Source organism: Urocitellus parryii, chromosome 5 (assembly GCF_045843805.1).
Source record: "Urocitellus parryii isolate mUroPar1 chromosome 5, mUroPar1.hap1, whole genome shotgun sequence".
Taxonomy (NCBI): domain Eukaryota; kingdom Metazoa; phylum Chordata; class Mammalia; order Rodentia; family Sciuridae; genus Urocitellus; species Urocitellus parryii.
Window position 1 is genome coordinate 130701393 of NC_135535.1, and position 247596 is coordinate 130948988.

Sequence of the window (247596 nt, forward strand, 5' to 3'; positions counted from 1 at the left end):
GCCTAAAGGAGGCCAAAACAACATGTTTTTGTGTTTGTATTGCAATGAAGGTCTATTGGTGAAATTAACAACCAGGATAGGATTTTTCACCAGTAGACTGATAAGTTGGCATTAAGTAATCTGAAGGTACTTCAAGTTAATCAGAATAGTATGCTAGTACAGTCTATCCAACAATCATGTTTAATTCTGTACATAGTAACTCCTTTTAGGAATAACTAGAAGCTAAAAGTTTTTCAAAAAGCCTTAGGAAAAGTTAAGGAAAATAAAGGTGAGTTTAATTTCTGGGTTTGTTATCCATAATATGAAATCAGTTACAAAGTAAATACTAATCAACTAAGATGGCTAAGATGGGAAAAAGTAAAACCTGGGCCTTTTGGGAGTAAATGTCGTAAAAGGAAATCCAGTAGAAAAGCACTGAATCTTAGTTATGAAATTCCAGTTCTAAAAAGTACATGTGAAGAATTTTCAAGTAAAGGCTGAAAATGGAATAACCTATTCTTTGCTAACTTTTATATAGACAGTAAATACAACAGTAATTTTTTGGCGATACCCAACCAAAAATTATCACATATAACATGATAGCTCATTTTGCAACATAGTTTTCAAATACACACATACAACTGTGGTGTGGCTATTATGCTTTTAATGGGGGAGGTATAAAATGCATCATTGCAAAAGAATGTTTTACATACTCATTAGCATAGTGATTAATGTAAATTACATTTTGATAATTTAAGATACAGTTAGACCTCAAAAAAGAAACCACCTGCCTGCAACCTAAGATACTGGAAAGACTTCTTTTTACCTACCACTTACGTAATAATTCATTAGTGGCAGGAAGAAATAATATGAGGCTAGGCCCTTCTGAGCTATGGTTCAAAGAATTCCCATGATGCTAAATGGCACTGTCACTATGGAACCATGAAATTTCCCCACAAGTATTTCCAATAGCATAGGCAGTTAAGAGACGTAATAGTTCTAAATAAAGCTGGGAATGCAGCTAAGACCTCAAGAGAATTTTTAAAGATAAATTCCACCTCTCCTACAGAGAAACTAAAGCTTGGGCATGACTAACAATATTGAGAAAATGTTAGTAGTTTTCATAAAGCTTCAATAAACACCATAAAGGCACAAGGGTTGAAAATAGCCTGTGCACTAAAATTCACTGCATCATACATTTGGAGGTACAGGAATGCTGTGCTTAAAAATGACAGGACATTGACTTTATCCCTAATCAAAAGCACCAGGTGTCAAGCTCAGCTTCCATTTACACAGAATGCACCAGTAATCCCTAGGGTAATGAATGGTTCAAGTACTACTTTTTCAGCATGTCTTTTGACTTTTAATCAACACTGGGGCTCAAAAAGCATATGGGTTTGTAGAATACTGGAAAAAAGGCTTGCATTATCCTTAAAATGGTCTTTAAATAATAATGAATTCTTAAACATCTCACTGGGTACTTTTAAAATCCACAGGAATAAAGACAAAATTTGCAGTAGATGAATTTCAAATGAAGAAAAATAGTATAGAACTCATGTTAAGCCAAAACATCTGGTAATTAATGTCAAGATTACTAATATATTTTGATGAGAAAAGAAAAAAATCACTATTGGCAAGGTTAATTATATGAAATATGCTATATATTAATTAAATTGAACAATCATTTCAGACCACTAATAGAAAACCCACAGCAAGAGAAGCATCTAAAGGGCAATCAAAAGTTTAGGGAAGTTTACTAGCTTTAGAATACATCAACACACTTTGATTACAGAAATATTCACTTTTCAAACTACAGTGTTTATGTACTAGTTAACAACCCAATCTAAGGAGCTGTGGAAGCTGGTGACAACCTATCCACTAAAATGCTGCATTTGTAGTGTGGGGGCAGATTTAGTGAATACTTCTATCAGAAGGAAATGAATAACCTCAGCATCAAAAAACAGCCACAAACAGCCTCTTTTTTATAAAGAAACTCATAACTTTTGATAATTTTTCTTTGCTAGCTCAAAATTATGAGAGAAACTAAGCTGGTCAGACCCAGGAACAAGATGATTTGGCAAGCTGCAGTCACCAGTTCAGGGATGTGTGATAATCTGCAGAGAAGCTGCTTGACTATGGTAGTCCATTCCTTCACATCTGCAAAGAAAAGTCCACAGATTAAAAAGTCATTCTACTGGTGAATGAAAGCAAATTCTCACCTTAAAACAACTCAATTCTCAGTAAGCTATTAGAATTCGTGAGATTTAAGAATTCCCAGCAATTACATCTCAAATGGTCATTTTCAATTACAACTAGTGAGTGACAAAGCAAGTTCAAGTGCAATACATGAAATTTTTAGGCGCTCTTCCCGCCCTTATAAATATATGGTTCAGTGAGTAAAGTGTGAATTCGTAAAACAACATTTTATAAACAGCTACTTTAGTTTATAAAACATTTTATAAAAAACTATTAATCTAACATTCACACTGGTAGCATATACTCACCTGTAGAGGAGTTCGATATAACCACTTTTCTTTATCAACTTGAAGCTGCATACATGCAAAGAGATCACAAACTGCTGGGAGGCCATAACGGTCTGCAGGGAATTTATGTTCCTCTTGAAGGGGTGAGTTAAGAAATACTTCCTGCAAGAAGAAAAAAATATCTATTGTTTCATGTCATCTGGGAGGCGCGAGACCAGCTTAACTCACTTTCCGAATATAATAAGTAAATATTGGCCAAGAGTACAGATGACAACTATTATTTCTACCCTAAATCAGGCGGGTTTTCTCTACTGCAGGATGGCAGCTGGTCTGGGAAAAGCACAAATAATTCAGTTTAAATAATTATTAAGTCCTTCTGAACACATGGCTGTCAAATTTAGTATTTAACCTATTTAAAGATCTGGCCCATGTGTAGTTTTAGAGGTAAGAAAGTAAAACTCAAATGGCAATTTTGATGTCATCTTACCTGGGCCTTCTTTCGAAGTAGCCACTTGTCTTCTCCAGAGGATAGCTGGCTGAGGTTTCCCACTTTCTTTCCTGGCAAGACCCAGTCAGCAGTGTTAAAGGGACACCAGGAAGTAGTAATGGGGCTTTTAAGCTTCTGTCTGCCAGCCCTGTCGGCAGTACTAGGCACTTCCTTGGGACTTCCTTCTTTGCATGAAGGCCTGATGAGCCATCTTGACAAGGAACTGTTCCTTATGACTTCAAAGGAATCGTCAATTCTAGGAGTTATTGCCTTTGGTGCCTTAGCTTGTTCTGTTATGTAATTTCTGGAAGGACAGAGCCACATACTCAGAGACTCTTTATGTTTCTCAGGCTCGGGTTTGGGTTCCATAGGCATCCCATTTTTATCCTTTCCTTCTTTCTTCAGAAGCCATCTACACAAAGCTTCCTTCTCACAATTCTCCTCACACACACATTCTGCAAAGCTTGTGCATGTCTCATTGGCTTTGCATACATCTTCTACTTTATATGGATCCTGATGATTCTGGACAAGCCAATCCTCAGTAATCATGTTGGGGGTGGAAAGTGGTTTCTTGGCCTCCAAGTGGTCATTCAGGCACTTCAGGCTGCCCAGGTTTTCAATCTCCACGCCTTTAGGTTGGTTGCCCCAACAGTTGGTACAAGAGTCAGGCCTGGCAAGCCAATCATTCACACTGTAAGGCTCCTGGAAGACCTGGAATAAGAGCTTAAACTTCTCACTGGTTTCATGACTGCCATTTTCAGGTTTCTCCAACTTGCAAGGTTCCTGGGGAGACACCAGCCAATCAGACAATCCCATCTCATTTTGATCAAGGAGCTCTAGATCTTCAACCTTTTCAACTTCAATGGAGAAAGAACTGGTAGTTGAGTGGCTGTTAAATTTTTGGTAACCTGGTTTTCCAGAAACTTCTTGTTGCTGACTCTTGAGGAGCCAGTTCTCTAAGCCCTTTAAGTTGCCCCAGACATTACTGAAGAAATTGCAGGTTCTTGCAGAGGTCTATACAAGAAGTACACATCATTAGTTTGCCAGAATAATTATGAATGTTTTGGGGATTCTGTCTGCATATTTACTGTCTTGCCCAATGTTTCCAAATTTAATGATAGACAAGAGATTTCTGTTTGGATTATTAAAACATGACTACATAAAAATATTTTCTGTAGTTCTAAAAAGCTAAACTAAGAATTTGTGGCATATGTGATACAAGAGAAGCTAGTAGTAATATTCTTATGAATATGAAAGACAAAAACAGGCAAAGGAAAGAAAGCAGTTACTCTGAAAACTCCGCTAGTAAGAAGATGACTATTACTAACTTGCTGGAAAGCCAAATTGGCCATATGTATCAAGTCTTAAAGAGTATGCTGAATTGAAATATAGGAATGTAGTTTCTAAGAATTTATTCAAAGGTTCCACAGAAGAAATCAAATGACATGCACAGTGGCACGCACACCTGTAATCCCAGAGGCTTGGGAGGCTGAGGCAGTAGGATTGTGTGTTCATAGACAGCCTCAGCAACTTAACAAGACCCCATCTCTAAATCAAATATAAAAATTGGGCTGGGAATGTTGTTCAATGGTTGAATGCCCTGGGTTCAGTCCCTGGTACCAAAAAAAAATAAAAAATAAAAAAATAACAAATATATTCAGTATTATATTGGAGGGGAAAAAATACAAAAACAGGATTTACAGAAAAGACTTGAAAAATAAATGTATACACAGGAAAAATGAGTATACCAAAAAAACATTATAACATCTCTTCATATGGAAACTGTGTGCATTTATTTTTTGGTACTACAGATTGAACCCAGCGGCACCTAAAAACAGCCACATCCCTAGCCCTTTCCATTTTTAGTTTGAGACGGGTTCTCTGCAAATTGCTTAGGGTCTCGCTAAGCTGCTGAGGCTGGCCTTGAACTTGCAACTCTCCTGCCTCAACCTCCCAAACCACTGGGGATTACAGGTGTGTGCCACTAGGTCCAGCTGTATATTTTTACAAATTCTTTATTGTGGGGCAGGGTCCTGGGGATTGAACTCAGGGGCACTTGACCACTGAACCACATCCCTGGCCCTATTTTGTATTTTTATTTAGAGACAGGGTCTCACTGAATTGCTTAGGGCTTCCCTAAATTGCAGAGGGTGGGTTTGAACTCACGATCCTCCTGTCTCAGCCTCCCAGGCCGCTGGGATTACAGGCCTGCGCCACTACGCCCGGCTAAAGCTAATGGCTATTTTCTTAATTTTCTATCCATAGTTGAGAGATGTCACCATTATAATTAAAAATTAAGAATATGTCTAGCCAGACATATACCATATGCAGGTAGCATACACCTGCAACCCCAGCTACTCAAGAAACTGAGATGGAAAGATCACAAGTTCCAAGGACAGCCTGGGCAACTTAGAAAGACCTAGTCTCAAAATCAGAAATAAAAATGGCTGAGTGGAGAGCCCTTGGATTCAATCCCCAGTGCCCCTCAAAAAGTATATGGGTTTTTCCAGATTACAATCATATACTATAAGACAATACTGGTTAGTAATTAACTTGGTTTACTACTATATCTACTTCACAATGAAGATAGCAACATACCTGATTATTTTCTGAGGTCTGTTTTTGGGTGAGCCAGTCCTGGAGGTTGGTACTAGGTAGGTAAGAAGCATGACGACCACTGTTAGGTTTGCTTCCAAGAAGCCATTCACTGAGGGGTACAGTTGTGCTGCTGAATGTTGATTTCTGCTAATCACAAACAAAACTTTGCTGCCTAACAAGGATTGTCAAATGCAACAGAAATACACCAGCAAAGCAGGAGATCTAGTCTTGGGTTGCTACTGACCCTGAGCAAGTCACATGCCTTTCCCCCTCAATCTTCACAATTTTCAAATAAGAACTGTAACTACCTGTAGGGTTGTTCTCAACTCAGATGTCCAAGACCTTTAATTCACATTGCCTTTAAAAATACATCATCTCTATGAATTAACGGATCCCCAATAAAGAACCAATACCATAATTATTTTCTTATTCAATACCTATATAACAATCAAATTTCTATTTGACATTTAATGCTTCAAGCATTCACTTGCATAAACTATCACTGATAACATTTTACAAATAAATAGTAGCACCCCCATCGCCACAAAAAATTATTTGATCACAATCTAAAGCAAATAATAGTAATCCAAATACCAGAAATAAATGACATTTTACCTGCTCTGGCATCAGGATATAACCTCTTTTCTCAAGGAAGGGCCCAGTGTTTGATGAACTAGCATGAGCCATCAGATGCTCAGGAATTTGCTATAAAATGAAGACAAGAATTCCATCAAATCTTCACAAGAATAGAGAGTATTGCTACTTTTAATGAGACGCAAATTACACTACACTCGGGTCTTTATTAAAGACCATTCGGGCCGTCAATTTTATAAGAAATATGGCAAAACAATTAGAGATGCAAGATTAATTCCAAAGATTATTAATGAGTCAACAGCACTCCACAAACTAATAACCTAATGCTCTATTGACTTTATCAGAACTCACTTTCTCAATTTTTGAAGGTTAATGCCTCAAGAAAGCCACTATTCATATAGTAAATATGTAATTTGGCTTTTTTTAATATTTATTTTTTAGTTTTAGGTGGATACAATATCTTTATTTATTTATTTATTTTTTTATATTTATTTTTTCAGTTCTCAGCAGACACAACATCTTTGTTTGTATGTGGTGCTGAGGATCGAACCCGGGCCGCACGCATGCCAGGCAAGCGCACTACCGCTTGAGCCACATCCCCAGCCCCTCTTTATTTTATTTTTATGTGGTGCTGAGGATTGAACCCAGTGCCCCAAAGGTGCTAAGCGAGCACTCTACCAGTTGAGCCACAACCCTAGGCCCTGTAATTTGTTTTATGGAAGATCATCTGTGAGAATGCAGACTTGAGAAGCACCTGACAAAGGATCTGAGGTCAACATTACTCACAATGGTCTTGAGGGACCCAAAGGTGGTGATGGTTTGACGCAGTGCAGTTGTGTCTGCTTCAAAGAGCAGAACAGTTGAATCTTCAGGCTTAAGGGTCAAACTGCCCAATCTGGGGAAAAAATAAGCAAAATTAGGCTGTTTTCATACAATATCTGTTTCAGTTGCTTCTAAAATAAAAGCTAAATTGTGAGTAATTTTAAATGGCTGCACTTTTCTAATAAACTCAACAGACTGTGTATGGTTTAATCACATATAACAAGTATAACATTAAAATATAAAGACAGGATGATCATATTATGAGAATGAAGATAAAAAGTTAAAACCAACATAAGCTGGGAGTTACAAAACTGTCTTTTACTATGTCAAAAGAGCCAAAAGTCTTTGGCCTTTGCCTGTGCTGGTCTCCCCTCTTCCACATACCCCACTCCTTCTTCTCTCGTTACTAAACTCCTACCTAACCTTATGCTCAGGATCAATTCCCACTTCCTCTATAAAGCTCAACTGATCCCCCTTTTATTGACCTCTCTCTTTTTTATTATAATTTGTTCCATGAGTTTAAGCCTTGTCTCTACAAAGACTCTGAGTTTCTTAAGACCAGGGACTATGGCATACTTATTAATTTTGTACCCACTAGAGTTTAGTTCAGTGGTAAACACAGAAAGTGTAGTTTTTCTGGGTTGAATGCCTTATCAAGGGTCAACACTTATTCACTATACTAATCTGGATATTTATTTTCATGTGCTTTTTTAACAAAAACTATGTAAAAACCTCTAGGAAAAACTCAAAAAATTACTCTGTCTCCTTAATGATAGTCATTGAATCACTGAATTTAGCACTAGAAGTATCATTAAATCTAACCTCTTAATTTTAGGTGAAGAAACTAAGAATGTTTAAGTAACTTGCCTAAGTCACAAAGCTAGTTTCTGTAGAGCCAGTTCCAGTTTTCATATATCCTTTTTCTTTTTTTTTTTTCTTTTTTTTTTTTTTTTTTTTTATTGTTGGTCGTTCAAAACATTACTTCTCAGCCTTTAGCTATGCTGTTTCTAAAAGCTTAGTGGATCTAAGCATTCTGAGAAAAACTGGAGACCATTCATGCAGTTGACATTAGTTACTTTTTTAGTAAATTAAGTGGTTTTCTTCTTTCTTTTATTAACATTTAATTTTCAGGCAAACATTTTGCTATTAATGACATAGCTTAAGATAGTTTTTTTAAATATATATTTTTAAGTTGTAAATGGACACACTACCTTTATTTATTTATCTTTATGTAGTGCTGAGGATCAAACCTAGGATCTCACACATGCTAGACAATCACTCTACCACTGAACTACAACCCCAGCCCTTAATATAGTTTTCAGCTAAAATAAATGTTTCTTTTTAAGGTGCAGTAGTGCTGCGTGCTGCGAAATCATGGTTTAGAATCGGATCATTAGAAATTTTGGCTCATTATGGTGAACTGGATTTATTGAGGTTAGAAAATTGCTTTTTATTTTATTGAGCAGTAATTAACTATAAAAATGTACATATTTAAGGTATACAGTGTGATGTTTTGACATATGTATACATTGTGAAATGATTACCACAACCAAGCTCATTAGTATATTCATCTCCTCACAGTTACTTTGTTTGTATGTGTGTGATGAAAATACTTAAGATCTACTCCAAATTTCAGGTGTACATTATATTATTATTAACCTTGGTCTGTACATGAGGTCCACAGAACTTATTTATGTTATTACAAAAACTCTGTACCCTTTGACTAGCATCTCCCCATTTCCCCCAGTCCCTGACCCTGGTAACTGCCATTCTGTTCTCTACTTCTATTAAGTCCACTTCTTTAGATTCCACATGAAAATGTGATGATTTGTTTTTCTGTGCCTGCCTTGTTTCACTTAATGTCTTTCAAGTTTATCCATGTTGTTGCTAAAGCTAAGAAAATTACATTTTAAAAAATGGTACAAAAATATTGGGGAAATGCTAATTTATGTGCTGAGAAATTAAATATTTTCTTATAAGTAAAAAAAAAAAAAAAAAAAAAAAAAAAGAGCCAAAAGTCAAAACAAATAAGGGTATTTACCTCTCCAGACACACAGAAACTTGGTTGGCTAGATCTTTATTTTGGGTACACTCCAGTTGATGGATAAGACAATTGAACTGGCCCAATAACTGTAAGAAAAATGAAATCATCTAATCACAATGATACTAAAAGTACCAGGTATATCCAAGTTAAAAAGCAATTGAGATTAAACTTTTATCTGACTTTTATTAACATTGAATTACAAGAAATATATTGTCTGGAAACAAGAAACCATGGTCAAACCAGTTCTAGTCAGGGAGCCACCTTACCCAGTAGAGCTGCTGAGCCTGCTGCTGAAGTGTCTCCTCTTTAAGTTGATAGATGAGATCTACCTGTTCATACAGCCATACCTCACGGCTCCGAAGGCATTCCAGGTGACGGCTTATACAACTATGAATCTGAGATTTCACCTAGGAAACATACATGTTAGTTTCACTTGTGTTACAATCCAAAAAATGATGACTCCCACAGAACAGTGAGGTTCTTAACTTTTGTGGGTCACAGATCCTTCTGATTATCTAGTGACATTCAAGGAATATCCGCCTCCCTCCAAAAAACCAAAACAAACAAACAAACCACATATATACTAAAAACTATATATACTAAATATTTGGCCTGTAATTTCAGGGTGTAAGTCCAACAGGGCCCCTGATGGACCCACAAATTCTTTCAAACCCCAGTTTAAGAATTATAGCCATAAAGGTTACACCTCAACTCTAAAATCTTCCTTTAATACTCCTGCCTCTAAGAACATCAAGTTTATTTTGGGTGTCCTAGAGTAAACAGAAGATACTGATCCCCTTCAGTTCCTATACTTTTTAAAACATATGACTTCACAAGTTTATCAGGAAAGAGATCATTGGAACACCTGCTCTGGTCCTCAGCATCATAGGTGGCCTTTATGTCTTTCCTTACCTACAGAATGAGCAATCCATTTTCAGGAGGCTAATTTAGTAAAGACATGTGTCACCACATGTCAATAGCAAGAAGACCAATTAGGGTGGTCAGTAGGTAAAATAGTAAACTGAATGTTTCTGAGAGCATCAGCAGCGAGTCACCTGAGGGCTAAATGTCAAAATCCCAAGAGAAAAACTCAAAACAGCTATAAATGAGAATCTACATTAAATAACTTTAAAAATTTTTAAGACAATCTTTTTTTTTTTCTGAGTTAAAAAAAGTTGTATTTCAGGGCTGGGGATGTGGCTCAAGTGGTAGCGCGCTCGCCTGGCAAGCGTGCGGCCTGGGTTCGATCCTCAGCACCACATACAAACAAAAGATGTTGTGTCCGCCGAGAACTAAAAAATAAATGTTAAAAAATTCTCTCTCTCTCTCTCTCTCTCTTTAGAAAAAAAAAAGTTGTATTTCAAAGCCATATACTACTTTACACACTCACCAACAGATTACTATTAGAACTAACATATTTCATTCTGACTTCCAAATGACAAAGTCATTTACAGAACTATGTCACTAAAATAATGGGACCAATAAGTTAAAATGAGACAGGGGCATACTGAAGTGCTACTCTTAACACATCAAGAGGGTACAGCTAAGCAAACTACTGCCTGCTCCCCTCATTATTTTTCACTGATGATAGTGCCTTTCATGGAGACCACACAGAAAAGTATCAAAAATTTAAGTTGAGAAAGAAACTGAAGAAAAGAGAGCTTACAGAATGGGAGAAAATCTTTACTACAGGCACCTCAGACAGAGCATTCATCTCCAGGAAAACTCAAAAAACTTAACACCAAAAAAACAAATAACCTAGTCAATAAACGGGCTAAGGAACTGAACAAGATACTTCACAAAAGAAATATAATCGATCAACAAATCCATGAAAAAATGTTCAACATTTTTAGCAATTAGAGAAATGCAAATCAAAACTACTCTTAAGATTTCATCACTCTAGTCAGAATGGCAATTATCAAGAACACAAGCAATAATAAGTGTTGGTGAGGATGTAGGGGAAAAGGTACGCTCATACATTGCTGGTGTGACTGCAAATTGGTGCAACCATCATAGAAAGCAGTATGGACATCCCTCAGAAAACTTGGAATGGAACCACCATTTGACCCAGCTATCCCACTTTTTGGTTTATATCCAAAGGACTTAAAATAGCATATTACAGTGATGCAGCCACATCAATGTTTATAGTAGCTCAACTCACAATAGCTAAGCTATGGCACCAATCTAGGAGCCCTTCGACAGATGAATGGATTAAAAAAGGTGATAAATATACATACACACACATATGTATATAATATACACACACACACACACACACACACACACATATATATATATATACACACACACACACAATGGAATATTACTCAACATTAAAGAAGAATGAAATTATGGCATTTGCCGGTAAATAGATGGAACTGGAGGCACTCATGATAAGCGAAATAAGCCAATCAAAAAAAAAAAAAAAAGTCTATATGCAGATGCTTACTTCACAATGGGGTGTGTGTGGTTGAAGAAGAACAGAGTTACTTTAGATTAGAGGGGAGTTACTTTAGATTAGGGGGAGGGCATATGGGGCAAAAATAATAGTAGAATGAAACAGATATTATTACATATATTACATATACCACTGCATGACCAATGTGATTCAACAACATGTACAACCAGAAAAATGAGAAATTATAATCCATTTATGTATATCAAAGTGCACACATGTATTCTCTCATGTATAACTAATTAGAACAAATTTAAAAATTTTTTTTAAAAATACATGTTGAATGGAATTCTCCAGAGTAGTAGAGGATTTCTCAGACTGTAGCATCTGCCTATTTCTCCTTTAAATCGTTATGCCAGGCAGCTGAGATTAGGCAGATCATACAAGGCATGGGATGATATTTGTTTGTTGGCACTGAGAAGCCAAGTCTTTGGCTGTGTTTTAGCCAGCCCTATGTTAGAAGTCCAGACAAGAGAAAAGCACACATCTCACCTCTCGCAAGTTATCTTTAATTTGCTGTTCAGCTCGGTGAACTCCACCAATAGCAAGCTCCAAGTCCCTCCGTGCATCACTACATCTCAAAAGGGCTTCTCTATTACTGGAGCAGCTGCTCTGGTCCTGGGAGGTATTCATTCTGCTCACTGTTCCTTTAAAAGAAAGAAAAAAATAAAAATCCAAGTAACACTGTAATTACAACCAAAATCAAACATTGCTCAAATGATCATTCCAAACAGCTCCCATTACTAACTATTTGAATTACCTCCAACACAGAACACAGGACCCCAACACACAGGATACTCTTAATAAATACTGCCTCCTCCCTTCCCCATCTCTGTTCCTATTATAAAATTATATAAATCTTCCTTAGTGACACTTTACATGTGAACAGATACTTCTGGGCGGGGGGGGGGGGGGGCAACACAGGTAGTCCTCCTAATCAACAGAACACATGTCTCTTAAAAAGTTAAAAGAACATAAGTTGCTGGGCTGGGGACGTGGCTTGGTGATACAGTGCTTCCATAGCATGCACAAGCCCTTGTGTTCAAGCCCTGGAAGCGGGGGAGAAAGGAGTATGTTTCCATTCATAGTACACATTTATTTAGTCATATGAAGCATGTATTCCTCTTCACAGATTTAGACTAAAATGTGTTGAAGATTCCATAGTTACTTTAAAAATAAGCTGCTAATCAATAATTAGATAGAGTTTAGAATACAGGTTTTTAGAACTGACATTTGCCTAAGTTTATTAAGAAGCTGTAATTTTGTTATTTTCTCTTTTAGGTGGAATTTTTTAATTTATGAAGAATTTAAGAATAACTATGCAGCTAGAAAGCACTCAAGAATACAAATGTAAACAAAATAATCTCAAATGACTCATAGAAAAGAGGTACTTATAGAAATTGGTATAGTTAAAAACAGAGGGTTCTCTAAAAAACTCAGGGGAGACAAGGAAGAAAAATATAAAGAAAAGCACACAATTATACAATAAGGCCCACAGAAGAGTGTCAGGGAAGCTTGACAACAGCCCCTAGAAGACTAATTTGATATTCATCCTGCATAACTCTAGAATCAAGAGATGATTTCTAAAAACCAGGAAAAAGTAAACAGTGATCACTGTGGTCCAGAATGGGTTCACTTAGCCCTGTGATACCAAAGTTATTTCCTTTTATATAGTTTCACCAAATTGGCCAGTAGATATAATGCAGCAGATGCTAAGTACCCAGTTGACAGAAAGATTTTTGGCAAGATTCTGTGACATGCTTGGAGACAACGTAAATACGGACTAAATAGAAGTACAACCAAATTAAACAATAAGATTACATTTTTAATGCCATCCATTTCCCTCATAACCCTTTTGAATCAAACTGTGAAATACATTAAAATAGATGTAATGTTTTGAACTACCAACAATAAAAAATAAATAAATAAATAAAAAGATTACATTTTTACAAAGTATTCAAAGGGTAATGGACTAAGGCCGGTTTAAATGTTTTTAAGAGGCATATCACTGTTTTCCCTAATTACTCAACTCTTTTTCCTACATACTTGGATGAGAGCATATTAGAGCTAACATGGGGTTTTAACAGAAACATATTCCAAAATACTCTATGTAGCTGTTAATACCTCATAAAACAATATGGTGGGGTTTTTTTTGTTTTTGTTTTTGTTTTTTTTTTTGCATCTGAATGAGGTGCAAAAATGGGGTGGAAAAGGCAAGGAGTAATTTGGAGGGTTGTTGTTTTGTTTGCAATGCTGGGGAATTGAACCTAGGGGCATTTAGAAAAGGATAAAAGGTCTCAAAACCATGAAAAATTTCTCCAGAAAGGAAGGCTGTTTGGCCTAGATAAGAGACATCTCTGGGAGGACATGATAACTGCTCTCAAATATTTAGAAACCTTTTTTTTTTTTTTTTTTGGGTATTTAGCTTTTTGAGTTTTTATATACCCTAAGATTAGTGCTCTATCTGATGTGAGAATGGTAAAAATTTGATCCCAAGATGTAGGCTCTCTATTCATCACACTGATTGTTTCTTTTGCTGAGAAGCTTTTTAGTTTGAATCCATCCCATTTATTGATTCTTGATTTTAATTTTTGCGCAATAGGAGTCTTATTAAGGAAGTCAGGGGTCTAATCCGACATAACGGAGCATTGGGCCTACTTTTTCTTCTAACAGGCACAGTGTCTCTGACCTTTAAACCTAGGTCTTTGATCCATGCATGGTGAGAGATAGGGATTTACTTTCATTTTGTTGCCAAGGAACTGAACAGATGATATACTCTCAGAAGATGATATACAATCAATCAACAAATATATGAAAAAATGTTCAACATCTCTAGCAATTAGAGAAATGCAGCAAATCAAAACTGCTCTAAGATTTCATCTCACACCAGTCAGAATGGCAGCTATTAAGAACACAAACAATAAGTGTTGGCAAGGATATGGGGGAAAAGGCACACTCATACATTGCTGGTGGGACTGCAAATTGGTGCCGCCAATATGGAAAGCAATATGGAGATTCCTTGGAAAGCTGGGAATGGAACCACCATTCCACCCAGCTATTCCACTCCTCGGTCTATACCCAAAAGATTTAAAAACAGCATACCACAGGGACACAGCCACATCAATGTTTATTGCAGCACAATTCACAATAGCTAAACTGTGGATCCAACTTAGATGCCCCTCAGTAGATGAATGGAGAAAGAAAATGTGGTATATATACACAATGGAATAATACTTAGCAATAAAAATTAAAATCATGGCATTTGCAGGTAAATGAATGGAGCTGGGGAATGTAACGCTAAGTGAAGTTAGACAATCCCAAAAAAACAAATGCTGAATGTTTTCTCTGTTATAAGGAGACTGATTCATAGTGGGGTTGGAAGGGGGAGCATGGGAGGATTAGATGAACTCTAGATAGGGCAAAGAGGTAGGAGGGGAAGGGAGGAACCATGGGGGTAAAAAAGATGGTGGAATGAGATGATATCATTACCCTAAATACCTGTATGAAGACACAAATGGTCTTCATATTTTATATAAATGAATATACTTTATATTCAACCAGAGATATGAAAAATTGTGCTCTATATATGTAATATAAATTGTAATGCATTCTGCTGTCATATAGAACAAATTAGAATAAAAAGATAAATTTAATACAAATAAATAAATAAAATATTTGGAAACCTGTCGAACAGAAGAATTAAACTTGTACAGAACAGTCCAGGGTGGAAGTATGTGATGTGGTTAATAGGAGACATTTTAGACAATACATGAAAGAACTTTCTAACAGTCTAAAAGCAATGAATAACCCTAGAGAAGACAGCTTTAAACTGAACAGCAGCCTGCCCAGTGAAGTCATCCAAATGGCTGGCTGCCCATTTTAGACAAAGGGAACTTAGATTAGTCTTGACTGCATCTTTAAGATTAGGTTTCAGCCTGAAAGATGGGTAGAGACAAAAGCAAGTAAGTCCCAAACTCAGAAATAAACTGATGGAGTAGAATGAATAGGACATAACTTTCCTATGTTCATATATGAATATACCACCAGTGTAACTCCATACCACAAGAATGGAAAGTTATACCCCATGTATGTAAAATATGTCAAAATACTTTATAATGTCATGTATATCTAAAAAGGAAAAAAAAAGAAAAGAAGAAAGAAACTGATGGGAAGACACAGCCCAACAGATTTTCTTTCCACCATCTCAGCAAAAGATTCAGATCCAGGAACTTGAAAGTTCCTACAAGAAACTCAAAAGTTCAGGAAGATTTCTAACTTCCCCTTGCTAATTCTGTTACCTCAATCTGTTTCCCCAAAATGATCTGTAAAAGAAAAGCCTTTCTCAATTGGACTTGTCAGAAGTCTCTGCAAAAATTCTTTCTAACACTGAAAACACCAGCTGCAACTAACTTTGCAGCCTGTTTTCACAGTGTACGAGTGGCCTGTTTGAAACCCAGGCATTAGTATGTATTTGGTACACACTATAGGGACTTTGAAAAATCCTAACACAGGTAAACACTGAAAGGTTAGAAGACAGAATTACTCTCAAGGTGATTCACACTGCCCTAAGACATGTTCAGCTGTCTTTCAAATGTAATAACTCTCTTTGGCTGCATCAAATTTCCCATTCTTAGATCTTCACCACTGTGTGGAATGCCACAATTTCCTGGCAGTATGTAAATTAAGTAAGATTAAGTTAAAAGGTTGCTTCACATTGTCAAAAACCTTAGAACTCTGGGACAATGGAAGGCAAACACAAATGCATACAGTGTAGTCTGTTATCTCTAGATTCCCAAAGCAAGTCTTCTTGATAAAATCACAAGCACTGTGGAACTGCACAAGAACAGACCATGGATAAGTACACACATTGGATTTTCTCCTTATAATCCATGCACAGAACATAAAATGAGACTAAAGTTACAAAACTAGCCAGGCATGGTGGCACATGCCTGTGATTCCAGCAACTCAGAAGGCTGAGACAGGAGGATCACAAGTTCAAGGCCAGCCTCAGCAACTTCGAAAGACTCTGTCTCAAATAAAAAACAAAAAGGGCTGGGGAATATGGCTCTGTGGTTGAGTGCCCCTGGGTTCCATCCCTGGTACCAAAAAATAAAAATAAAAAATAAAAAACAAAAAAAAAAGTTACAAAACCATTTTTTCCACACACAGATTTTTTCCCCCAAAATTAAAATGAATGCTATCTTCAAAACAGTCATCTTGTTAGAATAAGGGTGTTTAGAGCTCACTGTCAGACACTATAAAAATCTGTTTCATGTCTTTAGGGCCAGTGCTAGTATGTTTGGCCTTTTCCAACTATGGCTATTCCTCCTTCCTGTGGGGCTTCCATACTCCTGATCCCAAGAAAGGCCTGCCCTCTTGTACTGTGATGAAAAAGAAACCTTCAGATCTAAAATGAAGAACCCCACCCCTTGGGTGAGCTTAAATCATATGAGTTGATGTCTGACCTAGCTTTTTGAAATAGAGAGTTGCATAAGGTAAGTAGCTCACATTGATCATTTTCAACAATAATTCACCATTTGTTCCAGGTTCAAGAAACAGCACAGCAAGCATGATGGTTAAGAATTTGCCAAACCTGTCTGTATGCTGGAGACCCCTAATCTAGTAACTTAACCACTCTGGGCCTCACCTTCCTCTGGAAAAATGAAGGCAACAACAATAGAAGGAAAAAAAATCAACAATTTCATTTAAAGATCTTCATTGGCTTTTTTCCCCCCAATTCTAGAATTAGGCAACAGTTCATTCTATAAAATAGAAAAAGTACTCCCAAGGGCTGAGCAGAAGAGGTTTGTTTTATAGAGAGAACATACAAAGAAAAGAAAAAGCAGGTGGGCCATTTCTAGGTTATGCTCCTTGTCAGGCAGGGACAGAAAGACAGAACAATAACTGATTAATTAACATGAGATTAAAGTCACTTCTTTTGTGTAAGGATTAAAGCAGAGAGAATGTCATTATCATGCCAATTAAAACTGACCTCAGGAAATTTAGCTGTGGTCTCTAATCCTGACAGTTTGTAACCATCAGTTAACAATTTAATTTCAATTTGGTGATGATAAACTTTAGTGTGAATGACTCCATTTTGACTTTTAGTCTGGTTTTGGGGTATGCAGGAACTTAGTCCAGTGTAATGATCTGTAATTTTTATTTTTATTCTCCACACAGAAGGCTGCAGTATAGTTACAGTGAGACATTATCTGTCTCTGAGCACTTAGCCAACCCCAGCAAGTCATGGGTTGGTTTTTTTTTTTGGGGGGGGGGGGGCAAAGGGGAGATAGATAGGGCTTCAACACTGGGGGTTGAATCTGGGGATGCTCTAGCACTGAGATTCATCCCCATCCCTCTTTTTATAAAATTTTCTGAGACAGGTCTTGAAAGTTGTCTAAGCTGGCCTCAAATTTGTGATCCTCCTGCCTCAACCACCCAATTTGCTGGATTACTGGCATATGCCACCAGGTCCAAGAACTCATGTCACTTCTTAACAATGCAGTTGTTTTTAGGTTTGTTTTAGGTTTAACTGAGTGATAAGGACCTTGGGAATTTCCTTCTGTTGAGTATAGAAAGCAACTTTAAAACTGGTAAAAGCTTTCACATGAAGAGGCCTGGACTTAGAATCCTTTAGCTATTTATCAGTACCTTGCCTTTTTGAACCTAACTTCCCAATTCATAAGTGAGGATAACAATATAGACTTGCAGATGTAACAACATGGTACTCGTTTAATAAACAGCTCTTCATCTAGTCTTTCACTCTATTATATAGCAATCGGCAAATTGTTTTCATGGCAAAACACAATATTCTAAACCCACTAATATACACAAAGCATGCATGCTTCTGTCTGTTTCCTTGCCTGTACAAAGATTAGCTCTAATTCTAAAATTCAGTGTCTTTTATCTTCACTTTCAAAATCCAAATTACTGCCCTATCACCTTCAAAGGAGACTGCCTTACATGTTCACTTTTTGAGTCAAAGTTAAGTGATTTCTAAAATTTCCCTGTTTCAAGGATTCCCTACCCTAAGTTTTAGAGTAGGAGGAAAATATAAAGGAGAGGAAAAGAAAGACACATTCTTCAAACAAATAACAGAAACTGGAGTTTCCTTAAAGGGGAGGTTCTGCCAATAATACCTGTCATACTTAGATAGTGCTTTCCAAAAATCTAGTTATGAAGTCCCAGATCTTGGAATCAGAATTGAGCAACTAATCACAAATGAAAATAACTCATCATCATATGGTTTAACCATAAAATTTCCACAAAGCCCTAACCCTCATGTCCCACACAAACCACAATTTAAAGAGGAAAAAATTTGATGGGGGTATAACTCAGTGATACAGCACATTCAGAGCACACTGAAGGCCTTAGGTTCATTCATCAGCACTACCATTACTAATAATAATTAAAGATGAAAAAATTGTAACTGTCTCTTTAGTACAGGGTCCACACTTCATATATGATTCCAAAGGCCCACACAGTTTAAATGACCCTTCCAAAAGGCCACAGTTACAAGGGGTAAGATTTGGATACAGAACTAAAATGTCTTCTTTTTTTTTTTTTTCTTACTTTCTTCCTTTAGAGTATTATCACCCATAAATTATTATTTGCCAACATTAGAGTTTAAAATTACTATTCCAGCCCAGCAAGTTGGTACACTCCTGTAATCCCAGCAGCTTGGGAGGCTGAGGCAGAAGAATCACAGTTTCAAAGACAGCCTCAGCAATTTAGCAAGGCCCTCAGCAACTTCTAGAGATCCTGTTTCAAAAAATAAATAAATAAAAAGGGCTGAGGATGTGACTTGGTGGTAAAGCATTCCTGGGTTCAATTCCCAGTCACCAAAAAAAAAAAAAAAAAAAAAACCTCTAATATTTCAATAACTTCCATAATAGTTTTCAATGAATTATAGCCAGTTTCTCAGAACCACCTGTCTTAGAAAATACCATTAAAAAAAAAAACACATACCACAAATGTCATAATAAGCTCAGAATAATCAAAACATTGCCAAGTACTAGTACCAAGTAGGAAGAACTGAAGAAAGAGACTTTCAGAGCAAATATCTACAGGTTATCAAAGATGCTTCAGTCCTCATTTGTGCATGAATGAAAGTTTAGACTAGCTAATCTCTACCTCACTTGCCAGCTCTGACATTCTTTGCCCCCTATGCCATCTGACACCCCCCCCCCAACACACCAAAAAAAAAAAAAAAAAAAAACCTTTCACTTTTTACTTATTTTCCTGGCATCTGAATCACTGGTAAAAGGTCAAGCCTGCAAGAATCAATCCACAGGAGACCTATGTGTTCCATGGATTACTAGATTCGAATTACTAATCGCCAATTTGGTTATTTTTGATGTGACAACCTACATTAAACTGTACACCTACATTAAACTGTACAAACTTTGAGAACAACAACTATAAATTTAAAAACAATAATTGATATTTTTCAGTTTTACTTTGGGATTTTTTGGCTTCACTTGTTCTGACAGATTTTTTTAAAGTTTTGAATCATAATTCATTAATTCAAAGATAACACAGATCTTACCCTATTCCCAACCCACTTAAATTTATCAAGACAAGTAGCTACTGAAGTTCAAGACCTGTGTCTCCGCCATTTTTTAAAAAACCACACAAATAAACGTTAATGTTTCAAGAGAATTTAAATAAGGCATTACTTAGTTCACCGTACGATACCGTTAAGATTTGTGTTAACACTTCAGGACTTTCTGCGATATACCTAAAGGTATAAGTAACTGCAAGCAAGCAATCTTTGCAACTCTCCGAAGCAGTAGCTGAAAACTGACCGCAAAATTCTACCATCTAATAGTAGAATTAAATTTAGGTCTTTTCTAGCACAAAAATTAGAAAACAGCAGGATTAAGCAAGGCGTTTCTAGCTCAAGAGCAATAGTGACTCAAGCGGCTTTCTAGGTTTCCCGGTGCCCTTTCCAAGAGCAGCGGCCAAGGAGCCCGTCCCGCGGTCTCCTAGCCGTAGAGCCGTCACCAGTTTGTAAGCGCGCCACAGGGCCGGCCCAAGCCCGCGAGGGCGACCCGAGGGGCCGAGGCGCCCCTAGGCTGCCAACGTACCTCTAAAAGCAGATCCCGGCCCAGCCAGCTACCTCGCGGGCAAGAAGCGGTTTTATCCCCAGCCTGGGTGTGCTAAGTCCCCGAGCCCCTGCCGCGACCCGCCCCTCGCACGTCACGCGCGGCCTCCAGCGGACGGACGGGAGCACGCACGCCGGGCGAGCAGAAGGCTCCGCCCAGTGGGCCGCGCCCTCCGCACCGCAGAGCTCTCAGTCAGTTTTCCACTTGCTTTTGCCTCTGAGATCCAAAGACGCTAGGGCTCTTCCCCAGCCCCCTTTCCTGGTCTGCTCCACCTGCTCCGAGCCCCAAATCCGAGCTAAGACGTCTTTGTTTTAAGGAACCTGATGCAAATCACGGCAGAGAAATAGCAAACGTGGGACAATCAGAAACTTGAGATTACCACTGTTTGCCCATCTGGGGTTCAGTCCTGGGCTTTTGTTTCAAGCTCTCAGACATCCCCTCCCCTCACCTCTAACAAATCTGTTTGTACCCATGTCAGTCTGTCTCTGTGTCTGTATCTTATCCCCGCTTCCCCACCCACACACCCCCCCCCCCGCGCGCGCGCGCGCGCGCGCACACACACACACACACAGCCTTAGTCTAGTACTGCCTCAAAGCCTCATGGATGCTTCTCTTTCAACAGACATTGACTAAGCACCTGCCTGGTGTCAAGCACAATTCCAGATGTAGGGAATAGTTTAGTGAACATGGCATTCCTACCTGGAGAGACAGTTAGATAGAGCAGTTAAAAGAATGGACTCTGGCCGGGCACGCTGCCTGACGCCTGTAATCCCAGCAGCTTCCAGCAGTTTGAGAGGCTCAGGCAAGAGGATCCCGAGTCAAAGCCAGCCTCAGCCAAAGCGAGGCACTAAATCGAGTCAGACTCTGTCTCTAATATAAAACAGGGCTGAGAAGGTGGCTCAGTGATTCAGTGCCCCTAAATTCAACCTCCGATATCCTTCCCCGTCAAAAAAAAAAAAAAAAAAAAAAAAAAAGAATAGACTCTGAAACTGGTTTAGCACAAAACCTTGCTCTACCACTTAGATACTACCTCACCTTAGGTAAGTCAATTTGTGCCCTGGTTTCCCCACCTGTGAAACGGGAGTGATACTGGACTCAATGAGAATTGTATGGTTATATGTAATATGTTTAGGGCAATGCCTGGCATATTGTACTGCCTGTCTGATTACTATCAGGCTCATAGTACTGGCACTTCTAGTTTTCCCTTTTATCCACAGCTAATCCTTACAACCTTGCATAACCAATCAGGCCAGAATATGTAACCTCGACAGCACTGTCATTCCCTTTCAATTTCTTAAATGTAAAATAGTTTTTATATGTCTATACATACAAAGTTATTTTTGTAAATGGTAAGGATAAAGCAAAACCATATGAAAAAACACCAGAGGGGAATGAATATTGAGGGTAAACACCCTCTTATTAAGCACCCCTCAAATTCCAGATGAACAGCTGGTTCACCATTTCTTCCTCAGAGCTCACAGTTTCTAGGATACCAGTTCAGACATTATCAAATATAAAGGAGCCGGGCAGGGTGGAGAGCACCTGTAATCCCAGCAGCTCAGGAAGCTGAGTCAGGAGGATCAGGAGTTCAAAGCTGGGCTCAGCAATGGTGAGGCACTTAGCAATTTATTAAGACCCTCTCTAAATAAAATACAAAATAGGGCTGGAGATGTGGCTCAGTGGTTGAGTACGCCCGAGTAAACTAAGAAGGGATTCTTAGTTTATTAATACACCACTGACGTCAAGACAGCAGATCAGGGTGTGGTCCTGCTCTAGCTCTTGACATTAGTTACACTTTAGTAAACTAAGAATTCCTTCTTTCTAGGCATTTCATGCATATAATCCAATCTGGTTATCTTGTCCAGCTTGGCTCTCCCAGCCCTGCCAGCAATGTCAGTCCCTTTACTTCTACCTAGCTATCTACTTTTCAAGTCACCACCACTACAAAGCCTTTCCTGATCAATATACCTCATTCCTCAATAATTTTACTGCTCCCTTTGTGCCCATTGTAATCTGCATGGATTTCCAACATGACCCCTGTAACACATTACTCATATTATTATGTCTGCCTCCTTGACCTGAGAGCTCCCTGAGAGACCCTATCTTATAGCTTTGTATACCTTTAATGGTAAAAAGATAGCCTGGGATTGGCACCTTAACACTTCCACCCCTCTTCACATTCTACATGAACTACTGAATCGAACTAAAAAGAATGGTGTACAACTATTAGCCCTGAACTCAACAAAGCTCACTACATTTTGATTCATGAATGGATGAATAAATGCTAAATGAATGCTCAAGTTCAGATCAGGCACTATAAAGTTCAGTATAGGACTGGGGCTGTAGTTCAGTGGCAGAGCACTTGTCTAGTATGTGTGAGACACTGAATTTGAGCCTCAAAACAGAAGAATAAATAAATATAATAAAGGTACTGTGTCCATGTATAATTTTTTTAAAAGTATAGTATATTTCTGATTCAAACATAATCTGTCCCACTGAGGCCTATAATATTAATTTAAAAATGTTTTTTCAGAAAAGGAAAAATGTTTTTAGCACAAATATTATTTACCTTTTTCAAACAAAACTGGCAAGTTGACACTGAAACCACAATCCCACAATAGTTGCTAAAACAGTCTTTCAGGCCAGACTCAAGGTCAGCTCCACAGATTCACAAATGGCAACAGGTTTGTAAGTTAAAGGGAAATATTTACTGTATTTAGAGCCAACTTGAATTTTCTCCCCTCAGACTTTGCATTACCACAGAAAATCCTCAGGACATTAACAAAAGTTTGATTAGCTTTTAGAATAGGGGTGGTGTCCTGTCTTCAGTTTGAAACTCCTTTCCCTAAAATAGTCATGGATAGAAAAACATGTTACTTACTATCATCATAAAAATAATATCATTTTATCCCTTCTAAATACGATAAATATCTTGTGGTTTTCCCCCACAGAAGCAAACAAGTGGGTGACTAGCAATAATGTCAAAATAAGACAAAACACAGCTGATATTATGTTCTCTTGAAAGCTGTAATTGGCCAGTGTTAAGACTTAGCTTTTTACCTATGACTAAACTGACAATCAAGCAAAAACCTTTTATCCTATTTTGTCAGTTTTTTACTCCATCACTAAACTAAATTGTCACATTTGTAGACCACTTTTAACGTAATGCTAGGAAAGAGGAATCTTAAGACTCAATAGTGTCCCCAAACACACTCCTAGCCCCCTAAGGAACAGCTTGATTCAACTGAATAATCAAGTCAAGTGAAATCAGAATGACAACTTGAGATCAAGAATGGCTAAGAGCATACAATGAGTCATTTATGCCAGAAGTTAAGTAAAAGGAACACCCTCAAAATAATTACTTTGTTCACTTGCCAGATAATCTATCTAATTTAGGGAATGTGTATGACATATTTGGGATTTGAGTTATTGTAGGATTGACTGTAAATGACCACTATAATATTATGATTCAAGAATCAAAGAAGACAAGCTGAGAAAAATTATATGGCAGCTCCTGTAACTGACAACATAGAGATACAGTACTATTAATGCTACTCACCAAAGCAAAAGTGGTCAACATGGCCTCCTTACGGGCTAAGCGTCCACATTGTACATATGCATTCTCTGCTTAAGTAAAATATTTTCCAATAATGAAAACAAAGCCAAAATGGAAACCTTGGACAAAAATTTTAGAAGGGCTAAAAAGTCACAGGAAAAGTAATAAAAATGCCATGGATAGCTACAGTTCTCTCATGAAACTGAACTGAACCCAATGTATACCTATTAGCTGGTTCCTTTTTATAGGCACTTATAGTCACATAAGGCCTGCCTTTTGAAGTTAACCAGTATGTGGTTGGGGCCCTAAATTCACCCCTATTGTCATTGATGGCTTGGTAAATACACATCTGAATCAGTAATATATTCCAGGTATGTATTGAATAGTGACAAGTCTCTGTTCTCTGAAGCTGAGTATACTTTTTTGGAAAGAGTTAATGACTAACACAAGTAAAGTATGTAGAATAGTGCCTGACACATAGTAGGAGCTACATGGACATTAACTATCTTTATTACTTTTAGTCAGAGAATGCAGTATGATAATGAAGACATTTTATTATGTACTTAGCATCAATTTAATATGCCACCATCATCTCCCTGGGATTCCTGCAGAAACATTCATGACTGCTCCCCACTTCTCCACTCCAGTTCCCTTCCTTGCTGCTCTTCCACAACAAGGATGCTTCTACCATAGGACCACTGAACTCTCCTCCAGATATCCTCAAGACCAAGCCTTTATTTCCTTCAGGGGTCTGCTCAAGGGTCATCTTCTCAGGCCATTCCTCACCATCCTATACTTTAAAAAGACTTCTGTCCACAACCCCTTCATATGCTTTATTATTCTCCACTGTACTTATCACCATCTGACATGTAGAAACCATTTATTTTCTGACCCTCCTTTGGAAAACACTAGATGGTAAATTCCACAAAACCAAGAACTTTGTCTCTTTGTTTACTGTTGTACACTTGGTATTCCATAATTATTTGTTGCATGAATTAATTCAGGATTTACCTATAGCCATTTTGTGAAAAGCCTTTTCAATTTTTTACACTTTATCTCATTTAGTCCTCACAACACTTTAGGGTGAGTATTATTATAATCATTTAAAAAAAATGAAACTGAAAAGGTTAAATATATTACCTGCAGTCACAACCTTCCAACTAGAGGAGCCAAGATTTAATCCCAGGTCTAACACCCTCAGCCACACCTGCTATTTTAAAGAGATCATTTAAGTATTAAGGTTTTATATATTCATTCAACAAGTATCTAAGGGCCTAAAGTACCTTGGTCTGTGTTCCCTAAGGGTACATGAACTTGCCACTTAGAGAAGAATTTGTATCAGGGACTCACCAACAATAAACAAAAAATACTAATTCTTTGAAATAATGATTAAGGGTTAAAAGTCTATCAGTAGCAGCAGCAACTGGCTCTGAATGCCTTCCAGTATGTTAACACCATGTAGGAAAGTATTAGAAAACAATAACCAAGAGACTCTCAAATGGAGGAAGGGCTATGTATCAGAAATAGCCCATGGAGTTTTATGAAACCCCTGAAGGGGTTCTAGAGATTCCCCCGACAACTGTGCTGATATAATAAAATAGGGGTAAGAGTATACCGTCCTGTGTAATTTTAAGATACATCCCCTCCCCCTTTAAGAAACACATCTCCCTTTTCTTTCCTTACATAGTTCAATTTGATTTTCTACTTTTGAAATAATTCTTTTCGGGGCTGGGGAAGTGCCTCAAGCGGTAGCATGCTCGCCTGGAATACCTGCGGAACACGTGCGGCCCAGGTTCGATCCTCAGAACCACATACAAAGATGTTGTGTCCGCCGAAAACTAAAAAATAAATATTAAAATTCTCTCTTCTCTCTCCTCCCTCCCTCTCTCCCTCTCTCTCTCTCTTAAAAAAAAAAAAAAAAGCAAGCCTGAAATAATTCTTTTCCCAAAGGGAATAATGTAATTATAGAGATTTGTTGATACACGAACTATAATAAGACTTTAAACAGCTAGAATATCCTCTAGAGACCCAAGGGCAAAGGCTCTATGGAAGAGGGGAAAGAGAAATAAAATGTAAGGAATGTTACTGTGCTAGACTTTACACTTTATCTAGTTTACTTATCTGAACAATTATACAAGTGAGCAAATCCTTAAAAGAGCAAATCTTTGGAGCAAAGTCCAGGGCCACAAGCCTGCAATCCCAGCAATCAGGAGGCTAAGGCAGGGGGATAGGAAGTTTGAGGCCAGCCTCAGCAACTCAGTAAGACGCTGTTTCAAAATAAAAAATAAGAAAAGGATGGGAAGCTCTATAGAAAAGCACCCCTGGATTTGATCCCCAGTATCCCCCATCCCCCCCCCCAAAAAAAAGGCAAAGAGCAAATCAAGTTACTCCTCTGACCACAGATAGTAAATGAATCTCCCTTCACTGTAGCAGCAAGTTTTCTTTCACAATTCTGATGTACTTTAAAGTTCAGAAATGTCACATTAGGATTCCACTGCAGAAGTGAGTCAACTATGTACCTGTCCCATCCTTACTCAAGGTGGTAACTCAAGAGTCCTACATATTCCAAATTATCAAATAGATGGTAGAAAATTAAGTACATCCGAAAGTAGTTATGATGGTCAATCTTACCTAACTAGAAAACAATAACAACAACAACAACAGAAATGGCCCGGTAGGTAAAGAAAGCTCTGCCCTTGGGGTCAGACACTGACTTCCGTCATTCTTTTTTATTTTTAGTTATAGTTGGACACAGTACCTTCATTTTATTTATTTATTTTATGTGGTGCTGAGGATCGAACCCAGTGCCTCACATGTGCTAGGCAAGCACTCTACCACTGAGCCACAACCCCAGCCCCTGACTTGAGTCATTCTTGATCATATCTTCCCGTCATATCCCATGGCACTTAAGACTATATTATTGTTGTTCCCATCACAAAAATTTAGTTCTATCGAAGTGAGAAGTGTGTCCTTCCCCCTCCCCATTTCTATATCCGTAATACCTTCAGCATAAATTCACTGAATAAATGATTGCCAGTATTATGAATCATGAATGAGCAACTTCTCATCTGTAAAAGGGAGATAATCAGGCTACTTTTCCAGATTATTGGGATTATTTGGACGTTAAGTAACACTGTGTTCTGCACTTAAAGGGCCACATTTTCTGCGTTTCCACCTGACAATCCCTTGGGAATGGATGCGCTCTGGCATAGAAAACAGGTCCCGCCTGGTCACACTTGAAGCTGGGGTAAAGCGACCCAGCAGGAACAGATGGTGGATCCCTGCGGCCAGGAGTGTCTGTAGGGAAAGGGAGGGGAAAACAAATCTTCCCTGCCTCCTGGCTGCGGGTGGTAACCGCGAGGTCCACGTGTGGATGGGAGGAAAGAAGACAGGCCCTTGCCTCGCAAGAAGTGGAGGCCTTGGGGCCAGATGGGTCGAGGGTTTGGGAGAGAACAGAACCAACTCGAGGGCGGGGAGGAGGAGGTGGCCGACTTGACATATCAAGGATTTGGGAGCCCACAAGCAAGCAAGACGAGATGGTCCCGGGACCGGCTAGTGGAGAGTCTGGGAGAGATCAGGCCCAGCCAACTGGCAGCCAGAAGGAGGTGGCTCCGGGGCCCGGCGAGTCTAAGGTCTGGGAGAGGAGGTCAGGCTTAGCCCGCGGGCAGGCAGAATGAGGTGGTCAGTGACCCTGCGTGTCCAGAGGGAGAGGACAGGCCCGAGACCGGCGTGCGGAAGGAAAGGGCGACCAGGAAGGGTAGACCCAGGCCCAGCACGCCAGCTACCATCCGGCTTCCGCTGGGCTCGCGGAGTGAGAACTGAAGGAGACGTGCGCCCCCAGCCATTTATTCCAGGTCTTACCAGTTCGGAGAGGTTCTCCGGACGACCCGAGGGTACCCTGGTTGGACTGACACCAGCGGACACAAGTCTTGGGCCCAAAGACAGAGTTCTCGCGAGAGCACAACCTTCCTCCCACGCCTCTCGCCACGCTTCTGACAGTCTCGCGAGACCTCTGCTCGGGTCAGCGCAAAGCTCTTGCCTGCCCTCTAGAGGGTACAGAGTGCAGGCACACTCTTTTCCCTGCCCTTGATCAGTGTCCTTTTCACCTCTAGCGAATACATCGAGTTAAATGAAGCAAGCATTTTTGAAGATAAATGCTATGTAGAGAACTATGGTAAGTGATTCTTTAACACCAAATGTCCCCACAAGATAGATATTATTTATATTTGACGTTCAGATGTAAATATAAATGTCAGCAGACACAAAAAAATATATAGCATATAATTCCACTTTCTATGTTGTAATTAGTCAAATTCTTTTTTCAAACATATTCTAATTTAACTGATGCATAGTTATTATACATATTTATGGCATACGGCGTGATCTTGCAATACATATATACAATGTGTGATGATTAGATCAGAGTGATTGGCATATCTGTCACCTAAAACATCATTTTTTTGGTGGGAATATTGAAAATGCTCTCTACTAGCTATTTTGAAATATTCGATTAGTTATTGTCAACTACAGTTGTCCTACTATGTTATAGGACATTATAATTTATTCCTCCTATCAACTCTACTGTGGTGCCCATTAATAGAGTAGTCAAATACTTAGACACAGAAAGACAATGTTGTTTGCCAGGGATGGACAGAGCAGGTAGTTTTGTAGACTTATTGTTTAATAGGTTTAGAGTTTCAGTTTGGAATGATGGGAAGTTCTGAAGCTGGATGGAGGTGATGGTTGCACAGCACTATGAATATAGTTGATGTTACTGAACATACTTTAAAAATGGTTTAAATGATACATTTTATGTTATGTAAATTTTGTCACAATTTTTTTAAAAAAAGAACTGAATAAATAAGTGTCAGCCCAGATTCTATATCATCTGACTCCAAAATATAAGATTGTTTGCACTGTATCATAGCACGCAATTCTTCAAATCCACCATTGCAATACCTTCTTCATATTTCTCCCAATGTCAGTGCCGAGCCTTGTACATATTAAATTTTCTATTACTGAGCTATACTCCCAACTCCTGTTGATTTGTGACCAGATGTTAAACTAGGATGGGGTGGGGGGTACTGAGAATCAAATCTGGGGATGCTTTACCACTGAGCTATATCCCCAGACCTCTTTTATTTCTCATTTTGAGACAAGGTCTCACCAATTCACCCCGTCTGGCCTTGAACTTCCAGTCCTCCTGCCTCTGCCTCCCAAGTCCCTGGGATGGTAAATGTGCAACACCACACCCAGCAAAATGAAACTCTTTCTGAACTGGGCACATTGATGCAAAAAGCTCCAAGAAGCAGCCAGTCTTGATCACCTCTTCAGCAGAATCAGCCAAGAGTGCATTGTGCCCTTTGCTCTCCTGTCCCCCACTCTGTCTTCAATGAAAATGCTGACTCTGGAATGAGATTTTTATGTAACTAAAGGAACCAAAGCAATTTCTTATTACTCAAGAGTGTGGAAAAAGCCAAGGGGAACTGCCTAGATTGCTCAACAGATCCACATGTTTGAACAGACTGGATCAGGGGTAGGGGAAATACAGCTCTTTATCAATTGCTCATGGGTTATTTAGCAGATGGATGTGCTTGTTTGTGATCTGTGATGTGTACTCCCAGCCGTGGGAGAGCAGGGGCTTGATCTCTCTGATTCACTTCTCTATCCCCAGGCCCAGCACACTGTCTGGCCCAGGCAGAAACTGTATTCTCTGCCACAGAAACTGTAAAGAGAACCAATGTTTCAAGTCACTCCATTTTGGATGGTATGTATGCAGCAATTGATAACTGATCATTGACCTGGAGTCATTGACCTGGCCATTCTCCTCCACCCAGACAGCGCCTTGGCCTTTGAATTCCCTGTCAGACTGCCCCAGGGTCAGGAGGGCACTTCCTGCTACCTTGCTCTAATCTTAGGCAAACACAGAGGGATGTGGAACCGCAGCAAAGGCACTGCCTAAACAAGAAGACAGAAGATAAACATGAACACCTCTAAAGAGTTGGATGTCATCTCAAAGACATATTTGTTGTTGTTTTTCCCTCCATCCACCAGGTAATAGACACAGGCAGCAGAATAGTAATATATCAGAAATGGCAAAAGTGGCAGTGGTCCACCTAGAAGAATATGCCTGATGACCAATTGGAGTGTAAGACAAATACTATAACTTTTACTTGATTTATTTTTATCTCCTTTGAATATCTGTATGCTTTATAATACATATTAAATCAGTGAAAACAATACAAGTGTTTGCTCAAAATATTTTTTTATTGATTGGTAGGGCTAGGAAATCACAGGCTATTAGAGGCCATAGGTGAATGAGGCCTAACCTGGAAGGGCCTGGGCCCTGACAGGCTTGGAGCATTAGAAGAATATTATACTACCCAAGTGCCAACAGAGCAGGGCTTTCCTGGGTTGTTCTTCTCCACCACAGTATAGCTGCAGTTCGACTCGTGAAAGATTTTCTCGCACGTGGCGTCAAAACCAGCAGGTTCAAGAATTCTGTCATTGAGACAAGACCAAGACCCATTAGAAGGAAGAACAACTAGCCACCCTACCCTGCTGCCCAGTTCAGCTCTGTGCAAGAAAAAAAAAAAAAAAAACATATTCCTTGCCAACTTGAGGGAACCCATTGGCTAGCATCCCAAAGCTTGGCCTCCATGTCCTTGGACCTGCCCATATTATCAAGTCACACAGACCATTCCTAACTTCAGTCCTACGTTCCAACCTACATACAAGAAGGATAGGGGTAAGGCTTCTCTGGAGCTGGGCAGCTTCTTCCAGTCTATCCCTACATACCTTCCCTGTTCAGGAAATGACCAGTAGCAATGCTGCTAGAAAGTGGGAAGCGAGCAGTTGTCCTGGCCCTAGCAGAGCAGCCTGTTAGGAGAGGAGCTACCTCAACTAACAGAAGCAAATAGGTACCCCAGGCCATGGCCACAGGGCCCAAGAAGAAGTTGATGAAAACTAAAGATCACCTTCTCAGAAACATCTACCTACACATTCACTGGTGCAGTTTTGGGGCTCACTGCTCCTTTGAAGTCTATTCATACACTCTGGATTTGATTGACCCTGCCCAAAGAGTATAGAGGCAGGCATCCCCAGTGCCCTTAGTGACTGTTTCGTTTCAAAACCCTTGACTTGTATTTCACTGAAAAGGACATTTCATCTTCTTCTTAAAGCTAGTAGCCTAAATCAGTGTCATTCTTTAGTCCTTAATTATCTGTCCCCAAGATGTCTGAATTTGTAGCCCATGGTGGTACCATGAGAGAAGATAGCAAGAAGTCAGCTCACAGCCAACCAGAGCACTGGGCATTGAACCTAAAGGATTTATCACAGCTCAAATCCATGGGAATGTCATCCCATGAGTGGAAGCAAACATTGGAATGGGACCTTTGGCTCAAAAATTCTGGTTTAATATTTTTTCAAGAAAAAGGGATGAGAAAGTGATAGTATTTGATATTTTGAAGAGTTTTGATAAGATAAAGTAGTACTAATGTTAGAATATTAAGTGGAAAATTCAGATCACAAAACTGCAATATAAAGTTTGATATCTACTATGCAAATGGAGAGAAAAAAAGCATAGATAATAGTCACAGTGGCACAGGCCTGTAATCCCAACAACTCAGGGGGCTAAGACAGGAAGATAGCAAATTCAAGGCCAGCCTCAACAATTTAGCAAATCCTGTCTCAAAATACAAATGAAAAAGGGCTGGGGGGGCTGGGTTGTGGCTCAGCGGTAGAGCACTCAACTAGTGCATGCAAGGTCCTGGGTTTTATCCTCAAATAAATAAATAAAATGAAGGAATTTTTTTTAAAAAAAGGCTGGGAATGTAGCTCACTGGTAGAATGGCCCTGGATTAAATCCCCAGTACTACACAAACACACACACACACACACACACACAAAGAAATTAAAGACAAAAAGAAATTAAAACCTTAACAGTTATCACCTTTATGCAGTAGGATTATACATTTTCCTCCTGTACTTTCCAATAGTTCTAGAATTAAATGTTTTACTTTGAAAGTTTTGGGAAATGTTGGGCTGGGGATGTGGCTCAAGCGGTAGCGCGCTCGCCTGGCATGCGTGCGGCCCGGGTTTGATCCTCAGCACCACATACCAACAAAGATGTTGTGTCTGCCGAGAACTAAAAAATAAATATTAAAAATTCTCTCTCTCTCTCTCTCTCCTCTCTCACTCTCTCTTAAAAAAAAAAAGTTTTGGGAAATGTTTAATGTTTTAAAGTGGTTTAAATGTCTAATGTAAATGTTTAATGTTTAAAAGTGATTACTAGTTGGTGAGAATGTGAAATGGTGCAACCACTTTAGAAAACAGTTTGGCAGTTTCTCAAAATTTAAACAATATTTACATTTGGCCCAACATTTCTCCCAGGTATATGCCTCCAAAGTATTGGAAGCAGAGACTCCAAAATAAGTGTTCATTCATACTAGCGCATTTGCTATAAACAAAAAGTGAAGTCAAAAACAAAAAGTGAAGTGAAAAACAACTATCCATCAATGTGAATGATAAACAACATGTGGTATAGCAATACCATGAATATTATTCCAATATAAAAAGAATGACGTACCTTATAACGATGAAAGATGGGTAAACCTTGAAAATATGTGTAGTAAAATAAACCAAGCACAAAATAATCAAATATTGTGATTTCATTCACATGAAATATGTAAAACAGGCAAATCCATAGAGACAGAAAGTAGATTAGAGGGTAACAGGAGTGGAAGTAGAAATTATTGCTTAAAGGATACAGCAATTATCCTTTAAAGTTAATTTAATGGGGTCATTAAAAAGTTTTGGAAATAGTGGTGATGATTGCACAATATTGTGAATGTACTTAATACCACTATCTTGAATTGTACACTTTAAAATGCTTAAAATAGCAAGGCACAGTGACTCAGGAGTCAGGAGGATCACAAGTTTGAGGACAGCTGGGGCAACTTAGTGAGATCCTTAGCAACTTGGTGAGACTTTGTCTCAAAATAAAATACAAAGAGGACTGGGCATGTAGTTCAGTGGTAGAGCCCTCCTAGGTTCTATCCCCAGCACTCCCCCCACCAAAAAAAAATGGTTAAAATGGAAAATTTTATGTAATGTATATTTACTCCAATAAAAATTGTTTAAACATAAAGTAGTGTTTATTGAAACAAATACCTTTCTTTTGCAAGATTTTGGTAGGAAATGAAATTGTGTAATTCTCCACGTATGATGGGATATACCTATAATCCCAGTGGCTCAGGAGGCTGAGGCAAGAGGATCTCAAGTTCAAGACCAGCCTCAACAATGTACTGAGGCCCTAAGCAAGTTACTGAGACCCTGTCTCAAAATAAAAAGGGTGGGGATGTTCGTCAGTGGTTAAGTACCCCTAAGATTAATCCCTGGTACAAAAAGAGAGAGAGAGAGAGAGAGAGAGAGAGAGAGAGAGAGAGAGAGAGAGAGAAAAGAAGAAGGGGGGGGGGAGAAATTCTGAAATTCCACCAACTGTGTGGAGACACAAGTTTCTGTGATAAAAAGGCATATTCCTGGGTGTATATTTTAATTCAAACTAGAACTGGAATTGTAAAATAGTTAAAAGAGATTGAGGGGCTGGGTTTGTAGCTCAGTGGTAGAGCACTTGCCTAGACTGTGTGAGGCACTGGATTTGATCCTCAGCACCACACAGAAATAAATAAATGAAGGTATTGTGTCCATCTGCCCATCTACAACTGAAAAAAATTTTAAAGAGAGATTGAGAAGGGTACTACAAGCATTGGGCAATCAGGTGTTCAGAGCTGGAGGCTGGGTGACCTTGGTCCTCTGCCTCCCTCTCTGCAGTCTGAGAATCTGGGCCTGGACAGAAGAACATGTGCCAAGACATCTCCCATGCAATGCCTAGGGAGCTTCTGCCTGAGCCTCTGGACACTGATAGTGCCCAGATCTGGGCACTATCCCATAGGAGGGGTGATGGGCCCAAAAAACTCTTGTAGAGAAAACTTAATCAAAATTGATATTTTTGTTATGGTCAAAAATTTTTTTAATTTCATGAGAAAAATAGAATGGGTAGGAAGTGAAGCAATTCCAAGGAAGTTGATTCTGAACAGCAAGGAGAAATAAGCACATTTCTCTAGGGTGGAGCAGTGTGTCAAAAGAATAGAAAATGTGGCCGAGAAAAGGGCACTGTGAGCCAGTTATTCCCCTAGGCTCAGAAGACACAGGCAAAGCATAGAGAAAAAGTTAAGTATTTATTGGAGGAGCTGGGGATACTATATATGTGAGCTTCTATGTGAGGGAGGAATTGTTCATCATAGATTCAACCACAAAGACACTTGATACAAAGGCAAATCTCTGGCACCACAAAAGTCCAGCTAGGGCAATGCCTGGAAGCTTGCTCCAGGCAGCCTGGTGGCCAGTTTCCCAGTCTGATACTCCTCTTGTTTTGATTCACATTTACCAGGAGTCCTGCTCAATCAATGCAAGCAGAACTTTCCAGACAATTAAATTTTGATAGGACTCAGGTATTTAAGAGCTTGCTCCTCTACTCACTGGTATAGTCATTAGAGTCCCTGAGGCACTTGATAAAATTCAGATTCAGAGGCAAGTTTGGGGAATGCTTTACAGCAATGCTTCCATCATCAAAACCGCTCCTGTCACACTGGGGGTATTACTCAGTGAGCACTTGGTAGAGTACTTGCCTAGCATGTGTAAGGCCCTGGGTTTAGTTCTCACAACAGAAAAATTAAAAATCAGTCTTGTTCTTTCAACACACTATAGGCCATGGCTGACTGAAGGAAGAATCAGATGGATTGGGGGCCGGGGTGGCTGGCATGAACAAAACTGCAGATACTCTGTGTTCTATTTCCCCACGTACAAGGCTTTTTCATCCATAGCAACTCAGCAGAAAACATCTGCATCACCTTTGGCTGCCTTGAGTTCAAATTGAACAGAAAAGCAACATGGGGTTTACAGTATAAAGCATACTACAAATCACACCTCACACCTCACATCTCTTCCCTCTGCCTTTGCTCAGATCATTCCCATTCTTGCAAATCTCCAACATCAAAGCCAACATGACCATTAAGTCAATACCCACCCACTCCCCAGACTGGGGTTCAAACCTAAGGGTACTTACCACTGAGCTATTTCCAGGCTTTTTATTTATTTATTATTATTATTTATTTTATTGGTAGTAGTAGTAGTAGTAGTAGTAGTAGTAATAGGTATTGAAAACAGGGGCACTCTGTCACTGAGCTACATCCCCAGACTTTTATTTTTTTATTTTGAGACAGGGTCTCTTTGCTTAGGGCATCACTAGATTCTCAGTCTGTTTTGAACTTAGAATCCTTCCATCTCAGCTTCCTAAATCACTGGGATTACAGGATTGGTGGGCATACAGCCATGTACCACACTACTCTGGACCCACTGGGGCAATTTCTAGAATAGCATCAGATGACTGGATAAGCCTTCCTATCTTCAGGAACCTATCTAAAAATAGGTATTTAAGAATAAAGATACTGCCCAGAATGGTTCTGCACACATGCATTCCCATCAACTCAGGAGGCTAAGACAGGAGGATTACAAATTTGATGCCAGCCCAGGCCACTTAGCAAGACCCTATCTCAAATTAAAAAGTAGTTAGGGGAAGGGACTGAAGATGTAACTCAGTGGTAGAACACCCCTGAGTCTAATCCCAGTACCACAAAAAATAAAGAATAGAGATACTGTCCAAGTTTCAAAAAAATTTAAATAAAATGGAACACAACCCAAGTGCCTACAAATAGATAAGTATGTAAACATAATGTACAGACAATGAAATATTATAGACCGTGAAAAGGAAGGAAATTCTAACATATACTACAACATGGGTAAACACTGAGGACATTATGCTAAGTGAAGTAAACTGATCTTGAAAGGATAAATATTATATTATTCCACTTAAATGAGGTTCCTAGAATAGTCACATTCATAGAGACAGAAAGGTGGTTTCTAGGAGATGGTGGGAGAGGGAATTGGGTGGGAGAAGTGATTATGGAGTGATTATTTGATGAGTACAAAGTTTTAGTTTTGCAAGATGAAAAGACTTGGCTGGGTATGGTAGCCCACACCTGCCATCCCAGCAGCTCAAGAGGCTGGAAGGAGGATCACAAGCAATTTAGTGAGACCTTATCTCAAAAACAAACAAACAAAAAAAGATGAAAAGACTTCTGGAGATGAGTGGTAGTGATGGTTGTATTTATAATAATATAAATATACTTAATGCAACTGAAACAGTCTGCTTAAAACTAGCTGAAATGATTAATTTTATGTTATATATACATTACCACAAGGAGATATGACTGAAAACTAACCCTTCTTCCCACTACAAAATCAAGAGTGAACCCTAATGTAAAAGATGGACTATGGGTGATGATGATGTGTTCCCTCAGGTTTATCAATTATAGAAAATGAATAAAGATACTGCTCAAAATGGTTGATAAAGGGGGAGGCTGTGTGGAAATGGAAATCTCTGTAAATGGAGCATGTGAAAATCTCTGTACTTCTCCAATTTTGCTGTGGATCCAAAACCCTCTAAGAAATAAAGCCTATTTTAGCTGAGTGCAGTGGCTCACACCCAGAATTCCAGAGACTCAGGAGGCTGAGGCAAGAGAATTCCAAGTTCATGGTCAGCCTCAGCAACTTATGGAGACCCTGTCTTAATAAGAAAAAGAACGGAGGATGTAGCTTAGTGGCAAAGTGCCCCTGGGTTCCATTCCCAGTACCAAAAATAAAGTCTATTTTAAAAACTTGAAGCATGGTGTTTTGAAAGAGGTAATAGCTGTTCATCAAAGTCAGCCACATCCCTCTATTGGTCCCCATTAGCTTGAGACTTACAAATTACAGCAGCTAATTTCACGTTCACCGCAGTAACACTCCTCACAGTACGAATTTCTCCATTTCGAGTTCAGTGGGTGTATGACTCCATTAATATCCTTGCATTCTAAAAGAGTACACAGCGCATATCAGTAAAATAGTTAAGTCATTTAACAAGGACAAGGCTTGTCAGGACAGGGAGGCCAGCCCCTGCCATGTGATGATAGGCAATTTTAAAGGCATTTAAGAAAATGCTTCAGTATTGACCATGGCTAAATTCCTGCACTGTGCAGTCCTTGTCACTGATCATGTTTTCTTTTCTTTTCTTTTTAATAATTTTTTAGTTGTAGATGGACACGATATCTTTATCTAATTGATTTATTTTTATGTGGTGCTGAGGATCAAACCCAGTGCCTCATATGTGGAAAGCAAGTGCTCTGCCACTGAGCCCCAGCCCCAACCCTGATAATGTTTTCTTATACCAAGTTTAAATCTTTCTAGATTTTATTTCAGAGCAGACATTTCAAGAATAACTCAGGCCCTCCTGTTTAATCAGGTATTTATTAAGAGCCTATGGGTAATTGAAGCCCAGCTTTTTCCTACTGGATCATATCTGGATAAATAATTTACTTCTTCACTTCCATTAGCTTTGCATAAGAGTTTCTCAGCCCTGTGTACAAGCAAAACACCTTGTTTACTTAAAAACATTTATGGGCCGGGGGTGTAGCTCAGTGGTAGAGCATGTGCTTAGCATGCATGAGGCCCTGTGTTCAATTCCCAGCATCCAACAAGAAAAAAAAAATATGTCTGAGTCCCACCCCATGACACTGAAGTTGGAATCCCTTGGTGTGGGCCCATGTCATCGTATTTCTAGGAAACTCCCAAATGATTCCAAGGTTCAAACAGAGATGAGAACTACTTCCTTAGATCCTTGCTGATCCAAGTGTGCTTGAAGGACCAGCGACGGTATCACCTGGGACCACTCTGAATTTGGATACTCTCATATCTGCTTCAGATGCACTGAATCAGAACCTACATTTTAACAATATTTTCCAGAGATTGGCACACACATGAAGGTTTAAATACTGCTTTGGAATAAGCAGTGGTTCTCAACCCTGGCTGCATTTGAGAGTCCATTAAGAAGCTATTAAATATGCTGTTCCAACCCCAGAGATTCTGATTAACCTGGTTTTAGATGGGGCCTAAGCATTGGTAAGTTTCAGAAGCTCTCTAGGCAATTCTCATCCAGCCAGAATTGAGAATGACTGCTTTATATGCAGGGCAAATTAAAGTCATTCATTTTATTCCTTTTCTATATCTGTCTCAACCCTCTTCCTCATGGAGATTCAAAAGGCTCTCATCTACCAATAGGCCATACCTACCAGGCTATAATAACATAATAAGCATTGAAAACCCAGGACTGACGAGTATGCACATTACCTTGATTATTGTCCAAAGCGATTGCATAGCACTGTGCATTGCATGCAGTCGTGAAGGTAGCAAGGACCATAAGGCTGGCCTGGAAAGCCTTCTGAAATTTAGATAAAGGTCAGGGGTAGAGAATGAGTAAATCCAGGTGCTGTTTCTTGACTGAATGTCAAATTCAAGGGTCCCTGCTGAGGTCTGGTAAATGCTATTGAAGATGGAACTTCTGCCTTCAGGCAACCTAGCCAAGGAACTGGCCTAGCAAGTCACTAAAACAAACAAAACACATAGAAAGAGCTGCAATCGTGTCAAAATCACAGAGCAATAATGACAGTATGCTATTTTGTTACAGAGGAAGTTTGGGAAATGTTTGCAGATAAGGTGATGATGTTTTAAGATTTTATAGAATTTGTAGAATGTAAAGGACAGAAAGGAAGGGGTAGAAGGGTTTCATAAAGATAATAAAACATTGACAAAGACACAGAGGCAAAGAGAAAACTATTGGAGTCTTGTTCAAGCTGAGCTGGAGATGCAACAGAAAAGATTTAGAGTGAGGCTAAGAGCTTCATTTTGAAGGTGATAAAGGCATTTTTAAATTTTATTTTGTTTTTTCCACGGATTCCACCTTTCGGATCCCCTTCTTCCTGGAGGTGGTGGGGGGTGTCTTTTCTGCTGTCCTTTAATAAAGCCTTCCACTTTCCACTCGACACTGGCCTCGGCGTTCTTCTCTGGTGTTATACTTCAGCATTTGGGGAAGCAAGGACTCATCACTGGTAAACAGCGGTAACACTACCACTGAGCTACATCCCCAAACCTTTTTATTTTTGAGACATAGTCTTGCTACATTTCCCGGCTGGCCTCGAACTTGAGATCTTCCTGCCTCAGCTGCCTGAGTTACTGGGATTACAGGTGTGCACCTCCAGGCCTAGCTGATAAAAGCCTATTTGATGGCTGCATGAACAAACGAAATTAACCTAGATTGAAATCAGTAGGATAAGGAAAAGTAGCAAGTGGCCCTTGTCATCTTTTTGAGGTAAGTAAAATAAACAAGTCTTGGTGGCGCACGCCTGGAATGCTAGCAATTTAGGAGACTGAAGCAAGAGGGTCACAAGTTTGAGGCCAGTCTCAGCACCTTAATAAGACCCTGTCTCAAGATAAAAAGGGCTGGGAATGCAGCTAAGTGGTAAAGGGTCCCTAGGTAGAATCTCTAGTACCAAAAAATAAATAAATAAACTAAACAAATCTTAAGATGGTACTTTTAGGAATTTTTTAAAAAGGAGAATAGTGACTCTGAAAGATGTCTAATATTAATTATGAAGTGACACTACCTGAAGTAGTATGTTACTCATATAACAATAGAAAGACAAAAATAGGGAACAAAACAGAGCAGTCAAAAAAATGATTGTAATATGTATATATATAAAATCAAAATGAACATGGTGTGAGCTGTGCCGAGTGATTAGTCGGTAAGTGGACTACTTTCTCTCTACTGTAGTCAGCTCTGCTGCTGCAGCCCTTCAGCCCACTAGAAGTTCATCTCTATCCCTCTTAGGTCAGGAGCGTTTCTCAACTGCTGAGCTGACCACAGACACTGACAGAAGACAGCCTGAGCAGCTTTACCACTCCTGTGTCCCCTGACCTCACTTGTCACTGATCACAGCTTCTAAAACAGTGCCATTTCATGGTTTGTGAATCCAGCAGCCAAGTTCCTTGGGGCTGGAGCTGCCACCATTGTTGACTAGCTCTGGAATTGGGATTGAGACTGTGTTTGGGAGCCTTGTCATTATCATGCCAGGAGTCCTTCTCTGAAGTGACAGCTCTTCTGTGCCACTCTGGACTTCTCTCAGAGGCCAAGAGAGTCTCCTGCCTGACAGTGGCCTTTTGCATCCTCTTCACCATGTGAAAGCACCATCTCCACCTCCCCTGTCTCATCAGCTCTATATGTTCCTTTTTCTACACCTTCTAGGCAGTCCAGGAAGAGCTCAGAATTTGAGAGAAGGAAGACAAGTACATACTGTATTAATAACATGTTTGTAAAAATTCTAAAAGGATTCAAGGGGTACATTTTTATAATAAGATCATAAAATAATCAAAGAAAATATAGGTAAATACTTATATTACTCTAAGCATAAAATAAAAATAGATTTGAGTATGTAAAAGTTGTAAGAACATAAAGGAAATTTAAAAGGTATCCAATTTGCAGAACAATATCATTATATGAAGGATTTCTATATGCCAGTGGAAAAAGAAAAGCATCTAAGGAGAAAAATGACAAGGGAAACAAAAGGTCATTTAACACACATATGCAGAAACAAATAGAAATTATGAATAAGCACATGAAAAGTTAAGCTGATTGATAACAAAAGAAATGTAAAGTGATTGCTGGGCATGGTTGCACGTGCCTGTAAATCCCAGCAGTTTAGGAGGCTGAGGCAGGAAGATTGCAAATTCAAAGCCAGCGTCAGCAATTTAGCAAGGCCCTCAGCAACTTAGTGAAACCCTGTCTCAAAATAAAATATAAAAAGATCTGGGGATGTGGCTCAGTGGTTAAGCTCCCCTGGGGTTAATCCCTGGTTCCCAGCTCCCCCCCCCCCAACCAAAATAAATAAGTAAATAAATAAAGATGTTGATAAAAGAGTACTCTAATGGGATCACAAGAATTAACATTTAATTTATACTGCTACTCAGAGCAGAACAGAGCACACAGGGGAAGTGACATGCACAAGGATCACATGTTGGAGCAATTTTTATGGAGAACAATTGGAGAGTATACATCAAAACTCTTAAGATCATTTAAAACAGTTGAGTTTATTACTTCTAAATTCGGATCCTAAGGAGAATAGCACAGAGATGAAGATAGACTCCTTCGGTGCAGTGGTAAAAGAGAAAGACACAAAATGCCCAAAGAGGCTAGGTCTGGTGGCACACACCTGTAAACCCAGGGACTTGGGAGGCTGAGGCAGGAGGATTGCAAATTCGGGCTCACCTCAGCAAATTATCAAGGCCCTATGTAACTTACTGAGGCCCTGTTTCCAAATAAAAAAAAAATAAAATGGGCTGGGAATATAGCTCAGTGGTTACTGGTTTAAAAAAAAAAAAAAAAGGCTCAAAGAACAGAACTGTTTGAGAACACAATGATCCAAAACAACACCTGGCAAACTGACAAAGTGGGAGAAAAAATGACTTGAGTGAAGGATCACTAGGTACCATTAAGAGAAACAAAGCCAATTACAAAGAATTCTTGATGGTGTTATTGCTGTGATGTCGAGTGAGGTTCAGGGACAGACTGAGGGAATGTACCAAGTTTAACAAGGCATTTTTGAGTGGTGCAATAATGAGAGCTTTAGACTTTCTCTCTAATTTTCAACAATTAAATGCATTTGATTTATAACTACAAAGAAACAAATGCATTCTTTAAGCAAAACAAAACAAAAACAAAAACCCTCAATTCACTCAGCCCACACCAGGACTTAGAATTACACTTGCTCTTTATGTTTCACTCTTCTTCTTCTTCTAAATCTTTTCAGTTGTAGTTGGACACAATACCTTTGTTTTACTTATTTATTTTTACGTGGTGCTGAGGATTGAGCTCAGGGCCTCACACATGCTAGGTGAGCGCTCTACCACTGAGCCACAACCCCAGCCCTTTGTTTCATTCTTCTTTTGCATGATCTTCAGTTTAAAATCACAGTGGAAACCTGCATTTTTCTTTTACTCCCCAAAAGCCAGCTTTGTGACAGAACCTTTGCTCTCTTCATACAGAAAGAGGGCTTCCAGTGAGGGGGCTGCAGTGATCACAGGAATCTTGAGGGTCTTGTTTCTCTCAGTCACAGAACAGTGGAATCCAAGGAAATGAGCCAGGTCTGCAGCCCAGGGCAAGCAAGGTGTGCAGAATCCATCAAACTCCCTCTGCTCTGGGACAGAGACACACAACTGAATGACTTGGGGATAGTCTAAACAAGATATTGGGGAAGAGAACATAATTTATTTCTAAGATTACCCATTTGACAGTATCTCAGGCTGGACCTGGTGGCTTGTGCCTGTAGTCCGAGGCAGGAAGATTGCAAATTTGAGGCCAACCTGGGCAATTTAGCAAGACCCTGTCTCAAAACAAACAAACAAAAGGGCTGAATATGTAGCTCAGAGGTTGAACACTCCTGGAATCAATCCTAAGTATAAGAAAAAATATACAAAAAAAGACAATATGTCCGAAAAACACCTGCAACTGCCCCCCCCCGCCCTATTTCAACCTGTTTCCTCCCCCAAGAGAGGGGTTCTCCCACTTGAGTGGGCACCACAATTCCTTAGGGAGCTAATAAGAAATACATAATCTCAGGTTCATTAGAAGACCAACAGGGTCAGTGCCTGTCTTTACCTAGTCTCCCAGGTGAGAGTCACAGGAAAAATGATCCAAACCAGTTCTGCCTAAATGAACCCATGAATACTGGGGGAAAACTTGTTAAATAAAATACTTGAGGATTCTGCTTCAACAGACCTTCACGTGTGTGACTGAAGCACCCAGGGGATGGTGATGTCGATGCAGATGCTGCTGGTCTGAGGATTGCTCCTGAGAAGCTCCAAAGTCCCTTCCCATTCCTGAATTCTGTTCTGCCACAGGTCCTCCCTCTCTCTTGCCTTCCTTTCCTGTATTCAATAATCGTGAGTCCCTGATCCAAGCTGGCATGAGAGAATGGTCATTGAAGCCGACATGTGTTAGGGTTTTCTAGGTGGTGTGGCTTTATACCCAGCCTTGGGATGAAGCAGTCTGATAGTGCCCCTTAGAAATTGGGCCCTTTTAAGCAAGTCACTGCTCCTAGAAGGGTTTTACTCTCTGTGGGGTTAAATATCAATCAGTGCCTGGGAAGACTTTTCATACCTGGTGGTGAGATAAGGACTCGAAAGAAAACAGAAAAGGAAAACTTGTAACTTGCCTTGTTCAGTTTTTAGGTGGGGATCAAAGCAGAGTGACCTTGGTTTTAAAGCAAAAGAATATATTCACAAAACATCTGAAGAAATCCAACTGCGAGCTGAGCTCAGTGGCGCATGCCTGTAATCCCAGCAACTCGGGAGGCTGAGGCAGGAGGATCACAAGTTCAAAGGCAGCCTTAGCAAAAGTGAGTTGCTAAGCAACCCAGTGAGATCTTGTCTCTAAATAAAATACAAGACAGGGCTTGGGGTGTGGCTCAGTGGTTGAGTGCCCTTGAGTTCAATCCCCAGTACCAAAAAATAAAAAGAAAAAGAAAAAAAAAGAAATTCATTTGTACAGCGGGCCCATAACCTACCCTATATATTCCCCCTGCTTCTTTTGCAGCCCTGAGTTTGAACACTGTCTCTGATCAAGAGTTGGAGGTTTTCAGGGTCTTAAGATGGGTATGGGTATGGGTATTGACAGTTCTGTATCTTACCAAGTTTACTCTGGGGCCAAGTGGGGGTAGATTAGAGACAAGGGAAATACCACACACTGTTTTTCTGCCTTTACTGGCTATGAGGATGGTTTCAGAGAGCATTTTTGTCCTGAGGAGAGGATCAGCCACTGCATGTTGGCATAATTCCTTCCTCTTGTCCTCTGCAGCCCTGAGAGCAGCCCAGTTCACTCCCTGCTACTTTTACTGGGGTCCAAGGACAGAGGCCTGACCCCAGGGGTCCCCAATAGACTAGACTTGGCCATTCATCCAATTGAACAATAGATAAATGTTGCAGGGCACAGGGAAGGAATTCATTCCTAGTGTGGACAAACTGGGAAGGCAGAACGAAGGGATGTCTTTGGGTTACTTCAGGTTATAAGAGCTACAAGATTGCATAGAGAAGGAACAATCCCAAGGCAGGGGGCTAGAAGGATGCATAGTCATGCAGTCTTGGTCAAACCATAGTTAATCTTTATTTCAGGATGGCCATGCAGAGCCTGTTAATGATAAGGAAGTTGCTGCTACATAGGGGGTTTGATTCTTGTCATAAGATGGCAATTGACTATCTGTTCATTATGGTGTCTCTGCAAATATTAAAAATAGTTTGGCTACTCTTATTTTGGGTTCTTCAGCCTTATAGGGGGAGAGTTGCTAGTTTTAGATGAGCACTCCGTAAATAGTCAACCTGTCTACCAGCAGAATTGAGCAGGAATCTGTTGTTTCTTAAATTTACAATTGAAATAATCCTTTTCTATAGCCATACCACCCTGAATGCACCCTATCTCTCTGAAACAATTCTTACTTTGAAACAATGTTTCATTAAATTACCAGGCTGGCCTGGAACTTGCAATCCTCCTGCCAAGTGGCTGGGGTTATAGGCATGAGCTACCATGCCCAACTTATTTCTATATTTTTAAGTCAAAACACAGTTTAAGTTATGTTTGTATTCTTGGCATATAGAATTACAGATGTTAATTAGTCTGGGCATGGTGGCACAAGCCTGTCATTCCAGCAATTTGGGAGGCTGAGAAAGAGGATTGCAAATTCCAGGCCAGCTTCAGTAATTTATTGAGACCCTCAGCAACTCAGCATGACCCTCTCTCAAAATAAAAATTAAAAAAAAAAGATTGGGGATGTAGTTTAGTGGAATAGTTGCCCTGGGATCCATCCAAACTACCAAAGAGAGAGAGAGAGAGAGAGAATTTCAACTCTTAGTGACCTATTTTTAGTGAACACCCAGGAAGAAAGCAATCTTAAACTGTTAATTTATTGTTATTATTATTATTACTAAGTTTGAACTGAAGGGTATGCTACCATTAAACTATACCCCCAGTTCTTTTTATTTTATTTTGAGACAGGGACTTACCTAAATTACCCAGGCTTGCCACAAATTTGTGATCTTCTCCTTAGCCCCACAAATTGCTGGGATTAAAGGCATGCACCACCATGCAACACTTCAACTGTGTTTTGTATATCAACAATTGATGAAAACACTTCTAACAGAATCAAGGACACTGTTTTTAAGAGGCCAAAAGTACCTGAAATTGGTATTGTAGCTTATTTACAAATGATTCAGATATGTTATCTCTATCATATACATTTATAAACATTTATTTCAGGTATAATGCCTAATTATGTTTAGCAGTTATTTCAAGATTACCTATGAAAACCAAGATGTCAGACAAGCACAGGTTATTTCTTTTTGCCAAAGAAAATCCCTAAAACTTGCTGAACTTGAAACAGAGAAATCAATGGACATTTCATGTTAAACATCCAACAGAGATAAATATAATCCTGATTGGCTAGCAATGAAGGCAAAATGTTATGTTAGCAATTTTAAACCTTTATCAACAAATTTAAATCAATTTCATTGTTGGAGATCTACTTATATTAAAATTCCAGTATGAAACAGAGAAATATGGTAATAAAAACTGACTAGGTTTATAAAGAATCACATCCAAATTATAATAATTATTACTATTATTATTTGCAGGACTGGAGGTTGAACCAGGGTACTTTTCCATTTAGCTACATCCCCAGCTCTTTTGGGGGGTACTGGGAATTGAACTCAGAGTCACTCAACCACTGAGCCACATCCCCAGCTCTATTTTGTATTTTATTTAGAGACAGGTCTTACTGAGTTGCTTAACGCTTTTGCTGAAGCTGGCTTGAACTCGTGATCCTCCTGCCCCAGCCTCCCAAGCTGCTGGGATTATAGATGTGAGCCACCGTGCACCGCTCCCAGCTCTTTTTAACTTTTTATTTTGAAACATGGTCTCCCTAAGTTGTTGAGTCTGGTCTTGAACTTGCAATCCTCCTGCCTATACTCCTGAGTTGCTGGGATTACAAGCATGCTCCACTAACACTTGGACCAAGTTATTTTGATAACAAAATGAAATCAATAACCTAATGAAACTAAGATCACCTGTTTAAATGGCTGAATTTTAAGATTCTTACCTGCAAGTTTTGAATAAGCCTTGAACCAATTTTTTTAGGATGAATCAGTATACTCAGTAGTTTGGTTTCTAAAAAACTTTGGTTTTCCTTTGGTTTTAAATAAGTTAAGGAGTTAACTTCTAAATGTCCATATTTCAGGGAATGGGATTGTGGCTCAGTGGTAAAGCGCTTGCCTCACACACATGAGCCACTGGGTTTGATCCTAAGCACCACATAAAAATAAATAAATAAATATATTGTGTTCATCTACAACTAAAAAATATATTTTTTTAAAAAAATGTTCACATTACAGCAGGGCTGGCTGAGATAATAAGACTTTGAGCAACCTTGAGTAACTGGTTATCCTAGTATAAGCAGAAGTACAGCAGAAGATCTAAAATAGGTAGATAGTCAAAAGCTTCGTGTTGGTCCTGTAACTGCCATTTAAGAATTATTTTACAGGTGTTCATGAGAAATTGCTAGTTAACAGGAATATCAATTTAAATATTCAAAAATGAATTCACATGAAAAAGGCCATAAGATATTTTCATGAGCCATTAGATGTTATTATGTACAAGAAGAATTCCTACCAAAAGTGAAGCAGCCAGCCCCTCCTGGCTGGTTGTGGCTCAGTGGCAGAGCACTTGTCTAGCACACGTGAGGCCCTTAGCACCACATAAAAATAAATAATACAGGGCTGGGGCTGGGGCTCAGCAGTAGAGTGCTCACCTAGCATGTGCGAGGCCCTGGGTTCGAGCCTCAGCACCACATTAAAAATAAAATAAATAAAATAAAGGCATTGTGTCCAACCACAACTAAAAAATTAATATTTAAAAATAAATAAATAATACAATAAAAATAAATCCAACCTAAATATATTTTTTAAAAAAAAAGTGAAGGTATCACTGGTACCTTAACCAAAGCTATTTCTAAGAATTCTGGTAGTAGTACCTTGATGAATTTGAATTAGGTCATGCCCAGTGCTGTCTCCAGGACTAATTTTCTGAGAGGCTTGTCTGCTGGATGCAGCAAGTGTTGGTGACATAAATTTCTAACAGGACTATTGCTGTATCCATTAAGTTAATCTTTTATCCTCTGTAAATCCAATCACCATAAACACAGACTAACAACCAAATAATTATATTAAATCAGACTGTACTTTTAGACATATAGTTCATGCTGTATTACAATAATAAATCCACTTTTTCTTAGCCATAGGTTTATAACTATAAATAGACAAGTCACTCCAAATTCACCCCAAACTCAGAGACAGAATTAGTGTTTTCCATTCTTATGCAAATTATAATAGAGCTGTCCCCAAAGACCCTGGCTTCTCTATGCATCCCACATTCCTACCCTTGTAATTTGCACCACAGAATTATTCAAATTTGCCTGTCAAACAAATGGCAGAAGCTCATATTGATTCAAAAGAATTCAAATTGGCTCAAAGGACCTCCAAAAGACAAGGAAAATAAAGGGGGAGGCTTGATGTGCCTAGTCAGGAAGAATTGACCAGGGTTTTTATGTTAATGGTCCGTGGACTCCAAAATTTTGTTTCTCTGCTTCACCCAATGATGGTAAAAAAAAAAGCAGCCTATGCCTACCCAAAATGAAAGTGATTTCAGCAACTGCTTGGGACCCTTCTCTATCTCTCTCTCATAAGGAATTGACTAGCTGGGGGTGGCAACTGCTTTGTGGACATGGCTTTCTGACTGGCTTGCCAAATCTGTTATCTCTCCTAGCCTCCATGCCTGGCTATTTTTTCAGTTACCTACCATTGTGATCAACAGGAGTCAACAGACCAGGCTTAGCACTCACTCAGCTGAACAATACCTAAGTGTTGCTGAACAGAGGAAAGGAATCCAATCTCAGTGTGGCCATTCTGGGAAGATAAAACTAAGGGCTATCTTTGACTCACTAATTACTTCAAGATTACATAGGGAAGACCAAAAAAAGGTGGAGGGCTTGAAGTGTGCATAGTCCAGTAATCTTGTTCAACTGTGGTCTGGTTAATTACTTTTCTCAGAATGGCATGCAGAGCCTTATCAGTTACCTTATCAGAGATAAGAAAATTGCTACTGACTGGGAGGTAGTTTTGACTCTCATTACAAGATTTTTATTGATCAAACCTGTTGTTCCTGGAATCCGATGTGACTCCAATAGAGAATGACTCAGAGAAAGGACTAGTCAGAAAAGCAAGATGAATTAGGTAAGCTTTTAGGTTTGGAACATGACTGTAGACTTCGAGGCAAAATTCTAGTCCCTGCAAAATCTTTTTTTTTTTTTTTTTCCCACTCTTTTTTTTTTTTTTTATTGGTCGTTCATAACATTACATAGTTCATAATACATCATATTACACAGTTTGATTCACGTGGATTATGAACTCCCCCTTTTACCCCATATACAAATTGCTGTATCATATCAGTTTCCCTTCCATTGCTTGACATATTGCCTTTCTAGTGTCTGATGTATTCTGCTGTCTGTCCTATTCTCTACTATCCCCCCTCCCCTCCCCTCCCCTCCCCTCCCCTTTTCTTTCTCTACCCCTTCTACTGTAAATCATTTCTTCCATTTGTATTATCTTGTCTTGCCCCTCCTTTCCTCTTATATGACATTTTGTATAACCCTGAGGATCGCCTTCCATTTCCATGCAATTTCCCTTCTCACTCCCTTTCCCTCCCACCTCTCATCCCTGTTTAATGTAAATCTTCTTCTCAATCTTTAAAATAGTTTAGCTGCTTTTATCATTGTTTCTTCGGCCTCGTAGGGGAAAGATGAGCACTCCTTAAATGATTAACCTGTCTACCAGCAGAGTTGAGCAGGAATCTGACCCAGCATTTGAAGTAGCAAAGGAGACAGGTGCAAAATGAAGGCAGAGATGCCAAGCTCTCATCCTGCTTTTCGTTACCCACTGGATTTCTGCAGGTCCAAGTGAAGAGTCAGTGCATTTTTGATTAAAGATAAAAGTAGACTCTAAGTCCCTGTTACACTACAGTATTCATCAAAGGATAATTTAGGAAAAATCAAGTTTAAAGACAGAAAGGAAGCCTACATGGGGTCATACATATTTAAAACAAGTTTTCTTTTTCTTTTTCTTTTTTTTTTTTGAACAGTGGATTGAATCCAAAGATGCTTTTTCACTGAGCTACATTCCCAGCTATTTTTAGTTTTTAGTTTGAGACAGTGTCTAAGTTGCTAAGGCTTGTCTAGAACTTGTGCTCCTTCTGCCTCAGCCTCCCAAATCACTGAGATTACAGGTTGCACCACCATACCTGGCACAAATGTCTTAATCCAGCATGATGCAATTAACAAAAAATGGTTCACAAACTTTGCTAAACAATAAAATTACCTGGACAATATTCAAAACTCCTGTTACCCTTTCTTCACTGCAGACCAATTAATTCAAAGTGTTTTCAGTGGGAGTCAGGTATCAATATTCTTCAAAGATCAGGTGATTACATTAAACAGTTAAGTTTGGGAGTGCCGGCCTAGAGAGATATACCTGGGCTCTGTCTCATGGCTTCCCCTTGCCCCCTGACAATTTTGTGTTGAATACCCAGTGGCAGCTCTTTCTCCTCCACAGACTCAGTTTCCTCACTAGAAAAAATGTTGCATTAATTATAACACTGAAATTATATTTAATTTCACTAAATCACTCAGATAGAACCCAAGATTTAGAGACACACAAGAAATCTCATCATATCCCAGAATTATTAGTAGGAATAACCTTGATCTTGGAGAAAAGAAATGGTACTAAACTCATTTATATTTTTCTAAGTTCCCAGAATCTCATTAAACAGTACACATTGAAATGCAAGTAATAGACAGAAGATTCATAACCAAGTCATATTTACCATTAAATGTGTATCACAGAATATTAAAATAAGAAATACGTATTCCTTTTTTCTTTTTGTACTGGGGATTAAACTCAGGGGTGCCTTATCATTGAGCAACATCCCAGCCCTTTTTTATTTTTTGAGACAGGGTCTCATTAAGTTGCCAAGGCTGGCCTCAAATTGGCATCTGCCTGCCTCAGCCTCCCAAGTTGCTGGAATTACAGGTGTGCACCTCCATGCCTGGCTATTTTTTCTTTTCTGGCCTTCATGTATGAAATCAGTTACCTACCATTGTGATCAGCAGAAATCCTTACACGCAGGTGCATCCAGGAAAACTCACACCACACATTTATACAGTAGAGGGTAACCACACATTAAACATCCTTGGGAAAGATAAGGCACCAAGAACACACTGAGTGTTTGCAGAAGGTCAATTTTCAACAGGAAACTATGGTTTCAAATGATTTATGAGTTATTTATCCATCAAATATCCTCCCTGATTATGTATTTACCCTTGTCCCCACCCCTGATATGCATTTTACCTTAATGAAAGGGCAGAGGAAAAAGGAACTTCCCTTCATTGAACCTTCACTCTATGCTGGGTAGATTGCTAGGCAGGTAGCATGCTCTTCCAAGAAATGGAGTCTCAGGAATGCCAATCATAATAGTCAGTTGCTTTAGATAAGTTTCATGAAGACATAAAAAATAGCTCAACAGGTAAGCTTAGAGGCACATCAGGCCTGCCACAGTGGACCAGAGGAATTGCTGGTCTGGAACTAGAGAGCAAAATGCATAAGCCATCCTCTATGGCATGGGAGAATAGCACCCATCAGTCCAGGTTCCCTTGAAAGCCACTTGAACTTTCTAAAAGTCTTCTTGAATCTTCAGTTTTTATTCCCAGCTACAGCAAAGAAGTCTTTCATCTTTTTGTTCAAGAATGACCTCCTTTGTGGAAAGCAGTACACAGGTTCAAAAAGTTCAAGGCCAGCCTCAACAATTTTTAAGACCCTGTCTCAAAATAAAATTTAAAAAGAATAGTCTGGGGATGTGACTCAATGATAGAGTGCTCCTGGGTTCAATCACTAGTACTCAAAAAAAAAAAAAAAAAAAAAAAAAAAAAAGAACCACCATATAATACAGCAATCTCACTGTCAGGTATATTTCTAACAGAAATGAAATTAGGATGTCAAAGAGAGATCCACACTCCCATGTTTATTGAAGCACAATTCCCAGTAGCCAAGTCATGGAATCAACCTATATGCCCATAAATTGGCGAATGAACAAAGAAAAGTGGTTCATTTATAGGAGGAAGTGCTTTGCAGCCCTAAAAAAGAATGAAATCCCATAATCTACAACAAAGGGATGGACTGGAGAACATTAGGATAAGTGCAATAAGTCAGATACAGAAAAACAAGTAATGTCTGATCTCACTCTTGTGTGAACATAAAAAAGGTAATCTCACAGAAGTTAAGAGTAGAATGATGGTTACCAGCAGTTGGAGAGAATAGGGGAGAGGGGAGGAGTTGGGAAAGAGTGATGGTTGGGTACTACGGTATAGTCAGGAGCAAAAAGTTTTGTTGAGCTACTGCATACTACGGTGACTTAAAAAAAAAAACAATAATGTGTTGTACATTTCAAAAAGCTAAAAGAAAGTATGTTGAAACTTTTCACCACAAAGAAACAATAAATGAAGAGATAGATACATTTAACATTTAAACATCACGGTAAAACAACATATATCAAAGCACCATATGGCACTCCATTGATATAAACATTTTTATGTTTTTTTAAAGGATAGTTGACATTTTTAAAAAATATCTAAGTGTAGATGGACACAACACAATGCCTTTATTTTTATGTGGCACTGAGGATTGAACTTGGGTCCTGCTGGAGCTATGCGAGTGCTCTACCACTGAGCCACAATCCCAGCCCATTTTTATGTTTTTAAGTATCAGATAAAATACATCTAATTTATTTTTTTTTTAAATTAAGGTTACATAAAGACTTTTTCAGAAGCAAAAAAATGAAAAGGAAAAGAGAACAATATCCTCTAAACACCTCTGCTTGCCCTCATTATGGCCAGGTTGGCCTTTGGTGAACAGCAAGAAGACTAACCTCCTGGTGTACTGGAGGTTCATTTGTATCAGTGAGCTGGGGCTGTCATAATCACATGCCACAGCCTGAGTGACTTGAACAAAGTTTACTTGCTCACAGTTCTGGACTTTAAAAATCCAAGGTTAAGGCATTAGGGACAGGCTTGGTTTCTCTTGAAGCCTCTCTTTTTTTTTTCGAAGTTTTTTTCCCCTCCATTTTGTTATTGGTGCATTATAGTTATACATATTGATAGGATTTGTTAAATATTCATACATGCATACAATATAATAATATATTTGGCCAATATCACTCCCCAGCTCTTCCCTCCTCCCTCTCCTCTTCTCACCTCTTGGTCCCTTTCTTCTGTTTTACTGATCTCCCTTTGATTTACATTAGGTCCACCCCCAACTTTCTTTTCCTTTTTCCTCTCTAGCTTTACATATGAAAGAAAACATACAACCCTTTGAGCTCCTGAGTTTGACTTATCTTAAGTTCTGACCACTTTCCTGCAAATAACATAATTTCATTTTTCTTTATGGCTGAGTGAAACCCCATTGTGTATGTATACCACATTTTCTTTATCCATTCATCCATTGATGGACACCTAATCTGGTTCCACAATTGGCTATTGTGGATTGTGCTGCTTTAAACATGAGTATGCATGTATCACTATAGTGAGATGACTTTATTTCTTCAGGGTAAATACCGAGGAGAGGTATAGCTAGGTCATTTGGTACTTTCATGCCTAGGCATTTTTGTTTCGTTTTGTTTTTGGTACCAGGGATTGAACTCAGGGGCACTTGACTGCTGAGCCACAGGCCCAAACCTGTTTTGCATTTTATTTAGAGACAGGGTCTCACTGAGTTGTTTAGTGCCTCACTTTTTGCTGATCTGGGTTTGAACTTGTGATCCTCCTGCCTCAGCCTTCCGAGACGCTGGGGTTACAGGTGTGCACCACTGCGCCCAGCCAAGCCTAGTCTTTAGAGGAGCCTCCATACTGATTTTCGTAGTGTTTGTACTAATTTATATCCCACCAATAGTGTAAAAGTGTTCCTTTTTCTCCACATCCTCTCCAGCATTTATTATTGTTTGTATTCTTGATGGCTGCCATTCCGACTGGAGATGAAATGTCAGTGTAGTTTTAATTGAAGCCTCTCTTCTTAGTTTGAAGATTGCTGCCCTCTTGCCACCTCTTCACATGGCCTGCATCCCTGGAATGACTCAGTCAGTGTCTATCTGTCTGTTGTCTGTCTCTCTCTTCTCTTCCCCTTCTGTTTTTTTCCCTTTCTTTCTTTCTTGTGGTACTGGAGAATGAACCCAGAGTGTTTACCACTGAGCAATATCCCAAGCTCCTTTTTTTTTTTTTTAAATTTTGAATCAAGGGTTCCCTAAGTTGCCAGGTTGACCTCAAACTTGGTATCCTCCTGTCTCAGCCTCCAGAATGACTGGGATTACAGGCATGAACACCATGCTTGACACCCTGGAGTCTTTCTACATGTTCAAGTTTCTTTTTATAAAGACACTAGACCTATTGAATTATGGTCCATCTTAATTATCTCATTTTATCCTAATTACCTCTTCAAGAGGCCCATCCCTACTGTCGTCACATTAAAAAGTACTGGGGTTTAGATTTGCAACCTAACCTTTTTTAGGGGAGGCAAATTCAACCCCTAATTCCACTATATCCTAAATGTTTCCCACAACTTGCTATAATACCTGAAATCCTACCCTGCGTTCCCACAGGTGAAGCTCAGGCCTCTTAAGCAGCCCCCCCCCCCAGCCAAGTTCTTCAAGTCTGACACAAGGATTCTTTTCAGCACCATCCTCTATAAGCCCTAAAATCAGTCCCTCGCCTCTGCTATGATTTGAGCACGTCTCCTAAAGTTCATGTGTTAGAATCTGAGGTTGGACCTCGGGGGAGGATTTGGGTATTGGGGGTGGAACCTCGTGGATGGATTAATGTCTTGCCTTAGTTAATTTTCACCAGACAGGTTGTTAGAAAACAAAGCTGCTCCTTGTGTTTTGCCTTTTCACAGGCAACCTTTTGCCCTTCTGCTTTCTGCCATGAATATGAACACTTGGTGGTACTATGTTCTGGACTTCCCAGCTTTGGGAACTACAAGTCAAAATAAACTTCTCATCTCTACAAAACAGGTTCCAGCCTCAGAAAATGAACTAAGCTAATCTTCAACCCAGTGTGGGGGTCATTCTCCTGCTTCCTTGAAGAGCTGCGGAGCTGGCTGCTTCCTCAATCACCAGAGGTGCACACCTACTTTCACTTATGTATGTTTAATGCGTCCATTAACTCAAAGGTCCAGGAATTCAGGGAACTTTCACCAGGCATTGTAGCCCCTTACCTTCTTTGAAAACACCAGGTCTGAAGAATTCCCCCTTTTGTGAGTCCCACTTTACTCTAGTAGCAGCTTGGACTTTCCTCTATAGCACAGGCATGTGACCCCTGCTCCAAAATGAGCATGCATGAAGAGTGGCATCATGTAGAATCCTCCAGGAAATGATGATAGTATGTGATTCTGGTTCTTAGGGAAAGGATTCCTGGAATCCAATGTGCAGTGTCAGCAATGTGAGGGGCAGTGACTGTGAACAGTGGCAGAGTGGTTTTACTGGAGCCATGTAGCAGAGGGGGGTTGAGTAGACTAACTAACCAAGTCTGTCTCATGCCTTTTACAATGTCTGTGAACTGCCTCACATCCTTTAACTATTATTATTATTATTTGGCTCAAACAAGCTAGGGCATATTTCATTGCGTGCACCTAAGAACTTTATGACCAAGACAGAGACTATAACTTATTCTTATTAATGTCCCTCCCAGGGATCAGCAAGCATACAGCAACTGGCAGAATAAGATTATATTAGTTTGTTTTTCGTTGTCTTTTTTGTTTTTGTGGTACTGGTGATAGAACCTAGGACCTCACACATGCCAGACAAGAAATCTGCCACATCCCCAGCCATACTCTTGCTTTTACGAACACAATTCATCCCATCTGGTCTTACTTTCTTCTCTGAGTGCTCCATCCCAGGTGCCCTCAGATGCCCCAGTCACACCTGTGTTGTTTCTTCTGCATGGACAGATTTCTCCCAAAGGATCAGTCAGTTAGCAGCTTTACTTCCTCCAGATCTTTTCTCCAATGCTACCTTCTCAGCAGGTGCTTCCCAGAATTACCTCTCATCTTGCACCTGCCCTCACACCCTCCTGATTCTCCCCTCCCTGCTTCATGTTTCAAGGTGCTGACCATCACTCACCTGAGATACAATCCCCTGTTTAATTGTTCACATTGGCCTCTCCATCCAGAATATCAGTTGCTTTAAGTCAGGGACTTCTCTGTTTTGTTCATGGTTTTATTTCTAGTATTCAGAAAAGTGTCTGGGCCATAGTTGGATCTCATCAGACATAGCCACGCACCATGTAATGTTTTGGTCAACAAAGGATCATATATGCAATAGTGGTCCCATAAGATATAATGGAACGAAATACTACTACTACCTAGTCATGGCATAGTGGTGATAATGATTGAGATGCATTCCTCATGTTAGTGGTTATGCTGGTAAAAAAAAAAAAAAAAAAAAAAAAACCTATCGTACTTCCAGTTGTATTGTGATAGTAGGAGCAAATGTGACTCCATTTTGTTTTATGACTTCATCCTGTAAAACAACCATGCCAAGTAGAAGAGTCATGACTGGAGCAAGATGTTCTTTTCCTTTTGCTATAGAAACCTTTAAGAACACGGAACTACCTCATGGGGTATTGTTTCTGTAACTAGGGTAAAGGGGCTCTGTTTCTGTAACTGGGGTGACTGGGCTAACTGTGATTGGTTAGGCTTCCCTCCGCTTGACTGCACTGTCCCGCTTCTGTAACCTGGCTTGCTTGCATTGGCTAGACCCCCTGAACATCCCTTTTGTGGTCTTCAAGCTTATAAGGAGTGCCCTTGCAATTGTTCGGGGCTGATCAGGGGAACAGCGTTGTGTTCTGGTCAGCCGCCACCGGGTGTGCTTCAATAAAGGCTTGATTCAATTGTATGTGAGTGGTCTGGAAGTCAGTTTATGAAACCCTGGGACGAAGCTTTAACTATAACAGTATTAAAGTATAGCACTTACAGGGTTGGGGGTTGTGTAGTTCCCTGGGTTCAATTCCTAGTACCTCAAAAACAAAATCAGACATACAAATATGGATATGCATAATACTTGAGAATGGTAATATTGAGAATGATAATTGTTATTGTTTATGTATTTACTATGCTATACCTTTTGTCATTATTTCATTATTGTAGACTGTACTCCTACTTATTTAGAAAAACTTTGTTAAACTATATGCCATTATGCAGGCAGCAGCCTCATACAGCTCAAGTTTACTGAGTCTGTCTCTGTCTCTCTCTATCTCTTTTTCCCTGTGGTGCTCAGGATTGAACCCATCGCCTTGCACATGCTAGGCAAGGGCTCTACCTCTGAGCTACCCACTCTTGCTGAGTCTCTTGGTCCCATCAAGAGGTCATGTTGAGCTGGGCACAGAGGTGCATGCCTGTAATCCTAGCAGCTCAGGAGACTGAGGCAAGAGGATCTTAAGTTTGAGGCCAGCCTCAGCAATTTAGTGAGGCATTGAGCAATTTAGTGAGTCTGTGTCTCAAAATAAGAAATAAAAAATGGTTGGCACACTGGGGCTGTGGCTCAGTGGCAGAGCACTTGCCACTGGGTTCAATCCTTAGTACCACATAAAAATAAACAAACAAAGGCATTCTGTCCATTTACAATTACAATTTTTTTTTTTAAAGGGCTAGAGTGTGGCTCAGTAGTAAAGCACCTCTGGATTTTATCCGTGGTACCAATAAATAAATAAATAAATAGGTCATTTTGCATGATAGACCTATCCCATCTAGGTTTATTGCAGGTACATTCTTTGTGGTACATGCAATGACAAAATTGCCTAACAATACATTTCTCAGCACTTATCCTGTCACCAAGGGACACACGACTGTATGTATGGAATAAATGATAAAAGTGCTCACACAGTTTCCAAGGCACAACGTGTGTCCTATGAATGGGAGTAATAATGGTGCTACTGCAGCTGAACAATAGGAGAACCATGAGGACTCCCACCAGGAGGCCTGCAGTGTGATTTAAATTAGACCATATAAGCTGAAGTGTTGGAGGAATCTGTAAAGTGTGATGCAAATGAGAGGCAAGAGTTGTTACTGCAAGTGTGTTGTTGATAAACTCTTTATTTACTAGGTTTTGCCACAAGACTTTTGTTTGGACCAGAATCTGGATCTCCATAGAGCTACCAGTCTATCCCAAAATAGCCACACGCAGGTTTGTCACAGGTAATATGTGCAGCGTCCACTCTATTCCATGTTTATTCCGTGTTCTGCCTGACTAGCTCGTCATGCCTGTGGAGAAGTGACCCCTTGTCCCAGGGCTCTGTAAAACTATGCCCAGCCTTTTCCTCCACTGAAATTACTGCTGTCTTCTGAGGGCATTTGCCATGCCATCTCTGCCTCAATCTAGCAAGAGAGAAAATGACCCATTACTCTCCTTTGGACTTTCAAGCAATGTTGCTCCATGTTAAAATGCTTTCTATGCAAGAACAAGGTTCTGGGTTCAATCACAAGTTACCACACACACACAAAAGAAAGAAAGAAAGAAAAATGAACTTTCAAGGTGGTGAGTGTCATGCCAGTGAATTTAATATCCATGTAGTTATAAAATGAAGTGGAGAAAACCTCCTAGGTATCTGCTTGTTTTGCAGACAAGCCTCTATAGGAAGTAGTGTCCCAGTGGGATTGCAGTAGTCTGGGCTGTGAAGCTCAGCATGGAAAAGCTGGGCATGTAGACAAAACCACTGTTTGTCCTGGTCTGTGGACCCACAGAGTTATGTAAAACTCCCAAGAAGCTGTTGTATGAATGTGGTCCTAAGAAGGTCTATCATGTGAAGCGTGGGAAAGGGAGAAGGAACAGATTTATAGATATGGAAGGTCAATTACACTTGCTATTCTTTTCTCAGAGGTAGGTACAAAGAGAGCCACTTTATACCACTTAAAAAAATCATACAACAATAAAAAAAATGATTCTAAATATTTATGCCCCCAAACAATGGTGCATTTATATATAAAATAACAAACCCTTCTCTATATTGAGACTCAAATAGACCACAATAATACTAGGTAACTTTAAACACACCTCCATCACCACCATAGATCATCCAGACCTAAACTAAGTAAAGATTCTACAGAACTAAAAATACAGTTAATAATATGAACCTAACAAACATCTATAGAATATTTTATCCATCAATAACTAAATTCACTTTCTTCTCAGCAGCACATGGAACGTTTTCTAAAATAGACCACATTTTAGGTCACAAAGGAAATTTTAGCAAATCCAAAAAATAGAGATAATACCTTGTATTCAATCAGATCATAATGGAATGAAATTAGAAATCAATGATAGGGATTGGGTTGTGCCTCAGTGGTAGAGTGCTTGCATAGCATGTGTGAAGCACTTGGTTGATCCTCATAAAAAAATTTTTAAAAAAATGAATAAAATAAAGGTATTATGTCCCTCTACAATTAAAAATGTTTTAAAAAAATAAATCAATGGGGCTGGGGTTGTACCTCAGTGGTAGGGCACTTGCCTAGCATGAGTGAGGCACTGGGTTCAATCCTCAGCACCACATAAATATAAATAAATAAAATGAAGGTATTTGTCTATCTACAACTAAAAATTTTTAAAAAAGAGAAATCAATGATAAGATACAAGACAGAGGGACTGGAGATATGGCTCAAGTAGTAGCACTCGCCTGGCATGCATGAGGCACTGGGTTCGATCCTCAGCACCACATAAAAATAAAATAAAGATATTGTGTCCACCTAAAGCTAAAAAAAAAAAAAGATACAAGACAGAAACACTCTCACACCTGGATAATAAAGAATACACTTTTAAATGATGAATGTATAGCAGAAGAAATTAGGGGAGAAATAAAAAAAAAACTTGTTAGAAAAAAGGGCTAAGGAAAATATCAGAGATCTTCCCTGTATGTGTGCCTGTCATGACCTCTGACATCCTAATGGAACATCTAAAGAAAGAATGCTGACTTCTCCATAGTTCAGCTCACTCACAATAGCTGAGTCATTCACTTATCTCAAGGCTTCAATGCCTCCCTTTGGGGATCTATCCTTTGGGGATCTCCCTTTGGGGATGAAGTATCCATCATGGCATCTCTAGGTCATGCAGTTTGTTACAACAGAGCTTTCTTGTATTTGAGAGCATGGAGAGGATACTCTGTGCCGAACTTCCCAGTCTGGATGTCTGGGAACTGCCCCAGAATTTCCCAGCTATATGATTTCAGGTGTTGGTGTTTCCTCCAATTTGATGATGTATTTTCTTCTATTTCTCTCTCACCTACCACTTTGCTTTAGCCCTTGCTTCCATATTATTAGTAAAATAAACACTATCTTGTATAAAATGAATGTCTTTATTGTCTATGACTCCAACCTGCCCAATTCAGCAGCTGCACCCATAGGAAATACTTTAATGTTAGAAACAACTAAGAATAGTGATACAAGATATCAAAAATCTCTGGGACAGTGTAAAGGCAGTTCTAACAGGAAAGTTTATAGCATTGAATTCATACATAAAAAATAGAAAGATACCAAATAAATAATCTAACATTACACAGGCCCTAGAAAAGGAACAAACCAACACAAAAATCAGTAGAAGACAGGAAATAATTAAACTTGCAGCCAAAATAAATGTAATTGAGTTTTTTAAAAATGCAAAAAAATCAATGAAACACAGAATTGGTTTTTGAATGGATAAACAAGATTGATAAACACTAACCAAACTAGCCAAAAAATAAAAATACAAGAGAGAGAGAGAACACTCAAATTAACAAAATTAAAGGTGAAAAACCATAAACACTACTGAAATCAAGAGGATCATCAGAAACTATTTTTAAAATTTATACTCTAATAACATAGAAAATCTTAAAGATATTGACTGACAAAATCCTAGAGATATGACTTACCCAAATTGAACCATGAGTATATAGAAAATTTAAACAGATCAGTATTGGGCTGGGGTTGTGGCTCAGTGGTAGAGTGCTCACCTAGTATGTGTGAGGCACTGGGTTTGATCCTTACTTAGCATCATATAAAAATAAATAAATAATAAATAAACAAAATAAAGGTATTGTGTCCATCTACAACTAAAAAAATAAAACAGATAAATATAAAGTAATGATGCTCCTGGACAGGCAGAATTAATATAGTCAAAATGCCCATACTACCAAAAGCATCATATAGATTTAATGCAATTCCTATTAAAATCCCAATGACATGCTTCATAGAACTTGAAAAAGCAATCATTAAATTCATTTGGAAAAATAAGAGACCCAGAATAGCCAAAGCAATCCTTAGCAAGAACAGTGAAGCAGGAGGCATTACAATACCAGACCTTAAACTATACTACTGAGCCATAGTAACAAAAGAGGCATGATATTGGCACCAAAACAGACACATAGACCAATGGTACAGAATAGAAGACACAGAGACAAACCCACACAAATACAGATATCTCATACTAGTCAAAGGCACCAAAAACATTCACTGGAGAAAAGATAGCCTATTCAAAAAATAGTGCTGGGAAAACTGGAAATCCACATGTAACAAAATGAAATTAAACTCCTATCTCTCACCCTGCATGAAACTCAACTCAAAGTGGATTCAAGACTTAGGCACTAGAACAGATACACTGTGCCTCCTAGAAAAAAAAGTAGGCCCAAATCTCTATCATGCCAGCCTAGGATCTGACTTCCTTAACCAGACCCCTAAAGTGCAAGAAGTAAAATCAAGAATCAATAAATGGGATGGATTAAAACTAAAAATCTTTTTTTCATCAAAGGAAAAAATAATGTGAAGAGAGACCCTACAGAATAGGAGAAAATTTTTACCACATGCACCTCAGATAGAGCATTAATCTCCAGGATATATAAAGAACTCAAAAAACTCAACACCAAAAAAAAAAAAAAAAAAAAAAACCCGAAACCCAAATAACCCAATCAATAAATGGGGTAAGGAACTGAACAGATACTTCCACAGAAGAAAAAATACAATCGGTCAACAAATATATGAAAAAATATTCAATATCTCTAGCAATTAGAGAGATGCAAATCAAAATTAGTCTCAGATTTTATCTCACTCCAGTCAGAATGGCAGTTATGAAGAATACAAGCAACAATAAATGCTGTATTGAGGGAAAAGGTACACTCACACATTGCTGGTGGGACTGGAAATTGGTGCAACCACTATGGAAAGTGGTATGGAGATACTTCAAAAAACTTGGAATGGAACCATCATTTTATCCACCTATGTCATTCCTCGGTATATACCCAAAGGACTTAAAATCAGCATATTACAGTGACGCAGCCACATCAATGTTTATTGCTCAACTCACAATAGCTAAACTATGGAACCAACCTACCTGCCCTTCAACAAATGAATGGATAAAGAAAAAGTGGTATATCTACACAATAAACTATTACTCAGAATTAAGAATGAAATTGTGGCATTTGCTGGCAAATGGATGGAGTTGGAGAATATCATGCTAAGTGAAACAAGACAATTCCAAAAATCCAAAGGCCAAATGTTTTCTCTGATATGCGGATGCTAACGCACAATAATGGTGGTGGGTCTAGGGAAGAATAGAGTTACTTGAGATTAAGTAGAGGGGAGTTAAAGGAGGGGAAGGGATATAGGAGTAGGAAGAATTCTATATCATGTACAACCAGAAAAATTATACTCCATTTATGTGTGATGTATCATAGTGCATTCTACTGTTATGTATAACTAATTAAAATTAATTTTTTAAAAAAGAATGAACTAAAAAAAAAGATAAAGCAGTGAAATTGAAGTAGCCATCAAAAATCTTCCAACAAAGAAAAGCCCAGGACTGGTTGGATTTTCAACCAAGTTTTACAAGACCTTTATTTTTATTTATTTATTTTTTTAGAGAGGTGAGAGAGAGAGAGAGACAGAGAGAATTTTTAATATTTATTTTTTAGTTTTCGGCTGACACAACATCTTTGTTTGTATGTGGTGCTGAGGATCGAACCCGATCGAACCCGGGCCGCACGCATGCCAGGCGAGCTCGCTACCACTTGAGCCACATCCCCAGCCCTACAAGACCTTTAAAATGAACTAATACTAATCCTCCTGAAACTATTCCATGAAATATCAAAGAAGAGAACTCTTTCAAATTCATTCTATGAAGCCAGTATCACCCTGATACCCACCACTCAAAGACATCTCAAGGAAAGAAAACTTCAGGCCTATATCCTTGATGAATGGATACATAATGGGATATTACTTAGTCATAAAGAAGAATGAAAATATGGCATTTGGTAGTAAATGAATGGAAGTGGAGACTATCATGCTAAGTGAAATACGCCAGTCCCAAAAAGTCAAAAGTCAGATGTTTTCTCTGATACGAGGAAGGTAATCCAAAATGGGGGGCAGGGGATGGGGGAGTAAGAATGAGAGAAAGGAAAAAAAGGGAGAGGAAATTCAAAATAGAGGATACATCAGCAGAGTAGACAGGTGGAGAGTGAGGAAGGAGGGACAGGATAAGGGAAGATCAGTGGAATGAGTCTGACAGAATTTTCATATGTACATACAGGAATATACCACAGTGAATCCCAATATTGAGTATACACAGGAGCACTAATTCAACAAAATAACTTATAAATTGCAGAAAGGTCACTACAGTTGTGGGTGGGGAGGAACAGGCTGAAGGATGGAGGGGAGATGGAAAGTTTGGGGATGTGAATTCCAGCAAATTGCATTCCATTCCTTTGTGATTAAGTCAAAATGTATCCTAATGTTCTATATAACTAAAAAGAATCAATAAAAAATGGGAAAAAAGAATGTGAGTGGGTGGATGTCAGGACATTGTCTGAAGTATAGAAACCTAAGCATCAGCTGGCTTACCTCCCAGGGTTATTGTGAACATTCTGGAAACTGACAGGTGAGAAGGAGTGAGTACAAAGTTCCTTATAAACCAGGTTTTTCTTGCTATAAGTGTAACAAAGAATATTTAGGAGTTCTTTATGGACAGCTGTTGGTCTCCCTAACCTCCCAGAATGAGCTTTGGTTGTCAGCAGAAGCTGCATCCTCCTGACACTTGATTAACAATGCAAAAGTACATGCCTTCCACTGTTAAAATTTAATGAACTGTTTTAAGATGGCTGTTGGAAACCAGACTTTATTTTTTATTTATTTTTTTAAGAGAGAGAGAGAGAGAGAGAGAGAGAATTTTTAAAAATATTTATTTCTTAGTTTTCAACGGACACAAGATCTTTGTTGGTATGTGGTGCTAAGGATCGAACCTGGGCCGCACGCATGCCAGGCGAGCGCGCTACCGCTTAAGCCACATCCCCAGCCTCGGAAACCAGACTTTAAAATGAAGTTTGCATAATGGACAGTGTTCCTGGATGCCTATTCAGCCAGATGAGAATAGTCATGGCACATTTTCCCACGGTGCTTGGGGCATACCCTAATGTCTGCTAAATTGTGATTTTGGAGAATTTGGGTTGCTGTGGTGAGAAGTGTCCTTTTGCCTGACTGAAGGACTGAAATATGTGAGGATGGCCAAGTTCCCAGTCAGGCAAGAGCCATACTCCCTGAAGGTCCACCTCCCCTGCAGGGGGTATATTGTAGTGGCTAATCCTTGCAATATTCTACAGCAGAAAAGTTTCTACATTTGTTAGGATTCTGTCAACCAGCAAAGGTAAAAGGAGCATGAGCTTCTGAGTACCCCACCTTGCACTGCCCATGCAGTATCCTACGTGTGGACCAAGTGCTCTTCCCTAACCTGCTGCAGGAAGCAGCTCAGCATCTGTGGAGTCATGCAGCTTTTGGGCAGATGCTGCAGCAGTGTATCAGGAGGCTCCCATTCACTGGTCTTCAAACTGATTTCTCCTCTCCCATCCTTTTGTGGAGTCTTTCCAAACCGTTATCGCTTCTCTTAAACCTCCTACCCAACTGTGCCTCCTCAAAAGCCAGAAGAGCTTTTGACTTCACAGACTAGCAATGAGAACTTGCTTACACCTATGTATTGACCTCCACCTTCGCATATTCTTTAAACTTTCCTTCTGGGTCCCTTCCCTGTCCCAAACATGCAATTTCCATCCCATCCCCACATTCATACACCTTCCTTCCCAGGGATTCCCTCCACAAAGACCAGCTTTCTGGTGACAAGAAGGTATGAAGGGAGAAATGAAGAAACATTCAGTATGTGAAGTATGGCCAAGTTCCCAGTCAGGCAAGAGCCATCCTCTCTGAAGGTTCACCTTCCCTGGCAGTTTTAAATTGTGACTGATCTTTGAAATGTTCTATGGCAGGACCAGTTTCTACATTTGTCAGGATTCTGTCTACCGTCTTAAAAACCAAACTCAAATGAGCATAGGCAAAAGGAAATTTTTTAGAGATGAATCAGCTCCTGGATTTAAGGATTCAGACTATGCCAGGTATACTGACAGCCTTTCCATTCTTCAGAAGCTGGAAAGATGGAAACCCTCTCCATCCATGTATCAATTTCTGCCTAATCAATATTTCCACTTACTTCTATACAGCAGTAAGACAAAATGATTTTTAATCTGCTGAAAGATGAAACAGAAGGTGTTTTGGTAGCAATGAGTAGAGATCCTGTAGTTCTAGGAAAAGAGGAGAGGTAGAAAAGGGAGCCTCTATAACAGCAGGAATGTCAGCAGTGCAGGTTCCTGGGCCGTCTCGGGATGCCATGAGCCATATCTACACTGGATAGCATGTCAAAAGAAGATGCTCAAAACTGTCAAGACCACTGGTGAATATTTTTTTTTTTAATTTTCTGTAAGGCAATTTGAAACTTATCCAAGGTAGAATAAAAACAACAGACAAAACACTGGTGCAAAGCAGCGGAGCAAAGTAAACATGTCCAGGATTAACCACTAAGAAACCTGAGAAACAAAACTAGATTTTTCTCTCAGAGGAAAGGAAGGCCCTGACGTTTTTCTGGAGGCTCAGCGTTTCTTGTTTGCCAACCAGATTAAAAGGTATTTGGTAAAGGATCATATGTTTACAGCTTAGCACAATTGTAAACCCAAAGCTGGCTACGTCCCTGACTTTGGGTTTGCTTCAAAGACTTCATTATTTTTTTGTGAAGCTGATGTCTTCTTCTTTTGAATATAGTGATAGGAAAATAAGTTTCCGGGGACAGGTAGTTAGTATTCAAGATGTTGAAAAAATTGTTTGGCTCAATACATCAGCCCAGCCACCAGTCATCAGCCTGGCCCCCACCCCCACCACCTGCTGTGCCAGGTATTACCCCTTCTGTTTCTGCATCTTTTGAGGGCTGGAGTTTCTAAGAAATTCAGTATAGTGATGGAGGCCCCCAGGGGTCTCAGGCAGCAGAAGTCATGTATCCACTAGTATATCTGGCAGCCCTGGCTCTGATTCTCTCTCCTCATAGAGCCACCTGAGCCAGGGAGACCAGCAGCCTTCTTGTCTCATCGTGAGAACTGCCTTCCAGAACTACCTGAGGGATTGGAGTGAAGCAAGCACCAAGACATCAGGTCCTTGTCACTGCTTGCATACATTAACTCTTTGGATTTTCACTGTAATGTTACAAAATAGGCATTCTTGCTCCCTTTTTTTTTTCTGGTAAGGTGACATGGTTGGAATGCTTCCCCTAATTGTGTATGTGGGTAGGGGGTACAGGGGATTGAACCTCGGGGTGCTCTACCCCTGAGCACTGAGCTATATCCCTAGCCTTTTTAATTTTTGATTTTGAATTGGGGTCTCACTAAGTTGCTGAGGCTGTTTTCAAATTTGTAATCCTCCTACTTTAGCCTCCTGAGTCACTGGGATTACAGGTGTGTGTCACCATATCTGGCTTCCCTTAAATTTGGTGTTAGAAGCTTGGTCCCTAATGGGGCAGTGTTGTGAGGTGGGGACTTTGGAAGAGCCCTCATGAATGGACTATTGTGGTAATGGCTTTGCTACAAAGTGAGCTTTCCTGTCTCAACAGTTGTGACGTGTGCTATGTGACGATGGAAGAAGACCCTCATCAGATGGCTGACGCCATGCTTTTGGTTATAGCAGCAGAAAATGGATTAAGACATGGAGTGATAGAGGTATAGGAGAATGGAGAAACCCACTCATTTTTTCAACTTATGAGGAAAGAGGAAGAGTTTGAACCCAGATCTGCCAATTCAAAGCCTGCGTTCCTTTTATAGCTGATACTGTTTCCCTGATGCTAACTAAGTGCCATCAGGCTGGAGCATCAGGAAGGCAGCTGTCATAAGGATGGTCTTCTTAGAGCAGGGTATCTATGGCCTTCTGTTCCTTTCCTCCTTCCTTGACAATATGTTTGAGCCTCTACAACCTTTTGGCCTCAAGAAATTCTAACAGATACTGATCAACCCAGTAATTTATGACAGAGTCAACAGCCTGCATGTTTTTATGTATTTTCAAACTATTCTTCCTTGTAGGTGTCAACTGGAGAAAGAGAAATGCCTGTAAGTGGCTACTGACCTATGCCATGGTGGATAGGGCAAAAAGGAGCACCCTGATGATTAACTGTGAGAACTTGGAACTGTTTCTCACCCTACCCAGGTCTCAGAATCCTCTTGGGCACATGAGGAAGTCAGTGCTCTCTCTGTACGACATGGCAGTGCAAATTCTCATAGGAGCAAGTCAGTTAATACAACCCAGTAAAGTGGGTGTGATGTTTATTCACATATCCTATACCCAGGCAGAGCCTCACTTCCCTAAGTCAATATGCTTTCTCCTATTTCTTTCTCCCATCCTCTTTTTCTTTTTGGTACTGGGGCACTTTACCACTGAGCTACATCCCTGACTCTTTTTATTCTTTGTTTTTAAGACAGGGTCTCACTAATTTGCTGAGGTTATCCTCGAGATTGCCATCCTCCTGCTTCAGGCTCCTGAGTCACTGGGATTACAGGTGCGTGACACTGAAACTAGCTCCCCATTTCTTATGAACTACGTTATCACTCCCAGTCTGTTTCTATTTATTCCACATCTGACAGAGATATTTGTATAAGAAATAAATTCACTATGAGCAGGAACTGGTTGAGTATGAATATAAATGTCTACTGATATTCAGCCTGGGTTTGGAAGTCAGTAGATATAGATAGATGGTGGACGTTGTGCCAGCCACAATTCTGTACTAGTGAATTGTTTTAAGCCCTCAGTTATAATAGACAATTAGGAAATCAAGATTTTGCAGGATTCTTCCAATTGTTAAGTAATAGCAAATAATTTAATTTAAAGCTCTTTTAGGATAAATACGTTTGTAGGCTAAGTCCTACTGTGGGGTGGTTATGAGTTTGGGATTTCACTCTGAGGTCATCTCTAAGGTCCTGTCTGCCTCAGTGTTTCAGAAAGTAGAGGAAAAAAATTTGTGTTCACATTTTATTGGGAATATGATCCTAGGAAAATGAGAGTGAGGGATACCGTGTTTGAGGCAGGAAAGGAAAGAAAGTATAATACACAAGAAGAGAGATTGTGAACTGGCCATAGCTTTGCAACAAAGGAAGCCATTTTTCTGTCTGAGATGATTTCAAGAGTCCACATGAAACTTCTGTTCTTGGAAGTGTTGAGAGGGGAGACATAAAGAGTGAGTAATGTATTTGCAGGATTTCTCCATCTCTTCTCTTCCCTTGGTCAAAATCCATGCCACCTTGGAGTTGATTTTGGAGTTAATGTCTGGGCTGCATAGTCCCCGGGGAAGCTAGAACCTCAATGGGTCTGCTCCTGTCTGGCAATGTTCATGGTAACTCTTGGTATGCAGTGGTGGCGCAGCAATGTTCTGAGCTTTATGACCACAGAGATGGCAGGGGACATCACTAGCATGGCTCCAAACAAGATGCAAGACATGTAGCCTAGGCCAAAACATTGGGCAATGGATGGGGACAAGAAGATCTGCAGGAGTGTGAACACTAAGTCCAATTCAGTCCATTTTCAGTTATAGTATCATGTAATTCAATATGAAATTGATCCATGTCTAAAATAAAATTCTACTCTTGTTATTTGTTTGGTACTGGTGATTGAGCCCAGGGGCACTTTACCACTGAGCTACATCTACAGTCCTTTTTATTCTTGAGATAGAGTCTCTAGTTTCTGAGGCTTGCTGCAAACTTAAGACCCTCCTGCCTCAGCCTCCTGAGTCACTGAGATTATAGGTTTATACCACCATGCCTGTCTACAACATGGATGGAGTTTGAAAACATTATACTAAGTAAAAGAAGCCAGCCACAAAAAAACCACATCCCTAGCCCATCTTTAAAAATATTCTTTTGTTTTGAGACAGGGTCTTTCTAAGTCCTTAGGGCCTTGCTAAGTTGCTGAGGCTTGCTTCAAATTTGCAATCCTCCTGCCTCAGCCTCCCAAGTCGCTGGGATTGCAGGCATGCACCACTGTACCTGGCTAGGGGGAGGTCTCTATCAGAGATGAAATAGAAGACTTATGACCTGGAAGAGTGATGAAAAGAGAATAGTGTTAATAAAGATAATATTAATACCAATAAAAGAATAATAATAGCTAACATCTATTGAGGGTTAAACTCTTTGTCAGATACTATGCAAAGTGCTTTATGTAAATGATTTTCTTTAATTCTTACAACATCCTTATGAGAAATTCAAGCCTAGAGTTGCCTATGCTTTTAGGGGATACAGTGGTCAAACATATGATTCTCAACCTCCCCTTTCTACTGCAAAGCCCCAGAGGGGAAAAGTGGATACAAGAAATCCTTGGGTGATTTTCAAAAGATGCTCTTGATTTCCTGCTCCCCAGAAACTCCCCCCAGAGAGGTGAAAAATTAAAGACTCTCTTTCCAGGCCTTTTTCAAAACTTGAGGTAGTCATGTGACCTAGTTTGGGCCACATAGTTATAAGCTTCCTCTTGAGCTTTTGGGAAAGACATTGTGTTTTCAAATAAAAAGGATAAGCATAAGAGGAGAAATGCAGCTGCCTTCTTCTCAGTCACACTTCTTCCTGCCCTAATCATGAAGGTGATATCTTGTGCAGAGGCAGAGGCAGCCACTTTATAATGATGAAGAGGAAATATACATACACACTAAAATAACAGAGAGAGAAGATAGAAAGGACCTGTGCTCTCAATGACATCACACAGTTGCCAAACCATTCCTGATTTCACCTCTCCAAGACCCTGTGAGTGGCCTTGTGATTTACATCACTGTGAGTTAGATTTTTTCTGTTACTTGCAGCCAAAAGCTGTGAGAGTGGTGAAATCCAAAAGCAAGGAGGTCTCCGCGAATTTGAATCTTTGCAGGGGTTGCTCTCTGGGGAGGTCTCATAGCAAGCTTGAGGTAAAAGCATAGCAATAACAGAGAAAACAGTCTGAATCCCACAGCCTGTATGTACTGTGCAAGTGATCTTGATGTTCCATTCCCCCTGGAGTGGTGGAGAACACTGGCCACAGCTGAATCCGACTGGGGCACTTGGCAAAGCAGGTTTCTCTATTGGGTCTAAAGGAATAATAACGGAATGGAAATAATAGCCAGAACTTTGGGAAAACTTCAGTACCACAGATCATAGTAGTCCCAATTCACAGGGAAGAGCATCAGCCTGAATGACTCCAGAACCCCTCACTAGTTCACCAGCCACAACGAATATACAGCGGGTTGAGAAGCCCAGTACCCTACCAAACTTGACTCAAAGAAACAGAAACTAAGAAAGACATGAAGCACAATTCCAAGAACCCCTCTCCTATTGGTAAAATGTATTGTGAGCTTCCAACTCCTCTCCTTGGCCTGTACCATTAGAATTAGACAATGGGAAGGGATATATAGTTTATTTTTGTGCATTTCACTGGGAGACACTGAGTCATCCTCAAGACACTATATAAATTGGAATAGAATGAAACTGGATGGCTTAACGTCTACCCTTACTCTATATTTGACTTGCTTCTCATCTGGATGTGAAAGGTTAATAATCTTGAGAACTGTTTGCTAATCTTGTTCCCAGAATGTGCTGTCCCCAACTGCCAAACTGCAGAATGTATTCCCTCACCCGGTTGCAGGCAAACCGCCCACTCTCCCTGACCCGTCAATGAACTTCCCTCCCTGCCCTCTCCAAGGAAAGTATATAAGCTCTGCTTAAGCTGTTCTCAGGGCTCTTTGCTCTATTCAAGTGAGCCCCGAGCCCCAGCATGCTGGACCCCAATAAACCCTTTGCTGTTGCATGAGACAGTCTCTTGGTGGTCTCTTCCTCCGACGCTCGCCTGACCTTTACAGATGGAGGCAGGCCCGTAAAGGCGATTAAATTCACCAGAGAGGAACAGGAAATGATATGATGGATGGGGAAGAGCATATGAAGTATGGTGCTATGGTTTGGATCTTAAGTGTCCTCCAAAGGCCTATATGTTTGTTCTCAGTGAGGTGCTAGTGAGAGGTGGTAGAAAGTTTAAGAGGCAGGGCCTAGTGGGAAGTCTCTGGGTTATTGGAGGCAGATACTCAAAGGGGATTGTGTGACTGGTCTTTTTCTATCTTTCACTTCCAGGTCATGAAGAGATAGATTTTTCTCTGTCATGTGCTTCTACCATGATGGGCTACCCCTCCACAGGCCCAAAACAATGGGGCTGATTGATCATGAACTGATGTCTCTAAAACTATGAGCCAGAATAAACCTTTTTCTTCATAAGATTGTTTATTCTCTTCTATTTCTTATTGGGATGGAAAGGCAGCTCTCACATAGAGGTGAGTTTGCAGAATTGTGACACAGTCTCATTAGGATTATGTGAGCACAACCAAGTCAAGAGGAGCCTTTATGTTGGGCTTTCCATTATAAGGGGGATAGAGGCCTGGGATAGAATGATGATAGCTTCATCTTTTCAAAAATTTCCATCTAAACCCTGTGCTGATTGCTTCACATGCACTCTCATTCCAATCATCACAGCAACCCAGGGAAGAGATGATCACCCTTTTTCACAAATGAGGAAACTAAAGGTCAGAGAAGTGAGTGAATTGCGAACAATGGTGGGATTTTATGTCTTCCAGATGCCTTAATGTGACAGAAACTATGCTAGGTTAGGAAAAAAGGATGTAAACCTGAAATGGGGAAGACTTCTTGGGCTCATAGCATTCAGTTTATAACATCATTTATTATCCCATGGGAAGGGTTGGTTCTGGAGGCCTGCAAGGAAAAGATACATGGCTAGGCAACATTTCAAGACATCAAAAAAAATTTTTTTTTTCTTCCTTACTTTCCTCTTATTTGGTCAAGAATGTGCCCAGGAGATGAGATCTGAAACCCCAGGGCTCTCACCTATCCCCCAAAACCCCCATCTCAATGAGGCGTTAGAGTCACTGGATCCTAAGGACTATGTCACTATCTCCCCAGAAATGTGGGGGGAAAGAAGATAAGATGGGCACCTTCAAAACCTGATCATCACCTTGAAGAAACCAGTCCATCAGAATGTCCACTTCAGACTGGAATGGTCCAGAAGGCTGCCCCAGGAACATGGCAACATTAGGCAGCCCAGTGGCACACTGAAAGATCAAGGACCCGGTTGTGGTTTGGATCTGGAATGTCCTCCAAAGGCTCATGTATCCACTGATGTCTTGGTTCCCAATTTAGCAATGTTCAGATGGGCAAGTGATGGGATCATGAGGGCTTTGATCTTGTCAATTGATTTTAACATTAATAGCTGAATGGGTGGGGGAAACTGTAGGAGATGGGACTTAATTAAAGGGAGTGAGTCTTTGAGGTGTGCCCTTGGGGACAACATCTTGTTCTGAGCCATTTCCTTTCTCTCTCTCTCTCTCTCTCTCTCTCTCTCTCTCTCTCTCTCTCTCTCTCTCACACACACACACACACACACACACATACACACACACACACACACACACACATACATCTTGCCTTCAAGCTACCTTGAGGTGAGCAGCTTCCACCATGTCCTCCCTGTCAGCTTTGGCTAAACACAGGCCTGGAAACAATGGAGCCAGGAGACAATGGACTGAAACCTCTGAAACAATGAGCCAAAATAAATCTTTTCTCCATTAAGTTGTTTTTCTCAGGCATTTTGTCATAGCAATACAAAGTTGTCTAACAAAACCCTGAAAAAAGGCTACAAGCTAGAGGCCATCTGCTGACCACTCTAGCTGAATCTGGGCAGCAAATCCTTTCCTGATAAGGGGTATGGACAGTGCAGCTCCATGTCTACCAAAGCTCCCCATCCAGGTTCTTCCAAACTCCCAAAGGCATTGTTCCCTTAGATCAACTTTTTCTTAAATAGCAGGTGGTATTGATGCTTTTCCTCTGTCCCTTCAGACCCAATCCTGTATTCATCTGTAGCTGTGGTTGATAGTTTCTATGCAGGCTAACAGCTTCTACTTTTTTCCCATCAGGATCAGTTAACTTTCAATTACAGAGAAATCTTTTTAAAACACAAATATAGCACTTCAAGGAAAACAAAAGTGTTGCCTTTTCAGATCTCAGATTGTAAGACATGCTGGAGCCAGAAATTGACAAAACAGTGCTTTGAATTAAGGAATGAACTGGCCCTGGGCATTATTGGAAAACACTGATTCATGAGGAAGAGTAAATTCTACTTTCATTTCTCACAAATAAACTTCCATTATCCTGTACTATTACATGACCGGGTGGTGATATTTAGCCACTGATATCTTTCCAATATCATTGGTCCACGAAATTAGGTTTGGGCTTTTTTTTTTTTAAGAGAGAGGAGAGAGAGAGAATTTTTTAATATTTATTTTTTAGTTTTTGGCGGACACAACATCTTTCTTTGTACGTGGTGCTGAGGATCGAACCCGGGCCGCACGCATGCCCCAGCCAAGGTTTTGGGCTTCTTGAGATTTATTTTTTTGCATTGCAAATTACCCATGAAATACATTGGGCAAACAGGATGTGCTGAAAGGAGAAGGAAATCTTTATATGCATTTTGGATCTAAGTAGTTTTAGGTACATATTGATTCTTTCCTTAATCATTGGCTCATTGCAGTTGAAGTTAACATTAAAAATGGCATGTGTTTTATGTGTAAAGAAGCAACTCTGCTGGTTTCGTGCTGTACTTGTCCAGACTGGCAGTGGTCTTTACCCAACTCTAACCTTCTTAGAGCCATCCTTGAGATGTTTGTCTGGGTCTTCAACTACAAATTGGGCAAAGCTAAGATCTATATCTCTACATATATATGGATATATAACTATTCATATATAATATATATTAATAACTCTCTAGATACATAAGTAATATGATTAAATATTTATATGTATGATTATTTCTTGTCTTTTTTTCCAAAGGGAAACAAAGATCATACAATGAAGCGATTCACGGGGAATTTCAAATTGAGATAAGGAAAGAACACAAAAGAATTCATGAGAGTGGAAGGAACTTTATGACTTCATCAGAATTGGGGCAGGAGATTTCCAGTTTGTAAGGTGGTAAAGAGAACAAAGCAAGGTGGGTGCAGTGGTGCACGCCTTTAATTCCAACATTAGAAACTTGTTCCCTAATGCCACAGTGTTGAGAGATGGAGTCTTTAATAGGGGATTAGATCAAGATTAATGTCATACTTGTTGGAGTAGATTTGTTATAAAAGCAAGTTTGTCCCCCTTCCTCCTCCTGTCCACCCCCCTCCCTTGCTCTCATTTTCTTGCCCTTCTGCTTTCCACCACTGAGGTCTCAGCGAGAAGGCCCCCACCAGACCCTTGATCTTGGACTTCTCAGTTTCCAGAACCATGAACCAAATAAATTTCTGCTGATTATAAGTTACTCAGTCTCCAACATTCTGTAATATTACCACAAAACAGAGTAAGACAAGGAATCTTGTTATTGCTGAAACTGTGGCCGTCAGGGAATAAGCCAGGGAAATCAAGGCCCAGGGCTCTTTCCTTTGACATCATCTCTTCCTGCTACCTCCATTGGCCAAACCCAACTGGAAATCAGGGGCAGAATGACCAACATATCCTAGTTTGTAGAGGTTGGAATCCCATGGCTCAGAGGAGGCTAGGCAAGTAGGAGAGTGCTGAAAGGAGAAATCCCAGGCTTCTCAGTACACTGGAATTAAACCCTTAAAAAAAAAACAAAAGTAGGGCAGGGGATGTAGCTCAGGCATAGAGTGCTTGCCTAGCATGCTCATAGCCCTGAGGTTTGATCCCTGGCATAGAAAAAAATCATTGAAATGTCCATTATGGAAAGGAATTTTGTGAGAGTTTAGAGTTATCCTGAGGTGACTCAGAGTAATTACATAGAGTAATTTTTTTAGATACATGCATCCAGGGCTGTATTGATACCATGCATCTTAGCTAGACTAAATAAAGACCTTGCTAGTCTGGCTTTGGGATGTGGTGAGCACTCAATTAAAGACACGCAGCTGGTCTCAGTTACTGAGGAGGCTGAGGAAGGAGGTTTACTTGAACTCAGGAGTTTGAGACCAGCCTGAGTGAGACCCTGTATTAAAAGCAAAACAAAACAAGACCCCTCAAAAGATGTTCTAAAGTTAGATGTAGTGGCTCAAACTTGTAATGCCAGCTACTTGGGAGGCTGGGGCAGGAGGACTGCAAGTTTAAGGCCAACCTGTGTGACTGTAAGTACATTTTCATTATTGTGCTATCATTTCTACCTTTCATTTCCAAAACTTCGTTTTATTTTCCCCAGCTGAAATTCTGTGTCCATTAAACAATAACTCCCTGTTAAACTCTCCTCCAACTCCTAATTTCTGTCTCTATGAATGTAACTATTCCAGATCCTTCATGTAAGTGGAATCATGCAGTATTTGTTCTATGAATGTCTTATTTCATTTAATGTAACGTCCTTGTTTCACCTGTGTTGTAGCATGTGTCAAAATTCCTCTTTTTAAGACTGAATAGCATTCCATTTATGCATATACCATAGTTTGTTCATCCATTCATCCACTGATGGAAATTTGGGTTGTTTTTACCTCTTGACTATTGTGAATAATGTTGATATGAATGTTGATGTACACACATCTGCTGTAATTCCTGTTTCCAATACTCTTAGGTATAAACATAATAATGAATTACTGGACCGTATGGTAATTTCATGTTTAACTTCCAAGGAACCACCATACTGTCTTCCACATTGACTGTCCTGTTTTACATTCCTACCAACAGTGTGCAAAGTTCTAATTTCTCCACATCACCAGTACTTTATTTTTTGCTTAGTTAGTATTTTTTCTTTTCAGTAACAGCTATTGGGATGGGTATCTTGTGATTTTGATTTACATTTCCTGGTGATGAGAATCTTTTCATGTGTTTATTGTCCATCCTTAGATCTTTTTTTGGAGAAATGTACATTTAAGTCCTTCGCTTGTTTTTAAATTGGGTTGTTTTACTTTGTATTTTTGAGTTGCAACTGTTTTTTATATATTACAGATATTAATCCCTTATCAGATATATCATTTGGAAGTACTCTTTCCCATTCTGTGGAATGTCTTCAGTCTGTGGATGATGTACTTGGAGGAACAAAGATTTTTAATTTTGAGGAAGACCAACTTTATTGTTCTTCTTTTTGCCTATGCTTTGGGTATTGTATCCAAGAAATCATTGCCAAATTCAATGTCATGAACAATTTCTACTACGTTTTCTTCTAAGAGTTTTATAATTTTAGGTCTTATATTTATGCATTTGATTCATTTTGAGATAATTTTTGTATATGGTGTAAAGTAAGGCTGCAGTTTTATTCTTTAGCATGTCAGTGTTCGGAATCTACAACACCATTTGTAGCAACGACTATCCTTTCCTTGTTGAATCATTTTTTAAACCCTTCTCATTTGACTATGAATATGTGAGGTTTTATTTTTGGAATTTCTAATCTAGTCTACTGCTCTCTTATATCAGTACAACACTATTTTGATTTTTGTAGCTTTGTCATAAGTTTTGAAATCAGGATACTTGAGTCCCCCAAATTGGTTTTTTTTCAAAAATTATTTTGGTTTTTGAGAATCCCTTGAAATTTCATATGAATTTTAGAGTGGCTTTTGTATTTCTGCAAAAACCCCCAAAGTTGTTGGAATTTTAGTAGGGATGGTATTGAATTCATAGAATACTCTGGGTAATATTATCATTATAACAATAGTAAATCTTCCAATACATGAACAAAGATGTTTCCACTTATGTATGTCTTCTTTAAATTCTTTTATCAATGTTTTGTTGTTTTGAAAATACAAGTCTTTTACCTCATTAAGTTTATTCCTATGTCTTTTATTCCTTTTGATGTTATTGTACATTGAATTATTTTTTAAATTTCATTTTCAGAATGTTCACTGGTAGTGTATTAAAACTCAACAGATTCCCCCCCTCACACCCTTTTTTTTTTTTTGTTACTGGTGATTGAACTCAGAGGGCTTTACCACTGAGTTACATCTGCAGCTCTTTTTATTTTTATTTTTTTAAATTTTGAGATAAGGTCTCAATAAGATGCTTATGGCTGCACTAAGTTGTGGGGGCTGGCCTCCAACTTTCAATCCTCCTACCTCAGTCTCTCAATTCTCTTGGATTACAGGCATGTGTCACCATGCCCCACTGAAACTCAACTGACTTTTGTATATTGGTTTTGTATCCTGCAACTTTAAAGAATCCAATGATTACTTCTGACAATTATTTTATGGAAAAAATCTTTAGGATTTTTCTACAAATGAGGTCACATCACTCCAATTTGGATGCATTTTGCTTCTTTTTCTAATTGTTCTTCTTTTAGCCTAATTGCTCCAGCTAAATTAATAGAAGTGGTGAAAGTGGGCATCATTGTCTTGTTCCTGATCTCTGCACTAAGAATAATGTTCTCTATGTTTTTTTTTTATATTTGGCTTTTGCTGTGCTGAGGGTGCACACATTTCTTGAGTGCCTTCAATGTGCCAAGCATTTCTGAGTGTTTTGCACACATTACCTCATTAATTGTATGCAGCCCTGTGAAACAGTCACTAATATGAGAACATTCAGAAACAAAGAGGTATGTTCTTTCCATAAGTTAAACTTCTGTAGTTTTTAACATGTAGCAGGCCGGTGTTTTTTTAAAATAATGATTTGTTAAGTTATATGAAGGAGCCGCTCCATGCTGCATGGTAAGTGGAAGCAGCCGGTGGTCGTGCAATCAAGCAGAGGCAGAGGTGGCTGAGACCGTGGCTGGAGGCAAAACTGGAAAGGATAGAGGGAAGGTCAAGTTCAAGGCAGTGTCTTGCTCAGAGAGCAGGACTACAGCTTCCTGTGGGCCATGTCCACAGACACTTGGGACTTGCCCCACAAGCCACAGAGGTATGGGTACCACTGCTGCCAAGCCCAGTGCTCCGATTCTGGAATACCTCACTGCAGAGGTGAAGAAGCTGGCAGGTCATGCTTCTGAGAACCTGAAAGAAAAGTGTTATCACTTTGCATCACTTGCAGCTTGCAATCCTTGGTGATAAGAGATGGAGTCTCTTATTAAGACTATCACAGCTGGAGTGGTGTGATCCCTCACGTCCACAAGTCTCTGATTGGAAAGCAGAGACAGCAGAAAACTGCTAACAATATACAAAAGTTTAACCAATGCTCTTCCTACCTGTCATTGTACTGTAACTGGGACAAACGGTAGCAATTTAGCATGTGGAATTTTTAAAAGCAGTTAAATAGAAAGGCATAGGCAATTACTGTAGACATGCTAAAAGAAATATTTGTATGTTCTTAGACTCCACGTTTAATGAAGTAGCTTTTCATGTGGTGACAGTTGTGTGTTGATTGGTTAAATATCTCCCATGTTTTATAGAAAAGTGATAAATCATTTTTACCAAAATTATATTAAGCATCCATTTTAAATAAGCTACCTTTGTAGCATTATTAACCACTCTATACTGTGAATTTAGATCACTCAATCATTTATTAGGTGGTTGACTACTGTTTTACAGTAATAGAGGTCATGATTAATCTGTATCCTATTTAATATATAATTGTGCACTATTGGGATTATTAACAGATGCCTCTCAATTTAAAAATAAAACCTATCAACTTAATAATTTAACTTCTAAGAAATTCCTGTATGTATACACACACATTCCATTAAGAGCTCTTCCAGATAAGAGAAGCTTCTACTACTTTGTAGCAAAATAATTCAGTTAAATATCTTAAGACTCTGCCATAGATTAGTGGTTAAAAACCAGCTCTATGGAGCCAGATGACCTGGATTCAAGTCCTTCCTCTATTACTTATAATGTGCAGTGTGACCTTACCCAAAATACCTGCTCTGTGCCTTAGTTTCTTTACCTTAAAGCAGTAATGAAGACAAATCCAAATTTTGAAGAATAAGGCATTCTACAAATTAACTGAGCAAAGCTTTTCAAAAGTATTCAAGGTCATGAAAAAATAAACACTGAAGAACCATCTCAGATTAAAAGAAACTGAAGAGGCATGACAGTTAAGTGTAGAACAGGATCTTGGGTGAGATGGCGCAACAGAGAAAAGGACGTCATGGGACAACTCATGGTGTGGTATGTAAACAGCCCAGTTCTTTCTCTTGGAGCAGGATAATTCCAAAAAGCACATTTTTTACTTTCCAGAGTTTCCCTGTAGGAGTCACCCCTAGTCACCCTGGTGGTAGTTAGCTTTATAATACACCCTAAATGGCTGCTGCCTTCCTTTCTCTGGCTCACTTCTACCTCCTGCCCTACCCAGTGTTCCCTGTACCTCTCAAATAAACGACCTGAAAGAAAGTCCTTGTCTCTGGCTCAGTTACTAAGGGAACCAAATTTAGGACATTTAATTCCATTTCTGAAACACACAAATTAACCTGTGATATTGGAGTTCTGGGCAATAGTTACCCTTGGGTGAGAAGAAGGCTGAGACTGGGTGGAGGCAGAAGAGGCCTCCTGGGGAATCAGTATCATCCTTTATTCTGATCTGAGTGCTGGTTTTATGACCATGTCCCACTTATGAAAATTTATTGATTTATGCAGTTAAAATATGTGTTTTTTGATAGGCACATTATAATTCAATAGGAAGTCTTTTTAAAACAGTTTATTAGTTTAGGCAGGGTGTTAGACTTTTTTGTTTTGTTTTCTATAGTGAAGGAATGAAAAAGTTTTCACCCACTGGCTTTTGCTATGAAAAAAAGGCTAACACATTTGCACTGAGCAAAACAACACAACATTTTTTATAATTATTTTTCTGGTCCATATGTAGCCACAAAACAGGAAGAGACAAAAACTAAAAAGATGGGAAGTTGGGCCCAGGTGCCCAAGAAAATAAGAAAGAGAAGAGATAAAGATGAGTTAGGCACACAGAACAAGAATGAAATAAAAGAAAGTAAGATATACCAAATGTATACATATATTTGGTGTGTGTGTGTGTGTGTGTGTGTGTGTGTGTGTGTATTTGAGAGAAAGAGGGAAAGGGGGTGGGGGAGAGAGAGAGAAATACATAAATATTTTTTCTCTCCACACTGTCATAGGGATTATAAAGATCCCTCTCCAAGGCTTAGAAGCATAGGCATTTAGGAAATTATATCCTTTTCCTATATTCAACAGAGAAAAATTCCTAAAATAATGTTTCATACTCAATACAGAAATTTTCTTTTAAGAAACCTTGTGTTGAGTGCTGAAGCATGCTTGTAATACCAGCCACTCAGGAGACTGAGACAGGAGGATCACAAATTTGAGGCCAGTCTCAGTAACTCAGCAAGGCCCTAAACAACTTAGACCCTTTCTCAAAATAAAAAAAGGGTTTGGGATTTAGTTCAGTGGTAAAGTACCCCTGGGTTAAATCCTCAGTACCAAAAAGAAAAATAAAGCCTTTGGGGTCAAACCCAGTTTACAAAAGGAAGTTCATCTCTTTTAAAAACATCATGTTTCCAACATGTGACCTTTATGTAGATTTATTGACAAAGGACTTGAGATTTACAGCCAAGGCAGAGAGGGGATTTCCTGTTGGCATCTGTACTGTTGTTTGAGGGGGGAAAACCTGTAGCACAAAGTGTGGAGTTGTGTTCTTTGTTTCATGAATTTGAAGAATAAAATCTATGGATACAGGGTGGGAACAAAGTAACAGGATTTATTAGAGTATTAGAAAGAAAGCAGAGATCCTAAAGAGGGGGGAGGTTCCAAGACAGGGATACCCAAGAGTGGCTATTGTCTAGGGGTTTATATAGATCTATAGGTTTGAAGAAGCCCCCTTGCACAATTCTGGGTAACACATTTAGTGTATTCATGCAGCCTTTACTCCAATCAAAATACCAATCAGGCATATTTCCTTCTTGGAGAGCCATGGACCCCAGTCACGTAGGTCCTGATTTAAAAATAGACTTTTTGTAAGTGTCCTAGCAAATACCTGCAGGTGCCGTTTGTGTTGTACTGCCCAAAAGTTACCCAGGGGCCATCTCCCTATCTGTTTAGCTTTATCTCTTCCTCCTGACGTCATGAGTCCTTGTCTGATATTCTCTACTCTCCTGAAAACAAAAATATTCTGAAAGATCCAGGCACAGTGGCACATGCCTGTAATCTCAGCAGCTGGAGAGGCTGAGACAGGAGAACAGCAAGTTCAAAGCCAGCCTCAGTATAGGTGAGGCACTTAGCAATTCAGTGAGACCCTGTCTCTAAATAAAATACAGAATAGGGCTGGGGATGTGGCTCAGTGGTTGAGTGCCTCTGAATCTAGTCTCCAGTACCCCCACTCCAAAAGAAAAAATTTGAAAGAGGGACAGGGTGTGTGCGTGGGAGTGGGGTGTCTCTCTCTCTCTCTCTCTCTCTCTCTCTCTCTCTCTCTGTGTGTGTGTGTGTGTGTGTGTGTGTGTGTGTGTGGTGCAGGGGACTAAACTAGGCGAATCTTAGGGAAATGTTCTATCACTGAGCTATACCTCCAGCCCTGAGATGAGATTTTTAAAAAAGTATAATTTAGAGATTTAAGATGTATCAAGAAAAATATTTTGAAAGATCGTCCCTGATAAGTGACAAGGTTCTATTTCTTTTTCTCCCTTGACGTTCCTAATACAATGACTGATTAGTTATGTGATTAATTAGAATCCAGAAGTAGCTGGTGTATAATCTTAGTACTTGATTCCATGAGCCAGCATTGATTTGGTGCCTGGGACAGCCTCTGGAAAGACCCCACATTTTCTTCCCTGTTGTACATTTGCTCTAGATACTGAAAGAAAGCCATGAGACTGGGGTTATGGTAGCTCCCTGCTAAGTCTGGCCTCCTACTAGGTCTGGCTTTCTGAAAGTCAGCAGTCCCAGGGACCATAGCTTGTGATTCCATCCCTCAGTACTTTTCATCCTAGGTTCACCCAGGGAAGATAGCCCAAATAACCCCTCTCCCACTTAATATCATCTGCATAACTTGTGGTGCTCAGTGCAAAATGAAAATGTGTGTGTGTGTGGGTCCTTTGTTCAAAGAATTTTTAAGAATCCAAACAACAACAGCAGAGCATTAAAGCAAGTGGAGCCATTCTAAACATGCAGATTTAAATGAGATACTTTAGGAGAAATATTGTATAAACATATAGCAAATAACTTAAGTCACTTAAATTGCACTTGGGGTAATCTGGGAAGTCCTCAACAAGGTAAAGGCTGAGGTTACCACAAAAGAAAGTCCAAGCATTGGACTGTATGGGGAAATGATAAGATTGAAGGTGAATGCTCACTATATACCAGGCACAATGATAGTTGTTTTACAAACATCATCCCACCCTTGCAGAATACCTATCTGCACAATTTCAATAATCTGAGAAGGAAAATTCAAAGAAGTTAAATAACCTACCCTTGGGCACACACAAACAAAACTAGTTTTTGGTTTGCTTTGTGGTGCTTCTTTTGTTGTTTTCTGTTGTAGGGACCAAACCCTAGGCCTCGCACACTAGGCAAAATTGCTCTGCCCTTGAACTACATACCGAGCTCCAGAAGTTGAGATTTATTTTAAAAAGTAAGTTAGTCTGACTCAACAACAACTCAGCAGAGGAAAATTCAAATAAGTGTGGGAATCGAATAGCTGGCTCAATGAGTGCTAGTAGGGAGCCTGGTAACTGGAGGATGGTTTAAAAGGAGGATTTTTGCCTATCATAAATGTGGCCTTGAGTCTTTTTTGTTTTTTAAATAGTTTTTTTTAAAGAGAGAGTGAGAGAGGGGAGAGAGAGAGAGAGAGAGAGAGAGAGAGAGAGAGAGAATTTTTAATATTTATTTTGTAGTTCTCGGCGGACACAACATCTTTGTTGGTATGTGGTGCTGAGGATCCAACCCGGGCCGCACGCATGCCAGGCGAGCGCGCTACCGCTTGAGCCACATCCCCAGCCCAATGGCCTTGAGTCTTAAGGCAATGCCAAGAATAAAGCAGACACCAAAAGAATGAGCTGAAAATGAGAATGTCATCAGAAGCATGATGATGCCCACATAGACCAGTGATTCTTCATTTACTTAGTGCAAGGATGCCAGACTCATTACATGTTGAACCACACCGCAAAGAAAAGACCACCAACTCCAATTTTAAATCAAAGCAAGCTATATTGGGTACACAAAGAAAGCTGGCCAGTGGCAGTGTCTTCCTAAGCCAGACTAGAGATCAGGTCTCCAGGAAAAAGGTTTATAGCACAAAAAATTATAAGGGGGGGGGCACTGTCTTGGGAACTTATAGCCAACAGGATTCTGACAAGCCTAATACAAAGGCAGACAGCAGGCTAATGATCTACGTGGCTTAACATTTCAAGGAAGGGAATAGATTCATATCTCAACATCAGAATTTATGAGACACTGCTGAGGTTTCAGAAGGAGTTGTTATCGGTTCAGGGGGAGCCAGGATTTATGAGGTGCCACTAAGGTTTTCAAGAGGGTTGTTATCTGGTCAGGGAAAACCAGGCACTGGCAGGAATTCCAAGCAAGTTTAAAACATCAAAATATGGTCAGGCCAAATAGAAATCCTAGTATTTTACAGAAAACAGAAATGATTTTTTATGACTTTTTGATGAGATGGCTCCTATCTTAAGATGGAATTAGGCTGGGTTCATCACACAGACAGTGGATTTGCAGCAAGTGAACAGGCACAGCTCTATTGCTGAAGTTTTCTCCTGCATCTACATCACTCAGCATTTAAAATCCCCAGGCTGGTTGCTCCACCAGCTTCCTTGGGACCCCTCCTCTCCACCTGCCAGGCTGGCAGCAGGAATGATGCCCTGATCTTGGCCGCCACTAGAGGGCTCCAGCCCCACCTCTTTTGCGCCCCCTGGCGTCCACCCAGCCCTCAGTATCTCCGCCTTTGCCTAATGGAGCCTGCCTAATTTTCCTTGGAACCCCCTGCCCAGCTTCCTTCCGGCTGCGTCGCACAGCCGTTCACGTGTGGGCCCTGTCATGTGACACACAGTCACGTGATCCCCATCCACCCCTTCTGGGTCGCGCTGCAGGGGTTCGCTTCCGGAACTCTGAGGTTCCCCACCAGTGCTGGCATTGCCCCTGTGGAGCCCGCAGCGACGCGGGCGAGATGGTGAGGGCGGCAGGTCCGGGTAGGGCTGCCCTGGGGTGGCCTCTACCGCCAGGCTCAGCCTCTTTTCTCGTCCTTCCCGCTACAGATGAACCGGACGACCCCAGACCAGGAGCGGGCTCCGACCTCCGAGCCCGTGTGGGAGCGGCCCTGGTCGGTGGAGGAGATCCGCAGGAGCAGCCAGAGCTGGTCGCTGGCCGCTGATGCGGGAGTGAGAGGCGGGCCCTGGGGACGCGCGGGGAAGGCGGGCCGCACTGGGTGAAACAAAGGCCGGGAAACTGGAGTCCCTGTTCCTCTGCACCTAGGCTGCCCCGCTGCCTGCTCTCTGCTCCTTGCCCTTGAAAACCTAACCACGACCATCCCCAGGTCCGAAGGAGAAGGGCAAATCAGTGGGCTCAACCCATCCAGAATTCGGACTAAAGCCTAGATGAGGGTTTGTCTTCCTTCACTGGGCTCCTGGAGGTGCACGCAGTTGAGCTTCCAATTAGGCAGATGCGTTTCTGCGATGCTGAGGGATTGCTATGGCCTTATTCTGGGTTGAGATCTGGACTGAGTGGGGCAAGAGACAAGCCACTATATGAATATCCTTGAGAGACATCCTTAAGTCTTGGGACCCAGAAAGGTCAGTTGTAATTCCAGAGTCCCACATGAATAGGATTTTTGGATTGAGTGTTTTGTTATGCTTCATCAGTGTTCCCTGTAGAGTGACAACCAAAACGGGACTTTAAAATCCCTCCAGAAATGTGATAGCAAATGTCCATTGGCTCACTTCTTTGATGAGCTTTCTTAATTTTTTTTTTTTAATGCTTCTAGGTCTTTCAAAAGCATCCTTCCTTTACATTTCAACACACAAAAGTGAAAGGTTGTGGGTTCTTTTTCGTTTTGGCACACAGAGTAGATGCACATAATATTGATACTACTATGTTTATTTTGAAAATAGCTACTACAGTTTCTACAGGAATTCTCACAACAGACTATCTCTCGGACCCATGAAATCAAGAAACAAGTGGATGGACTAATTCGGGAGACTAAAGCCACTGATTGTCGCTTGCATAATGTCTTCAATGATTTCCTTATGCTGTCCAATACCCAGTTCATTGAGAATGTGAGTTGTTTACATAATGCTTATAAATAATACCTTTTTGGGGAGCAAGCATTATTGTAATTTTAGATACCCTCCTAAACTTTGGTGAACAGTGTTTATGGGTAACTGAAGCTTCTTTCTTTAGGATTATTGCCTGCTTTTTTCATTAGTAAAGTTTGGGTCTTTTCCACATCTTCAGAAGAAATTTAATGATAAAATGTCCTTATTTTCTAGTCTTTCTATTCTTTTTTAGTTTTCAGAGCAGATGACAGTTGTGCTAAGTTGTATGATACTCAAGGTCCATCATGGCACATTCTGTAAGTATAGCTACAAACAGGTTACTGAATTTCACCTAAACCACAAGTGATTTTGGTCTATATATTGAGTTTCTGTCAGATATCAGGAATACAGGTAACTTAGAAATTTTATCTTGGTAAATAGTATAATTCTAGAATGAAAAGGAGGATGTAGGTGTCTGTGGAGCCAAGTGGAGTAAAGGGGAGACTGTTAAGAGATGAAGCTTAGCTAAGCTTATCTGTTTCTCAGAGATTGTTAATTTGTGAAAAGATAATTATTAAAATAGACTACCTCCTGCAGTCATTAAATGTGACGCAATAGAAAAGATTTTCAAAATTGCAAGATTATAAAAGTCCTTCAATTAGGATTAAAACAATACCAGTAATGCCATGCAGGCAACTTATGCAGTGTGTATTTGTGCATATTTCAGTAGCTCAGGTTGTAATGCTACTTCTAACCTTTTTTGGGGAACTATATATGGATAAAGATCTTCATAAAAGTATTAGAAATCTCTTTGCCAGCTATTTTTCTTAATGGCAAACTCATGAGTTTCAAATATAATGGCATTCAAACTTCCTTGTCTGGAATGCTTAGGATTACATGTATTTCAGGTTTCAGGGTTTTCTAGATTTTGGGATATTTGCATAGACTATCAGGTTAGCATACCTATTCTGAAATGTGCTAAAATCCAGAATTTTTTGAGGGTCATTATAGTGCTCAAAAAGTTTTGGATTTTAGATTTTTGGATTAGAGGTGTTCAGCCTCTAGTTATTTTCTACACTGAATGTCCTTGCTTGGTTCTGAACATTCTTTGACTAAAAGAGTCAGATAAGGGCTGGAGTTGTGGCTCAACAGTCGAGCACTTGCCTAGCACGTGCAAGGCCCTTGGTTCGATCCTCAGCACCACATAAAAATAAATAAATAAAATAAAGGTATTGTGTCCAACTAAATTAAACTGCAACTACAACTAAAAACTAAATATTAAAAAAAAAAAAAAAAAGAGCTTAATGGGCCAAGCATGTGGCTCAGTGGTATAGCACTTGTTTAACATGCATGAGGCCCTGGACACAAAACCTTAATAATAGTAATAGTAGTAACAGTCAGCCTAGAAGCTGACTCTACTTTCCTGGTGAACGCTGCCCAGTCACTTTTTCATAATGCCAAATTTGTCCTTCCTATTATTGTCATTACTTTCTTTGTGAACCTTTTTTGCTATATCAGGTGCTCAGCACTTCTTTCAATCAATGTTACAGTTCTAGACTGAGCAAGGAAATAGATTTAGAAGCTTTTCTTTTATACTTGACATTCCTATACCAGCCTAGTCCTGGATTGGTACCTGATGAGTCTTTTGTGGGGAGAAGGGGTGAGGAGTATCATAAGTTTCTTTTCTTTTTTTTTTTTAACTTTTTTTTTTTGAGAGAGAGAGAGAATTTTTTAATATGTATTTTTCAGTTTTCAGTGGACACAACATCTTTATTTTACTTTTATGTGGTGCTGAGGATCCAACCCAGCGCCTCACACCTGGCGAGCATGTTACCGCTTGAGCCACATCCCCATCCCTCATAAGTTTATTTTCTGAGTCACTGTCTTCAGGTGTCCCTTTTTCTCTAGATTTTCTTTTCTGTTGAAGTTTACTTTGATTCAGAGTTTTCCATGGTATAGGTTTTGTGGATTTTTTTTTTGTGTGTGTGGTTTTTGTTTGTCTTAGTTACAGTTCATTATTTCTGTTTACTTTTGTGGATTCTATTTTTCCATCCATCTCTTCATTCCTTTAATGTTATGTCCTATGCCTCTTCCACTCCGTTCTTCTGTCAGGATTCCTTTTTGGTGTCACTGTCAAGTGTAAATGCTTCTTAACCTTCCTGTAATGCCTAAAAACATGTTAGAGGTTCTTTGCATTTGTGACAGGCAGCTGATGATGTTGAGGGGACAGCTACTGCTTAATAAAACTTCAAAAAAGTCTATTTGCTGATAATACCTGTGGCAGTGATCTGGTTTCTATTGTGTTTTTTTTTCCCCCCAATCCTTATATTTTGTACTACTTATATATTGCTATTCAGGCTAGAATGGTGGTACCATTTTGTTTTGTGGTAGTTCATTGGAAACATTTATTCAGAGTCTGATAGGTTTCTGCATTTTATTAATTAACCTTAGAAACAGCAGTGCATTTTAGAGTTTGTGAAACATTCTGGACTTTCTAGGGCGAGAACCATCAAGACTTTCTAGGGCAAGAAAAATTAGTATCTTTAGTAAAGGCTCAAGAGGGAATCCTGAAGGATTCTTGCTAATTAACACTGGCCAGTGTTTTAGTGTCTAATCAAAAGATGACCCAGTTATTTTCTTCAAAAAAATGGTGTTTATTTTCTGTAGCCTTATTTCTACTATGCTTAAATGTCTGCAGAAGAACAGCTCTAATTCTTAAAGTTTCACTAATCTGTCAGTTTAGGAGTTTCATGCATGTATTTGCCTATAATGACTTCTGTTTTTTTAGAAGCTATCTTAAAGGAGAATTTTTTAAAGTCCATTGTTTTAAAATTTTTAGATTTGTAAAATTAAAATTTTCTGTTCCAAAATGAAACCTAAATTAATTTTTCAGGTCATCTTCCTGTTAATTTATAAATGCTATTTTTGGAGTCATTTTCCCCCCCTCCTTTTCACCCTTTCTTTTGAGGAAATAGATGTGGTTACTGAAACTCAGCAATTAGGCCAATGCATGTCTCAGAGCCTTATTGCCCCAAACTTCCTTACAGGCTGCCTTCTGGACCTGTCTTATTTTAAATGATGATACCCCTTGCTTTTGATGCTGCAACCTTTTATTTCTTGAAGGTACCCAGTGCCATGTTACCATCAGGCCTTGGCTTACAATCATCCATGTGCCTCTGTCCTTTGATTGATATCTGTGTTCCACTTCTTGGCTCAATTATTACGTCGTCGTCTTTGACCCTCTGTTCTAGATATCAGTAGGGTTCATCACAAACCTAATACATAGGGACTCTTATGAATATTTGAATATTCATAATATTTGAATGAATGAACAAATGAAAGAACCAAGGTCTGTGTATAATCTGTTTTAGTTAGCTTTTTTGCTGATGTGACCAAAAGACCTGACAAGAACAATTAGAGAAGGAAAGTTTACTTTGAGGCTTATGTTTTCAGAGGTCTCATTCCATAGAAGACTGGATCCATTGCTCTGGGCTCAAGGTGAGGCAGGAGAATGTGGTGGAGGAATGTAGGTCAGGACATGGCCACCAGGAAGCAGAGAGAGAGTTCTTCTCACACTGATGTCAAAATATTCACCCCCAAAGGTACACTTCAGTGACCCATCTCCTCCAGCCATACCCTACCATTATGTTATCACCTAGTTAATCCCTAGGAGGGGATTAATGCACTGATTAGGTTAAAACTCTTAAAACCCAATCATTTCACCTCTAAACATTCTTGTGGACACCTAATATCTAAACTACGCATCTGTTAAAAAAAAAAAATCCCTAGTTGTTTCAGTTTTCCATGGTCCTACCTTCACCTTTTATTCTCTCTTCCCAGTTGAGGAACATCTCCTAGAGGGGAAATACCAAAGATATCTAACAGTTCTGGGTATGGCTATCTGATTGTAAAATGGCCACAAAGCACATAAAACTGTGAGTTCACCCTGGGAAGGGTGAAGGAAATTGGCATTGATTATCTGCTGTGTACCAAGTACTTGAGATGCATAGACTGCTTGTGCTCAAAGGATCCCAAGTTTTAGGTCTTTACTCATTGTGTTTTTTATGTCTTGTAAGGTAGTTTTAGCGACTAAACTAAAAAATAGGGAAAAAATAGGGTATTGGTGCTGTTCTTGGTATTTAAATTCTGAAGTAACCTCTATCTTAATTAAAGTCTCATTTTAAGATTTAATTTTTCTGTTTCTATCTGAAAATTATTACCAATTTATGATTTTATTTATTTACTTATTGGTACTGGGGATTGAACTCAGGGGTAGTCAATCACTGAGCCACATCCCCAGCCCAGTTTGTATTTTATTCAGAGAAGGGTCTCACTGAGTTGCTAAGTGCCTCACCAATGCTGAGGCTGGCTTTGAACTCACAATCCTCCTGTCTCAGCCTCCTGAGCCTCTGGGATTACAGCCCTGGCATGAGCCATCATGCCTGGCCCAATTTCTGATTTTTATGAAGCAATTAGGGGTTAAAAAAAATTAGGGCTTTGAATGTGGCCCAGTGGTAAAGTACTGGCCCAGCACACACAAGATCCTGGTTTCTATCCCAAGCACCCCAAGAAAAAAGAGGAAAGGGATCAGAGGGTGGGAGCGGGGAGGGAGAGGGGAAGGGCTGGGGAGTGATATTGGCCACATTATGTTGTTATATTGTGTGTGTGTACAAATATGTAACAACAAATCCTATCTTTATGTACAACTATGATACACCAATAAAAAATGTGGAAAGAAAAGGAAAACAGATGGAGGAAAATAAAAATAAAGTTAGAATTAAGAGTAAGAAAATTTTGATCTCGGAGGAGCAGTGAAAAAAATCAGCATATAAATTGAATTCATATTTTTCTGTGTTCTTTCTTCATAGTCTAGAATCCAGAATTATTTAAGCAATTAATTGTAGGAAATTTAAGTAATCTGAAAAGATAACTGAAAAAAATTTTACATTATCCCAGTGGCTCAGGAGCCTGAGGCAGGAGGATTATGAGTTCAAAGCCTGCCTTAGCAACTTAGCAAGGCCCTAAACAACTATGAGACCCTTTCTCTAAATAAAATATAAAAAGCTGGGGATGTGGCTCAGTGGTTAAGCACCCCTGGGCTAATTTAATTATGATCATCACTGAAATCTTATATATCTTTGTATAAATAAGAAAAAGTTTTAAATTACAATGTTGTGTTTCCTCTATAGTGACATTATAGCATATTTGACTTGTTATAAAAATAGATGTTCTTTTTAACCATCAAGGAAAAAAAAAAGAATAAAGAAAGATATAGGAAAGAAAAGTAAGAAAAAGAAAAATTATCTGAAATTTCATCAGATGGAGGGGCATCTGCCAATATTTTGTTATGTATATTGTAAATGCATTTCCATGCAGACAATAGGCTTACAGAAGATAAATCTATAAAAGAAGATTAGTTATAATTCCACCAGCCCAGATTAATCAACCTTTGAGCATTTTGATGTATTTTTTTTTTAATTGGAGATTAAACCCTGGTGTGCTTAACCACTGAGCCATATCCCCAGCTCTTTTTATTTTTTTATTTTGAGGCAGGGTGTCCCTGAGTTGTTTAGAGCCTCTCTAAATTGCCAAGGCTGGCTTTGAACTTGTGATCCTGGGATTTCAGGCAGGCCTGTGCCACCACCCCCAGCCTTTCTAGTCTTTTATTTGTTTCAACTTTGACCTGTTCTAGATGACTGTGTGTGCATTTGCAGCCTGATTTTTTTTTAATATTAACTTATGAACATTTTAACACATCTTTGAGACTTTTGTGAACTTAATTTTTATTCCTACTCCCTTCTATGATTATCATAATTTATTTAACAATCATCCAATATCAGATTTTAATGAACTATTTATATAAAAAATACAGACAACCACAAATGTTAAGAATATACAGTACCTAGCATTGGTTAATAGATCTTAATATTTTGCCATTTTGCTTCAAAGACACCAGTCTACCCCCTTTTTCTCATGAGTACTAAACATTTTGGGTGAGGACTTTTTTGTATCCCAGCCTTTTAATTTTTTATAACTGGAGAAACTATCTTGAGTGGGTATGTGTGAGTACATATATGTATAGTATTAGCAATTCCATTTTTCTTTTGTATAGACAACCTTTATTGTGTAGTTGTTATTATCATGTTGATTTGTGTGAATGAATGTGTGTGTTTATGTGACTATAAAATTAGGCTTTCACATAATTGAGGCCTTTCTGGTTTTCTCTGCTATGTGCTAGTAAAATTATCTTAAATACCACAGATTTCTAATCCATCACAATACAGCAATTCCCCACAACTTTATCATAATTGTCATATTTCTCTTCAACTTTCTAATTTGCCATGTAAATTTGAGACCTCAAAATGTCATTTATATTACTATTTCATTCCACAGAAAATCCTATAAACATTTGATTGGAATTGCATAGTAATTCTGGTGTTTGTGACTTTCCACTATAAATTGTGATGCCATGAGCATCCGGTTGTTTGCAGTCAGGAATATTTTTTTTGAAACTAAGATTTAAGAAATAGAATTCTTGGGTCAGAGGTTACATTTAAAATCAATGTTATTTGATCAGATTGGTAGGTTATTTTTTAAAAGATGGGCAGAATCCACTGCTGCCAAAGGCTTGGGATATATATAGATGGGTACACTGGTGGTGACAGTGATTTATGACACATTCATGCATAGTAATCTAGAAATGCTGTTAAGATTAGAAAAGTTTTGTTTTTTTATTTGACAATGCTATTTTGAGAAGCCTATAGAAATAATTATTGCCTAGGAATGTGTGTGTGTGTGTGTGTGTGTGTGTGTGTGTGTGTGTGTGTTTAGGGCAGCTTTGTTTACAATAGCAAACTTTGGAAATATTAATATTCACCAGTGGAAAGCTTTTGACTAATTGAAAGGTTTGAATCAAATCTATATGTATTGACCTACAATGTAGTTTATGAGAAAGTTAAGTGAAAGATGGGGCAAAGAAATCTACAGTATAAGTGTGTTTTTATTTAAAAACAAGAAGGGTAGGTAAACTGAATGTGTGCATTAATCTGTGTTTAAGGACCTTAGAAAACAGGAGCATGTGCTCAAAGTTTAAGTTGGTTATTTCAAGGGTTAGGTTGGGGTAGGAAGGAGTTAATTCATATACCATGAGATTCATTCTTCTTAAATGTATGTAGTTCAGAGGCTTTTAGTTTATTCATAAAGTTTTATAACCATGGACAACAAATTCCAGAACATTTTCATCATCTTATATTTATTGACTTTTTTCATCATCTCTCGAGCGTCTCAAATTTGAGTTTTTTATATTTTGGAATGTTTGCATAAACTTTACCAGTTGAGTATCTATCCTTAATTATGCTGTACTTTGGTGGTTAAAAGAAAAGTTTAATAAAAAGAGGAAATCACAGTGAGTTGGCAAAGTAATCTGTTTGTCTTGGAAAAGAGATTCTTGCCTGGCCATGCAGTAAACGTCATTTATATACCCAGCCTTCTGGCAAGTCATTGGTTAATTTTATCTCTCTGCTTTCATGTATGTAGAATAATAAACATTTATTGGCATTTTAAACAACAGGATGAAAAGAAATTTTAACTTCACCATATCCATTGCTCTACATGTTAAAGATCTTGTTACTTAGTTTTTAAGTTATTCCAGTTGTCATTCTCAGTTGCTTTGGAGAGAGTACCTAATCACTGCCCATCAGCATTGTGTGTCTGGTGAAACAAAAGGGTGCAAAAACTGATTTCTTACTGTTTTTACTACTCTAGTCAACCATGAAGTTGAACTTACTTTATATTTTTTTTGTCATTTTTTAAAATTGTGTAAATTGATGATTGTTTTTTGCTGTTTGTCTATGACCCATTGGTAGTAGCTCCAGCCATTGTTGATAACCATTTCCTTCCTCATCTTTGTCTTTTTGTTACTGTATATTGAATTCTTATATTACAGTTTATTGCAAATAATGTTTTGACCTTTTAAAACTGAATTTGCTTTCATATTCAGCGTGTGTATGATGAAGAAGTGGAGGAGCCAGTACTCAAGATTGAGGCAGAAAAAACAGAACAGGTACTTTTTAAAACTCTTTGATTAAGTTCCCAGCTTAGAGTAAAAGATTGATAGAGATTTGTTAGATATCTAGTATGGGGAAGGATACTGGGGAAGTGGGAGAGATAAACTTTTTTATTTGTTTCCGAAACTTAGCATATTAAGTAATATGTAGATTGAATTCCTGAATTCTGGTATAAAAATAGAGCAGAGATCAGCAAACCTTTTCTGTAAATGGCAGTAGCAAATATGGAGGTTTTATAAGCCACTTAGTTGTCTGTCTCTTCTCTTTCCCTTCCTCCTCTCCTTTTTTCTCCTTCTCCTCTTTTTCCTCTTTCTCTTCCAGCCTTTTAAAAATGTAGAATTTATTCTTACATTTGCTGAACTAGGCCATGGGTTAGGAGTTGGCCGATTTTTTTTTTTTTTTTTGGTGGTGTTAGGGATCAAATCTAGGACTTCAGGCATGTGCTCTACCACTGAGCTACACCCCCAGCCCAAATTTGCCACCTCTAAAGTACAATTTTACATAGGTGAGTTATTTGAAGACTGAGTTTCTCTATCTCTCATGATTGCTTTGATGTTTATTACTACCAGATCAAAATGTTAATAAGATAAATATTGGTCTAGACTGCCCACAATTGAGTGCTTCTTGACTGCTATAGGAGTCGTTAGTATAGAGAATAGGAATTGCACAGTGAACAGTTACTGACTCTGTAGTAATACTGCAGATGGCCGTTAACTTAGGATACTTTCTCTCGAGAGGTTATAGTACTGGTGACCACAGGACCTAGAGTTTCTAAGCTGTGTGGCTTAACTGTTTTGGAAGTTCAGAAGAGGAAGTACTGGTGGGTAGAGATAGGAAGGATGAGACTTTGGCTGGAGGAAGAAAGAAGGGCCATATTTTGAGGTGGTGGGTGGGGCTTTTCAGCAAGGGAATGCCATGAGCCAGAGTTCAGAGTTGATGATGTGTCTGGTATTTCAGGCCAGAATTATGTGAAAGCCTGATTTTGCAGTCACATAAATATACATACATACATGGAAATTCACATATATAAATTAACTGGTGGCCAAGCAAAGAGGAAGGAAAACGGGTAAGAACTGGTTGCTGGAGGGCTTCAGAAAATAGGCCAAAAGGCCAAGGAGCAGTGGTTCCTGCCTTATTTCCTGTGGCTTCATTGTAACAGAAGTGCATAAACATTCTTCCTGCCTGATCTCACATTTAGGTATTATTGGCACTAAGAGGTTCTGGGCCATACTGATTTCCTAGTACTCTGGCTGAGTTGCTTCCTCTTGTCTCCCACCCAGGAAGGCACAGGGGAGTGGGGGAACATTTATTATGGGAGTAGCTTTCAGGGAGCTCTAGCTGACTCAGAAAATGTAAATCACTTGAAAAGGTTAGTGCTCTGTCAGTAACTATTGCTTGTAACAGGTGAAGCTGTTAGATTATAAGAGGATATTACAAACTAGCTACAGTCTGACTATTCCCAGGATTTTTAGGAAAATCAGGATATTTTATTTCTAATGGTACTCAAGGACTTGCTAACCATTTAAGTGGAATAGTATTTGGTTATACCAAGTCAGCATTAAATATGAAAAATGGGTATTTAGTGAACTATTTTCTAAAAGCCACAGGGGAAGGAGGTATACATCAGTGGTAGAGCACTAGCTTAGCATGCATGAAGCCCTGGGTTTAATCCCCAGCACTGCAAATATAAATAAGAAAAAGCACTGTATGTTTCATGAACATGTTTTCACAGACTCAGTACAAAGACTTCAATACTTGAGGTAAAAAATAAAAAATACTCATAGAGTTTTCTCCTTTGGCCTTCAAAACAGTGCTGTATGGTTTGGTTCCTTCTAGAGTTAATATTTTGAGAAGAGAAAATTATTAAATATTTTTTAAATATTTCTCACAACTGATAACACATGTGCTGTGTACAAGGGGACTGCCATTGAGAGCTGTTGTAAGAACTAGAGACCTGTGGAAAAGTTTCAGCAGGTTGGCGATATGGACAGACTTGTTTTGAGGGAAAGCACTGTTCTGTGATAGTAGAGATGAAACTGACCTTTCCTTGATGTGAAGCAAATTTATAAATCAGTGGTAATTACTCATGACATCTCAGTCTAGAGTGTTTCCGTCTAAATTTTAGCTCCTAAAATTGGCCAAGGGGCCATTAACTAAGGAATATACTCATGGGGTGAATCTGAAAATCTAGGCCCTGTATTCCTCTAGCAGTGGGGAAGTGAGATGCCATTAATTGTTAGGGTACTTTCACACAACTTATTAACTGAACCATCATCCAGTATTTGAACTTGGTTGTAGATGGAAAGCCTGGAACTCCGGGATCTTAGGTGATTTGATGCATGCCCAGAAAGTTGCAAACTTGAGAGTTAAGGCATTGGTCAGAATCTTGAATTTTGTTAACATTTTTAATTTAGATTTTTATTTTTCACATGAGGCTAGGCTTTAGAGAACATTAACAGTATTTTCTTATGGTGATATAAATACATTAAACATTCACACTGAATAGTATTTTGTTTATAGGAGAAGACCAGGGAACAGAAAGAAGTAGATCTGATTCCTAAAGTCCAGGAGGCTGTGAACTATGGTTTGCAAGTATTGGACAGTGCATTTGAACAACTTGACATAAAAGCAGGCAACTCAGACTCTGAAGAAGATGATGCTAATGAGCGGGTGGAACTGATCCTTGAACCTAAGGTAAAGACATTTGATTCAGGTATTTAATGTTGTACCACATTTAGTGATATGTCTTGGGGTCTTTACTTGGGCACAGGACTAGTATGACATAGACTCCATCTGTAGAAAGTGAGTGTGTTACTTACATTGAACTCATCAGAAAGACTTGCTTTAAAAACAAGCATTGATCACTTAAGAGGTAAAAGGCTGCTTGCCAGGGTGGGAGGTGCAAGCAAAGTGTGGCTCCTGCTCTAAGGTGCTCATTATGTTCTGGTGGGAAAGAGGAGTTATTTATGTGAGTACCCATCATAAGTGCTCTGAGAGGGTATTGACCTCTGACTGGGATGTTAAGGTGAAGATGAGATTTGAGTTGGGTTTTTTTTTTTTTTTTTTAAACTTCAGAAGTTTTACTTATTTTTAATTGACAGAATTTTATATGTATTTATCTTGTACAACATATTGTTTTGAAGTATGTATATATTGTGGAATGACTTAATTGAGCTAATTAATTGACACATACCTCACATAGTAACCTTTTATACTAAGAACATCTAAAATATACACTCACAGTGATTTTCAAACAGAATACATTGTTTTTTTTATAATTGATTTTTAAATTTTATTTATTCTAATTAGTTATATATGACAGCAGGATGCAATTCAATTCATATTACACAAAGAGAACACAATTTTTCGTGTCTCTGATTGAATACAAAGTAGAGCCACACCATTCTTGTTTTCATACATGTACTTAGGGTAATGATGTCCATCTTATTCTACCGTCTTTTCTTTTGAAAAGTGACATCTCAGTCTAGAGTGTTCCCTCCCTTGCCTTTGCCCTATCTAAATTTTGTCTGTTCCTCCCATGCTCTTCCCCACCCATTCCCATTATGAGTCGGCACCCTTGTGTCAGAGAAGACATTCAGCATTTGTTTTTTTGGGATTGGCTTACTTCACTTAGCATTTTATTTTCCAATTCCATTCATTTACATACAAATGCCATGATTTTATTCTCTTTTAATGCTGAGTAATATTCCATTGTGTATATTTACCACATTTTCTTTCTCCATTCATCTACCGAAGGGTATCTAGGTTGGATCCACAATTTAGCTATTGTGAAACACAATACATTGTTATTAACTGTAGTTACCATGTTGTACCATGGATCTCTTGATCTCATTCCTCCTGTCATACTGAAATTTTGTTCTTTTGGATCAACATCTCCCCAATCCACTCTCCCAATAATCTTTAGGGCAGAGATGAGGTTTGAATTGAGGTTAGGACTGGGAGCCTCATTAGAAGTAGAGATTCTGTAGCTTGTGCTATGGATGACTGTAGATGAGTTCAAAGAGCACTTGGATTGTTTCTTGATTTGGGCTATTACAAGTAAATCCACTATGAACATTACTGAACAGGCTTCCTCTAGTTTATTGCCTTACTCTTTTTTTTCCGTGGATTGTTAAAGGAGATAATGTGGCAACACGAGTTACACAGTGGTATACAAAGTAGGTTGCCTTATTGATTTTGAGAGAGTATTTGTAGCACTAAGTGCCTTATAAATTAAAATATAACATACATTTACATGTTTAAAGCGTTTTGACTTACCAGGACAGCTTTATACTGCTTTTGTACATAAAAAACATACATCTTGAGAATCATAAGTAATAGCCCTAAATTTGGAAAGAAGCATGCTGAGGAAATAACCAAATGCAGAGGTGAGATTTGAATTGGAGTTCACATACACAAATGCATTTTTTTTTTTTTTTTTTGGCTAACTAGAGGAGGAAGGCTGGGGTAGGACTCATCAAAGCTCCCCAGAAGTTTCTTTCCTTGGTCCTCCTTTTTCACATTTTACTATGAGATCGTACCCTTTTCCTCATTTGGTTACTGATGGTAAACTTTTTGCAGGGTTTTTCCATTTTGTTAATGAGGTGCTTGGGGAGGATTCAACTTTACTCGCCATCTTTACCTAGAATTTGACATTTTTAAAACCAGTGATTTTTCTTCTTTTCAAATTCTGCAGTGTTTCTTATTCTCTGCTTTTATTAGGCAGCTTGTTTGAGTTAGTCAGATGGAATTGGATGTCCAGTGAAACACTTGATTTTATTTTTCAACATAAGTGTTTAATGGCTGTTCCCTTTCACTTCTTGTAGGATCTATATATTGATCGTCCTTTACCCTATCTCATTGGGTCAAAGCTGTTCATGGAGCAGGAAGATGTAGGACTTGGAGAGCTGTCTAGTGAAGGTACTTTTCTTCACCAAATAGTCTTGTTACTTTTAACATTTGTATCTTTTAATTTTAAAATAATTTGAGAGCTTACATTAATATTGTAAGAATAGTGCAGAGAACTCACATATATGCCCTTTTCCCAGGTTTGTCAGTTAACATTTTACCACATTTGTTTGATCTTGCTCTCTCTCTCTCTCTCTCTCTCTCTCTCTCTCTCTCTATATATATATATATATATATATATATATATATATATCCACTTTTTTTTTTCCTGAAACTACTAGAGACATTGTGTCCTATTACTCCTAAATGTTTCTGTTTTCTGAGTACAAGGACATTCTTTTATATAGCTCTAGTAAAATGACCAAAATCAGGAAGTTTTATTGAACATAATACTGTTACCTAATCTTCAGTCATAGTTAGATTTTGCCATTTGTCCATTGATATCTTTTACTATCTTTTTCTGGTCCAGGTCTCAATCCAGGATCCCCTACAGCATTTAGTTGTCAAATCTCTCTAGTCATCTTTTAGTCTGATACATTTGCTCAGCTTTCTTTGCTTTTCATGACCTTGACACCTTTGAAGAATACAAGCCAGTTTATGAATATTTTTTTTCTTTTTTGTGGTAAGATATTTTGAGACCATACACATTTTCTATTCTTAATGTAATAAATATAATTTTAATTCAGTTAGTGGGTATAGATAGTTTTCATGCTATTGTTTGTGATTTTGAGGAAGGACATTAAGGACATTTTCTTATGCATGTTAGTGCTAACCCTTATCTTCTTCTCAACAGAGGGTTCTGTAGGCAGCGATCGTGGCAGTATTGTAGACAGTGAAGAAGAGAAAGAAGAGGTAAGGACTGTTTGCTATGATTGGGTCACGGTAAGCATGAAACTTAGGATGTGCTCAGCCAGCTAAGTACAAAACATTTTTGTGAATTGGTGGTGATCTGTTTTTTGTGTGTTTGTTTGTTTTGTTCTTTTTTTGTGACTAGTCTGGCTATGCTTGCCTACACTGGTCTCAAACCCCTTTGTGCAAATGATTTTTCTGCCTCAGCCTCCTGAGTATCTGGTACTGTAGGTGTGTACCACCATGCCCGGACATACTCTGAAGTTTTATCCTTGGTGTTAGATTTTCTTTTTGTCTTGTGTTAGAAACAGCACTGCTTGGATTTCTTTTACCCTTACTTTCCCTCCCACCTTGCCAAATTCCTTTTCTTCCCATTTATCTTGAGGAGGCAGCTTAGATATTTTGGTGAAATCTCCACTTATGATAAAGTCTTTGAATGTATTTTTTTCTGTATAATCCTAGCAGAAAAAAAATCTACATTTAACATGTTTTAACTACAAAACTTTCTAGATGAGAGGATGCTTTAAAGCATTCTCTAGCATTTTTGTATTTATAGCATGTAGTCTGACTCCCTGATCTAGTCTTGAGTTATTCTTAGATGGAGTATTCATTATTGCAAAGGGCAGAGAAACTTTGAAGGATGGTCCTTAGTATCAGATTTCCAAAAGGACACTATTTTGTGTGCACATTCTTGTCTTCTCATCCATACTGCCTTCTCTAGTCTCCCTCCCAACCATCCTTCCTTCAGCCTTCCAAACAAAAAACCTAGCAGTAAGAAGTGACTTTTCTTTAAGCAGCCTTGCTACAATAGATAGTTATTCACTGAATCTTTTTTTTTTTTTTTTTTTTTTTAACCTGTTGATACAGCTCTTTACTAAATTGTTTATGTTCCCTTCTTGGTCCTGATGAAGTAGTTATTCTACCTAGAGGGAGTATAGAAAGTTGATCCAAAATGTAAAATAACACACCAGCTTTTGAAAATTTAGTCAATTAAATGTGTAGCTCTTACTTTGAATCCAAAGATTAGAATGTAAAGTACAGATGCCAAGAACAAATGTTTAGAGGTATTTCACTGGACCACAAAAATTACATTAGCTGATAGGACCTTTCATAATAATTGTCAACTATCCACCTTATTTGCATCTTGATACTTAAGGTGGCAAGTAGTCAGTATGAGAGATTGAGTGTCAGAGCTTTTCCTCTGCTAAACTATCCCCAGTCTTTATCTAAAATCATTTCTGTGCTTCTAAGTAAAGCCTTTGTAAACAACAAAGTTATTTTCCCCCCCACTAGGAGTCCGATGATGATTTTGCCAATCATAGTGACAATGATCAAAACCAGGTAAGGCTCATGTATTGAAGTGACTTTATTTCTGTTTTTTTTCCATAATTCTTTTATTGGTGCACTGTAATTATTTGTAATGGTGGGATATTTATACATCTGATGATATTTACTTCTAAATTTTAATTGAAGTGTTACATATATATTAAAATTACTTTTGAAACATTTATGACAAAGTGAGGGTTTTTTCATGTTTTACAACTAATTTTCCTTTGTATTTATGTTTACTACTCTCTCTGTATTTTTTCACAATTTTGCTTTATGATTTCATTTTCCTTAAGAAAAAAAAAGAAATTTTGAAAAAGATCCTATAAAAAGAATACCCCATTATCCAAACTGAACTATGAGTCCTCTTCTCATTTTAAAATCTTTTTTTAGAGAATTTTTAATATTTATTTTTTAGTTTTCGGTGGACACAACATCTTTGTTTGTATGTGGTACTGAGGATCGAACCCGGGCTGCACACATGCCAGGCGAGCACGCTACCGCTTGAGCCACATCCCAAGCCCTCATTTTAAAATCTTGAGACATTAATGATCACAAGATGAATATAATCTTTCCTACTGTCTTAGCAAGTTATCTTAATTTTTGTTTATCTATCAAAGGGCATGTTCTTTTTGTAACATGCATATTTTATTCTTTGTTCTTTTATGTCAGTATGTTTTCCTTGTCATATTTTTGTGGGGAGTACCAGGGATTGAACTCAGGGGCCCTCCACCACTGAGCCACATCCCCAGACCTATTTTGTGTTTTATTTACAGCAGGATCCCACTGAGTTGCTTAGTGCCCACTTTTGCTGAGGCTGACTTTGAACTCCTGATCCTCCTGCCTCAACCTCCCAAGTTGCTGGGATTACAGGCATGCACCTCTGTGCCCGGCTTTTCCTTGTCATTTTGAATAGTCTTTGTAATTTGCTTTGTAAAATTACTTGTGTGTAAGTGTGTGTGTTTGTGTTTTCTAGTAGTGGGGATTGAACTTCACACATACATATCGCTCTACTATAAACTATATCTCTAGCCTCTTCTATGTTTTCAAACATGCTGATATGTGGTAGTAAGGGGAATCTTTTTAAAAAAATTTTTTAAATACACGACAGCAGAATGCATTACAATTCTTATTACACACATAGAGCACAATTTTTCATATCTTTGTATATAAAGTATGTTCACGCCAGTTCATGTCTTTATACATGTACATTTTTTGCATTACAATTCTTATCACACATATACCACAGTTTTTCATATCTCTGTATGTAAAGTAGGTTGACACCTGGTAATGGAAATCTAATGAAGCATTTTGTACTTTTTGATTGGTACTTCTATTTTCCAGGTTGTATTCAGAAATATGGTTGGTCTCTATAGTTTTAATAAGCAGTCTAATGTCAGAAGATACTTTTTTTCTATGAAATTTGCTGTTAATATTTATAAATACAAGCAGTTTTTCAAACAGTACAATACAGTGTTTAAAAAACACTGAATTCCCATCTGTTTTTATTGAGTTAGACTGGTTTTGTGTGCCATAGCTAACCTCACGGTTTTAAGGATTAAATTAGGTAATAAAATCCTTTTGGCATAGTGCTGACAATTCTCTTAGTGACTTAAACAGTAAAAGAAAACAACAACAAAAAAAACCTTTTAAAGATTGTACAAATTAGACATACTAGGTACCTTTAGAAAAATTAAAAATTAGAATTCAACAAATAAGGTTGTATTTAAGCCCACCATCATTTCTTCTTATACTCCTCAGAGGCAGCTGATATTATGATCTGGCAATGTGCCTTTCTAAGTCTTTTCCATTGCTTTTATAATGGAATGTATTCTGCAAATACATTTGAATTCTTAGAAATTATACAGTACAGTGGGGCAGGGTATTAGGCTAGATTTGTCATTCTCTTTTTTACTTGGTCTACTTGGATGGCTCTTTAGTTGTTATAGTTTATTTCTTTTTACTATTACCTAATGTTTTTATTAAAATAAGACATTGTTTTATTTATTTCTCTTGTGATGAACTTCTTGAATATTTCGTATTTCAGTTGTATGTTCTTGCTATTACATCCTTATTGAAAGAATAAGTTCTAGCTAGGCATGTTGGCACACACCTGTAATTAATCCCAGCTACTCAGCAGGTAGAAGGATAGCAAGTTCAAGGTATGCCTGGGTATCTTAGTGAAATAAATTAAAATGTCATAAAATAAATTAAAATGCTGGGGGGATGTAGCTTAGTGGAAAAGTGTCCCTGGATTTAATTCCCAGTATTATCCCCCGCAAAAAAGTAATTTCTTTGTTTGTATTCTAATTAATTCTTGTGTATTATTTGTTCTGCCACATATACTTTCTGCTTCATTGTTTGTTTGCTACATTACTATCATTGTTATCAATCTATCTATTAGTTATTCCCTTTGTGAAGGGAGAAATGCAAAACTAAGTGACAGTATCTCTCTCTCTTTTTTTTTCAATGTTTTTAGTTGTAGGTGGACACAGTCCCTTTATTTATTTATATGTGATGCTGAGGATTGAACTGAGGGTCCCACACGTACTAGGCGAGTGCTCTAAGGCTGAGCCACAACCCTAGCCACGAGAATATCTCTTTTTGAGCCTGATGATTTGTGACTAATAGTTCAAATCTGTTGTTTTACACTCAGCACACTGCACAAATGAGTGATGAAGAGGAAGAGGAGGATGGTGACCTTTTTGCTGACTCTGAGAAGGAAGAGGAAGATATTGAAGATATTGAAGAAAATACTAGACTAGTAAGAAAGACTGTAGCTGCTGTCACTTGGCCAGATTTTAGAAATGGTGCCCATGACTCAGTCCTTGTCTACTCACTTACATTTGTAGTCATCTTTTGTGTCATATTTGTAATTGCATTTACACTTTGGTGAAAACAATGGTGAGCATCCCCACCTGCCATACAATTGTCATCTTCTTTCAATGTTACAATTTTACAGCTCAGATCATTCAGAATACATTCAGTTCTGTAGTTTTAAGACTTAAAGCTCTTTCGTCACTTACCAAGCACCTTATGATAATTTTCTTGTTTAGATTTTTCAGGTATTAAAGTGTGCTAGTAAAAAAATAAGGTAACAAAGAACACATATCTCCTTTTGAAGGAACACTATTATGAATCACGTTCTTTTCGTTATCTCCATAGTGTGCATATGTTTAAATTCATCTAGTTAAACTTTTTTCTTTGATACAGTTTCTTCGAAAGTGTTGATATGTATAATTTTGTGGTGACCAAAAGTTATCTATTATAAGAGTAATTCTTTTGTTCTCTTCTGTCCATAGAAAAGACCTACATCATTTGCCGATGAGCTGGCAGCTAGGATCAAAGGGGATGCCTCTAACCGACTAGAAGAGGAGCAAATAGGTGAGCCTCAGAGGATAGTTAATGGGGGTAGTAAATAACGTGTGGGAGCCTCTGCTGACTTCACTGAGGGTGGAGTTCCCTTTCAAATTACATTGTAGTTCTTATTCTGTGTTTGATTCATAGACCGCTTTTGATAATGGAACACTGTGAACCCTGGAAGAAAAATGAACATGTGCATTTGTATATAAGATTTTACATGCAATTCCAGGGAATTAATGGGTACTCCAGAGGACTGTGAGCACTAGATTGAGTTCCTGACTAAATGTTTACTCCAATGTATTGACTAAATAAGAAAATACACTATGTAGTATATTGTAGTTATTTAATAGGATAGATATCAGAATGATCTCTTGAAAAAGTACAGTCCTGATATGAAGATGATCTTGGCATATAAGCAGCAACCTTTTGACATACAAAGATGACTCTCTTGAATGCCTTCTATTTGTAAGGCATTGGGTTAAGTGCTCTGTTGGAGCTGAGATATGAAGTTGAATGTCTGTCTTTAGCCTGAGTCATGAGGATGACAGACATATAGACAATCAGAGAGAAAGAGAGAGAGAGTGAATATCATATAATAGTAGAGAGAAAAAATACTCACACAAAAACTAAGGATGGACTATGTCTTATTAAAATAGAAATATTCAAATCTTATCCATAGGAGAAGCAAAATCCCGGAAGACATTAAAAGAGAAGAAGGAAAGGAGAACACCTTCGGATGGTAGGCCTTTCCCCTCAATTTGATTATTTAAGGAGCCTTTTAGACTCAGGAATATTGTTTATGTATCATTTATAAAGTGTTGCTTTAGATGCTGACAAGTGAACTCTTTTTCAAAACTACTTGGGGCTGGGGTTGTGGCTCAGCAGTAGAACTACGCTCGCCTAGCATGTGTGAGGCCCTGGGTTCAATCCTTAGTACCACATAAAAATAAATAAATGAAATAAAGGTATTGTGTCCAACTACAAGTAAAAAAAATATTAAAAACAAAACCCAAAAACAATCAAAGATCATGTTTTGGGGTCCTGGGGTGAGGGGTGGATGTGGAGCAAAATGTCTGTAAACATTTAAATTATTAAATTTTTATAGATGCCATTACCTGACTGTTTGCATGCATTTTCAGTAAAGACTATAGCAGGCCCTTTTGTATTTTATAGTAATGTCCATTATGTACATTCATCTTGTTGCTATGTCCATCTGTAGATCTCTTTCTTCAGCCTGCTTCTCCCCTAGATTTTTGGGGAGATGGGTCTTGAATGTGACAATTGAGCTATGTTCTCACTTCAAAGTAAATGTGTCTAGGAGGATTCCTGAAGAATTGACTATGCTCTGGACATTTACCAACTTGAGAATGAGAGCCCCAAGACCCTTTTGAGGGACTCAGTGAACTGTTTAATAGGTTTTTGTATGAAATCTGCAAGTGTGCCTTCAGGTGCTCCTGGTTAGAGATGATTAAATTCCATTCCAGTGTTGTGGATGTTGTAGAGGCAGCCCCAGGAATCTGGGTTCCAAACACACTTTAACTCTTGTTGCATAACATTTCTGCTTGCTAGATGAAGAAGATAACTTATTTGCACCCCCCAAGTTGACAGATGAAGACTTTTCACCATTTGGTTCTAGAGGCGGACTGTTCAGTGGAGGACAAGGACTTTTTGATGATGATGATGAAGAGGTGAGTTGATGATGATGATGATGAGGAGGTTTGTGAGCAGTACTCAGTTATGTTTCCTATAGCTGTTTGTCATGGGTTCATAAGAAAGAAATATAGGAGAAAAATAGCTTTTTATTTGGAAGTTCCTTCTGTTTTCCTATTTTGGGACATATTTCAGAATCATAGAGTGAGAAATACTATTTCCTGCTGTCCTTTGGTAGGTGAGGAGAGAATGTGAGAGTGAGTGTTAATAGTGAAGGATTTACTTGGTCAGATAGGTGATTATTTCTTACCTTATTTGATCTTTGTATTTAATTCCTAAGCAGGCCCAAATTACATAAGGTTCTATTTTGCAATAGTCTTCACTTGATGACTGATTTTCTGTCAGAACAGTACATATATAGCTTTGAATTACAGGGTACTTTTCCTTAGAAATCTTCAAATGCAGCTATATTTACCTTTACATTTTTAAATTCTTTGTCACATACCTACTACAACTAGAGTGACCTCTTCAGGGAAGCCCCCCGGGATCAGCAACCTCAAGCCCCCATTAATGAAGGTAAGCTGGGGTTGGACCTACTCTGCATTTTCCTTGTGGGGTTTCACAACTGTTTCTTTCCTGTAAGGAGATGAAATGCCCAAAGTTGTTTCTTTGTTGAGCTGAAAGCTGTTGTTTTTTTCTTGGCCCAGTTGAAAATAGTTTGATTTCACTCATTCATGTCTTAGAAAAAACATTACATCTATAAACTAAAATGCAGATTTGCCTCTTTTTTTGGGAGAGAATTCACAAAAAGGAAAAGTACTCTGTAGTAGTGTTTATGATATCTTTAATTTAAAGAAGTTAAATTCAAAGAAGCACTTTTAATATTCTGCATATAAGTTGGCCATCAATAATTCCCCAGCTCTTGTGCATCAGAATCATCTGTGTAGAGTGGGTTACTTTTTTTTTTTTTTTTTAATACTGGAGATTGAACCCAGGCCTCAGGCCTCCACATGCTGGACAAGTGTTCTAATACTGAGCTATATCCCCAGCCCATGTTTCGAGTTTTTGAAAAGTTTATAATTTTTTTTGTGAACCTGCAGTTTTATTAGATTTATTAGATTTGAGGTAGTTCTTGGGAATTAGTTGTTTTAAGCAACTTGACCAGACAACATTTCCTCAGGGTTGGAATCCTCCCCATACGTATTGGGACATCAGCTCACTGTCCTTTGGGTTCTGTTTTCTACCTTTTGTCTCCTGATGACTGACTTATGTCATTTTCTTCTTTGCTGTTATTGTCTTCACTTTTTTTCATTGATGTCTCACACTTTGTACTACTCCTTTTTCCTTGTTCAGCTCATCAAGCTGGAATAGAGTTAGAATTATTTTGTGGGACCTGGTTGCTTTGTCCCTGCCTCCCCTAGTAGTCCCCACTACTGCTGTTTGACTGTAGTCATATGACCTTCCCCAGAAATTACAGCTGGACTATATCAATCCTCAGGGAGAACTCTTGGCGTTGTTAGAGAACAAAAATACCCAAGAATTTTTAAATGGCTTACTTAGGAAAAATTAGTTTCAACAGGTTTCCTATTTAGGTATGTGTCATGTTGCGTATGATTCAGGAAAGGTGAGTTTAACAGTTAGGAAAGTTATTTTCTTTGTGAAGTGATCGTCCCTTTCTTTATCTAGAGTCTTCATCCACCAAACCTGGAAAGAAAATCCCAGCAGGAGCTGTGTCTGTGTTTTTAGGTAACATGGTGTTTGTTTTTTAAATAAGTATACAATTAATGTTTTGTCATTTTTTTTAAGCTGTAATTTTCTAGGGCATGACTGGAGAATAAGAGGTACCTGGAAGCTTCAGAGGGCATTGAACAGTATGTTAAAAGAGGTTGTTTTCTGACATCAGCTCATATTCTCTTAGAATCAGTTGCCTGGGGGATTGAGGGGATAGCTCAGTGGTAGAGTGCTTGCATAGCATGCACATGATCCTGAGCACCACACCAAAACAACAAAAACAAAACAATCTGTGGCCTTGGACTTTTTTGTGTGTTTGCCCAGGTCATTCTGCATTGTGGTATGATCCCAAGCAGTAAGAAATAGAGGTTATTTGTCTTTGTGTTTTGTGTATAAACTGAAGCTAATACTTCTTGGTAGATAGTATTGGTTTTTTTCAGGAGGCTCCCCTGGCTCTCAGTTGTGGCTGTCTTGTCTTTCCACCCCCAGGGGACACTGATGTATTTGGGGCCCCCTCTGCTCCATCACTGAAGGAGTCCCAGAAGCCTGAGCAGCCCACTCCAGGGAAGACCTCATACCTCCCAGCTCCTGCTGGCCTCTTCGATGATGATGATGATGAAGATGACTTTTTTGCAGCATCCTGCAGCAAACCTTCCAAGACAGGTACCTGTTTCTGAAGTTAGAAAAAGAATGTTGACCTAAAAAGGACATAGCTCCCTAGTTCTGTGTGTCTTCAGTTCCAGAATCTCTTCTCAAGTGTTTTTGTGATTGTCTCATCTATACTTAAAAAAGTTGTGCAAACTTGGAGGTCTCTGTTTAATGGACCAATATTTTCTGCTCCAGAAACTAATTATTGTCCTCCTCATTCAGAGCAGAAATCTTTTCCCCTATAATTTCTGCTAAAAAATTATAATTCTGACCTTTGGAATTACTAAGTTTTAATTATATGTTCTTCCAGCAACCTTTAGTAAATTATATGAACAGAGTATTGTACACTAGTCATTTAGTCCCAGTTTCTCTTCTCTGCTAAAAACTCAAGTATCCAAGAATAACAGGACTTTAGCTCTTTGTCTACTTTGGTTCTCCCTTTTCTTCTTCCAGATTTAAATAAGTGTGTTCATAAAGTCTTTCCTCTTAAGGTGTTTGTTCTTTAATGTACAGATTAATCTCCCAGGGGCTTTTGTTAAAGTGAAGGTTTTGAATGAATGTGTCTTAAGATGGGGCCTGAGAGAATCTACATTTCCAACAAGTTCCCTGGTAGGCAGAGTTCACTACTCTGTAGGTCACACTTGGAGGAGCAGGATTCAATGGCTTTGCCAGAAAAGAAAGATGACTAAGGTGTACATACTTTTAACAATTTGAAAAAAAGAAAGGGTGGTATAAGGAATAGATGAGTTCAGAATGTATTTTGAAGCAGACCATCTGGACTAACTCTCCTTTTCCAGTGTTAGGTGTAGGAAGTAGGGATAGAAGCAAAAACATGAGGAGAAATGATAGTCTAGCTCTTTTAGAAAGAGTGCAGGCAGGTGCATAACACACCCAGACCCATAACCTGAAATGACAGTTAATGAAATGACAATAGTCTGAGGTCCCTCACTCAATGGACATCTTTGAGAATTGGTTTGGCATCACAAAAAAGTTGTTGCCACATTCCTTGACAGATGACTATCAGGACACTCATGAGTCAGTACCCTCATTTCAGTGACCCATGCCTCATTCAGTGCAGCAGTGCTCATGGGAATTAAAGGTTGGAAACCACCCAGTAGTGTAAGCTGTGGTTGTTCCATTAAGTGGAGTTCAGAGAACAAGGTTTGTACATGTGGACTTGGGAAGATTTTCTAGGTACATTAAGTGGCAAATGCAGAAGGTAGGGCACATTGCTCAGATTGTCTTATAATTCATTTATAGTCTTGTTAGTACCTAAAATTATTATATTAACTTTTGGGAATTTAGCAGCACATATTCCAAACTATTTCTGATGTCTGTCTTGTTTGGGTGGGCAGGTAGAGTTCTGGGGCATTTCAGGGTTTGTTTTTATCTGTTTCTGTATAGTTGTATTTTTAAAAAGTAGATTTTTAGAATGGTGTGGACGTGGTGACTTATTTAAATGATGTTTCTTTCTTCAGGCTTCTCTTTTAGATGGTTAAACTAACTGCCCAGGGTTTCATTTGTGCTACTGTTGTGCTCTTTGAGAAATACCAAGGCAATGGGACTGGGGTGGTAGCTCAGTGGTGGAGCACTTCCCTAGCAAAAAAAAAAAAAAAAAAAAACAAGAGAGAGAGGGTGGGGAAGATGAAGAAAATTACCAAGGTATAACTACGTATAAGAAATAGCATGACATTTTTGTATATCCTTTGAAGGGAAAGACTTTTTTTTTTAATTTGTGAATATTATGATAGGATTTTGATGCTAGTGTCATTTTATGCTGTGATATCTTTTTTAAAGAAAAAGTCAAATCCACCAAATCCACTGCCAGTATCTTCCATGATGAAGAAGGAGATCTGTTCAAAGAAAAAGCAGAAGCTTTGCCAGAAGCTACTGTGAATCAGACAGATGAAAACAAAGCAAGGGCAGAAAAAACGGTGAGCAGGAGGGAAAATAAGGAATGTTGATCTGAGACAGTTTACTAATTCATCTGAAGCCCAGAGGGAAATATTGTTCCCTTTTATGTTTGTGTTGAAGCACTTTGAAGAATTAGAGCACCCACATACCTACAATTGTTAGGATTTTGCCCAATATTATATGCATCTGAACCTTTCTATACAGTTTTTTTCCTGAACTGCTTTTAAGTAGGTTATAGTCATTATGACATTTTATCCCTAAATATAAAAAATCTCTTTAAAGGATTTCTGTGTAATAAAAAGCCATTAACAGTTATGAGATTAATATAAGTGCTTTAGTGGAATATAATATCTAGTCTACATTCTGATTTCTCCCATTTGTCCCAACATGTCTTTGTAAAATCACACCTGACAAAAATAAGAATAACTGACATGAAATTCTCTTACGTGTAGTCCATATTCTAATTCTTTTTCTTGTCTCAAAAATTTTGTTTTAAAAAGCACTTTTTTTTTTTTTTAAACAAGATTAAAGCAATGCCTCCTATGTTTTTCTTTTTTTATGGCCAGCCAGTTGTCTTGTTGAATGTATAATAATGTGAATTTCCCTGATCATTTTACTTTAATTAAATTAGGTTTAGATTTGCCTTTTTGGCAAAAATATAGGCAGGCAAAGTGTCCACTGCCTTACCTCCCAAGACGCCTCGAGCCTACTGTGGTCTTTGTGACAGTTTGTTTGATCACTTGGTGATGTCTTGGTGATTTGTTTGATCACTGGGATTGCAGGCATACATCCAGGAGTGGTGATGTATGCCTGTAATCCCAGAAGCTCTGGAGGCTGAGGCAGGAGGATGGCACGTTCAAAGTTAGCCTCAGCAACTTGGTGAGGCCCTAAGCAACTCAGTGAGACCCTGTCACTGAATATAATACAAAAAAGGGTTGGGGATATGGCTCAGATGTTAAATGCCCTGGGTTTAATCCCCAGTACCTAAATAAATAAATAAAGGTGCTAACCACACTGCTCCACTGGAAAGGTGCCTTCATTTCTTCTATCATTAATAGACTGATGTCTAAATGATGTTTCAACACTATGAATCTCCTGTTTTCTACCAACCTTGCATGCAGTGGTTTTAATATCCACTGGTGATCTTTTCCTGAACCATTTATCCTGTAAGGAATATGAAAAAATGTCTAATTCTGCATTTCATCTATCCTTACTAGCTGACATTCTTTCGAATAGAAGTTTCTCCTCATCCCCCCCCCCCTTTTAGTGTTATTTTGGGAGTGGGTATACTTTATTCCACATGTTGTTGCCCACTCCCATCATCGTCATTTTTGTTGATTCTCAAATTGACCTGTGTCTGGCTGGTGACTGCATCCTCATCAGTCTTGAAGCTCCTTTAGCTGCTTCCTTCTCCCACTCTTCTGCACAGCTTGCACCCCCATGTTTCCTAAGTCATCTCAGTGTGTTATGACCTTACTATGAATCCTGACTTCTCTTCCTGCCACCAGAGTCCCAGCATTCAGAACATGGTGGCCCCTTGGGTAGCCTACCTTTCTAGGTATCTCTGATTGCACATGTCCCCTCTGTGAATTGCATGGTATGGGAAGTGTGTCCTGTCCCTGCTGCATCAGATATGCTTTTTGCTCTATCTTGCTTTTCTCAGTGTACTCTGTCTGGAATGCTCTTGCTTATACTGTCTCACTGTGCCTGGGCCTTGTTCATTTTGGGAATTTACTTTCTCAAGGAATTGTTTCTTTCCTCTTTCCTAACTTAAACTAATTTTTAAATTATTTTGCTTGAAAATTCTCTCTTTGTATTAATTGTGTGAACTTTGTACACACCCAAAGTCCACAGCATCTTTATTCCCAAGGTTCATGACTTGGTGCCTTCTCATAGAAGAGATTTAGTATGTTTTCTGAATGAATGATTAGGTAAACTCTAATTTTCAGGCGTGTTACTTACTAATCCTCATTTTTTCTTTTTTTCCCTCACAAAGGTTACAGTACCTTCTAGCAAAAATCTCAAGTTCTTGTCAGAAACAAAGACTCAGAAAGGTTTATTTTCGGATGAGGAGGACTCTGAGGTATGGAATTCTCTTACTTGATCATGTGTGAATGTGAGATTAGAAATTGTTTCCAAATTAGTCTTTACTTTCTTTTAAATTTGTTCTTTTTAGTTATACATGATAGTAGAATGTATTTTGACATATCATACATACATGGAGTATAACCTCCCATTTTTGTGGAGTTACTGGTCGTGTATTCATACATAAGTGTAGGAAAGTTACGTCCAGTTCATTCTACTATCTTTCCCAGTCCTAACCTCCTTCCCTTTCCCCCTTCCCCGCTGTCCAGTCCTTCTGGACAACCCCCTACCCCTCCCTATCCCCCACCCCTGCCTATTGTGAGTCAGCATTCACATATCAGAGAGAACATCCAACTTTTGGTTTTTTGGGATTGGCTTATTTTATTTAGCATGATAGTCTCCAATTCCATTCACTTACCAGCAAATGCCATAATTTCATTCTTCTTTATGGCTGAGTAATATTCGATTGTGAATGTGTACCACATTTTCTTTATCCATTCATCTGTTGAAGGGCACCTAGGATGGTTCCATAGCTTAGTTATTGTGAATTGAGCTGCTATAAACGTTGATGTGGCCATGACACTATAGTATTCTGATTTTAAGTCCTTTTGGGTATAAACCTAGGAGTGGAATAACTGGGTCAAATGGTGGTTCCATTCTAAGTTTTCTGAGGTATCTCCATACTGCTTTCCAGAGTGGTTACTCCTATTTGCAGTCTCACTAGCAATGTATAGGCATACCCATTTCCCCATACCCTCGCCAACATTTGTTGTTACTTGTATTCTTGATATTTGCCATTTTGACTGGAGTGAGATGAAATTTCAGTGTAGTTTTAATTTTTATTTGTCTAATTGCTAGTGATATTGAACATTTTTTTTCATGTTTGTTGACTGATCATATTTTTTTTGTTGTTCAGTTCCTTGAGGCATAGGACTTTAATAGTTCACTTCTTTCTTTGAAACAAATGTCTTAAAAATACATGGTCCTTAGAAAGCAGTATGTATGCAATACTTCTTACTTTAGGTATTGAATCCATTTCATCTATTGGGAGGAAAGAACTGTCTTAGGATGCTCTGATTTTACACTGTTTTTTTTTTTGGTATACATCCTAAGGCATTCTTAGCAGAATGGAAAGCAATCTGCTGCTTCCTTTTTTGATAGTCTTGCTAACTGGATAGTGGGGTCGATGCTATAGAGACATGTATTTGGTCTTCTTATGGCTAGTCACAGGTTGTGGGTAGCCTTGGTCCCTGTGGGCTGTCAGAAGCTGCACTGCTTTTTCTGACTCCCTCACACCTAGTCCTTTCAGAAGTGATTTTGGGCTCACCTTTTGGGATGGAGACCCATACAAAAATATAAAGGGAAGTAGTAAGTTCCCTTCACAGAAAAATATATGGACATGGCAGACATTTACATGTAATTTCAAGAAACTGTGGACTCTATGTTCAGCTCTCAAGGTTAGATTTTGTGCTCAAAGCCAGGATGAATACATAACTCTTTGGAGGTGGACTGATTGCACTTGATGTAAATAACACCTTTGAGATTTGCATTTCATTGAAGGCTCATGCACAGAGATAGGAATTAGCTAAAGTCTAGGTTAGCCAGATTTCTAGCCATCAAGACACCATGCAGGAGGGCCCATACTCTGAGTTACTCCATGTTTGTCACCCATTGGGGCTATACTCACATCTTAGGGTCTTTGCACTGGCTCCTGCCCCACTGGAAGGCTCTCCTCAGAAGCTCGTTGGTTTACTTTCTTACTCCTCCAGGTCTTCTGAGGCCTCAACTGATGGCCCTACAGAGGACAAGGTTGTTGGCACGCACCACACTGTGCTCCTTCTCCTCTCCTCTCTTCTGTTATTCTTAGCATGTGTTGCCAGGGGACCATGTGTATTTATTGTTTATTGTCTCTACCCCAAATTAGTTTAAGCTCCACAACATTTTGTTCCTTGCTTATATACTTGACATACTACCTCTGGTACTAATGCTTGGTATTACTTACTGTTCAGTAATTATTAAGTCCATGGAAGAAACAAATGTTGAGTTAATTTCAGGGAAAAGCCTGAAATTACTAAGTGTTCTGGTTATTAGTGTTATGAAACAAATCACAATTTTGTGCTTTCAAACATCAAGTTTTATTGTCTCTTATGGAACTAGAGGTTGACTGAGCTCAGCTTGGCAGTTGTCACTAAGGGTCACTTATATCTGAGGGAGGATGGACAAAGAATCATCCCACTCATGTGTCTGGTGCCTGGGTGGGAAAGATTCCTTGGGCCCTCTCTCTATTCCCAAGTGGTCTCCTAGCATGGCAGCTTCAAGGAAGCTGAGTCTTTTATGTGGTGATTCAGAGTTCCAAGTGAGATTCTTGAGAGAGAATAATACAGGGAAGAGCCTGTATTATTGCCTTTTGTAACCCAGCCTTGGAATCAAGTGTTCCTTATGTTGCATCTGTTTGTTGTTTGAGACAGTCAGAAAGGCCCATCCAGAAAAAATGGCAGGGGCATAGTCCCTATTTCTCGATGGTGGCAATGTCAGGGAACCAGAAAATTAAAAAAAAATCACCACCAAAGGCTTTGCCCTGTTTGTATCATCATACAATGAATGATTTTATTGGATGTTGTTGGGATTCTTAGGCAAGAAAAAGTAAAACAAGGGGAAATAAAACATTGAAGCAGAAGGAATGATTCTTTTATATCTCAAGTATGGAGCTGAAGCCTGTCCTAGGAAGTCATTTTGGGGGACATGTTTGAGGTGATTGAAATATCTTTTTTTCTCTAATACCAAGAAAGGTCCAAAATTGTGATGTAAAAATTGGTTTTTACTCTTTGGTTTGGATTGCTTTCATTTTCTGAAAGCATCAGAACACCTTTTTTTAAACCTGCATATAAAGGTGGGAGGGACATGGGACTCCATGGATCCCAGGTGAAAACCACTGTGCTGAGAAGAATTCTTCTCCAATACTCATTAGGTCTATATTTGAGGACTAATCACTGATTTAATCATTAAAAAGTTATCCAAAGAGGCCTTAGAAAATATGTTCTCATAATTATCTGGCTCTTATATATTGAAGTTCCTTTGCCTGAAGGGCTAGTTGTTCTATTTTATATTTCTAATTTCACGTGGCTCAGTTCACAGAGCTTTCTTAGCAGTCCAAGCCAACATATTAACACATTATTATTCTGATGATTTCTTCAGAATCTTGGAGGTCTTTCTGGTTTGCAAGAGCTTATAGCTATGGCTAAGGAGAATAGCAAATGGTTTTAAATAGAAACTTAGATTGTATTATTTAAAGAAAATAACATTATGATCTTAGGAGAGGGAGGTGTGAATAATGGGACAATCATAGATTTAGTAATTTGGGAATCTAGCCTCTGTTTCCATTATTGAATTTGTGTGATTGTCTCTGATTCTTTAGACAGAAAAAAGAAGCTTTTTTTTTAAAAAAAAATTTTGATAGGACATTCATTAGAAAATGTCTTTCTGCTTTACATCATTTAGGTAGGAACACAGAAGTCCCCAGAGTCCTGTGGCTCTCCTCTAAAACATCAGGCATTTGTGCCACGCACAAACGGGGCAGAGTCTGAAGCTCTTTAAAGATTGTTTTAGCCACCTTCCCTCTCCCTTTCAACCTAGATGCATGGCGACCACGATATTCTAGTCTTTAGTGTTTTGTATTGAACTGATATAACCAGCAACTTCACTCTTGATCTGACAGGATTTATTTTCTTCTCAAAATGCAAGTAAGTCCAAAGGTGCATCTCTCCTGCCCAACAAACTCCCCACGTCAGTCTCCCTTTTCGATGATGAAGATGAAGAGGTAAATATTGTTATTGCAGCACCAGATAATTAACTTTTAGATGAGTGGGAAGTTGTTGTTAATGTGGCTTTATAGCCAGAGGCCCATGTAGTAGAGAGGTGATGGGAAAGCAGTCATGCTCCCTGCAACTCATGAAACAATAATGTGTCTAGGGAAACTCATTAAGTTTTCCCAGCTATACATTGAGGAGGATGTTAGACTCCTGAACCAAGTGGTTTTTGTTTGTTGGGTTTAGTTATTTTTTGGTGCTAGCGGTTGAGCCCAAGGCCTTTCATGTGCTAGGCATGCACTCTGTGACTGAGCTACATCCCCAACTCCCAGCCTAATTCTTAAGGAAAGCTCAGTAGATTTCATTTTTTAGACTCTGCATTTGAGAAATACTGTTTAGAGAGTGAATCTGTGTTATACTCAATGATGTGCGAGAATGTCTTGGACAAAGTGGAAAAAGAATGACCATGTCCCCACTTAGCCTTTCACTCCCACCTGAATGGGGATATCAGAGTGGTGGAGAAAAATAAGAAGGGAAACAAACCAAACTTTAACCCTTACGCAGTATCATGCAGTGGGTAAGCTCATTGGTTGTCTCCTCAGACCTAGTTCCCATCATTTAACAAAAGGGACCTTCAGCAAGTAACTCAATTTTCTGTGATCTTGTATGGTTTATAGGTAAATGGGATTGTTGTGAGAACTAAAGTAACTAATGTAAAACCCTTGCACAGTTTCTAGAACAGAGTAAGTAATATGAGTGTTCACTTTTGTCACTAGTTTTCCCATTTGATGCCAGATCATGATTCTCATGACCTGTCCTACTTTACCACATTCTCCGTAAATGCTCCCTTCATTGATTTTTATGATTCGGGATGGTCCTCCTGCTTTTTCCAATCTAACCCAGTCTGGGACCTTCTGACAGTTTTGTTAAATGACTTTAAGAAGAGATACTTTTGGATACTTGACTACAAAGTAATTTACAAATGCCATTGAACTCATAATCGTCAACCCTTAGAATGCCAGGAATTTAACTATTTCTTAACTTTGTATTCTTTTTAAAAAAAATTGACCTGAAACACAAGTTATTCCATCCTCTTTCCTAGATTTGTGTTTTTTTTTGTAGCTCTAAAAGAATGGAGAAAGTCTCTTTGTTCTCTCTTTTTATCCTTTGCTCTAGTTTCTAATTCATAAAAAGAGGTGTGAGTTGCTGGCTGACTGCTCCTGGGACTCTCATGCCCACATAAGAAGGGAAACAAACCAAACTTTAACCCCCACTAGGTGGGGGCACTGAATGGGCCTCAGTTTCCCCTCCTCCCACCTTGTCCTCAAGTTGTCTTTCCCCTGCTCCTTCCTAGTATTCTGTCTTCAAGTTCAGTGGTAATCTGTTTCCCTTCCATGGGTAGAGAATGTAGTTAGAAAGGCTCCTGTGGAGTGGGATCTACTAGCAGTCAATGATTTTTTCCCCCAGATGTGTTATTTTCTGTTATTGATGGAGACCCAACTCCCTTTGACATGGGAGAACAACTTTACATTTTCTGTTTTATGTGTATGAAGCTATCATACCTCTCCACCATTTGTATTTCTAGGATAATCTTTTTGTGGTTCCAGCTGCTACAAAGCAGACATCATCTCTACAAACTCAGAGTCAAGAGAAAGTAAAACCCTTGGAGCAGTCCAAAAAGAAAGCATCTACTTTGTTGTTCAGCAGTGATGAAGAGGTGGGTTAAGATTTTGCCTGAAGAGGAGGAAGAAGATAGTATCTGAGGGGATTTAAGAAATCATAGCTAACCCAAACATTGTTTTTTTTTTTTTTAACCTACTCCTGTTTCATACTTAGTGAAGATCATTTACCAAAAAATAATGTTTATAAGGTTGTGTCTTTTCTTAAAGATATTTAATATGTCTAATACAGTGAATTAAAGATTACTGTTCAAAACAGTGAGAATAAGTGTGGCCCCTAAATTATAATCCATGCTAATTCAGATGAGTTAGGCCATGTAGAGAAGTAAAGATTTCTCACGCATCACAAGGTTCATGTCTGAGGCCCTGTACCAAAAGGCAAATCAACAAAGGAAAAGCAAACATGTTATTTAAGGTAAGTTTTAGGCTTCTTTGGAAGCCATCAGAAATGAAGGCTCAGAGAAACAGGAAAACATGCTAAGTCTGAGGAAGACATGCTTAGTTTAGAGAAGCATGATTGGACAAAGAGGTATGAACTAGTGGTAATAAGCTGGGGAGCATTTGGCAAAATCTGTTCGTTCTGAGTTTTCTCTAGGATAGGCAAGTATCTACCATTGAGCTGTGCCTCAACCTCAGGGAGGATTTTTAATAATGTGTTTTATGTTTTAAGGACCAGTGGAATATTACTGATTCACAGACCAAGTCAGCATCTGACAGCAGGTCCAAAGGAGAACTCCGGGACTCAGGAACCAACCAGGGCCAGGAGGCCAAGGTGGTGAAAAAAACGAGTCTCTTTGAAGAGGATGATGAAGATGATCTATTTGCTATTGCCAAGGACAGGTGAGATGGCCATTGTAAGAAATTATTTACTCAGTGTGTATAGCAGTGAGGAAAGATTTTCAGCGCCCAAGATGGTCATTGTTTCCACTGCTAAAGTTTGGCACTTCCTAGTCCCAACACAAGTGCAAATGCAAATGTCCTTGCCTTTCATAGGCAAGTCTTCTTCCTCAATACTGAGAAATGTTTGTCTTGGATCCTTATATTGATTTTATCTGTTATTTTTTTTAACCATGAAATATTCTTTTTCTTAGTTTGTCAAGGGTTTAAGTTTTGTGTTTGTTTTGTTTTTTCTCAGGGCTACCCTAAAGATTGTATAGTTTGGTCAAGGTTACTTAAAAGTTTGTCATTTCCATAGAAGTCACTTTGCACTGAAAAACATCCTGTTAAGGGGATAGTTCTCTGCAGAGCTCTAGTTTCCTACCAGGTTTCGGGAGTCCTACCCGCCCTGAATGACTCTCCACATTGACACTTAAACTGAAGCTGGCAAGAAACTTAGAATAAACATGGGCCGTGTTGATGTAACATGCTGCCTGATTCGCTGTGGGTTCAAAATAACTCTCACCAATAATACTTTTTTCTCTTGAAAACTTTAAATGATTAATTTGAAAATAATCTGACTAGTAGTAGCATAAAGGGGCAATTGATTGGACCTGTCAATCCCGTACCTTAGTGTGATTATGCTTCATTAGATTTAAAAATAACTCAGGCTCAGTGGTAGAGCACTCACCTAGCATGTGTGAGCACCAACTAAAAATAAATAAAACAAAGTTGTAGATGTGTCCATCTACAACTAAAAACTTGAAAAATTTTAAAAGTAAAAATAAAAGTACCTCATATTTTTACCTCCAAATATTGTCTTCTCTTCAGATTTCACCATTCTCTGCTTTAGGCTCCCATGTCTTGACCTCTTTGGCTTCTGGTTCAGAATATAGGCTCTAGAATCCCAATACCTGATGTTAAATTCTGGCCTTGCCATCTCCTATTTGAATAACCTTGGGCAAATTTATCTAATTTATCTGTACCTCAGTTTCCTCATTTCTTATAGAGTTGTTGAAATGATTCAATGAAACCCAAATCCAAAATGCTGAGCACAATAGCTGGTATGTTGCCAACACTTAGACATTGTCATTCATCATGATAAATGCAGGGGATGTGTTTCATTCCTTTCTTTTCGATGCTGTTTCTCCTGGGACACTATTCTTCCTTTTTTTTTTTTTTTCCTGGCCAGCTTCTTTCAAGAGGTAGTATAAGTCCTCTCTTAAGAAGCCTTCCCTGACCTGAACAAATAAGAAAGAGAAGGAATAGGGTAAAGAGTGGAGAGCAGACACAGCTCTACCTTCATGAACACTCCACTGCAGTTGAGTACTCCGTGTACTTTGGGGGAAGTTACCTGTATATCAGCATGCCCCCTGACACATTCATAGTCATAATCTGATCATAGTCATAAACTGAACATCTCATTTATAAATTCTGATGACTGCCATGTACATTATCTGGTTTTCAGTAGTGCTGTCTGTGCCCTAGACTCATTCCATCTTCAGTTGTTCCTAAGGTTGTCTATAAAATTTTATATGTGGAAAGTAGTGCATAGCTTTCATCAGATTTCAGAAGAAAGTTTTATAGACAATAAGTGTAGGTGAGGATGTAGAAGAACTATAAACCTCATATACTGCTGGTGGGAATGTAAAATGGTTCAGCCAGTTTGGAAAACAGTTTAGCACTTCCTCAAAATGTTAAACATAGAGTTAACCATATGATCCAATAAATTCATTCCTAAGTATATACCTAAGAGAAGTGAAAAATGTATATTCATACAGAAGCGTACATGAATGTTTATGTAGCATTGTTCATAGTAGCCCCAAAGTAAAAACAACCTAGATATTCATCAACAGATGAATAAACAAAATGTTGCATAACCATGCATTATTTATTCATGAATTACAAGGAATAAAGTAATGATACATACTACGCTTTGGATGAAACTAGAAAATGTTAGGTTAACTGAAAGAAGCCAGTCATAAAAGACCAGAAAGAGAGAGACTATGATTCCATTTCTATGAAATGTCTGGAGTAGGTAACTCCAGAGAGGTAGAACATAGAATGGTAGCTGCCAGGGTTTATGGGGAGAAGGGACTGGTGAGTGACATGGACTTTCTTTTTTTTGGATGATAAAGATGTACGCCAAGATTGTGATGATAGTTGCACAGTGAAAATATGAAAATCCACTGATGTGTGTACTTTATGGGGTTAATTTTATGGTATGTAAATTATGTCTCCTTAAAGCTACTATGAAAAAAGAAGTAGAAGGTAGATCACAAGGCCACTTCCCAAAGCTGGCTGTGGCCCTGTGCTCTGTCTAAGCACCTGTCTTCCTGTCCTTGGAAGAAGGCATATCTGAATTCTCTGGTTCTTCCTCTGCTGTAGGAGGTGGTGAGGGGAACGCTACATCTGTGAATGCCAAGGCATCAGGTGCTTGCAGAGCTAATAGCTAATGCACCTACACTGACTGAAAGTGACTGACAAGAGTCTAATGACAAGGACCCTGGACTCTTCTACTTAAGTGATTCTTCTTCATAGGTTACTAGCTAGGGACAAATTTCTCCTATTTAAAAGTTTTTCTTATTTGCTTTCAACTGTGTAAGATCAATAGAAGATGATAGGTGGGTTGCTTTAGGTATGGCTTATTATTTTTGTTTTTAAATTACTTTTGCCTTGAGTTTGACCTTTTGTTTGTTCATATAGTCAAAAGAAGACCCAGAGAGCATCACTCCTCTTTGAAGATGACGCTGATAGTGGAAGCTCTCTATTTGGCTCTCCTCCTGCATCTGTTCCTCCTGCAGCAACGGTATTCTTAATCTCATAGACCCAGGAAATAGCATAAATAGTAATACTACCCTGAGTCAGCTCTAAAAATCTGACTTTGGAGATTGAGTCTTAGGGAAGAACTTGTTTGCCTAGTTTAAAAAGAGCTTTTTTGGTTAGTGGTATTCTCCAGGTGGAGCACATGTGCATGCAAAGCCTAAAGAAAAGGATTCTTCCTTGTCATGTAGCCTGTTCAGTCAAGAGTGGGGATAAGAAACTGCCAAGGGAGACAGAGTCCAGTGGCATGGAGTTCTGCAAATGTTGGACTAGGCCAGTTAAGGCATGGGTTAGTCAAGTTGCTTTCATTGTGACGAAAACATCCAAGATAATGAACTTATAAGGAGGGAAGGTTTGTTTGGGCTTACCTTTCAATCCATGACCAGTTGGCTCAGTTACATTTGGAACCATGGTAGCAAAGTTCGTGATGTTAGGAGCACAGGCAGAGGAAGCTGCTTACTTCATAGCACCCTGGAAGCAAAGAGAAAGGAAGGGAATGGAGTGCCAGTATCCCCTCCAGGGACACACCCTGGAGACCTAAGTTCCTTCTATTAGGTCCCTTCTCTTAAAAGTCCCACGTGGGGGACTAAACCTCTAACACATGGTCCTTCAGGGAACATTCCAGATCCAAACTATAGCAAGGCATAAATCATCCTCTTGGGAACATGTTTTATGTGCTAACTACCCCTTTGGTCCTGGTTTATGTTAATAGCCAGTGAGTAAAAAGCAAGGAAATTCTTTCATGTGCTAAAAATACAACATGTGTGAACCTTGAGGATATTATGCTAAGTGTAATAAACTAATCAATCACAAAAAACCCCCATATACTGTATGATTCTACTTATATGGGACTGCTGATGTAGTCAGAGTCAAAGGTATAGGAAGTATAATGGTAGTTCTCAGGAACTAAAGGGAGAGGGAAATGGGGAGTTGTTTAAGGGTATTGAGTTTCAATTTTGCATGATGAAAAAATTCTGCAGATTGGTTGCACAACAGTGTGGATACACTTAAATCTATATACTTCAAAATGGAAGGTGGTAAAATATATGTTTGTTTGTTTTATGTAAGTTTTTTTGTTTTTTTTAAATTTTGTGATAAGGGGGGAGAATAGCTATCAGTGGCTATGTGGTCCAACTACCCTTTCAATGATTACTTCTGAATGATATTACTCCCATCTTGTGAACTAAAAAGTTTAGCCATCTTTGATGTTAGTTTTGTATCAAAAAGGACTATTAAAAAAAGAGAGGAAGGTGCCATTAGGATGTATTTGTCCAGGAACCAAGGCATACTGGGATCTTGCCACTAGGCCATATCTCACTCCTCCCCAGCATTCTCTCTCTGGCTGTCCATATTTGCACATAGGAAAAAGTGAGACCAAGCACTGTCTTAATACCAACTTCTGATTAACAACCCCAAAAGGAAATCTGGAACTTCTTAGGCTAGGCTTTATCGAGACCCCCTATGCCTGAGCAGTAGTGGCCTGAAAGATCAAGAATCACTGGACACAGAGCCTTAGCCTTACTACTACTCTACTCTTCTTCACCTTGTTTATTACACTTAGCATAATGTCCTCAAGGTTCACATGCTGTATGTAGCACATGAAAGAATTTCCTTGCTTTTTACTGATTGGCTATTAACATAACTGAGAAGCACTTTCCCTAGGACTGTGCAGCTAGGGATTGGGGCACCTATAACTAACATGGTAACAGGTTCTTCATCAAGATTACACACACCTGTAATCTTGGCTACCTGAAAGGCTCAGGTAGGAAGAGTGCAAGTTCAAGGCCCTCCCTCAAAATAAATAAAAGAGCTAGGATGAAGCTCAGTGATAGAGAGCATGCCTAGCATGAGTAAAGCCCTAAGTTCAATCACCAGCATCATACATGTGCACACACACACAAAGAAAACAAAAAAGGAGAAGCTTAAGACATGAATGTTAAGAAGCTAAGTAGCCTACACACTATTTTTCTACCCTTTGTGAAATATAATTACCTTTAGACAATAGTAGATAAGACGTATGTATTTTTTGTTTGTTTTATTTTTGTTTAGAGATCTTAGGGTATATATGGAGGAAAAGGCAAATAGGTGTCCCTCCTCCAAAGAAAATATTTTAAAGTAAGTTAAATGTAAGTTGTTTGTAAGCATATCAAGAAAATAAATTTCAACTGAGGATGTTGGTTCAGTGGTAGAGCACCTGCCTAGCATTTGTGAGACCCTGCACCAAAAAAGAAAAGACAAGAAATTTCATCACGAGAATTAAGAGTGAGCTTATCTGCAAGAAGCTTTAAAACGAGTATGGTGAGTGGCATGTTCCTCAGTTTAAAGACCAGAGTCATATGAAGGGAGAATATTTTGCCCTACTTAAGTCTCTTCTTTGTTCCCAATCAACTTGCTGCAGAAATTTGCATAGTTTCTAGTGAGTCCAGCATATTTCATAACACTTATTTTCCTTTAATCCCTTTAGTATTGACTTATCTCTTTTAAAGTTTTTTTGTGAACTTCCAGTCTTCTTTTATTTCAAGTTGAAATCATTTTGCATTTTAAGTTCTCATCCTAACAATAACTAAAAATCATCCCTTTCTTAATTTCATTTATAACTCTTTTTCTGATGTGGATAATAATGTCATCCCTTAGTTTCCCATATCTACATTCCTTGCTTCAAACCTCACTTTCTCATAGCATCTAATCTAGTTAGTATAATATAGTTATGGTTTTTTTTTTTCCTTAAGAATCTGTTGATAATTCACTTGCCCCAATGGTGTTGATAACTCTAGGTGAGTCTCAAAACTTTAGTTCCTAATCTCTAAAAAATCTCTGCCTTCCAGAGGAGGAAGAGATGAGGGACAAGCCAAAGGGTTTGCAAATTCGAGCAACTACTTAGTTTAAAAATGTCATAACTAGCTATAGAAATATGATGTATGGTTCTTTCAAATGAACAAATGTACATTACCAATTAGAAAGTAGAGTAAGTGCCAGATAGAGAAATAATATGTTTATTCAATGAAGCAACTGATTACTGAAGAACAGGAAAACCTTCATGGGTGATGTGTGAGCTGGACTCTGCTATAAATATGAGGATTTGCTTCTGCATGCCAAGAGGGGAACATGGTATGGAAATATAGAAGTCTTCAGTAAATTTAAGGGATGATGAGGAATGGGGAGGCACAGATGAAGAGAGGGATACAGACTAGAGTGTCTGTTGATTGCCATTTACTTAATGCAAAAAGTGCAGTTTTGGGCTTGGAGATGAAGTAATATGGCAGGGATTTTTATTTTAGTAGGATGGCTCTGGATGATGCTTAAGAGTTGAAATGTTAAGAAGAGGGAAGCACAGAGAGAGTAATTGTCCTGGCATCATGGCAAGGTCTATTTTTTTTTTTTTTTTAGAGAGAGAATTTTTTTAATATTTATTTTTTAGTTTTCAGTGGACACAACATCTTTATTTTATTTTATGTGGTGCTGAGGATCAAACCCAGCGCCTCGTGCGTGCCAGGCTAGTGTGTTACCGCTTGAGCCACATCCCCAGCCCACACGGTCTATTTTTTTTTTTTTTAAAGAGAGAGAGAGAGAGACAGACAGACACAGAGAGAGAATTTTAATATTTATTTTTTAGTTTTCGGCGGACACAACATCTTTGTTGGTATGTGGTGCTGAGGATCGAACCCGGGCCGCACGCATACCAGGCGAGCGCGTTACTGCTTGAGCCACATCCCCAGTCCATACAAGGTCTATTTTTAAGGGAGGACAGGGTGGGATTGACAGGAGGTGAAAAGGAGACAAAACAAATGTTTATGGCAGCAGAAACTGAAGTGCTGTGGCCAAAGTCTAGGGAGTAGTGTTTATCTTCTGTTGGTGCCTCCCCCACTGTTCTGTGCACTGTCCTTCCATAGTTCACTTATGTCCCAAGAGGACTGGTTTTGGTCTTTCTGTACATTGTCATACTAGTCAGGCACATTTTTTTGGGTGCTGTTGTTGCAAATTTTACTCTTTTCTTGACAGAAGAAAGAGACTGTCCCTGAGGTGCCACCTTTGCTGTTCAGTGATGAAGGTGAGAAGAAGACACAAGTTGGAGTGAAACCCACAGATAAGAATGTCGAGAGTGCCAAAGCATCATCAGACTCGGGGAAAATTGACACAGCTGCGACAGCAGGAAAGGTAGCCTTTGTTCTTGTATCCCAGTGTGTTTGTGTCTCTTACGTTATTGTAACACACACAAACCCTTATCATCTTTCCACCATAGAAAATGAATGACTCATTTGTATGAAGACTTGAAAACAATGAAAAGTTTGAAGAAGACTGCCTCTGCTCCCACCCCCACCCCCACCTGTAGGCGCTTGATTTTTGTTCCCTTTTTTAGATACACGTGTGCACACAGTGGTGTGCGGGCTTCCTGTTCTGTGTTGTTATTGACATGTTCATGTCATTGCATATTTCTCTTCCACATCTTTCTTGTTTTTTCATTTTGCCTTTCTCTCTGTATATGTGCTCTTTTTGGCTTCTCCTAAGTGCTGTTCCTCGTTCCATTAGTTTTCCTCTACTCCCCACCTGTGATTGAGTTAAGATGCCAGAAGATTTTAGTTCATCCTTTTACATCTGGTTAATATTGGCTGTGAATTACAGAGTAGAGTCAAATGTGTACTTTTTCTCAAACAGCTTTTGCCATCTCTTGCTAAAGGCCTTATGGCGAATGCTGCTGGCCACATCCGGGAATCCAGTACCAGTACTTGCCTTTGGTTTCTGTTTATCTCATCTTTTTCCTAAATTTTCTTAAACTTTGTGGGTCTAAGTGTTCAGGTTTAATATCTCTCCCCAGGGAATGTATGAAGATTATTACATTTACTTTTTTCATGGAAACTCCTTGGAGCTATAGTAATACAAGTGTATATTTGTACCTATGTCCCTGTGACCTTCTTTTCCCAGTGGCTTCATTTAGACCTGAATTACCTGGTCCTAACCCATTCCATACTTGATTCTTATTATGCTATCCTCTTCCTCACTTGAGGATTGGGGCTGGGTTTGTTTGTTCACCATCATGTTGATAGCCTGTTACCTTGCACATGATAGGTGCTATTTTATAAAGTACATATTTCTTCAAAGAAGCATGTTTTTCCACAGTTTAGCCACTCTGAAATTAGGATGCCTCACGATCAATGGCATGTTTAATCGGCATTGTTTTTCTTTCTTGGTGGTACATAAATGATAAAATAATTTTTAAAAAAGAACCACTATTATTCTAAGTCCCCGTGTGGTGGTGCATGCCTGTAATTCTTGCGGCTTTGGAGGTGGAGGCAGGAGGATCGTGAGTTCAAAGCCAGCCTCAGCAATTAGTGAGACTCTAAGCAACTCAATGAGACCCTGTCTCTAATAAAATACAAAATAGGACTAGGAATGTGGCTCAGTGATTGAGTGCCCCTGAATTTAATCCCTGGTAACCCCTGCTCCCCAAATTATTTTAGTTGTAGATGGATGCAATACCTTTATTTAATTTATTTATTTTTATGTGGTGCTGAGGATTGAACCCAGTGCCTCATACGTGCTAGGCAAGCGCTCTAACACTGAACCACAAACTACCCAGCCCATAATAGTAGTTCTTATGATCAGTGCTATCTTGCCTGAGTTGTGATAGTATTTCAATGAATAAGTGTTGCATTTTATGATTATTTTAGTGATCAACCTAATTGCATACACAGAGTATTTCTTCTACAAGTTGAGTGTCTGGTTTTGCTTAGTATGTTTCCCCTTGGGACTGGCATAGTAGTTCAATATTAGAAAATACATGATTGTTTCCAGTAATTGACATACGATGCTTCTGTGACTTAGAAGTTCTTTTCTAACTCATGAGCAACCTGTGTGCATCAGGGTTCTAACTGTATATCTACTAGCAGAGGGGCAGGACTTATGGTCTTAAAGTGTTTGGAAAAATTACCTTTGACTATAGATTATCTCTACAGGACTTCATTTGAGCAGTAATTGAGAACTGACCTCACTCAGTGTTCTGTCACATGAGAGTAGATACAATTAGCTATCATGCTCTGAATCATGTAAATATGGCAGTTAGTTATTGAATCAGTAAGGACCTTGTGAGGCCCAAAGTGGGATATTTATTCCCAGTTATTGATTTTTTTTTTCTTTTTCTTTTTCCATTTTCAGGAAGGACTTTTGACTACATCTGCTCAGGATGCAGCCAAGAATTCTGATTTATTTTCTTCATCGTCTTCATTAGACAAAGGAACCAAGGGTAGAACCAGAACTGTTCTTAGCTTGTTTGATGATGAAGAGGATAAAATGGAAGATCAAAACAACATTTCTGCTCCACAGAAAGAAGTAGGAAAGGTGAGCAAAACATGATAAAAGTTTACATCTTAGACAAGATAAAAGAATCCTATTTCATGGTGTTCATTCTGTTGTTGAGTTACTGAAGAAACCTTAGCTTTCAATAAAGAATGTAACTGACTCTCTCAAGTCATTTAGGTATTCAGGAGTCCAAATCAGTGACTCTCAGATAGCATTGTTGGATAGGAGATTAGAATTTCACCTGCCTCTCTCGAGCTTTTTAGACCTTATTTCTCTTAGCAAACCTTTGCCCTTTGACTAGTTATAGGATATGAACAATAGAAAAGGTAAGTTAGGCCAGATCTGTACACTTACATTATGTCTGGCATTTAGTTTTAGAAATATATGTTGTACATGGACCTTTCGTGTTTATCGGGTATCAGCATCCTTTTTTTTTTTTTTTTGTAAAGGGCTATATAGTGACTATTTTTGCTGTTGCAGGTCATATGGGTTCTCTCATTGCTGCTCAGCTCTACCCTTGGTAGTGTGAAAGCAGCCCTAAAAAATACTAAAATGACTGGATATGATTATGTTCCAGTAAATTTTATTCAAAGTAAGTGACAGTCAATCTGTGAGACTGATAGTATCCAGATATTAAAAATACACAGACTCATCACAAGAAAACTACTGACCAATATCTTTAATGAATATAAATGCTAAAGTCCTCAATAAAATGCTATAGTAAACCCAATCTATTAAAATATGAAAAAGATTACATAGCATGACAAGTGGAATTTCTCCCAGAAATTCAAGGTTGGTTGAACATTTGAAAATGAATTGATATAATATATCATATCAGTAAAATAAAGGATAAAAAGCATGTGGTCATCCCAGTAGAGGCAGAAAATGTACTTGATAAAATAAAAACCCTCAATAAATTAAGCATGGAAGGAAACTTCCTCAACTTGATAAAGGACATTTGTGAAAACCCATAGCTGACTTTATACTTAATTGTGAAAGACTAAATGCTGTTGCTTTTTTTTTATTGTTTGTTCAAAACATTACAAAGCTCTTGACATATCATATTTCATATATTAGAATCAAGTGGGTTATGAACTCCCATTTTTACCCCAAATACAGATTGCAGAATTGCATCGGTTACACATCCACATTTTTACATACTGCCATATTAGTGACTGTTGTATTCTGCTACCTTTTCTATTCTCTACTATCCCCCCTCTCCTCCCCTCCCATCTTCTCTCTCTACCCCATCTACTGTAATTCATTTCCCTCCTTGTTTATTATCCCATTCCCCTCACAACCTCTTATATGTAATTTTGTATAACAATGAGGGTCTTCCTCCATTTCCATGCAATTTTCCTTTTTTCTCCCTTTCCCTCCCACCTCATGTCTCTGTTTAATGTTAATCTTTTCTTCCTGCTCTTCCTCCCTGCTCTGTTCTTAGTTGCTCTCATTATATCAAAGAAGACATTTGGTATTTGTTTTTTAGGGATTGGCTAGCTTCACTAAGCATAATCTGCTCTAGTGCCATCCATTTCCCTGCAAATTCCATGATTTTGTCATTTTTTAGTGCTGAGTAATACTCCATTGTGTATAAATGCCACATTTTTTTTATCCATTCAACTATTGAAGGGCATCTGGGTTGATTCCACAGTCTAGCAATTGTGAATTGTGCTGCTATGAACATCGATGTGGCAGTATCCCTGTAGTGCGCTCTTTTAAGGTCTTCAGGGAATAGTCCTGGAAGGGCAATAGCTGGGTCAAATGGTGGTTCCATTCCCAGCTTTCCCAGGAATCTCCATACTGCTTTCCAAATTGGCTGCACCCGTTTGCAGTCCCACCAGCAATGTACAAGAGTACATGACTGCATTTATTATTATTATTATTATTTTTTATTTTAAATGCTGTTGCTTTAAGATCATGAATAGATAGGGACATTCACTCTTGCCAATTCCAATCAACTTTGTACTGGAGATTCTAAGCAGGGTAGTTAGACAAGAAACTAAATTAAAATGCATCCAGATTGGAAAAGAAGAGTTAAACTATATCTATAGCATGTCCTAAAGTATCTATTCAAAGTAATTAAATTCAGCAAGATTATAGAATATAAGATCAATATTTTAAAACCATTTATAATTTTATATGCCAGAAACAGTCTGAAAATGAAATTAAGAAATCAATTCCATTAACAGCACCAACAAAAAAATAAAGTACTTAGGAATAAATTTAACAAAAGAATTGCAAGACTTGTATATTAAGAACTATGACAGTATGGAGAGAAATTAGAGACTTAAAATAGATAGAAAAACATCTCATATTTATGGATTGGAAGCCTTAATATGTGAAGATGACAGTATTCCCCAAATTGATCTACAGATTGAATGCAGTCCCTATCAGAATTCCTCATTGCTTTTTGCAGAAATGGACATGCTGATCCTAAAATTTTTATAAAAGTGCAAAGAACTCAGAATAGCCAGCAATCTTGGAAAAAAAGAAAGTTACACTCTCTGATTTCAAAACATACTTCATCACAGTATAGTACTGGCATAAGGTTAAAATATATAGATCAGTGGAAGATAATTGAGAATTCAGAAATAAACACTTCAACAGTCAGTTTTTGATAAGGGTACCAGGATAATTCAATGGAGAAATAATATTTATTCAACAAATAGTGCTGACCCACTCATAAGCCACATGCAAAAGAAAGAGGTTGAATTGTTACCTCATCCTACACACAAAAATGAACTTATAATGGTTCAAATATACATGTAAGAACTAAAACAGTTAGTATATGAGTAAATGATTATGACCTTAGATTAGGTAAAGCTTTCTTAACTATGACATCAAAAGTACAGGTGACAAAAAAGTAGCCAAATTGGACTTTATTAAAATTAAAAATAGTTGTGCTTCAAAAAATACCACCAAAGCTGGGTACAGTGGTGCATGCCTGTAATACCTGTGGCTTAGCTGGCTGAGTCAGGAGGATCACAAGTTCAAAGCCAGCTTCAGTAATAGTGGGGCACTAAGCAACTCAGTGAGACCCCGGCTCTAAATAAAATGCAAAATAGGGCTGGGGATGTGGCTCAGTAGTTGAGTGCCAGAGTTCAGTCCCCAGTAAACAACCCCCACCCACCCATTACAAAAAAAACCACACACACACAAAAAAAACCCCCGACCATCAAGAAAGTGAAAGGATGACCCACAGAATGGGAGAAAATTCTTTCAGATATTTGCTAAGGGATTATATTTAGAGTATGTGAAAGAATTAAAACTCAGTAATAAAACTCGATAAAAAGATGACCCCCCCTTTTTTTTTTAAAGAGAAAGGATGCAAATAGAAGTTTCTACAAAGAAAATACACTCATTGGCAAAACACATGAGAAGATACTCTGCATCATTAGTCATTAGGGTAGTACTAATCAAAACCATAATGAGATGCCCACTAGGAAGGCTACAACTCAAAAAAGGGAGTTACAAGTTTTGAGGAGGTGTGAAGAATCTGAAACCCTCATTTTTTCCTTCTGAGAATGTGAAATGGTTCAATCAGTTTGAAAAACCATTTGGTGGTTCTTCAACTTGTGAAAGCATAGAGTTACCACATGACCCAGCAGTTCCACTTCTAGGTTTATCCAAAACGGATGAAAACACATTCACACAAAAATGTGAATATGAATGTTTCAGCAGCATTGTTTATAGTAGCCAAAAGATGGAAACAACCCGAATGTGCATCCACTGAAGAATGGGCACGCACAATGTTTTCTACTCATTCAATGGATTACAACGGTCCCTCCTTATCAAAGATTTTTCTTTCCACAGTTCCAGTTACCTTCAGTTAGCTATACCCTGAAAATCTTAAATGGGAAATTCCAGAAATTTGTAAGTTTTAAGTTGTGCCCCTTTCTGCATAACATGATAAACTGCACACCATCCCTCTCCATTCACCCTTGATATTGTACATCCCTTTGTCAAGCTTATCCACTCGGTGTAGGATACCTGTCCAGTAGTCCCTTAGTAGTGTTTTGTGTTTTTGCAGTTAAGAAATCCTTATTTTACTTAATAATATCCCCCAAACACGAGAGTAGTGATACTGGCAATTTTAAAATGCCAAAAAGAAATAATAAGGAGGCCTTCCTTTTAGGCAAGGTAAAAGTAATAGACTTAAGGAAAAGAAAAAAATCATGTGCAGAGGTGGCTAAGCTCTATGCTAAGAACAAATCTGTCACCTTGTGAAGGAAGAGAAAGAAATCCATGCTGGTTTTGTTCTACATCTCACACTGTAGAAGGTATGGCCACAGTGGGTGATAGGTGCTTATTTATGGTAGAAACAGCATTGGATTATAGACTTCCATACTCTTGAGGTTTCAGGTATCTACTGGGGGTCTCAGTGTGTATCCCCCACAGGTAAGGGAAATCTGCTGATTTATTTATCGACAAGAAGTATGAAGTAAATAGGAGGAATGAGTTCTAATACTCTATGGCCCAATAGGGTGACTATAATTCACAACAATCCATTGTCTATTTTTATAAAGAACTTTAGAGGGCTGGGGATGTGGCTCAAGCGGTAGCGCTCGCCTGACATGCGTGCGGCCCGGGTTCGATCCCCAGCACCATATACCAACAAAGATGTTGTGTCTGCCGAGAACTAAAAAATAAATATTAAAAATTCTCTCTCTCTCTCTCTCTCTCTCTCTTTCTCTCACTCTCTCTTTAAAAAAAAAAAAAAAGAGAAAAGAAAAAAAAAAGAACTTTAGAAAGAGTTTGAAGTTTTCTGATCCACAGAAATGATAAATATTTAAGGAGATGGAAATGTTAATTATCCTGATTTCATCATTGCACATCATGTATAGGTGTCCGGTTACCACGCAGTACCCCATAAGACAGAAAGTAGATGAGTGGTTGCCTGGGGCTGAGTAAAGTGGGTGGTCAGGAATGGAAAGTGACCACTAATGGTTTGGGGTATGTTTGGGTGATGAGAGTGTTCTAAGTTTAGATTGTGGTGATGGTGCTTGCACATGTTGTGTGAGTTATCTCAACAGAGATGTTTGGGGAAAAAAACTGGTTTGGCTTCTCGTAGAATCCCATTTTTTTTTTTTAATATCAAACTGAATAGTTTGTATTGATTTCTACAAAAATGTTTTATGAATTCTTTGTTACACCAGTGGAATAATCCTATTTGTAAATGAAAGCTGCACATAGTGAATATAAATGTTTTACTGTATTTTCTCATGCAGTGTGTGGTTTGGGTACTGTTTTTCATGATTTGAAACTTTTAAGTTTAGTTTCTGTGTTAAACTGGTTCTTATATATTAATAATAATTAATCATTAGTTAACAATGTAATTTAATTTGTTCAGAAGTGGGGTTTTGTTCTTAATCTTTTGTTTGTTTAGGCTGTCATAATAATGAATAGGGATGAATTTTAGAATGTCAGATCTGAAGCATGATATCTTCAAACCAAGTAATGTGAACAGTAATTTTTATATGTCTGTTATCCTAGCAAACAAAAAATAACTTTTATGGAGTCTGAAGGTAGCGGGATGGAAGGCTTAGGAGATGGCTTGCTGGTCATGCCTGTGCCATGTCTGTGGACTAGGGATACATGCTTGATCCACTCTGGTTTTTGGGATTAAGTCACTGGTGCCTGTTGTTCCTTTTAGGAATGAGAACTCATTTAATTTTGTTTGTATTCCAAAATGTTTCTCATGGAACTCATGGATTTTTTAAAAAATAAATGCTCAGATACCACACAAGGGTTGAAAGATGATCTTTCTAGATTATGTTTTCTGTATTCATAAATTTACTTTCCTCTATTTTTGATAGCTCTACAGTATTCTATTATGTGAATAAATTGCTTCAACCTTTTGCCAGTATAAGCAGAACTGCAGGGGACACCTTTCTTGTGTCCATCTTGGTACTTGTGACTTTTGACTAATAAATCCTTAGAAATCTAATCACATTGGAACCGCCATTTGATCCAGCTATCCCACTCCTTGGTCTATAGCCAAAGTTTTTAAAAACAGCATGCTACAGGTACACAGCCACATCAATGTTTATAACAGCACAATTCACAAAAGCAAAACTATGGAACCAACCTAGATGCCCCTCAGTAGATGAGTGAGTAAAGAAATTATGGTATATGTACACAATGGAATATTACTCAGCAATAAAAGAGAATAAAATGATGGCATTTTCAGATAAATGGACGGAGTTAGAGAAGATAAAGCTACGTGAAGTTAGCCAATCCCTAAAAACCAAAAGGCGAATGTTTTCTCTGATATAAGGAGGCTGATTCATAGTGGGGTTGGGAGTGGGAGCATGGGAGGAATAGATGAACTCTAGATGGGGCAGAGTGGTGGGAGGGGAAGGGGGGGCATGGGTTAGAAGTGATGGTGGAATGAGATGGACATCATTACCCTAAGTACGTGTAAGAAGACACAAATGGTGTGAATATACTTTATGTACAATCAGAGATATGAAAAAATGTGCTCTATATGTGTAATAGGAATTGTAATGGATTCTGCTGTCATGTATATCAAATTAGAACAAAAAAAAGAAAGAAAGAAATCTAATAACATGTGATCTTCTCTCTTTCTCCCAGGGTCAAGATCCTGATGCCCGCCCCAAGAGCACAGGTGTGTTTCAGGACGAAGAGCTCCTCTTTAGTCACAAGCTCCAAAAGGACAATGACCCAGATGTTGACCTTTTTGCTGGCACCAAAAAAACGAAGGTTAGTTTCTAGTGGATCCCTACATTATATGTTTGTTATTGTGGTAGATAGTCTCTCACTGGCCCACTGAGCTCTGTTTGTAAATTATTTTTCTTTTCTTTTGGATATTGAATCTAAATGTTGTCTATTGTAGTTGTCAAAGCCAAGCACTGGGAGCCTGTTTGGTGATGATGAAGACGATGATCTTTTCAGCTCTGCTAAGACCCAGCCTGTGGTACCAACCTTTTGTTCTCAGTGTTGGGGAGTGTGGGAGAGGAAACTATATCCAGTTATAGGATGAAGGAAAATTACATTGTTTCCTAACTAATAATATTAGAACATTAACTGACCCAGACCCTCTGACTGTATTAAAAATGTCTTTGATTTTTTTAAATGGTCATTACATACAATATGGTGACTGCATTTTTGGGCCTTTTAGAGAGAAAATTTTAAATCTGAGTTTTAGCCCCTGTGTGTTATTTTTTTTTTTTCCCTCTGCCCCACTCAGTTTTTTATATACTATTTTCTTTTTCTCATAGAGAGGACTCCTGCAAAAAAAAAAAAAAAAAAAAAAAACAGTTTTTTTTTTTTGTGATGCTGGGAATTGAATACATGCTAGGCAAATACTCTACCACTGAGCTATATCCCCAGCCCTAGGACATCTTTAAAATGCTATTTTACTTTTACCTAGTTCAACTTCATTTTCAAGGGACTTATAAAACACAGAAGCCAGGTTCCTTTTTTACATTATGATTTTACTTTAAAATTTGATACATGACAGACTTTGATATTCTTTTTCTTTTGAAGGTACCAGAAAAAAAGAGGGTAGTGAAAAAAGACCATTCTGTTTCCTCTCTCAAGAACCAAAAACATCCAGAGTCATCTCAAGGTAGCAAAGAAAAAAGCATATGGAAACCAGAAACATCACAGGTTAGAACTGACCTCTGTAAGGACCTGCAGCTTTTATTTGCATCCCAGTACAGACTAATTCCATTATGCAGACCCAGAGTTACTCAGAGTTCTCTTAGTTGAGGAAATAGCCAAAGGACCTTTCTTTTTTTCCCCACTCTGTTCTTTTACCCCCTTTCATCTCTATTCTCCCTTTCTACTCTGGAATTTCATGATTCTGTACTTAATCATTATTATTTTTTGACTCCATTCCAAATTTAGTTCCAGGATGGAATTAAGTTAGGGTGAAGAACTTTTTCCCCAACTAGAGACCCCATTTCTCCTCTGGGATAGAATGAAATTTGAGTTAATATAAATCACATGTGATTTATTAGTTTCTTCTAAGTGTCAACATTTCTGAGATGGCTGTTAGACTTTCTCATCAGCAGTCCTCTCAGAATTCTGTGGAGCTTCTTCTGAGAATAGGCCAAAAGTCTGGCTGGAGTGTGTCCCTGGATGTCACTGAGGCCTCTGTCTTGAGCTCAGAAAGGGAGGCACTTGGACTAGCACATCTCTACTCACTCACCCCCCAAACTCCAATTCTTTAGTGTTAGAAGTGGTGTCAGGTTGGGGGAGAGGTTCAGTGTGCTCCTCTATGCCACTGTGGTGGATAGCCAGCAGGTCAATGGTGCCAGCTGATCAGGCTTTACTGTTCTGACAGACTACAGCTCTTGCAAATCTTATTCCTCATCTGTGTCTCCCTCTTCTTCATGTATGATCTGAGCCTTTCCACCTACATGCCAGAGGAGGGGGCACAGGTGAAGTAAGGGTAGCAAAGATTTTGAGGCCCTGGGAGGGATTTGAATGAATGATATGGAGAGTGACAGCTTTGCTCTATCACAGATTTATGTACAGGCGTGACTCTAATCCCTGAGACACTTTGCTTCCTCTTTCCCCAATGGATTTTTAACTGAATGTAATTTCATACAGGATTCGTCAGGTCTCGTTCCATTTAAAACCAAAGAACCATCCACTCGGATCGGGAAAATACAAGTAATTATAACACATCTGGAATCTTCATTGCCTACCTTGTGGCATCTATAAACCTTGTTTGAATTTTCACTTTTTTCAGCTGCTGCCAAGCATTTCCTCATCTTTCCCCCCACTCCAGCCACACCCCCAATTCCACCTAGTTGTTGCTTCTTGTGTGCTCTGTCTTAAACGTCTTTTCTTTGATCACAGTGGTGGGCACAGGTGTGTGACCCCCTGTTCTAATTCTGAGACTAGATCAGGTGATTTTCCTACATTTTTTTTCTCCTCTTGTATTCTACATTGTGTACACCGAATCTCATCATGTCACAGAAATAGTAAGAGACTAATGTGTTAAAGATTAAATACTGAGTTTCATTTTTCTTCTTTAGGCAAATTTAGCAATTAACCCAGCAGCCTTGCTGCCTTCAGCGGTTCCCCAGATCTTGGGAGCAAAACCTGTTTCACCAGAATTGGCTTTTCCTTCAAATGAACCTGGAAGGAGCCACGGTCTGGAAAGTATGCTTCCTGGCAGTGCAGAGGCTGGTGTGAGTTTCGATCTTCCAGCTCAGGCAGACACCTTACACAGTGCAAACAAGGTGATGAAAACATCTTTGCTTGCTTGCTTTCCTTTAGCCAGAATAATTTGGATGCTTCTTTCTAGTTCATTGATAGAAATGCCTCTTTAATTCCACAGTGAAGATTCCACAATTAATTCCTCATCCTTGCCTCAGCCCCTCCTACTTTTCTCCACCTCCCTAATTCTGCTTCTGCTTTTTCATTGTCTGCTTTTGTTCCATTTACATTACATGGTAGCCACAATGAAGTTTCCCCCTATCTCATTTGGTGTCTGCCATCTGTGGGCTTCTCACTGTGCAGAGGAGAACATTCTAGCTTCTAGTTTGGTATGAAAGCCCCTTTACAGGGGAAGCCCAGCCATGCTTCCAGCTTTCCCACCAATCTCCCCACACTGCAGCCTGAACTCCAAACACTAGGCTCAATTCCCTGAGTACACAAACTTCGTCCTGCTGCTGCCCACCAGTCATGCTGCTTCCTCACCTGGAATGTTCTTCCCCACCCTCCACTCACACCTCTAACTTCTGTTGCTTTCCCCTCCTGTCCCCATGTCCTGGGCTCCTTTTGCAAATCATGGCAATTCCTCCTCAAGTAAAAAACCTGTCACACTGTTTCACAGAATCTCTGATAAACTCTGAACTCTTGAAGCTTTTCCTTCTATTTTAAAGGTTTTTCTTTTTTCTACCTAGACTCCCTTCTCTTGAAATCTTAGCTGATCTTTAAAGTGATGAGACCTAGAATGATTTAACCTTAGCAAATACATTCATTTTAAGTGTTTACAGATCAATTTTTTATAAAGTAAAATATCATTTTATTGTAATTTTTATTAGTCTTTTTTTGGTGGTGGTTAAGTTTAAATTAACTACTTCTTGAAATTATTCATGAAATTTCCTAGAAGTAGGCAGATACAGTCAAGTACTTTGCCCAAAATAGGTTGTACTCTCTAAAACTTGACTGGATTGTATATTTTGGAACATATCACAAATATTAAATCATAGCTATTGAGAGACTAATGTTTCAATGTTATATTAAGGGCTCTGGTTTCAGAACCATTTTTTTTAATATTTGAATTTAGTATTTGTTGGCTTGAAGAAAACAGAACCTCAGGTTACCTCTCTTTCCTTATTGTGTCATTCCTCTTTGCTCCTGAAGCCTAATTTAGATTAGCACCTAATAAAGGTTGGTTTCAGAATCTCCCAATGCTATCTTGTTTTGAAAGGTGCCCACATTGGAATAGAGAAAAGAAGAATGCCTGTGAGGGTTGTGAGTCATAGAACGTGAATCTGCCTACATTCTGGGGTCCCAGCAGACACTGAAACTGCACTATAAACTGCTCTCAGAAGCCTCAAAAATGAAGTACGCTAGCAAACTCCTTTGGAAATCTTTAAGAAATAATTTTTTTTGTATTTCAGATAATGATTGATAGAGACCAGATAACCTTACAGTACTTCATGCTACTGATTTCTTTGCTGTTAGCTTTTAATACTTTTTACTTTATCATCAGATCAGCATGTGATTTTTTTTTTTCATCCAATTGCAGAGCCGTGTCAAAGTGAGAGGGAAGCGCAGACCACAGACCCGTGCAGCCAGGCGGCTGGCTGCCCAGGAGTCCAGTGAGGCTGAGGACATGAGTCTACCCAGAGGACCCCTTGCACAATTGGCAGATGGTGCCATTTCACCAAATGGCTGGCAACCTCAGCCTAGAGCAGCCAGTGGAGAGGTCTTTCAGGAGGCAGTGGTTGCTGCTGCTGCTGCTGCCCCACCTTGGGAAAATAGTCCTGTTCCTGCAATGGACAGAAGTCCCTTTGCAAAGTCCCTGGGTCAGTCCAGAGGTGAAGCTGACCTGTTTGAATCTGGGGACATCTTTTCCAGGGGCCCAGGGTCTCAGTCCATGGAGAGATCAAAAGCCAAGGGGAAGGCATCAGAGACCATGGCCCACCCACCAGCAGGGAGTAAAGAAAAAAGCCCCCTGTTTCCTGTACTTGGTGAAGCCAGCAGTGATGATGATCTCTTTCAGTCTGTTAAACCAAGACCAGTAAAGAAAGCAAATCCCTTTCCCCTCTTGGAAGATGAGGATGATCTCTTTACAGATAAGAAAGGCAAGAAGAATGAATCAAAATCTAATAGCCATCAGGAAGTCATGTCAAAAACAGAAGATATTTTTGAGGTAGTAAAATATTTCATCCTTATTTCTCTGTTAAGAAAAACAACTGATTGACTCATTTATGCTATCTATTACATTAAGCTAGACACCTGATATTTACTTAATGGTTATAATTAGGAATCCCTATTTTTTTAAACATTTATTTTTTAGTTGTAGGTGGACACAATATCTTTATTTTATTATTATGTGGTGCTGAGGATTGAACCCAGGGGCTCACACATGCTAGGCAAGTGCTCTACCTCTGAGCCACAACCCCAGCCCAAGATTCCCAATTAATGACTGAAATTTATACAGAAGTGTTTGATTTATTGTTGTTGTTGTGTTGCTGCATGTAGGGATATTTTTTGGCTGGTCATAATCCTTGATAAAAGTCTTGATTTTATTCATTTATTCATTCATTCATTATATTCATTTTGTTGTATTGGGTATCACACCCAGAGCCTCTAACATGCTGGGCAAGCATTCTACTACTGAGGAACACTCCCAACCCCAGGTCTTGATTTTGATAGTTTTGATTTTTTTTTTTAAATTTTATAGAACGTTGCTGTAGTCAGCTTCCTTGACACACCACTCTCTGATGTATATGAAGTCTATTGGTGTAGCTTGAATGTTTAGCATTTGGTTTTGAGGAAATAGGCCTTGGCTGGACCTGCTAATTTAGCAAAGGCACATGCAGTAAGGCTTTCAGTGGCTGTTGCTCAATAGGTATCTGTTGAGCATTTGGGTCCTGCAGGTGGAATGAACTAGGACCACAAGTGCTCTATTCCTCAGAGCTCTCAGGGAGAGCAAACAAATATAAATGGGGAAAGAGATAATTAAGATATTTTCAAATAGCACAAAGTGCCATGAATAAAACTAGGGAAGAATGGTGAGTAGGGATAGGAGACTGTCCTTCAGGTAGAACAGGTAGAGAAGGCCTCACTGTAGGGCTGGTGTTTTAATATGTAGAATAATGGAGAAGGCCTCACTGTAGGGCTGGTATTTTAATGATAGAATAATGAGAAAGGCATGTGGAGGAGTGCATTCCAGGCAGTGGGGCAGCTCTATTCCCAAACACCCTAAATAGTTTGCATTTCTGTACCGTGTTGAAGTATTTTTATTAAGAAATTTTTTTTTAATTTAAAATTGTTTTGCTTGTTTGTTTTGGTTTAACAAGGATGATATATTTGCTACAGAAGCAATTAAACCCTCACATAAAAAAAGGGAGAAGGAGAAAACTTTGGAATCCAACTTATTTGATGATAACATTGATATCTTTGCTGACCTAACTGTAAAACCCAAAGAAAAGTCCAAAAAGAAAGTAGACGCTAAATCTATATTTGATGATGATATGGGTAAGTTTGTTTTTCTCTGTTTGATCTAGAGAATTGTTCCTATTCAGTCCTTGGTCTGTCTGCTATTACTTGTATTGGCCATTTCCTAGAAACTGTTCCCTAGTAGATTTCAGTTTGCTATGAAATCCTGAATTAGGCTGAGTGTGGGTAAGTTATGGATAGTCATTTTGATGAAACAATTATTTGGCAAGGTAGACATCAAGGAATATGAAGGTACCCAGAATTTAACCTTTCTGTATTAACCATCTGATAAACACTGCAATGCTATGAAAGCATGATCCATTAGGAACTGACCCATGGGTTGATGTAGGCTAAGGTAGCTACGTTGGGTACCATGCAGTAGGTTGAGTCAGAGTTCCAGCTAGAGAGTAAGGGTCAGCATTTCAAAAACTTGGGCGTAGATGAGGTGAGTAGGATTGCAAGGAAGTAGAACATACATCAGACTTGGTATCTCATTGTTTGTGAACATGCTACAATTTCTGCTTGCTCAATGGGCAAGCCAGATGCCCAGTAGCTATAAATGTTGGGCTTCCTGTGTATCCTATGTCTAAAACTTGGGAGTTAAGGCCAAATATATGCTTCTTATTATTCCTATCCAAATCTAGACCTTGAGACTACCTGGGAGACAGTTGGTGTTGCAGAGCCACACAGGGCATACTGCCTCAGCAAACTGTGTGCTATCTCCCACCCTGTGGAGTACAGGAGACTTCATTTGTTTCTTACCAAAAATGTAATACATACTATGGTATAGTCATATAATTTAGAAAATGAAAAAAAAAAGCCTCAGATGTAAGCAATATCAGTAGTTTGGTTTATGTCCTTTTAGACATTGTGATGATAATATATATTTGTATACATATAAACATATACTTCTTTTTTTCCTGTTCTGCTGTTTCTGTTAGTCACCTTTTTCTTTTCTGTTTTTATCCCCCATAGTGCTAGGGATCACACCCAGGGCCTCACATATACTAGGTATATACCATACCATTGAACCACATCCCCAGAGCCTTCCTAGGTACTTTCCTACCCTCCTAGGTAGGAAAGACCTAGGTACTCCTAGGTCTTTCCATGTCAGCACATGGAGATCTCCTTTCTTGATTTTAGTGGTTGTGTAATACTGCTTTATATTTAGCCATTAGCCTTTTAATGGTGGTCTCACTTGTTTCTAAGTTTTCTCTATTACCAATAATGGCTGTGGTCTTTATCATTTGTGTGTACCTGTCTTTGCATCCACATGTTGGAATCTTGGTATAACAGAATCTAAACAGTAACATTACTGGGCAAGCAGCATAATTAAGACAAGCTTTAGAGTAAGTGGAACACTAAACATGGATATAGTCACAAAGACTTCACTCTTACCATTGAGATGCCTTGAATTAATGTATTTATTCTGAAAGAAAGTGAACCCTGTATTGGATTCTTTTGCATATTCTTAGTCACCGTTTCCTTTTAAAACCCAAAGTGAAAAGAATGTAGAAATAAGTCCAGTGTCCCAGATGATAAGTTTCTAGTCTGGGTTAGAGATCCAGTCACTCTTTTTTTTTTTTTTTTCACGAATGTATACACACTTTTATAGCTAAGATATCTGTGCTCAAAACAACCTGCGATTATATTTGATTAATAACTAAACCAGAACTATAAGAGGCTTGACTTCTTTGTTTCTTGATACCCTTTACTATTACCAAAAATGGTTCTTTGGTGGTTTGTGTGAATGTGTCTTAAAATTACCCATTTTCTTGCTTGTTCAGCAAATCTTTTTCTTTCTTTTTTCAAAGATGATATATTCTCCTCCGGTGTCCAGGCTAAGACAACCAAACCAAAAAACCGATCTGCACAGGTGGCATCTGAACCAAGATCTGAACACAAGGGGTCTAACATATTTGATGATCCCCTGAATGCCTTTGGAGGCCAGTAAAGCATACAGGGTATCCATATCTCACCCTTTAGCTGTGTTCTTCAGTAAATGATGCTGTCTTAATGCTTATTATTTTAACCTGATTACACAAAGCAAACACTGAAACAACTAGCTCACCATTTACCCAATGTACTTGATATTTTCTGCACTGATTTTAACCATGCTTAATACTGTAAAACAAATAAATGTTTCATGGAGGTTGGTGTGTTTTATTTAATTAGCCTTAGTAGGGTCATAATAAGATTAGGGCATGTTAGAGGAAAAATATATTTGTGGCTTTCATAATCTGTAGGGAATCTGGAGGTAGCAAATGCTATACAGAGGACCTAAGTCCTTTGTTACATGGCAGGAAGTCCTAGCTTAGGAAAGGCCTTGGCAGAAGAAAGAGAAAGGAGAATGAGATATACTTCAGGGGTTTCCACTGAATTCCAAAAATTCCTGTACAGGTCCTTTAAGGAAACATTTGGCAAACTATGGACACCAATCATCTGGTTTTGTGAAATTTTACTGGAAAACAGCCATATCTGTTTACATATTGTCTATGGCTACAATCAACCTCCCTGCAATGCTAGCAACAGTGACTGGATGGTCCACAGAGCTTAAAATGTTTATTTGCCCCTTTATAGAAACAGTTTGCTGACTTTGCTTTTAGTCATCCATTTCCATCCTTGGAGCTTTGCATTTTCTTATGGAGTCAGCGGGATGAACCCAGATAATATTAGCAGAGACACATACTTAAATGGAAATGTCAGCCTTCCGAGCAGCAGTGTCCTGCAGAATTCTGCATTGATGGATGTGTTCTCTCTATTGGCCAGTATGGTAGCCACTTGCCACATGAATGGCTTACCTTCCCACCTACTAGCTATCTTTTCCAGTGCCGTGCCATATCTGGCATGATCTTGTAGGCTAGCCAGGCCTTACAGATCCTAAAGCCATTAGCAACTTCCTTGGACATGTTAAGATTGGACTGGGAAACTGGGCACAGTTGTGCATGATTATAATCCTAGCTACTTTGGGATGCTGAGGCAGGAGGATCACAAACTCAAGGCCAGCTTTCACAACCTAGCAAGACCTTGGATTGGGAGTTCCTCATACCCACAGCCAAAGATTTTGTATGGCTCTCACAGGTCAGCAGTGTCCCCTGCTCTGAGAATTATTTGATGGCAGAAGAGGCCACTTAGCAATTGCCTTCTCCTATCCTTTTTATTAATTTCCTTTCTATTCTTTAGGTTATATATTCAGTTTCCTGCTCTGAGTCAAGCCCAGTGTGGGATCTGACTCAGCAAGATTTGTCACCAAATCCATTCATTATCAGGACGTGATTTTAGGGATTCATGAAATCATAGATAGGAAAAAAAGAATTCCTATAGCAGGCACTTTTCATGCTATTTTATTTAGTCTCCATATACTACCGGATCAGTAATGTTCTAATTTCAAGGATAAAGACTAAAATCTGGGAGAAATGTGGAATAGTGGAACAAGATTGGATTTTTAATTTTATCTGAGATTCACATTTGGCTCTTGCACTTAGAGCTGTTTAATTGTGTTACCTTACTTAGCTTTATACCAACTTTTCAGGATTATGATGAAGGAGACAATATGTAAAGACTCTTGTAACTATGTGGCACTTGAAAAATAGCACATGAGGATCAGAATGACTTGATCAGATGGAGCTTCCAGTTGGAAACCAAGACTGAACTCATCTGCCTGACTCCAAAGCCTATGCTGTCAATTTTGTGAATTGGGGCTTAGGGTTGAGAAACACAATTCGTTACTTAAATTAAGTCTCTTATCACAGGCACTAGTACTTGGTTCTGTGTATGAAGATAATTTACCATCATGTCTGTCTGCAAGCAGTTTCATCCTACTCAGCATTAAGCAAGTGAAGAGCTTAAGGAACTAACCAATTGTACGAAGAGTCCTCTGTGGACTCAGAATTTAGTACTGGCTAGCTCTTTGGCCCACTAATCTTTTCAGAGCTTAAGGAACTAATCAATTGTAAGAACAAATGAAGTCAAGGGCCTTACCATACACACCCTAGTGTATTGGTAGTTTGGTGGGTTGTGGAGATTGGTGGGTAGGGACTCAGAGAAGGAGACAATATGGAGACTGATTAGATGTTGGATTCATCCTAGGCTGGTTCCTGAGTCATAAACTGAGGATGAGTGAACCAGAGTGGGAGTAAGATTATTTGTCAGTTGAAGAATCCACCTAGTGAAGTAGGTGAGTGAGGCTGCTAGTTTTGTTAGGAACAGCCTATCCTATGCAGAGAATGAAGCAGTGTGGCTAATGTTGGGCTCGAAGGCTCACGTTGTCTTGAAGCCCGTTACTATTAACACCCCAGCTCAGCAGCTGGAAATGAAGAGGAAAAAAGGGTGGCTGGGATTTGGAACTCACACTGCCCACTTTACAGTCTGGTCTACAACCTTCCCAAGGTGGATGAGCTGTAAACGAACGAGAACTACAGAAAGATCTGCTTTCCCCCTTGTCTTCAGCCAGACACGGTAATGTCCCCATTTTTCAGATGAGGCAATTAAGGCCAGAAATGTTAGGGAGCGGTGAGGTGAAAGGAAGATTTGTTTAACGTCCAGGATGCACTAGGAGTGTCCCAGGCTCTGGAAAAGCCACCCACTGGACAGTGCATGTCCGGGACCCACCTATCGCCAGAGGGCCATCGGGGGTCCCAGGGAAGGCGCTCCAAGGCCCCGCTCCATGCAGGCTGCAAGCCCGCCTCTCGCTGCGGACGGTGTGGCTAGTGGCCAGTTGCTGGCTTGAGCCCTAGTCAGGTGTTTACTGTTGTTAGTAATAAAGCTCAACATCCGGGTCTCTCCTAACTGACAATGGTCGGCGAACGCCAAACCCCAAGCGTCCGAGCAACCGCCTAGTCGGGCGGCAAGGCCCCACCCCCTTCCCCGCTGATTGGAGGGCGGCGAGAGCGCCGGCGAGCGATTGGCAGACGCTGTCACAAAGGGCGGGGCCGCGGTGGTCGCGGAGCGTTGCTGGTCTGCGACTGCTGCGGCTACGCTAGCGGAGCCTAAAGTCTTCGTCGGCCTGCGTGCGAGCGAGCGAGCGAGCGAACGGACCAGACAGCCGGTGAGGGCGAGCGAGTGAGCGTGCTGGATGGGGAGGGCCCCCTGGTCCGCGGGCCGCTGAGCTGGGGCGCGCCGCAGCCGCCCTTCGCCGGGCTGTAGCAGCGCGCCAGGCAGCTGGGCCGCGCCCCTTCCGCAGCCCTAGCTCTGCTGCCCGACTCCAGCCGCCGCCGCTTCCCCGGGACCGGCGCGGGGGGCCGCCTTTGCGCAGGACACAGTCTCGCGGGTGGGTCCCTCCGCTGGCTGAAGCGGGCCTCCCAGCTGACCTGCCCCAAGCGGGTGCTGTTCTCCCGAGTCGCTGTTCCCACGGGGAGCGCGGCCACCGCCCTCCAGATTGAGGCCGGGGCATCTGGGTAGCACCGAGGAGCAAGGGCTGCGCAGGTGATTTGTGAGCGTGTAACGCGTATGTTTATTGAAAGCTTGCATAGGCGCAAACACTAAGTTATTTCCCAGGCCCATTGGCCAGTCGACTCCAGGCTGGGAATTTAAGTTACAGATGTATGATAGGGTTGATGAAATTTTGTAGCTTGCATTTAAAACGTTACGGATGTTTTTTCATATCAATAAATACAGATCTGGGTCTGTAATTAATGTCCACATCACATCATGGATACCTTTAAGTTGGGAGGAAAGTTTAAAAAGTAACTGCTTTTAGGTGATAAGCCAGTGCCATTATTGCCTGTGTATCTTTAACTTCCCTTTCATGTTTGGATGTTGTTTTCAGAACTTTTTCAGAAAAGATGACATGTTTTGGAGACTTTATTTAGAAATGGCGTCGATGTCATTGCTCTTAATAGCTAGGTATGTTTTTCTAATTATTTGTAAAAATTCTGGAAACACCTCTTTCTCTACCTGCCTCCTTTCTTTTCTATTTTTAAAGCTCTTCTTGCATCATTTACCACCTTTCAGTCTTCATTGCACCCCTCCTTTCCCAACATAATGTGGCCCCCAATATCCTTAGCCACACATGACTGTATGGAGAAGTCCTCTGTGGACTCAGATTTTAGTACTGGCTAGGTCTTTGGCCCACTAATCTTTTCATTTGCTCTTCTAGTCCAATCTGGTTTAACCAGGGTACATGTTTTCACTGTTTCTTTTTCTTTTTCTTTTTGTTTATTTTCTTTATTTTTTTAAGTTTTTAAATTTTTTATTATCTATACATGACATTACAATGATCTTGGCAATTCATACATTTGTATCATTGGGATATAATTTCTCATTTTTCTAATTGTACAGACTGCAGAATCACACTGGTCATAGAGTCACCTATATACATACATCAATCATAATGTCTATTCTCTTCTGCTGCCCTTCCTATCCCCCCTACTCCTCCCCTCCTCTCCCATCATTTCTCTCTATCCAATTTTCACTGTTTCTTCTAATTAAACTTTAGTGTGACTATTTTCTAGAGGAAGCATTTTCAGTTGAGATTACTATCCTTAGTTCTTTTTGTATATTACAAATAATTCTATTGACCGGGTATAAACTTACCATGAAAGTTCCAGCATAATCAGTGTTGTACTTTATTGCTATTTTTCTTCTCATCTACAGTTACTATGCATTCTCCTTCTGGATGAAGGACTTCCAGATTATTATTTTCAGGGTACTGCTGTGCAAAAGCACTGTGCTGAAAGAAATGCTCCTTATATATCCTGTGTATCTAAATTCCCTGGATAGGCACTGCTCACCCATCCCTGTCTTTCTGTAATGTTCCTTTCAGCATACCTGACTTATGTTGCCAGAGCTGCTACTTTGTAGGCCAAGTGTTGTTGACCTTGAGTTAACAGACACTGATCATTCTGTAGTACACTCTAGGTATGTTTTTGTTTGTTTTGGTACTTGGGATTGAACCCAGGGGCACTTAATCACTGAGCCACATCCCCAGCCCTTTTTGTATTTTATTTTGAGATAGGATTTTGCTAGGTTGCTTAGGGCCTCACTGGGTTGCTGAGGCTGGCTTTGAAATTGTGATTCTCCTGCCTCAGCCTCCCAAGCCAATGGATTACAGTTGTGTGCCACCACACCCTGCTGATAAGTATGTTTTTAAGAACCAAAATCTCATTTTAAGGGAAAGAAAATGGATTAAGGTTCTAGAGCACCATATAAAGTCATTTTTCCTGTAGACATTTTCACTACCTTTTTCCTTTTTTTAATTGATGCATCATTGTTATACTTAATATTGGAGTTTGTTTTGACATAGTCATATACACATGGAATATAATTTCCTTTACTTCAGTCCTAGTCCCTAGTACTTTTCTCTTACTCTCCCTTTCTCCCTCTCCTGTTTCCTTCCTCTACTCTACTGGTCTTCTTCTATTTATATTTTTTTTGTTGTTGTTAACTAGTGTGTGTGTATGTGTGTGTGTGTGTGTGTGTGTGTGTGTGTATTTATATACATATGTGTATATTTATATGTATATATATATATATGTATACACACACACACACACACACACACACACACACACATATATATGTATGGCAGCAACACCTTTTCTTCCTTTTCTTCCTGTGATGCTATTTCTTTAGGAGCATTAGCAATTTGCACAATGCAATGCAGGTTCCTTAGTAAACTAAATTAATTTCCTTTTAGTATTATGAAAGCTCACACTATAACAAAATACATATATGTGCATGTCTGTCATGAGTTGGGCATATTTTGTTGGATTTGGTCATCATTTCCATGGGAAACCATTGTCCCTTCAAACAAACTTTTGGAGCATAATCAATCTTCCTCTCTTTAGGACAAAATAATGCCTTATGTATATCACAGTTTTTTTTTTAAAGCATCAATTGAGGAAGTTTTTTCTTACTCTTTAATTCAACAAACTTTCAGTGAGTACCAATATGTGAAAAACACTGCTAGACGATGGAAATGTAAATCAAATGTCTTTCCTCCCTTAAATAGCTTATAGTTTAGAAGGGCAAGAAAGCCATGTAAACAATAAAATTGTTAATGTGTAATACATGATATAGGTAGTGGGGCAAAGGAAAATAGAACTAGGCATGGTGGCACTTGCCTGTAATCCCAGTGACTCAGGAGCCTGAGGCAGGAGGATCGATAGTTTGAGGACAGCCTCAGCAAAAATGAAGGCTCTGAGCAGTTTAGTGAGACCCTATGTCAAAAAAACAAAGAAAAGGGTTGGGGATGTGGCACCTCAAGAGTTCAATCCCCAGTTCAAATAAATAACTAAATAAATAAAAGGAAAACAAGACTAGATATAAAAGATTTTGTGGGGGCTGAGGGTTGTGGCTTAGTGGTAGAGCGCTTGCCTAGCATGGGTGAGGTACTGGGTTCGATTCTCAACACCACATATAAATTAATTAATAAATAAAGGTCCATCAACAACTAAAAAAATTAAAAAAAGGTTTTGTGGGATAGGTTATGTTAGAGCTAAGTTTATTCATTTATTTTGGGTGGCATTGTGAATTAAACCCAGTGCCTCCTTGAGATGTATGGTCCTTGAGATATATCCACAGCCCCTGGAGCTGATTAGGTCCTTATCAGGTAGTTGTGTGTATGTAGACAGTGAACAGAGAAGAACAGGAGCAAAGATAGAAGCTGGTATGTTCCAAAGCTGGAGGTAGAAATGATTAGAGGATAAATTATCAAAGGGTTTTGGGTGAAATATGCAGATAAATAAAAAAGGGTTAGAAGGTGAGATCTTAAGAGCCTTTCTAGAAAGTCTGAATGTTTTCTGATGCCTATCTAACCCTCCCTGGGTACTAGGGATTAAATTGAGGAGCACTTTACCATGGAGCTACATCTCCAGCCATTTTTATTTTATTTTTTTTTTAAATTTTGAGACAGTGGCAAGATTGGCCTTGAACTTAAGATCCTCCTGCCTCAGTCTTCTGAGTAGTGGGGTATACAGATGCATGCCACCATATCCAGCCTGAATGTTATTCTATAGAGTGGATACTATCGTGAAACCTTGAGCTAAGAACTAACAAGATTAGTTCCATGGTTTCAAAAGATAACTGTACTCCTCACCATATTTTATTAGGGAAACAAATTAAAACAAGACACCCCTACATGACTGCTTAGGATGACCAAAATCCAGAACACTGACAGTGTAATACAAAATGCTGGTGAGGATGTGAAGCAACAGGAATTCCCATTCATTTCTGTTTGGAATGCCAAAATGGTATAGACACTTTGGAATACTATTTAGTGTCTTCTTAAAAAAAACTAAACATACTCTTATCATACAGTCCAGCAGTTGAACTTCTTGGGATTTGCCCAAATGAGTTGAAAACTTACATCCTTATGAAAACATGAATACAATGCCTATAGTAGCTTTTGTTTATAACTGCCAAAATTTGGAAATATCTAAGATACCTATCAGTCAGTGAATGGATAAATAAATCCAGACAATAGAATATCATTTAATATTAAAAATAAATAAGCCATCAAGTCATGAAATGTTGTGGAAGAACCTTAAATGCATTTTACTAAGTGAAAGAAGTCAATCTGAAAAGGCTGAATATTGAATGATTTCAACTATATGATATTCTGGAAAAGATAAGCAGTGAATACATTTAAGAGATTAGGAGTTGGGGGAAAGGGGGGGGATCAATAGATAGAACATAGGATTTTGGGGGGCAGTGTAACTACTGTCATTGGGAATATATGTCTATATACATTTGTCCAAACCTACAGTTTATAAATCATCAACAGTGAACCCTAATGTAAACATGGATTTTGGGTGATAATGATATGTAGGTTCATCAGTTATAATAAATGTACTGTGCTGACACAGGATGTAGCTAAGAGAGGAGGAGGGTGGTTGAGCTCTTATGTACTTTTTGCTCAATTTTACTGTGAACCTAAATCTTCCCCCCCAAAATAAAGTATTTAAAAGGAGAAAAATTTGCGTCTTTAACTTAGGTTCATTTCCCTCGGTGAGATTTTTCTTCAGTGCATTCTAAAGTCAAGAATAAACATTTTAGAACTTTGACCTCTTCCCCTGCTTAAATACAGATAATAGAGAGTATATAGTAATTACTGAATAGTGTGATAAAATGACACCCTAATCTGATTTTCATAAACTTTATTTCCAAAAGTTTTTTTAAAACGATAATTGATGTATTTGAAGAATGAAACACAGGAATCAAGGGTAATAGCTAGGCTTTGAAAAAGGCTCAGTTGAGAGCTAATAAACTCTTGAAATTAAGTCCTAATCAATGTGAATGAAGAAGGTAACAGTATACAGAAATATTAGGAAGTCATATTACCAAGAGCACTATACAGATTCAATGCAATTCTGATCAAAATCCCAATGGCATTCCCCTCAGAAATAGAAAAAGCAATTATGAAATTCATCTGGAAAAATAAGAGACCCAGAAAAGCTAAAGCAATTCTAAGCAGGAAGAGTGAAACAGGTGGTATCGCTATAGCAGACCTTAAACTATACTACGGAGCAATAACAACAAAATTTGGTAGTGGCACCAAAACAGGCTGGTGGACCAATGGTACAGGATAGAGGACACAGAGACTAACCCACAAAACTACAACTACCTTATATTAGACAAAGGTGCTCAAAGAATGCACTGGAGAAAGGATAGCATCTTCAACAAATGGTGCTGGGAAAATCAGAAATCCATAGGCAACAAAATGAAACTGAATCCCCATCTCTCACCATGCACAAAAGTTAACTCAAAATGGTTCAAGGATCTAGGAATTAAACCAGAGACTCTGCGTCTAATAGAAGAAAAAGTAGGCCCTAATCTCCATCATGTGGGGTTAGGCCCCAGTTTCCTTAATAAGACACCTATAGCACAAGAATTAAAACCAGAATCAACAAATGGGATGAATTCAAACTAAAAAGTTTTTTCTCAGCAAGAGAAATAATATGTGAGGTGAATAGGAAGCCTACATTCTGGGAACAAATTTTTACCCCTCACACATCAAATAGAGCTCTAATCTCTAGGGTATACATAGAACTCAAAAAGCTATATGCCAAAAAAGACAAAATAACCCAATCAACAAATGGGCCAAGGACCTGAACAGGCACTTCTCAGAAGAGGATGTACAATCAGTTAACAAATATAAAAAAAATTCTCATCATCTCTAGCAATCAGAGAAATGCAAATTAAAACTACTCTAACATACCATATCAATCTAGTAAGAATGGCAGCCATGATGAAGACAAACAAGAAGTGCGGAAGAGGATGCGGGGGGAAAAGGTACACTCATACACTGCTGGTGGGACTGCAAATTGGTGCAGCCAATTTGGAAAGCAGTAATGGAGATTCCTTGGAAAGCTGGGAATGGAACCACCATTTGACCCAGCTATTCCCCTTCTCGGACTATACCCAAAGGACCTAAAAACAGCATACTACAGAGACACAGCCACGTCAAGGTTTATAGCAGCTCAATTTACTATAGCTAGACTGTGGAGCCAACCTAGATGCCCTTCAATGGATAAATGGATAAAAAAATTGGCATATATATACAATGGAATATTACTCAGTACTAAAAAATAATAAGATAATGGCATTTGCAGGGAAATTGGATGGCATTAGAGCAGATTTTGCTAAGTGAAGTTAGCCAATCCCCAAAAAACAAATGCTGAATGTTTTCTCTGATATAAGGGGAGTGACTCAAAATGGGGAAGAGAGGAAGAGCTTGGGAAGAAGATTACCTCTACATAGGGAAGAGGGGTGGGAGGGAAAGGGAGGGAGAAATGGAATTGCATGGATGGTGGAAAGAGACCTTCACTGTTATACAAAATACATGTATATGAAGATGTGAGAAAAAAAATAGCGTTACCCTAGATTAAGTAGAGAGAAATGGAGGAAGGGGAGGGGGGGAAGGGTTGGGGAGATAGGAAGGATAGTAGTATGAAACAGACATTATTATTACTGTGTGTATATATGTGACTGCATGACCAATGTGTTTCTGCAACCTGTATCCTCAGAAAAATGAGAAATTATATCCCATCTGATTCAAATGTATGATATGTCAAGATCACTGTACTGTCATATGTAACAAATTTAAAAAAAGAAGTCATACTGTCAAGATTGGTCACTTCCAGATATCATGAGGTTGGGGGAAAAATACGAAATAATTTCTAAATTTCCGGTGTGAGTGACTGATTGACTGGTGGTACTGTTTAACAAGGTGAGGACTGAAGAACAGACGGAAGGTTTGTGGGAAAGATAGATAGTTTGGGATATATTGGATTTCAGGTATCTTTGTAGTGTCCAGAATTCAGATGCTTGTCATGGTTTTTTTCTTAATTTTTTTAATATTTATTTTTTAGTTGTAGTTGGACACAATACCTTTATTTTATTTATTTATTTTTATATGGTGCTGAGGATTGAACCCAGGGCCTCCCACACTCTAGGTGAGCGCTCTACCGCTGAGCCACAACCCCAGCCCCCAGCTTATCATGCTTTTTGAGTGAAGATTATTATTATCCAAACCACAATCTTTAGATAATTTTAAATATATTTCTATTAAAATTATAATGACTTCAGTGATAGATAATATCCCTTGGTAGAAAAAATTAATGTATGTATGACACATTTTTTTTTATTTTTACAGTTCTATATAATGTTTACCTTGGCTTGCTTACTGATATCCTTCTACTCTGTAGTTTTACCCATTCTGAAATACATCCAGAGGTTTACTTGGGAACGTTTCCCAACTGATTCTATGAAGCAAATATTACCTTGATTATAAAATCAGAAAAAGACAAAACTACAAATTATTATCTCATGATTATAGACACAGAAATCCATAGTAAATTCTACCAAACCAAATCCAGCAACATGTATGAAGGATTATGTGTACAAATACAATTAAGTCTGGGAATTCAAGGTTGATTCAACCTACAAAAGTCAATGAAATATATCAGATTATTAGTATAAAGTAATAACTCATTATTAAAACCATGATTATTTAAAAGGATATAGGGAAAAAAAAAACATTTGACCCCTTCATGATTTGAAACAAAACCCCCAAATACTAAACAAGCAGGAATAGAAGGGAAACTCTTTAACCTGAGAAAGATTATCTATGAAAACCTCACAACAAACATCATATCTAGTGGCAAAACTTAATGCTTTCCTTCTACACTCAGGAATACAAAGATGTCTAGTCAAACCATTTCTAGTCAACCTTACACTGTAGGTTCAAAGGACTTACTATAACTAAGAAAAGGAAATAAAGGGCATCTAGATTGGAAAAGAAGAAGTAACACTATATTTACATATAACATGATCTTGTGTGTACAGCTTATATATAGAAAACATGAACGAATCCACTACAAAAATATTAGAACTAAAACAATTAAGCACAGTTGCAGTGTATAAGATTAGCATATTAAAAAGAATTTTATTACTGTATATTAGCAATGAACATCCTAAAAATAATTCCATTTATAATAGTATAATAATAATACTTATACATAAACTAAAAAGAATATACAGGTTATACTCTAAAAAACAAAATACTTAAAACAAATTAAAGAAAACATAAAATGAAAGACATTGCATGTTCCTGGATTGGAAGATGGTGTTGTTAATATGGCAGTACTCTCCAAGAATATTGATATACAGACTCAGTGTTATTCCTATCAAAATCTCACCTTTTTTGTAAAATAGGTGTATTCATCCTAAAATTCATATGGAAATTCAGAGATTTTAGAATAGTAGTCTGCAAAGAGAAGAACAGGTTGGAGGACTCACATTTCCTGATTTCAGAGCTTAAAGCTATACTGTATTACTGAAAAAAGTATAGATGTATTGACCAATGAAATAGAATTAAAAGTCTGAAATTAAACACATTCCTCAGTTGATTTTCTACAAGGGATTAATGACAATGGGGATAGGACAGCCATTCCAATTAATGATATTGAAACAACTGGTTAAACACATGCAAAAGGATAAAGTTGGACTCCTGCCTCACACCATATACAAAAATAAATTCAGAGTGACCACTAACTGTAAATTAAAAGGTAAAGCTATACATTTTTTAGGAAAGGATATATGAGTGAATCTGTTACCTTGGGCAAGGCTAAGGTTTTAAAAATATGACAACAAAAGAAAAAATAGCCAAATTGAACTTGATCAAAATTGACAACTTCTGAATTTGTGATGATAACATCAAGAAAGTAAAAGACAACTCACAAAATGAGAGAAAATATTTGCTAATCTTATATAGGGTAAGGGGCTTATATATAGGTTATTTAAACTTACATCTCAATGATAAAAAAAATTAAAGAATGGGCAAAGGATCCAAATAGACATTTCTCTGTAGAAGATATACCAATGGACAATAATCACATAAAAATGTTCAAAATTATTAGTCATTAGAGAAATGCACATCACAACCACAACATATTACTGCACATCCACAGGATTGCTTTAATCAAAAAGACCAGAAGTATTGACAAGAATGTGGAGAATTTGGCACCCTCATTCATTGTTGGTGGGACTGTAAAATGGTTCAGACCACTTTGGAAAACAGTTCTATAAATTGCAAAACATAGAGTTACTACAAAACTCAGCAAACTTATTCCTAGATACACGCACACACACACACACACACACACACACGAGAAAGGAAAATATATTTCTACACAAAAACTTGTAATTAATAATAGGCAAAGATTGGGAACAACCCAAATGTCCATCAACTAATGACTTTAAAAATATGATGTGTATCCACATAAGGGAGTATTGTGTACCCTAGAACATAAATGGACTTTGAAAACATGCCAAGTAAACGTGTCACAAAAGACTTTATATTGTATAATTCTGCTTATGTAAACTATCCAGAATGGGCTAATTATGGGGAGAAAAAAGTAGATTAGTGGTTGAGAGGCAAAATGGGGAAATTTAGGAGATATGGCTATAGGTTATGAGGTTCCTTTTCAGGGTGATGAAAATGCTCTAAAAGTGATTGTGAGGAATTGGGGGTGTAGCTCAGTGGTAGACATGTGCAAGGCTCTGGTTTCAATCCCTAATCCCTACCCCCAAAACATACACAGAAGTGGTTGTGGTGACCGTTACACAACTCTGAATATGCTAAAAATCAATGAATTTTACATTTTAATTGAAAAATTTGTAATCTATAAATTAGATATCAATAAAGCCATTTTACAAAAAAGTTTTCCCTACCCATCCAGGAAGATGTGTATTATTCTTACAGTTTGAGGGCCTCCCCTTTTCCCAAGAGTTTATTGATTAACATCATTTTATCAATTTGATTATTCCTATGTTCCTAATTCCACACTTGTAATTTTTTGGAGGGTGTTATTAAATCCAGGTGCACTTTAGCAATGAGATACATCCTCAGTCCTAAGTTGCTAATGTTCTTATTAAGTTGCTGAGACTGACCTCAAATTTCAGATCCTCCTTCAACGTCCAAATTGCTGTATTACAGGCTTGTGCCACTGTGCCTGGCCCATACTTGTGATTTCTCTTATTACTTCTGCTTGGTGTCTTTTATCTCTTCTACTTATTAGCCATTGTATGTTTTAAGTAAAGATTATCTAGGGGAACTGGGGTTGTGGCTCAGAGGAAGAATGCTCACCTAGCATGCGTGAGGCACTGGGTTTGATTCCCAGGACTGCATAAAAGTAAATAAGTGAAATAAAAGTATTGTGTCCACCTACAACTAAAACATAAATGTTAAAAAAAGATTATCTAATATCTCTTACCAATACTAACCACCTTTTAATATTATAATGATAGCTAGTCCCTGGAAATCCAAATGCTCATTGGTTATTTAGTGGGTCCTGTTTTTAAACAACCTATTAAGATTCTTGTGGTTCCTTTTATCTGGTTTGATTCAAATATGCAATGGCTGCAAAATTATTCTTGATAGATTTTGATGACATAATTTACATATTTTTTGGAAAATGATATGCATATATTTTTCAAAGTCTTATACAGTTATGTTGACACTTTGAGTTTAAATATTAATATTAAAATGATTGTTTGCCATATACAATATGTTAGGAATTGCTTCAAGCTTTAGTACATTAGAGTATCAAAAGCATACCTATTCTGCCTGACATGGTGGCATAAGCCTATAATCCTAGCAACTCTGGAGACTAAGTCAGGAGGATCACAAGTTTAAGTCCAGCCTAGGCAAGTTAGTGAGGTTCTGCCTCAAAATAAAAAAATAAAAAAGAAGTGAGGATATTATCAGTGCCCCAGGGTTCAATCCATAGTGAGACAGACATATAAATGTGCACAGACATATACACACACACAGACAAAAAAATCTGTATCTACATGTGCCTATTCTTAATAATGTTATAGTTTATTTTGAAGAGTGGTTTCAGAGGCAAGTGTGAAAAATTCAGGATTAGTCATAAAATTATTAAGAAAATTTTTAGGGAAGAATGAAACTTGTTTAAAAAATTATTCTTTCTTTTTAGGTACAAAACTCAAAACATGAACAACAGTACATATTACCAATGTTCAAAGTTGATTTGGCTAGAACTGCAATACAGTTGGCTACGACTTATTCCAGAGGAATTAGAAAAGTCAAAGTGATGGACAACAGAAAAGAGCCTCCATTCTTCAATGAAGATAACGTGGGACCATATTACTATAAACTTTCTTTCTGTGATACCATGGAACTCTTCATTGAAACATTGACTGGAACTTGTTTTGAGCTGAGAGTTTTACCCTTTGAAGCTGTTATTTCTGTGAAAGCAAAAATTCAAAGATTGGAAGGTACTAGTCTTTCTATATTTTTAGGATATAAGGCTTAAATTTGCTTATCAGAAAAGTATAAAAAGTTTTAAAGTTTTTTTAATGGAGAAAATTTCAAGCATATGTTAGAATTGGTAATGAATCCCAGTGTGCTCCTCACTTTTCTTCAATTTCCAATTCATGAACCTATCTCCTTTCCATTCCTGTTTTCTTTCCATCTTGTTCCTTTCCACCCAATTCCTTTGAAGCAGATCTCTAGCATTGTGTTAATGGTGCAAAATCATATTTGAAAATAATTTTTAGCAGGTTAAAATGACATGCAAATTTTGTCATAACCATATTATTTAATTTTAATGGGAAATAATAATTGTATTCCCTTTTAGTGACTTGCTTATTACTTACCTTTTTTGCAGGGGTGGGGGTGCTACTGGGGATTGAATTCGGGGGCATTTGGTCACTGAACCACATCCCCAGACCTATTTTGTATTTTTATTTAGAAACAGGGTCTCACTAAGTTGCTTAGTACCTTACTTTTGCTGAGGCTGGCTTGGAACTTGTGATCCTCCTGCCTCAGCCTTCTGAGCTACTGGGATTACAGGCATGCGCCACTGCCCAGCTTACTTACGATTTTATACTGCTTTGTTAAATCCTTCTACCCTCTAATATGGAGATTTTCTGAGAAAAGCTTTAAGCTTTCGATTACATATAGTTTGAAGTTCCTTTAGTATAGCAGGGATATTGGATAAGGTATAATATCTCTTTTTTGTGATTTATCTATGAAAAGTGCCACAAATTATTTTGTGTTAAAATTAGTTTTTTTATTTGTACTTTGCATATTCTGAAATAAATTATAACAAAATTTATAGTTGTTAAAAATCTAGATTTGATTGGGAATTAAATTGTTCCATATAACACTAAGTGGATCTTTGTCAGTGGAGCTAGTTGGATCTTGCTTGTAATACAAAGATCATAATTAGGGTCTCCCTTTGACCAGTTGAAATTCAGAGTTATAGAAGGATCAGAAAGAAAGAAAATTTTCATTTTTGTGGGATCAAGGATCCTGGTTTCTGAACTTCTGAGTATTTGCTACTACTCTAGCCCTGAGGGAGTTCTTCGTAGTAGTGATTGAGTCTAGTAACCATATCCGTGCATCTAGTAGTGGCGTGTGCAGATTTTGTACTACCAAATGATTTGGTGAGATCCAGAGTCAGAATAGTTTATTTAGACTTTGTTCGGCTTCATTCATGTGTGTGTGTGTGTGTGTGTGTGTGTGTGTGTGTGTATGTGTGTGTGTATGTGTGTATGTATGCATATATATATATATGCAAATGTATATGCATATATACGTATATATATATATATGCATCCACACAGTGATATCTTTTTCAATGCAGGAATATAAAAACCCTTCTGTATTCCAAATATCCTTAATTTTTTTTAACCTTATTCACACATTTTAAGTGTGGCAAAGCACTTTAGAGGGCATCCTGTTTCAGTCTTTTAGTGTTTCAAGAGTGTACTTGGGTTTAGAGATGTTTAGGAATTCATTTAAGAGAAGAATTTAATTATTGTCAGAATCAGAACAAATAATATAGACGTTTTGTCTTCCGTAGGAGATATTGCTGGGGTAAAAGCAGTGGCTTTATAGCTATTAGACATTTGAATCCCATTTTAAACATTATAAAACAAATGCAGTGATTGGAAAATTAAGGTAATATGTAAAATATCTACTGTATTAGTCTTCTGGGGCTGACATAACAAAATACTGTAGATTGGGTGACTTAAAACAGCAGAAGTTTATTTTCTATCAGTCTAGGTATCAGCATGCTTGGGTTCTGTTGAGGGCCGTTATCTTAATCTATTTTCTGTTGCTAATAACAGCACCACAGGTTGGTTAAGTTATAAAGAAAAGATGGCTTATTTTGGCTCACAGGTCTGGCCAAAGATTGAGAGGCACATGGCAAGAGGCAGGGAGCATCTAAGTTTGTGTCTGGTCTCTTTCCCTCTTCTTATAAAACCACTAGTATTCAATCATGATGATTTTATCTAATCCTAATCATCCCAGAGGCCCCACCTCTATACACCAGTCAGTTTGAATTTCTGCCCTCTTAATCTCTTAGATAGGAATTAAATTTTTGTTTCACAGGGGACAGACCATATTCAAATCATAACAGCCTCTTCCTATCTTGCAGACTTCTCATGCATTATTACTGTGACTTCATGTGATGTGCACGTACGCATGCGCACATCACACACACACACACACGCACACACACACAGACACATGCATACAGAGAATAAACAAGTTCTTTGGTATCTCTTGTAAGGACACTAAACCATCAGGAGGTAACCATCATCATTACCCTGTATAATCCTGATTAATTCCCAAAGGCATTATCTCCAAGTAGCATCATCATAGTGAGGGCCAGGGCTTCAGTGTATTAATGGCAGGCAGCAGAATTCAGTGCATAGCACCTGCCACTAGTGAAGTAGAGGTAGATCTTAAATCCCTCCTCCTACACCCATTTCCCATTCTCAGCCCCCTTATCCCTTTCTTTCCTGCTCTTGTCCAGAATTTCTTATAGCATCTTTTAGCCCAGAGGTACTGACAGTCATTTTGTTCTTCAGGAAGCTTCAAGAAGGTAGCCTTTGTGATAAATAATTCTAATCCTTTCCTGGGTGAGCTTTATACTTTCACTCTGAAAGTCATTTGGGGACAATGTGGTAAGATTCTTCAGATTGTAGAGATAAAATAGAGAGGACAAAGGTGACACTAGTCAGATTAATCCTGCAGGGAAAACAGATCTTTTCCTTTTGGACAGTCTCTGGTGAATTCAGAACTAGAGCCTAGAGAAAGACAGGAAGGAGGATGGAAGGAATTTGTGGAGAAAAGTTTGCAAGAGAGCACTGGATTAGGAATAATTAAACTGTAGCAAAGTAGGGTTGGTTCTTGCAAGGGGATTTTAGCTGGGCCTTGAAGGAACAGAAGTGCCTAGTTTCACATTACTAGCCGAATTACTTAACTTCTCTATATCTTAGTTATTCCAATTTAAAATGAGAATAATAATGGTACTAATCTCAAAGGATGTTCTCAAGTTTACATGAGTTAATAAATGCTAAGTGTTTAGCAGAGTGCCTGCGGTCTTTATCAAAGGAAAAATAGTTAGTCTGAAGATAGTACTATGTGTACCCAAGAATGTATGCACTATACACTTGGAAAGAGACTTAGCTTAGCTCTTTGACTTTCCATAGAAGGGAAATTCTTTGGAGATTATCATTTCTTAGGACAGTGGTCTGCAAAAGAGAGTCTATCCCTTCCAGATGATGTGGAAATAATGCAGTGGAGTTGGGAAATAAAAATGTGTCAAGAAATGTAAAGGATTATTTGTTGCAATGGATTACATGGATTTGCCATCTAATCTTGCCATTACTGCTCCCTGCTAGAGATTTATCTTCTGTGCATAGAATAGGATGGTTTTCCTGGCCCTTTTTAAGTAGATGGGACCATAAGTATTAGTTTTGGCCAATCAGCTATGAATAGAGAATCATTTCTACACATTATTGCTCCATCAACCTGGATCTCTGAGTGACTATAGTGAGCATGGTTCCCTTACTGACATGTAGTGAACTTGTAACAATGAATGAGAAATATTTTAAACCACTTTTACTATTTTTTTTGAAGAGTTGCCACTTCAGCATAACCTACTTTATTCTGACCTTATGTCGTATAGGGACCTAATTTTTTCCCTACATAGATAATTGGTTGTCTGATAATACCACTTATTGAATATTTTCTCATTAAAATAATATCGTGCCCATCATGTATCATGTATATAATATGTGTTTGTGCACGTGTGTGTGTGTGTGTGTGTGTGAGTGAAAAATGATAATCTGATCTGTTTATCTGTCTCTCCCAACGTCAATATTACACTGGCTTATTTACTATAAGTCCTTTTTTATTACTACTTTTAATTGACAAACATTGCATATATTTATAGTGTACAACATGATGTTGACATATGCATGCATTGTGAAATGTTCACAATCAAGCCAATAACTTATGCATTACCTCGCTGAGTTCATTATCTTTTTGGCATTATGACAAAATACCTGAGAAAAATGGAGGATTTTATTTTTTCTCAGTTTTAAAGGTTAACTGTAAGTTTTTACAACATATTGTTAAATATGTTATTCAAAATTGTCTTATCTATTCATGTTACTAACCCTGAATTATTTTATAGAACTTTGCCTGTAAAATTGTCTGAACGTGATAAGCTCTGGATATTGGGAAAGACAAAGAACATTTATTTTAGAGAGTTGTTGTTTTAATTTTCTCAGCACTAATTCTAATAATTCTTAGAAATCCTTTTAAATAACTGAGTAATATGGCTTCTTCATATCATTTTATTACAGTTTACTTCTGTCTCTCAGCTACTGTTTCAGGGATCATCTTTAGCCCAGCCTAATTTACTGCATATGATTATGTTATAGGATCTAAAAATGATCATACATTATAACAACAAACCTAACAGTTGCCCAAGGCCATACATATTTTTAATCCTCCCAGTCAATTATAAACATATGCTTTTCTGGAAAATTGTCTATTTGCCTATATTTTCTAATTTATCACATGAATTTTTAAAGTAGTCTCTTATGTTTTCAAATTTCTGCCGTGTCTATTATTATGCTGCTTTTTCATTCTATATTTATGCCTTCTCTCTTTTTGACAGTCTTGCCAGGAGTTTTTCTGTTTTATTGGTTTTTTCAAAGACAGTTTTCATCTCTGTTGTATTTATTAATGTCTGCATTTGGCCTGCCTTTGACTTCTAATTGTGCATATTCTATACTTTTTTTTTCTTTTTTTGGGGGAGGGGCAGGTACTCAGGATTGAACTCGGGCACTCAACCACTGAGCCACATCCCAGCCCTCTTTATATTTTATTTAGAGGCAGGATCTCACTGAGTTGCTTAGCTCCTCGCTTTTGCTGAGGTTGTCTTTGAACTCGTTATCCTCCTACCTCAGCCTCCTGAAGGCACTGGGATTACAGGCATTTGCCACTGTGCTCAGCTCTGTACCTTTTCTTAGTATTAATTCATTAATTTTTTTTCCTGCTTACTACTTCTTTCCCTATGTTTCTTAGGGGGAAACTTAGGTTATTGCTATTAGATCTTCTCTTTCTAATAGATATTTTTAATGCTATAATTTTTTTCCTAGGCATTCCACAAATTTTAGTAAGTTGTATTTTCATTTAGTTAAAATATTTTAATTTTCTCTTGAAACATTTTTCTTGACCCATGTGTTATTTTAAAATGTATTATTTCAATTCTAGACATTTTGTTTTTTTCAGCTATTCTGGGGTACTGATTTCTGGTTTAACTCTAATGTGATATGAGACAATTCTATTCTTTGAATTTGTTAATGTGTGTTTTGTGGCCTTGGATTGTGTTTAATTTTTGCTATAGTTGAAAGTGCCAGAGACTTCAGATTCCTGTAGTTTTATATTTTGTCTCCTCTGTTGTGTTTGGGTTTCCTTAAGAACTCTTCCTCAGAGTCTTGGTGTTGACAGACCTTTCCATTGTAATCTACTGTTAGTTTTCTGTGCCTTGTTAGTTTGGTGGTAAGGTTTTGGGGAGGGGAAATATTCTATAATTTTATTATTAAATAATAAAATAAAATAATCAGTCTTTTAGTGAGTCTGTCCCTGGGTGTTGCGATGGGCAAAGGTGTGACTTATGCACTCAAAGGGGAGAGATAAAGAATGTCCATGTTCTTCTGCCCTTTTCAATGCTTTATTCACTCAAATCACTCAATACAATTTCACTCTATAGGTTCTTAATCAAGAGAATGACAATCCTTAATGCTAGGCACTGCAATAGACATAATCAATTCACAGCAAACAATTCTAGATTAATTCTAAGCACTGCAAATACACTTAATCATGACAGGCTCATGACAGACATTCCCTCTGCATGCTAAGCTCAAGTGTCAGATCAGAAGTCTCAAGCCTTAGGCTCTAAGTCCAGCAGAAGCACACTCATTCAGACCATGGTGATCAGATCAGGAATCAAGACAGGCTTCTCTTGGGGTGGAGCTGACGACTGGCTGAGGAGGCAGTCATAGGGAGAAGTCTTTTTATCACCAGAGTCAAGAAGCTGCTGTAGAGTTTGAGAGTGGTGAGAACAATGCAGAGGATCAGGCAGATGAGGAGAGTTGGGATGTCAATCTAGGTCCTCATCATGCTCTCAGGCTTGCGTGCATCAGCGTCGGCTGGCTGAATGTTCACTTGCTCCATCATTTACACTAAATTTTGGGGCTTCTGACCACCCTTTCAATCCCTATCAGCTGCTACTGGATTTCTCAGTGAGATCATTCGTCCTCAGATTAAAGCATCTGATCTGGTGGTCCCCACCCTGATTTTCTTGCTTCTTCCTCTTATCAGGGCAAGAACAACATGCCAGAGACTTTACTCTGAGTTTGTCAGGTTAAGGAAAAGTCACTTGTTTGTGCATAAGGGCCATACTGGAGGGCTCTGAGGATGTGCCTGGTGAGACTGCAGGTTTCAAACTGGAGTTTTAAAATGGAGTTACTTAGGCTAAGGCTTAAGGCCATCCTTACTCTAGGTTACCGTATTCAAAATATATATTAGCATTTCTCTTCACTACCTAATCCTGTAGGAAGGCTTGAAGGGCCTGGTCTCCAGTAAAGGTTATAGGCTTTTGTTATGGGTAGTGTTTTGGTTCTTTTATACTATTTATTTTCCCCCTGCCTATGTCTAAGCTACAAGGGAACCTTTCTTGATTCTTCACAATGAGAACCTAGTGGAGTTCTGTAGAGATAAAACTCAAGAAAATATGGAGGTTTCCCTAAGATTGTGGTCCTCAGGAATTTCTGTCTCCTGCTAGTGCATATTTATTATCTACCAGTCAGAATTACCATTTAAGTGTTCCTTCTAGTTTGTGACTTCAGAGACTTCTACTTTAGGTAAGTAGCATTTGGCTGTGACTCTCTATATATCGCTACAGATTTTAAGGTAGTAGTTTGCCTTATTTCTGTGATGGCTCCAAGAAAACTTTTTGGTGTCAGTTCATTCAGCTATTTTTTTGATATGAGTGGAATAAGCTCCTTATAAGCCCTTTACGTGTTGGAGCTGAAACTGGGAATCTCATCTTTCTCTTTAATGTAATCATTTGTTTTAAAATTCCTTTCGAAAACTGTTATCTGTGCTCTACAAGTTGAATTTCATTGTCATTAAGTTCTTTGTTGGCAAAAGATTTTTATTTTATTTAAAGAATCATTGTCAATTTGAGGATCTGCAACCATGTCAATATAGAGTATAAAATAACTTGATAACTTTTTAGTTTTCACACTCTTAATATTCAAACTAGTAACATTGAAATGTTTTCAATATTTTTAATAAAAGTATTAAAAGTATTGATTCTGGTGGTGGTTACATGGAATATTATGAAATTTACATATTTATTTACTGTGGCTGCTGTATCAAAGTACCACAAACCGGGTAGCCTAAACAACAGAAATTTATTGTCTTACAGTTTTGGAAATCTAAGATTTTAGTGTGGATTCCTTAGTATTGGTTCCTTTTGTAGGCTGTTAGAATCTGTCCATGTCCTTCATTTAGCTTCTGGTAGTTAGCTATTAGTCTTTCTCATTCATTGATTAATCACACCATCTCCTCATCCATCACCCACATCTCCTCACAACATCTCCACGTTTCTGTCTTCAAATTTCCCTTTTTATAAAGACAAATCATTAGATTAGGGTCTTCCCTAATTTATTTGAACTTGATTGTATTTGCCTTTGAATAAGGTATATTCTTAGATTCTAGTGATTAGGAATTTAATCTATGAATTTTGAGGGGACACAATTCAACCCTCAATAAGTAGATAGTTCTGCCAATATTGGCAAACATTTACTGCCATGTAACCACCACCAGAATCAAGATATGTAATACAGGGTGGGACCTAGTGGCAGGAGGCTAAAGTTGGGGAATCATTAGAGCTTACGAACTCAAGACCATCTGGGCAACACAGTGAGACCCTATCTGAAAAAACCAAAAACAACAAACAAAACCCATACAGAACAATTCTGTCACCCACCAAAATTCTCTTGTGCTCTTACTTTTGTGGTTACCTTCCTTTGTACCCAGCTCCTACCACCCACTGTCCTGTTTCTATTCCTGTATTTTGCTTTCCAAGAATTTCATATAAATGGAATAATATGTCTTTTAAGTCTGCTTTCTATCCCTTATAATACATTTGAGATTTCTCTATATTGTTACATGTATCAAAAGCTATCCTGTTTATGGCCAAGTAATGGTTCATTTTATGGTATCAATAGTTATTCATTCCCAAATTGAGGAATATTTGTGCAGTTTTAAGGTTTTGACAATTATAAATAAAGCCTTATGAGCCTTCATGTTTTTATGGGAACATAGGTTTCATTTCATTTGATAAATACTTAGGAATGGAATTGATGAGTATGTAATAAGTGTATATTTAATTCCATAAGAAACTGCTAAGACTGTTTTCCAGAGTGACTATACCATTTTGTATGACTAATATACAGTCATATGCCCTATGATCAGCACTTAATATCTTCTGAGTTGCTTTTGTTTCTTTTTTACAATTCTAATAGGTATTGGCACTATTTCACTGTAGTTTTAATTTGTATTTCCCTAATGATGTTAAACATCTTTTAATTTCCATTCTTGTTATCTTTTCTAAAAAGTTCAGGCTGATGGGACAGAATACAATGAAATGGATAGCTTAAACAATAGAAATTTATTTCTGAAAGTTGGAGGCTGGAAATACAAGGTCAAGGAACCAGCAGATCCAGCGTCTGGTGAGGGCATTCTTTTTGGTTTGCAGATAGCTGGTTTTTTGGTGGTTCCTCACATGATAGAGATGAGAGAAATCATCTCTTGTGTCTTTTCTGAGGGCACTAATAATGGAATGGTTTACAAAATGTCACATTTCTTGGTAAGTCTAAACATTCACCAAATAAAGCAATATCTGATTTAGACACTTAAGAAGGTTTGAGAAAATCAAGAGAGGATTAAAATCCTGGTAACAATAATAATGTAAGTCAAGTAGAGTTACTTGAAATGAGAGTACTAAGGTTCTTAGTATTGTTCATGAGAACTATACAGATGTGATTAGCTTTAGATTTTATTTTGTGTTAAATATTTTTTTTTTTAAAAGAGAGAGAGAGAGAGAATTTTTTAACATTTATTTGTTTTTAGTTTTCGGTGGGCACAACATCTTTGTTTGTATGTGGTGCTGAGGATCGAACTCGGGCCGCACGCATGCCAGGCGAGCGCGCTACCACTTGAGCCACATCCCCAGCCCCAATTTTGTGTTAAATATGATCATTTACATTTTTAGAGTAGTCTTTTCAAATAAGAAATAGTTATATAACCTTCAAATGGTAGAGAAAAATTATAAAAGTACTCCATCTTTTCCATTTAATACATAAAAGAGGGAGTTAGTGAAAGCAAAACAATTAAACACCACAAAATATGAGATAGAAATGAATATATCATCAATCCTGATTATATAAAATAGACAAAATGCTAATTGAAAGACCAAAATCAATAGGCTAGATTTTAAAAATGTCGACATCAAATACTGATATAAAAGTCCTAATCTAACCCAGGTGTGGTGGTGCATGTTTATAATCCCAGCATCTCTCGAGGCTGAGACAGCAGGATTGCGAGTTCAATGCCAACCTCAGCAACAGTAAGGTGCTAAGTGACTCAGTGAGACCCTGTCTCTAAGTAGAATACAAAATAGGGCTGGGGATGTGGTTGAGTGCCCCTGAGCTCAATCCCTGGTACCCCCCCCAAAAAAAAAAAGTCCTAATCTAAAATATAAAGATCCCAACTGTGTTGAAAGTAATAGAGTTAAAAAATATGTACCAGGCAAATAGTAACGTGAAAATGCTAGTGTTTCCATATTAATAAAGTTATTATATAAAATATGTTTTAAAATGAAATACAGGGCCTGTGAATGTAGCTCAAGGGTAGAGCACTTGCCTAGTATGGGCAAGGTGTTGGGTTCAACCCCCAGCACTGTAAAAGTTAAGATAACAAAAATGTATGGGTGTGGATGTGACTCAGTGGTATAGTACTTGCCTAGCATGTGGGATGCTCTGGGTTCAATCTGCAGCACCATAGAAACAAGAAAAACTAGACAGAGAGAAGGATATCCATAATAATCCTGTTGATAATGTAAAAATTCTGGAAACAACTCGAATGAATACAGTAGAATAAATAAATCGTGGTATGTGTAAATATATTTGTCATATTGGAATGGAATTCTATGAACTAGATTATAGAAAGGAAAACTAATAATATCTTCATGTGAAATGTTGTGAATTTAAAAAGCAAATCTGAGAGGAACACATACACTGTGATTTCACTTAAATAAAGATAAAAAGGAACAAAAGAAAGAATACCACATATGCAAATAAAGGAATAATGAAAAGCAGAGGAATCCTCTACACCAAATTTGGATTGGTGGTTAATGCTGGCTGGAAAAAAGAATATATAGTTGAGGAAAAGAATGGAAGAGTGTTTTTTTCTCCTATCTTTTTCAACACTTGATTTCTTTGATTTTTGTAATTCTAATAGATGTGTAGTAATATCTCATTGTGGTTTTAGTTTGCATTTATCTAATGACAAATGATAGTATCTTTGTGAGCTTTATTTTACTCTTCTTCTCTATTCTTTGTTGAAGTGTCTATTCAGATCTTTTACCCATATTTTTTAAACCAGAGTTTTTTTCTTGTTGAGTTTTGAGAATTCCTTTTGTGTGTATCTTTAATCAGTACATATTTTACTGAGTGTTTCAGTAAGCTTTTTAAAATATGTGACCAAAATACATGACAAAGAACAATTTTAGAAGAGGAAAAGTTTATTTGGCACACAGTTTCAGAGGTCTCAGTCCATAAACAGCCAACTCCCATTGTGCTGGGCCTGAGATGATGCAGAAGATAATGGCAGAAGAGTATGGTGAAGGAAAGCAGTTCAGGACATGGCATCAGAAAGCAGGGAGAGAGACTAGCTCATCAGCAACAAAAAATTTACCCAAAAGGCACACCCTTAATGACCCACCTTCTCCAGCCACACTCTACCTGCCTACAGTTACCTACCCAGTTAATCCCTGTCAGTGGATTAACATTCTGATCAGGTTTAAGTCTCATAACGGTCATTTCACCTCTGAATGTTTTAGTATTGCCTCACACATGAGCTTTTGGGGGGACACTGAAATTTTTCTCCCAAGTTTTGGCTTATCTTTTTGTTGTCCTAATAGTTTCTTTTTGAAGAGCAGAAGTTTAAAATTTTTTGAAGTCCAATTTAAATTTTTAACAGTTGTGTTATATGTGGGAAATCTTGGTTTAATCTAAGAAATCTTGGTTTAATCTAAGGTCACAAAGAGGATCTTCTTTGTTTTCCCTTTGAGGTTCTGTAGTTTTAGGATTCATATTTAGATCTATGGGTAGTTTTGAGTTAGATGTAATTTTTTGGTGTATAACTAATCCAAATTTGTTCAATTTATTTATTTATTTTGCACGTGGATGTCCAGTTGAAGAAGCTATCCTTTTCTGCTGCCATGTTGCCTTTCACCTTTATCAAAAAGGAGTTGTGAATATACATGTGAATTTATTTTGGAGTATTCCATTACATTGGTTTTCATGTCTATTTTTAGGTCAATGACCTGCTCTTTTGGTTACTATAACTTTATAATTCTTGGAATTCAGGTAGTCATAACCATCCAACTTTATTATTCTTTTTCAAAAGGTGTGGTTTGTGTGTGAGTGTGTGTGTGTGTGTGAGTGTGTGTGAGTGTGTGTGTGTGTAGTTTTGTATGTATGTGTCTTTCACATATTTTATCAGATTTATTCTCTAAATATTTATTCCTGAATACTTATTATGTATTTTCATATATATGATGCTGTCCTAAATGGGATTGTTTGGTTTCAATTCCCATTTGTTATTTGCTAGTATATAGAAAGTTTTTTTGTTAGTTGATCTTATATCCTGAAGTCTTACTGACTTCACTTATTGGTTGTTTTAGTTTATTAACTTAATTAAATAAGCTCACTAATATTATTAGTTATATTTTTGTTTTATTTTATTTTTGTTCTCTCAGGTTTTCTACATAGACAATCATGTCTTTAAAATAAAGACAGTTTGTTTTCTTTCTAATCTGGATGCTTTTAAAATCTTTATTTATTTATTTATTTATCGTCCCACTTCACTAGTTGGGACTTTTAGTATAATGATAAATAGAAATCATGAGAAGGAGGGACATCTTTATATGGTATCTTACATTAGGGGAAGTATTTAGTCTTTTACCATTATGTAGATTTTATCATATTGAAGAAGTTCCCTCTGATCCTAGTTTGCTCATAGTTTTTGTAGAATGGGTATTTGATTTTGTGAAATGCTTTCTCTGCTTGAAATATGAGTTTTCTTGTTTAGTTAACCTGTGAATTAAATAGATTTTTAAATGTTAAACCAACTTTTCTGACACAAACCTTACTTCTTCATATTGTATTATATTTTTAACCTGTTGTTGAATTCTGTGTACTAAAACTGTGTAGAAATTTTGTATCTGTGTTCATGAAGGATATAAGCCTGTTATTTTATCTTATAATGTTTGCATCTGGTTTTGACAACAGGATGATCCTGGCCTCATGAAATGAGTTGGAACCATTTTCCTCTGCAGTTTTTTTAAAAGAGAATACCATTGTTATGATAGCCCAGCTTATGAAATAGAATGGATCTGTTCGGGTTCTTTTTCTTCTTGAATGAGCTTGAGTTTGTGTTTTTTAAGGCTTGTGTTCCTCTTGTTGAATTGTGTTGATATAGAGTTATTCATAATATCCCTTATTATCCTCTCAATATTTATAGAATCTGTAATTATGTCATTTCTCCTGCTCTTGACATTGATAATTTGCATCTTCTTTTTAGAAAATGTTTAACCAAATTTAGTAAACTTGTTAAAGAATCAGATTTTGCATTCATTGATTTTCTCCTATTTTTCTTTTCTTTTTTCAAATATATATATATTTGAAAAAAGAAAAAAATATATTTATATATATATATATATATATATATATATATATATATATATATATTTAGTTGTAGTTGGACACAACACCTTTATTTTATTTTTATGTAGTGCTGAGAACTAACCCAGTGCCCCACACGTGCTAGGCCAGCAGAGCCCTATGGATGAGCCACAACCCCAGCCCCTTCTCCTGTTTTTCTATTTTATATTTCATCAGTTTCTGTTGTGATTTTTAAAAAATTAATTCTGTTCTGCTTATTTTGTGTTTAATTTGTTCTCTTTCTAATTATTTTGTACATATTTATAAGTACACTATAGTTATATATATAATATTTGGATTTATTTTGACTTAATCATGCAAAACATAGAATATATTTACTCCACTTCAGTCCTTAATACTTCTCTTTCCCTCCCGATCTGTCCTCTCCCTATTCCCCTTTCTCTACTTGTCTTCCTTCTATTTATTTATAGTTTTAAAATTAGTGCTTTATAGATATACATAAAGGTAAAATTCACTGTGGTATATTTATATATGTTCATAGCATAATTTGTTCAGTTTTTCATTCCACTGTTCTGGAGAAGCTAAGGTCATTGATATGAAACATTTCTACTTTAATCATATTGGTATTTGGTGCTTTAAGTCTTCTCCTAAGTACTGCTTTATTGTTCTCCCACACATTGTGATATTTTGTTTTCACTTTTACTCAGTTCAAATTATTTTCTAAGAAATCCTTCTGATTTCTTTTTTGATTGATGGATTTTTTTTGAAACATAGTTCTTAGTTTCTATGAATTGGGAGAATATCTAGAGATCTTTTGTTACTTATTTATAATGTAATACTAATATATTATTTGAATTCTTTTAATTTGTACAGATTGGATTTATGATCCAGAATGTTGGCTGTTGGTACATGTTATATGTGTGCTTTTTAACTTTTTTTTTTTTTTCGGTAGCAGGGGTCTGCAAATAAAGAATTATTTTAGCTTTTGTATGTATGATGTCTGTGTTTCATTTTTTTACATTTAAAACTGGAGATAGCATTCATATAAGATTCACTTATTTTTTGAAAATTTTTTTAGTTGTAGAAACAATACCTTTATTTTACTTATTCATTTATACGTGGTGCTGAGGATCAAACTCAGTGCCACACACATGGTAGATGAGCTCTCTACCACTGAGCCACAACCCAACCTCTGAAAATTCACTATTTTTGAAGTGTAGACTTTTAACATATTCACAGTGATGTAAAAATATCACCACTATCTAATTCCATAACATTTTCATTACTCCCCAAAGTAACCTTGTAGTCCCAATTTCCTACTACCACCTCCTGACATTGACTAGTTTGCATTCTGTCTTAATGGATTTGCTTTTTCTAGACTTTTCATGAAAGTAGTATTACACAGTATGTGACCTTTTGTGTCTGGCTTCTTTCATTTAGCACGTTTTCAAGGAGCATCATTCTGTAGCATGTCCTCTCATTCTTTTTCATGATGGAATAATATTCCATTATATGCATACATAACCACATTTATTGAGCCACTCATCAGTTTGAAATTTGGCTTTGTTTCCACTTTTTGGTTATTATGAGCAACGCCATAATGAACATTCACAATGTAAGAGTTTCTGTGTGAACATACATTTTCATTTTGTTTGAGTACATATCTGGGAATAGAGTTTCTCGTTTTTTGAGTAACTCTATGTCTAACAGTTTGAGAAACTGCCAAATTGTCAATTTTTTTCCTAGTGGATGCACTATCTTAGACTGTCACCACTATATGAATATATGAAGGTTCTAGTTTCTTCACATCCTCACCAGTGCCTGTTATTTTCCATTTTTAAAATCATACTTATCCTGTGGGCTGGGGTTGTGGCTCAGTGTCGCTTGCCTAGCATGTGTGAGACACTGGGTTTGATCCCAGGAACCACTTAAAATAAAAACAGATAAAATAAAGGTATTGTGTCTATCTACAACTACAAAAATATTTTAAAAAATTATACTCATCCTACCGAATGTGAAATTGTATCTGTGATTAGATTTATACCTCCGTAGTGATTTAAGATTGTTAAATGTTGTTTTGGTATTGACTAATATCTTTGGAGAAATGTCTATTCTAGTCTTTTGACCATTTTTATACTGGGTTTTTCTGTTTTAGTGATTATGTACTTGTGATACTACCCTTATCAGATCTATGAAAAGACAAGTCAGAGAATAGGGCTGACTTGTTACTGTCCTTTGATGCTCAATAGTTTTCAGTCTTCATGAAGTCCAATTTTTTTTGTTTTGACATTTATATATAACTTTTGCTATTATACTTAATAATAGCAAAAGTTATATATAAACTGGTGGTGGTGTGTGCCTGTAATTGGAGCGACTCTAGAGGCTGAGACAGGAGGATCACAAGATCAAGTCCAGTCTCAGCAATTTAGCAAGGCCTGAACAACTTAGTGAGATCCTATCTCAAAATTAAATAATTAAAAGGGCTGGAATATAACTCAGTGGAAAAGTGCCCCATGTTCAATCGCCAGTCTCAAAAAAAAAAAAAAAAAGCCATCATTGTGTAATCCAAGCTAGTATTTTTAAGTCTATACTTTTGTGAAGTTCATTGTTGTTTCTTTGCTTGTTTGTTGAGCTGGAGGTTGAACCCAGGGCCTCCCGCATGCTACGGATATGCTCTACCATTGAGCTATACCTCCAGCTTCTTATGCTTTTGTGTGTTTTTAAAAAGCTTTATAGATTGAGCGTTTACATTTAAGTCTTGAAGTTTTTTTCACTTGATTTAAAATTAATGTTACATAAAATTGGCCTTTGGCATTTGATTCAATGACATTTAGTAATTTCACAATATTGTACAACCTTTACTCTAATTCCGAAGCATTTTCATAACCTCAAAAGGAAGCCCCTGTAAAAATCACATCCATGTATATATAGGTTTATTATTTCTGGCCTCCTAATTCTGGTCCATTGTACTTTGTAGTAAGATTCAAAATTGACAAATTGGATTTTTTTCATGTTATTTCTGCATCTACTGAAATGACCATTAGAAGTTAGTACTTTATTCTATGAGTATGGTATATTATACAGATTGATTTTGTGTGATAAGCCAATTTTACATTCCTAGGATAAATCCCATTTGGTCATGGTATGTAATCCTCTTAATATGCTATTGTATTCTGTTTGCTTGTGGTTTTTTTTTTTTGTATTTGTTATTAAACCCAGTTGTGCATCCTAGCCCCTTTTATTATTTTGAGACAGGGTCTCACAAAGTTGCTTAGGGCCTTGCTAAATTGGCTAAGGTTGGTCTGAACTTGTAATCTTCCTGTCTCAGATTCCTGAGTTACTGGATTTACATGCCAGTGTGCCTGGCTGAGGATTTTTACAACTTTATTCATAAAGAATATTGGTCTGTGGCCAGGCATGGTGCTCACGCCTATAATCCCAGCAGCTTGGGAGGCTGAGGCAAGAAGATCATGAGTTCAGAGTCAGCCTCAGCAATTTAGCAAGGCTAAGCAAATCCAATTCAGTGAGAATCCTGTCTCTAAATAAAATATAAAATATGGCTAGGGATGTGGCTCAGTGGTGGCATGCCCCTGAGTTCAATCCTTAGAACAACAACAACAAAAAGAATATATTGATCTGTGATTCTCTTTTTCTTTACATCTTTGGCTTTAATATTCTAGGAATACTGGCCTAATGGAATGAGTGGGGAAATATTCCATTCTCTTTCATTTTTAGGAAGAATTTCTGAAGGATTGTTAATTGTGCTGTAGAATTCAGCAGTGAAGGCATCCAGTAAGATTTTTGATTATTGACTCAACCTTTTTGTTTTTTATAGGTTTAATTCTAATATTCTGTTTCTTCTTGAATCAGTTTTTTAAAATTTTTTAATTGTAGATGGACACAATACCTTTATTTTGTTTATTTATTTTATGTGGTACCACAGATTGAACCCGGCCTCATACATGCTAGGTGAGCACTATTCCACTGAGCCACAACCCTAGCATTTGAATCAGTTTTAATAGTTTGTTTCTAGGAATTTGTCCATTTCATCTTAAGTTATGTAATTTGTTGCTCATACTATTACATTCTAATCATTTTTATTTTTTGAGTTCAATGGTAATGTCTTCACTTCCATTACTTATTTTTGTAATTTGAGTTCTCTGACTTGGTTAGTTAGCTATAATTTTGTCAATTTTGTTGCTGCTTCAAAGTGCTAGCTTCTTTTTTTTTAAACATTAATTTTTTTAAGTTGTAGATGGATAACAATACCTTTATTTTATTTTTATGTGGTACCGGGGATTGAACCCAGTACCTCACGCATGCTAGGTGAGCGGTCTATCACTGAGCCACAACCCTGGCCCCCAAAGTGCCAACTTCTTATTGCATTGTTTTTCTTTGTTTTCTTTCTCTTCTTCATATTATTTATCTCAACTTTTATTGCTTCTTCCTTTCTTTTTGCTTTGGGTTTAGTTTGGTTTGACTTTTTAATTTTTTAAGATGGAAAGCTATTAATTTGAGATCTTTTTAATGTAGCCATTTATAGTTATACGTGTCCTTAGCACTGTCTCTGTTACTCCCATTGTTTTAGGGAGATCCAAAGGTACTCAGGAACAATCAGTTGCTTTAATAAGCCAAGTAGAAAGAGAACTGAGAATTGAGTGTTGGATTTAGCAATTAAAGTTAATTAGTGACCTTAACCAATTATTTTGATGGAGTGGTAAAAGTAAAGCCTGATTAGCAGTGAATTCTAGGGAACCAAAGGAGAAGAATCAGAGACCACCAGTATGTACACATCTCGGGGAGCTTTGCTGTAAATGGAAGGATAGAAAATAGGGTAACCTGAGGACCTGAATTCAAGAGTCTTCTTTTTTATTATGGAGGAAATAATAGTATTTTTTGTTTATTGATGTTTTAGTCAGCTTTTTCATTGCTGTGACCAAGACATGACCAGAACAACTTTAGAGGAAGAAAAGCTTATTTAGGAGCTCATGGTTTCAGAGTCTCAGTTCATAGACGGCTGGCTCCGTTCCTCAGGGCTCGAGGAGAGGCAGAAGAGTATGGTGAAGGGAAGCAGCTCATATGATGATCAGAGAGACTCCACTCACCTGATTTAAAAAATATACCCCAAATGCACACCTTAACCAATTATTCGGATGGAGTGGTAAAAGTAGAGCCTGATTAGCAGTGAATTCTAGGAAGACAAAAGGAGAAGAACTGGAGACCACCAGTATGTACACATCTGGGGGAGTTTGTTGTAAAGGGAAATGACCCACCTCCTCTAGCCACACCCTGCCTACTTATAGTTAACCATCTAGTTTTAATCCCATTAGGTGATTAATCCAGTAATTGAGTGAAGGCTTTCATAATCCAATTATTTCTCCTCTAAACCTTCTTGCATTGTCTCACATATGAGCTTTTGGGGGACACCTCACATCCAAACCATGACAACTGATAAGAAAACACAAGTAAAAATGGAAAAATATGGAGTTTAAAAAAATAAACTTTGGGGCTAGAAGTATAAAATCAATGATAGAGTACTTGCTTAGCATAACCAAGGCTCTGGGGCTTGAGCCCCAGCACTGCAACAAAACAAACAATTTTGACCTACTTGTTATACTTTTTAATTTAAAAAGATTTTTATATTGAAATAATTTTAGACTTATGCAAAAATAGAATTCCCATATACCCTTCACCCATCTTCATTAATAATTGCCTAATAATATAATTAATTAAAACCATAAGATTATATAGACACAGTGCTATTAATTTTTCATTCATATAAGAACATCTTGTTCTCCCACTCATGTCTTTCTTAGAGCTCAGAATCCAGTGGTGCTTTCACTACTGTGTCTCCTTGGTCTCCTTCCATCTGTGGCAGTTTCTCACTGTGCTTTCTTTGTTTTTCTTGACTGACAGTTCTGAAGACCACATGTTCAGATATTTCCTAGAATGTTTCTCAGTTTAGGATTGATACTTTCTTATTATTTGATAGAGGTCATTTTGGGCAAGAATACCACAGAAGAAGTATTGTTCTTTTCTTGTATTGTGTCAAAATTTTTCATGACTAAGTTGACATTTAAAATAAGGTGATATCCACTAATTTTCACACTGTAAAATTACTGTTTTTTACTTTTGTAATTAATAAGCATCTTGTAGGAGCTAATCTGATACTATTTAACCAAATATTCTCTTTCTTCATATCATTTTGCCCCATAATTTTAGCATCCACTGATGGTTCTTGCCATTAACCATTTCTCTAAGATTACTTTAATTGGAACAGTATTAAGAAACCAAGATATTGGTACTAAGTACTTTCATGGCTATTGGATATCATTGCTCCCAAGCAGTGACAAGAATGTAAAGGACATTATATAAATGAATAGAGGTAGGAAATATGGTTATTTACTAACACACACACACACACACACACACACACACATACACACACACACACACATACACTCCTGTATCTATCCAGATGTGTATTTGTTAAAAACCATAGATTAATACTGATACCTCTGATTCCAGTGTAACACCTAAGAGTTCATTTTAGCCGTTTTTCCTTGTTTTTGACCTCTTTCTCTAAAAAACTAGGTTCCATTATTTAACTACTTAATTGTTCAAATTTTCTATAAATATAAATTAATTCAGAATTGTTAACCCACATCCGTATAAGCAACAAATTTGCTAGTATGATAATATTTTTGCATATAGTTCTCTTTGTCCTAGCTTACAATATGTAGTCAGGACATTGTTTAGTTCCCTCAGTTAATTTTTTTTATCTTCCCCACACCTTTAACTGCAATTCATTTATACTCATTTTTTGCCTTTTATATATCATTTGGGGGCTCCCCTGCAGGCTTAATGATTTTAATTATTCATTTGAGAGAGGAGGTTGAAGTTGTGGTAAAACATCAACATAGTCCTAAGAGTCAGAACTACACAGACATTTCTTCAGGAGTGTTGCTACCTCTTCATCTCTACTACTTTGTTCCTTTTCCCATATTTTCTGCCCCACTCCAGTCATTCCCTGTGCATAACCAATCTCATTGGTTTCTGATTTATCCTCCTGTTTTTAGTTTGCACAAATGGGTAAATACTTTCTTCTTTGTAACATGAATGGTAACATACCATACTTTTCTTTTTACATTTAATAATTTATCCTGATTTTATACCAAACTGGTTCATAGAAGTCTTTCTCATTCATTTTTCTTCACAGTATTTTTCCCCTTATATCTATCTGGACTCATTATGTGAATATATTATTGTTTTTTCAACCTTTTTCTTATGTGTGGCATTTATTGTTTTACAGTTTTAAATGGTGCAACAGTGGATAGCCTTGTGCATATTTTTGAATGTTGTAGGCATATCTTTAGGGTAGATTAATAATGTTGGGATTGCTGGGTCAAAAGATAAATGTACATGTAGTTTATTTTTTAGGTATTATCAAATTCCTCTCTAGATTGGTTGTAGTACTTTATTCTCACAGCAGTATATGAAAATGTCCCCATGATGAGATTCTCTATTCATCTCACAGATTGTATCTTTTGCTGAGAAGAAACTTTTTAGTTTGAGTCCATCCCATTTATTGATTCTTTTTTTTAAGAGAGAGAGAGAGAGAGAGAGAAATTTTTTAATGTTTATTTTTTAGTTTTCGGCGGACACAACATCTTTGTTGGTATGTGGTGCTGAGGATCGAACCCGGGCCGCACGCATGCCAGGCGAGCACGCTACCGCTTGAGCCATATCCCCAGCCCCCATTTATTGATTCTTGATTTTAATTCTTGTGCCAAAGGAGTCTTATTAAGGAAGTTGGGGCCTAATCCCACATGATGGAGAGACATAGACACAATGCCTCTGGTTCAATTCTAGTAGACACAGTGTCTCTGGTTCAATTCCTACATCTTCAATCCACTTTGAGTTGAGTTTTGTGCATGGTAAGAGATAGGGGTTTAATTTCATTTTGTTGCATATGGATTTCCAGTTTTACCAGCACCATTTGTTGAAGAGGCTATCTTTTCTCCAATGCCTGTTTTTGGCACCTTGTCTAACATAAGATAATCGTAGTTTTGTGGGTTAGTCTCTGTGTCCTCTATTCTGTACCATTGATCTACCAGTCTATTTGGGTGCCAATACTATGCTGTTTTTGTTACTTTTGCTCTGCAGTATAGTTTCAGGTCTGATATAGTGGTGCCACCTGATTCACTCTTCCTGCTAAGGATTACTTTAGCTATTCTGGGTCTCTTAATTTTTTTCCATACGAATTTCATGACTGATTTTTCTATTTCTAAGAGGAATGCCATTGAGGTTTTGATCGGAATTGCATTAAATCTGTATAGTGATTTTGGTAGTATAATCATTTTGATAATATTAATTCTGTCTACTTGAGCAAGGTAGATATTTCCATCTTCTAGGGTCTTCTTTGATTTCTTTCTTTAGCATTCTGTAGTTTTCATTGTATAGATCTTCCCCCTCTTTCATTAAGATGATTCCCAAATATTTTATTTTATTTTTTTGAGGCTATTGTAAATGGGGTAGTTTTTCTCATTTCCCTTCCTGAGGATTTGTCACTGGTATAGAGAAATGCATTTGATTTGAGGGTGTTGATTTTATAACTTGCTACTTTGCTGAATTCATTTACTAGTTCTAGAAGTTTTCTGGTAGAACTTTTAGGGTCTTCTAGGTATAGAATCATATCATCAGCAAATAGTGCCAATTCCGAGTTCTTCTATTCCTATGTGTATCCCTTTAATTTCTTTCATCTATCTAATTCCCATTAGATAGAGCATTAATCTCTAGGGTATATAAAAAAACTCAAAAATTTAAGCACCAAAAAAACCCCCAAATAACCCAATTAATAAATGGGCCATGGACAGACACTTCTCAGAAGATGATATACAGTCAAAAAATATATGAAAAAATGTTTAACATCGCTAGCAATTAGAAAAATGCAAATCAAAACTACTCTAAGATTTCATCTCACGCCAGTCAGAATGGCAGCTATTATGAAGACAAACAGCAATAAGTGTTGGTGAGGATGTGGGGAAGAAGACATGCTCATACACTGCTGGACTGCTGGTGGGACTGGAAATTGGTAAAGCCAATATGGAAAGCAGTATGGAGATTTCTTGGAAAGTTGAGAATGGAGCCAATATTTGACCCAGCTATCCCTCTCTTCAGTCTATATCCAAAAGACTTAAACACAACATACTACAGGGACACAGCCACATCAATGTATATAGCAACACAATTCACAATAGCCAAACTGGAGCCAACCTAGATGCCTTCCGGTGGATGAATGGATAAAGAAAATGTGGTAAATATACACAATGGAATATTTTTCAGCCAATAAAAGAGAATAAAATCATGCCATTTGCAGGTAAATGAATGGCATTAGAGTAGACAATGCTAAGTGAAGTTAGCTAATCCCAAAAAACCAAATGCTGAATGTTTTCTCTGATATAAGGAGGCTGATTCATATTCCGGTAGGGAGGGGGAGCATGGGAGGAATATATGAACTCTAGATGGGGCAGAGTGGTGAGAGGGGAAGGGAGGGGGCATGGGGTTAGAAATATTGGTGGAATGTGGTAGACATCATTATCCAAAGTCACATATGAAGACACGAATTGGTGTGAATATATTTTGTATACAACCAGAGTTATGAAAAATTGTGTTCTATATGTGCAATAAGAATTGTAATGCATTCCACTGTCATATATATATATATATATATAATTAATAAAAAAAGATATGAAAATGCATATTGACCCACCACCTTGCCATCAGAAAGTGTTGTCAAACTTTAAAATTTTCACCAATCTAATGTGTTGTTTTAATTCTCCAATTATAAATGAATTGGAACAGTTTAGTCATAAGTGTAAGGGATGTTTTTAAAAATTTTTTTAGATGTTGATGGACCTTTATTTTATTCATTTATTTATATGCAGTACTCAGAATTGAACCCAGTGCCTTACACATTCTAGGCAAGTGCTCTATCACTGAGCCACAACCCCAGCCCCTAAGGGCTGTTATGTATCTTTTATGGTGAATTTTTTATGTATTTTGCACATTTTTTAATTAGAATTTTCTTCTTTGGTTGTAAGGATTGAACTCAGGAGCACTTTACCTTTATGTTATATCCTCAGATTTTTTATTGTATTGTATTTATTTATTTATTTTTAATTTTTTATTGGTTGTTCACAACATTACAAAGCTCTTGACATATCATATTTCATACATTAGATTCAAGTGGGTTATGAACTCCCATTTTTACCCCAAATACAGATTGCAGAATCACATCATATGAACTCCCATTTTTACCCCAAATACAGATTGCAGAATCACATCAGTTACACATCCACATTTTTACATAATGCCATATTAGTAACTGTTGTATTCTGCTACCTTTCCTATCCTCTATTATCCCCCCTCCCCTCCCCTCCCATCTTCTCTCTCTACCCCATCTACTGTAATTCATTTCTCTCCTTGTTTTTTTCCCATTCCCCTCACAACCTCTTATATGTAATTTTGTATAACAATGAGGGTCTCCCTCCATTTCCATGCAGGTTCCCTTTTCTCTCCCTTTCCCTCCCACCTCATGTCTCTGTTTAATGTTAATCTTTTCCTCCTGCTCTTCCTCCCTGCTCTGTTCTTAGTTGCTATCATTATATCAAAGAACACATTTGGCATTCGTTTTTTAGGGATTGGCTAGCTTCACTTAGCATAATCTGCTCTAATGCCATCCATTTCCCTGCAAATTCCATGATTTTGTCATTTTTTAGTGCTGAGTAATACTCCATTGTGTATAAATGCCACTTTTTTTTATCCATTCATCTATTGAAGGGCATCTGGGTTGGTTCCACAGTCTAGCTATTGTGAATTGTGCTGCTATGAACATCAATGTGGCAGTATCCCTGTAGTACGCTCTTTTAAGGTCTTCAAGGAATAGTCCGAGAAGGGCAATAGCTGGTTCAAGTGGTGGTTCCATTCCCAGCTTTTCCAGGAATCTCCATACTGCTTTCCAAATTGGCCTCACCAATTTGCAGTCCCACCAGCAGTGTACAAGTGTACCCTTTTCCCCACATCCTCACCAGCACTTGCTGTTGTTTGACTTCATAATGGCTGCCAATCTTACTGGAGTGAGATGGTATCTTAGGGTGGTTTTGATTTGCATTTCTCTGACTGCTAGAGATGGTGAGCATTTTTTCATGTACTTATTGATTGATTGTATGTCCTCCTCTGAGAAGTGTCCGTTCAGGTCCTTGGCCTGTTTGTTGATTGGGTTATTTGTTACCGTATTGTTTAATTTTTTGAGTTCTTTGTATACTCTGGATATTAGGGCTCTGTCTGAAGTGTGAGGGGTAAAAATTTGTTCCCATGATATAGGCTCCCTATTTACCTCTCTTATTGTTTCTCTTGCTGTGAAAAAACTTTTTAGTTTGAGTAAGTCCCATTTGTTGATTCTTCTTATTAACTCCTGTGCTATGGGTGTCCTATTCAGGAATTTGGAGACCGGCCCTACAATATGTAGATCGGAGCTAACTTTTTCTTCTATCAGACACAGAGTCTCTGATTTGATATCAAGCTCCTTGATCCATTTTGAGTTAACTTTTGTGCATGGCGAGAGAAGGGGATTCAGTTTCATTTTGTTGCGTATGGATTTTCAGTTTTTCCAGCACCATTTGTTGAAGATGCTATCCTTCCTCCATTGCATGCTTTTAGCCCCTTTATCAAATATAAGATAGTTGTAACTTTGTGGATTAGTCTCTGTGTCCTCTATTCTGTACCATTGGTCCACCCGCCTGTTTTGGTACCAGTACCATGCTGTTTTTGTTACTATTGCTCTGTAGTATAGTTTGAAATCTGGTATCGCTATACCGCCTGATTCACACTTCCTGCTTAGAGTTGCTTTTGCTATTCTGGGTCTTTTATTTTTCCATATGAATTTCAAGATTGCTTTATCTATTTCTACAGGAAATGCCGTTGGGATTTTGATTTGGCATTGCATTAAACCTATAGAGAACTTTTGGTAATATCGCCATTTTGATGATGTTAGTTCTGCCTATCTATGAACAGGGTATATTTTTCCATCTTCAAAGATCTTCTTCTATTTCTCTCTTTAGGGTTCTGTAGTTTTCATTGTATAAATCTTTCACCTCTTTTGTTAGGTTGATTCCCAAGTATTTTATTTTATTTTTTGAGGATATTGTGAATGGGGTGTTTTTCCTCATTTCCATTTCAGAAGTTTTGTCGCTGATATACAGAAATGCCTTTGATTTATGCGTGTTGATTTTATATCCTGCCACTTTGCTGAATTCATTTATTAGTTCTAGTAGTTTCTTTGTAGACCCTTTTGGGTCTTCTAGGTATAGAATCATGTCATCTGCAAATAGTGATAATTTAAGTTCTTCTTTTCCTATTTTTATGCCTTTAATTTCTTTTGTCTGTCTAATTGCTCTGGCTAGTATTTCAAGGACTCAATTAAATAGAAGTGGTGAGAGAGGGCATTCCTGTCTTGTTCCAGATTTTAGAAGGAATGCCTTCAACTTTTCTCCATTCAGAATGATGCTAGCCTGAGGCTTAGCATAGACAGCTTTTACAATGTCAAGGTAAGTTCCTGTTATCCCTAGTTTTTCTAATGTTTTGAACATAAAGGGATGCTCTACTTTGTCAAATGCTTTCTCTGCGTCTATCGAGATGATCATATGGTTCTTATCTTTAAGTCTATTGATGTGGTGAATAACATTTATTGATTTCCATATATTGAACCATCCTTGCATCCCAGGGATGAATCCTACTTGATCATGGTGCACAATTTTTTTGATGTGTTTTTGTATTCGATTCGCCAGAATTTTACTGAGGATTTTTGCATCTAGGTTCATTAGAGATATTCCTCTGTAGTTTTCTTTCTTTGAGGTGTCTTTTTCTGGTTTTGGAATCAGGGTGATGTTGGCCTCATAGAATGAATTTGGAAGAGCTCCCTCTTTTTCTGTTTCCTGAAATAACTTGAAAAGTATTGGTATTAATTCTTCTTTAAAGGTTTTGTAAAACTCCGCTGTATACCCATCAGGTCCTGGGCTTTTCTTGGTTGGTAGTCTTTTGATTGCTTCTTCAATTTCATCCATTGATATTGGTCTGTTCAAATTGTGTGTATCCTCCTGACTCAGTCTGGGCAAATCATATGAGTTAAGAAATTTATCGATGTCTTCACTATCTTCTATTATATTGGAATATAGGTTTTCAAAATAATTTCTAATTGTCTTCTCTATTTCTGTAGCATCTGTTGTGATATTGCCTTTTTCATCCCTTATGTTAGTAATTTGAGTTCTCTCTCTTCTTCTCTTCGTTAGCATGGCTAAAGGTCTGTTGATCTTATTTATTTTTTCGAAGAACCAACTTTTAGTTTTGTTAATTTTTTCAATAGTTTCTTTTGTTTCAATTTCATTGATTTCCGCTCTGATTTTAATTATTTCTTGCCTTCTGCTACTTTTGCTGTTGTTTTGCTCTTCCTTTTCTAGGGCTTTGAGATGAAGTTTGAGCTCATTTATTTGTTGGCTTTTTCTTTTTTTGAGGAATGACCTCCAGGCCATGAATTTCCCTCTTAAAACTGCTTTCATTGTGTCCCATAGATTCCGATATGTTGTGTCTGTATTTTCATTTATCTCTAAGAATTTTTTGATTTCCTCCTTTATGTCTTCTGTAACCCATTGATCATTCAGTAACATATTGTTCATTTTCCATGTGATGTAGGATTTTTCTTCCTTCTTTTATCATTGATTTCCAGTTTCATTCCATTATGATCAGATAAAATGCATGCTATTATCTCCACCCCTTTATATTTACTGAGGGTTGCCCTATGGCATAATATATGGTCTATTTTTGAGAAGGATCCATGTGCTGCTGAGAAAAAAGTATATCCATTTGATGATGGTTGATATATTCTATATATGTCAGTTAAGTCTAGGTTATTGATTGTGGTATTGAGTTCTATAGTTTCTTTATTCAACTTTTGTTTGGAGGATCTGTCCAATGGTGAGAGAGGTGTGTTGAAGTCACCCATAATTATTGTGTTGTGGTCTATTTGATTCTTGAACTTGAGGAGAGTTTGTTTTATGAACATCGCAGCACCCTTATTTGGTGCATAAATATTGATAATTGTTATGTCTTGTTGGTGAATGGTTCCTTTTAACAGTATATAATGTCCTTCCTTATCCCTTTTGATTAACTTAGTTTTGAAGTCGATTTTATTTGATACGAGGATGGCCACCCCTGCTTGCTTACGAGGACCGTGTGCGTGGTATATTTTTTCCCAACCTTTTACCTTCAGCCTGTGTGTGTCTTTTCCAATCAGATGTGTCTCCTGGAGGCAGCATATTGTTGGATTTGTTTTTTTAATCCATGTTACCAGCCTATGTCGCTTTATTGGAGAGTTTAAGCCATTAACGTTTAGAGTTACTATTGATATATGGTTTGTACCTCCAGCCATGTTTGATTATTTATCTTTTTTTTTTAATTTAGTTTGTTTCCCCCCGCCCTCTGGCTTTACTGAGGTACTTCCCGCTGTTGGTTTTGGGTATTGTTTTTCATTTCTTCTTTGTGTAGTGTTTTGCTAACGATGCTTTGCAGTGTTGGTTTTCTGGCTGCAAATTCTTTTAACTTTTGTTTATCATGAAAGATTTTTATTTCGTTGTCGTACCTGAAGCTTAATTTTGCTGGATACAAAATTCTTGGTTGGCATCCATTGTCTTTCAGTGTTTGAAATACGTTGTTCCAGGATCTTCTCGCTTTCTGCGTCTGTGATGAAAAATCCGTTGTTAACCTTATTGGTTTACCCCTGAATGTAATCTGCCTCCTTTCTCTTGTAGCTTTTAATATTTTCTCTTTGTTCTGTATATTGGATATCTTCATAACAATGTGTCTTGGCGTTGGTCTACTGTGATTTTGTATGCTCGGTGTCCTGTATGCATCGACAATTTGCATATCCGTTTCCTTTCTTATTTCTGGAAAGTTTTCTATAATTATTTCTTTCAGCAGGTTGCTCATTCCCTTGGTTTGAACCTCTGTACCTTCCTCTATTCCGATGACTCTTAAGTTTGGTTTTTTTATGTTAACCCATATCTCTTGGATGTTTTTCTTGTGATTTTTTACTAGCCTTTCTGAGTTGGCTAGACTCTTTTCAAGATGATATATTTTGTCTTCATTATCTGACATTCTGGCTTCTACTTGCTCCACTCTGTTAGTGATACTCTCATTTGAGTTTTTTATTTGGTTTATAGTTTCCTTCATTTCTAGAATTATTGTTTGATTTTTTTATAATCTCTATTTCCTGATAAAGATGCTTAACTTCTTCTTTTATCTGTTTATGTAATTTAATTTCAATGTGTTCTTTCACTGTTCGAATTTGCTGTCTCATATCCTCTTTAAGGTTCCATTCCATCTGTCTAAGGTTTTCCTTGAGTTCTTTATTTGACCATTTTTCTGATGCCTCTAGGTCCTCCTGAATATTTAGGCTGTCCTGCATTGTTTGTACTCCTTTTCTTCCTTGCTTTTTCATGCTGCTCATGTTACTTCTTGTTCTGTTTGACTGCTGAGTTACTGTTTACGCCTATAAATTTATTTGATGCTTGGGAGGAAAGGTATTAGTAGGGAAGGGAAGAAGTCACCGTCGCCGCCGGTTTCACTGAAGTTATCTCCTCCGCCGCATTCTGGTGACGTCAGTTCTCTGCCATGACGTCAGTTCTCTGCCATCTTGTATTTATATTATATACCTTATTATGTACTAAGTTGCTTAGGGCCCTGTCAAGTTGGTGAGGCTGGCCTTGAACTTTCAATTTCTTGCCTCAGCCTCCTAAATTGCTGGGATTACAGATGTATACCACCACATCTGGCTGTTCTCCAATTTTTAAAAATCTATTATATATAAGGGATATTAGTCTTTTGTCTGTGGAATGTTATACATATTTTCTCCTGGTTTGTCAGTTGTCTTTTAACTTTGGTTATATGGGTTTCTTTCTCATGAAATTAAAAACTTTTTAACCAGGTGAGGTGATACACACCTATGATTACAGTTACTCAGGTTGTTAAGGCAGGAGCATTTCAAGTTCAAGGTCAGCCTAAGCAACTTAGTGAGAACATCTCAATTTTTTTAAAGGGCTGAGGCTGGGTGTGGTACATACCTGTAAATCCTAGCAGTTTGTTAGATTGGGAAAGGAGGATTATAAGTTTGAGGTAAGCCTCAGTAACTTAGTGAAGTGCCCTTACCAATTAGCAAAATAAAAAGTACAAAGGACTGGGGTTGTAGTTCAGTGGAGAGCCCTGCTGGAGTCAACTCCGTATACTGCAAAAAACAAAACAAACAAGTTTTTTTTTTTTCACATGAAAAATTAAAGCAAATTTAGCAATCTTTTGTTGACTTGCTTTTTGAGTAATAGAAGTCCTTTATTATTGATTTAAAAAAATGACAGTGGAATGCATTATAATTTTTTTTAAAAAAAGAGAATTTTTTAATATTTATTTTTTAGTTTTCGGTGGACACAACATCTTTTATTTTATTTTTATGTGGTGCTGAGGTTCGAATACAGCGCCCCGTGCATGCCAGGCGAGCGCGCTACCGCTTGAGCCACATCCCCAGCCCACATTACAATTCTTGTTACACATATATACCACAATTTTTCATATCTCTGTTTGTATATAAAGTATGTTGACACACAATTTGTGTCTCCATACATGTACTTTGGATAATTATGTCTGTCACATTCCACCATTCTTGCTAATCCCCTGCCCCTTCCCTTTCTCTCCCACCCCTCTTCCCTATCTAGAATTCATTTATTCCTCCCATGCTCCCCATCCCTACTCCACTATGAGTCAGCCTCCTTATATCAGAGAAAATATTTGGCATTTGTTTTTTGGAATTGGCTAACTTCACTTAGCATTCTTCTCCAATGCCATCCATTTACCTGCAAATGAATGATTTTATTTTCTTTTATTGGGTGAGTAAAATTCCATTATGTATATATGCTACTTTTTTTTATCCATTCCTCCACTGAAGGGTATATAGGTTGGCTCCACAGTTTAGATATTGTGAATTGTGCTGCTATAAACATTGATGTGGCTGTGTCCCTGTAGTATACAGTTTTTAAGTCCTTTGGGTTATAGTCCGTGGAGAGGGATAGCTGGTGGTTCCATTCCCAGATTTCCAAGGAATCTCCATACTCCTTTCCATATTGGCTGCACCAATTTGCAGTCCCACCAACAGTGTATGAGAGTGCCTTTTCCCCCACATCCTCGCCAACACTTGTTGTTGTTTGTCTTTATAATAGCTGCCATTCTGACTGGAGTACGATGATATCTTAGAGTAGTTTTGATTTACATTTCTCTAATTGCTAGAGAAATCTCTAAATGCTTAGCATTTTTTCATATATTTGTTGATTGATTGTATATCCTCTTCTGAGAAGTGTCGGTTCAGATCCTTGGCTCAATTTTTGATTGGGTTATTTTTTTTATGTTTAGCTTTTGAGTTTATTATATACTCTAGAGATTATTTACTCTACCTGATGTGTGAGGGGTAAAAATTTGCTCCCAGGATGTAGGCTCTCGGTGCACCCCTCAGATTGTTTCTTTTTGTGAGAAGAAACTTTTTAGCTTGATTCCATCCCATTTATTGATTCTTGGTTTTAATTCTTGTGCCAAAGGAGTCTTATTAAGGAAGTTGGGGCCTAATCCCACATGATGAAGATTAGAGACTACTGTTTCTTCTGTTAGATGCATAATCTCTGGTTTAATTCCTAGGCCCTTGATCCATTTTAAGTTAAGTTTTGGTGAGAGATAGGGGTTTAATTTCATTTTATTGCATATGGATTTCCAGTTTTCCCGGCACCATTTGTTGAAGAGGCTTTCTTTTCTCCAATGAATGTTTTTGTCACCTTGTCTAACATAATTGTAATTTTGTGGGTTAGTCTCTTGTCTGCTATTCGTACCATTGGTCTACCAGTCTGTTTGGGTGCCAATACCATGCTGTTTTTGTTACTATTGCTCTGTAGTGTAGTTTAAGTTTTGGTATAGAGATGCTACCTGCCTCACTTTTCCTGCTAAGGATTACTTTAACTATTCTGGGTCTCTTTTTTCCATACGAATTTCATGACTGCTTTTTTTTTTTTATTTCTATGAGGAATGCTATTGGGATTAGAAAAACTGGGGATAACAGGAACATATCTCAACATTGTAAAGGCTATGTATGTTAAGCTTCAGGCCATCGTCATTCTAAATAGAGAAAAATTGAAGGCATTCCCTCTTTCACCACTTTTATTCAACATCATTCTTGAAACACTGGCCAGAGCAATTAGGCAGATGAAAGCAATTAAAGTGATATGTATCAGAAAAGAACTTAAATTAGCATTATTTGCTGATGATATGATTCTATACCTAGAAGACCCAAAAAACTCCACCAGAAAACTTCTAGAACTAGTAAATTAATTCAGCAAAGTAGCAGGATATAAAATCAACACCTAAATCAAAGGCATTTCTGTATATCAGTGACAAATCCTCTAAGAAGGAAATGAGGAAAATTACCCCATTCACAATAACCTCAAAAAAAAAAGATCTTGGGAATCAACTTAATGAAAGAGGTGAAAGATTATAGATCTATACAATGAAAACTACAGAACGCTAAAGAGAGAAATCAAAGACCTTAGAAGATGGAAAGATCAACCTTGCTCTTGTGTAGGCAGAATTAATATTATCAAAATGTCCAAAAGCACTATACAGATTTAATTCAATTCCCATCAAAATCCCAATAGCATTCCTCATAAAAATAGAAATTCCTTTCCCTAAACCAAAGTTAGAGATATTCATCCATGTTTTCTTTTATTTGTAAGGTTTCATTTTTTACATTTATCTTTCTAATCCATTTGGAGTTTGTATGTATGGCATTAGGTATTGATCTAATTTTATCTTTTCCTACATGACTACTCAGTTGTTCCAATACCATTTATTTAAAAAGTTCATATTTGGCTCAGTAACTTGAGAGCCCATATTTATCATCTCTAATTGGGTCTATTTCTGTTTTTTTTATGTGTCAATCACTACCATACTCTTGTAATTATGGAGGCTTGATGCTGGGTTTACATGTATGGTAGAACTAGTAATCATTCATTTTCTGGCTATTCTTCAAGTTTGTTTTCTATTTAATTTAATATCCCTTGCCTCTCCTTCTTCCTTTTTTATTTTTGTAACAGGGATTGAATTCAGGGGCGCTTGACCACTGAGCCACATCCCTAGCCCTATTTTGTATTTTATTTATAGACAGGGTTTCACTGAGTTGCTTAGGACCTCATTAAGTTGCTGGCTCCTGCCTCAGCCTCCTGAGCTGCTGGGATTACAGACCTGTGTCACTGCACCTGGCTCTTGCTTATTCTTTTTAAAGTTGGTATTTTAGTGTGATTGTATTACATTTATAAATTAACTTAGGCGGAACTGACAACGTTAGAATGTGTATTATTCTAAGAACAGATTTATCTTTCTGTTTTCTTAAGTCTTTTTTTTTTTTTTGTACTGGGGATTGAACCCATGAATGCTTTGCCACTGAGCTACATTACCAGGTCTTTTGAGACCATATTTTGCTGAGTGCTGACAGTCTTGCTAAATTGCTGAGACTGGCCTTGAATTTGCAATCCTTCTGCCTCAGCTTCCTGAGTCACTGGGATTACAGGCATGTGCCACTGTGCCCAGGTTTAAGTCTCCTTTTATGTAGATGTATTTAAAATTTTGTAGAAGTTTTTAAGTTTGTTACTAAGTATTAAATATACTTTATTGCTATTGCAGTAGAAATTTTTCTTCCATTGTGTTCTTTAATGGTTTGCTTTTTTGCTTATTTGAAGGCTAATTTTATATCTTTCTATTCATGTGCTAATTTTATATCTTTCTATTTTACTGTGTACTTTTCTTAGTTTTATCAGGGTTCACAAGGGTTTTCACATAAGTTATATATAGCATATTATCTGCTCTAGAAATAGTTTTATTACTTAACATTTTTGGCCTTTAATTGATTCCTCTTTTTTAATTACATTAAATATCAGTAGTGCTCTGTTCAGTAGGATAGTGGTCATCCTTGCAATGCTCCTGATCTTAGTAGAACTGCTTCTAGTATTCCCCATTAAGTTACATACTGGCTTTAGACCTAGTTGGTATAGGCCGAGTACTTTGATGCACACCTTTAATCCTACATATTCAGGAGGCTAAGGCTCAAGGGCAGCCTGAGTAATGTATTGAGATTCTGTGTCAAAGTAAAAATTTAAAAGGGCTGGGAATATAGCTCAGTGGAGGAGCATCCTGAGTTCAATCCCCAGTACCACAAACAAACCCCTCTAATTCCTATTTTCTTGAGTTTTAAAAAATATCATACATGGGGGCTGGGATTGTGGCTCAGTGGTAGCACATGTGAGGCACTGGGTTTGATCCTCAGCATCACATAAAAATAAATAAATAAATACAGGTATTGTGTTCATGTGCAACTAAAAAAAAATATTTAAAAAAATCATGAATGGAGGGGTCTCATTTCCACTGGGCCTCCTCTGAAGGATTGTCCCAAATAAACCTGCATTGTTGAGCCACCTCTCTTTATTTCCTTACATGTTGGTGTTGAAACCCAGGACCAGTGTTCAGGGTTCCCACCATGGGCAGCCTCTTTGGGCCTTACCTTGACCTCCATCCGTTCTCTTTCTTTCCCTCTCTCTTTCTACTTCTCTCTCTGGCAGCTCCAATAATGACCACTCACGTTGTGTGACTTCGCATCTACCACTGGCCATCACTTATTGGGTGAGTGACCCCCTCTGACTCCTCCGGATTCCTCAAATCCTTGCCATGGTTTTTCTCTCCATGGATGCTGTTTTTCTGACAAATCCCAGCATTGAGTGAGAGAAACCTCTGCCACCGCTGGGTGGCAACAACTTGCTTTCTTTGGGACACCCAGCGATTGCCTGTCATTCCATTGATTGTTCCTGGAACACCCTCAGAGAAACCAATGTTCTTGTGGGAATGCCCCTTGATTTGGCTTTTCTCTCTGCCAGAGTCCTTAGAGGCTCTCCTTAATCCTTTTTGTCCAGGATGAGCCAGACCCCATCAAAGGCTCTATGAGATACACCTTAGGGTACTTTTCCAAACATATTCAGACCCTGGGTCTCCAAGACACAGTCAGACCTACTGCCTGGCCCCTACACAAGCTGGACAGGAGCAGTCACTGTCCTGAAAATGGCATATTTGACTTCCAAATTCTCCAGGATCTTGAAAATTTTCTCTACCACAATGGCAAATGGTCCAAGGTTCCTGATACCTAGACTTCTGGTACAGGCCTGGTTACCTCCTTCTCTCTGCTAAAACTGCTCAACTTTCTTCTCAATATAAAGCCCCTCAAGGCATCCATCTCTTGGGACACCTCTGTCTTTGGGAGCTCTGCTTTTTCCCATTACTCTAATAAATCCTGTTACTTTGGTATATCTGACACTTGTGTCCATGTATTTCATTCCTTGAATTCATGAGACAAAGAACCCATCCACCCTCCCTGTTACATTTATGAGGGCTTGCCTGGGATCTATGGAAGGGTGAATAATATGGAAAAGGGAGTTCTCATTTCTCTTTTGTGTTCTCTTTCTTAGTAGACAAACTGTCTTTAAACACTGTATTTCCTGGTGCTCAAAGTACTACCAACTACTCTAAAAATAAACTTAGTGGACAAACACTAGTCATTTTTAACTGACTAACATGGGTGGCAGTCTTAAGACGAGGGTAAATAGGCATGCTGAGCAGATGGGTCCTGTCCCCTTTGCTTTGGTATTGAGAATGTCAGTCCTGACTTGCTCCAGTTTCTTTTCTATGGGAGAGAATTGGTGTGTGGGACAGAGGAAGACTTGAGACAACTGATGGTAGAAGACCAGAGAGACTTCCTGATGCTGCATGAAGGTCTTAGGTCCAGAGTCTGACTTGGGCAGTCCTCAGGGATACAAAGTATCAAATACTATCTTTCTGTTTCTGACTGACTTGGCCCAGTGGTGGAGGGCATCCTCACCTGATGAATCTTGGATCCTGAGATGATCTGAGTCTGATCAGATCTAAAGTCTTCAGGAAAGAGATGACCCATTCATCCTCAGAGTGTAAGCCAAATATTCTCTCTCCTCCTCTGCAGAAATGCCTCTTCTACATGTATTTCCTGGTGCTCAAGATACTATCAACTACTCTGTATGTCCTATTGATAACCCAATTATTTCACCTTCTCTCTCTCAGGTACCTAAACGGAGTCTCTAGGGAACTTCGGGCTTTTAAATGCTTTCATGACCTAAACCCCAAGCCCATCCCCACCTGTGGTCTTGCATGCCTAAATTAATATATTTTTCTCTAGTTAGCCTTATTTTGTCTAACTGGAGTTTCTTTTTTTTTTTTTTTTAAATCCCTCTCTATTTTTTTCCACTGTCTTTTTCTAGAGACCAAATATTCAAAGGTTAACTCTCAAAGAAAAAGAAAAAGAGCTGCTCTTTTGGCAAATCCTAAGGAAGGAGATAACAGTGGTGATGGTAGGAGCAGATCTGTCTTCATGGAGGATAGGTGGCCACCTGAACCTTTGATTTCAGCATCCATCAGGGCTAACCGACCCTGCTTCTAACATTCCAATTGTACAGGCTAACCTCATGCCTAGGTCAAACTGTAAAAATCTTTGACCAGCTCTATTTTAATTTTTAAAGGGTTAAATCTAAAAGACATAATGCTATAATTTTGTCTCTTACCTGTGGGGCATAGGATTGTTTCAGAATATGAATGTAAGAATATGGAAAATTGGAAGGGAAAAGATTTGATGCTAAAGTCCAAGGTGAAAGGGGACAAACTAAGGATATAAACAAGCTATAGAATGTAAGTAAGTTGCAAAAAGTCTGTGGAAGGTAAATCTCAAAGAGCTCGTGTTTGTGATTAACTTGGCTATATATAATCAGCACAGTTAAAATTATCCAAGATTATAAAATTATCCAAGGGTTTTTCCTAAGGTTAACTTTTAATATGAAAATTCTCTTACGTTTAGAAACAAGAAGGGCTCCTTAAAACATTGATCTGCTCTTATTATCAAGATAAGTTCTTGTGTCTGTTAGGTTTTATTACTTAGGAAAACTAAGTCTTAAAGGGATTAGCGTTTGTACCTCTTTTAAAATCTTTTAAATGATTACTTTGTAACTGATCAAATAAACAACTGTTATTTTAGGTTATTACAATATAGTGGACACCCCTAAATATATGTGGCCAGAGATACTTCTGAGAACTGTTTGAGCCTTGTCTAAGTGTTAATGTAAAAGTTTGTGAAATGTTAGTTTATGGAGGTTTACAGGCAAAATAACCAGTAAGTGCTCTCTTTTATACAAAGTATCTGACATAGGATGGCATTGACATTTTAAGACCTGGCTTATATATGTTTACTTTGAACAAGTGAGTTTCTAATCATTAGCACTGTTTCCGAAATATATAAAAGATTTAAGGCTATCCATTGATTTTTTTGCTAGTACTGCTAATCCATGCAGACCCCTGATTATTGTTACTTTATATTATAGATTCTAAATTTTACTTTAAAAGTTAAACTTAGTTAATATAAGGACACCTGTATAATTGTGATCCTAACCATTACTGGCTTCGCTGTATACTATATTTATGTTCTTCAAGTATACAAGTCTTTTAAAATATAAAGCTTAACCTACAATTGTCTGTAGCAATAGTCTCCTTCAGATTTATATAGAAATAAGGAATTTAGTTGATATTTATATCATTTAATGTTTTGTAACTGGATAAAGGTAACCTGTTATCAATAAGTTATACATAAAATTTTGTGTTACTCTTTACAGTGTGATTGGAATTAAATTTATTTTTGGAAGGTAAAAAATATCATGAATAGGTATTGAATTTTATAAAGGTTTTTTTTTCCAACATCTCTAGACAGGTTTTCTGTCACCTTGTAATTATTACTGTGATATATGATATTAATAAATTCCTTAGTATTGAACCAACTTGCCTTCCTCAACTATATTCTACTTGGTTATGGTAAAGATTTTCTTTGTGTACTTGTGGAGCCTGTTTTCAAATGTAAAGATTTTTTAAATGAATTTGTATGAATTGGTCTATAGTTTTCTTTTTCTTTTTTAATTCTCTTAGATTTAGTAGTTAATGGTATTTTCTTCTTCCTGGGTTAGGAAGTTTTTATGTATATGCTTTGGAAAAATTGTAGATCTTAGAGTTTACTTTATCTCATTAAAATTTTGGTGAAATCCTGTGAATCCCTCTGGGTCTGGTGTTTTTAATTTTGGTATAGTTCCTGAATAACATTTCCTAGTTCCTCTAAGAACATTTATCTGTTTAAGCTTTCTAACTTTAACTTTGTTAATCTAACATTTCCTAGTATGTTATTGCCTTGATATTTATTATTTTATGTATTTGTTATTTCTTTTTTTCCTTGACAAAATTTGCTAAAAGTTTGTTGACTTTTTAATAATGGAATTTCCTTTTACATTTTTTCTATTTTCTGTCTCATTGTGTTCTGCTTTCATCTGTATAGTTTCTTTTCTTGTGCTTTTGGTTTACTTTGTTTTTCTTTTCTTTTTTTGAGATAATAATTTATTTTTATTTTATTTATATTTGTTTAATACTGGATGTTCTCTTCTGATAACTGTCATTGTTGTTGTTGTAGTTATTATTATTAGGTACTGGGGATTGAACTAAGGGGAACTGTACCACTAAGCTACATCCACAGCCCTTTTAAATTTTTATTTTGAGACAGGGTCTTGCTAAATTGGGGAGGCTAACCTTGAACTTTTGATCTTCCTGCTTTAGTCTCCTGAGTCAGTAGGATTACAGGTGTGTGCCACTGTGCCTGGCACATAATTTTTTTAAAAAATTCTGTACTTTGTATATATTCTTTCAGTCAAATTCTGATAATTTTTGATTTTCAGATACAAATGATTTTCATATATCCAAATGCTTGAGTATTTTTAACTCTGAGGTGAGGACTTAACAATATCCTTCTACTTCATGATTTCTTTTTCAGGATGAATTTTTCTTTAGTTGATATATGTGGGGTTTCATTTTTTTGTTTGTACCATTAACTCTTATGCACCTGTTCATTTTTCTCTTGCTTATTTTTGTGATCTTGGTGTTTAAAATAATCTTTAAGATTGTTTGAATGAGGGCTGGGGATGTGGCTCAAGTGGTAGTGCGCTCGCCTGGCATCCTCAGCACCACATACAAACAAAGATGTTGTGTCTTCCGAAAACTAAAAAATAAATATTAAAAAAATTCTCTCTCTCTCTCTCTTAAAAAAAAAGATTGTTTGAATGATGCATTTTCTATCAGTGTAGCATTGACCAGAAATCAAATAAATGGTCTATAAGAATACATCTTCCTGTGGTTTGGTGTTTATGGTGGTGGTGTAAATTCCCCAATTTTGTGATATTCTCTTGTCTTGAAGGACTCTTTACCCTTTGTTTCTTTTCCCTTTAACCATCAAATCACTAAGGGGTTTGAAGGAAAGTTCTTCAAGTAAGTAGCCTTGGACCAACCCAGTTTTGCTCTTTCTCACATGTAGCACTCAGAAATGGCTATATAATGCTGGGGATATAAAAGCCTGGGGTCTGTTCCAGGCCCTCAGGGACCAGGATGTCCTTCAGTTCTTGAGAATGTCATGTAGAACCAAGTTTTAAAACCCAGGAGAGGCAGCTTTATGGGGCCCCTCAGTTGCAGTCCAGGTGGGGCATTTAGTCTCCATCTGCCCCAGGCAGCTTTTCTTATTTGTGAGGGACTGACTGGAGATGAGTACTAGGTTGCTAGATTTAGCTGTGTAATAAGTAAAATCCCACTTCCTGTAACTAGCATGTGAGTATTCTGTCTCACTGGAGTCTGATAAGTTGGTAGCTAATATACAGTGAAACTGCTTCACATGCTACTCTTTTTATCTGTTGTAATTTTTTTTAAATCTCCTACAGGGGTGGGGTTGTGGCTCATTGGTAGAGCACTCGCCTAGCATGCGCGAGGCCCTGGGTTTGATCCTCAGTGCCACATAAAAATAAATAAACAAAATAAAGGTATTGTGTCCAACTACAACTAAAAAAATAAATATTTTAAAAAGAAGCTTCTTTAAATTGTTATTATTGCCCCGACCTACCTTTTTGTAAATGTTCGTACCCAGGGTGACCTTTATCTTCTGGTGGTGTTTTTTTTTTTTTTTTTTTTAAATCAAGTTTAGGACTAATACTAACTTCCTTCTCTGTCTAACCTATGGTTTTTCTCAATTAACCTTGTAAGGGTGGGAGCATGAGGTATTCTGCACTGAGATGGGGTGATTGACCCTTTTTATTTACAATTATCTTGAAATTTGTACATTCTCTATCTTGAAGTTATAATGTTTTATGACAGGGTTTCTATATAGATTTATATCCCTTCATAATATTCTCTTGTTTGGAAGAAAACATTGACAGATGGGATCTATGGTCCCTTTTTCTTTAATTACCCAGAAGTTCTATTGATTCTGCTTCTATGGTTTATTCTAGATGCAGATATAAACATGTTCTCACATGAATCTGTCTGAAAAATTCTTTAAAAAGACACAAAAAACACCTTTGAGTCATTACAATATATATACAAACATACTGTTATGACTGAATATTTATGTCCCCCCAACACACACACCAAATTCTTAGGTTGAGGTCTTAACCCTCAATTGGGGCCTTTCCGAGGTAAATAGGGTTACAATGAGGTCATAAGCTTTGTGCCCTCATGATGATTGTTATGGTTTAAATATATGTTCCCCAAAACCTCATATGTAAGACAATGTAAAAAGGCTTAGAGATGAAGTAATTGGACTATGAAAGCCTTAATTAAATCAGTGAATTAATCTTCTGATCAGTATTAACTGAGTGGAAACTGAGGCAGATAGGGTGTTGATGAAGGAGGTGGGTCCCTAGGGATGTGCCTTTGGGGTATATATTTTGTTTTTATTGAGCAGAGCTCGCCCTCTCTCTGCTTTTTGGTGCATTGCTTCAAGCTACTTTCCACCACCACTACTTTCTGCCATGATGTTCTGCCTCATCTCAGGCACCGAGGAATGGAGTCAGCCATCTATGGACTGAAACCTCTGAAACCATGAGCTCCCAAATAAACTTTTCCTCCTCTAATTGTTCTTGTCAGGTCTTTTGGTCACAGAAGTGAAAAAGCTGACTAAAACAGTGGGATTAGTGTCTTTATAAGAAGAGGCACCAGAGAGCTCCCCATCTCTCTGCTGTCACACAAAGAAAGTCACCAGAGTGCATAATGAGATGGCAGCTGCCTTCATGCCAATAAAAGAATCCTCAGAGTGAAACCTGCCTTGCTCCTTGATCTGGGGGTTCTGGTCTCCAGAGCTGTGGGAAATAAATTTCTGTTTAAATCACCTGGTCTGTGTGTTTTGTTATGCCAGCCTGAGCAGTAAATTATATGTGTACACACACACACACACACACACACACACACACACACACTTATGTATTTATTCTCAGATGCATGCACATTCACATGTTGCTTAATCATGTAAACCTAAAAAGGAATTAGGGAGATTTTCTAAATATTAGTTAAATTTATTTGGGAATAGAATAGAAATATGCATGTATTCAAAGAGGTTGAGACAAGGGGAAGTTTCTAAAACTTCAGAAATAAGGATTACATAAGTAGTTTGCAATCATAGTTCTTATAAGATTTCTAATAAGGTTGGTGCTGGTCATAGGTTAAACAAGGAAATTGCTTGGCAGAAGTTCTTACAGAAGTATTTTTTGTATAAGGTTGTGGTGGCCTTTATGCAAGCTTGTGATTCTGGCAATCTTTTGCAATAGTTATCATCAGGCAATTGTGTGAGAACCCTTACTTCATTACCTTCTGCTTTTATTTATCTTTTTTAATTGTTGTTAGGGTTGATACAAGCAACTTCATTTTTATCCTGACAACTTTTGCAATCATAAATTTGTTTATAATAGTGAAAAATTGGATAGATGAAAATAATCTCTTAGTAGAATGATTGGGTAAATCATGTAAGGCAGAAATATAACTTGGAGTCCCATTTAGTTATTTAAAAAATGTATATTTTTGCTGACATGAAAAAATGTATACAATATATTAAATGAAAAAAGTTTACTAAACAGTTTTACAAAATACAATCCCATTCTATTAAAAATAGATTTTACTAGATTTAGGATTGCACATTTTTTTCCATTATAATTTTTTGTATTGTCTGTTTTTTTCACAAGTGGTTATTTTTATAATTGATATTTTCATTTGAAAGAAACTTTTAAAACACTCTTGAATGGCAAGGTGCTTCTTTACATGTGCAAGGATCTGGGTTCTATTCCCAAGAGTGCACACACATACACACAAAAAGAAGCAAATAAATAAAAAAATGTGTATGTATGCAGTCTATTTGGGGGGGCGGGGAATTTTTTTTGTTAAGAGAGAGAATCTTTTTTTTTTTTTTTTTTTGTATATGGACACAACACAATGCCTTTATTTTTATGTGGTGATGAGAATCAAACCTAGGTCCCGCCCATGCTAAGGAGCGCTTTACTGCTGAGCCACAATCCTAGCCCGGGAAATTTGTTTTATAGAATAAATTCTTCTGGACTTAGGCTTGTAATAATTGTTGAGGTTGCCAGATTTAGAAAATAAAAATTCAGCAACCCTGTCTTAGAGCAGAATTGGTTTGTTTTATAAATTTTAGATTCAGAAAGTGCTAATGGTAGAGGAACACCAGTCTTTTTCAGTGTGCAAGAAAAGAAGCTGAAGCTCACAGAGCTTGATGATTTTTTCTCAGTCATCCAACAACTAGCAGTCAGGAACCCAGCTCAATCACGGACATTATATTGTCTGCTAAAGGATGGCTATGTCTACTAAAAGTAGTTAAGTAGTATTTAAGCAGTGTCAACTGTCTCTTCAATCCAGCTCTAAGTTTCAGTTACAAAATAATGTTCCAAATGTTGATTGAATGTAAACATAGTGTTACTTGCCCAAATTGCTTTGTCTACTTACGCTAATGAAATTCTGGAAATTTGATTGAAAAGATGATCTTGGTGCATTAATATTTAATATGATAATACTTTCAGAGTGAAATAATTTCTAGCTTAGAAACCTTTTTTTTTACTGGCATTTTCTTTTTGCTGAGCATTTAATTAATATTCACATCTCCTGACAGCCAACACTTTTGCTGATTTCTTAGAGATGAGTGAGCATAAAGATTGTGCAGTCTCTTTAGGCACTCTTCACACCTTTGATCCCCCACATACTCTCAGTGTCCCAATTCTCTTTTCTTGGGTGTTATCTCCTATGAAATGGGGTGTCTATTGGTGCCCACTTCACAAGCTTGCTGGTACAGTTAAGTTATGATAACATAGGTCAAGTGCATAAAATAGTACCTGGCTTATAGTAGTAAAAGCTAACACATTATTTCTGGTCTACTTATTTTGTAGTATCATAAGCAAAAGCAACTTGAAAAGACAAGTATGTGAGATATTTGAAAAAGATTTTCATCAATATTGGTATTATTAAGTGTTCTATTAATTAGATAATGGTCATTCCTTGAATAATATAATTTGAACTTGCTTAGGACATTTAAATGTGGATAATTAGAATTATTATGCTCAAGCATATAATCTGCCTTAATATTCTTTTTTTTTTTTTTGATACCAGGGATTGAGCACTTAACCACACTTAACCACTGAGCCACATTCCAGCCCTTTTTATTTTTTATTTAGAGACAGGGTCTCACTAAGTTTCTAAGGGCCTTGCTAAGTTACTGAGGTTGGCTTTGACCTTTCAAACCTCCTGCCTCAGCCTCTCAAGTCACTGGAATTACAGGCATGCATCAATGCCTGGCTGCCTTAATATTCTTTTTACCTCATAAGAAATGTAAAGAAAATGTCTTATGGATTATCATTTTCAACATTAAAAATTTCCCATAATTTAAGTTTTGTTTTCTTTTGGTTGTAAAAGGGATGGAACCCAGAGGCTTAATAGCCAAGTTCCCTGCCACTGAGCTACATCCCAAACCCAAACCATAAGATACTTTCAACACTGAATATAACCAAATGAATACTGTCTTTTTCAGCATTAAAACAATCTTTTAGTCCTTAAACTCTTTGAGGAATGACTCATGCTATCTTGCCTTTCATAGGGCTCCCTGATTTTATACATTGTTTTAGGGCCAGAAAGTGAACTGAAACATACTCTTCTCAAGTGAATAAGTTAGATTTCATTTAACTTTAATACTTTAACCATAATTTTTACCAATGATTCTGTAAACTTTATCTAAGCAGCTAGCATTCAATTTAGAAATGTATTTATTAGTATACTTAATTCTTTAATGGAATAGCTTGTATCATACTCATTTGGAGATGCTATTGAATTGTTAACACTCTTTATTATCACCTTCCCCTAAGGTATTCCCATTTGTCAGCAGCACTTAATTTGGAATAACATGGAACTTGAAGATGATTATTGCTTGAATGATTACAAGTGAGTGTAACTGCGTATTAGCTGACTCATAGGCATTCAGTTTTATGACTCTGTATACCGGTGTTTTTCTTCTGAATCCTTGGATTAATCTCTCTTCTGAATAGCTCTGATTTCTGGATTTCATTATAAATTTCTGAACTATAGATATGTTGGGTCGTTACCCCATCTTTGTCCTTTGATACTTGTGTTTTGCCTTTTCATTTTCATGTTAAGCTGTTTATCTCCCACCTTTATACATCTTGCCTTCTTTGATTCTTTCTTTGAATATTGACCCATTCTCATCTGGCCATGTTTCCTCTTCCTTCCATTTTCACAAATTCTAGGAATATGAGAATTGCTCTCCACCAAATCTTTTCTCATTAAGCCCTGCTTCTGTTACTAAGCGACCCTGTGTGCACTAGTGATTACAAACATACTTTTTGGCTTTTTGTCTTTTCCTCTTTCCTCTCACATAATTCATTACTCTTAAGAAAAGAAGCAAAAGAATGAGAGTACTGGAAGAGTACTGGGAGTTAGGAGACCTAGTAGATTTGCTATTTTCCCATACTGAATAGAGTTGCCACTTTCCAATACTTCAGGTCTTGGGCAAGCCTCTTACCTGGGCCTCTTTCTCCTTACATGTGGCATGAAGAGACTAAGCTACATAATTACACTCACTTCCAGTACTCCCTTCCAGTACTTTGAATTTCAAATCATATTTAAGGCTTATGAAAACTTCTAAACATTTTTTGGAGGGGAGTACTGGGGATTTAACTCAGGGGCACTCAGACACTGGGCCTATTTTATATTTTATTTAGAGATAGAGTCTTACTGAGTTGCTTAGTGCCTCCCTTTTGCTGAGCCTGGCTTTGAACTTACAATTCTTCTGCCTCGGCCTCCCGAGCTGCTGGGAGTATAGGTTTGTGCCACTGCGCCTGGCCATTTTTGTTATTTATACAAGCAAATACATTTTATATTTAATAATACTGTTGTATCTTTTTATATTTTATAGAGCAGGTACTATGGCTAATAAACCAGCACATAGTTAGTGTTACATTTAAACTGAGTATTTTGATGATTATAGTTTGTTTTTGTGTTAACTATTCACAGCATTTCAGAAGGTTGTACCTTGAAGCTGGTATTGGCTATGCGTGGTGGACCTATAAATACTAGAAAAGGTAGGCATATATTATAGCAATTAGAAAATTATATTCTTCAAACAATTTAACAATAATAAATTTCAAGTCAACATTTTTAGTCAAGTTCCCTTTATGCTATTAGGTCTTAGAAGAATCGCATTTGTTTCTTTAGGCATTACTCTTTATAAGCTAAGTATTTAGAGCTTGGAACTCTGAAATATATTCTAGAAAGTCTAATGGCTCCTGATTCAATCCAAGACGATTTAAAAATAAATCTCACAGTATAAGAAAAAGAAATGGAGTGATATAGTCTAAATATTATGTTATCATTGCCTTTAGGTTCATACTAGTCTTGCTTTTATTTTATCTACTGATTCTTTAATTTCTGGGCTAATGATTGCTATGGAAAATTGCAGAGTTTTTGATGCAGCTGGGTTTTATGAATATTTTTCTGACCTTGGTTGAATCTTTTCTCAGAATGTTGTTGGTCTCTAGAGACCATTCATTTATTCAACAAATATATAGTGAGCATATGTGATACTTAGTTCCATGTCCCAAATGCAGTAAATATGGGGGACAAAGTCCATGCTTTATGACGCTGCCACAAATAAATGTATAAGAATTGATATAATTTCAAGTGGTTGTAAGTGCTTTTCAGGAAACAAGATAATATGATAATGTCTGTGGAAGTAGGATTATAGGAAGAGCCCTTGGAAAAGATGATATGGATAGAAACTTGATTAACAAGAAGATTGTAGGCACAGGAAGAGCTGGGAGTGTTCACATTGACTCTTGATTCAGGTAGGTCACATCCCTACCAAGTTGAGGCAGCTCTTCAGAACACTCCTGCTCCTCCTGCTTTTGTGCACCTCATTTCGAGGAAGGCTTTTCTTTATTTGATTCTTTACAAACCAGATAAATTAAGGTTAAGTATTAATCCTACTGCAAGATTACTTCCACATATCAAATTATATACTGTCTGGCTTCATAACTTTGGTTAAAAAATAGAATTATTGGGCTGGGGATATAGCTCAGTGGTAGAGTACTTTGCCTAGCATTCATAAGACCCTGGGTTCAATCCCCAGTACTTTTAAGAAAACAAACAAACAAGAACAACAAAAAATACAAATATTATTACCACCCTTTTCTTACCTACCTCGAGGGGTTTTGTGAAAGGTGTTCTACTGCTTAGGTTAGAAAAAACAAAAATAGTAACTTTAGGAATGGTTAAATAGCACTCTTGACATTAGGAACTTTCTAAGAATTAGAGTTAAAAAATAGTTTTAATGTTTATAGTAAGCAATGTTTATAGTAACAATTCTTAGGATAGTATAAGAACCCTAAGTGTTTACTGCGCCATTATGTTAAGATAAATTAAATAGTGTTTACTGGCATGTGAATTCCATTGTTAATGTATTGTTTTTTAAATTTTGTAGTTGTAGATGGACAGAATGCCTTTATTTTATTTCTTTATCTTTATGTGGTGCTGAGGATCAAACCCAGTACCTCACGCATGCTAGGCAAGCACTCTACTACTGAGCTACAGCCCCAGCCCCTTGTTAATGTACTTTTAAAAGTTGTCTATGTGTCTTTAAACCCAAGTATTTAATCAAAAGTATTTACTTAATACGAAAGTATTTACTTTTTCTTACTGGGACTAAAATTATTTTATATGTATATGAAAATGAGTGTTAGTAATACAGATAGTGTTTTGTATATATGTTTATATAATATTTATATTTCATATATAAGATATTTATATATAAAATATGTAGATTTTTTAAAGCAGAAATGAAAGGCATCAATCACTAGCTTTTAGTAGTTGAATGCTTTTATAAAGTTTTATTTTTCCAAATGTACAGTTGGTTGGACCTGTTCATGCATCTTTACTAGCAGCTGGGCATCTCCACCTTTGGTATTTCTGGTGTAAATTACTTGAGCTCTGTGTTTTGAAACCAGTTTGATAAGTCTTTTACTGAGGAGGTCCTGAGGGTTTCCCTGGCCAGGGAATCTCAAATCTTCAGTCTCTGAGACCACAGCTGGGGATGTAAGCTTGTAGTTGGAAACTTCCAAGCAGAGTTTGTCATGAGTAGCTTTGTCCAATAAGATTAGATTGTTAAGCTTGACTGAAATTTGCCTTTGGACCACTTCTTCTTTTTTGACCTTGCCTTCAGATTTGTTCACTGGGTCCTTGTCATTCTTGGTCAGCTTTCCAGCACCTTCTTTCTATCATCCTTGGGTGGCATTGTGAAGCTCAAAGAGCAGAGACTGTTCCTGGTACCTCTCTGAAATGTCAGACAAAAAAGAAGCTCTGCTCACAAATAGGCCCAGAAACCTTTGCCCACTGTGCCTCTAATAATTGAAGCTTTGTAATAAAGTCTTCCTAATAATTTTCCCTTAAACTTTCTGTGCCATGTTTGTGATTTAAAAATCTGCACTGAACTTATGTTTTAATATTTAAAATTAAGTTTTTAATAATTTTACCTTTATTGAATTAACTTTTATAAAAATTAAGTGCTTGATATTATCTACCATGTGTCATTAAAAACTTTGTGAAAAAGACAACTTGACCCAAATTTAGGACTTCTCCATAATGTATTCAAGAAATCATATTTTGTTGCATTTTTTAATTTGTTCTTTTTAGTTATACATGATAGTGGAGTCAATTTTGATATATTTTTATAAACATGGAGTGTATTTTATTCCAGTTAGGATCCCAGTGTTGTGGATGTACAGGAAATCATATTTAAAGCTAATTTAGTCTTGCTATTTCAAATAAATACCTTTATCATTTGAATTCCAATAGTATTTAGCATTGTACAAATACTTCCTTTCTAGAATTAAATTGTACCCTAAGTCCATATGTATTACTTTATAGTTGATAAAATCCAAATGCCTTTTCTTTTGTGAAAAGACAAGTATAAACATATATATATATATATATATATATATATATATATATATATATATGCTGTTACTTATTCAGGAAAGGTTTTCAATGTGGCTTTAGTAACAGCAGTAGCAAGCCTAAAATATTGATATCTTAATTTTTACTTCTTAGTAATGTAATGTAAAACATTACTAAACTTAAAAAGGGCAAGGACTTATTTGAAAAAAATTTTTAAATATTTATATACTTTGTGTCTGTCAAAGAGCTAATCAAAATATTTAAATAATTATTTTATAAAAAAGCTAAATCTTATTATATTTCTATACTTTTATGTTTTATTAGTAATGATATGAATTTAGGATATGGGAACATCTTTGATGTTTTACCTAATTACATTCAGAGTTTAATTTTTTTTTTCACTGGTTTCACTTGTTTATTTAGTACTGGGGATTGAACCCAGGGAAACATTACCACTAAACTACGTCCCCAGCCCTTTTTAAATTTTGAGACAGGATCTCACTAAGTTGCTGAGGGTTTTGCTAAATTGCTGAGGTTGCTGGCCTCAAACTTTTAATCCTCCTACCTCAGCATCTTAAATTGCTGGGATTACAGGCATGTGACATCACACATGGCTCACATCTTTTTAAAAAGTAGTATAACATTGTGATTCTGTTAGTAAATAAAAGTTGTGAAGCTTACATAATTGTTGCCTCTTTTAGGAGAGAAAAAATAGTCTTGCAGCATGACATGGCACATTTTTTTCCCCTCAAACAGACTCCCAGGTCTACTGGAACATTCATCCTATGAGCCTGCAATCTCTTGATACCTATTCCCACCACCAGGGGTAAAAATCAATGGACATTGTGGAGATGATCAGGTTGTAATGATGGCTGCGATTGTCATTCTAACTTGAGGACAACTGTGGACCACTAGAATCTGCCATTTGGGGGGCCTTCAGAGTGGCTTCTGTGTGCTCTGATTGGACATATCTGGACACATGGATACCTTTCAGGATAATTGGAGTCCTGGGAGGATCTTTTTCAGAAACAACATATTGACCATTCACACATTTTAATTTAGTATAGTAAATGACCCCTCTTGTTCTGAGTTATATTGTCTACTTGAGTGTTTGCCTAGCATGTATAAAGCTCTGGGTTCAATCTTCAACACCTCCAAAAAAGAAACAAATCTAAGAATAACTCAGCCATTATATAAAACTAGAAAGAGGAAGTGCTTCTCATTTCTTAGATATGTCTTCCAATTGTGAATATGTGTGCATTTTTATTTTTTAGCCTAAAGTAAGTTTATTGTTGCTTTTTAATTATTAATTGTTGGACTCAATATTTAAAAATATAGGAAGAGAAGGTTTACAGTGAAAATAACCATAGATAATGATGTCATAGAATCAGCAAATATGTGGACTCCAATAGCATGCACACACACACACACACACACACACACGCGCGCATGCACACATACAAAACTATTGTTTTGGTTAAAGGGTCTTTGGACATAGAAGCATAGTGATGTGTTTTGTTTCTTTCATATTAATACAGCACAAGAATGCTGTATTAATGTAAAAACACCAAATACTTATCCAAAGAATGTCATGTACATATTATATGCACAAGGTGGTTGTTCAAATTCAGCACATTATATCCTATCACTGTATCGAGACGCACAAAAGTTGATGTAAATTGAAAGCTTGTTTGTCAATTTTTCCATTTGTAGTTCCTGTGGAAGATCCACTTAGGGAGATGGCTGAGTACATGGATTCCAGTCGAGATGAGGTCTGGGAGAAGACCTCCTGCAACAAACAAGTTACATATTTGGTATACCGAGAAGGAGATCAATTGAATTTCTTTCGTGTAGTAGATAGGGGAGATGGCACTTTAACACCATTATCTGAATCTTTAAGGTAAATAGGTTTTCATTTGCATGTCTCACTTAGAAAAGGACAATATCAGATGTTATACTCCATAAACCTTTATGTTTATCTTATGTTGTCAAGATATTCTTGGTATTACAACAAAATTGACTAAATGTCATGCACCTTCCTCGCTCCTCCCCCTAATATATAATTCTGAAATTATCTTTCATATAATTGATACTTCATATAATTGATACTTAAAAAGTTATTTCTAAGAGTTTCTTTTCATAGTAGAATTTTTTCATAAAAAGATTTGTTTCTGTTACTTTATGAAATTTTGAGATGCCTACTAGGTTATAGTCTTGTGATAATGTGTTATTATGTAACCCTGTAGAAAGTGTTAAACCCGAAGTTAGTATATTTTTTAAAAATTTAACTTCACTACTTGGAGTAGATAAATCTCTTTCCTTCTTTGTTTTTAGTTTCCTACTCTGTAAAAGGGAGAGAAACACTATTTCTAAAATCAGAAAGGCAACCTCTGCAGATATTTAGCTAGGCAATAGAAAAATCAGGAAATTGGACAAAATAACTTCTAATTTTCTGCACATTCTAACTTCCTCTGATTCTTTATCTCCTTTCACTTTAAGTCATTAAATATTACTGAAATTTTATAGCTAGTCACTACCCTAGGTCCTGCTGTATAAAGATGATTATACCTACCTTCATTGAGCATACAATCTACTATTAATGGTGTTGGTGATATAATGTTCATATTCTGGGAAAACAGATGAAAGGGCCTTCATTTTATCTGAAACATGGAGGGTTAGGGATACCTCTGAAAGGAAGAGAATATAACAAGGAATAGACGTTTGCCAAGCAGACAAAAAAAAAAAAGGTTTTATAGGTAACTGAAGTACATCTTACCCACCCCATCCCCCCCCCCCAAAAAAAAAGGAGGAGGAGGAAGAGGAGAAAACTAGTGGTAAAACTGTTAAAAGAAAAAAAAAAACTTGTTTTTTGGAGAGCAATATCTGGAGGTTGGAAGTCTAGGCACAATAAAGCTGGTACTCTGCTGAGGGTATTTTATTGGTATTTTATGGGATGTACACAAGGTATCAGCAAGTGTGCATTCTAATCTGCAGACTTGGGTGGGGAAGGGAATCTACTGTCAACTCATTCACATTGCTGACATAATTATTTCCTTTCAGTTATATGACTGAGTGCCATAGTTTTTGCTGGTCCTTGACTAGCAGCTATCTTCAGATCCCATTTGATTAACTCAATATGAACTGATTTAGAGCCTATATTACATCTACAAACTCTCTTTACCTGTGTCATCATCAGTTGGCTAGAATTTAGTCATAGGTCATGCCCACCCTAAACGGTGCACCGTACAGGGTAGGAACACCAGGACTGGGAACCATAGAGATTCCTTTAGGATTCTGCTTACCACAGAGCATATGTGCAAGAAGGATTGTGTGTGTGTGTGTGTGTGTGTGTGTGTGTGTCTGTCTGTCTGTCTACAGAAAACAATAGGTGTTGACTGTCCTCTAATATATCATGGTCTGGTTAGCACTGTAAACCATGGCATCCACATATAGGCTAGATTAGATAAGGTATTGCAATTGAGGGCAACTGTCCTGGGCCATAGTAGAATTCCTTCACACCTATTTCTCCACATGCTGGCTCATGATTGTTTGAATTTCCTTCCTTAGTTCACCCTCTTTTGACTCTCCTAAAGAAGGAAATCTGGCTCCTCAGCCTAACATGAGGCCCCGGAGAGCCTGACATCCTGTTTTCCAGGCCTCTTCATTATACCATGTTTTCATACACCTTTTCCCCTTTGCATAAAATGTCATTTTCTCTTCTTGATTCAAATTTTCCTTGGCCAACTTTTAGCCTAAAATCTTCATCAAATATGATTAAAATCATATAATTGTCCCTCTCAAGATAATTCTCTGTTACCTTTTTTTTTTCCTTCCTTTTTCCTCATCTAGCACAATTGGACAAAGAAAGAAAAGGAGTAGATAGGAAAGGTAGTAGAAAACTATCTGATCATACATGAAGGACATTTATCCTGTCTATTCTAGAAGGGGCTTTATTACTCTACAACAGGGGCCACAAACTTTTTCTGTAAAGGTCCCCTGATAGTAACTGTTTTGGGATTGTTGAACCAAGAGATAAGATAAAAGATATTATTTTAAAAAATATTTTTTCAGTTGTAAATAGACACAATAACTTTATTTGTTTTTATTTTTATGTGGTACTGGGGATCAAACCCAGTGCCTCACGCATGTTAGGCAAGTGCTCCATCACTGAGCCACAACCCTGGCTCAAATAAAAGATATTATGTAAGTAGCTTTGTAACAAGAGAGGAAACAAAAATCCACAAAACTTTTACTGGCAAAATTCAAAAGATAAGAATAATAATTGTGCTAGGCATGGTGGCCCACACCTTTAATCCCAGCAACTCAGGAAGCTAAGACAGAAGGATTGAAAGTTTGAGGCCAGCCTCAACATCTTAGAGAGACCCTGTTTTAAAATTTAAAAAGGGGTGGGAATATAGGTCAGTAAAGTGCCCCCTGGGTTCAAAACCAAGTTTAAGAAAAATCAATAAATGACTACATTTTTTAGTTATCTTTGTTTTTATGTGGTGCTGAGGATCGAACCCGGGCCACACGCATGGTATTGAGCCACATCCCCAGCCCCAAAGGAATTATTTTTATGAGAGTATTTTACTTGATTGAGGTTGAATGTTAGTGTTGCCTATCAAATTTGTAAAACCAGTTGCTAAAGGTCACCTCTTAATGTTGATCTGCAATGAGATTTTATGATTTTAACTTTGAATGTTTTTTCACACAGGTAAATACTGTCAACTATCGATATCAGCCCATGAGCATATGATTTAAATTTTTTTTAGTTGTAGTTTAGTTGTAGATGGAACACAATACCTTTATTTATTTATATGTGGTACTGAGGATCGAACCCAGTGCCTCACATTTGCAAGGCAAGTGCTCTACCACTGAGCCACAACCCCAGCCCGGGCATATGATTTTAATTGAGCATATTCATCATTTGGAAAGCATTCATAAAGTTCTGTTAGTTTTGTCTTTGTTGTTTTCCTTTAACATTTCATGGTATCACAGATTAGTCACTTTCAATTGAAGATAGGTAGAAGTGCTCCATTGCACATTTAAGTAGATTTTGAAATATGGGAAATTGCCTTTAAACTTGTATCATGGTGTAAAAACTTGTCAAGATCTAGAGTTTGAGCTCAGAAAATATATCTGCTATAAATTTGTGAGAGTGCTGTTCCCACACAAATATTGTAACGTGTCATTACATGTGATTCAAACAACACTAGTTGTTGAAATGCCATTACTGCAATGTAAGTTTCACATGTAAGCATTGTTTTGTCTTGTCATTTTAGGTTGAATTTGTTAGGAAACATTATCAATTCTACAATGAAAACTAATTTCTAAGGCATTCATTCTGATATTATTGGCTGAAGATGGTTCTTCTCATTCAAAAATCCAAGAGCTTAAGAAATAGTGTTAAGGCTGGGGATGTGGCTCAAGCGGTAGCGCACTCGCCTGGCATGCATGTGGCCCGGGTTCGATCCTCAGCACTACATACCAACAAGGATGTTGTGTCCACTGAGAACTAAAAAATAAATATTAAAAAATTCTCTCTCTCTCTCTCTCTCTCTCTCTTTAAAAAAAAAAAAAAAGAAATAGTGTTAAGGTTTGGAGCCATAATAGTGGTAGAGCACACACCTAGCATGCTTTAGGGCCTGGGTTTAATCCCTGGGAAATAAAACAACAAACCCCACAATAAAACTTTGCCACTGCTAAGGCATCAAATTGACCATGAGTTAAGTCCGTGGAATAAGTGAGGTTTACCACAGGCCCTACTAGTTTAATAATATATGGTAAATTCAGATATTTATTGCAGAATACATACTGATGAATAGTAAAGTTAATATTTAGTAACTTTATTATTTGCCCAGCTTTTAACTTTTAAACTTTTTTTCAGCTTTACACATATGGTAGATTTCACTTCAAGTTATATTTCTTTAGTGTTTTAACAACTTCTTTGGAAATATTTTCACCTGTAATAGTTTCATGCAGTCTATTCAGAGAGGCTAACTCTTCAGTCACTTTATACTTTGGTATTGATACCCTTAGTTAACAATAACATGTGAGCAATATTGGTAACAAATGCAGATTTATCTGAAGCCAAGGAAAATGGCTCAAAATTATTTGCTTTAATTTTAAATTGAGTGTTGTCATTGCCTCTAATGTCAAATCTTCAAGAAATTGTTCTTCCTGGAAAAGTAGTCTTTAAAGAAGTTTATTTTCTCTGTACACATTTCTTCAGCTGATGTGATCAAACATGGTTGAATTAATTCACTATTGATAAATACCTTTTCTTGCTTGGCTAGCAAATAAGCACTTTGTTGGTTGTAATCTCATTTTCATCTTTTATTTTATGAAGAAGTTATACTGCAATGAGATTTCATTGTAAATTTTCTAATTTATTTTACTCTTGCTTCCCTGCAAGTTGGGAATATTGCTATGAGTGCTTACTGTGGTAATGTCCCTAATATATGCTGTGTCCTTTAGCAAAGCTATAGTGTCACTTCATCATAAAAAAAGGCTTTGCCATAAAACTGATAACATAATCTCCTCTATGCCTTAAAATTGTAGCATTTAAAATCCACTTTTCTTGTTTTGACATATTAGTATATATAAAAAAGTTACAGTACACATAGTACTCAAAATGTGATTGAATTTTGACTGTGTCACGGTGATTTGTAGTTTGCCAAGCTTCAGAGTGGTGAGAACTACATGCATTTTCTGTAACAGATACTCATCTCTGATACACAATCAAATGACTATGCTTTGTTCCACTAAAACTATGTTTATGAAGACAGAGTTGAATTTTGAACAGTTTTCGTGTGTTATGAAACACCATTATTATTTTCAACTATTTAAAAGTGTGAAAACTGAGCTGAGGATATAGCTCAGGTGGTAGAGTGCTTGCCTTGCATGCACAAATCCCTGAGTTTAATCCCCAGCACCACACACACACAAAATGTGAAAACCATCTTTCGTTCTCGAGCACCCATAATAGGTGATAGGCCCCTGATAACCTGCTCTAAGAAGAAACAGGTAGAACTGGGTGTTCTTTGGTTCATTCCAGTCATTCTACCTTTCCATTTTTTTTGTTGTGTTCTGGTTTTTTAAAAAGATTTATAAAGAGCCATTTCAAACTTAAATGGTAACTTCTTTGTAAAACTCAATTAAAGTATTGGCTTTGAGATGAACAATATTTATGTTAAAATAGATATCACATTTTCCCATTTCTTATTCTTTAATCATTTAAAATTATTTAAAGAAAGTCTTGTATAGTACTCAAAAATATGTAGGAATTCAAGAAAATGTTGGAATATTTAAATTTATAAGGATATTTTTGAAATAAGTTTATAAATTATTATGTTATTCTAGTCTAGTTACATTTTGCCATGTAGTTATAATTTGTGACTAGCTTCTAACTGATCTTATGACACTGTGCTTTTTGAGAGAAAATATAGTAATGTAATTCTTGGGGGAAAAAGGGGAACTTAAGGTGTTTTTTATATTCTAAAATGAATTCAATAAAATACCTTGATTATTCTTTTAAACACATATTCCATGGGAGAGTAGATTTTTTCATGACAGTAAGACTGAGTCAAAAATTTCTTTAAGTATTTGATAAGGGTAAAGTTAAAATGTTATAAGATAACAAAGGAATATTTAAATTTAATTTAATTTAAAATATTGCAAGGTAACCAAGAGTAGAGTAAACTTGAGTTACTTTTTCTAATTCCTCAAGGTGAACTGACAAAAATACTCTCATATCCCTCCTTTTCAGGTGCGTTGACCTCAAGATAAAAGCTATCACACACTATACATTCTGTGACTCATTTGAGTGCACAAGGTTGATGCAGTAAGATCTGTCATTTGGTGCCTAGGGAAGCAACTTACTTCTCTAAGTAAGAAGAATCAGCTTTGGAGCAAGACAGAATGGGGCATTTGTTTTTATGCTCACCAGTTTCCTCGTCTTAAACCAAATCACTTACCTCCCTTAACTGTAATCTTGTCATTTATAAATTAGGATATAATGTCTACCTTATGTAGTTTTGCAAAGATTAGGAATATTGTGTGGGAAGCGCCTGAACAGTAAGCGTTCAGCAAATGGCAGGCAATGTGACTACTTTAGCACTGTGATTTTTGTCCATTAGTATACATAGGTGACAATCAGCTAGCTATAGGTAGCAGTGATAGTCACAGATCAAGAACTGCAGATCAAATAGGTTGTGGAGGCTAGTTGCTATATTAAGGTTATTAAGCCTATCCTAACTTGTTTCCATTTGTTACAAGAAGATAGAACAGAAAATATGTTGTTAATCCTCATACTTATGTAGTATGGCTGTACATTTTGGTATTCATATAAGTAAATGGGCCACAGTGACTAATATGTATTCTTAATTTGCTCTGAAGTTTTAATCATTCTCCAGGTATGCTGAGAAAAAAAAAGAGACTCCAAATATTTCTTTAAAGTGTAAATAAATATATCATTGAAAGTTTAACATGTTTAATAATGTGTGTCATGGCTTGACTTGGAGGTGTCTTTTTTCTATGTTAAAGTCTTATGTTATTCTTTGTAATTATGTTTCCAAACAGAAAAAAGTTGTTAGCTCTTTTTAAAATTTTTTTTATTGTTTGTTATTTAGGAACAGAAAATGTTCTGATTATACCTGTGTATGAGTTTTTTTTTTCTTTTTAGTGAGAATCTTTTCAGGATAAAGAAAAATCTGTACTTCTGTATCAATTTCTTTTTTATTCTAGTTCATGGAAATCTGATCAGACTGTGGTGTAGGCTGCACATCTGTCAGCCTTGGTTAATAAAATGAAATCAGAGCATTCTTGTGGAAATGGATTTTGCTCCTTTGTGAATGCTGTTAACAGGTGTCCAATGATTTTTACCAATAATTTTTTGAATGTTGAATTAAGAGAAGCTCAGGTATACTAGATTTTTAGTTGCACTGGTTGTTCTAGAAATGTCCTAGATTTTCATGATGCAGTATTTATCCCCATTTATTTGTTCTCCTGAGAAAAACATTTTTTTGAAATATATTTTCCTTGCATTTACATTGACAAAAAGGATTCAGTGTTTTATAGGTAGTAGCATGTATAGTTGCTATTGCACATAGAAGAGTTTTAATTTTTGAGCTGGAATCAAGCAAATTTCAAGAAGTTGTTATTTTTCTTTGCAGAGGTGGTTCAGTGTATAATTTGTATACAGATGAGGATGAAGAAGTTGAGCCTTCTCCTTCTGGGCAACAGATCATTGAAAATTCAATAACTATGAATAAAATGAAGCTGCTTAAGGCTAAGATGGAGAATATGAATCTCAGCAAAAAGGTGATGCTGTCAGCACTTGGCCAGGATTTTTTCTAGCTTACCCTTTCAGGGTTCAACAATGAGGTCTGTTGGTAATTGTGAACAAAAGTTTATAAAATATTATTCATTTCAAGATTCTGGCCTCTGTTATTTATTGATACATGAAAGGGCCAGTAACACATGGGGAAAGATTATATGGCAACTTAATATGAGTTATATTAATTTGTGATTTTTAAATTTCATAACTCTAGGCCAAGCAAGTGGTACATACCTTTATACCCAGCTATTCTAGAGGCTACACAAGTTTGAGGCCATCCTGGGCAACATAGCAAGACCCTGTCTCAAAATAAAATTTTAAAAAGTTCTGGGGATATAGCTCAGTGACAGAGTGCTTGCCTAACTTGTGCAGGGTCCTGAATTCAATCCCAGTACAGTACCAAAACAAAACAAAACAACGAAACAATTCATCTCTCTAGAACTTGAAGGATAATAAAAGATAGTTTAAACTTAATCTTGGATTCTTTTTAAACTGCTGTGTAAATATTTACCTATTATGGATTATAGCTACTATTCTAGTTTTATTGTAAATTTTATTAGTTTTCCATAGTGATTAAACTAGTTTATATCTGTCCAACAGCGAATGAGTTGCAGTTTTTTTTTTTTTCATGTTCTTAACCAGTATCTTGAATGGTTCCCCTGTTTTCATTTTTGCCATTCTGGTTGGTGTATAGTGAAATCACACTGATTTCACTTTGCATTTTTCTGATATTCAGGGGGAATTGAGAAGAGCATCTTCTAAAAGAAACCACATTGTGTGCCATGAAAGAAGTCCCAATAAATTTTAAAATATTCAAATAATGCCAAAATAAATGCTCTAATTTATAAGAGAATATAGTTAAATACAAAGTATCTGGGAAGTCTTCCGATGTTTGAAAATAACACATTTCTAAATAATTAATAGGTCAAAGAAGAAATCCAAAGGGAAGTTTTAAAATATTGTACCCTGAATAAAATATTCGGATAATGTGGCAAATTGATTTTAAAAATGTAGAACAATTCTTGCATTCTTGGAATGAACCACTCTTGGTTGTGGTTTGTTCTCTTTTTATGTTGTTTTTACTTCCTTTTTTTTAAATTTTTTTAAATATTTATTTATTTAGTTAGTTTTCGGCGGACACAACATCTTTGTTGGTATGTGGTGCTGAGGATCGAACCCGGGCCGCATGCATGCCAAGCGAGCGCGCTACCGCTTGAGCCACATCCCCAGCCCTTTACTTCCTTTTTTATGTTAATTTTTCTTCATGAGAAAAATTAGTCTGTGTTTTTCCTTTTCCAACAAACAGCTAAATTGAAATTAACACCAAGCACTTAAATTTATTATCACCTAGATTCTGTCATGAACTTTAAATTTTTTTATTCTTAATTGTGAAGATCAAATTTCCCATCTTAACCATCTTCAAGTTGTACTCACCATTCAGTATGTAAAGTACTTTCACATTTTTGTGCAACCAGTCTTGAGAACTTTATCTTGTAAAACTGAAACTCTGTATTCATTAAAAAACAACTCCCCATCCAGGTGTGGTGGCACAGCAACTCAGGAGGCTAAGGCAGGAGGATTGCAAGTTCAAAGCCAGCCTCAGCAACTTGGCAAGGCCCTAAGCAACTTAGCGAGACTCTGTCTCAAAATTTAAAAAATTAAAAATGGTTGGGGATATGGCTCAGTGGTTAAGTGTCCCTGGGTTCGGTCTTCAGTTCCAAAATAAAAAAACAAAATCCCAACTTCCCTGGTACCCATCCTCCCCAACCTCTTGACAACCACCATTCCATTTTCTATATCTAGGAATTTGATTCTTTATATAAGGTGAAATCATGCAGCATTTGTCTTTTTGTGACTGGCTTACTTCATTTAGTATAATGCTCTGAGGTTTATTCATGTCATAGAATGTGTCAGAATTTTCTTCATTTTAAAGATTGAATAATATTCCATTGCATCTTTAGCATTTCATTTATTTATTTATTTATCCATCAGTAGTCACTTGGGTTGCTTCCATATTTTAGCCACTGTGAATAATGATGCTATGAACATGGTAGTACAAAATATCTCTTTGAGAACTTGCTTTCACTCCTTTTAACTATATACCAGAGTTGAAATTGTTGGGTAATACATTAATTCTATTTTTAATTTTTAAAAACTTAACAAAACTTTTTCACAGTGGCAATACTGTTGCTTTTAGGGTGTTTTTTTTTTTCTATTTATGTTTAAACTTTATTTTTTGAACTTTTGGGATTGGGGGGGGAATTGAACTGGAATTGAACTCAGGGGCACTCGATCACCGAGCCTCATCCTAGCCCTATTTTGTATTTTTTTTTAGAAACAGGGTCTCACTGAGTTGCTTAGTGCCTTGCTAAATTGCTGAGGCTGACTTTGAACTCGAAATCCTCCTGCCTCCTCCTCCCAAGCAGCTGGGATTACAGACGTGCACCACCCCACCCAGCCAAACTTTTGGGATTTTGATAAGGTTTACATTTTATTTTTGCTTTTGGGATTTTGATAGATTTTACATTAAATATGTAGACCTCTTTGATATTGGGGTTCCCCCCATGGTTTACAGGGTTACTAGTAGGCTCTAGTTTGCAAACATGTTGCAATTTTGTATACAATAATATTAATAATAATAACAATAATAATAATAATTATTATTATTGTTATTATTATTTTGTGGTGCTGGGGATTAAACCCAGGGCCTTGTGCATGTGAAGCAAGCACTCTTCCAACTGATCTATATCCCCAGCCCTGTATAACTTTTTAATAGTGATTTATAGCTTAATTTACTGGAAAACATACTGAAAGGATTTTAATCTTTTGAAGGTAGTAGAGGTTTATGAATATAAGCATATTGGCAATCCTATTTTTACCCTTGAAAAAACTGTATATTCTGATGTTATATAAATAAATTCTGATATATATTGATATTTATTGTAAAATATATTCTGATATGTAAAATGTCTATCAGTTTGTTAATTTATCAACTTTGTTAATTGTGTTGTTCAGATTTGGTTTCTGTATCCTTTCTGGTTTGTCTTTATTTTTTGTTTTTGAAGTGGGTATTCTGTTTTCTATCAATCATTAAGAGAGTTAGGTTAAACTCTTTTTCTATAGTTGTGGATTTATTTTTCCTTTCAGTTCTTTATTTTTGCATTTTATATTGTGAAGTTCTTTCATTGGATTTAGTATAGATTCTGGATTGTGATATCTTCCTTATGGTTGAACACTTATTATTATAAAATGTTTTTCCTTATCTTAAGTAGCACTCTTAAAATATCTGCTTTGACTAACCTATTTTTTTTTTTGTTTTTCTGCGGGATATGTATGGTATCTTTTCCATTTTATTATTTTCAATCTCTGTTATAATTTAAGCAGCACATGGTTTAGCTCATTTTTAAAAAATATAAACTGACATTTATTTTTTTATTTAAATTTAGTGAAATTACTAATTGTATTCAGATTTTTCATCTATTTGTTTTCTATTTTACTACCCATTTTGTTTCATTTTGTCTCCCTCCTCTCCTTTTTTAAAAATATTTTTTAGTTGTAGATGGACGCAATACCTTTATTTTATTTATTTATTTTTATGTGGTACTGAGGATTGAACCCAGTGCCTTACGTGTGCTAAGTAAGCATTCTTCCACTGAGCTACAACCCCCTTCCTTTTTAATATTAATTTTATTTAATTTTCATCTATATACTTTTTTGTTAGTCTTATATTCTTAGGCTGGTTCCTTTAAGTGGTTAACTTAGAGATTATATACTGTACATCTTTGATTTATTGCAGTCTTATAAAAATGATTCCTGCTATTTTCTTGTTAATGCCCAAATCCTAGAATACCAACTTCATTATACTTCCAACAACTTTTGTGTCATTGTAGCCAAGCATTTAAGTGTCTACATGTATTTTGAACACCGCCCCCCCCCCCATTTATTTATTTATGTATTTTTCACAGTGCTGAGGATTGAACCCAGGGCTTCATGCATGCCACACAAATACTCTACCACTGAGCCACATCCTTAGCCACCTCTAGTTGTTTTATATTGCCAATATTCAGTTATTTATTTATTATATTTACTTTTTATTTGTAGTTGGGCACGATACCTTCATTTTATTTAATTTTGTTTATGTGGTGCTGAGGATCGAACCCAGGGCCTCGCATGTGGTAGGCAAGCACTCTGCCACTGAGCCACAACCCCAGCCCTCTTCAGTTATTTATATTTCCCTATATATTCACCTTTTCTTTTCTTTTTATTATTTTTAGTTATCTATGACAGCAGAATCAATTTTGATATGATTACATAAGCATGGAATATATCTTACTCTATTTAGACTCCCATTCTTATGGATAGTAAATGGTTTTGGAATTCACTGTGTTGTTTGCTTTCTCTCTCTTTTCTTTTTTTGGGACCAGGGATTGAATTCAGGGGTGCTTTACCACTGAGATACATCCCCAGCCCTTCTTGTTTTTAATTTTGATACATGTCTCACTAAGTTGCTGAGGCTGGCTTTGAACTTGTGATCCTCCTTTCTCAACCTCCTGAGTCACTTGGATTACAGGTGTGTGCCACCACACCCAGCTCATATTCACCTTTTCTGTTATCACTTATTCTTTCCTGTAGTTATGTATTTCCTTCAATTATTTTACCTCTTATGGAATTATTTCTTTTTTTAAAGATTTCTGGCAATGAATTCTCAGCATTTTTCTGAAAACTTATTTGCTTTATTTCTTTTAATTTTGAAAAATGTTTAATTTCTCAGAAATAAGACTACTACAGTGAAGATCAACATATACTATACCAAGGCTGGGGATGTAGCTCAGTGATAAAGCATATGTCTGGCATGTGCAAGGCCCTGGGTTCCATCTGCAGTATTGGAAACACACACACACACACACACACACACACATACACAATTTACCTGGATTCACTAATTAATGCCTTCTCACATTTGCTTTTTCTCCCTAATTTTTTCCTCTGATATGTTTGGGAATTAATTGTAGATATTATGACACTTTCTAAATATTTCATTTACCATGTATCTCCTAAGAATAAGGGCTTTCTCCTTCTCTTTCCATGCAATTAACATGCTCATAAAATGTGTCACTGATGCACATTATGTCATCTGTATTCACATTTTCCACATCTCAATAATATGCTTTGATAGCATTTTGTTTTGTTTTGTTTTCAATCAAGAATCACATAGCCACGTACTCTGGCACATGTCTCTAGTTCCAGCTACTAGGGAGGCCAAGGCACATAGATTGCTTCAGTCTAGGAGTGCAGTGCTAGTATGGGCAACAGCATGACTGTATCTCAAAAAAATTAAAATAAAATAAAATAAATCTGCATTGCATTTAGATGTAATGTTTGCTTAGACAATTTGGTTAAACAATTTTTTAAAAATTTTATTTGGACATTCATGTCAGGTATTTTAAGAGTGTAGGCCCATTATTTTACAGAATATCCCTCAATATGGATTTGTCTGATAGTTTTATCATGCAGGTTAAAACATTTTTGCTAGAAATATCAAAGATGATATATTTTTCTCAGTTAACACATCAGTGGGAATGTGTCAACTTGTAGGATTTTAATTACTACAAAATACTAGTAATACTAATAATAGTAATACAATGTCAATTTGCAGTACTTTAATTGTTTTTAAAGTAAATTTATGATTTTTGTTAGTGTATAATTTTTGTCAGTACAAAAATAATTCAATGGATTGCTAGTTTTGTTTCATGGAAATTGGACAATGTTGTTAACATTTCTACTCAATAGAATTTTATTCATGAGATTCAATATCACTTTTCATATATATTCTATGTGTATTTCAAAGGTATTTTCTAATTTAAGTGTAAAAATTTGGTATTTATATCTATAAAATCAACCTTAATAATAGGTTGTTTAGATCTGCTGTTTTCTTTTTTTTAACTTGTCCACTTAATCTTTTGGAATGAAAATAATGATACATGAAAGTCTATAATTAGAAACTTTCTGTGCATATCTCTTTTCATCTCCCATAGTTTTTTGTTTTAAGGAGATAGATGCTGTGTGACTTGGTACATAAATACTAGTAACATATTTTCATTGTACTGCAAATCCTAAAATGTTATAAAATATTTTATTTATGTCATATCTTTAGCATCTTTACCCTTAAACTTTCCTTGCCTAATATCAGGACCATATACCATTAATATCTTTTAACTCCTACTTATTAATGACCATAAGTATATTAAGTGACAGTGAACTTCTTTTTTCTCCAAATGTGCATTCCTTATGCCCACTGATATTTTTGTTTCAATGACATATATACCATGCTTACTATCAATCTTTTTTTACTAAAGTTTCTCTATACTTTTTGGTTAGTAAATTCTTCAAAAAGGTTTATAAGAACAGAAATTACTGAGTTTTTGCATGTTCAGAACCTTTTTTTTACCCTTTAACTGAGTGTAAAATGTGATTTGATTTCCCAGGCGTTTCTGTAAAATTTTGCTCCATTTTTGTCTTACTTCCTATATTGCCATTGAGAAATCCAGTTGACAATCCCACTTATTTTTCTTTGTAAATGACTTAATTTAGGATAGGACTTAGAATTTACTGTTCTGGGTCAATTTTCACAGTACATTGAGTAGTTTTTAAAATATTTTTTTAGTTGTAGATGGACACAATACTTTTATTTTATTTGTTTAAACAAAATAAAGTCTTTTTTAACATAATGATTCAAGTCTTATTTCAGGACAATTTCTTATAACGTATATATTAGTTTTTAAATGTGTTCTAGGGGCTTCCTTTATTCACATACTGGAATGTCTTTGTCTTCTATTCAACTACTTTTTCTCATCATTTTAAATTCTTATTTTAATTTTCTTGCCCGTTTTCATACCTTTTTCCACTATTCTTTTTTTTCCTATTTTTTAAGTTGTAGATGGGTACAGGCCTTTATTTTATTTATTTATTGTTATGTGGTACTGAGGCTTGAACCCAGTGCTTCACACATGCTAGGTAAGCACTCTACCACTGAGCCACAACCCTTCCCAATATTCTTTATTAAATATTCAGTAGAATCTAGTCTCCTTGTGTAACTGATAATTTACCCTTCATTTTAACATGATTTCATTTTCTGGAGATTATTTCTAGGCCTGATATTTATATCACTGTGTTGTTCATTGTGCCTTCAGTTTTGGGATTTACTGTTTGGTATGACTTTTTTTCCCCATAGTACTAGAGATGAACCTTTTATTTTTTATTTTGAGACAGAGTCTCCCTAAATTGCCAAGGCTGGTCTCAAACTTGTGAGATTATAGGTATGAGTCACTTGATATAATTTTTTTAAAAATACATGCAAATACTAACTTATCTGATTCAGTTTGGAGTGTTGTGATGCAGTGGTCTTTCACTTCATTGTGTTGGGAGAGAATTTTAAGTAGTTGAAATATTCTAATTCTCACTTTTTTCTGTTTTATTTTTATAGTTTTAATGGATTTGGTGTGCCCTTTTCTTTTTCTTTTCTGATTTTTCCCATAATTTTATTTATTTGGTAAGTATTAATAGTTGCGGTTAATATACAAAAGTGAGAGTTTTGTATTCAAGTTTTTTTGTTTTCTTTCCTTTTTTTTTTTTAATGGGATTGGGTTCAATCCCAGAGACACTCCACCCCTGAGCTACATCACTGGTACTTTTTTATTTTTTAAATTTTGAGATAAGGTCTCACTAAATTGCTGAGGCTATCCTCTAATTTTTTATCCTCTTACCTCAGCCTCCTAAGTTGCTGAGATTACAGGCGTGTGCCACACAACTGTATAATTTTTTAGTTGTTTTAATCAGTGACACTCTTTTCTTTGAGGGAATGCTTAGTGTGTGTTCTGATTTTTGTGATTCACTTTTTAATGTTTTTATTAGTGCATTATATATATATGATCGTGGGATTCATTGTGGCATATTGATACATACGTATAACATAATTTGGTCCAATTCATTTCCCAGTGATTTCTCTTTTCCACCCCTTCTCCCTCCCCCAATTCACTTCCTCTGCCAGTGTCCCTTGAATTCATTTATTTTTTTTAAAATTTGTGCATTATAATTTGTGATTTACTTTTGTTTCTCTATGATCTTTGCTTTCCTCTTTTTGCTTCCTTCTTTACATTTATTCTTGAAAGGTACCTTGCCCTTATGATTTACTCTTCTTTATTCCTTCCTCCCATGAATAATACTATCTCCTTGGGTACTAAATTATTTCAGGTTGCTTCCTTTTGATTTCCTTGTAGACTCTGTTAATCAACTTTTTGTCTCCGTGTCTAAAATACCTGATAAGAACAACTTATAAGAGGAAATGTTTAGTTTAGGCTTATAGTTTCAGAGGTTCAATGCATGAGTGGGCCCACTCCATCACTATGGGCCCAAGGTGAGGTAGAACATCATGACAGAAGGGCATGATGGAGGAAAATTGCTCAGCTTCTGGATACTGGGAAGCAGAGGGTGTGGGGAAGGGTTCAGGGACAGATATATGCCAAGACCACACCCCTAGTGATATAACTCCTCCAGCTATACCCTACTTGCCTAACCACCCAGTTGTTCATGCATATTATTATTATTATTATTATTATTATTATTATGGGGGTACCAGGGATTGAACTCAGGGGTACTTGACTACTGAGCCACACCCCCATCCCTATTTTGTATTTTATTCAGAGACAGGGTCTCACTGAGTTGCTTAGTGCCTCGCTTTTTTGCTGAGGCTGACTTTGAACTTGTGATCTTCCTGTCTCAGCCTCCTGAGTCACTGGGACTACAGGCGTGTGCTTCCATACCCAGCAGTTCATGCATATTATTAAGCCTTCAAATGGATTAATCCACTGATGAGGGTACAGCTCTCATAGTCTATTAATTTCACCTCTAAACATTCCTGCATTGTCTAGTACATGACCTCTTCAGGGACATTAAAGATACAAAGCATAATATATCTCATGTTTGATATCCCAGATTTAGATCTTAGACCTTTTTCAGTATTTTTATAACAAGTATATTTTCTTTTTTGTGGGTTCAGTTTTTGAAGCTACACTTTCTTGACTCTCTACCACTGGCATAGGTTTTGCAGATAAGTCTTTTAGGTTTAGGTTTTTTCCTAATTACTGCTTCTTTGAGCTTCATATTACTTGAATCTCTCCCAGTTTGCTGAAGGGTGGGATATGGGTGATTTTATTTGATTATATTATTCATCTGTTTGGTTGTGGATTTTTTGTTATTTTGCTTTATTTTATTTTAGAGAATGCATGAAGATACTCAGATTTAGGCAACTGCTATTAATCTCTACAGCTTAGAATCATAATCTTCATTTAAAAAATTTTATTTATGTATTTATTTCTTTTTCTGGTACTAGCAATTGAGCCCGTGGATGCTCTACCACCGAGGTACAACCTCATTCCTTTTTATTTTTTATTTTAAGATAAGGTCTTGCTAAGTTGCTAGGGCTGGCCTTTAACTTATGATCTTTCTGCCTCAGTGTCCCAAGTTGCTGGGAGTAGAGGCAAGCACCACTGTGCCCAGCTCATAACCTTCAGTTTTAAAGAGTATGTTTGGTGGATGTAGAGTTGCATACTATCCAGAGAATGAGTCTAGGATAAAAGGAGCTACCAGAGTCAGCTCATCTGTGTAAAGGAATTATATATTCACTCTTTTCTTATAGCCTAAGAAAGTTGTCAAAGTAAAACCTCATCCACCTATAGCTCCTCGACCTTCTAGCAGTTCCACAGCAGCAGCACGCCACAGGTTGTTAAGAGTCCTGCCACACATTGGGCAATCTTGTTTATCGTCTCCTGGAAATGAATATCTACCAGAACCATCCAGGAAGGCAGCTGCAACTTTGGCAACTCAGCCCCCTGCAGATAGACCTATTTCGTCTCTCACTGGTGAAGCACTTAAGGAGGAGAATAACTGGGAGAGTAACACTCTGTCTCATTCTAGCAGTAACAGCAGACTGATACCTCAGGTACCCCATATGGAGTTGGAAAGTGATGGAGAGCTTGCTGGTTCTGTTCTTGGATCATCCCTGCCCAGGCGGACAAAACACATTTCAGGGAAGTTACCCTCTAATAACAAAGATGATAGTGTCTTATTTCCAACTTCAGAAAGGAGTGTACCTGAAGAATCACTTCTACTTAAAGTGGGTCCATTTGCCTCCGTTTCAGAAGGAAATGCTACTGAACAGAACAGTAGCTTAGAAGGCGTTCGAAAGGCAAACACAGAGCTCTTACTCACTAATGATGACAAAGGGTTGAGAGTCACAGAGCAGCATCTGAAACACGTTACACGAGTGTTGAGTGGTGAGTCAGTAGACACTGCAGTTCTCAACCACCGCGAATTAAGTCCTCACAAGAATGGACTCTTGTCATCACTTCGATGTTCTGCTCCAACGCCACTGCGTAATTCTCTGGTGAAACCACAGAGACAGCCCAAATGTTTGGAGTCTGGGAACCTCCCTTCTGCTTCACAAAACACGCTCAGGTCACTGGATGTTCGAACCATGGCAGATTCTTCCTTCTCTAGGACTACTCGCTTTCGTGGTATTAAAGTTGATTCGCCTGGGAAAAGATCTGATATTATTTCCAAAGTTGAGGCTCGGGACATTACAGAAATAGCCAACAAGGCTTCCAAAGAGCCCGTTGGTTGTGTAAATAATGTCGGTTTTTTTGCTTCACTGGCGCAGAGCGCAAGCAAAGACAGTTTACAGAGCACATGTGGGGCAGGCAGGCTCCGGCCCTCTGGAATTGGTCTGTCTACAAACCTTCAGCATTTTCAGGAAGAAAGCCTTAGGAAAAGTTCTCCCCAGTCAGAACCTACAGATTTTTTTCTAGTAAGTGTTTTCATTTCAACATAATCTGGTAGTTATCCTTGTAAGTTATTCATCATATTTAAAGTTTGATTTTTGTTTACAGAAAATAGGGGTCTAAGGTTGGACTTTTTTCAAAAGTTTCTCTGAAAATATTTGCCTAGTTTATAAAAAATCTTTAAAAATTTTAAAAAATATTTTTATGATAAAATTTCAAATAATATTAGCCCCAGATTGGGAAGTGTGATTTGAAAATAAGTTCATATAAACAGTTTATTATATATTGCTAAATACTGAATGTTTTTACTAATATTTTTCTCAAAGTAGGAACTCTTATCTGAGCCATCAAATCTAAATAATAATAAGCATCATATTACTAAAAGTGACAAGCAGTTTTGGAGTTAATTTGTTAATTAAATAAAGATAGATTAGATAATTTTCAATGGAAGCCCAATAGCATCTTAGTAATAAAATGCAAGTATTTTATGTTTGGTGATCTCTTCTATTCTCCATTGACTCACCTCTGTAGGTGTTTTTGTGTTTTAATTGTAGTCTTCCCGTGGTATTGGAATGAATGGAAATAATGCAGCAGCAGGGAAAAGAGTAGGTAAGCTATAGATTATTTTGAAAATAATATAAAGCTAATAATCACATTACTATGTATAGTGTTGAATTTTCAAAGAGAAATGGGAAGAACATTTTCTATGGTATATACAGAGTAAACTCTCTCCCTAAACTTTATTCCAGTTCAGAAATTCATTATGTGAACTGACCATAGTGAAGAATAAAACAGAATTTGAAATTGACATCCTTTGTCTGGGAAAAGATATGGTCTATATGAAAAAACAAGATTATTGAAGAATTAACATATAGTTCCCATCCCCTAGTGGCTGACCACTCTTGAGTCCTGATGGGATACTGAATGGGCTTTGAGGAATTACTCTAGAAAGATGTTTTTAACATCATTGCTTCAGTATCAAGGGTAAGACTCTCTTTTTGATGGACTGATAGTTATTTCTGGATAAAAGAAAAAAAAATAGGTGGGCTCAGTGGCATATATACCTGTAATGCCAGTGACTTGGGAGGCTGAGGCAGGAGGTTCACAAGTTTGAGGCCAGCCTCAGCAACTTAGCAAGACACTGTCTGAAAATATAAAGTTTTTAAAAAAGGACTTTGGGATGTAGCTTAGTGGTGAAGTGCTCCTGGGTTCAATCTCTAGTACTAAAAAAGAAAAAGAAAGGAGCAATCTCTAGGACCAGCCCTGTCTAAACATAGTAGCAGGAGTGACTATAACATTAGTATTTCCTCCTACCAGTAAGTGCTGTCACCTTAAAGTTACACTAATCAGTCAGTATTTTCAAGGATAGGGAAGCTATTCCTATCTTCTTTTGTTTTAATACCCAGACTAGAGTTGGGAAACTCATTATCCAAGATGTGCCACCTTTATACTTTATATATTATAGTTATCATGTAAGTTTTTACTTTTTTAATAAATTTAAGTATACAGTTTCTTTGCATTAAATATATTCCCATTATTGGGCAACCATAACCACCATCTATCTCCAGAACTCTTTTCATCTTACAAAACTGAAACTTTGCATAGGCACAATATAGGAAAACCCCATCTCAAAAACAAAACAAAAACAAAAAAGAACCACCAAGTCCTTATTTTCTTCCTCCCTGCTTCCCTCAGCAACCATCATTCTTTTTCCTGTCTGGATGTTTTTTGACTACTCTTAAGTACCATATAAGTGTATATAGTATTTGTCTTTTTGTGACTGGCTTATTTCACTTATCATAATGTCTTCAAGGTTTATCTGTGTTGTAGCACGTGTCAACATTTTCTTCCTTTTTAAGGCATATATTCCATTGTTTTATGTAGCACAGTTTGCTTATCCATTCATCAGTCAGTAATACACCTGTGTTGATTCCACATTTTAGCTAGAGTGAGTAACAGTGCTGCGAACTTGAGATACTACTTTAAATTCCTTGGGGTGTATATCAGAAATGAAACTGCTGGATCATATGGTACTTTATTTTTCTCTCTTTTTTTTTTTTGTACTGTGGATTGAACCGAGGGCATAGTACCTCTGAGCTAAATTACCAGCCCTTTTTATTTTTTATTTTAACACAGGGCCTTGCTAAGTTGCTGGGGCCGGCCTTGAATTTGCAGTTTTCCTGTCTCAACTTCTTGAGTTACTGGGATTACAGGTGTGTGCTACCACACCTGATTTATTTTTAATTTTTTGAGGAACCACCATATTATTTTCCCACTAATAGTGCACAGGATTCCAGTTCTCCTTGTTTGTACTTGTTTTCTGTTTTTGTTTTCCAAACAGCCATTTTAATGAGTGTAAGGTAATATGTAATGTGGATTTGATTTGCATTTATTTATTTTTTATTCATTTATAATTTAAAAAAATTTTGAGACGAGATCTTCCTAAGTGTCTTAGGGCCTCACTAAGTTGCTGAGACTGGTCTTAACTTGTGATCCCCTTGCCTTGGCCTCCCAAATTGCTGGGATTATAGGCATGTGCCAGGATACCTAGCTTGATTTACATTTCTGTAATGATTAGTGATATCATCAATTCTCTAATTAGTGATGTTGATTGCCTCGTTGGCTAAATTTCAGGTGTTTCTTGCCATTATTATATCTTTAGAGAAATATCTATTCCTGTCCTTTATACATTTTTTAATCAGCCTGGTTGTTTTGTATTGTTGGATTTTACAAGTCATTTATGTATTCTAGAAATTAAGCCTTTATCATGAAATTATTTGCAAACTTTTCTCCACTTTTTTTTCTCTACTTTTGTTTTTCTGGTACTGGAGATTGAACCCAGGGGCACTTTATCACTGAGTTTTATCCCCAACCCTTTTATTTTATTTTTGCATTTTGAGACAGGGTCTTGCCAAGTTGCTTAAGGTTTCACTAAGTTTCTGAGGCTGGTCTTAAACTTGGCAATCCTCTTGCTTCAGCCTCCTTAATTGCTAGGATTATAGGATTTAGGCTGCTATGCCTAAACTTTTTACTCTCTTAAAAGTGTATTTTGTTGCACAAGTTTTTAATTTTCATGAAATTCAGTTTGTGTATTTTCTCCTTTGTCACTCGTGTCTTTGGTGTCATGTTCTAGAAATCCAATATCATGAAAGTTTTCTCATGTTGTTTTCTTCTAGATGTTTTATAGTTGTAGGCCATACATTTAGATCTTTGATCCATTTTAAGTTGATTTTTGAATATGATATTAGATGATAGCCCAGCTTTATTTTGTTATAATTCGGGCATCTAGTTTTCCTAGTACCATGTATTGAAAAGACTACTCTTCCCTTAATAAAGGTGCCAAATCTTGCCAGATCTTTGCACCTTTGTTGAAAGTTATTTGACCTCATAGATGAGGGTTTATTTCTTAGGTCTTTATTCTCTTCCATTGGTCTATGTATGTATATGCCAGTGCCACAATGTTTTGATTACTGTAATATATCCACTTAAAAAATTTTTTTTTAGTTGTAGATGAACATAATTCCTTTATTTTGTTTATTTATATGTGGTGCTGAGGATTGAATCCAGGGCCTCCTACGTGCTAGGTGAGCACACTACTGCTGAGCCAAAATCTACTCCTGTGATATATCCACTTTTAATGTTATAGTTTTTCCTTGACATACTGTGCTGTCCTAATTCACAGTAAAGCCTTTTAGTAATTTGCATTTCTTTCATCTACTCCATCAGTCTTAATGTAGGTTTCAGTGCTTTCTTCTCTTCTTGCTGATCTTCTGAAATTGCTAATCCTGAGGTCACCAAAGATCTCCATAATTTCAAAATCAGCGGGTGCTCTGTAGAATTACCTTACTTGGTCTTTGTATTTGAAATATTTTTTTCTTTTTTCTTATTTTCTAATGTGGCACTAGACATCGAATCCAGAGCCTTATGCTTGCTAAGCAAGTGCTTTACTGCTGAGCTACATTTCTTTCTTTTTAATTCTTGGCTATTATGTTATTATAGATTTTTATTTTGAGGGCTGGGGATATAGCTCAGTTGGTATAGTGCTTGCTCAAGGCCCTGGGTTTGGTCTCTAGTGCCACAAAAAAAAAAAAAAATCACAACAGATTTTTATTTTGATTTGCTATTATTTTTGTCTTTTTAAAAAATTACTTTGGCAGTGCTTGGGATTAAAGCCACCATGCTAGACAAATGCTCTACCACTGAGTTTTACCCCAAGCCTCCATCTTTTTTAACCTTAGTTTTATTCTATACATCAACATTGTTTTATGAAATTTTTCTTTATGCATGTAATACACATTTGTGAGGAAGCTTCAGAGAAGAGTTGATGATTGATGATGTCTTTCAGGATAAGTAGAATTTTAATAGGTTGGCATGTGATGTAGAGAATTTTGGAAAAAGACTTTGGATGTGAACGGACCCAGTACATCATTCAGGGTTGGTATGACATGGTAAATAGTAGGAAATGGCTCTGGAAAGTTATAAACCATCATATTGGACATGTAAGGCTTTCAATGCCGGTCAAAGGAATATTAGGAAAATTAGTGATGGAGTAGATGACTAATAAATAGTCGTCTTTGGGTAGAAGAACATATAGAAACAGTTTTCATAGGAGATGGCAGATGTTCTTATGCCACCTAATTCTGTCACTAATATGTTCTTTTTTTAAAAAAAATCTATTCTTAAGTTTTAGGTGGATACAATGTCTTATTTTACTTTATGTAGTGCTGAGGATGGAACCCAGTGCCTTGTGCATGCTAGGTGAGCGCTCTAACACTGAGCCACAACCCCAGCCCACTATTATGTTCTTTATGTCTGCACATTCACAATAGTTCTTGAATGAAAAAATTTGGAAAATATTGAGTTCAAGAATCTCCTACAGAAAGAAAAATGAAAATGGGACTGCACTGAACTAATTTATCATCAGTAGTTTTCTTTGACCCACCATTGTTTTAGAAAGAATATCCAAAGCCTGAGCTTCAAAGGTGGTTGAAAATAAATGTGCTTCTGTTAGGTATCTTGTATAGATGCCATCCCTGTGGGTCCTGTGCAAGTTCTTATTTATCTATCTATCTATTTATTTATTTTGGTGCTGAGAATTGAACCTACCTAAGTAATAATTGTATCATTCTGAGTTATCTGGAGACTAATTTTTGGTGTACGTTTTACTTTATTGACTTACTAAGTTTCTTCATTGGTCTTCTTATGAATGCTAAGTATACCGTCTTACCACTGAGATACATCCCAATTCATCAGATAAGCTCAAAGCCACTGTCCATACTTGTTAAAAATAATAGGGACTCACAAATGCTTGATGGCACTTATCAAAGGCCAATAAAAATAGTAAGAATAAGCAGAGGAATGAAAAGAAAAATGGGAGAGTGTCAATGGTTCTGGCACCTATGAGGTTCTAATCAACTACTATGAAAAAGTATGAGAGGCCTGAGCTTAATATTTATTAGGCAGATGAAAGACTATGAAAACTCTTTAAAGATTAAAAATTCAGATTTACAGTTAATTGATGCTATATCTTTTGCCACAACCCAGATTGGGTGCTCAATATACAAGCCCAGCAAAATTGAGTCTGCTTTACTATCAGTCTGTAAAATATACTCCCAGTTCTTGCACAAAACTGGAAAAAACTTGAAAGAAGTAACTGAATGACTCCTAATGGCTCCTAGGCACCAACTCAATAGGAACTTTTTTTCTCAGTGCACTTAGAATTACCAGGAACATTTCACAAAGGTGATATGGGGTTCTTTTTACCTCTTAAAAATATAAATACAAAAAGAAAATTGGGTCGAGCACAGGGGCGCACACCTGTAATCCCAGTGGCTCGGGAGGCTAAGGCAGGAGGATCGCAAGTTCAACCCAGCCTCAGCAAAATGAGGTACTAAGCAACTCAGTAAGACCTGTCTTTAAATAAAATACAAAATAGGGATGAGGCTCAGTGGTCGAGTGTCCCTGGGTTCAATCCCAGTACCCTCTCCCAAAGGGTTTGTTGATTTTGGTCAATTCTAAAGACATTTAAGTTAATAATCAAACCAATTTATTTCATTCACATGAAATATGCCATCATCATCATCATCATCACCAATCATTTAGTACTAGGGATTGAACCCAGTGGTGCTCTACCACTGAACTATATCCTCAGCCGTTTTTATTTTATTTTTTCTTGAGACAAAGTCTTAAGACTTACTAAGTCTTACTGGCCTCCAACTCGAGATCCTTCTCCTTCAACCCCCTGAATCACTGGAATTGCAGGTGACCACACCTGGCGAGATATTCTCTTATTTTTAAGAAGAAAAAGAAAAAAAAATCAAGTTACAATAGTATAGAATTTACTAAAATTTTTGGTGCTTGGGCCTTTAACATGCTAGGCAAAAGCTCTACCACTGAGATAAATCCCCAGCCCCTATAATTTTTTTTGGTAAAACTATACTTTTTTAAAAAGTAATACTGTGAAATCAAGCTGTGTACTGTGTTAGTCACTATTTATAATGTGATATTTTATATCATTATAACATTTAAATTTTTCAGAGTGCTTTTTATATGTGAACTGATTTTGACTTTAAAGCACTTAGTAACAGAGAAAATACATGTTCTTTTAACTTTAAAATTATTAAATTTTGGAAGAATGAAATTTGAAACAATGAAAGTTGCTCATTGTTGAGAATTTACTTTCTGTGGTAGCTTATCACTAAAAGAAAAGCCCCATGATCCTCTGGTATACCTCAATGTTGGCAGGATGATTGCTTTGCAAAGACATTGTTCTCAGGGGAATCATCAAGGACAACTTTGAACCAGATACTTTTCTTGATCTCTTCAATGTTTGGTATACTATATGTAAGCTGATTATCCTCAGATCTAATCAGCAAAGTGTTGGTTTATACAAGAAGTCTTAAAAAATATTGTCTTAGTATCAGTAGAATCCTATCACATCTTAAAAAAAATTTAGGAAACTACTCCTGCAACTTGTAGGTTCTGTAAATAATTTTCATTATAAAAATTGTATAAAGCTGTGTGTAGTAGCCCATGCCTATAATCCTAGCTACTGAAGAGCCTTAGGCAGGAGGATCACAAGTTTGAGGCCAACCTAGCACTTTGGCAAGACCTTGTCTCAAAAATTTTTTTGAAAGGACTATGGGTAGAGCTCAGTGGTAGAGCACCCCTGGATTCAATCCCTATTATGCAAAAAAGAAAATGATACAAATTAAATTCTTACATCATAGATGTTTACCATTACAGGAATGTGTCTTGTGTTTTGCTTAGTGATATTCACATTTAGAATTTAATGCCTATATTAATCAAGATGTCCTTTCTCTAAACAGGGGAATGTACCCATCACCTCCCACCTGTGAAAGCCCCTCTTCAAACAAAGAAAAAAACAACAAAGCATTGTTTTCTTTGTGGAAAGAAAACTGGACTGGCTACTAGCTACGAATGCAGGCAGGTTGGCCAGCTGGAGAAGCTGAGATGCTTTCTCTGTTGTGACCCAGCATGGGGATTATGCAAAATAAAACATTATTTAAATTGGCCATTCATAACATCAAGCTGATGTTCAAGTAGCAACCTTCAGTTGAATTCCTAATTGACTGAAGTAAAGAGCAAGTAGATAGTTAATGAATTTCCAAAAGGCAAAAGCAGATCTTCCACTACCCTTTACGGTAGATTTAAGCCAATAGGACAGAATGGACCTTCTTTGTTCTTTGTTAATACACTTGGTTTTTGTTTGACTATTACCTACAAGAAACCCTTCTCCAAGATTCTATTTTAAATAGCCAAAAAAAGGACTGAATTTAATTTACTGTGAATTTTAACACTTATATGGTTCACTTATTTCAAAACAGATCACTGTTTTTTTAATAATATATTTTTTCTTCCCACAACTATGTCTTTTATTAGCATTGATTGGTATCTTTATCTGCCCTTAGGATTAGGCCAAGCATTGAAAATAATTGCTACTTTTTAGACTATATCAGGTTCAACTGAAAACAGCCTATCTTATTGCTCAAAGCATTTATTTTTAATTTTTTTTTTTTGTGGTACTAGGGATTGAACCCAGGGCCTCACAAAGCTATATAAGTGCTGTACCACTGAGCTATGCCCCAGCCCTAGAAACATTTTTAAAAATCCTTTCATGGCATAGTTATCTGTTATATAATCTAATTTTTTCATGAAATAAAATTTCGTAGAAATTTAGAGTTCTTTCCAGGTTTAAATATAAGAGATATGGTGGACATATTTATCAGCTTTTGAAATTTTACTGCTCCAGAAAGGCATACACCCTATTTCGTTCTATAGTGGATTCTTTATTATAAACTTCATTCATAGACAATTAACTTGTTTTGTTTGGGAGGGGTCTCTGTGCTTATAAGTGGAAGGGAAATGTCAGCACTGAGATTGCTAAGGAGATCCAAAGGGCTCCTGTTGGAATACCTGAAGTCAAGCATCTCTCTCTCTCCCAAAGAGATGAGTCTTTCATAGAAATGTGACTGTTCACATAAACTCTTTTTGTGCTTTAGATGTGGAAACAACTTCTGTGCATCTCATCGCTATGCAGAAACTCACGGCTGCACCTATGATTACAAGAGTGCAGGGAGGAGATACTTGCAGGAGGCAAATCCTGTGGTTAATGCACCAAAACTTCCAAAAATCTAACTCTTCCTCTGCATCTTACTGTTCTGCCTGAGGAATCGTATTATATTAACAGAAGAAATATTGTTTAGACTGCATTATTTTTATTCGACTCCAAAAAGATTTGCCAAGTAACAAGAGCATATAATGCATATTGTTGGAGGATGAGAACACTACTCTATTTGATGTCTTTATTCTTTGGTGAATCAAAAGTTTTAAAAGTAGTTTTTAAAAACTTTGCATTATAATGATTTAGCTTTGTTATTGCATGTCTGTGTTAAGTGTTTTATGTTTGATTTTGCAATTTTACTAGACAAGTCTTCAAAAGATGCACTTTAGGAAGTTAATATTGACTGTGTAACCAGGCTTCCATGTTGTACAGAAATGAGTGGTCGTGTAATGTCTCTACTCAAACTGACCAAGTTTTTTCTTTTGTGTTGGGGGGACAGGTGGGGACTTTTTTTTAAATCCCATGTGTGGAAGTTTATGGGGTTTACTAGCAAGTTCTTATTTATTTCAAACTACTTTTTGTAAAAAAGAACTTTTGGATTTCCAGTGTGGTTTTTAACACATATATATTTCTTCCATATTCACATTGGCATTCAGATATGAATCTATTCCATAAAACACATCATGTTAATTCATAGTATATATTCTTAAAGTACTACTTCTTAAATGGTAGTTTTAAAATAGATGTCCCACTTATTGCCATTAAACACAAAAACTGTTTCATTTTCCCAAAAAATGGCTACATTTAAAACAAAATGTCACAGCTTGGTTTATTTTTTCTCTGTTGAGTGCTACTACCAAGAGAAATTCAAATAAATATTCTATTTCACTATGAGTTCGGCTATTTGATTATTTACAAAATTTTCTTTTATAAATACCTTTTCTTGCCAGGAGCAATGGAACATGCCTATAATTCCAGGGACATTGGAAGCCAAGGCAGGAAGATTTTAAGTTTGAAGCCAGCCTCAGCTATTTAGCAAGACCTCAGCAAATCAGTGAGATCCTGACATAAAATAAAAAAATAAAATAAAAAGGGCTGGGAATGTAGCTTAGTATATCCTTAATACACACAAAAAAGCATTTATATTTTATTTATCTAAAATCATATATGACAAAAGTAGTTTTCAAATTTTTTACAAACATTAAGCATTTTTTATATTAAATGTTTTAAAATATGTAACTTTTCATGATGTGAAATATTTTCAAGTTATATTTAGTACAATTTAGTCATCTAATATGGGAAATTACAATACTCAGATGTTTTTTTCAGGGTTATTACTTGTTGGAGGTATTTAATTATTAAAAAAAAAACAAGGCAGGAGCTAAGCACAGTGGTATATTCTCTAATCCCAGTGACTTGGGAGCTTGAGGCAAGAGGATTGCAAGTTTGTGGCCAGCCTTAGAAACTTAGTGAGACCTTGTCTCAAAAAATGTTAGAAAGGACTGGGATGTACTGAAAACAAAACAAAACAAAACAAAAACCAAAAAAAGACAGGAGCCATACACAGTGATACATGCCTGTAGTCCTAGCTACTCAGGAGACAGGGGGATGGGGATCCCTTGAGTCTAGAAGTTCAGAACCAACCTGGACATAATAGCAACAATAAATACATAAATAATGAAAGATAGGTATTTATTTTCTTATGTGTTTAATGTGGTTCTAAGACATCAACTGATTAAATTTTGCATCTAGCATTATTTCTCAAACCATGGCCCCTTTTGTACTCCAGAAACATGGAGATAATTTTAGGTTAACATGGATAAACATTTCTTTTTGCAATACTTCAGATTGAACCCAGCTGTGCTCTATCACTGAGCAACATCCCTAACCTTTTATATTTTTAATTTTGAGACAGGGTCTCACTAAGTTGCCCAGGCTGGTCTCAAACTTGCAATGCTCCTGCCTCAGCCTCCCGAATTGTTGGGATTACAGGTGTGTACCACCACATCCAGCTGGGTAAACATTTTTTAATAGACATATTTTAATGTGTCTCAGAAAAACATAATGGTAAGCAGTAAAAGTTGAAAGCCAAGTAAAATAAATGATTTAATTTTAAATAAGTTGGTTGAAAATTAACGAGTACATATAACAAAAATTAAAAAACACTTGGATGACTGAAATTTAGGAAATGAAGGTATGGTATTTTTTAAAAAGATATTTTTGAGATACTGATGGACCTTTATTTTATTCATTTATTTATATGTGGTGCTGAGGCTCAAACCCAGTGCTTCACACATGCTAGGCAAATGCTCAACCACTGAGCCACAACCTCAGCCTGAAGGTATGGTATTTTAACTTTAAAGGATTGATGGAAGTAATATGCACAGTTTTAGAAAAACTATATAAGAGTAAAAATTATATGTAAAAATTTCATTGTAGACCCCAATCTTTTCTAATAATCAGTTTTAGGTTTCCCATTTTAGTAATTGCCATCATAAGACCAGTAGTTGTTTTAGATATTAATTTGTTATATTTTATTATTAATGATAAGAATTTATCTTGATTATACAGGAATGCTTCTCACTTTTTGTAAGCATGTTGGCCTGCTTAGGCTCCCAACAAAATAACCCAGAAATTTGTTGTCTTACAAATTCTAGAGGCTGAACTTCCCAGATCAAGGCCCAACGGGATTGGTTTCTGATAAGAGAACTCTTCCAGCCACTTTCTTAATATGTCTTCACATGGGCTTTTCTCAATGTGCATGCAAGTAATGAGGCTGAGGGAAAACCAGAGAGAGAGAGAGAGAGAGAAAGAGAGAGAACTCTTTGGATTCTCTGGGTTTTTTTTTTCAATTTTTTTAAAAAAATAAACGACTGCAGACACATTACAATTCTTATTACATGTATACAGCACAATTTTTCATATCTCTGTATATAAAGTATGTTGACACCAATTCGTGTCTTCATACATGTACTTTGGATGATGATGTCTATCACATTCCACCATACTTACTAATCCCCTTCCCCCTCCCTTTCCCTCCCACCCCTCTGCCCTTTAAGTGTTGGCAAGGATGTGGGGAAAAAGGTACACTCATACATTGCTGGTGGCACTGCAAATTGGTGCAGCCAATATGGAAAGCAGTATGGAGATTCCTTGGTAATCTGGGAATGGGACTACCATTTGACCCAGCTATCCCTCTCCTCTGTTTATACCCAAAAGACTTAAAAACAGCGTACTACAGGGTCACAGCCACATCAATGTTTATAGCAGCACAATTCACAATAACTAAACTGTGGAGTCAACCTAGGTGCCCTTCAGTGGATGAATGAATAAAAAAAGTGGCATATATACACAATGGAATTTTACTCAGCAATAAAAGGGAATAAAATCACTGGCATTTGCAGGTAAGTGGATGGCATTGGAGAAGATAATGCTAAGTGAAGTTAACCAATCCCAAAAAGCCAAATGCAGAATGTTTTTTCTGATATAAGGAAGCTGACTCATAGATGGATTCTCTGTTAATAAGGACACTGGTCTTCTCAATTCAGGGCCTCGCCCTTATTACCTAATTTAATCCAAATTACTTATTCCAAATAAAGCCACACTGGGGCTTAGGACTTCAACATATGAATTTTGGAGGTGACTGGCATTCTGTCCATAACCTTCTGGCCTCTCAAAATTTATGTTCTCTCATGCAAATTCTTTCATTCCATCCAGAAGTTCCCATGGTTGTCTTATTTGAATGTCTCATCTAATCTAAATCAAGTATGATCATCCTGAGGTAAAATCCTTTCTATTTATGAATCGGTGAAATCAGATAAGTTATTTGCAAAATACAATGGTGGGACAGACATAGGATAGAGAGCCATTCCAAAGGGGAGAAATAGGTCAAAGGAAAGGGATGACAGACCTCATACAAGTTCAAAATCTAGTAAGACAAATCCCATTAAACCTTAAATCTCAAGAATTGTCCTTTGTGATTTGATGCTATATCCTCCAGGACCATTCAGGCAGCATGCTCTTGTTCCTGGAACCCTGGGTGGCAGTGCAGCCTTGCCCATCACCTTTGAGATGTTCCTCACTTTTTTTTTTTTTAAAGAGAAAAGCTCAGATTCACAGCCAGATTGCTCTATTGTCTTGTCCTGTGGAATCCCAAAAGCCCCACACCTTTTATTCTGTCCTGTTATTACTGTTTCATTGAGTGAGGTCTAGCTGACAATGTTTGTAATGTGTATAATCTCATTTTTATTCTTGGATTTTGCTTAGGTGCAAAATTATCAGTCATACCCTTATTTAGTGTTCCTTTCAGAACATTTTCTTATTTCTATTATTGCAATATATATAGGTTGAGAATTTTCCAAATTAAATTATAGATCCTTTTTTAAAAAATTCTTTTTTGGTAGTTGTAGATGGACAGCATGCCTTTATTATGTATTTTTGTGCACTGCTGAGGAATGAACCCAATGCCTCGCATGTATGAGGCAAGAGCTCTGCCATTGAGCTTTAGCCCCAGCCTGTCCTTTAAAAAAAAACAAAACAAAACAAGGCCAGACGGAGCATAGATTTATTGAAAGTGAAAATGAAAGTATACTGTAAAGTAGAACTGAGTAGGCAGAGAGAAAGAAAGGCTCTGTGGCTCCTTTTTGCTTAAAAGTCTTTCAATCTATCTGTATAGAAAAAAAGAATTTTTTATCATTTTAAGTTATAAGGAAAAACCAATACTTTCCCTAGAGATCTCAATTATTTCATTTCATTGCTCACAATTTGTACCTTCTACAAAACGCCAGAACACAATTCAGCCAAGTTCTTTCATTTTACACCAAGGGATTACTTTTGTTCTAATTAATAAAATAACAGGTCTGTCTGAGACCTCACAAGAATGACCTTTAATGTCCATAATGTCCTTGAGCATTCTGTTCATGCTCCGTAGTAAGATGGAGGCTTTCCCTGGAGCTCTCTTCTTTTTGAGTTCTCACCTTTCATCCAATTGTGTTGGTCCATATTTCCACCAACAGTCCTATCATGACAATCCAAGTCTAGCACTTGCATCCAAATTTTTCAACTTCATTACCCAGTTCCAAAACTACTTTCTCATTTTTAGGTATTTATTACAGAAGTGCCCACTTCTTAGAACCACAATACGTATTAGCCTGCTCAGGTTGCCCCAGTGAAATACCACAAACTGGGTGGCTTAAACAAATTTATTTTTTCGTAGTTCTGGATGCTGGAATTCCAGAACAAGTCTAGTAGGTTTGGTTGCTGATTGCTGGTGAGGGTTCTTTTCCTGGTTTGCAGATGGCTGTTTTTCTTTACTTACTCCCTCCCTTCCTTTTTATGAGTTGGTCCAACTCAATTACCCAGGCTGGCTTCAAGCTTTCAGTCCTCCTTCCTCAGCTTCCTGTGTAACTGGGTTAACAGTTGTGCATGACCAGACCCAGCTCAGATGACTGCCTTCCTGTGTGGCCCTCACATGATCTGTCCTTAATGGGGTTTGGGGAAGGACTGAGCTCACCAATGTCTCTTCTTATGGACTCCAGTCCTATAGATCAGAGCCCCACCCTCATGACCTCACATAACCTTAATTATTTCCTTTTTCCAATTACAGCCACAGTAAAGGTTAGTTAGGGTTTTAACATGAATTTTGATAGTATACCATTTGGTCCATAATAGTATTTTTTTAGTTATAGTAATTTCAAATTCACCTACTCTACTGCAATTACCCCAGTACAGGTTACCATAGCCTTGACTTGAGCTATTGCAATAGCTTGCTAACTAGGCTCTTTGAATTAGTTCTATGTCCTTCACAGCCTTCTATAAACATAACCACCATCTTGCCTTTTTGTGATTGATATTTTCTTCTTCTTTTTCTATATGGATTTATTTGTTTAGGTACTGGGGATTTAATTCATGGGCACTTTACCACTGAGTTATATTTCCAGTTCTCTTTTAACTTTTTATTTTGAGACAGGGACTTCATTAGCTGCTGAGATTGGCCTCAAACTTGCACCTCTTGCCTCACCCTCTCAAGTCAATAGACATGCTCCACCGCACCCAACTTCTATATGGTTTTATCTCCTAAACCATAGTATCCCTTCAGTTTTCTCTTTGCAAAATGGTATGGAATTGTATGGAATATATATTATTTATTTTATTTCACACAGGGGCATGGATACTTATTTGTGTTGCTGTGGTTGTAGTTTATTTTTATGGTGGTGGTGTATAAATATGAATTTATTCATCCATCTACTATTGATGAACATTGGATTGTTTCTGCCTTTGAGCTGTTACAAATAATGCTGATATGAACATTCTTGTACCTGTCTCTTGAAAAATATATGCATGTTTTTCCTTTGGGTCTATATATAAGAGTAGAATGTCTAGATCATAAGATGGTCCTTGTGCATGTACAGTTTATTAGATAATACTTAACCAATAGTTCAAAGTGGTTTTACTAATTTATTTTTCTTTTCTATATATAACAATTTGAGAGTTCTGTGCTTTATATCCTTACCAATGCTTAGTATCTTTACTTTAGTCATCCAGTTTGTTTACAGCTTTCACACCCTCCCTCTCTCCTCAGACTCTCCCCACCAACTCCAAAGTATCTTTTCTTTTTTGCAATCTTATAGATTGGGGGTAGAGTGGGATCTCAGCCTTGGAGAGGAGAGTTATCTTCCTGGGGTGATACTGAACTTGGACTTCGATCTCCCTGGCCCTTGAGAGGCCATCAGAACCAAATCTCATATCTGTCCTGTTTGGTATACACACATAGTACAGTCATAATTTTAGTGCTCTGTTACCACTTTGGATGCATGCCTTCACTTAGATTTTAGTCCACTGACTCTAGAGAAGCTTGCCAGTCTTTCTTTCGTTTTTAAAAACATGTACTTAAGCCAGGCATGGTGGTGCATGCCTATAATCCCAGTGACTTCAGAGGCTGACAAGTTTGAGGCCAATTTCAGCAATTTAGCAAGACCCTGTCTCAAAAAATAAAAAGGGCTGGGGATGTAATGCTCAGTGGTAGAAGTAGAGCACCCATGGGTTCAGTCCCTAGTGACCAAGCAATAATAGCATTAGCAGTAGCAACAACAACAAAAAAAGAATATGTACTTCAAAATTTTTATATAGCATTTTCAGCTTGAGCCATAGTTTAAATAACTCATTCTGGTCTTATTTCTTAAAACATATTTTTGGTTTTAATTTAATTTTTTTAGTTCATTTTCTTAGATTTTTTGTCAGTCTTAATCTTTTTCTTTCATACTGTTGGTTTTCCTCAAGTGTTTAGAGATTTTGTACATTATTAGGAAGTAAGAATGGGACTGATTAGCATGAGTGGGGGCCAAGGAGAAAAATATAAATATTGCTTAATTTTTATGTACTTGGTGACTGTGCTTATAAGGTAATCCTCTTTTGCAAATTTGTTCATTCAAATACTTATTGAGTAACTCCCAAGTGCAAGGGAGAGTAATTAGGTGTTTGGGATATAATAGTAAACCAGGCAGGTAAAGCTTACCTTGCAACCCAGAATTTCCTTAACCATGTCACTAATTATCATTTTGATAAATATTATAAAGGAAAAGTTTGTGGAGCTGTGCAAGTATGCAACAAAAGCACCTGACCTTGGGGCTGGGGATATGGCTCAAGCGGTAGCGCGCTCGCCTGGCATGCGTGCGGCCTGGGTTCGATCCTCAGCACCACATACCAACAAAGATGTTGTGTCCGCCGAGAACTAAAAAATAAATATAAAAAAAAATTTTTAAAAAGCACCTGACCTAGTCTAGGACTCCTTAGGTTGAAATTTCTTGAAGAATAATAAGTGAGAATTAGCTAAGAAAATAGGAAGGTGCTGGGCAAGAACCCTAGAAGATATATATGATATATGATGTATGTGTGTGTGTGTATATTTATTTTTTTCCCAAGAGGAGTTTTTCTTAGGCTTCACCTCTTTATTTCAGGATGAAATGCCCTGCCACATGTCTTTAGCCTTTATTTCATTGGCCCAGAACCTTGATAACAAGGACATTTGATAGATTAAGGTTTTAGCTTTTCCTTTATAGCAGTTTCTGGACTGATGAGCCACAGTATCTGTTATAGATGATTAGATTTCAAAAGAGGTGAGAATTGTAAGATTTGTTAGGGTACAAGGAAAATGGAAAGGAAGAAATCCTCATGTAGAGAATGCAGGATACTAAATCAACCCCCAAACTCATATTCTGTCTCCTCAAGAGGAAAATGGGAGCCAAGCATGGTGGCACACTCCTAGAGTCCTAGTTTCTTGAGCGGCTGGGGCAGAATAATTGCTGGAGTCCAGGAGTTTGAGGCCAGCATGGGAAATATAGTGAAACCCTATCTCAAAGGGGAAAAAAAGATAAGAGAGAACTCACGTTTTTTCCCTATATATAGAATAGAGAAAGAAAATAATATTTGAGATTTAAATAGTTTTTAAAAAATATTTTTAGTTGTAGATGAACACAGTATCTTTATTTATTTTTATGTGGTGCTGAGAATTAAACCCAATGTCCCATATGGGCCAGACAGTTGCTTAACCACTCAACTACAGCCCTAGCCCTGGGTTTTTTTTTAAATCACATCTACAGTATTTAAATTTGGTCCTGGTCTGGTAGTTTAAGTAAGTGGTAAAAGTGTTTGCCTGATAGACACCTCAACCAGGTGGTTGAGGTCATTCATAGTCATAACTCAGATTTCTGGTGTGTATCCTTGATATGTGATGAGAATGGTACTTTACCTCTAATCTTCCTCTCAAAACCCATCACCCCAGTCAGACTAGTGGAACTATGGGGAAAATAATTCCCAACTGAGGAACATTCTATAAATATCCGACTAATACTCCTGAACATTATCAAGGCCACCAAAAACAAGGGAAACCTAAGAAACTAACAACTAAGAGAAGCCTAAGCAGATATGCTGACAAATGTGACATAGTACCTTGGATGGGGCCCTGGCACAGAAAAGGGACCTGAATGTGAGTAAAGTGTGGACTTTAGTTTAATGTATACTTTTGGTTAATTCACATACTAATGTAAGATGTGAATCAGAGAAACTGGTTGTGAGATATATAGAAAATTTGAACTATTTTTGCAAATTTTCTTTTTTTTCCTCTCTATTTTTTTTTTTGAGAGAGAGAATTTTTTAAATATTTATTTATTTATTTTTTTAAGTTATTGGCGGACACAACATCTTTGTTTGTATGTGGTGCTGAGGATCGAACCCGGGCCGCACGCATGCCAGGCGAGCGCGCTACCCCTTGAGCCACATCCCCAGCCCTATTTTTGCAAATTTTCTATAAATTAAAGTTATTCTAAAACTAGTTTATTAAAATATATACATATAGGACTGGGGTTATGACTCAGTGGTACAGCGCTTTTCTAGCACGTGTGAGGCACTGGGTTTGATCTTCAGCATCACATAAAAATAAATAAAGGTGTTGTGTCTACTTACAACTAAAAAATTATTTTTAAAAAAGATACATGTAAAAAGAAGTGAAATAGGTAGAACAGAATAAGTTGACAGTCGAACAACAATAAGTGCTGGCGAGGTTGTGGGGAAAAGGGTACACTTGTACATTGTTGGTGGGACTGCAAATTGGTGCAGCCAATTTGGAAAGCAGTATGGAGATTTCTTGGAAAGCTGGGAATGGAACCACCATTTGACCCAGCCATTCCCCTTCCCGGTCTATTCCCTAAAGACCTAAAAAGAGCATGCTACAGGGACACTGCTACATCGATGTTCATAGCAGCACAATTCACAATAGCAAGACTGTGGAATCAACCTAGATGCCCTTCAATAGACGAATGGATAAAAAAAAATGTGGCATTTATACACAATGGAGTATTACTCTGCAGTAAAAAATGACAAAATCATAGAATTTGGTGGGAAATGGATGGCATTAGAGCAGATTATGCTAAGTGAAGCTAGCCAAGCCCTAAAAAACAAATGCCAAATGTCTCCTTTGATATAAGGAGAGTAACTAAGAACAGACTAGGGAAGAAGAGCACGAGAAGAAGACCAACATTAAACAAGGATGAGAGGTGGGAGGGAAAGGGAGAGAGAAGGGAAATTGCATGGAAATGGAAGGAGACCCTCAGGGTTATACAAAATTACATACAAGAGGAAGTGAGGGGAAAGGGAAAAACAGTACAAGGGGGAGGAATGAATTACAGTAGTGGGGGTAGAGAGAGAAGAGGGGAGGGGAGGGGAGGGGAGGGGGGATAGTAGAGGATAGGAAAGGCAGCAGAATACAACAGACATGAGTTTATCAATATGTAAAGCAATGAAGTGTAACTGATGTGATTCTGCAAGCTGTATACGGGGTAAAATGGGAGTTCATAACCCGCTTGAATCAAAATGTGAAATATGATATATCAAGAACTATGTAATGTTTTGAACAACCAACATTAAAAAAAAACACAATAAGAATTTCTCAATAAAAGGCAACACAATTAAAAAGTGAAAAAAAAAAGAATGAGTTGACAGTGAAAAACTAGATGAATGTTATAGATTTTTATAGGGAATAAAATGGGACAAACAGTAGGGATATATGTTTTCTAAATTCTGATTATTTCATAAATAGTTTAATTTGGAGACAGATGAATCCCTTTAAGATATAAAGTTAAATTTTACATACTATCTTCTTAGAAATATTGTTTTGCAAAATGTTGTTATTAAAGTGTGTAACAGGAATAGAGTTGTAGCTTGGTGGTGGAGCGCTTGCCTAGCACATGTGAGGCACTGGGTACAATTCTCAGCACCACATAAAAATAAAGATATTGTGTCCATCTGTAACTAAATATAAATAAATAAAATGTATACCAATAGCTGAGTGTGGTGGCTTACACTGGTAATCCCAGACACTCCAGAGGCTGAGGCAGGAGGATAACAAATTCAAAGCCAGCCTCAGCAACTTAGCAAGACCACAACTCAAAATAAAAAAAATAAAAAAATAAAAAGAACTGGGATGTGACTCAGTGGTAAAGTGCCCTTGCCTTAGTTTCATTCCCAGTATCAAAAAAGAAAGAAGGGCTGAGATTGTGGCTCAGTGGGAGAGCACTTGCCTAGCATTTGTGAGGCATTGGGTTCGATTCTCAGCACCACATATAAATGAATTAATAAAATAAAGGTCCATTGACAATTTGAAAAATATATAGAAAAAACCCAAAGAAATAAACCAATGTACAATAATATAAGACTAAAGAACATTCTTCATGGGCTGGGGCTGTAGCTTAGTGGTAAAGCGTTTGTCTCACATGTGTGAGGCACTGGGATGAATCCTCAACACCATATGAAAATAAATAAAGATATTGTGTCCATCTATAACTAAAAAATTTAAAAAAATTAGCACACATTATTTTATGCAACCTAAGTAGTATTAATTAAAATTTGTACAACACAGTCAAAGCTGTAATTACTATATTCTTTACTTAAAAAAGAGTTTAAAGCAGAAATGTCTGTTGCCTAGGAAAAGAAAAACCGTGAACTATAACTAATCTAAAACTTAGGAAAAGAAGTCAGAAAACCAATGGAAAGGAGAAAATAAAAATTAAGAGGAAAAATTGATTACTGGAAATTGAATAAAATTGAAATTGTCCTGAAATATTTCAACCAAATTCACATCATCAGTGCTTTAAGAAAAAAAAAAGCCAGAAACAGTGATGCATTACCTGTAATCCTAGTAGCTCAGGAGGATTACAAGTTCAAGTCCAACCTCAACAATTTAGTGAGGCCCTAATCCACTTAGTGAGACATTGTTTCAAAAAAAAAAAATGGGGAGGGCTGGGATGTAGCTCCATGGTAAATTGCTCTTGGGTTAAATCCCCAAGATCCTAACACCCCCCCGCCAAATGAAAGAAAAGCAAATGAGCAATATTATAAATGAAAAGTCAAGATTAACTCAAAGGAGTCTTAAAATGTTAAGGAAAGTTAGAAAAAATGAATAGAGCTCTAGAAATATTGTCTTTGAAAAATTTCATTCCAGTGTTTAGTCATTTGATACATATTAATTTAGCTTTTGTTTGGTGTCATGCCCTATTCTAAGTGCCATGGACACAATATTAAACTAAACATTTTTGCTTTTATTATGCATGTACATTCTAGAAGAAAGAAGCAAAATAAATAATTTAGATAGCGTATCCTACATTCATTTGCTAGTGCTACCATAATAAAGGGCCACAGATCCTTGATTTAAACAACAGAAATTTGTTGGGGACTAGCAATTTAACATCAATGGGTAAAAACTGTTGATTCCTTCAGAATCATCTCTCCTTGGCTTACACATGGCTATTTTCTCCCTGTCTTCACATAGTCTTTTCTCTTTGTGTGTCTGTATATTAATCTCTTCTTACAAGGACACCAGTCATGTTGAATTAGGGTCCATCCTGATCAACTCTTTTAAGACCATCTATATTTCAAATAGAGTGACATTATGAGATACTGGGGGTAAGAACTTCAACATATGAATTGTGGGGCATTGGCATAATTCAGTGTATAACAGATATTTAATTATCCTGTGGTAACAAATTAACCCCCAAGGCTCAGTGGTTTAACACAACAAAGTTCATTTTTTAATCCATGCAAAATCCACTGACCCAGCCAATTTCCCAGGGCAGCTGCCCAATAAAGTGACTCAGCAATTCAGGCTGTTTCTATTGTATAGTTTCTCCATTGCTCTCATGGTCTTCTAGATTGTTGTTGCAGGGGAAGTGGGAGCTGGAGGGTTGTGTTAGGCTCTAAAATGCTTTTGTTTGGAGGTATATATGTCCCTTTCAATCATATCTCATTGGCAAGTACTGGACTGGCAAATGGAGACTTAGGGAACTAGATTTCTCTGCCACTGATGGAATTAAGGGCTAAGAACAAAAGCCAAGTAGGGAAAGGTGGTGTATTATATCCTTTTTCCCTACTGGAATTGTGAAACCAATAATAAGACCAAGCATCAATTAAGTAGTGAAGGGCACTTTTATTCTTTTATTTTTTATTTTTTAATTTTTTTAGGGCACTTTTATTCTTAGCAATAGAAGTGGGAGATGAATTCCCAATCAACTTTCCCCACTTGGGGTCAGAAGATTATAGATTTAGGGTAAAAGAAACAAGGGGAAGAAATATTCATGTATTTGATTATATTATAAATAAGTTATAGGTTGTCTGGAGGTCACATGGTAGTGGCCTTAGATCCAACTAGTTTCAGCTAGCCCATCTGAAGAGGAACTTCTGGCCTTCAGATTTTCTGTCCTTAAAGATAAGCAAGATTAGACTGGGGCAGGAATCTGGTCATCCAGTAGTACTGGACCTGAGCAGGGTAACAAAGCCACAGGGAAGTGAAATGTAGGACAATATTCTACTTTGTTTTTTCAGTACTGAGGATTGAACGAGGATTATTCTGCCACTGAGCTACATTCCCAGCCTGTTTTATTTTTTATTTTGAGGCAGGGCCTCACTATGTTGCTGAGGTTAGCTTCAGATTTACCTGCCTCAGCATCCAATTACTGAACATGGCAATGTTCTACTCTTGAGGAAACCAAGTAACAGTGAGGAAGCCAGGCAGCAGAGGAAAGCCATTGAGAGGGAGCAATAGCAGTAAGGCTAGATCATGGAGGACTCTCTAAGCAAGAATTTTGGATTTTATTCTGAACTGGGAAACTACTGGGGTTAACATGTTCAGACATAAGTTTTGAAAAATAACTTTTGTGATTGTCTAGGGAAAAAAGAGATGTAGAAAAAAAAGAACCTCATAAGAGGCAAGGATAGAAGTTAGGAGAAGATACAGCAATAATAAGGGTGGGAAATCAAGGGGCTGGGGCTGGAATGTAGCATTCTCCTGGATTAATTGCATAATTGCAAGGGCAGTTGCATAATTGCAACAAAAGAAGAGACCCATAGGCTAGTCATGTGGCACTGTTTTCTCTCAAACCACCAACACCTCTCTCCATCCCCTCACTCTCTTATTAAACTATAAACAATCAGAAGAGAAATTACATGTTCCCAACAACAAATCTACTGAGCTATCTGTACCTGTATCCACTGTCAGAAGACAAAATTACAACAAATGTAGTTTAAAAATTGTAATTGGCCTTTAAATTAAATTTTTTTCTGGTGGAAGGGGTACTGCTACATTTCCCAGGCTGGTTTCACACTCCTGGGCTCAAGAGATCCTCCAGCCTCAAGTTTCTGAGTAACTGGGACTATAGGTGTACCACCATGCTGAGCTATTGGCTTTTACTTTTGATTCTAGAATTGGGCAACACCTTATTCTATAAGGTAGAATAGTGTTCTAATAAATTGATCAGAGGAGGTTGGCTTTATGGACTGAAAAGGACTGGAGAAAAGCAGAAACAGGACTAAAAGTAGTTTGGTTGCTTCAAAGCTATTACATTGTAAAGAGTTTAAAGCAAAAGGGACTTAGCATGAGCATGGGGCTAAAAATGGCCTGTTTTGGGTTCTTGGTCTGATTTTTTGGAAGATGAGATAAAATCCTTAATTTTTTATTTTAATTTTATTATATATGACAGTAGAATGAAATTCAATTCATATTACACATATAGAGCACAATTTTTCATGTCTCTGGTTGTACACAAAGTAGAGTCACACCATTCATGTCTTTGTATATGTACTTAGGGTTTTGAGATAGAAAGTTAGGAATATATAGAGAAAACTGAGTCTCCAAAGGAGAAAACATCCCTGTTGTAATGTGGCAATTTATAGACAACTTGTGAGCCCAACAAAAGAGCCTGAGTGTAGAGACAGAAAAAAACTAAAAGGTATGAAGAACTGAATAAACTACTTTGTAAATTTCCAGTTCTCTGTAAGTTTTCTGGAATTTAGCAAAGCAGAAACATAGAGATGGTTAACCTTGTGAGGCTAGAGCCATACATTAGATTGGGTCATCAGTCTCAGACACACTGAAGGAAGCTGAAACCTTCATGCCAGACCAGACCATCTAATGGAGAAGTATAATCTTGTTCAATATTTCCCAAGGAATGTCCAGTTCTTTAGATCATAGGTATTCTATCTAATTATGTTCATTAA

General features: G+C 37.4%; 3 protein-coding genes and 1 pseudogene across 6 annotated transcripts; 2 read left to right on the plus strand and 2 right to left on the minus strand.

Annotated features, from left to right (window-relative positions):
- Positions 1–625: 625 nt before the first annotated feature.
- On the minus strand, positions 626–28097 carry Ncoa4 (nuclear receptor coactivator 4). Of its 2 annotated transcripts, none has more exons than XM_026410851.2 (10): positions 27987–28097; positions 11955–12109; positions 9274–9414; positions 9005–9093; positions 6928–7036; positions 6163–6252; positions 5548–5694; positions 2950–3963; positions 2484–2624; positions 626–2136 (listed from the first exon to the last, which is right to left on the minus strand). In XM_026410851.2, exons 2-10 carry the CDS (start codon positions 12093–12095, stop codon positions 2131–2133), a joined length of 1878 nt encoding a protein of 625 aa, XP_026266636.1. In that variant the 5' UTR covers positions 12096–12109; positions 27987–28097; the 3' UTR covers positions 626–2130. The 2 variants fall into 2 exon arrangements, with proteins under 2 accessions (XP_026266636.1, XP_026266637.1); XM_026410852.2 differs by having other exon boundaries at positions 5548–5691; positions 27987–28096.
- Positions 28098–83552: 55455 nt separating this feature from the next.
- On the plus strand, positions 83553–141567 carry Washc2a (WASH complex subunit 2A). 3 transcript variants are annotated; one of them, XM_026410858.2, is made up of 31 exons: positions 83553–83659; positions 83745–83867; positions 84597–84761; positions 92740–92802; positions 95327–95500; positions 97633–97726; positions 98508–98566; positions 99857–99904; positions 102546–102653; positions 103192–103273; positions 103932–103991; positions 104822–104940; positions 105421–105478; positions 106589–106648; positions 107123–107296; positions 109079–109215; positions 111192–111278; positions 114996–115097; positions 116672–116803; positions 117436–117605; positions 120348–120450; positions 124464–124619; positions 126615–126797; positions 133356–133484; positions 133618–133698; positions 134271–134393; positions 135342–135404; positions 135773–135979; positions 137497–138123; positions 139277–139454; positions 141230–141567. In XM_026410858.2, the coding sequence occupies exons 1-31, from the start codon at positions 83657–83659 to the stop codon at positions 141367–141369; spliced, it is 4008 nt and encodes a 1335-aa protein (XP_026266643.1). In that variant the 5' UTR covers positions 83553–83656; the 3' UTR covers positions 141370–141567. The 3 variants fall into 3 exon arrangements, with proteins under 3 accessions (XP_026266643.1, XP_026266644.1, XP_026266645.1); XM_026410859.2 differs by lacking the exon at positions 135342–135404; XM_026410860.2 differs by lacking the exons at positions 135342–135404; positions 135773–135979.
- Positions 141568–144391: 2824 nt separating this feature from the next.
- Zfand4 (zinc finger AN1-type containing 4) lies at positions 144392–233055 on the plus strand. The gene is made up of 10 exons (XM_026410864.1): positions 144392–144462; positions 155858–156158; positions 199700–199775; positions 200865–200932; positions 205515–205701; positions 212975–213122; positions 222833–223999; positions 224528–224582; positions 231302–231419; positions 232496–233055. Exons 2-10 carry the CDS (start codon positions 155897–155899, stop codon positions 232629–232631), a joined length of 2217 nt encoding a protein of 738 aa, XP_026266649.1. The 5' UTR covers positions 144392–144462; positions 155858–155896; the 3' UTR covers positions 232632–233055.
- Positions 202770–203139, minus strand: LOC113198204 (small ribosomal subunit protein eS25 pseudogene; annotated as a pseudogene).
- Positions 233056–247596: the final 14541 nt, after the last annotated feature.

What these genes read in the sequence shown, in the direction of transcription:
- Zfand4 (XM_026410864.1), top strand. Translation starts at nt 155,897, where the DNA reads ATGTTCAAAGTTGATTTGGCTAGAACTGCAATACAGTTGGCTACGACT. An exon ending in ATATGAATCTCAGCAAAAAG is followed by an intron (nt 213,123 to 222,832) that starts GTGATGCTGTCA and finishes CTTTTCTTATAG; the next exon opens with CCTAAGAAAGTTGTCAAAGT. An exon ending in GCTACTAGCTACGAATGCAG is followed by an intron (nt 231,420 to 232,495) that starts GCAGGTTGGCCA and finishes TTTGTGCTTTAG; the next exon opens with ATGTGGAAACAACTTCTGTG.
- Washc2a (XM_026410858.2), top strand. An exon ending in TCGATGATGAAGATGAAGAG is followed by an intron (nt 115,098 to 116,671) that starts GTAAATATTGTT and finishes TTGTATTTCTAG; the next exon opens with GATAATCTTTTTGTGGTTCC. An exon ending in GGAAACCAGAAACATCACAG is followed by an intron (nt 134,394 to 135,341) that starts GTTAGAACTGAC and finishes AATTTCATACAG; the next exon opens with GATTCGTCAGGTCTCGTTCC.
- Ncoa4 (XM_026410851.2), bottom strand. Translation starts at nt 12,095, where the DNA reads ATGAATACCTCCCAGGACCAGAGCAGCTGCTCCAGTAATAGAGAAGCC. An exon ending in GTTTCTGTGTGTCTGGAGAG is followed by an intron (nt 7,037 to 9,004) that starts GTAAATACCCTT and finishes TTTTTTCCCCAG; the next exon opens with ATTGGGCAGTTTGACCCTTA. An exon ending in AGACCTCAGAAAATAATCAG is followed by an intron (nt 3,964 to 5,547) that starts GTATGTTGCTAT and finishes CTTCTTGTATAG; the next exon opens with ACCTCTGCAAGAACCTGCAA.